Genomic DNA, 269,258 nt, shown 5'->3' on the forward strand with positions numbered 1-269,258 from the left:
GGCGATTTTCGGTAAGGATTTCCCCTGCTGTTAGGAAAAAAGAGGAGGGGGGTGTCCTGGGAGCACGAGTGACCCCCTCTCAGCCTAGCTCCCCTCTGCCCTGAGCGAGGGCAGGCAGCCCCCTGCTCCCTCCTTGTCCTCCCCTTGCAGGCATGGGGTGTTTCTGGGGCGCGGAGCGGCTCTTCTGGGAGATGCCGGGGGTCTTCTCCACCCAGGTGGGCTACGCGGGAGGCTTCACCCCCAACCCCACCTATGAAGAAGTGCGCACAGGTATTTGTGAGGCTTCTTGTTCCATGCAACCCCCCAAAATCCACCCCACCCCATGCCTTGCCCTGGTTGGGAGGGGTCTCATGGGATGTTCTCCAGCACCCGTGGGATGCTGAGCCCCCCAAGCCCCCCAGACACCTGCCCAGCTAAGCTGGAGAGGCTTTTTGTGGAGGATTAACTGTCTGCAGGAAATCTTATCCCAGCTGCTCCCTCTGGCTGGGAATTGATCCCAGTTTGGGGGGTGAAGGTGTCCCACCCCCACCAGGATGGGGAGCTTGGGGGTCCTGGAGGAGCTCGGGGGTCCTGGGGGAGCACGGAGGCTGCAGCCTCTTCATCCCCAGCTCCTTCCCTCCAGCCCTGCTGCTTCTCCTGCTTTGCACAAGCGTCACGAATCAGCCAGATCTCAGCTCCAGGTCTCCCCGCACAAGCCCAGGGCAGCGGGAGGGGAGGTTGAGGGGCAGGAGGCCACGGTGAGGGGCTGCAGGGTTCTCTCGGCAGGGCTGACGGGACACGCCGAGGTGGTGAGGGTTGTCTTCGACCCCCAGCAGATCAGCTACGAGGAGCTCCTCAAAGCCTTCTGGGAGAACCATGACCCCACACAAGGTAGGGATGAGCCCTCCGGGGTCCCAGTTGACACCCCAGAACCTGGGTGGGGGCAGGTTAACCCCAAACTGGTCCCAACTTTGTGGGGAGGGGGGTCCTTGGCATCTCCATCCCCCTTTAGCGGGACACCCCCCTCCACAGCCAGCTCTGCACTGCACCCCGCTGTGCCTCAGTTTCCCCATCTCGCCCCCTGTGGGTGCAGGTGGCTCTGGGGGTGCCCGTAACCGCGCCCCCCCCGGGCTCTGCTCCCCCAGGCATGCGGCAGCAGGAGGACGTGGGCACCCAGTACCGCTCCGTCATCTACACGCAGGGCCCCTCGCAGCAGGCAGCAGCTCTCCGCAGCAGGGAGGAGTACCAGAGGGTAAGCGGGGACACTGGGACCCTCCTGGGGACACTGGGACCCTCTTGGGGACATTGGGAGACCCGTGGGGACATTGGGACTCCACTAAGGACACTGACACCCCTGTGGGGACACTGAAACGCTCCTGGCGATGCTGGCACCCCCCTGGGGACAGTGGGACCTACTAGGGGTGCTGGCATCACCTTGGGGACACCACGTCCCTCTTGGGGACACTGGGAGATCCTAGGGGTGCGGGCACCCCGCTGGGCACACTGGGACCTTCTAGGGGTGCTGGCACCCTCCTGGGAACACCAAGAACCCCCTGGGGACATTGGAACTTCCAGGGGTGCTGGCGTCACCTTGGGGACACCAGGAAACTCTTGAGGACACTGGGACCTCCTAGGGATGCTGGCAGTCCTCCAGGACCCCTCTGAGGACATTGGGACCTCCTAGGGGTGCTGGCATCACCTTGGGGACACCAAGAACCCCCTGGGGACACTAGGGCCCCCCTGGGCATGCTGGGACCTCTTAAGGATGCTGGCACCCCCCTGAGGACACCAGGAACCTCCTGGGGACACTCGGACCTTCTAGGGGTGGTGGCATCACCTTGGGCACACCAGAACCCTCCTGGGGACACGAGCAACCCTCTGGGTACCCCAAGACCCTCTGGGGACACCAAGACACCCCCCTTGGGGACACCAGGCCCTGTCTGGGGCCACAGTCGCCTCCTCCAGCCCGAAGGACGTGGGGCAAGGCCCCATCCTGGCCGTGCCGTGGGGCAGCGGGACGGGGGTGCAGCCAGGGTCCCCCCCCAAACCATGGGGTTGTCGTAGGAGCTGCGGGAGCGGCAGCGGGGGGACACCACCACCTCCATCGAGCCGGCCCGGGACTTCTACTACGCCGAGGAGCAGCACCAGCAGCACCTGCACAAGGTGCCCGGGGGCTCCTGCGGCCTCCAGGGGGTCACCTGCCCCCCAGACCCCTGAGGGGCCCACGGGCCCCCCTGCTGCCAGCGGGGTGGGCACGGGGGCCAGCCCCACAGGTCATGGTCAGGCCCACAGGGTACAGAGAGCCCCACACATCATGGCCAGACCCACAGGTCACAGCCAGCCCCACACATCATGGCCAGACCCACAGATTATGGCCAGCCCCACAGGATACTGAGGTCCCCACAGGTCACAGCCAGCCCCACACATCACGGCCAGCCCCACAGGTTATAGAGGGCCCCACACATCACAGCCAGCCCCACAGATTATGGTCAACCCCACAGGATACAGAGAGCCCCACACATCACGGCCAGCCCCACAGATTATGGCCAGCCCCATAGGATATCGAGGTCCCCACAGGTCACGGCCAGCCCCACAGGTCACAGCCAGTCCCATACGTTATGGCCAGCCCCACAGGATAGAGAGGGCCCCACACATCACAGCCAGCCCCACAGGGTACTGAGAGCCCCCCACCCCAGCATGGCAGCCCCCCACATCACGGCCAGCCCCACAGGATGCAGAGAACCCCACAGGTCACAGCCAGCCCCACAGGTCACGGCTCCCACGCTCCCTGTCTCCGCAGCGGGATTAAAGCCGTGTCCTGCCCTGCCCCACGGTGTGTCTGGGGCTGAGGGGCAGCGGGGAGCGTGGGGCAAGAGGCAGGGATGGGTTGGGGGGTCGGGGTCTGTGGGGCTGGAGGGCTGGGGGGGCTGTGTCTGGGGGGCTGTGCTGCCTCTGTCCCCCTATCTATGGGTCAGCGGGGTCCTTGTCCCCCTGTCTATGGGTCAGCGGGTTCCCTGTCCCCCTGTCTATGGGTCAGTGGGGTCCTTGTCCCCCTCTCTATGGGTCAGTGGGGTCCTTGTCCCCCTCTCTATGGGTCAGTGGGGTCCCTGTCCCCCTGTCTATGGGTCAGTGGGGTCCCTGTCCCCTGTCTATGGGGCGCGGGGGCTGCAGTCCCGCTCTTCGCCGCCAGGGGGCAGCGCCGCTCCGCGCCGGTGGCGGGGGGCGGAACAGCGGCAGACAGAGTGCGCGCCTATACGGCACTTACGGTACCAACGGTACTTACGGTAGGGGCAGAGACCCATGGAATCACCGGGCTGGGAAGGACCCACCGGATCATCGAGTGCAACCATTCCCATCAATCACTAACCCATGTCCCTCAGCACCTCGTCCACCCGTCCCTTAAACCCCTCCAGGGAAGGGGACTCAACCCCCTCCCTGGGCAGCCTCTGCCACTGCCCAATGACCCTTTCTGTGACATATTTTTTCCAGCCTGACCCTCCCCTGGTGGAGCTTGAGGCCATTCCCTCTCGTCCTGTCCCCTGTCCCTTGGGAGAAGAGCCCAGCTCCCTCCTCTCCACAACCTCCTTTCAGGGAGTCGGAGAGAGCAATGAGGTCTCCCCTCAGCCTCCTCTTCTCCAGGCTAAACACCCCCAGCTCTCTCAGCCGCTCCTCTTGTTCTCCAGCCCCTTCCCCAGCTTCGTTGCTCTTCTCTGGACTCGCTCCAGAGCCTCAACATCCTTCTTGTGGTGAGGGGCCCAGAACTGAACACAGGATTCGAGGAGCGGTCTCCCCAGTGCCGAGTCCAGAGGGAGAAGAACCTCCCTGGCCCTGCTGGCCACGCCGTTTCTGCTCCAAGCCAAGATGCCATTGGCCTTCTTGGCCACCTGGGCCACTGTGTCCCTTTGCGGGGGTGACCCAGAGCCCCCCCTGCCCCTCCAGGTGGTGAGCACACCTGCAGCTCACCTGTTCTACCTCCTCCTGCCCCTTGGGTCGCTTTGGCTTGGGGTCCTCTCCGGGGGAAGGTCATGAAGTCACCCCCAGCCCCAAGCTGGGGGGTCCTGGGCTGGGACACTTTGACATTCCCTGGAGGATCCGTGCCTGGAAACCATCCCTCAAGGGATGTTTTGGGGCTGTCACGATGTCGTGTCCCTCCAGGTTGAGATGGTCCCTGTCTTGGGGTCTCCAGCACCCCTCGTGCTCAGGTGGGTTCGGGGCTGAGTCTGGTGGGTTTGGGGCTCAGTTTGGTGGATTCAAAGCCAAAAGGCTGGCGAGAAATGAAACTAAAGCTGAACCCCATGTTGAAAAAAAACCAAAAACCATTTTCAAGGGTGAGTGAAAGTGGAGAAGCAGCATTCAGGGGGGTTGTGGGGCGGCAGGTGCCCCATCCTGACCCACCTCAGCCACCAGTGGCATCTGAGACAGATGCTGGGTGTCTCCTCAACCCCAGGAATGGATGCGTGGATGATGCCTCCACGTGCTGGTGTCCCCAAGGCGTGAGATGAGCCCAGCGTGGGGCTCATCCCCAAACCCTGGGGTGAGGAGAGAGGGGGACGCGGGGATGGTTTTTGTAGAAAGTGAAGTTCTCCGGGTCAATGGAGAGTGAAAGAAATAAATAAAAGCAGTGAGAAAAGCGAGCGCAGGTCGGCTTCCGGCACCTGGCCCCACAGCTGCTGCTTTGAAGAAGGGGTTAGAGGAGAGCGAAAGCTGGGGACAGGGGCGAGGATGGGCGACCATGGCCTTCAGCCTCACCCTCCTCATCCTGAGGGACGTGGTGGGGTTTCTTGGGGGGATATGGTTGCGATGGGATGATTTTGGAGTTGTTTTTTTCCCCCTCTATACATGCTGGGGTGCTGGAGTCAGAGGATGGAGCAGGAGATAGAGGTGATGGGGCGAGAGGAAATGGCATCAGGCTGGACCAGGAGAGGGTGAGATTGGATATTGGGAAAGATTTCCTCGCTGGAAGAGTGGTGAAGCCCTGGAAGAGGCTGCCCAGGGCAGTGGTGGAGTCTCCATCCCTGGAGGGGTTCAAAAAGCTCAGAGATGCTGCACTTCAGGCCGTGGTTGGGTTGGGGTGATGGTTGGACTCGATGAGCTTTGAGATCTTTTCCAACCTCAATGATTCCATGAGAGAGGGTTAAGTCTGGGGAAGCGCAGGGAGGTGTCCTTTGGGATAATGTATCTCCAAACCCCACTGCCGACCCTGCCCTGCCTCAGTTTCCCCACTCAGGGTCTGAAAAGCGGCTGCTTCCCCACTCCGGGGCTGGAAAGATGCGGTCCAGCCCCAAACCTCCAGCGACATCCGAATTCTGTGGGGATGCTCCGCTCCCATTCCGAGAAAGCGAGACGGTGGGGTTTGCGGGGGCCGGATGAGCGAGAGGAGGTCGGGGAGGGGATGCTCGGGCGTTATTTATACCCGGGGCAGATATCGGCGAGGGCTCTTCACCCAGCGAACAAAATAACAATTCAGGCAGGTTTGAAAAGCGCCGAAACCACGACAGGAAACCCAAATTGTACAAATGCAGATGCGAGTGGAAAAAAAAAGCTCTTGAGCTGGTTGCTCTGGCTTTCACCTTCGCTAAAAATAAAGCTGCCTTATTAGAGGCCGATGGGGGCCGAGATAAAGCATCTTCCCTCGCCCCCCTACATTTTTTTCCGTGGTTCAGTGCGATGCCATAGGACGTGGCTTTCCGGCTGTGCCAGGGGTGATGGGTTTGGGGGCTTGTTTTGGGGAGGATCTGGGGGTTTTAGGGTGCTGGGGGGGGGTGTCAGGTTTTTGGGTTGGTTTTTTTTTGGGGGGGGTGTTGGGGCTGGGCAGCGTGGGGTGTGATGAGTTGTAACGGTCTCTCTGGGCGGAACAGGCAGCCTGGCAAAGCCACATCCTGGAGGGGGAGGAATTTGGGGGGCTGAGAAAGGGAAGAACTTGAGGGGGTGAAGAGAGAGAACAGCAAAACCCCTCCTGGAGCTGCCCACCCCCATGAAACCCAGGCTGGGTGCTCCTGCCCCATGCCTCAGTTTCCCTTCTCTGAACCAGCCTGGGGGTGGGGTACCCCACTTTTTAGGGGGCGGGGGGGGAAGGCAGTGCTGGCTGTGCCCCCCCCCCCCCCGCCACCGCACCCCGTCCCCGGGAGGATATCGTGGGAGGCAGGAGGTGCCTCGCTTGTCACCTTGGTGGTGGCAGCGGGGCCCGAGCTGCTCTGAGTCACCAGTGTCCCCACAGCTGCCACAGCGAGTAGGGATGCTCGCACCTGCAGCCTCTTCATCCCCCCAGCCCCATCATCCTCCTCCTCCTCTTACAGGGGAAATGATGGATGCAAGGGGGGAGGTAGAAGGGGTGGAGGGTGAAGGGAGGGGGGCAGCTTCTTCATCCCCCCAGTCTCATCATCATCATCATCATCATCATCATCCTTTATACAAGGGGAAATGATGGATGCAAGGGGGGGATAAAAGGGGTCGATGGATGCAATGAGGGAGCAGCTTCTTCATCCCCCCAGCCCCATCATCCTCGTCCTCCTCCTTTTACAGGGGAAAGGATGGATGCAAGGGGGGAGGTAGAAGGGGTGGAGGATGAAGGGGGGGCAGCTTCTTCATCCCCCCAGCCCCATCATCATCATCATCATCATCCTTTTGCAGGGGAGATAACGGATGCAATGGGGGGAGTGGTGAAAGGGGTGGAAGGAGAAGGGAGGGCAGCTTCTTTATCCCCCCAGTCTCATCATCATCATCATCATCATCATCTTTTTACAGGGGAAATGATGGATGCAATGGAGGGGATAGAAGGGGTGGAAGGAGAAGTGGGGTCAGCCTTTTCATCCCCCCCCCCCCCCCCATCATCATCATCATCATCATCATCATCATCATCATCATCATTTTCCTCCTTTTACAGGGGAAATGATGGATGAAACGAGGGGGGATAAAAGGGGTGGAGGGAGAAGGTGGGGCAGCCTCTTCGTCCCCCCAGTCTCATCATCATCATCCTTTTGCAGGGGAAATGATGGATGCAAGGGTGGGGGGGTGCTGAGCACCAAACTGTGTGTGCCCCCCTGGCACAGGCGCAGCACCCCAAGGTGCCTGCAGCCCCCCCCCCCACCTTGTTGTGGGTGGGGGTCGCGTGGCACAAACCATCCTTACCCCACACTCAGTGTGGTTGAGGCAACAGGGGATGCGATGCTCCAGCCCCCCCCCCAACCACTGAAGATACCCCCAAAGGGGGGGGTTGGGGGTGCAGATGGGATTGGGGGGGCTGCTTGGGGTGGGGTGTAAGGGGGAAGTGGGGGGTTTCTGTCCGGCCTTGAGGGGAGGGCGTGAGAACCCAGGCTGGGAGCTGGGGGGGGGCACAGGAAGCACTGGGGGGGGCGGCTGCTCCCGGCTCCCCCAGATGTGCCCGTGAGATAGGGAGGCAGGAAGCAGCTGCAGGGAATCCCGGTGCTGGGAACCACGGCTGCTGCCTGCCTGACCCCCCCCGAGCTTGCGGGACCCCCCTCTGCTATCCCCTTGTCCCCCCCCATCCCCAATCTGGGGATGCTCTCCCAGTATCCCAGCCTCTCCCCCAAGCAGGGGCTGGGGGTGCCCTGGAGAAGCGGCTTCGCTTCCCTGGAGGAAGCAGCAGTTTCCTCCGGCCCTGCTGGTGCTGCGAGGGCAGAGGTGGGAAAAGAAGGGGTCTGGGGAAACTGAGGCACGGCTGCTGCCTACAGCTGGATGAGACTGGGGTCGTGGGACCCCTCCAGAGGGATTTGTGGGCTCCTGTCCCTCCCCTGGGCGCTCCAGGACAAAGTAAAGCCTCTCCCTGCGTTCACTCTGGCTCTGCGTTCACTCTGGCCCCTAATGATAACCAGCGGGGAGGCTCCCTCTGAGCAGCTCCAGGGTCGGATGCTCAGTCCCTGCCTCGGGCCCGGGGGCACAGGGGGGGTCCCTGGGGCTAATCCCCTGCACAAACAGCTGCACATTCCCCAGGGTTGGATCCAGTCTCCTAGCGACAGGGACTTGGGGAGGGGGGGAGCTTGCTGCCTCTTTTTGGGTGCCATGATGCTCCTTGATCCCACATAGTTCCCCCCCCCATGTCCCTGCACGTCCTTCTCCACCCACGGAGCCACCAGTGCTCCCTGATCCTTCCAGCGAGTGAAGGGGAAACTGAGGCACGGGGCGAGTCTGGGGCCAGGCTCCTTCCTGGGTGCGCTGGGACAGGGTTTAGCGGTTGATAGGAAAGGTTGGACTCGATGATCTAGATCGTTTCCAACCTATTAATTCTGTGCATCCACCCAAATTTAGTGGCTCCAATTTATAAACCAAATTTATCCCAAATCTAGGACTTCATAGCCCAGGTCACAGTGGCCACAAGACCCCAGGGGAGGCTGGGTTTGCCGAGACCTTTTGGCACGTCCTCTACGGGGCCGCGATGCCCATCCCAAACCCGGTGTCCATCTGGGAACGCTTGGCCCTGGCACAAACTGGAAGAGCCGTCACCCTTGGGAGGAACGCGGTTCCCAACCCTCACCGCGCGGCGCCAGGACGAGGTGGGAAGGAGATTTCCGAGCTGGGTTAAGCAGCCAGAATCCCATTTTCCTTTTGGAAATCCATCTGGATTCCTTCTCCGGCACCGAAACTCGCTTGGATCCCAGCCACGTCGTGCCGGGTGGGTGCCCAGCCTTGGGGAGGGGGGTTGGCTCAAAGCATCTCCAAAAATCCATGAGTTAAAGCACTTTGAGCGCGTGCTCCCACGTTTTGCTGAGCCAAGTGGGTTCCCCCAGCTTCCCTGTGACCCAAAGGATCCCCAAGGGCTCAGCAAACCCCAGGGAGATGGGATTGACACCCCAGCCTTAGCCCAAAAGCGAATCCAGATGACTCCCCAAGGGGAAGAGCTCTTCGCTTTGTAGCTGCCTCGGGCGCTCTGCCACGTCTCCATTCCTCTTCTTCTCCCGTCCAAAGCCTTTTCCCGCAGCCAACCCTTCCAGGCAGCCTCGGCCTTCCAAAACACAAGAAATTCCCCCCTAAAAAATAAAGAAAAAACCCACTATCCCCCCCAGGGGAACACCGGGACCCCCACGCTCGCAGGCGGCAGCCGCGCTGAATCCGGCTTTTTTTCCACCCCGCTTTATGTCCTTCACATCCTGCCACCTGTACCAATTTATTTAAGGAAAAGAAAAAAAAAAAGATCAAACCCAAGCCCAAGGGGTGGATTTTTTTTTTTTTTTAATTTTTTTTTTTTGAGGGGGGTGGGGGGCAGCTGGTGGTGACCCCCCCCTCTCCGAGCGCATGGGGATCTCTGGAGATGTTTGCAGCGGGGAGGCGAATCGCACGGGATTTATGATCCATCCCGGGAAAAGGGGAAAGGTTGTGGGGAGCGATGGTCAAGCTGTATGGGGGAATGGACAGACGGACACAGCCACATCCCCCCCTTGGGGTTTTGGGGGGGTCTCACCAAGCCAGGTGAACCCCAAGCTCCAGCTCCTCCTTCTCCTTTATTTTTCTTTTTAATAAAACACCCAGTGTGGGCCCTTTTCACCGTGAAATCATCGCGCTCCGGAGCATTTGCGCATTCACGCTCCCTTCCTCCCCGCTTTTTCCTCCTCCGTGCTAAGAAATCTGCTTTTTCCCTCCCCTAAAAGAGTGAGGACACCCCACAATGGGGATGGCCCCCCAAAAGCAGGTGACACCCCAAAACAAACACTCCAAAAGTGGAACCGTACCCCAAAAGCGGGATGGCACTCCAAAAGTGGAGGGGCACCCTGAAAATGGGATGGCACCTCAAAAGTAGGGTGGTGCCCCTAAAAGTGGAATAGCTCCCCAAAAGTGGGATGGCATTTAAAAAATTGGATGGCTCCCTAAAAGTGGGATGACACCCCAAAAGCGGGATGGCCCCCCCCCCAAAGATGGGATGGCATTGAAAAAATGGGATGGCTCCCTAAAAGTGGGGGGGCGTTCAAAAGATAGGATGGCTCCCCAAAAGTGGAATAGCTTCCCAAAAGTGAGATGGCATTCAAAAAAATGGGGTGTCTCCCCAAAAATGGGATGGCTCCCCAAAAATGAGTATGGCTCCCAAAAGCAGATTAGCTCCCCAAAAGTGAGATGGCATTTAAAAAAATGGGGTGGCTCCCCAAAAATGAGGATGGCTCCCCAAAAGTGAGATGGCATTCAAAAAAGTGGGATGCCCCCCAAAAGTGGGGTGGTATTAAAAAAAATGGGGTGGCTTCCCAAAAGTGGAAAAGCTCCCCAGAAGTGGGGTGGCATTAAAAAAAATGGGGTGGCACCCCAAAACTGGAAGAGCTCCCCAAAAGTGGGGTGGCATTAAAAAAAATGGGGTGGCTCCCCAAAAATGGAAGAGCTCCCCAAAAGTGGGATGGCATTCAAAAAAATGGGATGGCTCCCCAAAAGTGGAATAGCCCCCCAAAAGTGGGGTGGCATTCAAAAAAGTGGGACGGCCCCCAAAAGTGTGGTGGCATTAAAAAAAATGGGGTGGCTCCCCAAAAATGAGATGGCATTAAAAATATGGGATGGCTCCCCAAAAGTGGAATAGCACTCGGAAAGTGGGGTGTCATTAAAAAAAGTGGGCTGCCCCCCAAAAGTGGGGTGGCATTAAAAAAAAATGGGATGGCTCCCCACAAATGAGGATGGCTCCCCAAAAGTGAGATGGCATTAAAAAAAGTGGGATGCCCCCCAGAAGTGGGGTGGCATTAAAAAAAATGGGATGGCTCCCCAAAAGTGGAATAGCCCCCCAAAAGTGGGGTGGCATTAAAAAAAATGGGGTGGCTCCCCAAAAGTGGAATAGCCCCCCAAAAGTGGGGTGGCATTAAGAAAACAGGGGGTGGCTCCCCAAAAGTGGAATAGCTCCCCAAAAGTGGGGTGGCATTAAAAATATGGGATGGCTCCCCAAAAGTGGAATAGCACTCGGAAAGTGGGGTGGCTCCCCAAAAGTGGAATAGCCCCCCAAAAGTGAGATGGCATTAAAAAAAATGGGGTGGCTCCCCAAAAATGAGGATGGCTCCCCAAAAGTGGGGTGGCATTAAAAAAAATGGGGTGGCTCCCCAAAAGTGGAATAGCACTCGGAAAGTGGGGTGGCATTAAAAAAAATGGGGTGGCTCCCCAAAAATGAGATGGCATTAAAAATATAGGATGGCTCCCCAAAAGTGGAATAGCTCCCCAAAAGTGGGGTGGCATTAAAAAAAGTGGGCTGCCCCCCAAAAGTGGGGTGGCATTAAAAAAAATGGGGTGGCTCCCCAAAAATGAGGATGGCTCCCCAAAAGTGGGGTGGCATTAAAAAAAATGGGGTGGCTCCCCAAAAGTGGAATAGCACTCGGAAAGTGGGGTGGCATTAAAAAAAATGGGGTGGCTCCCCAAAAATGAGATGGCATTAAAAATATAGGATGGCTCCCCAAAAGTGGAATAGCTCCCCAAAAGTGGGGTGGCATTAAAAAAAGTGGGCTGCCCCCCAAAAGTGGGGTGGCATTAAAAAAAATGGGGTGGCTCCCCAAAAGTGGAATAGCCCCCCAAAAGTGGGGTGGCCTTAAAAAAAATGGGGTGGCTCCCCAAAAATGAGGATGGCTCCCCAAAAGTGGGATGGCATTAAAAAAAATGGGATGGCTCCCCAAAAGTGGAAGAGCTCCCCAAAAGTGGGGTGGCATTTAAAAAAATGGGGTGGCTCCCCAAAAATGAGGATGGCTCCCCAAAAGTCAGATGGCATTAAAAATATGGGATGGCTTCCCAAAAGTGGAATAGCCCCCCAAAAGTGGGGTGGCATTAAAAAAAATGGGGTGGCTCCCCAAAAATGGAATAGCCCCCCAAAAGTGAGATGGCATTCAAAAGAGTGGGATGGCATTCAACAAAGTGGGATAGCTCCCCAAAAAATGAGCATGCCCCCCCAAAATCAGGATGCCCCCCCCCCCCGTACCCTCCTCAGCCCCCACAGGCCGGGCTGGGCCCGGCCTCCTCCTCTCCTCCTCCTCCTCCTCCTCGTTTCTCTCCCATCTCCCCACACAGCCGGGCTCCGCTGTGGAATTCCTCGCTGTGGGAAAGGCGTTGATTGGGGGGGGGTGGTTGGAAGAAGAGAAAGGGGGGGGGGAGGAGGAGAAAAAGAAGAAGCGGGGGGGTTGGAGGAGGGTTGCCTTGGCCACGCATCCCTGTGTGAATGGCTGCCGCTGGCGCCAGGCTGTCTGGGGCCGGGAGTTAGATCAACACAGCTGGAGGGCCCGGGCCACAGCTGGGCCGGGGGGAGCGGGGCCTGTGGGAACCAACCCCCCTGCAAACAAAGCCCCGCACCCCCCCCCCACAACCTCCCTCCATGAGGGGAAACTGGGGGGGCTGGGGGTGGGGGGGGTGGGGGGGGCGTGGGGGGGGCTGGTGGGGGGGGGGGGAGGAAAGGGTTAACCCCCTAAACCTGACTCCAACCCCCCCTTTATCCCTCATATCATCATTATTATTAAATTATAGTCTGTTTTTTAACAAAATACACCCCTTCTAGTGTGTTTTTATGTGTTTTTATGTGTTTTCTATGTGTTTTCTATGTGTTTTCTATGTGTTTTCTATGTGTTTTCTATGTGTTTTCTCTGTGTTTTCTCTGTGTTTTCTCTCTGTGGTTTAGTATTTGATGGGAATGGTTGGACTCGATGATCCAGAGGGTCTTTTCCAACCCGGTGATTCTCTGATTCTGTGTTTTCTAGTTTGAAGGGGGTCTCCCCGACATGGGAAGGAGAATTAAAGGGTCTTCACAAAAAGGTTTCCCAGGGGGTTCATAAAGGGGGAAAGAGGAAAATAAAAAAAAAAAAGAGGGAGAAAAGGAAAAGATTGGGGGAGAAAGGAAGGAAATATTGGGGAGGATAAAAAAGAAAAAAATGAGGGGGAAAGGAGAAAATAAAATGGGGGAGGAGAAAAGAAAAAAAATGGGGAGAGAAAAGGAAAAAATTGGGAGGAAGAAAGAAAAAATTGGGGAAGGAGAAAAGAAAAAAATGGGGGAGAAAAGAAAAAATTGGGAGGAGGAAAGAAAAAATGGGGGGAGAGAAAAGAAAAAAATTGGGGAAGGGGAAAGGAAAAGAATAAGGGGGGAGAAAAGAAAAAAATTGAGGGGAGGAAAGAAGAAATTGGGGAAGGAGAAAAGAAAAAAAATTGTGGAAGGAGAAAAAAAAATGTGGGGAGAAGAAAAAATGGGCGAGAGAAGAAAAAAATTGTGGGGAGAAAAGAGAAAAATTGCGGGGGGAGAGAAAAGGCAAAAATTGGGGGAAGAGAAAAGAAAAAAAATTGAGGAAGAGAAAAGAAAAAATTGGGGAGGAGAAAAAAAAATTGGGGGGAGAAAAGAAAAAAATTGGGGGCAGAGAAAAGTGAAAAAAACAAGTGAAAAAAAAAGTTTGGATGTTGAGTTAAGGCGGTTTTAGGGGGCTGTTGAGGGGCTCCTGGGCTGGGGGAGAAGCTGGCGAGGTGGCTGTGCTCCCCCCCCGGGTTTTGGGGGGTGCAAAGGGGGGGAAAGAAACCCCAGTGCCTCCGAACTGGGATTTGGGCAGATCTGGAATAAATTGCTGCTGTGGGCAGGCGTAATTTGGTCCAGGTGCTTGTGCCCCCCCCCCCTTTCCCTTTGCACCCCAGGAGCTGGGACCCCCTGGCCCAGAGGGGGCTCAGGGTGCCCCCCCCTTGGCTGTAACATCCCCCTCCCTAACCAAAACCTATGGAATTTCCCCCAAAACCTATGGAACCCCCCCAAACCTAGGAAAACACCCCCCTAACCTATAGAAATACCCCCCAAACCTATGGAAATACCCCCAAACCTATGAAAATATCCCTCAAACCTATAGAAATACCCTCCAAACCTATAGAAATACCCCCAAACCTATGAAAATATCCCTCAAACCTATAGAAATACCCCCCAAACCTATGAAAACACCCCCCAAACCTATAGAAATACCCCCCCAAACCTAAGGACCCCCCCCAAACCTATAGAAATACCCCCCAAACCTATAGAAATACCCCCAAAATGAGATGGAAGGTGGGTGTTACCCCTTGATTTTAACACAATTTGAGGGGTTGGGGGACCAGAAGCCCCCCCAGAAACTCCTCCATGTGCCAACCCCCCCCCCATGGACACCGCTCACCCCAAATCTATCTCTTATTTCAGACTTTTTGAAGCAGCAATTTCTTTTTTTTTTGGGGGGGGTGTGGGGTGTGTGTCTTCGTTTCTATTGAAATAACCCCCTTGCCTTTAAATCTTTCTTTTTCTTTTTCTTTTTCTTTTTCTTTTTCTTTTTCTTTTTCTTTTTCTTTTTCTTTTTCCCCCCAAAAAAGAAAAAAAAAAAAGGAACTCCAGGCCTCTCGCAGGCTCTGACCTAAATCTGGTTTCTCCATCGTAACCTCAGTTTTACCGCAATTAATTTTTTTCTGCTGGTCACAAGATAATTCCTGACGCCAGAAAGTCTGGAGGTCAGATGAGAAGCGGATTGAGGAACAGGGCGGCACTAATTTCCTTACGGGATCGCCCTGTTAAAAAAAAAAAAATAGGGGGGTGGTGGGGGGGTGGGATGGGGGAGTTTGGAGGGGACCCCATCCTAAAAATAGGAGGATTCAGTGGGAATTGAGGGGAACTGGGGAGGGGGATTTTTTTTTGAGGGGGGTTGGGGTGTCCATAGGGGTTTTAAGGGGGTGTCCTCATGCTTAAGGGGGGGTTGGATGGGGGGGTTGTGGGGTGGGGATGGGAACCTGTGTGGTTGGGGGTGACCCCAAGGGTCATTGGGGGGGTGGGAAAGGGGGGGGGGTCCTGGCTGCATTTAGATGGAAAAAAGGGGGGGGGGAGGATGAATTTGCATGGAAGAGGTGGGGTTAAAGCGTGGTTTGAATAAAAGAGGTGGGATTGAAGCCTTTTTTTGCATGCAGGGGTGGGGCCCTAGGGGCTGCTTATATAAAGGGGAGCACAGAGCCGCCCTCTCCCCAGTGCAGCAGCGAGCTCGGAGGGTGGAGGTGTAGGATTTGTGGGGGACCAGGCTTTGTAGAACCTTTCCAAGGCTCACTACTACAGATTTTAGTAGTGGTGTAGGTTTTAGGAGCACTGCAGGATTTTTGCATCTCTTTGGAGGTCTCCCAACTCTCGCAGCATCCAAGCAGCATCTTTTTTTTTTTTTTCTTGATTCCTGCATCCCTCCTCCAAACCATGAAAGCCATCAGCCCAGTGAGGTCTGTGAGAAGCTGCTACGAGGCTGTTTGCTGCCTCTCCGAGCAGAGCTTGGCCATCAGGAACAAGAGCCCAGCCCTGGAGGAGCCCATGAATTTGCTCTACGACATGAACGATTGTTATTCCAAGCTGAGGGAGCTGGTGCCGGGCATCCCGCAGGGCACCAAGGTGAGCCAGGTGGAGATCCTCCAACACGTCATCGACTACATCTTCGACCTCCAGATCGTGCTGGAGGAGGGGGCCAAGGGGCGCGACCCCTCCTCCGAGGCCACCCTTCTGTCCCTTAAGGTAAAAGGGGGTTTGGGATGGAGATGGGATGGGTTTGATGGGTTTAGGGGGGCTTTGGGGTGGGTTTGAGGGGGTAAAGGGGGCTTTGGGATGGGTTTGAGGGGGTTAAGGGGTGTTTGGGATGGGTTTGAGGGGGTAAAGGGGGCTTTGGGGTGGGTTTGAGCTGGTAAAGGGGAGCTTTGGGATGGGTTTGAGGGGGTAAAGGGGAGCTTTGGGATGGGTTTGAGGGGGTAAAGGGGGCTTTGGGATAGATAGGAGATGGGTTGATGGGTTGGAGGGTCTTTGGGTTGGGGATGGGTTGGGTTTGGTGGGTTTTGGGGGTCTTCGGTTTGGAGATGGGATAGGTTTGGGGGGGTAAAGGCAGCTTTGAGTTAGAGGTGGGATGGGTTTGATGGCTTTATAGGGGGGTGTCGACCTGGATACGTTGGGTTGAGGGAGATTTGTCGGACTTGGGGGTGCGTGGATGTGTTGGGGGGCACGTTGAGTTGTGGGTATGTGGGGTTGGAAGGCTGTGTTGGACTTGGGAGCTCTGGGGGGGCTGGCTTGGGGGGTTCTGTTGGGCTTGACCTGTGTGGATGGGTTGAGGGGAGATGCCAAGGTGTGGGGGATGTTAGATATACTGGGTTTGGGGGGTCGGGGGTTGTTGAGGGGCAGGTATGGGGCTGGGGGTGATCCTCAGCCGTGGATTCGGGTCTGGGCGCGATGGGGAAGGGGAAAGAACGGGGACCACCCGCTGCCGGGGTGTCCTGAGCCCTTGTCCCCGCTCCCCGCAGGCGGCAGAGCTCGCTTCGGAACTCTGCTCGAAAGACGAGAGGAGTTTGTGTCACTAACGCCTGCTCCATCAGGTGAGGGGCTGCCCCGGGTCCCCCCCTTCCCCCCCCCCCCCACCGCGCCCCAATCTTCTCCCTGTCCCACTGTACCCCAGTCTTTCCCTATCCCAACGCACCCCAGTTCTCCTCCCACCCCAGGAACCCCAAACTTGCCCCAGTAGTCCTCCTTCTCCCACCCTAGACACCCCAATCTTGCTCCAATCCTCTTTCTCCCACCCTAGACACCCCAATCCTCTTCCTCCTCCCACCCCACACCCCCCAGTCTTGCCCCAATCCCCCTTCTCCCACCCCGGACACCCCCCAATCCCCCTTCTCCCACCCCGGACACCCCCCAATCTTGCCTCAATTCTCCCCCTTCTCCCACCCCAGACACCCCAGTCTTGCCCCAATCCTCCTCGCACCCCAATCCTCCTCGCAGCCCAATCTTGCCCCAATCCCCTTTTCTCCCACCCCAATCTTGCCCCAATCCCCTTTTCTCCCACCCCAGACACCCCAATCCCCTTTTCTCCCACCCCAGACACCCCAATTTTGCCCCAATCCCCCTTCTCCCACCCCAGACCCCCCCCAATCCCCCTTCTCCCGCCCCAGACACCCCAATCTTGCCCCAATCCCCCTTCTCCCACCCCCAGCCCCCAATTTTACCCCAATCCTCCCCCCCCAGCATCCCCTGTGACTCCCTCCTCTTACCATACACCCCAATCCCCTGTTCCCCCCCTCCCCCCCATCCCCAGAGTTTCCCACCCCGCTAATTAACTACATTCCCCCCCCCCCTCTCTCTTTCCCTCCCGGTGCCAATTAGCAAACAGGCAGCGAGTGTCGGTTCCTGGTTCGTTATCAGCCGGAGGTCAATAGCAGCTTCCTCCGTGGCGCCGAGTTGTCTGCGACCTCACCGGGCTCGGGGCAGCGCGGGGGGAGCAGCTGGTCCCAGCATCCCAACCCCCCCCAAAATCCCCTGGACCGCAGCATCAGCGGGATTCGGGGACCCCCACCTTAAAATTCCAGATGCTTTTAATGATAGACTGAAGAGGCGGTTGTCTGTATATTTTTGGATTATAGAGCAAAGAGTCCTTTTTTTAAAGGTGTTTTAATGGGATGGGGAAGAGGGGGGTGGTGATTTGGGGTGGTTTTTTTTTTTTTGGGGGGGCATCCTTGAGTATAAACCAAACTCTTTGGGGCCACGGCCTCGTGTATTGTGGAGCTCTATACTAGAGTATAAAGTTTTGTACCTTTTGTGCAGGAAGGTGAAATTTCTGCGATCATGCCTTGTATTTGCTTTATAAACTTTTTATAAAAGTTACCAATTTTTACATAATAAAGTCGTTTTCAGTGTTTTCGGGGAGGAGAGGTGGCAGCATCCCAGAGGTGGAAGAGGGTTCACCCTCTTCGCTTCTAGGGTTACGGTGGGAATCTCATTAATTAATAGCTTTGAAATGTCAGCTCAGGTATGGGAGGAATTAACCCTAGGCTGCTGTCTCCCAGCAAAGGTGTCTGCCAGCTATTTTGGGTGCCGCTTTTCTTATCTGATAGGGAAGGAGTGGAGATGATGCCGAGCCCTGGGGACCATCTGGAGGTGTAGAAGCCTTGGAGGGGGGAGATTTTTTTTTAATTATTTTTTTTCCAGCGGTTTCCACTATGCCTTGCAAAAAAAATAGGGCTTACCTGGTCCTAGGGGATACCTGGTGCCCCAGGGTTGTTGGATTGGAGTAGCTCTCGGGGTGATGGAAGGAGGGAATGGGGCAGGAGGGGTAGTTTTTGGGGCTGCAGCTGCCCTTGGGTCTGATTTGGGAAGCTTCCACTTCCCCAGGTGGCTTCTACCCTTCCCATCCCTGCCTGGAACCCCTTTGGGAGTGAGGAGCAGGGGGGGAAGCACCCCAAGGAAAGGACATGGGAGGCGCAAATGTTTTTCCTTCCCTTGGGATGTAATGATGCGGTCTTCCTTTGGCCGCAGGAGCAGATGGTTCAGCTGCAGAGGCACAGCTGGGCCGGATCCTGCTCCCTGGGGACGCTGGTTGCATCCAACTGAGGTTAAAATCCCCCACCTGTAGCACCAATTCCTCCATCCCCTGCTTTGGGCTTCGGCTTCGCTGCTGGGGGCTCAGCTGGGTCCTCACCCCGGGGTTCTGGGTCCTCCAGGTAAGACAGGAGGGAAAAGAAAGGTTTATGAGGCATGGGGTGATGCAAACCTTCCCCCCTCATGCACCAGTTTCAGCCTCCATCCCCACAGCAGCCCCTGCGACCTTGGGGTGCAGCTGGCACCCCCCAAATGCTGCTTGTCTGCATTTCCACGAGGAAATAAATGAGCGTGTGGGGCATCTGGAAGGCAAGAAGGTGGCTGAGGGGAATCGCAACCCCCTGAGAACGTTCCCCCCTCTTCCCAGCTTCATCCCCTGAGGGCAGGTGACCCTCTGGCACCCTGGATGGGGTGAGGTGGGGCTTATCCCAGCGCAGGTGAGGGTGTCCGGCTGGAAATAGCTTCTGGGAACCGAACTGCTGTTATGCTGATGGTTAAAAATAGTTTTAATTTTGGTTTTTTTTTCTTGCCGTTTCCACTGGCTTTCAGCTCAGGAGGAAAACCCGAGGGGTGGCTTAGGGGGCAAGCGTCCCCCTGCTCACCCCAAGTGTTCTCCAGCCCCACTGGTGTGTTCCAAAGGGATTTAACTGGGGTGGGTGGGGGGGAGAAGCTCTCCAGGACTGAGGCAGGGGATGGGGCTGCAAAAAGGGGGCTCCTCACACCTCAACCCCCGGCTCGTGGTGATCCTGGAGCCACGGGAGCAGGTAACGAGCCCAGTTTGGGGCTGGGGGAGTGGGAAGAAACCAGTCCTGGTGGGGTTTTGGGGATGGAAACAGCACCGGGGAGGTGGAAGGGACCCCCTCGGCTGGGGGAGAGGAGGTGGCCCCTTGTCCCTGTCCCTTTGCTGTGGGGTCAGGGCAGGGATTCCCTGGGCTGGGCCCCCCCTCTCCTCGAGCCCAGGATTTGGCAGGGTGAGGGTTTGGCACCGGCTCCTGGGAAGCGTCCCAAGGCCCTCGCCGCCTCCTCCCCTGGGGCAGCCGGATCCCGGCGCCGGCCCTGGAACAGCCGCTGCCGTTCCCAGGCCCCAGGGAGGGCTGGGGGGGGTAACCTCGACTGGACCCCCAGACTGGGCTGGGGCTGATGCTTGTGTCGGAAACACTGGGTGAAAAGAGAAAAGGGGGAGAAAAGCAAAAGAAAAGGAGGAGAAAAAGAAGAAAAGGGGGAGAAAAGCAAAAGAAAAGGAGAAAAAGAAGAGAAGGGGGAGAAAAGCAAAAGAAAAGGAGGAGAAAAAGAAAAGGGGGAGAAAAGCAAAAGAAAAGGAGGAGAAAAAGAAAAGGGGAAGAGAAGCAAAAGAAAAGGAGGAGAAAAAGAAAAGGGGGAGAAAAGTAAAAGAAAAGGAGGAGAAAAAGAGAAGGGGGAGAAAAGCAAAAGAAAAGGAGGAGAAAAAGAAGAAAAGGGGGAGAAAAGCAAAAGAAAAGGAGGAGAAAAAAGGGGGAGAAAAGCAAAAGAAAAGGAGGAGAAAAAGAAAAGGGGGAGAAAAGTAAAAGAAAAGGAGGGGAAAAAGAGAAGAAAAGGAGGAGAAAAGTAAAAGGAGGAGAAAAAGAGAAGAAAAGGAGGAGAAAAGGAGGAGAAAAAGAAGAAAATGAGCATAAAAGAGGAGAAAAATGAGCATAAAAGAGGAGAAAAGAAAAATAAAATGAGCATAAAAGAGGAGAAAAGAAAAATGAGCATAAAAGAGGAGAAAAAAAGAAGAGGAGGAAAAAAGAGGAGAGAGATGAGGAAAGGGAAAAGGAGGAAGGAAACAGAAAAGGAGGAAGGAGAGAAAGGGGGAAGGAAAGAGAAAGGAGGAGGGAAAGGGGGAAGGAAAGAGAAAGAGGGAAGGAAAGGAAAGAAAGTAAAAAGGGGAAAAGAAGGAAAAAGGGAAAAAAAATGGGGGAAAAAAAAAAGAAAATAAATGAGAAAAAGAAAAGTAAAAAAACATGGGGGGAAGAGAAAAGAAAGAAAGAAAAAGTTAAAAAAGACCGCTGAAAGCAGCCGGGCATCCCCCGGCGGGGCAGATTTAGCGCTCGAGCTGCCCCCGAGCCCTCCCGGCGCCGCTTTCCCCCCTTTCCCCAGCGCTTCCCGGGGTCTCCGGGAGAGCCGGGCGGAGCGGAGCCCCCGGAGGAGCCCCGGGTGGCTGCTGGCAGCGCCGGGGCTGATGCAATCGCGGGTCCCCACCTGTATTTGCCATTGTGTGCCCGGAGCTGTTTGCAGGTGTTCGCTGGCGCCGCGCTGTCTGAGCCGCGCGTCCCTCCTCCTCCTCCTCCTCCTCCTCCTCCTCCTCCTCCCGCTGCTGCTGCTGCTGCTCCCTGCCAGCCCGGAGCAGCCGGGGGCACCGCACACGCGCCTCTGCGCGCTCACGCGCGGCTGGGTGCGCGCACACGTGCCTTTGCACGCTGGCACACACGTATTTGCACGCTCACACGCACGCCTGGGGCGCCGACACACGCCTGTGTGCACACACACATGCATTTGCACACACACACACGCCTGGGGCACTGATGCACATGCATTTGCACACTCGCACACACGCCTGGAGCACTGACACACGCCTATGTGCACACACACAGGCGTTTGCACACTAGCACACATGCCTGGAGCACTGATGCACATGCATTTGCACACTCACATACACACCTGGGGCACTGACACACGCCTATGTGCACACACAGAGGCATTTGCACACTAGCACACACGCCTGGAGCACTGATGCACATGCACTTGCACACTAGCACACATGCCTGGAGCACTGATGCACATGCATTTGCACACTCACATACACACCTGGGGCACTGACGCGCCTATGTGCACACACAGAGGCATTTGCACACTAGCACACACGCCTAGGGCACTGACACACTCCTATGTGCACACACAGAGGCATTAGCACACTAGCACACACGCCTAGGGCACTGACACACGCCTATGTGCACACGCACACGTCTGGAGCACTGACGCACATGCATTTGCACACTATCACACACGCCTGGGGCACGGACACACGCCTATGTGCACACACACAGGCGTTTGCACACTAGCACACATGCCTGGAGCACTGATGCACATGCATTTGCACACTCGCACACACCCCTGGAGCACTGACACACGCCTGTGTGCACACACACACGCCTGGAGCACTGATGCACGTGCATTTGCATACTCGTATACACACCTGGGGCACTGACACACGCCTGTGTGCACACACAGAGGCATTTGCACACTAGCACACGCCTGGGGCACTGATGCACATGCATTTGCACACTAGCACACACGCCTGGGGCACTGACACACGCCTATGTGCACACACACAGGCGTTTGCACACTAGCACACATTCCTGGAGCACTGATGCACATGCCTTTGCACACTCACACACACGCCTGGGGCACTGACACACTCCTATGTGCACACACAGAGGCATTAGCACACTAGCACACACGCCTAGGGCACTGACACACGCCTATGTGCACACGCACACGCCTGGAGCACTGATGCACGTGCATTTGCACACTCACATACACACCTGGGGCACTGACACACGCCTATGTGCACACACAGAGGCATTTGCACACTAGCACACATGCCCGGAGCACTGACACAAGTCTATGTGCACACACACAGGCATTTGCACACACACACACCTGGGGCACTGATGCACGTGCATTTGCACACTAGCACACATGCCTGGAGCACTGATGCACATGCCTTTGCACACTCACACACACGCCTGGGGCACTGACACATGCCTGTGTGCACACACAGAGGCATTTGCACACTCACACACACGCCTAGGGCACTGACACACGCCTATGTGCACACGCACACGTCTGGAGCACTGACGCACATGCATTTGCACACTCACATACACACCTGGGGCACTGACACGCATCTATGTGCACACACAGAGGCATTTGCACACTAGCACACACGCCTGGAGCATTGATGCACATGCCTTTGCACACTCACACACACCTGGGGCACTGACACACGCCTGTGTGCACACACAGAGGCATTTGCACACACACACGCCTAGGGCACTGACACACGCCTATGTGCACACGCACACGTCTGGAGCACTGACACACATGCATTTGCACACTCACATACACACCTGGGGCACTGACATGCGCCTATGTGCACACACAGAGGCATTTGCACACTAGCACACACGCCTGGAGCACTGATGCACATGCACTTGCACACTAGCACACACGCCTGGGGCACTGACACACTCCTATGTGCACACACAGAGGCATTAGCACACTAGCACACACGCCTAGGGCACTGACACACGCCTATGTGCACATGCACACGTCTGGAGCACTGATGCACATGCATTTGCACGCTATCACACACGCCTGGGGCACGGACACACGCCTATGTGCACACACACAGGCGTTTGCACACTAGCACACATGCCTGGAGCACTGATGCACATGCATTTGCACACTCACATACACACCTGGGGCACTGACACACGCCTATGTGCACACACAGAGGCATTTGCACACTAGCACACACGCCTGGAGCACTGATGCACATGCACTTGCACACTAGCACACATGCCTGGAGCACTGATGCACATGCATTTGCACACTCACATACACACCTGGGGCACTGACGCGCCTATGTGCACACACAGAGTCATTTGCACACTAGCACACACGCCTAGGGCACTGACACACGCCTATGTGCACACGCACACGTCTGGAGCACTGATGCACATGCATTTGCACACTATCACACACGCCTGGGGCACGGACACGCGCCTATGTGCACACACACAGGCGTTTGCACACTAGCACACATGCCTGGAGCACTGATGCACATGCATTTGCACACTCGTGCACACCCCTGGAGCACTGACACACGCCTGTGTGCACACACACACGCCTGGAGCACTGATGCACATGCATTTGCGTACTCACATACACACCTGGGGCACTGACACACGCCTATGTGCACACACAGAGGCATTTGCACACTAGCACACATGCCCGGAGCACCAATGCACGTGCATTTGCACACTAGCACACACGCCTGGGGCACTGACACACTCCTATGTGCGCACGCACACGCCTGGAGCACTGACGCACATGCATTTGCACACTCACACGCCTGGGGCACTGACATGCGTCTATGTGCACACACAGAGGCTTTTGCACACTAGCACAGATGCATAGGGCACTGACACACATGCATTTGCACACTAGTACACATGCCTGGAGCACTGACACACGCCTATGTGCACACACACACGCCTGGAGCACTGATGCACATGCATTTGCACACTCACATACACACCTGGGGCACTGACACACGCCTATGTGCACACACAGAGGCATTTGCACACTAGCACACGTCTGGAGCACTGATGCACATGCATTTGCACACCAGTACACATGCCTGGGGCACTGACACATGCCTATGTGCACACCCCCAGGCATTTGCACACTAGCACACATGCCTGGAGCACTGATGCACATGCATTTGCACACTAGCACACATGCCTGGAGCACTGACACGAGTCTATGTGCACACACATGCATTTGCACACTCACATACACTCCTGGGGCACTGACACACCTATGTGCACACACACATGCATTTGCACACTCACGCACATGCCTGGAGCACTGACGCACATGCATTTGCACACTAGTACACACACCTGGAGCACTGACACATATCTATGTGCACACGCCTGGAGCACTGACACATGTCTATGTGCACACACACATGCATTTGCACACTCACATACACATGCCTGGGGCACTGACACATGCCTATGTGCACGCACACAGGCATTTGCACACACACACACGCCTGGGCCACTGATGCACATGCATTTGCACACTCGCACACACCCCTGGGGCACTGACACACACCTATGTGCACACACCCCCCTGTGCTCTGCTCCTGTGAGGGTGCGGAGACCCAGGTTGCCCAGAGCAGGGGTGGCTGCCCCATCCCTGGAGGGGTTCAAGGCCAGGTTGGATGGGGCTTGGAGCCCCTGATCCAGCGGGAGGTGTCCCTGCCCGTGGCGGGGGGGGACTGGCTGGGCTCTGAGGTCCCGTCCAGCCCGGCTCTCCCCGCGGCGCCTCTCGCGGTCGCTGCTGCCGCCGCCCGGACGGAGCGGGGACCGGCAGCTGCTTTGGGGACACCCGGGAGGGACCGGGACCTCCTCCAGCATCCCTCTAGCAAGGAGCAGGACCTCCTCCAGTGTCTCCACCCCAGCAAGAACTGGGATCTCCTCCAGAGTCCTCCAGCAAGGACTGGGACCTCCTCCAGTTTCCCTCCAGCATCCCTCCAGCAAAGACCAGGACTTCCTCCAGTGTCCTTCCATTGTCTGTCCAGCGAGGACCGGGACCTCCTCCAGTGTCCCCCCAGCAAGGACCAGGACCTCCTCCAGTGTCTCCAGCTCATCGAGAACTGGGATCTCCTCCAGCGTCCCTCCAGCAAGGACTGGGACCTCCTCCAGTGTTCCTCCAGCAAGGACTGGGACCTCCTCCAGTGTTCCTCCAGCAAGGACTGGGACCTCCTCCAGTGTTCTTCCAGCAAGGACTGGGACCTCCTCCAGTGTTCCTCCAGCAAGGACTGGGACCTCCTCCAGTGTTCTTCCAGCAAGGACTGGGACCTCCTCCAGTTTCCCTCCAGCAAGGAACAGGATCTCCTCCTGTGTCCCCACCTCGGTTAGGACTGTAACCTCCTCTGGTGTCCCCCCAGGAACTCCTCCAGCGTCCTTCCAGTGTCCCACCAGCAACGACCGTGACTTCTGCTGGTGTCCCCACCCTGACAAGGACCGGGACCTCCTCCTGTGTGCCCACCTCATCAAGGACTGTAACGTCCTCTGGTGTCCCAGCAAGGACCAGGACCTCCTCCACTGTCCCTGAGCTGCTTCCCCAGCTTCGTTGCTCTTCTCTGGACTCGCTCCAGAGCCTCAACATCCTTCTTGTGGTGAGGGGCCCAGAACTGAACACAGGATTCGAGGAGCGGTCTCCCCAGTGCCGAGTCCAGAGGGAGAAGAACCTCCCTGGCCCTGCTGGCCACACCGTGTCTGCTCCAAGCCAAGATGCCATTGGCCTTCTTGGCCACCTGGGCCACTGCTGGCTCCTGTTCAGTCGCTGTCAACCAACACCCCCAGGTCCTTCTCCTCCAGGCAGTTTCCAGCCAGGCTTCTCCTAGTCTGGAGCTGCTCAGGGTTGTTGTGTCCCAAGTGCAGGATCTGCCATTTAGCCTTGTTAATCCTCTTCCCATTGGTCTCAGCCCATGGATCCAGCCTGTTCAGATCCCTTTGGAGCCTCCCAACCCTCCAGCAGATCCACACTCCCACCCAGCTTAGTGTCATCTGCAAACTTGCTGAGGATGCCCTCAATCCCTTCATCCAGGTCATTGATAAAGACCTTGATACCGACAATATACCCCCAAGCACCCTGACTTGCACGCAGGACGCTCCCACGCCCCTGCTCGGCGCTTAATTTGCATATGGAGACACCCGCGCGCTCTGATTGGTGCGTATGCCCAGGCCACGCCCCCTCATTTGCATACACTCAATGGGCGCGGCCTTAGCAGCGCGGTGGGCGTGGCTTTGGCGCTGGGCGCGGTTTGCGCGCGGAGGTGGGCGTGGCTTGCGCCCGCGGTGGGCGTGGCCTTCTCGGCGCTGGCCAATCGGCGCGCGCCGTTTTCCGCGGGAAATCCGAATTTCGCGGGACGGAGCGTTTGGCGCTTAAAGAAGAAGAAGAAGAAGAAGAAAAAAAAAAAAAAAAAAAAAAGCCAAACAGGAAAGAAGCAATCGGGGCCGGGCTCGATCGGGCAAGAGCGGAACCGGGCGCGGGGGACACCGAGGCGGGGCTGCCCCGGCCCCACCCGGCTGGTTTTTTGGGGTGAAAACCGCCTTTTCTGCTCGGTTTTGGTGCTCCCCCGCGCCGCGTCTTTTTGTTTTGCGGAGGGGGGTGAAGACTCCCAGCAGACGCCCCTCCGCCCCCCAAAAATGCCGCCGCTGAGGTTGTGACCCTCGTGGAGTCACTCCCCAGCCCTCCCCTTTCCCCCCATCCCCCCCAAGAAGGTCGTGTCGGGGATGGGCTCCTCGGAATGGGGGGCTCCCAGCCTGAGCAGCCCCTCGATACCCGCCGGCTCCTTCACCCAGCTCTACACTCCTGCTTCCCTTGGGGGGGGTCTTCATGCCACCCCCCAGAGCCCCCAGCTCGGGACCCTCCGCCGGGGACGGCTGCCGGTAAGGGGTCTGCCCCCCATCCCCCTCCTCGAGCACCGTTCGGGTGGGTTTGGGGTCTGGGGAGGTGGGTTTGGGGTCTGAAGGGGTGAGTTTTGGGTCTGGAGGGGTGAATTTTGGGTCTGGAGGGGTGGGTTTGGGGTCTAGGGAGGTGAGTTTGGAGTCTAGGGGGGTGTGTTTGGGGTCTAGGGGGCTGGATTTGGGGTCTGGGGGGCTGGGTTTGGGGTCTAGGTGGCTTGGTTTGGGGTCTAGGCGGCTTGGTTTGGGGTCTAAAGGGGTGGGTTTGGGGTCTGGGGGCTCGGTGCCTGCTGGGGAGCAGCGGGGTGGGCGCCCCTAGGATGCGCAGCACCCTCCCCTTCCAAACTTTGCAGCTTCCATGGGGTCTGCACCCCCCTCGACTCTCTTTGGGGTGTAGGAGGGGGGTAAGGTTGGAAATCAGAAGTCGCAGTGGGATGGCACAGAGGTTTCTCAACTTCCCTTCGCCCCTCTGCGCCCGCAAAGCTGGCTCCTGGCTTCTGCTTTCCCCCCCTTTTTCAGCCTTTTCCCCCCCTTTTCAGCCTTTCCCCCCCTTTTTCTGGCTTGCAAGCAGCTGGGGTCGTGCCTCCAAAATGATGCTGAGACCCTTTGCAAAGCTGTTTTTGCTTTCAGGAGTCAAGGGCACCTTGTTGGGGTGCAAGGGGGCACTGTCCCTGCCTGCGATGCCTTTTTTTTTTGGGGGTGGTGGTGTAAATTTGCATCAATTCCCTTCCTCCATGGGACACCCCAAGGCTTTAAACCCGATGCTGGGAGCCTTGCAGGCTGGCACAGGGTGACTGGCACTGTCACCGAGCCTGGGCTCAGGGCTGCCGGTTGCCCTAAATGGGGAAACTGAGGCACAGGCTGGATGCTGGCCCCGTGCCCCGTATCGGGGTGCGCGGGTGGCTCCGTGCCCAGCGCAGTTCTCCTCCTGGAGGGCCCCCACTGAGCCTCCGGCCGGTCAGCCTTACTGGCAGCTGGCATTTAATTCCTGCCCACCCCAACCCCGGGCTCGTGTCCAGCCCTCACTGTGAGCCTCTGTTCTCCCCAGGTCCTGGGAGGGATCCCAGACCCCGCTAACTTCGATTTAGTTTCTTCAAGGCTTGATTTATTTATTTATTCCCCCCCCTTTGCCTCAGCCCCTGATGCTCGGTGCCAGCTGGGGACATCGCCGGGGCGGGGGGGGTGAGGAGGTGTCTTTGCTGCCTCTGCAGAGCCGGCTGGGGCCGTTGCGAGCTCCATCCCGGGGGGTTTTGGGGCCACCTGTCCCTTCTCCGGTCTCTTTGTCTCAAAACCGCGTGAGATGCTACATTCTGCACTGCCAAGGTCTGTTCTCTAAAGACCAGCCCGTGCTGCTGCCCCCTCCCCTAAAATCACCCCACAAACTCACATTCCTCCTTTCCCTGAGCTGGTTTGGGGCGAAGGGTCTCTTTGGTGTCACCGTCATCATCATCGGTCCCATCAGGAGATGCTCAGGGGGATGCTCGGGGATGCTCCTCTTCCCACCACTGTCCCCTGAATGGGGTCTGGGGGGGCTGCTGTGACACTTGGGGACACGGGATGTTCCTGCATCCCCCTTCATGGCTTGCAAGTGACTTTCCCCTTTGTCCTCATCCCATCTCCCCATGCCTTGATCCCATTCCCGGTGCTGGAGATCCCATTTCCAACCCTTGCGTCACACTCTCAGCGCTGGCAGCTGGGGCTCCCCCCGTGTCCCAACCCTGTTTATGGGCACAACCTTTGTGTGCAGATCCAAGGCAACCAGATAATGAGTGTTTCCTCCTAATTCCCGACCAGGGCAATTGTAGCCGCTCCCACCTGCTTGCTGGATTTGTGCCCTATGAGTGATCCCAGCTCACCTGGTCCAGCTGGAGGGAGCCCATCACCCCATCACTGCAGGAAAGCGGGATGGGTTGTCTCTCACAGTCAAAAAAAGCCTCAGATTTCCCTTCCTCTCCGATTTGAGGGTCTTGGAGCAGTTAAATATGTTGAATTTATATATTTTGGAGCGGTTTTAATCAGCACCAAGCCCATTCTGAGTTATTTGTGCTGCTCCTGGCCATATGGGGTCTCCATTGGGGTCTCTATAGGGGCTCAGGGATGTGAAGGAGCCCCCCAAACACCAAGGTCTCAGCTTTCCATGGGAGGACAAGGGCGTTCAGAGTTCACCCAGGGGGATCCTGTCCCACTTTGATCCCATCAAGGGTTTTACCCTAGGTCAGGATTTTTTGGGGTGCAGGGAGCTGGAGGTTGGGATGGGTGGGAAGGCGGTGGCTGTCCCATCACCCTCCGAGGAGCTTTTTCTGCCTCTGGCTTTTACAGCCTCCAGCTTCTCTCCACCTGGAGGGGTTCTGGCCAGGCTTTCTCCTCTGTCCCTGCTGGGATTGGGGCTGTGGAAGGGGATGGAGGTGCTGGCTGCATCTTGGGGTGCTCCCCAAAGCGGAGAGCGGGGTGGTCTCCTTGTCCCCGCATGGCACCAGGGCTCGGATCAGCCTTCCTCCACCCCATAGTGGGGCTGACCCCCAAATCTGAGGAGGGGGTTCTACCTCTCTGTCCCCCCAACCACCCCAAAACCAGGGAGGGATGTATTTTGGGGGCGGGGGGTGGTGTCTGACCCCGTGATCCCTTGGCAGGAGCAGTGAGGTGGCATCATCGCAGGGTTCCCACGCCCTGGGGTGGCACGAAGCGGGGGCCAAGAGGGTTGGGTAGAGCCCGGGCAAGCCCGGAGAAGGCAGTGGGTGCTGTTGAAAGGAAACGTTGGCAGGAGGAACCGTCTGTGGCCCCCCCAGGCGAGGAGAGGGCTGCTCTGATGCTTGGGCTGGGCGCGGGGTGTAGCCCAGGGCTGCTTGGCAAGAATAACTGGCAGGGGGCCTGCTCTGCGCCCCCCCAAACCTCCTTACCACCCCCCCAGCAGGCTTCTACCCTCACCCAAGGGGGTGTCGAGCCTCCTTTTTCCCCCACCCAGCATCATATCGGGGTGTAGCTGGTGTTCCCCCAACCTGAGAAGCAGGGGCTGGAGGGCTTTCGGGGTTTGGTCCTTGTCCCCCATCTGCTCTGGTTTATTGTGTGTCCCCCCCTCTTCCCCCCCCAGGACCTGGCAGGGTGCTGGGAGCCCCTCGCTGTGCCCCGCTCAGCTGTCGTGTGCCTAATCCTGCCCGGGCGCGGGGGCAGCAGCTGGGACACAGGAGGGACCCCCTTGTCCATTGTGTCCCTCCCCCCACCCCGAACTGCACGTGGGAGGGGAGCAGGGGGTCCCCTTTCGTCCCCTCCTGAGTGTGGAGAGGTGAAAACCACCTTGATGACCGTGAGGGAAAACCACCTTGGTGACCATGTCGTGGATTGGAGGTGGATGGGGCCACCATGACCTCCCCGTGCCTCAGTTTCCCCATTGCTTGAGCAGATCATCCCCGTCAGTGATGGGGACACAAGGGTGGCCACAACCCCTAGTACCCAAAGAACCAAGGATTCGGGTGCCAGCAGAAAGGGGGGCTAAGATGATGCTCCCTTCTCTCATCCCAGCTGGCAGATGCTTTGGGGTGTGATCCGGGGCAGGTGTTTCCCATGCGTTTACCTGCTGGGGTGCCGGCAGCTCGGGGGCAGATCTGGGGGCGCAGGGTTGGGGATGGAGGCGCGTTCGCTGGGGAAAACCTGCTTGGGGAAAGGAAGGGAGGGAACAGATTCCCACAGGAGCTCAGGACCAACCTGCCTCCCTTGGGAGGTGGGGGGGTGGAAAACAGCCCCCGGCGCCTCTCCCGACAGCCCCTTCGGGTGGGAACGCAGCAGAGGTGCCCAACCCTTCCCCAAAAAAGTGGGGTGCACTCCCTGGGGAGCAGCTGTCGGAGCTGAGCTGAGCTGGAGCACCATGCGGGACGTGCTGGGGGGGACCCTGTGGGACAGCCCAGCCTGGGAGCAGGTACCGAGGGGGGGGAACGATGGGGTTGGGGGGAGCCAAAGTGACCCCCCCAAAGCCTCCCTGCTCAGATCTGGGGGGGATCCTGGGGGATTTGCATTTCTTGGGGGGTGGTTTGGTGACTCCCCCCCTCCCAGCTCCTCTCTGCTGCAACCCCCCCACCTTCTCCCTTCTTTCTCTTCTCCCCAAGTGATGCTGGAGGGGGGTCCCTTGGGTGATTTCAAGGAGATGTTTGTCCTCGTGAGGGGACAGCGTGTGCGGGGAGGTGTCCCTGCTCCTAGAACCCAACACCACCCCCCCCCACACCAGTGCCCCCTTGCCTCGCTGCCTCAGTTTCCCTCCAGCTTGGGTGCACGTGTTGGGGCACCCGTGGGTCCCCGGGGAGGGTTAAGCCTGGCTGGTTCCAGGTGTGCCGGTGGCAGCTGGGTGCCCTCGGCTGCCTCCAACCGTGCCTGGGGTTGTGGGGGTGAAACGACACCCCGCAAGGAGCCACCTGGCAGGGTGGGGAGGGGGGAGGATCCAACCTTGGAGCTGCTGCTTTCCCAGGGCTCGTGGAGCCACGCCAGGAGCTGGGGGCGAAGGGAAACCCTGGTGGGTTCCTTGCGGCTGCCAGGGGAGCGCTGGGACGGGATGGAGCGATGCTGCTGAGGGAGCCCCTGGGGGTGCTAGGAACCCCCCCCACCATCCTGCACGTGGGGCACAACAACCCTGAGCAGCTCCAGACTAGGAGAAGGCTGGAAACTGCCTGGAGGAGAAGGACCTGGGGGGGTTGGTTGAACCCGAGCCAGCAGTGGCCCAGGTGGCCAAGAAGGCCAAGGGCATCTTGGCTTGGATCAGAAATGGCGTGGCCAGCAGGTCCAGGGAGGTTCTTCTCCCTCTGGACTCGGCACTGGGGAGACCGCTCCTCGAATCCTGTGTTCAGTTCTGGGCCCCTCACCACAAGAAGGATGTTGAGGCTCTGGAGCGAGTCCAGAGAAGAGCAACGAAGCTGGGGAAGGGGCTGGAGAACAAGAGGAGCGGCTGAGAGAGCTGGGGGTGTTTAGCCTGGAGAAGAGGAGGCTGAGGGGAGACCTCATTGCTCTCTGCAACTCCCTGAAAGGAGGTTGTGGAGAGGAGGGAGCTGGGCTCTTCTCCCAAGTGACAGGGGACAGGACGGAATGGCCTCAAGCTCCACCAGGGGAGGTTCAGGCTGAACATTAGGAAAAAATATTTCATGGAAAGGGTCATTGGGCAGTGGCAGAGGCTGCCCAGGGAGGGGGTTGAGTCCCCTTCCCTGGAGGGGTTTAAGGGCTGGGTGGACGAGGCGCTGAGGGACATGGGTTAGTGATTGATGGGAATGGTTGGACTCAATGATCTGGTGGATCCTTTCCAACCTGGTGATTCTATGATTCTACGATCTCCTCCCCACCCAGCTCTCCCTCCTGGGTGCTGTGGGAGCCTTTTCCAGAAGGAGTTTTGCAACCAAACGAGCCTCTTGCAAGATCGCATCACCCTGGGCTCAGGATGGCACCCAGGGCTCGGCTGGTGCCCCTGGGATGGGAATCATGGGGGTGTCTGGCTCAACCCCAACATGGGGTTTTCTCTCCTTCTCCAGGCCAAGAGGAAGCTGGACCTGGAGGGCCTGGAGTTCCGCACGCCCAAGGAGAAGGGCAGGGCGCTGGCGAGGGTCCCCAGCCCTAGGAGTAAGTGGCCCTGGGTGAGATGGGTGGGGGGAGCCAGGAGGGGGGGACAATCTTTCCCCTCTTAGAGCTGTTGCCACGTCCAAAGTGCCACTCAAAGTGACCCCAGGTGGCTCCAGAGGAGCAGTGCCCACCCCTCACCCCTTCCTTGCTGCTGCTCAGCAGCTCTTTGAGACGATTCAACACGCTGTGCTGGCAGAAAACTCCCTGGGAAGCTTGTTTCTGGGTTATTTTCCCACCAGTTTAGGGATCGTACGATGTTTAACGTCCCCAGCGTGTCCAGCATTGTCACCTCCCTCCCACGTCCCACACTAAGGAGAGGATGGAGGGGAATCTCTTGTTTCCCTGCAGCTCCCAAGTCTCCCGGGGAGAAGACTCGCTACGACACCTCCCTGGGGCTGCTCACCAAGAAATTCATCCGGTTGCTGAGCGAGTCGTCGGACGGCGTCGTGGATCTCAACCGGGCGGCTGAGGCTCTAGGAGTCCAGAAACGGCGCATCTACGACATCACCAACGTGCTGGAGGGCATCCAGCTCATCCGCAAGAAGTCCAAGAACAACATCCAGTGGATGTAAGGGATGCTGGAGGGATGGACGTGGGGATGGAGCAGGGTTGGATGGAGCAGGCGGCTCGGGGACACGGAAGGGGGTGTGCTGGGACTCAGGTGCCATCTCTGCTGGCAGGGGGACCGGGATCTTTGAGGACACAGCGGTGACAGCCAAGCAGCAGGCGCTGCGGGGGGAACTGATGGAGCTGGCGAGGACGGAGAGGACGCTGGACCAGCTCCTGCAGGACTGCGCCCTGCAGCTCCAGCAGCTGTTCGACGATGAAGCCAACCAGAGATATCCTTGCTGGAGGAGACGGGGAGGGAGGGCAGGGTCTTGGGAACCTTTCTGGGCCCCTTTGGCTCCATTTGGCTTCCCCAGGCTGTGGGGGATAGAATCATAGAATAGTTTGGGTTGGAAGGGAGCTTAAAGATCATCCAGGTCCAACCCCTGCGATGGGCAGGGACACCTCCCACTGGATCAGGGGCTCCAAGCCCCAACCAACCTGGCTTTAGACACCTCCAGGGATGGGGCAGCCACCCCTGCTCTGGGCAACCTGGGCCAGGGTCTCACCGCTCTCATGGTGAAGAAATTCTTCCTTACATCAAGTCTAAATCTGCCCCTCTCCAGTTTATACCTGTTCCCCCTCGTCCTATCACCACAAGCCTTTGTGCATAATCCCTCTCCAGCTTTCCTGGAGCCCCTTCAGGTACTGGAAGCTGCTCTAAGGTCTCCTTGGAGCCTTCTCTTCTTCAGGCTGAACAACCCCAACTCTCTCAGCCTCTCCTCATATGGAAGGTGCTGCAGCCCTCGGATCATCTTTGTAGCCTCCTCTAGACCCTCCGGATGTTTGGAAGGTGCTGCTGGGATGGGAGGGTTGAGCTGTCCTGCTTGCAACTCCTCTTTTTCCTATACCTCGTCCCTGGCCACGCTGGCGTATGTCACCTACCAGGACCTCCGTGCCATCAGCAACTTCCAGGAGCAGACGGTGATCGCCGTGAAAGCTCCTCCGGAGACGCAACTGGAGGTGCCGGACTTCAGCGAGGTGTGTGTGGGATCCGGAGGCGTCACCCACCTCTCAGCCGAGTCGAGTCCAGGGTGCAATGTCTGCACCATCCTGGATGGGGTGATCTTTGGGCATCCTAAATCTGTAGCCCAACAGCTCTGGGTGGGTTTGGGGTGTCTCCATGGGGCTCTTTGACGCTGAGCTGGTTCTTTAGGGGTTGCAGTGCCCTGTCTGGACCCTACATGGATTGGGGGCGGTGGGATGGGATATGGATACCCTTCTGGGTCCCCCCCTGAGCCTTGTTTTCCCCTCCCTAGGACAACCTCCAGCTTCACCTGAAGAGCACCAACGGCCCCATCGAGGTGTACCTCTGCCCAGAGGAGATTGCGGAGGAGAGTCCCACCAAGGACCACGGCGTCTCCACCATCACCTCCCCGCAGGACCACACCATACCCTCCTCCCCACCCATCAGCCTCAGGCCAGCCCCACAGCAACCCCACACCGTCCACCAGAGCTGGGGGGGCACGGAGACCCCCTCCTCACCCTCATCTCTGCCTTTTCCCATGCCGGGAGGACCCAGCTCGCTGCTGGAGGTGGAGGCCGGGCTCCTGGGCTTGCCCTCGCACCTCCTGCAGCAGACGGAGGACCAGCTGCCCTGCACCCCGTCCCACCTGGACCTGGGACCCTTTGTCACCTTCTCACCCCCGCTGGAAGAGGACGATTATCTCTGGGGGCTGGAGGGGGAGGGCGTCAGTGACCTCTTTGAGACGTATGACCTGGGGGACCTGCTGAACCAATGAGCCCCTCCTGTTCTCCATCCCCTTCCCTCGTCTGATCACTCGTGTCCCGAGCATGCGGGGTCTCGGCGTGTGGCTGGAGAACGTGGGGTGGCTCAGGGGGTGCTGGGTTTTCTGAGGGTGGTGGGCTTGTTAGTCACCTTGTGTGGCTTCTCCTCAGTTGGTTGTCACCTGGGGGCTGTGTTTGTCACCTTGCTGGGCTCCTGGAGGCGTAAACCCCTGTCCCCCCCAATAACTCTGGGGCTGCTGGTGGATCTTGGGTGCACGGGATGGGTTAGGGACACCCCTGGGTGGCAGAGAAACCCCTGCCGAGAACGGGCTGTGTTGGGGAGGTGTCTTGTTTAGGGATCGCTCCAGTTGCTCCCCAGTTAGACTGGTTTTTTGGGGTCACGATGGGTCATTCCGATTGGTGTTTTCTCCCCCCCTCACACCTGGAATATCCTTTACAGGATAATCAGGCAGCAACAAGTCACCTTTGGGTGAGGAGAGGGTGAGGCTCACGCGTGGGAGCTGCACCCACAGCCTCCAAAATCAGCAGCTCTAGCAACTCCTTGACTGGGACACGGAGCTGGATTGCCTGGGGGCTGCGAACCTTCTCGCAAAAGTCCATACCAGCTCCCTCCAGCAGCTTTTGATGCTGCAGATATTGAAACTGGAGTATACTGGGAAAAAGAACGCTATCAACTGGTGGATGGAGCATTACCAGGGGAGAAGGGCTTGAGACGTTGCGAAATAGCTGTAATCCTTGCACTGTATTTATAGAGGACCCTCCTTTCGGTGCGGCGCCGGCGAGGGTCGGGTTGGTGTTTTGATGTTTAAGCCGTTTGTATTTAAGTTGTCCTTCCTGGGGTTGGTTCTCCTGCGGTTTGGCTTGGAGGTGGCGTGGGTGAGAGTGTGTTCTGGCGCGGAGAAACTCGTGGCACTTGATGTTTTCTGCCCGGGAGGGGATGAAGTAAAATAAAACTTTGGAGTTGCAAGAGGCTGTTTTCCTCTAAGCTGCAAAATGCTGGTGTGGTTTGGGAGGAGGGAGGTGCCGGGCTGGTTTTGTTCCTGGTTTGAGTGTAAAAAAGCCTGGTTTGGGACCTGTCTGCTGGCCAGCTGCTCCAGAGGAGCTGGTGGAGAAGGGGGTTGAGATGAAGCCGTCGCTGGAGTGAGGGAAACAGGTCCAGCCTGCTGCAGGTTGGAAATTTCCAGCCCAAACCTGACCAGGATGAGCCTTGGCCTGAGATTGAGCTCCTTGAACCAAGAGCGTAGGGAAAGGCCCGCAGGCCAGGGATCAGGTCACCATGGGGACCAGGGATGGGATGGGCTTGTGCACCTGGATTTGAGGGCAGGTTTGGAGGCTGCAGAGCAAGACCCTGGTGTGACCATGGAGGGTCCTGTCCCAGGGTGCTGCCCTGGGTCACCCATCCCTACCGAGTCACGCTGTGACCTGGTGATGCCAACAGTGTTGGTGGCACAGGGAAGTCTGGTGGTACTCAATGATGGTGGTACCTGGTGACATCTGGTGGTAACTAGTGGTGTCCAAGGTACCCAGTGATGTCTAAGGTACCTCAGAACATCTAGTGGCACCTGGTGATGCCCAAAGATACCTGGTGTTGGCTGGTGGCACCCAGTGATGTTTGAGGGTACCTGATGATGTCCAATGTTCTCTGGTGATGGCTGGTGGTACCCAGTGATGTCTAAGGTACCTCAGAACATCCAGTGGCACCTGGTGATGCCCAAAGATACCTGGTGACACCCAGTGATATCTAAGGCACCTGATAACATCTAGTGGTACCTGGTGATGCCCAATGGTCCCTAGTGATGCCCAGTGGTCCCTGTCGATACCCAGTGATATCTAAGGCACCTGATAACATCTAGCGGTACCTGGTGATGCCCAATGGTCCCTGGTGATGGCTGGTGGTACCCACTGATGTCTAGGGTACCTGATATATCCAGTGTTCCCCAGTGATGTCTGGTGGTGCCTGGTGACGTGTCTGGGGTTGTGACACACCTTGGTGTTGCGTTGCTGGTCTGGTGGGCTGGAAGAGAAGGAAGAAGAGGAGGAGGAGGAGGAGAGCCCCGGGCCAGGTAAGCTGGGTGAGGACCACAAGTTCTTGTCCCCATCCCCCGTGTCCCGAAGCAGCTGGGAGGTGTCCCCCCCTCCTCCAACGTTGTGTCCCCCCCGCAGTCCCCAGGCTGGCCAGGAGGTGGCAGGGCCACCTCGGCAAAGGGGCTGCAGGGGTGCAGGAGGAGATCCACCCAGGGTGGGTGATGGACCCCTGTCCCCTTTGCTGAGCTCAGTGACGCTCAGGTGGCTGGAATGGGGTGGGACGGGGTGGGATGTGGGGCTAGGATGGGGTGGGATGGGATGTGGGGCTGGGATGAGCTGGGATTGGGGGTGTGGAATGAGGGGTCTGGGATGGGATGACATGTGGAGCTGGGATGGGGTGAGATTGGAGGTGCTGGGATGGGATTGGGGGCTGGGATGGGGTGCAATGGGGCAGCTGGGATGGGGTGGGATGTGCGGGGTGGGATGGAGTGGAATCGGCCTGGGCTGGGATGTGGGTCTGGAATGGGGTGGGATGTGTGGGGTGGGATGTGGGGCTGAGATGGGGTGGGATTGGGGGGGCTGGGGTGGAATTGGGGGCTGAGATGGAGTGGGATTGGGGGACTGGGGTGGAATTGGGGGCTGGGATAGGGTAGGATTGAGGGACTGGGGTGGAATTAGGGGCTGAGATGGGGTGGGATTGGGGGGGCTGGGGTGGAATTGGGGGCTAGGATGGGGTGCGATTGGGGGGCTGGGATGGGGTGGGATGTGGTAGGATGGGATGGGGTGTGATGAGGGGGCTGGGGTGGAGTGGGATCTAGGGCTGGGATGGGGTGGGATGTGTGGGGTGGGATGTGGGGCTGGGATGGGGTGGGATGTATGGGGTGGGATGAGCTGGGGTGGGCTTGGGGGGGCTGGGATCATGGGGTGCTGGTTGGGCTGTGCTGGGGTGGGATGGGGTGGGACCGGGGGGTTTGGGATGGGGTGGGATGGGATGAGGTGGGGGAGCTGGGATGGTGTGGGATGAGCTGGGGTGGGATTGAGGGGGGCTGGGATCATGGAGTGCTGGCTGGGCTGTGCTGGGTTGGGCTGGGATGGGATGGAGTGGGATGAGCTGGGGTGGGATTGGGGGGGGCTGGGATCATGGGGTGCTGGCTGTGCTGTGCTGGAGTGGGATGGGGTGGGATGAGGTGGGGTGGGATGGGGTGGGGTGGGACTGGGGGGTCTGGGATGGGGTGGGATTGGGGGGGCTGGGGTGGAATTGGGGGCTGAGATGGAGTGGGATTGGGGGAGCTGGGATCATGGGGTGCTGGCTGGGCTGTGCTGGGGTGGGATGGGGTGGGACTGGGGAGTCTGGGATGGGGGGGGATGGGATGAGGTGGGGGAGCTGGTATGGGGTGGGATGAGCTGGGGTGGGATCATGGGGTGCTGGCTGGGCTGTGCTGGGGTGGGATGGGGTGGGATCATGGGGTGCTGGCGAGGCTGGGATGGGGTGGGATGGGGTGGGACTGGGGGGTCTGGGATGGGGTGGGATGGGGTGTGATGGGGTGGGATGGGATGGGATGAGGTAGGGGAGCTGGTATGGGGTGGGATGAGCTGGGGTGGGATGAGCTGGGATGGGATCACGGGGTGCTGGCTGGGGTGGGATGGGATGGGATGGGATGGGGTGGGGTGGGATGAGGTGGGATGGGATGAGGGGGGGATGGGATGGGGGGGGCTGTGGGGGGGTCCGGCCGGGCTGTGCTGCTGGGGGCACGGTCTCGCTTCTCCTTTAAAGCAGCTGCGGGCGGAGCCGCGCACGTCACGGCTGGGAGGGCGAGAGCCGCCCGGTGCGCGGCTTTGGGGCGCTGAGCCGGGGCTCCCCGGGACCCGAGCTGCCCCCAACCATGCCCGAGCAGCTCAGCGTGGCCGAATTCCTGGCTGTGACCGGCGAGGAGCTCAGCTGCCCCCCGGCCGCCGCCGCCGCCAAGATGCACAAGTGCCGGGGGGCGGTGGGGGCGCTGGAGGAGGTGAGAGCGGCTCGGGATGGAGGGGATGGGGATGGGGACCCCCCCTGCACCCCGGGATGCTGCCCCAGGGCACCCCCCTGCCTTGGGTTTCTTTTTATTGGGGTCCCCCCGCTTCTTTCCGAGCCCCCCGAGCTCGGTGGTTACCCCTAGTGGGTGTTTTGCACCGTGTGCATCCTCCAGCGTGTGCTTTTTGGGAGGCCAAGCCTGCAGAAGTAGGGAAAAATCTCCTTTGAAGTCTGCTTTAAAGGGTTTGTCTCCAGGTCGAGGTGCTGCTTGGGACAGGGGCACCCCCTCCCTGGGCTGAGGCATCCCCCTGCAGCACCAGGGCATCCCCCCCAAGGCTGGAGCATCCCCCTTGAGCACCAGGACAACCCTCCCCCGAGGTTGGAACATCCCTCTCAAGGTTGGAGCATCCCCTTCCAGCACCACAACATCCCCCCCCGAGGCTGGAGCATCCCCCTCCAGCAGTAGGGCATCCCCCCCAAGGTTGGACCATCCCCTTCCAGCACCAGGGCATGGCCCCCAAGGTTGGAGCATCCCCCCCAAGGTTGGAGCATCCCCTTTGAGTACCAGGACATCCCCCTCCAAGGCTGGAGCATCACCCTCCAGCACCAGGGCATCTGCCTCCAAGGCTGGAGCATCCCCCAAGGCAGCCCTCCAGGGTTGGATCATGCCCCTCAGGACCAGGACATCACCCCCCCAGGACCAAGACATCCCCTGGGGCCCAGCAGAGCTTTGCTCCCCCTACTCCAACCACTATCGAGTTCCTACCCTGCATCCAGCCCTGATGTGGTGTCCCTGGGAGGGTTCCCCCTGTGATTAAAGCCACAGGGCAGTATTTTTAGCCTGCACCCCCACCCCTCACCCCCAAATTCCTGGCAGCGATTGTGGGAAGGGCGGAGGTGGCGGGGGTGCCTTGGTCCCCCTTCTCCCGCCTGGAATAAAGGCGGTTTCCAGCTGGTCCCGTGGCTTTTGCCAACTCCTCTTAGCGAAGGAATGGCTTTGAAGGAGAGCCAGGGCTGGCGGGGCGCGGGGGGCCCCAGGTGCCGGGGCTGCTGGGATCCCTGGAGGCAGCAGGATGGGGCTTCTGGGGCTGGGAATCTGGGGACCCTCTGTGGAGCATCCCCATCCCTGTCACCATGCGCTGGGTGCCGTGGATCTTCTCGAGGCAGCTCCAGCCGGGAGGGAAGCAGCAGGAATTTCGTTTGGCTGCTTGGAGAGGCTGTGATGAAGGGGGACGGGGATGGGGAGAGGAGAGGAGTCTCCCAGGGTCTCTGCAGGGGTTGCTTTGTGATGCTCCAGGAGCGTGGATGAGAGCTGAAGTCGTGACCCGCATCGTGTGTGCGATGGGGGACATGGGGCTGAGCATCCCCAGCTCCCACTGCAGGCTGTGAGGAACACTTGTAGGGGCTAATTCTATGATTCTATGATTTTATGATTCTATGATTTTATGATTCTATCCCCGTGCTCCAGTGCCAGGGGAAGAGGGAAACCCAACTGAACAATCCCCAGCTTCTCTGCCCCCTGAGCCCTGATGGGGTGTCAGGAAATTAAACAGTGGTGGCTTTGGGGAGGGTTGGGGACTGGGAGAGACTCTGACCAAGCAGAGCCTTGGTCTTCCCTGTCACCATTCCAGATCCCAACTGGTGGCTTGGTGAGCAGGAGGGAGCGAGGGTTCCTGGTCTTGCTGCAGTGGCTGCCGGGTGGGAAGTGGTGGCTGCGTCCCCCCAGGTCCCCAAGACAGGGCATGGCCACATGCATCCATCTGGGAACTGGGCCTGAATCAGGGGGGCAAGACCAAGGTACTGGTGTTGCCGGAGCTGCTCCGTGCCTCAGTTTCCCTCCTGGGATTAAAGGGGGTTCTCCCCTCCCAGGGTGCTCGCGTGCCTTCAGGGTCCTTGGAGTTGCTGCAGAGACAGAACCCAAAGTCTCCGGAGTGGGCTGGAAAGTCGGATCCAGCCATTGGTAGTTGGGGCTGGGTGCTGCATCCATAGAATCATAGAATCACCAGGTTGGACAGGATCCACCGGATCATTGAGTCCAACCATTCCCATCAATCACTAACCCATGTCCCTCAGCACCTCATCCACCCGTCCCTTAAACCCCTCCAGGGAAGGGGACTCAACCCCCTCCCTGGGCAGCCTCTGCCACTGCCCAGTGACCCTTTCCCTGAAATATTTTTCCTGCTGTCCAGCCTGACCCTCCCCTGGTGGAGCTTGAGGCCATTCCCTCTCGTCCTGTCCCCTGTCCCTTGGGAGAAGAGCCCAGCTCCCTCCTCTCCACAACCTCCTTTCAGGGAGTTGGAGAGAGCAATGAGGTCTCCCCTCAGCCTCCTCTTCTCCAGGCTAAACACCCCCAGCTCTCTCAGCCGCTCCTCTTGTTCTCCAGCCCCTTCCCCAGCTTCCTTGCTCTTCTCTGGACTCGCTCCAGAGCCTCAACATCCTTCTTGTGGTGAGGATGTCACAAGCGGCTGGGGCACCTCTGGGCCAGGACAGGGTGACATGGCAGAGGCCACCTGTGTGTTCGGGCTCCCGGCTCACCCTGTCACTGTGTAACTAGTGCCCCATCCCTGCTCCACGCCGCCCTTTGCACCGGGGGCCGCGCTGCGTCCTGCTGCCAGCCTGGTCCTTGGCACCCGCAGCGGCTCCTTCGCTGGGCGGCACGAGCCGGCGGCGGCGGGGGGAGGCAGAAGAATGGTCCCCATTGAGCATCCTCGGGGGTGGCAGTGGCAGCACAGGGTCCCCGGGTGGATGTGGTGCAGGTGTGGATCCATCCCTTCCTCCATCCCTGTGGAGAATCCTTCTACTCCCGTCCCCGCTGTGCTGGTTCCTCAGTTTCTCCTGATCTGGAGCCCTCATCCCCGAGTTGGGCGCTGTGGGGGCTCAAAATGTTGTCCCCATGCAGCCAAGGACTCTGTCCCCTGCCTCGGACATCAGCAGGAGGTGTCCCTGCCCATAGGGGTTGGAATTGGATGATCTTTAGTGTCCCTTCCAACCCAAACTGTTCTTCCCCTGCTTGCATGGTGCCTTGAGGCATCCAGAGCATCTCATGCTGCCTCAGTTTCCCCTTCCCAAGGCTATGCCATGTTGGTAAGCCTGGAGCATCCAGGCATCCCTGGTGAGCAGGGGATGCCTCTGTCCCTCCCCGCACTCCAGAGAGCCTGGGGCACATGGATTTGGTGCAGAGAGCGGGTGTGGGAGGCTATGGAGCACCTCAACACCCTCCCCTACTGTCGATGCCTTGCGAAACCCCTTTGGAACAGGGGGTTTGGCTCCTTCCTCAGCTCCAGTCCCCTTCCAGCCGGCTCATCCCAGCCAAAGCTCGTCCGCAGCATCCTGTCCAACGAGGGCCTCGGAGAGCGGCGCCGGAGCCAGGCTGACCCCGTTGTCAGGAAATCGGCCTTGACATCAGCCCGAAAACCTTCGCGAGAGCTCCAGCTCCAGCGAGTGAGAGAGAGAGCGAGCGCCTCTTTATTGTAATTCCTCCGCGGTTTCATCCCTGCCCTTCTTGCTGTTCACGCCCTCTAAATATTTCCAGCCTGTTATCATCCCTCTGGTACCTGCAGCCAAGGCGCCTTTAACCCTTTCCTGATGGCTGGGGATGGATTGTGTTCGGCTGCGATGCTCTGCGGGCGTTGGGTTGGCGATGGGTTATAGAATCATAGAATCACCAGGTTGGAAGAGACCCACTGGATCATCGAGTCCAACCATTCCCATCAATCACTAACCCATGTCCCTCAGCACCTCGTCCACCCGTCCCTTAAACCCCTCCAGGGAAGGGGACTCAACCCCCTTTGCAGCCTCTGACAGTGCCCAATGACCCTTTCCATGAAATATTTTTTTCCTAATGTCCAGCCTGAACCTCCCCTGGTAGAGCTTGAGGCCATTCCCTCTCGTCCTGTCCCCTGTCCCTTGGGAGAAGAGCCCAGCTCCCTCCTCTCCACAACCTCCTTTCAGGGAGTTGCAGAGAGCAATGAGGTCTCCCCTCAGCCTCCTCTTCTCCAGGCTAAACACCCCCAGCTCTCTCAGCCGCTCCTCTTGTTCTCCAGCCCCTTCCCCAGCTTCGTTGCTCTTCTCTGGACTCGCTCCAGAGCCTCAACATCCTTCTTGTGGTGAGGGACCCAGAACTGACCCCAGGATTTGAGGAGCGGTCTCCCCAGTGCCGAGTCCAGAGGGAGAAGAACCTCCCTGGCCCTGCTGGCCACGCCGTTTCTGATCCAAGCCAAGATGCCATTGGCCTTCTTGGCCACCTAGGCCCCTGCTGGCTCACGTTCCGTCACTGTCAACCAACACCCCCAGGTCCTTCTCCTCCAGGCAGTTTCCAGCCAGACTTCTCCTAGTCTGGAGCTGCTCAGGGTTGATGTTGGGTTGGTGATGTGTTGGTGTTGGGTTGAGGCTGAGTTTGCCCTGATGCTCACTGGGGGTAAGTGGGGGCTGCCTGAGTAGGGAGGGATGGAGTAGGGATTTGAGAACCAAGATGGGGATGGGGACCGCTCTGACTGAGCGGATGTGGCCGCTGGGAGCTTCAGGAGGAGCAGGGTGCTGGGGAGATGCAGGCTTTGTGTTGGGGCTGTAGGTGGTCCGTGCTGCTGGGGCCACAGCCAAGACCCTGCCCGAGCCCGAGGGTTGTGGAAGGGTTGAGCCTAGTGTGGGATTCACCTGGTTTAGGTTTCTATCGAGCATCGGTGGGAGCTGGGTCTCATCTTTAGCTCCGCCGTGGATCCCTGCTGGGCGTTGTTGTGGTTCTCTCCCACCATGCTTGGCCCTGAGCTGTGGGAACGTGTGTTGGGATGATGGAGATGGGCTGTTGTATTGGTGCTAGGCGATGCTTTATCCCCTCCCTGGTTGAAACAGCCCATGCGAGAGCTAGGAAGGCGTTTTCCATGGTTGTTGGAAGCTGCTTGAATCCAAAGAGATGCTGGGCATGCTGGCCAGGCCTCTCACCCCATGCTACCCTCTTGCTCAAACCCACCTCTCTGAGGGCAGCCGAAGCGAAAGCCACGAGGACCACAGGCCTGGCAGGGGACCGGCTGGACACGGTGGCTCCGGCATCCCCGTGGTGGCTCCGGCTCCTCTCCCAGCCCCGCGAGCTTGGCTCTTGCCCCACACATCTGCATGGCAGAGCAACCCAGGGCCAGCTGGGCTGGGGCGGGGGGGAGCGGCGGCCGCGCTTGGCAAGGCTAACGAGCTCGGTTTGTTTTCTTTCTTTGCTTTCGCAGAGCTTGGACGGGGACCAAGCCGTACTCCAGAGGATCAGGAAATATGTGAAAGCCATTCACGTCTCCGGGCTCAGTGAGTTGTGCTTCGAGAGTTGATGGGCATCCCCGGGCCACCAGGCTGGTGGGGTTTGTGGCTGTCCCATCCTCCATCGACCTGTGGTCCATGGGGTTGGGGGGGCTCATCTTGGTGATGTGATGGGGTACCCAAAACTGGCCTAAAAAGGGATGTTGAAAACCTTGGAGAAGCCGCACGGCTGCTGTCCTGCAGCAGGATCGACCCAGCTTTGCTCTGGGATGAGGAGATGGATGATAGGTGGTGGTGGGACCTCGTGACGAGGCCACCTCCAAGGGATGCGGTGCTGCAGGGCCACCCCACGTCCCTCACCACTCTCTCTCCTCCCAGCCCACGTGGAGAATGAGGAGCAGTACAGTGAAGCCCTGGAGAACTTCGGCAACAACCACCTCTCCCAGAACAACCACGAGCTCTCCACCGGCTTCCTCAACCTGGCTGTCTTCACCCGCGAGGTCACCGCGCTCTTCAAGAACCTGGTGAGCAGCCCCGCGTTCCGTGAGCACGTTGCGAGGTCTCGGGGGGGAGGCTTTAACCACCCAGGGGGGATTGTGAGATTCACGTCGTCGTCTCCAGTGCAACCTCAGGCTCCTCTGTGCTCTTGCCAAGCTGGGGAAGAGCTCCAGGCTCCATCTGGATTTGGAAAACCCACCCAGCGCAGCCCCTCCTCCCAGTTTAGCTGCAACCCCAGCTCCCATCCTGGGCTGGAGGACACGCTCCTGGTGCTCCCAAGCCATCCGATACCCCCGTTAGTGGATTTACAGCTCATTCCCAGCTCCACCAGGGCTGCGAACGCTGGAACTCCGTGGCGGTTGGGGCTGTTATTTTTTTTTTTCTCTTTTCTTTCTTTCTTTCTGGGTTTTTTTTTTTTTTTTTTGCATCAATTACATCTCTGATCTCGCTTGCCAAGAAGTAAATCAAAGCCACGCCGAGCCGTGTAGTGGAGAAGCAGGCAGAGGCGGCTGCGAGCTGAGCCACCAGCACCTTCCCCACCACGGGAACATCTCCGGGGGAAAAGCCAATTCCCAGAGGGAGCTGGGTCCTTGCACACCCAGCAGCAAAGCCCTGAGGGTCCTGTGCCTCTGCCCCCCTCTCCTTGCTCAGGTCCCTTTTGATTCTCTCCCCCAAAGGGTGTTTTTAGCCCTGGCTTTGCTTAAGGAGATTTATTTCTGCTGCCCTTCCCCCAGCAAGAATTTTGGATTTTGGAGTATTCTTCTCCCAGTTCCCCCAGTCTGGGCCTCCCTGCTCCTCCTCGTCTTCCCTGCTGTCCCAGACCCCCGTGCGCCAGGGGGGATCGATGGGAAGAGAGGAATCGGAGTGGTTCTGAGGCGAGAGCCATGCCAATTCCCACTTCCCACCCCACGTGCTGCTGGCATGGGATCAGCAAGCAGGGTTACGTGCTGGGACCATCCACTGGATCCAAAAAAACTAGTTTTTTCCCCCCTCCGGAGTCTTCCTGGAGCTGTCAGAAAGGGGGGTGCCCCACCTCCTCCTCCTTGGTCAGAGCTGGGTTTCTCCTCGGGTGCTTCCAGGGACCAAAAGCCTCAGGAGAGGAGAAATCTGGACCTGCACCCCCCTCCACAGACTGTCACATCCCCCCATGAGACCCCTGCATCCCCACCAGGGACCCCTGCATCCCCCTCAAGGACTGTCACATCTCCCCCCAGGGACCCCTGTATCCCCCCCAGGGACCCCTGCATCCCCCCCACAGACCTTCACACCCCCCCCAGGGACCCTCAAACCTCCCCAAGGACCCCTATATCCCCCCTGGAGACCCCTGCATGGTGCTGGTGTTGGCCAACCCCAAACCTCAGGAAACAGGGACACCTTGAGAAGCCCCTTTGCCATCCCTGGTGGGGGCTTTTGACATCACGGGGCCGTGGAGGGGCTGGTGGCGTCGCCGGGTGCCGTGGGGGAACAGCTTTGGTTTTGGCAGTCGCGGCGCTGATGTGGTTTGTAGGAAAAGCCTCTCGTCAGACATCTTGCAGCCAGCTCCAACGAGCCCCAGCCTGCCCCATGCCTGCAGTTTCCAGCCTCTTTAACCCTTCACGGGGCAGCAATGGAGCTGGGGAGCTGGAAGGGGACTCAAAGTGCTGGGAAGGACCTAGAATCATAGAATCATAGAATCATAGAATCACCAGGTTGGAAAAGACCCACCAGATCATCAAGTCCAACCATTCCCATCAATCACTAACCCATGTCCCTCAGCACCTCGTCCACCCGTCCCTTAAACCCCTCCAGGGAAGGGGACTCAACCCCCTCCCTGGGCAGCCTCTGCCACTGCCCAATGACCCTTTCCATGAAATATTTTTTCCTAATGTCCAGCCTAAACTTCCCCTGGTGGAGCTTGAGGCCATTCCCTCTCGTCCTGTCCCCTGTCCCTTGGGAGAAGAGCCCAGCTCCCTCCTCTCCACAACCTCCTTTCAGGGAGTTGCAGAGAGCAATGAGGTCTCCCCTCAGCCTCCTCTTCTCCAGGCTAAACGCCCCCAGCTCTCTCAGCTGCTCCTCTTGTTCTCCAGCCCCTTCCCCAGCTTCGTTGCTCTTCTCTGGACTCGCTCCAGAGCCTCAACATCCTTCTTGTGGTGAGGGGCCCAGAACTGACCCCAGGATTCGAGGAGCGGTCTCCCCAGTGCCGAGTCCAGAGGGAGGAGAACCTCCCTGGACCTGCTGGCCACGCTGTTTCTGATCCAAGCCAAGATGCCATTGGCCTTCTTGGCCACCTGGACCCCAGCTGGCTCATGTTCAGTCGCTGTCAACCAACACCCCCAGGTCCTTCTCCTCCAGGCAGCTTTCCAGCCAGACTTCTCCTAGTCTGGAGCTGCTCAGGGTTGTTGTGCCCCAAGTGCAGGACCCAGCGTTTGACCTGGACCTCCAGTTCCCCAAGCTGCCCCGAAGGACCCCCTGTGCTAACCCCGTCTCTGCCCTTTGCAGGTGCAGAACCTCAACAACATTGTCTCCTTCCCCTTGGACAGCCTGCTGAAGGGACAGCTGAAGGACAGCCGCCTGGTGAGTCCCCTCTGGCACCTTCCACGAGGGTCCGAGGCTGCACGTCCCCCATTTGGGGACATTCTACAGACTTGTGGCCAGGAAGGAGCTGAATGGAGCTGGAAGGGCAGCTCTGAGGGCCAAGTGAGGAAGACCTAGAGGGACATTCCTTGTCCCCAAGGAGCAGGGAGGGCGCAGTAATACAGAGCAAAGCTGTTTTGGTGCCACCAGGTCCTTTCACCTTCCCTGATGCCTTCCGTCCCCTCTCTCCTTTTGCTGCAGGACTCCAAGAAGCAGATTGAAAAAGCCTGGAAGGATTACGAGGCCAAAGTGTAAGGAACCTGCTGCCTCTGCCCAAATCTGCCTAATCCTGCTCTGCACAAGGGTGATTTGTCCTGGGGTTGCGGCCGGGCACCACTTGATGCCAGTTGGCCACTGGGAGGGTCCAGCATTTTCCAGCAAAGGGGGTGGAGATGTTTCTCCTGCTCCCATCCCCACTGTAACCCATCCCATGGGATGTCCCCGACCCACTGTTCTGTCCCACAGGGCGAAGATGGAGAAGGAGAGGGAGCGAGCCCGCTTGGCAGGGTTATCCAGGCTGAGCCGTCGGCGGTGGAGGTGGCTGAGGACCTGCAGAAGGAGCGGCGCCTCTTCCAGCTCCACATGTGTGAGGTAAGAGGCTCTGCTGGGGACGACGGGGACTGTTGGGTCCCATAAACCTCTTGAGAGTGACACAGAGCAGGGGACAGACTCCACCAGGCTCTTCTGGGGTCTCCCACGTCCTTGAGGGCCAGGCAGCCGTGTCAGAGCCTGGTGCTGACCCGTAACCCCCCGACAGAGGGCTGGGAGCGTGGAGGGGAGGCTGCAGTGGGGCTGGACGCAGAGCTGAGGAGCTGAGACCCAGGGCTGTGGAGCTGGGACCCGGCCAGATGAGTCACCGCGTTGAATAGCAGCACTGTGAAATAAATAACAGCACATGGAAACGCGGGAGCTGCAGCTCGGCTGAGGAGGGGCAACCCCGCGCAGAGCGGCTGCGTGCGAGCGAGCGCACGTGCGTGGTGTGTGCCGGCGGGCACGGGAGCTGCTGCTTTCCCAGGGTGCTTGGATCATGGAATCATGGAATGGTTTGGGTTGGAAAGGACCTCAAAACCCACCCGGTTCCACCCCTGCCATGGGCAGGGGCACCTCCCGCTGGATCAGGGGCTCCAAGCCCCATCTAACCTGGCCTTGAACCCCTCCAGGGATGGAACAACCTGTTCTAGGACCTCCCCACCTTCATGGTGAAGAATTTCTTCCTAATATCTAACCTAAGTCTTCCCCCTTCCAATGTAAAGCCATTCCCCCTTGTCCTGTCACTCCATACCCTTGTCAAGAGCCCCTCCCCGGCTTTCCTGGAGCCCCTTTCAGCACTGGAAGCTGCTCTAAGGTCTCCCCGCAGCCTTCTCTTCCCCAGGCTGAACATCCCCAACTCTCTCAGCCTCTCTTCATAGCAGAGATGCTCCAGCCCTCAGATCATCTCCTCTGGACCCCTTCCAACAGTTCCATATCCTTCTTAAGCTGATGATTCCACAACACAGGACTCCAGTTCCTTTCCCTGCCACCACCACCCTGCATCAGCCACTCATGGTCTTCTCCAGCTGGGACTTCGCTTAGGGGATCCAGCCAATGCCAGGCACCCTGGGGCTGTGGGTTAGGTGCCACGTTGGTTTTGCATCTCCAACATGAAGGGAGCAATTCAACCACCTTTCCCAGCCCAGGTGACCTCCCTCTGCGCCCTAGGAGGCTCCATCCCAGGAGCTCTGTCCTGCTATGGTGCTTCCCCACCATGAAAAGCTCAGGGCTGCCTTCCCCTCCCCTCACCTCCTGCTCAAACCCATCCTCCAGCAGCTGCACCGGCCTGGGGAGGAGCTCACAGCGGGGAAATCTCTCTCCCCTCCTTATTTTTCTCGGGGCGAGCAGGGCTCTGTGTATTTTCTGCCTGCAGCTGATGGATGGGTTTGATGTATAAAGCTGAAATTCCCCATCCCGTGGGACACCTCCGCGAGGACTGCAGACCTCCAGGGCTGTTGTGCCGCAGGCGCTCGCTGCTTGAAATCTGATTTTTTAGGAGCAAAAGGGTCACGTCTGAAGTGTTTAGGCTAGTTCTTTTTTCTTCCTTCTCAAGCCGCCTTGGCTTTTGGTTATTTATTAACTCCAGAAGTAATGAGCAGCAGGAGAAGCATGCTCAGCTGGAAACCCTGAGGGCTCGCCTTGGTCCTTGAACTTTGCAGGGCTTGGAGGGCTTCCAGAGCCAGGTTTTCTGAGGGTGGTCCCTAGCGAGCTGCCTTCAGATCCAACGTTGTGACTCGGCTTCTTGAGACTCAGCCAGCTCTCTAACCCTCCTCCCCGTGCTGGGAAGGGAGGAGGTTGCTCTTGCTCTTTCCTTTGGGATGGTTTCAGCTGCTCCTTGTCTCCATCACCTCACCAAGTGTCTTCTCCTCCTCCAGTACCTGCTGAAAGCCAGCGAGTCTCAGATGAAGCAAGGACCAGATTTCCTGCAGAGCCTCATCAAGTTTTTCCATGCTCAGCACAAGTAGGTTCTGCCTGGGTCGGAGTGTGGGGGGTCTCATCCTTGGTGTCAGTCGTCCACCCCGGGAGGTCCCATGAGGGTTTGAGGGCACCTTCTTCCATCCCAGCTCCATAAAGCTGTTGGCGAAGATGCTGGGCAGAGCCCGTCACTCTCCGGTTGCATCCAGAGACTTGGACTGTGCTTTGTTGGCTTGAGGAACTGCAAACGTGTCTGTAGGGGCTGGGGGAAGTGGGTTGGCTTGGGATATATCCGATGATTTGGTTTCTGGATGGATTTCCAGGGATGAGTTCAGCCCAGCGGTTCCACCGTTAGCCACGGGGCTTGTAACGAGGGTGTTTGGAGCGAGGATTAACACCCCCTCGCCTTTTCCGTTGCTCCACGAGGCTGGACTATCAGTGTGGGGGTGTCGTGTCATCTCTCCCAGCTCCTGAGTGGGGAAACTGAGGCAGGGAGGGGACGATCGTGTTGGCTAAGAGTGTGCCCTCAACTAAGGCTCCGACCCAGCGGCCCCCAGGCCTCTATCAGGGCTAGTGCTTGGTGAGATGAGCTTGAATTGAACAAGAGGCCAATCCTGCATCCAAAACACCCCAAAGAGTTGGGGTAGCCAGACCCCATGGGCTGGGCTTGGCCTTTGGTGGGGTCTCTGTGGGTCCCAGTAGCAAAGCAACCAGAAAACAGCTCCACGGGAGGATTTCTATGGTCTCCTGCCGTGTTTTCTCAAAAGAAACCCTCTTTTTTTTCTCTCCATCCTCCCCATCTGAATCTTAATCACATGAAATAAATGCCCAGTTTCTTCCAAGACGGCTGGAAGGCTGCCCAGAACCTCTATCCCTTCATTGAGAAGCTTGCCGTGTCCCTCCATGCGGTAAGTCCCCCAGCTGGCCATCCAGCATCGCTCAGCCGCGTCCCCAGAGATGTCACCCTCCCCGTGCCAGCCCCCCCCACCCCGAGAACGCCCGCGTTCAGCGCAGCGGTGAGGGCAGCTACCTCCCTTTCCAGCTCCACCAAGCGCAAGAGGAGGAGGTGAAGCAGCTCACGCAGACCCGCGATTCCCTCCGCAGCATCCTCCAGCTGGAGAGCAAGGAGGTGAGACCCTGGGATGGGCAGGGAAGGAGGGTGCTGGGTGCTTAAGAGGGGTGGGAGATGGGGAGCAGCAGAGAAGGAGAAGCTGGGGACCACAGGGGACCTGGTGGGAGCAGAGCAGGAGACCTGGGAGATGCTTGGAGGCTGGTATCCCCATGGACACTGCTCCCACTTAACGGATGAGGTCACTTGGGGACAGCAGCCACCTCTCACTTTGCTTTTTAAATGCTTTCCCGCAACCCCCGGTGAGCTCAGGAGAACCTGAGCAGGAAGAACTCTGGCAGCGGCTACAGCATCCACCAGCATCAAGGGAACAAGCAGTATGGGACGGAGAAGTCGGGATTTCTGTACAAGAAGAGCGACGGGTAGGATGGGTGGCTCCATCACGGGGTTGCTGTGGACTGGGAGAACACCAACCTCATGGGAGGCCCCAGAGCTGGGACATCCCGAGGTGGAACTGGGATGTTAGGTCTTCTCAGGTGCAGTCGGTCCCATCTGGTCTTAGGCATCTGTTAATGCTCGGAGAAGGGGATTTTCCCCCAGGCTGGAGGAGACCTGAGAGCTGGTGGTGAGGGGTTGGTGGTTCTCCAACTGCAGCTTGGAAAGGAGGAGGTTTGGGGGTGGTGCAGGGGGCCTTCGCTGTTATAGTTTGGTGTCATCACCCCATGTATTTTGTGAAGGCCACCAGCAAGCTCTGACACCTGGGATGCTTCTCCTGGGATGCTTTCCTGGCTGGGCACAGTGGCTGGTGCTGTGTGGATGTTGTGTCTTTGGATGTGGGTCTCCAGGAACCAAGTCCTGGAGCTGTGTGGCTGATGGGAGAAGGAGGAATTCATTGTTTCTTGTCCATGGATGGAGAAAGAATCCTGATGGGATTATTTAGGCTGAGAAATAAGACCTTTAGAGCCCCGAAGAGAAAGTCTTCACCTTCTCGGTAGACCTCTGGGTGATGGGCACCAGGTTTTAAGCAGGTGGTGATGTGCTTTGCTGAACTGGGGCTAGTGGTTCTGTGATGCTGTTGACCAGAATGGCCCATGGGCAGCCTGCTCAGTGGGATGTTTTGTGGTCTGTGAGCTGCAGGAAGCACAACCCCACGTCCAGAAAGCTGTTAGGCCTCTGCCAAGGGCTGCCAGGGATGGTCTGGGAGGTGGGTGTACGTGGGTGATCAGGGCTATGCAACCTGTCCCCATTCCTCCTCTTCAGGATACGCAAAGTCTGGCAGAAAAGGAAGTGTGGTGTGAAGTACGGCTGTCTGACCATCTCCCACAGCACGGTGAGGAGGAGGCAGGCTTTGAATCATAGAATCACCAGGTTGGAGAAGACCCTCTGGATCATCGAGCCCAACTGTTCCCATCAATCACTAACCCATGTCCTTCAGCACCTCGTCCACCCGTCCCTTAAACCCCTCCAGGGAAGGGGACTCAACCCCCTCCCTGGGCAGCCTCTGCCACTGCCCAATGACCCTTTCCGTGAAATAATTTTTCCTAATGTCCAGCCTGACCCTCCCCTGGTGGAGCTTGAGGCCATTCCCTCTCGTCCTGTCCCCTGTCCCTTGGGAGAAGAGCCCAGCTCCCTCCTCTCCACAACCTCCTTTCAGGGAGTTGCAGAGAGCAATGAGGTCTCCCCTCAGCCTCCTCTTCTCCAGGCTAAACACCCCCAGCTCTCTCAGATGCTCCTCTTGTTCTCCAGCCCCTTCCCCAGCTTCGTTGCTCTTCTCTGGACTCGCTCCAGAGCCTCAACATCCTTCTTGTGGTGAGGGCCCCAGAACTGACCCCAGGATTCGAGGAGTGGTCTCACCAGTGCACGCTTGGTTCTTCATGTCCCCCCCATTCCCAGTCCTTTAACCTGCCTCCATTCTCACACCTTGCAGATAAACCGTCCCCCCGTCAAGCTGAACCTCCTCACCTGCCAGGTGCGGCCCCACGCCGAGGAGAAGAAATGCTTCGACCTGGTAACGCGTGAGTGCCCGGAGCGGGATGCTGGGATGGGTGTGTTTGACCCAGAGATGGCAGAGCTGCAGATGGGAACCGTGTGTGGAGAAGAACATCCTGAGTGGGTTTTCCCAGAGGCCAACTGGCCTTCTGCCAGCCCTGCAACCACACCTGAGCACCCTTTACCCTCCTGATCTGGTTCTGGGCATCTCCCTTGCTGCCTTTGAGGAGGAAGGACCAACCTCTCCAAGGGGATCTTGCAAGCTTGAGACAGAAAGACGTTGCAACAGGGCTTGGGTGATGGAAGAGTGATGTACAATGATTTAATTTTAGTTAATAGTTAATAGTTTTAGTTAATAGTTTCAGTTAATAGTTTCACCTCCTCCCTGCTGACCTGGGCATCCTTGAACCCCCCCATACCTTCTCCTCCCTCTTTCTATCCCTGCAGACAACAGGACCTATCACTTCCAAGCAGAGGACGAGCAGGAATGCCTCGTGTAAGTGCCGCAGCCCATCCCTGCTCCTTGTGCTGCTGGATCCTGCTCTGCCTTCCCCATCCTCCTCCTCCTCCTCCTCCTCTTCCTGACTGGGGCTCCCCCCTGCCCACAGGTGGGTGTCGGTGCTGCAGAACAGCAAGGATGAAGCCCTGAGCAACGCCTTCAAGGGGGAACCCAACGGCAGCGGCGCAGCCATGGGCAGCGGGGCGGACAGCAGCGTGCAGGAGCTCACCAAGGTGGTCATCAGCGAGGTGAAGAACATGCCTGGAAACAAGCAGTGTTGTGACTGCGGGGCACCAGGTAGGGTGGGGCTTCGTGTGTTGGGTACCAGGGAAGGTTTCAGCATCCCATGGGGTTGGGTGGGGATGCTGAGCTCACACTAGGTGTGGGTTGGGTACCAGGGTGGGTTGCAGCATCCCATGGGGTTGGGTGGTGATGCTGAGCTCACAGCAGGTGTGGGTTGGGTACCAGGGTGGGTTGCAGCATCCCATGGGGTTGGGTGGGGATGCTGAGCTCACACTAGGTGTGGGTTGGGTACCAGGGTGGGTTGCAGCATCCCATGGGGTTGGGTGGTGATGCTGAGCCCACAGCAGGTGTGGGTTGGGTACCAGGGTGGGTTGCAGCATGCCATGGGTTGGGTGGTGATGCTGAGCTCACAGCAGGTGTGGGTTGGGTACCAGGGTGAGTTGCAGCATCCCATGGGGTTGGGTGGTGATGCTGAGCCCACAGCAGGTGTGGGTTGGGTACCAGGGTGAGTTGCAGCATCCCATGGGGTTGGGTGGTGATGCTGAGCTCACAGCAGGTGTGGGTTGGGTACCAGGGAGGGTTGCAGCATCCCATGGGGTTGGGTGGTGATGCTGAGCCCTGTGCTGCCCCCCTCCAACAGATCCCACTTGGCTCTCCACCAACCTGGGTATCCTGACATGCATCGAGTGCTCTGGCATCCATCGGGAGCTGGGCGTGCACTACTCCCGCATCCAGTCCCTCACCCTGGATGTCCTCAGCACCTCCGAGCTCCTGGTAAGCTGCTCCCCAAGCCTGGAGGTCTCAGGGCCACTGGGAATCACCCTCTGCAGCTCCCAAATCTCCTGGGATGCTGAGTTCATCCCTCCTTTTTCATCCTATCTGTGCCCAGTTTGCTTCAGCGCTCGCAAACGTGCCTCAGTTTCCCCTGTGGTGTTTTGCAACCCCCAGCACGGTGGTCTGGGCAAGCAGGGGGGTGGGATTTGCAAAGTCTCTTACTAAGGAGGATGCTGGCAGCCCCCTCTTAAAATAAATTGCCCCTGCCACAAAAGAGCATCTTCCCCGGAGCAGATGCTGCTCTGGGGAAGTCCTGAGTGGATCCAGTGGATGAGCAACCTGCTCTGGATGACCTTCATGGTCCCTTCCAGCCCAAACCATTCCATGATTCCTTCCCTCTGCCTCGGGATGGGGATCAGGCTGGGGCAGGGTGGGGGCAGCCAGGAGGATTCATCTCCTCTCGTCCCTCTCTGGACGTAGCTGGCCGTCAGCGTCGGGAACGCTCGCTTTAACGAGATCATGGAGGCCACGCTGCCCACGCAGGACAGCCCCAAGCCCTCGGCCGGCAGCGATATGTGAGTCAGCCACTGGCCAGGGAGCTCGGGGTGGGCTGGGAGGAGGAGGAGGAGGAAGGCTGGAGAAGGAGGTGTGCGTTGTGTGTGGTCCATCTTTGTCTCTGTGCTGCTGCCCATCAGCTTGGAGCCAGCCCAGGGTAGGAGAGGGGATGTTATGGTGTCATCACTTGGGTTCTGGGGGGGATCAGCACCTTTTTTGAGGTTTCCTCCTGATCCTGAGTTTTTGGGAGGAGGCAGGAGCCCAGGGCGCCACTGGCTGAGGTGGAGATGGGAGGGGATCTGGTCTCCATCCCTGTCCAAGCTGATGAACGCTGCACTTCACACAGGGCTGCCCGCAAGGAGTACATCATGGCCAAGTACATGGAGCGACGCTACGTGCAGAAAAGTGGCCGTGACGACCCCCACCGCCTCTGGGAAGCGATTCGTGCCCATGACCTCCTGGCCCTGCTCCAGGCCTTCGCCGAGGGCCACGATCTGACCAAGCCCCTGGCCAGCCCCGAGGGCCAGGTGAGTCCTGCGCTGCCACAGCCACCTCTAACAGTGTAACAGGATTTTCCCCCCTCGCTGAGAGCCCGTGATCAGGCTTTGCCTGGCCTTGAATGGAGATACGCTCTTGGGCACATGAGCATCTTCAGATCCAGCTCTCCCTTCCCCTTTGTCTTGAGGGAGATGAGCATCCTCGGGTCCAGCTCTCCTCTCTCCATCATCTCAGGGGAGATGAGCATCCTTGGATCCAGCTCTCCTCTCTCCTTCATCTCTGGGGAGACAAACATCCTCAGGTCCAGCTCTCCTCTCTCCTTCTTCTTTGGGGAGATGAGCATCCTTGGGTCCAGCTCTCCTCTCCCCATCATCTCAGGGGAGATGAGCATCCTCAGGTCCAGCTCTCCTCTCCCCTTCATCTCAGGGGAGAGGAGCATCCTTGGGACCAGCTCCCCTCTTCCCTCAATCTCCATGGAGATGAGCATCCTCAGGTCCAGCTCTCCCCTTCATCTTAGGGGAGATGAGCATCCTCGGGTCCAGCTCTCCTCTCCCCTTCGTCTTTGGAGAGATGAGCATCCTCAGATCCAGCTCTCCTCTCCCTTCCATCTCACGGCAGGACTCGGGTGAGCTGGCTCTGCACATGGCCGTGCGTCACGCTGATAGATCGTCCCTTCCCCTGGTGGACTTCATCATCCAGAATGGGTATGTCCCCAGCTGCCCCTGGTGTCCCTCCCCTGTTCCCCCACGAGAGGAGCATGGACAAGTGTGGGGGCCTGATGCTCGTGTGCTCTTGAGCCTTGAATTTCTTGCTGGTGGCCCCGCGCAGGGGAACGCTGGACCGGGTAACGCAGGACGGGAACACGGCTTTGCACTACAGCGCGCTCTACAACCAACCCAACTGCCTCAAGCTGCTCCTGAAGGGCAAAGCTGCCTTCACCACTGGTATGATGCTGGGAACGGGGAGGCTGGGGACTCTGCAGGGTGCGGAGCAGCGAGGCTGTAAGCTGGATGCGGCCCCTTTCATCCCTCATGCAGTGAACGCAGCAGGCGAGACGGCTTTGGACGTAGCGAGGAGGCTCAAGCACAGCGAGTGTGAGGAGCTGGTAGGTGGGATGGAGGGCTGGGGGAGATGCTCAGGCTGGGGAGAGGGGACAGAAGAGCTGGGTGGGGACTGCTGGGACCTGACCCCGCTCTGCTGAAGCCCCCTTGTCCTACCCCGTCCTGCAGCTGGAGCAGGCGCAGGCGGGGAAGCTCTCCCTGCAGATCCACGTGGACTATGACTGGGAGCCCCCCCAAGAGTTCCCCTACGACAGCGAGGATGAGCTGGAGGAGAAGGTAACCATGGGATGGGAGGGGGCTGGAGGGGTGCAGACCCTGGGGATGCTCTGGGGGCCGTGGGGCAGCTCTGGAGCTGGGTGTCTGTCCTCAGGTGAGCCCTCTCCAACGCTCCTTCAAGGGTACGTCGCCGCTGGCCACCAGCCCCCTGCCCGCCTGCCCCCAGACCCGCTGGAGCTGCATGGGGATGGACATCACCAACAAGACCTATGAGAGCATCCTGGTGCCCTCGCGCCCCACGCCCCGCCGGGCCCACAGCGAGGAGATCCCACCGCCACTGCCCCTCAAAAACCCAACACGGGGTGGCTCCCGCTCCAAATCCGGCCACAGCCCCACCGGTGAGTTGGGGCAGGGGGATCACCCATGGTGAGCGAGTCTCTCTATCCAGATGTAGATTCATAGGATCGTTTAGGTTGGAAAAGACCTTTAAGATCATTGAGTCTAACTGTAAACCAAACATGTCCCTAAGCATCACATCTCCAAAGCTTTTAAATCCCTCCAGGGATGGTGACTCCACTACTTCCCTGGGCAGCCTCTGCCAGGGCTTGACAACCCTTTCTGTGAAGAAATTTTCCCTAATACCCAGTTTAAACCTCCCCTGCTGCAGCTTGAGGCCAATTCCTCTCATCTTGTTAGTTGGGAGAAGAGCCCAGCACCCACCTCACCACAACCTCCTTTCTGGGAGCTGCAGAGAGCGATGAGCTCTCCCCTCAGCCTCCTCTTCTCCAGGCTAAACAGCCCCAGGGCCCTCAGCTGCTCCCAGATCTCCTGTTCTCCAGCCCCTTCCCCAGCTCCGTTCCCTTCTCCGGACATGCTCCAGCCCCTCGATGTCCTTCTTGGAGTGAGGGGCCCAAAACTGAACCCAGGATTCAAGGTGCAGCCTCACCAGTGCTGGCTCCAGGGGGACAATCCCTGCCCTGCTCCTGCTGGCCACCCCGTGGCTGATCCAAGCCAGGATGCTGTTGGCCTTCTTGGCCACCCGAGCACACTCCTGGCTCATGTTCAGCTGCTGCCGACCAGCACCTCCAGGTCCTTTTCCACCGCGCAGCTTTCCAGCCGCTCTTCCCCAAGCCTGGGGTTCTTGTGCTCCAAGTGCAGGACCTGGTACTGAGCCTTGTTGACTCCCATCCCGTTGGCCTTGGCCCATCGATCCAGCCTGGCCAGGTCCCTCTTTAGAACTTTCCTGCTCTCCAGCAGATCCACACTCCCACCCAGTTTGGTGTCATCTGCAAACTGAGGGAGCACTTGATCCCATCATCCAGGTCATGGATATGAAACAGAGCTGGCCCCAACACTGAGCCCTGCGGACACCACGTGCTCCAAATGAATCATAGAATCACCAGTTTGGAAAAGATCCACTGGATCATCGAGTCCAACCATTCCCATCAATCACTAACCCATGTCCCTCAGCACCTCGTCCACCCATCCCTTAAACCCCTCCAGGGAAGGGGACTCAACCCCCTCCCTGGGCAGCCTCTGCCAGTGCCCAATCACCCTTTCTGTGAAAAATCTTTTCTTAATGGAAATGGATTTAACTCCATTCCTCATGGCTCTGGCCACCCAGCCAGTTTTTTAGGCATCAAGGTGTACATCCATCCATGCCACCAGCAACCAGTTTCTCCCAGAGGATGTGGTGGGAAACAGCATTCAAGGCTTTACTAGATCTAGGTACACATCAAGTTTATTGTCCCGTCGTGTGTCCTCCTCCCAGAGCGCCCCGAGCTCCCCCGGCAGGCGTCGGAGCCGCACTTCTTGGGGCTGGCAGAGACTCCGGTGCCACGCAGCCTCCCCTCTGCCAGCAGCACGGGGACCCTGGACGGCTCTGCTGGCCCCTCGGCCCCCGGCCCCCGCAGCCCCGCTGAGAGCCGGCGGGCAGCATACTGGGAGACCCGCTCGGAGACCGATGGCACGCGGCGGGGGCCGGAGCTGAGCCCCCCAGCCAGCAGCGCGGCCCCCGACATCCCCCCTGTGAAGTTCAGGTAGGAACCCCCCATCCTGGGTATGGGGTTGGTATGGCAGGTTGGCTTCAACCCCTGCTGGGTCCCTCCCGGTCGTGGACATAGAATCATAGAATCACCAGGTTGGAAAAGACCCATCGGATCATCGAGTCCAACCATTCCCATCAATCACTAACCCATGACCCTCAGCACCTCGTCCACCCGTCCCTTAAACCCCTCCAGGGAAGGGGACTCAACCCCCTCCCTGGGCAGCCTCTGCCACTGCCCAATGACCCTTTCTGTGAAATATTTTTTCCTAATGTCCAGCCTGACCCTCCCCTGGTGGAGCTTGAGGCCATTCCCTCTCGTCCTGTCCCCTGTCCCTTGGGAGAAGAGCCCAGCTCCCTCCTCTCCACAACCTCCTTTCAGGGAGTTGGAGAGAGCAATGAGGTCTCCCCTCAGCCTCCTCTTCTCCAGGCTAAACACCCCTAGGTCCCTCAGCTGCTCCTCATAACCCTCATCCTCCAGCCCCTTCCCCACCTGGTTCCTTCCCACGACCTGGAGTCCTGGAGGGAGTTGATGCTGACCTTGGAGAGCAGGAGGGGACCAGGACAGCTGTGAGGGTGCTGGGTTGTTCCTAGTGATGTTGAATATTTGGGGGGGTGACACCAAGACCCTCCTGCATGTTATTGGTTCCTCTTTTTCGGAAGCTGTGGTGGGACGGGCTCACCCGAGGGGGGATGGGCGTGTGGCACCTATAAAGTCCCTTCTCCATCAGCATCAACAGGCTCTGGGGGGGATCCTGGTCCCACTGGGGAGCCTGGACCCCACCGAGACCCACTGGGGAAGGGGGGATGGGGACGAAGACCCTAGCAGAGGGTGGTGATGCTGTGCCCCCCATCCCTGCAGCTCGGAGAGCACCCGCTCGTACCGGCGCATCAGCGGCGTGGTGGGCAAAGCCGGGTCGGCTGCCGCGTCCCCCCAGAGCCCTGGTGGCCCCGAGGACCCCGCGCCGAGCAAGGTGCCCCCCGTGCCCATGCCCAGGAGATTTGCTCCGGTAGGTGCCGTGATTTGAGGGGGCTCTCAGGACATGGGGAACCCGCATCCCCAAAGATCCCACCTCCCCGTAGCCTGGGGTGGCAGATGGAGGGTTCAAGGGGGTCACAGCCTTGGGGAGGGGTCTTGTCACCCTCTCGCCCCCCCGACTTTGCAGGCCAAGGGGAGGCAGAAGCGGGTGCGAGCGGTGGCCGACTGCAAGGGGGACAAAGCGCGGGAGCTGACCTTCTCCAAGGGAGAGGTGATCGTGGTGACGCGGGAGGAGGACGAGCAGAGCTGGGTGAGTGCTGGTGGGGCACGGATGGATGCTGGGGTCCCGACCCTGGTTCCTCTCCCCAACATTTCTCTAATGGAGGAGACTGAGTGTTCATGGGGGATGTCTGCCCCTGCCCCATCTGTGCATGGAAGGAGGTCTAGGGGGGGCCCTTATCCCTCAGAATCTCTTGGGGAATGGAGATATCAGCCCCAGAGCTCCTCCCTGACCTGAGATGGGGTTCCCACACCCCTGACACCCCTTCTTTCACCCCCAGGTTGGCTTCATTGAGGGTGATGGCTCCCGCACCGGTGTCTTCCCAGCCAGCTTTGTCCACCTCTTGCAAGACTGACTGGGTCGTGGTGGCCCCTTTTGTCCCCCTTCCCTTGGCTGGGACCTGCAGCACCTCCCCACCGGCTGGAGAGGGCTTGGGCCCAGTCCATGGCACTTGGCAAAGCTGGACCACAAGGAACACGTGCCCAGGACGCTGACATGGAACCATTCAACCCAGCTGGACGCTCACTGCCCTCTTGGAGGGCTTTGGAGACCCCCCCAGCTGGGAAAACCGTCCATGGACGGTGGCTGCAGGGAGCTGAAGGGCTGAGAATGGATGAGCTCGCTACAGCGGTGGCCTGAGATTCTTCATGGTCCCTGTTCCCGCTGCTCCTCCATCCCATTTTCTCCCCATCTCCAAGGCCGTGGGGACAAGGAGGAGCCTGGTTGGTGCCCCCCACCCTCTTCTGCCACGGGACCACAGACCCCCCTGTCCAGCCTGGAGGGAGCAGGGATGAGGAGCAGCCGTGTCCCCTTTCCTCTACCCCAACTGTGAAGCACTTGGGCTGGACAGGGAGGAGGAAGGGGCTTTTAGGGACCTCCTCTGGGGGGGCTGGAGGGTCTCTATCCCTGTCCTGCCCCCACCAACCCCATGCTCTGGGGCTGCCTGGGCTGGTGGGGCTTGGGGATGCTTCAAAGCCTCCACAAAACTGGGAAGGAAATCCCTTTCCCTAACTTAGGGGCATTGTCCCTCGCCTGAGGCGGGTGCTGGATCACCGCCCCAGCCCTGGGGCTTCTCCTGGGAGGGGAATTTTGCAGCTTTTTCTGGGACCAACGTCTCCCCATGCTGGCATCCCTTAGGAGCCCCCTGCCCCCAACCCCCCCATTGACCCTCTCATCTTTCTCGTTTGTGACTCAAACGTTTCATCTCAAAAACCAGCCTTTTTTAATTGTTTTGTTTTTAAGTGTTTTCTGTCTCTGGTTTCTAATAAATCCATCATTTTTGTAAGCACTTGGGTGCCGGGGGGGCTCTGGTGAGGTCTCCATGACCACCCAGTGCCCATTAGGGATGTGACCCTGGGCTTGGGGGGTGTCGTGGTGGGGTGCACTGTTCTGGTGGGGCTGCGCGGTAGGTGGGGGCCACCAGCTTGGGTTTTGGGTCGAGAATGTTGAGCCAGGACTCCTTGGTGTTGCATTAACCCATCCTGTGCTGTGTGGGGCCAGGCTGGGGCACGAGCATCCTCCTTGCACGCTGGGGTGGATCCAGCCCAGAGCAGGGCGCTTGCCCTGTGGTTGGATGGTGGAGAAGGACCTGGGGGTGCTGGTCAACAGCAGCTGAACATGAGGCAGCAGTGGCCCAGGTGGCCAAGAAGGCCAATGGCATCTTGGCTTGGATCAGACACGGCGTGGCCAGCAGGTCCAGGGAGGTTCTTCTCCCTCTGGACTCGGCACTGGGGAGACCGCTCCTCAAATCCTGGGGTCAGTTCTGGGCCCCTCACCACAAGAAGGATGTTGAGGGGCTAGAGCGAGTCCAGAGAAGAGCAACGAAGCTGGTGAGGGGGCTGGAGAACAAGGGTTATAAGGAACAGCTGAGGGACCTGGGGGTATTTAGCCTGGAGAAGAGGAGGCTGAGGGGAGACCTCATCGCTCTCTGCAACTCCCTGAAAGGAGGTTGTGGAGAGGTGGGTGCTGGTCTCTTCTCCTACATGACAGGAAATAGGGTGAGAGGAAATGACCTCAAGCTGCACCAGGGCAGGTTCAGACTGGACATCAGGAAACATCTCACTGAAAGGGTTCTCAGCCCTCAATTAAGCTGCCCAGGGAAGTGGTGGAATCCCCATCCCTGGAGGTGTTTAAAAGAGAAGTAGATGAAATTCTTAGGGATCTGATTTAGCAGTAGACTGGCACGATTGGGCTTGATGATCTCAAAGGTCTTTTACAACCAAGTAATACTATGATTCTGTGTTGGGTGGTGGAGCAGGGACAAGCGAGGGTGGCACGCTTCCCATCACCTCCCCATCCCAACCACCTGGCTCCTGGCCCCCAGGGCTGCCATGCCTGCTGCTGAGGAGCTCAGCAGAGCAAACACTGATGCATTCTTCTTTCCTGCTTGGCTGAAAAGGCTGTAGGAGGTTTGGGGGCATCATTTGCTATTGCAACTTGTTCCTCCAGGACGCTGGGTTTGGAAAGAGCAACCCCTGCACCTGCAAAGCTTGAACCACGCTGCCTCGCACCCATCAGGAACCCCTTGTTGAACCATCCTGGTGGCCAAGCCACGTCCCAGGCTCTCTCCCTGCCAACACCAAGCTCCAGCCCCACGGTGGGCAGCTCCCCCAGCCCCCAGGGTCCCCTCCGGTGGGGACAGGCGTGCGCCCCACTCCGTGCCTCCCCCAGCTCCTGCAATCGCAGCCCTGCCTGGTGCTCCCAGCTATATTTAGCCCTTCCCCGTGCTATTTCGCCTGCCTGGCAGGAGTTTATAACTGGCCAGGACAGCCCCACCTCCTTTCTGCTTTCTCTCCCTTCCCTTCCCTTTCTTTTCCCCCTTTTTCCCTACTCTTTGCTCCTTTCCAGCCCAACCGCTGCTTGGCACCCAGCTGGACCCCCCCAATGCTGACAGCCCTGAGCTCTACCTGCTGCTGGTTTGGTTTCCTTGCACCGGGCACCGAAGCCTGGCGAGCAGCGAGCCGCGAGCATGGGGCCCGCTGAGGAGCTGGTCCGGATTGCCAAGAAATTGGATAAGATGGTGGCTAGGAAGAGCACGGTAAGGCAGCCGAGCTGCTCGGGGACGGTGTGTAAATTTGCACGCGTGTGCATGCCTGTATTTACATGCACGTGCGTGTTTACGTGTGTGTGTGCACGCGGGTTTGGATGGTGCAATGTCAGGGCAGAGGAGAGAGGGAAAATGAGGGTTTGCTTTGCACCCCCAACTCCTGTTGCTTGCAGTCCCGGAGAGGCTGAGCACATCTGAGGGGTGCTGAGCACCCACAGGTGCCACCAGCACCCCAAGTGCCACCTGCACTGCTCCAGCCAAGCTTTGTGATGCTTTGCCAGCATGCAGGGGGATTTTATTTTACCTCCAAACTGGGGCTCTCCTGCACCCCCAGCCCCTGTTGCTCACAGTCCTGGAGAGGCTGAGCATGTCCGAGGGGTGCTGAGCACCCATAGGTGCCCCCAGGGCACTGTCTGCGTCACCACAACTGAGCCTTGTGATAGCAAGACAAGACCAGCACGCAGGGGGATTTAATTTTACCTCCAAACTGGGGCTCTCCTGCACCCCCAGTTCCTGTTGCTCGCAGTCCCGGAGAGGCTGAGCACGTCTGAGGGGTGCTGAGCACCCCTAAGTGCCACCAGGACCCCAGGGTGCTGCCTGCGTCACCACAGCTGAGCCTCGTGATAGCAGGACAGGACCAGCACGCAGGGGGATTTAATTTTACCTCCAAACTGGGGCTCTCCTGCACCCCCAGCCCCTGTTGCTCGCAGTCCTGGAGAGGCTGAGCATATGGGAGGGGTGCTGAGCACCCCTAAGTGCCACCAGGACCCCAGGGCACTGCCTGCGTCACCACAGCTGAGCCTCGTGATAGCAGGACAGGACCAGCATGCAGGAGGATTTGATTTTACCTCTAAATTGGAGCTCTCCTGCACCCCCAGCCCCTGTTGCTCACAGTCTTGGAGAGGCTGAGCATGTGGGAGGGGTGCTGAGCACCCATAGGTGCCCTCAGGACCCAGGGTGCTGCCTGCACCCCCCTAGCTGAGCCTTGCCATGTCAGAGCCGGCACCCAGGGCGGATTTTATTTTACCTCCACTTTTGGGGCTCTCCTGCTCCCCATCGCTCCTGGCTGTTGGGATCTGGGGGCCCGGGGGGGTCTGTCACAGGGGTAGCAGCTCCGGGCACCCCTTGGCATCGTGGGACAGAGGGTGAATGTGGGTGACAGGTGCTTGGCCACCCGCCCGGGCACCAACATCCGATCAGGGCTGGGGTCGGTGCTGCAGGCTCAGCTCCGTGCAAGTGAAAAATTCCCCTTGGTGGGGACAGAGAGGGACAAGGACCCCCCCAGCTCCAGCCCTGCCTGTTGCACGCGCTTGTGCAAAGGGGAAAGGGCCAAGTGGGGATTCCCAGGTGGCTTTGGCGATGGCCAAAGAGCCACGATCTGGCCCTGCCACGCTTTGCGCCAGGTGAGGATCCATCCAGGGATCCTGGTGATCCGGCTGCGTATGGGTGAACAGAGTTGAGCCCAGCCCTTAAAGTTAATATTTGACCATTTCTGCTGGACTTTGCCCCGATAAGGTGCAGGCGCCTGGCTGAGGGGGGAAAAACGCTGCTGTCCCCCCAGATTCGGTGACTTTGTGGGGCACCGACACTCAGAGGTGAACCAGACCCCTTGGGGGCCACACGGGCTGGGCTTCCCACCAGGAATCCCCCCAGGATCAAAGGACTGATCCTGCCCAGCCGTCCTGTTCCATCTCCCCGTGCCTGTGATTTGGGGAGGGGATGGAGTCCAAGTTTGGCTGCAGCACGGGGATGTCCCTGCACCCTTCACACTCGGAGGGTCTGATCCAGCCCTTCAGGATGGGATGGGGTCCAGCCCATCACGGAGATGTGTCCCCTGCAGTGGGGATACCTGTGAGCTGGCGGTGGCTGCTGCAGCTCTAAAAATACCCTGGAGAAGGAGGAGGAGGGCTCTGTGCTGGGGTTATGTTTAGCTCTGGTCTGAAACCTGATGGGTGCGCGTCCCGCAGACCCTCACACCCCTGTGTGGGGGCACTGGGATGTCCCCCATACGTCCCCAGCTCCCAAGGTTTCCTTATCATAGAATCATAGAATCACTAGGTTGGAAAGGACCCACCGGATCATTTAGTCCAACCATTCCCATCAATCACTAACCCATATCCCTCAGCGCCTCGTCCACCCGTCCCTTAAACCCCTCCAGGGAAGGTGACTCAACCCCCTCCCTGGGCAGCCTCTGCCACTGCCCAATGACCCTTTCCATTGAATTTTTTTTCCTAATGTCCAGCCTGACCCTCCCCTGGTGGAGCTTGAGGCCATTCCCTCTCGTCCTGTCCCCTGTCCCTTGGGAGAAGAGCCCAGCTCCCTCCTCTCCACAACCTCCTTTCAGGTAATTGGAGAGAGAAATAAGAAGTGCTTTTCCCAAGCTTTAAGGGAAGCTCCTGTTTCCAAGCTGGGAAAGTAACCAGATTGATCTGGGAGGGTTTGGGGTCACTGTGAGGGTTCCGTGCTTGCTGGGGACCAGCCCAGGACCACTTTGTGTCCCCTTGGGGTGCCCCCCCAGCACCGGTGAGAGAGAAAAAGAGGTGTAGGCTGCCTTGATGTGGCCCCCCCAAGTCTTCCTGGCTCCTCAAGGATCCCCGTGGCCTCTCCCCGCTCTAGGAAGGGGCGCTGGATCTGCTCAAGTCCCTCACCGGCTACACCATGACCATCCCGCTGCTCCAGGTAAGGAGGTCTGGGTGGGAACAGACCATGGGGCAGCTCATCCTGTCCCCCCCCACCCCATACAAGCTGACACAGCCCTGAGGACTCATCCCTGCCCTGCGTCCCCAGACCACGCGGATCGGGGTGGCCGTCAACTCGGTGCGGAAGCACTGCTCGGATGAAGAGGTGGTGGCCTCAGCTAAAATCCTCATCAAGAACTGGAAGCGGCTGCTGGGTGAGCGATTCCAGGGAGAGGCAGGACCCCCCCTAAGCCCCAACTCTCTCCAGGCTGTTCCTGAACCCCAAACGTTGATGTTCTCCAGGGGGATCAGGGTGGGATCAGTGCCGAGGTGGGGCGCACAGGATCCCGTGCATCACGGCTGATGTAACCCAGTCCTGCTAGATGATGCATGGACTTCATGGATTTTCTAAGGGCTTGGTTTTCCTCTGTGATGGAGGGGTACAAACCAGCATGTGCCCTCACCAAAGGCTGAAGATCCCAGTCGTCCCTCCATCCTGGTGCCCTGTGCAGGTTTGGGCTGTGCCTGTGACACCCAAATCATGGAATGGGTTGGGTTGGAAGGGACCTCAAAGCCCATCCAGTTCCATCCCTTGACCATGGGCAGGGACACCTCCCACTGGATCAGGGGCTCCAAGCCCCATCCAATCTGACCTTGAACACCTCCAGGGATGGGGCAACCTGTTCCAGGCCCTCCCCACCCTCATGGTGAAGAATTTCTTCCTAATATCTTCTCTAAACCTTTCCCCTTCCAATGTAAAGCCATTCCCCCTTGTCCTACCCTTCTTCCAGAGTCCTCCAGCACCCCAAAAAAGGAGAAGGACGTGGATGGGAAGAAGGAGAAGGACGTGGATGGGGAGAAGGAGAAGAAGGAGAAGCGGTTGGGATTTGCCAGCTGCCCCAGTGAAGGGGGGAAACACCCCAGAAGCCGAGCTGAGAAGCACAAGGAGAAGCACAGGGAGAGGTGGGGGTCCCTGCCAACACGAAACCACCTCTGCTCACTCCTTACAAGAAGAAATGGCATTTATTTCTTTTCCCTTCTCTAGAGCTATTAATTCCCCAGGTGAGGGCTGCTTGGATAGTGCTTGTCTGACCCTGCCCCTCTCTCTCTGTCCCTAGGAAGCCCAGCAAGTCCAATTCTCACACCACCACCCCTCGAGGCCACCCTGCCGACTCCAGCTCGGAGAGGTACCTGCTGAAGGGCACGTCAAGGCTCTGTTAGACACCTCCAGCCTTGGGGAGGCTTTTCCAGCAGCCTAGGGGCTGGTGGGGCTCGGGGGTGACTTGGGGTGTGCAGAGGGGCAGGGTCTGGATCACTAGTTCGCAACGGGGATGCTGGGACCAGGCTCGCTGAGAGCATCCCTTCCTTCCTTCGGGCTTCTGCGATGAAGGGTCTCCAGCGATGGCCGGAGCCCCGCTGCGTCCTCGAAGAAGTCACCTCTGGATGGCAAGAAAGAGAGGTGGATGCCGGGGCTGGATGGGGATGGGAGAGGTTGGACCCCAGCCTCTCGCCGGGCTGCAGACGGGGGTCTGGACCTGCTCCCCGGTCCCTGTTGCTGCCCTCTGACACGGGGCTCGTCCTGCCAGGAGAGACTCTGCTGACTCGAGGTCCTCCACCACCTCGGCCATCTCCTCCTCTTCCTCTCCACAAAAGAGACCGTCGGGGGAGAGGTAAGGAGGGGTGCCCCTGGGAATGCTTTGGGGATGCTCTGGCCATGGGACTCGTGTCTGGGATGGGTAGAGATGTCTAGGAGCCCTGATCATAGAATCATAGAATCATAGAATCATCAGGTTGGAAAAGACCCACCAGATCATCGAGCCCAACCATTCCCATCAATCACTAACCCATGTCCCTCAGCACCTCGTCCACCCGTCCCTTAAACCCCTCCAGGGAAGGGGACTCAACCCCCTCCCTGGGCAGCCTCTGCCACTGCCCAATGACCCTTTCTGTGAATTTTTTTTCCTAATGTTCAGCCTGAACCTCCCCTGGTGGAGCTTGAGGCCATTCCCTCTCGTCCTGTCCCCTGTCCCTTGGGAGAAGAGCCCAGCTCCCTCCTCTCCACAACCTCCTTTCAGGGAGTTGGAGAGAGCAATGAGGTCTCCCCTCAGCCTCCTCTTCTCCAGGCTAAACACCCCCAGCTCTCTCAGCTGCTCCTCTTGTTCTCCAGCCCCTTCCCCAGCTTCGTTGCTCTTCTCTGGACTCGCTCCAGAGCCTCAACATCCTTCTTGTGGTGAGGGGCCCAGAACTGACCCCAGGATTCGAGGATCCTGCCATGGGCACTGGGATGTTCCCCCTGAGGACCAAATACTTCCCTGGGGAGATTCCTGTTGGCTTCCCAGTGGTCGCATTGATGTGCTGGTGCCTGAGGTCCTGCCACCTCTGGTGTCATCCCCACTGTGTCACCCCCAGGAGACCCTCTGTGGGCACCAGCCCCTCGCCAGCTCCCACCGGCTCCCGGAGGAACTCCAGCGACTGCAGGGAGGAGAGGTAGGAGAGACCCATCCCACTGCCGCAGGACCCCCAGCACGCACGACCCTTGGGCTGCACCGGGACCCCGGCACCTGCCTGTCCTCCCCGTGTGTCCCAGCAGAGCCAACAGCAGCAAAGCCAAAGCGGAGACCCCACGGACCCCCACCAGCCCCACCGTCTCGCCCAGCCCTTGCCTCCTGGCCCCCTGCTACCTCACAGGAGACTCGGTGAGGGACAAGTGCATCGAGATGCTGACGGCTGCCCTCCGCATGGATGGTGAGTGAGCCTGGGGGGTGCTGGAGCTTGGGGGGTGCCAGAGCGGGGCATACTGGAGTTTGAGGGGTGCTAGAAGTGGGGATAGTGGAGTTTGGAGGGTGCTGGAGAAGTGGTACTGGAGCTTGGGGGTGCTGGAGTTTGGGAGGTGCTGGAGCTGGGGATCCTGGAATTTGGTGGGTGCTGGAGCTGGAGATGCTGGAATTTTGTGGGTTCTGGAGCTGGGATGCTGGAGTTTGGGAGGTGCTGGAATTTGGTGGGTGCTGGATCTGGGTATGCTGGAATTTGGTGGGTACTGGATCTGGGATGCTGGAGTTTGGGAGATGCTGGAATTTGGTGGGTGCTGGAGCTGGAGATGCTGGAGTTTGGGAGGTGCTGGAGCTGGAGATGCTGGAATGTGGTGGGTTCTGGAGCTGGAGATGCTGGAATTTGGTGGGTGCTGGAGCTGGAGATGCTGGAATTTGGTGGGTTCTGGAGCTGGGGTGCAGGTGTCTAGGAGGTGCTGGAATTTGGTGGGTGCTGGAGCTGGAGCTGCTGGGATTTGGTGGGTGCTGGAGCTGGGGATGCTGGCGTTTGGAGGACCAACCCTCCAATAACCTGGGGCACGTCCAGCCCTGTGATGGCAAACCTAGCCCTGGCTTGCAAACAAACTGCAGCTGTAGCTCAGAGCTCAGCATTGAGCCCCGAAAATGAAAAAGAAGGAGGTTGGTAAGGTTCCCAGTAAGACATTGGCTGGGATCTTCATGAGGAAGTTAATTCTGGGTTCAAGTTGGGTAAAAGCAGTGGTTTTGAGAGATGAGGAGCCTGGGACAAGTTGAGGGGAAGAGGTGGGATTCTTGGGGGAGTTTCTCAGAGCATGGTGAGTCCCAGCTGGTTTCACAGCCAGAAGTCACCCCTCGGCCTCTCTGCCCTTTAGACGACTACAAGGAGCTCGGTGTCAACTGTGAGAAGATGGCATCGGAGATCGAAGACCATATCCTTTGGGGGAGCTGAGAGTGCCCAGGCTCTGGCTCCTGGGGGATACGTGGGGGTTCGAGAGTGGTGGTGGAGACAGGACAAGGGGTGATGGGGACAAGGACAGAGGGTGATGGGGACAAGGACAGAGGGAGACGTGCTCTGCTGTCCCTATTGCCTGCAGAGGGAGCCCAGACCCCAGTTAGAGGCTGATGCTGATGTTGATGCTGAGCATCCATCCACTGGGCAGCTGCTTTAGTCCAAAGGGTCTGTGTCCCACCCAGACATCAGGGACAAGCCTTCATCCCTAAGAAATAAACTCCAAACCCGTCCAAGGTCTCTTTTCTGAGCCTGCGTCTCTTGCCAGCCCTGGTCCACCACAGTGCTCGGGCTTCCCAGCTCTGTTCATCTCCAGCTCGGGGTCTCCCAGTGGTCCCTCAAGACCGTGGTGGTTCCCCCTCCTGGGTACACTTCGAGTTTTAGTGCATCCCAAACTCTTGCCATTTGTGTCTGGGGCCTTGTAGGACCTCAAAGTTGCCACCTCAGCTGCTGAGCCCCCTTCACAATGAACTCATGTCCCAGCACAGGACTTGGTGACAGCCCCTATGCCCTGACAGCCTTTGGGTGTCACAACAGGGAGAGGCAAAGTGGTTTCCCTCATCACATCCCAAGCTGTGCTTCATCCTACCAGATCCAAGCTCCCCTCCTGTGGTTTCCCAGGGAACAAAGCCCTGTTGAGATCAGCCACCTCCAAATGCACATCACCACTGGCCCTGGTGACAATTAGCATCACCGAGCCCACAGCAGCAGTGGGACCGACGTCCCCCCACCTTTCATAGAACCATAGAATCATAGAATCACCAGGTTGGAAGAGACCCATCAGATCATCGAGTCCAACCATTCCCATCAATCACTAACCCATGTCCCTCAGCACCTCGTCCTCCCGTCCCTTAAACCCCTCCAGGGAAGGGGACTCAACCTCCTCCCTGGGCAGCCTGTTCAGTGCCCAATGACCCTTTCCATGACAATTTTTTTCCTTTTGATTCCTTAACGGATCCCCACATATCTTCCAGGAGCTGAAGAGCACAGACATGAAGTATCGCAACCGGGTGCGGAGCAGGATCAGCAACCTGAAGGACCCCAAGAACCCCAGCCTGAGGAAGAACGTGTTGTGTGGGGCCATCCCACCCAGCCTGATCGCCCGCATGACTGCCGAGGTGGGCAGTGGGGTGGGGGCACGGGGCTCTCCTGGACCATATCCATGTTGCCTCCAGGGTGCTGAGATTCTCCCCAAGCTTCTGCTCTTGGAGACCACGTTGGTGCCCAAGGGGTGGCTGGATCTTTGCTTGGTGGTGCCCACACCGGGTTTGTCCCAGCATCTTCCCATCCCACCATCAGGCACAGGGAGAAAGGGGACACTGCCTGGTGTCCCCAGAGCCCCCAAACCCATCCAAGAGCCAAGTGGGGGATCAGACATTGGCAGGAATCAGGGAAGAAGGTCCTCACTCTTCTTCCTCAACCAGGGACCTCAAGTCAGGCTCCTGGCAGCCCAGCTCCCTCCATGGGGAGCTGGCTCCCTGCAGGCACCAGTTTTGGTTTAAGGATGAGCTGAATTTTCATCTGGATGAGCTGAATTTTCATCTGGATGAGCCTGAATCCTCCAGCAAGCACAGAGAGCAGGATCAGTCCTGGTCTTGGGGAGGGAGGGTGGTGGTTCCGTGGTGGTTTGCACCCTGTGCTGGCAAAGCCACGGCCACGCTGACCCTGCTGGGCTGGTGCTGGTGGCAGGAGATGGCCAGTGACGAGCTGAAGGAGCTGAGGAATGCCATGACCCAGGAGGCCATCCGCGAGCACCAGATGGCCAAGACGGGCGGCACCGTCACCGACCTCTTCCAATGTGGCAAGTGCAAGAAGAAGAACTGCACCTACAACCAGGTCAGCCCCGCAGCTCCTCCCCGTACCCCTAGGAGATTCCAGTTTGGGGGACACTGGAGGGGTCTCCGCTGACCCAGCTCCATCCTAGGTGCAGACACGCAGCGCTGATGAGCCCATGACAACGTTCGTGCTGTGCAACGAATGCGGGAACCGCTGGAAGGTCTGTACCCAACCGGAGGGGGACTCTGGGCACTCCAACCCTTTCCCAGCTTCGAGGGGTGGCAAAGGAGCCCCCCGAAAGGATGCTGGGAGGCTGGCTGAGGGCTCACCACCCACCCCGGCTCTTCCTCTCCTGCAGTTCTGCTGATGACGCCCAGCGACGAGGCTGGAGGGAAGCGGCGTGAGATGCGATGCTGCGATGGACGCGCTGAGGGGCCAGGGTGGGGAGGGAGCCAGTCCCTGCATCCCGATTCCCTCTTTCTTTGCACTGGGCTCCCTTGAACATCCCAGGAAACCCGGTTCTGGTGCTCGGTGGGTTCGCACGGAAAGAGCCAGGTGGATTCAAGAGGTTCTTCCCTGTAAACACCTGCCTGTATCTTGAGGTGTGCTGGAGCCCACTGAGAGCGGGCACATCCTTGGAAAGGGAGACTGCTCTGATCTGAGCACCTTGCTCTTCCCTGGGGAAAAAGTGGACTTAGATGATTTGGGGGCAGGAGGAGATGGGGCTGTGCTACTATCCTGGTGGCCAGGGGTGGGAAAGGGCCAGTTTTTACCCTGAAACATGTTCTTCTTCACCTAAGTGTGAGCAGCGGGAGAGCACGGAGGGAAGGATGGGTGGTTGGAAGGTGTCTGAATGCTGGAGAGATGCCACCGTGTTCCTCTGCTCTGTGAAACAGGGACTCGGCTTGAGGGAACTCTGTCCCCAGGAAAGAAGGAGGTGGAATGGAGTGGGAAAAGCCCTCCAGCTAGAGCAATAAAGGTGTGACCTGTCTCTGTGGCTCAGCCTGCTTCCTCGGTTTGCACAGCTCGGGTCTTGTGGTCTTCCAAGAGCCCCCAGCCAGCTCCAGGATGAGCCTTGGACCCACCAGCCCCTAGATTGGGATGTAATCATGACTTGATTGTTAAAAATCGGTGATTAAAGCCCTTTAATGCAGTCTGGAGTGGTTCCCTGTCTGGGTCTGCCTGCTGAAGGCTGTCCCACGGCTCTATCAACAGCCAAGAGGGTTTTCCAAGGAAAGGACATCGGAGACCGGCAGGGAGAGGCACCTTGGGCTACAGGAGGTGCAGGATGGAGCCTCGTGGTACTAAGCTTGTCCTTCACCACCACCAGGCTCTGCAAGGTGGAGGCAGCAAGATATGATGGGGACACAGGTAAGGTCACGGTGACCGTGGAAGGTGCTGCTCCCGCGCCTGCGTGAGCCAATGGGCAGGTGTAGAGGAGAACAGTGGAGCTGTTGGATCAACCGATCATTATTTTTTTTACCTTAGGCTAAGGTGTGAATTTTTCTCCAGGCAGAGCTCAAGGCAATTTGCCCCCAGATTTGGGTGTTAACTCCTTGGTCTCTGGGGTTCCTGACAGCCCAGGGAAGGGTTAGACACCCCTGAGAGGGCGTTTTTAGCACTCGTTAGCGTGGCAAAAATCATTAATAAGCCTCCAAGGCAATTATTTACACTTGCAAAGCATGTGTGGCTGCAATTAAGGAATGGAGTGGATTGTGGGGGATGAATAAAGCATCAATGTGACCTTGTGCAATGAGACAGGCAGCACCAGGGCTCATGTGCTGTCCCTGGGGTGCCACAGGGCATGTTTGAGTGGGACAAACCCAAACTGGGGGATTTAGACCCGTAATTTTGCAGTCTGATCCAGCCAAGGTGTCTGAGAAATACCAGAGGGAGCCTGGTCCCAAATATTTTGTACTGGAGCTCCTAACATCTCTGTGTCCATCTGTTCCACAGGGGACATGTCACTCCGGTTGCCCCTCAATCCCAGAGGAGCAAAGGGAGCAGGGAAGGTTAATGGCCTCAAGCTCCACCGGGGGAGGTTCAGACTGAACATTAGGAAAAAATTTTTCACGGAAAGGGTCATTGGGCAGTGGCAGAGGCTGCCCAGGGAGAGGGTTGAGTCACCTTCCCTGGAGGGGTTTAAGGGACGGATGGACAAGGTGCTGAGGGACATGGGTTAGTGATTGATGGGAATGGCTGGACTCGATGATCCGGTGGGTCGTTTCCAACCTGGTGATTCTATGATTCTATCCAGAGAGCTGGGCACTGCTGGAACCTCCCTCACCATCCACACCAGCATCTCCCCCACCCAGAGTGGACCAGAGAGCTCCTGGCCATGAAGGATGCTCCACTCCCTGTGCCGGGATGCAGGATCTGTGGTGTCACTGGGGCAGGGGACAGCAGGGGTCTCGCTGACATCCAACTGTTTTCAGGGCTTGAAACAGGCTCTGGGTGGCTGAACCTTCAACCTGCTCTATGGGGATGGTACAAACACAGCTGCATGTTGCAAAAACCCTAGTTCCCAGATTTCCAGTCTTCAAACTGGGATGGGTGGTGATGTTTGGGGTCTGGCTGAGCCCCCCAGGAGACGTCACCATCCTCTCCCCACTCGTCAACCCCAGATCTGCCGTGTCCCCAGGCCTTTCCCCTCCTCCTCTCCGCATCCCCCAGCCTGGTGAGGAATAAGTAGAGGCAAAAAACTCTGGCAGCTGCCAATTTTGCCAGCTCTCAGCCCAGGAGCCCCTCTTGAACTTTGGGGGAAGTGGGCACTTCAATTCTGATTTTTCATCAGTGCTCAAGAGGTGTAGCCGTGGCTTCAACCAGCGAATGCTAATTCTGGTTCCATCCCCTGCCCTTCTGCTCAGACAAGAGCCCTCAGGAGTTTTGGGGCTCTGTCGCAGCCCTGGGCTGAGCTGGGGCTGTTCGTGACCTTGCAATGATGGAGAGGCTGGTACAGTCCCTGCTGGGTGCACAGAGAGCCTGGAGGGCTCCCCCGGAGCTCCAGGCTTTAGATGCTCCAGAGCTTCAGTGGAGGTTGGTACCTGCCTTTCCCTGCATGAGATGCTAAATCCTTGCTGTGATGGAGATGTTATAGTTAATCATAGAATGGTTTGAGTTGGAAGGGACCTTAAAGGTCATCTAAATCCAACCCCCCCTGTGCCACCTCCCGCTGGATCAGGGCCTCCAAGCCCCATCCAACCTGGCCTTGAACCCCTCCAGGGATGGGGCAGCCACCAACCTGTTCCCTCATGGTGAAGAATTTCCTCCTAATATCTAATCTAAATCTTCCCTCTCCAATTTATAGCAATCCTCCCTCGTCCTATCACTCCATTCCTTTGTAAACCTCCAACATTTTCATGTGATGTGCCTCTCCCTGCCTGGGTTCCCCCATCCCACTGTGGTGATGGGGACAGCCCCCACGGTGCCACCAGCCCCCATCCCTTCTCCGTGGCTTGTCCTGAGCCATCTCCTGGGGACACTGTCCCCTGGGGGCAGAATCCAGCACGCAGACCCCTGTGCATCCACCTTTTCATTTGCAATCCCAGCTCACCCAGGGATCAAACCCCCTGCTCCCCAGCCCCCTGGGCTAGTTCCCATCACGGAGACTTCGCCGCTGCCCTTCTCCCCCGCATTTTTCCCTGTCTTGACAAAAAAAGATAAAAAAAATCATCGCTTTGCTGTTCAGTGGTTTCCGTGGCAACCCCATTTCCCCATCCTCTCACTCGATGCCTCGCTAACCCCCTGGTCGCTGGTCCCCAGAGCACGGTGGCAGGGATGGAGCGGGAGGTGGGGTGTCCTGACTCCCTCTGCCAGGGCTGGTCCTGCAAGAGGGACCTTAGGCTAAGGGCTCACTGAGCCCCTGGGCTTCTTGGCAAGGGGATGGAGTGGCTGAGGGTGAATCATGTTGGAACTGAACTCAATTCACGCAGTTTTCGTGATGGCCTTTACCCCTCTGTCCAGGTCCTCGTGCTCCCCTGCCCTGGGCAGCAGGACTCACCCTCAGCATCGTGGAGGATCCTCTCTGGGGTGATGCCGTGGCTCCCCTCCAGGAGGCTGGCAGTGGTTTGGGGACTACTTCTGGTCCATGGGAGCATCTCTGGAGCCGCCAATTAAACCCATTCCTGTGCCTGGGCTGCAGCATCGCCATCCAACACACATCAGGATGGCTGAGAGCTGGTGCCTCTCCAGCAAAAGCCCAGCAGTTCCTGGTTTTTAGTCTGGGGTGATGAATCCGGGGCCAGAAGGGGATGGCAGGGTGCATGCTGGTGTTTCTCCAAGCCTTGGGTTGAGGCATCAGGCTTGCAGATGAGCCCAGACCCTCGGACACAGCAGAGACACAAGGATGCACCCAAAGGTCTGAGTCTGACCCTCGTTAGGACTGTCCCACCATAAGCCGTCAGCTCCTGGCACCTCCTGAGCCACCTTCCCTGCAGCCACTGGAAACCCAAGTGATGTTTGTCCGTATCCTCATCAGCTGCCTGGTTCTCCCTCTCCTTCAAGGTCAGGAGGCTCTGCCTGGTGGTCTCACTGCAGAACCACAGGGATTGTCCTCTCCGGTCACTGGCAGTGGGACAGAGCGGCTTATCCGGGTGACAGCCTTGGGTCCAGCTCTCCAGGTTGTCTAATTGACAACCTGGTTAAGGACCCAGCATCATGGGAGCCATCCACGAACCCAGCTTTTAGCTTTGTGGTGTAATCCTGCTCCATCCTCCTGCATTTCAGGGCTGCTCGAATTTGTGATGAAGGAAGAAAATGCGCATTAAATGGGTTATACAGACCCTCCACTGGCTCCAGGCTCAGGGCTATGAGCTGAAGGGGTGCCCCAAGGAAGGGTTTGCCTTCAAAAACCAGAGAAACGTGCCAGAGCTGCTGCAAGGACAGAGGGAAAACCTGAGCCTGCAGCCTCTGCAGTAAAAGCTGGGGGATACACGAGGTGAAGAACAGACCCCAAACCTCCCATCCTGGCTGCCTGAGCTCCTGTTTGCAGGGACAAACTTTCTCCTCCTGAGGGAATATCCCCCCTTTTGTAACCAGAAGGACTCATAGATGTTATTTCCTCACCTCCAGCTCTTTGCTTGGTGCTCTCGTCCCAGCTCTTTGGCAGGGCTGGGCAGGTCCCTGTGCAGAGGTGCTTATTTTGCGAGCCGAGCAATCAATAAGTAATTATCCACCAGGCACTTGCTGCCACCCCAGACCTCAAAAACCACATGCAATATTTCTCTGCCCGACAGACACGCTTTGCCATTGTCAGTGGACAGGCTTGAGCTCTCCGGGGAAAAGAGCCACAGCTCCATCGGAGCTGAACCGCATCGCTCCTGCCTTCGCGTTGGAGATGCTCTCGTGGGTGACGTCTCCGAGGTGACACTTGGTGTTGCAGGGACCATTCGTTCAGGTGGAGGAGCCAGCTCTGCTCAGGAATTTTGTTGATTTGCAGCGCTGAGGTGGTTTGGGGAGGGCAGGAATCATCGAATCATAGAATTATAGAATGATTCTATGCAGGAATGATGCTGAAGGTGCTGAACAGGGTTGGGGGAGCCCACAAAATTCCTCATGCCCAGGTGAGCTGGAAAAGGCACCTGCCGTGCTCCCGAAACCAGGGATGCATTAGAGCTTTGCTGAGCTCAGGAATGCTAACAGCTATCCCCAAAATCCCAACTTGGTATCCCCAAAGCACAAAAATCCAGCTCCAGCCTGATGTTAGATGAAAGCAAGAGCCTTAGTGGCCCTAAATTGTTTAGGGGGACCCTGTCTACTTAATCTCCTTTGAGGTGGAGGCTTTCAACCACTCGGCTGCTCTACTGATGGGCTTTTTATCAGCTTTTTGTTTGAATTAAACCCCAAAGCTCTGGTTTTCCTGAGCACAAAGGACACAGAGGATGGGGTGTGGTGGGATTTGGGGGCTGGATCCCATGGGTACCAGCTGTCAAAGGATGTGGAGTTGTGGTGGGTCCTTAAATACCTTGAGAAGCAGGGCAGGAGTCTACGGGACAATCCCAGCAGGACTGTCTGGGCACTGAATAATGTACAAATATTGCTGAAATAGGGGGCAAAAATTACTGAGCCTCTCAGCGCCAGGTCTGGGCTGGGATGCAAACCGAGGAATTTCCTTTCTCCTTCATTTTTTCTGTGTTGATGCGAGTGAATCAGCCACTTTGGAGCAGCTCCGAAAACAACACGGTGATTGCCCTTGCCAGCCTGGCTCTCCCCTGGCCAAGCCAAAATACTGGGAGCAAAGCCATGGATTTGTGCTGACTGGCTGTTTGGGATCAGTTTTCCTGCAAAACAAGGGAGAGGGAAAAAAAAATAAATCCATTTGCATCTCCAGTGTTTACAATTCATCGGAGGGAAAGGTTTGGTTGAGTTGTAGGGGGCTAATTCTGCAGAGCCCTGAACCGCCGCAAGTTTTTTGATGATGAAATGCATCAAATGAGCCCAAACTGGACCCAAAGCCTTGCTCCTATAATGAAACATCTTGCATGGAAAAAAACTATGGGATATACTTTTCCTAAAGGAAAATCTGTGCCTGTTTGTTTCCTGGCTGAAAAGGTTTGCTGAGTCTGCAGAGAACTTTGATCTCAGCCTTCCTCAAATCACAGCACTTGGCAGTGAGTTTTTTTCCCCTGCTGGGGCTGAACAGGCAGAGGAGGAAGAACTGAGCAAAGATTCCCCCATTAAAAGAAAAATAAACCCACAAAAAGCAATTGTTCTTGACATTCAGCTGGAGTTGAGGATGCTCTTCCCTCTGGGAGCCAGGATGGAGGAGACACCAGGGAAAAAAACCCAAGAAATGCTATAAAACTGCTTCCCGATCCCCTAAACCACATGAATTCCCATCTCCGCACTTCCCACATCGCGAAGTCGACCTAAATATTACGGAGGAAAAAAAAAAAGTACCGCTTATTTTTCTCCCTGCCTGGAGCTCTCGGGCACTCGGCAATTAGGAGCAGCAGATTAATCTTGAGTGATATAATGAAGTGCCGGGCGGCTTGAGGAAAGGGCTGGCCAACAGGGGCCGTTTGTTCTCTAAATTAGCAGGGTTTGAGCTGGGTTTGGGTGCAGGGAGAGCACCCACGGTGGGAGGAAAGAGGAGGAGGCTGGGGAGCTCAGCTGGATGCTCAAGGTTCATCCTCTGCATCCCACTGCATGGACCAGGTTGGGTTTTGGCTGGATATTCAAGGTTCATTCCCATCTCCTGGTCCTCTGCATCCCACTGCATGGACCAGGTTGGGTTTTTGCTGGATATTCAAGGTTCATTCCCAGCTCCTGGTCCTCTGCATCCCCCTGCATGGACCAGGTGGGATTTTTGCTGGCTGTTCAAGCCTCATCTATCTGCCCCTGCTCCTCTGCATCTCACCGCATGTATCAGGCAGGCTTTGCACTGCAGAAGAAAAATGACCTTTGCATATTTTCTAACCCCAATTAGCTTTCCTGCAGCATCCCTAAAGCATCTCTCCGCACACTTTTCCCCACTCCAGCACGTCCCAGACACACGCAGCCCCCGAATAATGATTTTCTTGAGCAAAAATTGCCCCAGGATGGCAGGTTGGGGTGGTGTCCAAGCTCAGGTTCGGCCCTACCACGTCTGTGCCTCCTTTCTCCAAGGTCCTCGTGAGCCCGAAAGCTGAGAGCAGCTGGCACTGAGGGCCACATTCTTCCCGTGAGCCGCCTTGTCTTTCCAAAATGAACTTATAAATAGCTTGTCCTGTAATGAAGTGATTGCCCAGGAGCTGTGCCACCACCGCTCTTAGCAAACCCATTACCCAGAGCAGCCAATTTACTCCCGAGCCTGGCAGGGTCAGCGACCGTCGGGGAAGCAAACGCTAATTAATTGCACTCTGCAAAGCAGCTTGGCCGAGCACGGCGTGCAATTAGAGAGTTAACTGCAGCCGCCGCTGCCCTGGGATTGTGGCTAAAGGGGTGACCGAGCTGCGTCGGGGAGGAACCCGCTTCAGCTTCAGCAATAACTCAGGGTGAGAACTTTGTGTCGGGGATGCTCGTGTCCCTCTGCAAACGTGGGTATCGATGAGGCTCTGATGCTCTTGCTCGTACGCGCATCCCTCCAGCCTCTGCATCACCTGCCCTGGTCCAGCGCTCGTTTCCATCATTGTCCCCTCTGTCACGGGGACTTATTCCCTCTGCCCAGCCCTTTTGCAGGTAAACGTGATATTTCCTCGGGCCAGGAGAGCTGCTCTGAATAGAAAAACTCCTGGTGATGGGAGGAATCGTGTGCTAATACCCTCACATCGCTGCCGCGGTGAGTCATCCAGGCCCTCCGAGGATCCTGGCTGCTGCGCTTGGATACAGAGGAAGGTAGAAGAACAAGGCGAGAGGAAAAATTGCTTCGCTCACAGGATATCTTGGCTACATCAAGGAAAAAGAAACCGTCCCCTTTGTCATCCACCCACAGCTCCCGTCCCAGGGCCTCGGGGAGGGAGGAGGATGGTGTGGACAAGGAGAGAGGCTCATTTAGCAGAGAAATGGGAGCACTTAGCCTGGGAGCATTTAAAATCATTAACGGAGCATAATTATTAGTGTTTTTCTTCCCCCCGGTAGCTGGTGCATCTTTGTGGGCAGGAGGAGGATGGGTGTCTCCACCAGGCTGGTGGGAGGAAGCCATCCTGGGACTGGGAATGAGATTGGAGCAAGACTTCGAAGGGGGTTTTTGCCTCCCTTCACCCATGGCAGCATCCTTGCTCCATCACTCTTGGTTCTTCAGCCGTATCCGTGCATCCTGTGTGCTTTGCTGCATCCATGGGGACGGGATGGTCCTCAGCTCCCAGGTCGCAGCCAGCCCTGACCGAGCTCTGCTCCCTGCCACGTTCACATGGAAAGGGGGAGTTAAACCCCAAACAATAAAAATATCTCTTAAATCAACAGCATTTTAGCTCAGCCAACACCTCCTTGAGCTGCGGCTGCTTCCCGAGGCGGCTCTGCCTCCACCGAACCAGGGAGCGAGAAGGGATTTACACATCAAATGCATCCTCTCCTCCACACTGCTGCAGCCAAAAACTTGAGAGAGGAGGGGGGAGAGATCTGTTTCCAGCCTGTTTCTCTCTCCTCCATAAGTAAACATGTCCTATGGTCAGAGAGCTGCCTTCAGCCCAAGGGTTTTGTTAGGCATCGGTCATTTAATATTGCTTTTAAATACTTGTGCCTGGCTCCCAGCCACTTCACCTGGCCCTGAGTGGGGATGCTGGCATTTTGTGTTTAGAAAATACGTATCTATATTTAGATAGGCAGACAGATAGATATGGAAGAAGAGCTTTTCCAATCATTAAACCACCGCATTCAATTTTTCTTTATTACTCTTCCTCGTTTTACTGCAGGCTGGGCTCCCAACCACTCCCCCCGGGCAGCCCAGCTGAGACCCACAGGAACGCAGCCCTAAAAGGGTTCTCCAGCAAAATAAACAACCCCAAGCTGATAATCGGAGAAGAAATCTTCCCTGCAAATGTCTTCCCAAGGTTGAAGCGGGTGGGAAGAGGACAGGGACGTGGCTGGAGGGTTGAGACGATGGCCCGGAGCTGAGTCTGCCCCTGACTTTGTGCAGGGCTGTGATGGCTTTGATGGGAGCCGGTGGAGGATCCTGCACATCTGTGAGATGCAGGAGAGGGGTGAGGGGGAGATATATATTTTTTTTGTGCTTTTCAGAAGAAGAAAGAAAAACAAATAAGAGAGATAAATCACTGTCTCTGATCAGCTGTCGCAGGTTTTGCAGGCTGGAGAGGCTGGAGGAGGGGGAGCTGCCTTTGAAGCTGGGAAAAGCACTGACAGGCGATGCCGCAGCCTTGGCTGGAGCTGCTCCTCTTCCTCCTGCTCCTACCTGCTCCTTGCCTGGCACTGCCATGCTCGCAGCCAACCCTTGGGATGGCCAAAATCCCCCTTCAGGGGTGCCCAGCATCCCGTGTGACCTCGGTGATGCTCGCACGCCAGGCTCTCACACCACCAGGGATTTATCTCCTCCAAGACCCATCACTGATGGGATTCAGCTCACAGTTTAAGCCACCCCAGCTTGGATCTGTCTGGATACCTCCTCTCTGCTAGTAAAGACCAAAACACAGGTTCTAACACCCTCCGAGGTCCCCCCCAGCCCAGTGCTCACTGGCATCCCCACTCCTTTCCCCATCACCGCCTGGCTTTCCCTGCTTAACACCATGACCACAGACCATCCTGCTGGTCTCCAGAGATTCCTGGTGCTCCTGATGGACCAGGAACGCCGGCAGCGGCTCTGCCCCAGGGCTCAGCATCGCTCCCAGCAGCGGTGAGGGAAGCAGGTGGCTGTCTTGAAGAGACGCAGCACTGAGCATCCACCATCTGTGTCCCGTCGGATAGAGGAGGTGCTGCTCTCCCCAGGTGCTCTCCCGAGGCCATCGGGACAAGCTGAGGACAGATGGCAGCAAGCTTCTGAGTTTTTCAGGCTGGGAAGCAACACAAAGCAAAATCCCTGGCGCTGGCGAAGAGGAGAAGGAGGGACCGGCCGTAGCAGGGGCGGCATCGCTGTGAACGGTGACAAGCATCTTCTGCAGCTCTTCGGTGAGGGTGGGAAGGTTCATTCCCTTATTTGAAGCTTTAAGGGCACGTTCTCACCTCCTGCTCCTCGCCAGGGGCTTGCACACATTCACAGAACATGGGAAAGGGGGATGCACAAGGAGAAAAAAGACAAGCCCTCACCTTAGGGCTGTGTTTGACACAGGGAGGAATGTTTTGCTGTGAGGGTGGGGAGCCCAGAGCAGTGGTGGCTGCCCCATCCCTGGAGGGGTTCAAGGCCAGGTGGGATGGGGCTTGGAGCCCCTGATCCAGTGGGAGGTGTCCCTGTCCATGGCAGGGGGTGGAACTGGATGGGCTTTGAGGCCTCTTCCAATCTGTGATTCTATGATTCTATGAAAGCAAAGTGCCAGCTGGAGTCAGATGCTCTTTCTGCAGCTCCTGATGATGATGCCTCCACGACCGAGACACACAAACCCTCATCCTTTAGCCCAGACACAAACCTTAGCCAAACTCTCCTGCTCTTTTCCACAGGGTTTCCACCACACGGAGGTCTCTTCCTCTCCCACCCCAAACCAACTCATCCCACAGACATTTGGAGAGCTGGGAACAAGTAGAGAGGGGAACGGAGCTTTGTGCGTGGAGCAAGAGGCACCAAAGCTGCTGGGAGAGAGGAGGCAGCCTGCGATCTGCAATTTGATGCAGATCGAGAGCAGCACGATTGCAGCTGAGTTAGCGCTGACCTGGATTCACAACATCAAAGGCAACACCAGCTTCTTCCCCAGCGGCCCCGGAGCCCGTGGAGGAGGTGAATCAATGGGCTGGAAGCCTCCGCGTCCCTCTTGTCCCAGCACTGGATCCGCAGTGGATGCGCTGGTGGTGGCTTGGTTTGGGGACTGTGGGGCATGGCAGGAGCATCCCCCTGCTCTGAGTGTTGTGATAGGAAGGTAAAAACCTGCAGAAAAAGTGTAATTTACATACTGAGAAGGAAAACTGCCTCCCTCATGACCAGAGTGGTTGAAGGTCTAACCCTTATTCTGCTGGTGCAACAAGAGACACCAGCAAAGCCCCTGTCAGACCCATGGGAGATAGAAAAATGGACCTTATTCCCTCAAGAAACCCAGATATCGAACACACACACACACACACATATACAGGGCTCTTGTCCTTCCAACATGTCATGACCAGCCACAAGCACCAGGACACAGGATCCCCCTGTCAGAGTCACCAGGACATGCAGTCCCCAGGTCACAAGCACCAGGACACATGGTCCACATCTCCCAGCCTGAAGACACCTGCTCCCTGCCCCAGAACCCCCAGTTCCAGCCCTTTTGGGGAGTCCGAGGCTCATCAATTCCCATCAATTCCCTCCACCGGCAGCTCCACACTTCCTCCTGTCTCCGAGCAGCATCTTGCCCTGGATCCCCATCCCCTCCCTCCCCAAGACGGTTCATTTATGAGATGACTCACAGCTTGTTAACGCTCCCGAACGCGCATCGGGTGGAAAGCAGTGATGCCACCTCCAAGAGGAGAGGCTGGAGAGGGGGGGGACAGCCTGGCCTCACAGCTCCCTGAAATTCAGGGAGACGCTGCCAGTTCCCAATCAATGCTCCATTGTCAGCCGAAGGAGGCGGGGGGAGTGGTGAAAATATCTAAATAAGCAACAATCAGGGAAAAAAAAACAGGCTCCTGTGGGGACTGAGTCCCCTGGGCATGGGTTATGGTGCAGCATCCTTTGCTGCAAGCATCGTTCGAGGAGGCTGGAGGTGTCTGTGAGCCACACGCTGGCTCCATCCCACCCCTGTCTCCAGAAGCCTGGGTGAGGAAAGAGGTTTCAGTAACTCCTCAAATCAAATAATCAGTTTGGAGGCTTTTTTTTTCCAAGGAAAGAGGATGACCCAGCCCTGTGAGGACCCTCGGAGCACCCAGCCCTGGGTGGGAGCAGGGGGCTTGGGGCAACCTGGTGAGAGGAGAGTCCCTGGGACACTGCAAGCATCTTGGGGACAATGAGAAGATTTTAGGGACACCAAGAACATCTCAGGGACACCGAGAACATCTTAGGGGCACCGAGAATATCTTAGGGGCACCTAGAACATCCCAGGGACACTGAGAATATCTTAGGGACACGGAGAACATCTTAGAAGCACCTAGAACATCCCAGGGGCACCAAAACCATCTCAGGGATGCTGGTGGCATCACCCCTAGGGACATCGCTGATCTCCAGGGATAGGATCAATGCCTGCAAAGCATCAGGCTATTTTTCCATCCATCCCTGGCCATCTCGCAGCACATCAACCACTATGCAAATACCCTGCCCCGGGAGACAGCCTCCCCGCACACAATGCTGAGAAACTAAGGCTGAGAAAAAAAACCCCAAAACAACAACCCACCCCTCTCCCTTGCCATTCAGCCACGAATAATGGTGAGGCAGAGAAGAATCTCATCTAATTTTAACTCCCATGACGGACGGGATTTGTTCTTTCCCAGCAGCTGCCCTGCAAGGTATGAAAACACTCAGATCTGTTGACGTGGGAAAACAAAACACGCAAATCAGCCCATTTTCCTCTTCAAGGCCAATTTACCCGAAGCTGTCATCAGAAGAATGGGAAGTGATGAGTCTTGGGGAGGCGAGGGGAGCAGCCTGGACCCACAGTGGGTACCGGTGCGGTTGGACCGATGCTCGTGGTCCATTTTTTCCCTTTCTCACAAGCCCCAAACATCTCAGATCTACAGAAAACAGAGTGTGGTCCGTCTCGTTGAAATGCTGCGATTCCCCAAGGTGTGATTCTGCACATGGCCCTGAGAAAAGGGGAGTGCAAACGGAGCCCTCAAAGAGTGGTTCACCTCGAGCTGTGATGGGTAAATCCCATTGTTTATATAAGGGGAGGGATGGAGGGATGGATGGATGGATGGATGGATGGATGGATGGAGGGATGGAGGGAGGGATGGATGGATGGATGGATGGATGGATGGATGGATGGATGGATGGATGGATGGAGGGAGGGATGGATGGATGGATGGAGGGATGGATGGATGGATGGATGGAGGGAGGGATGGATGGATGGATGGATGGAGGCATGGATGGAGGGATGGACGGATGGATGGAGGGAGGGATGGATGGATGGATGGATGGATGGAGGGAGGGATGGATGGATGGATGGAGGGATGGATGGATGGATGGAGGGAGGGAGGGATGGATGGATGGATGGATGGATGGATGGAGGCATGGATGGAGGGATGGACGGATGGATGGAGGGAGGGATGGATGGATGAATGGAGGGATGGATGGATGGATGGATGGATGGATGGATGGATGGATGGATGAGCGAGAGAGGGAGGGAGGGACAAACAGACAAACTCCCATTTGGGAAGAGAGTGCTTGCATACAAGATTTCTCTCAACAACACATAACCTGCTCTCCGCCTCTCGCTGAGGCCGATGCTTGTCCCAGCACCCCAGGATTCTCAGATGGGGACCAGGGACCGTGCAGCTCCAGCACAGCCACGCTCAGCCCGGACCTGGCAGCTTCGTTAACCACAGAGGGTTCTTTTGGGAGCTTCCCCACTGCTCTTCGTGCCTTGCTCTCAGTGCAGCTCCCCCACGGGAAGCTGGAGGCTGGTTACAGCCCAGTTTGTTCTCCAGCTCCGAGAAATGATGCTCTGGGGTCTGTTTCTCAGCAGATTTCAGGACAGGACACCCCACCAGCCCTCCCGCAGCACCCACCTAGTGCAAACACAACCCTGCTCCTCTTCACACGTGCTTTTTCTGGGCGTTGCACCACCTGCCTGGATTTCCAGCCTTGTGGAAGCCTGGATCCCATCTCCAGCTTCCCATCTTTGACCTGGAAAACCCCAGCGGCTCAGCCTGGAGGCTCCTCCTGCAGCAGAAGGAGCTGGTTAAGCTCGCACTGCTCAGCCCAGGTTGCTGTCTGCCTCGCTTAGCCCAGCTGCCTCCTCGCGTGATGATCCCCCTCCAAGCTCCTCTTATGCATCCCGCTATTTTTAGGCTTCGCCCTCAGACCCCATGACGGGTTCGCGCCCCTGAGGGCAGACGGCGTCGCTGAGCAGAAGGGAACGGAGCTGGTGGGCTTGACAGGACCCGGTGCCTCCCTTCACCACCTTCCTTCCCTGCAGGAGGGGTTGTATTTGCCACCAAGAGCAAAGTCATGCAAATCAAGTCTCTGCCTTCGCAGGGAGTAGATGAAGCACTCAGGAAACTTTCCAAGCAGCGTCTGATTTTTGACTTCTGATTTTCGGCTTTCCCTTTGCCTGCTTCTCCCCTCGCCCTCCACAACAGCATTTTTGTGGGGTTCTTTGCTGATGGAGAACTGCTCAAGAGGAGCCCAAATAACCCTATTGTGGCAGCAAAAAAAAAAATCCAGTAAAAAGGGAATTTAAGCACCGAGGAGGGGGAATAAAAAGAGCTTCTCATCATGCATCACAGCCCTGAATTGTCACAGGCGAGACTCAGCCAAACTGGAAATATATCAATGTAAAAATATTGATCTATGTTTTTATATATTTGTATTTATATCTTATTTATATACCTGGCAGAGCTCCCTGGTGCCCATCTCCCCAGCAAACACCTCAGCCGTGAAGCAACCAGCACAAGACACATCCCGGTGTTGCGGGACCCCTGATTCAAGGCTTTCTCCAACCAGACAAGGTAGGCGGCTCAGTGTCCTCCTGAGAGCCCAAAAACCTCTGGGGAGAAAGCATCTCCCCCCTTCCCTCCTCCACTAACCTCTAGACATTCCCTTGGCTTTCGACTGGAGTCCTGCCAGAGCAGATTCATGGCTCCGGCGTGTTATTTTTATGGCCATTTTAATTAAAACCAATAAATTCCAGAGGGGAAGAGGGTCTTCCCACATTGAAACACGCTTTGTCAAGATTGCAGACTCCGAATAAATCAAAACGCCGCCGTTGGCTGCTGTGGTTGTAAATCCCCCTGGAAGGACCCCAGCTCTTCGGGCAGAGGAGCATCATGAATTTTCCTCCTCCACAGCATCGCTCAAGCCACCTCGATTGGATTTAACTCCTCTCTGAGCAGGGGCTGCTTGGGGAGGGTGGGAAAGGCAGCATCCCCCTGTTATCCAGGTGAAAATATCAAGCTGGGGAGAACTTCCTAGGAGGAGGAATCTCCTGTAGGAGAGCAAGAATCAAGCCAGGATAAAGTGGCATCAATAAAACTTGGTGCAGAGAGATCCCAGCAGCCTGGGTGCCCTCGTTCCTGGCTTGGGACCCAGTGAAGGACTTGTAGGAGCCTTTATTTCTTTTCACCTGCTGCATGCACAGACCTCAAGCTCCGCACACCGTAACAGGGTTGATGCTCTCCCCTCCAATGTGACCTCCCTGCCTCAGTTTCCCCAGGTTTGGAAATGGTATCGATGGCAGGAGCCCAGCTCAGCAGGTGGAGCAGCAGCAACTGAGCGCAGGCGGATGAACAGCAAAGCCCTTTAAAGATTTTCCATTTGTTTTATGTATCCGCTGGGTTTATTTTTAACATTCCAGCTGAAACAAATAAATAAATGCCAGAGCTGAGCCGAGAGGACGTGTTTGCTGGAACCTGCCAGGATGATTAGTCCTTTGCTGATAACCCCTTGGAAAAGGGTCAGTGTGGGGTCTCTGGCTGCGCCGGGAGCCGAGCTAAGGGATGAGCCCGTTTCCAACGAGCTCTTCAGCCACACTAAAAGCTATTTTGCACTCCCTGACCCGACGTTTCCCTCCTGCCGGGAGCGATCGGCAGCCAGACTGCGTCAGAGCTGTGCACAGCAGAGACTTGCCACCTTGCACTGAGCCTGGGAGGCTGTTTGCACCCCGGGAAGGTGTTTAAGCCCCGTGTCCCAGAGGAGACGCACACGCAGGACGCAGCTCTCCATCCCTCCTGCTCTTTCCATGCCTCCTCGCAAAGCCAGGGGTGGAAAACACCCTCTAGGCAGAGGCTGGTGCATCGCATGAGGATGCGAAGCGCAGGACCCAAGGCAGATATAACACATTCAAGCCATCCCAGTGCTCCCAGTTCCTGCTCGTCTCCATCCCATGACCCCTCCAGGACAAAGCTGGGACCGCTGCCACCAAAACCCTCGCTCGGTGACGGCTGAAACGCAGCACACGTCATTGCTGCCTCCTCGGTCAGTGGCCCAGGAGCTGTTTACCAGCTGAAACATCAGATGAATGAAGAGCTATTAATTCCTTCCTAGGCGTTTTTATGAGGCTCTTGATGAAGTATCTGCATGCTTTGACACTGCAGGAGTTTTATGCTGGCAGAGCACAACACAGATGAAAAAACCCCATCTCCAGGGTTGAACCAGCTGCTGGTCTTTCCTTCACATCCTGTGCTTCCAACTCCATCCCTCCTGAGCCAAAAGCACCTAAAATTGCTGCAAACCATCCTCCCTGACCAAGGCAGCTCCGTCCTGGGGCACTGGGTGATGAATGAATCCATCCCCAAAGCAAAGAGGTGTTGGAGGCACCCAAAACACAGGTCCCCAAAGCCACCGCATCCATTGGGTCTCCAGGGAAAAGACCCTGAAAGGAGGAGACCTGCTGGAAGGGGATGGACGATGTGTCCTGCCCCAAGGATGTTAAGCATCCTTGGTAAGAGGAGGGTGACTCCGAGTACCCCGCAAAGTCCAGCTCTTCCAAGCAGGCGGTGCCGAGGGGTCCGTGTTTGCACCCTGACCCTGCAGCATCCCCCTAAATCCCTCACCCTGCTGCAGCATCCCTCTTTCTTCCTCCTCCTATAATACTCCTCTCACAGTATCCCTTCTAAACCCCCCCTGTATCCCTCCTAAGCTCCCCCAGCACTGCTCCTCAAGTCCCTCTTCAGCATCCCCCCGCCTCCAAATCCCTCACCAAACCCCCAGCTCCCTCCTAAATCACAGAATCTTCAACATCTCCCCCCCCAGCATCCCTCCAAATCTCCCCACTCACTGCATCTTTCCAATTCCCTTCTCCAACCCCCCTCCCCACTCCCAAATCCCCCTGCAACACCCCTCAAACCTCCTCAGCACCCCCCAAAATCCACCCAGCACCCCCAACACCCCCAGCATATAGGGTGGAGAAACGCATAGGGTGGTGGTGGGGGGATCAGAGAGACCCCAGCTTCGCTTTGGGAACAAGGGGGCTGTTTGTGTGTCGTCGTCCCCCCTGCTTCCAGACAAAGAAAACCCGCAACAGCCGTAGCGTCGAGACACATCGCACGCCCCCCTCAAGCGTGGGGTCCCCCGGGATGCTCAAAGCCGCCCCCGTAAGCGCTCGGTGGTCCTGGGGGAGAGCGGCTGGAAGGGATGGGGAGCAGGGAGAGACAGGGATTGGGGTGGGGAAGGCTGGCAGGGAGGAAGGGATGGAGGAGGGGGATGCAGGTAGAGACCTGGGGGGTGGGAAGGGAGGTAGGGATGGAGGAGGGGGATGCAGGTAGAGACCTGGGGGGTGGGAAGGGAGGCAGGGATGGAGGAGGGGGATGCAGGTAGAGACCTGGGGGGTGGGAAGGGAGGTAGGGATTGAGTGGGGGGGGTGATGCACATAGGGACTGGGGGGAGGCAGAGCTAGGTGAGAGGGGATGTGGGGGGCAGGTAGGGATCTGGGGTGAGGAAGATAGGAGAGAACGGAGGGATGGGATAAGGAAGGCAGAGACTCAGGAGGGTGACAAGGACCTGATGGAGGGAGGAGGGCAGGGATGGGGGGAGGCAGAGACCGGGGCCGGGGGAGGGGGTGACAAGGACCTGATGGGGGGAGGAAGGATGCAGGGATGGTGACAATGACCTGATGGGGGGAGGAAAAGACCGGAGAGGGTGACAAGGACCTGATGGGGGGGGAAGAAAGCAGGGACGGTGACAATGACCTGGGAGTGGGGGGTGTGGGCTGGGAAAGGACCTGATGGGGGGAGGAATAAAGGGATGGGAGGAGGAAGGAAGGGATGAAGAAGGCAGAAACCAGGGATGGTGACAAGGACCTGATGGGGGGGTGGAGGGGAAGAAGGACCTGATGGGGGGAGGAAGGAAGGGATGAAGGGAAGCAGAAACCAGGGATGGCGACAAGGACCTGATGGGGGAAGGAAGGCAGGGATGGGGGGAGGCAGAGACCGAGGAGGGTGACAAGGACCTGTCGCGAGGAGAAAGGCAGGCACGTCCCGGGGGTGGGGGGTGGGGGGGACAGAAAGGGAGCAGGCAGGGGTGGGGAGAAGGCGGGGAGGGGGCGGGCAGGGCCGTCCCCACGTGTCGGGGGGCCAGGCAGGGTTTATAAGGCGCCCCCCGGGCAGGTGCGGAGGCGGCGGCGCCGGGAGCGGGGCTCGAACCCGCGATCCCTCGGTTGCGGGGCTCGAACCCTCGGGAGCGGGACTCGAACCCGCGACCCCTCGGTGGGGGGCCGAGGGGCTCGAACCCTCGGGAGCGGGACTCGAACCCGCGACCCTTCGGGGGCGGGACTCGAACCCGCGACCCCTCGGGGGGGCCGAGGGGCTCGAACCCTCGGGAGCGGGACTCGAACCCGCGACTCTTCGGGGGCGGGACTCGAACCCGCGACCCCTCGGGGGCGAGCGCCCAGCATGGAGCTGCCCTCGGAGCTGCCCCCGGGCACCGCCTGGGGTAACAGCACCTCCTGGCCCCCCCCGCCCGGCTACGGGGTGAACGAGACGGGGCCGCTGCGAGCCAAGAACGCCACCTCCATCCTCATCGCCATCGTCATCACCGCCCTCTACTCCGTGGTGTGCGTGGTGGGGCTGCTGGGCAACGTCCTGGTGATGTACGGCATCGTCAGGTGAGGGATGGGGAGAGCGGGATGCGGAGAGAGGGGGGGCTGGAGTGGGGAGGGGGTGTGCGTCGCGTGTGAGAGGGCAGCCGGGGCTGGTGTGCGCTGGAGAGGAGCGGGCACCCCGTGCAAGGTGCGAGGCAGCGGCAGGAGGGAGTGTGCACCAGGAGTGAGTGTGTGCAAGGAGCGAGTGTGCATCAGGAGCGTGTGTGCATCAGGAGTGAGTGTGTGCAAGGAGGGAGTGTGCATCAGGAGCGTGTGTGCATCAGGAGTGAGTGTGTGCAAGGAGTGAGCCAGCAGCAGAAGTGAGTGTGCACCAGGACTGCGTGTGCACCAGGTATGAGAAGGCAGCAAGAGCTGGTGTGCACCTGAGAGGAGTGTGCACCTCGTGCAAGATGTGAGGCCGTGGCAGGAGTGAGTGTGCACCAGGAGTAAGTGTGTGCAAGAACTGAGTGTGCATCAGGAGCGAGTGTGCACCAGGAGTAAGTGTGTGCAAGGAGCAAGTGTGCACCAGGAGTGAGTGTGCACCAGGAGTGAGTGTGTGCAAGGAATGAGCCAGCAGCAGAAGTGAGTGTGCACCAGGAGTAAGTGTGTGCAAGGACTGAGTGTGCATCAGGAGCGAGTGTGCACCAGGAGTAAGTGTGTGCAAGGAGCAAGTGTGCACCAGGAGTGAGTGTGCACCAGGAGTGAGTGTGTGCAAGGAATGAGCCAGCAGCAGAAGTGAGTGTGCACCAGGAGTAAGTGTGTGCAAGGACTGAGTGTGTGCAAGGACTGAGTGTGCACCAGGAGTGAGTGTGCACCAGGAGTGAGTGTGTGCAAGGAGTAAGCCAGCAGCAGAAGTGAGTGTGCACCAGGTATGAGAAGGCAGCAAGAGCTGGTGTGCACCTGAGAGGAGTGTGCACCTCGTGCAAGATACGAGGCCGTGGCAGGACTGAGTGTGCACCAGGACTGAGTGTGTGCGAGGACTGAGTGTGTGCAAGGAGTGAGTGTGCATCAGGAGTGAGTGTGCACCAGGAGCGAGTGTGCACCAGGGGTAAGTGTGTGCAAGAGGTCAGCCGGCAGCAGAAGTGAGTGTGCATCAGGAGTAAGTGTGCACCAGGACTGCGTGTGCACCAGGAGTGAGTGTGCACCAGGTATGAGAAGGCAGCCAGAGCTGGTGTGCACCTGAGAGGAGTGTGCACCTCGTGCAAGATGCGAGGCTGAGGCAGGAGTGAGTGTGCACAAGGAGTGAGTGTGCACCAGGGGTGAGTGTGTGCTGCGTGTCAGCCAGCAGCAGAAGTGGTTGTGCACCAGCAATGAGTGTGCAGTGCATGTGAGACAGCAGCAGCGGGTGTGCCCCAGGGGTGCGTGTGCCCCAGGAGCGAGCCAGCTGCAGAAATGGGTTTGCACCAGGGGTGAGACAGGAGCAGGAGCGAGTGTGCACAGTGGGGTGTGTGTGCACCAGGGATGAGGCAGCAGGGGTGAGCGTGCACTGGGACTGGGTGTGAGCCAGGTGTGAGCGTGCACGGGGTGTGAGCCAGGTGTGAGCATGCACGGGGTGTGAGCCAGCAGCAGGAGCACGAGCGAGCGTGCGCGGGACGCCTGTGAGCAGGTAGCCCCGAGATGGGTGTGAGGCACGTGTGAACAGCGTCTGTGCTTGCACGCGTGTGCACGGTGGGTGCCCAGAAGAAGAGAAGCAAAAGCTGCGTGTGCACCGAGAACATTGCGGGGTGCTGGGGTTCAGGGGGGAGCTGTGGGCACACCCCGACCTGCGTGGGGAGCAGAGGAGGAGCTGCAGGTTGGCAGAGGTGACAGGCAGGGGGTATTTATTTCCAAGGGACAAATGTCACCGCTAAGAGCTGCCCTGTTTGCAAGGAGGCTCCTAAATCCCCCCCGCGCCCCCCAACCCCGCAGCCCTGGGCTGGTGGGGGCCCACTGGTACCTACCCCGCTCCATCACTGAGATGCCGAGAGCGAATAGGAATGGTTGGACTCGATGATCCGGCGGGTCTCTTCCAACCTGGTTATTCTATGATTCTATGAATTCTCCACCCCAGCCGCGCTGCAAGCTCGTGTTCATGTGTGTTCATGTGAACCGCACCTCCTGCAGCCGCCTGGCTCCTGTTTTCTCTAACAAAGAGCAGGAGCTCGCGTCACAACCTCGCACCGCGGCCGAGCAAAGTTTCCTGCTACCTCTTTGTCTGAGATGCTGGTTGGTCCCCTCTGGGTAAGATGGGTTAACCTGGCCGGGCTGCAGCAAAGTGGGTTACATCAGGAAAAAATATTTCATGGAAAGGGTCATTGGGCAGTGTCCGAGGCTGCCCAGGGAGGGGGTTGAGTCCCCTTCCCTGGAGGGGTTTAAGGGATGGGTGGACGAGGTGCTGAGGGACATGGGTTAGTGATTGATGGGAATGGTTGGACTCGATGATCCGGTGGGTCTTTTCCAACCTGGTGATTCTATGATTCGATGAATAAAGCCAAACCTTGCAGACAATGGAAGCATCCGCAGCAGCAGAGGCTGCCAGAGCCCTCTGTGACCCCACAGCAGCAGAGAACGGGGCTGGACGGCAGCGGAGGCAGGAGCTGTGCTCACCCTCAAACCCCTGTCAGCAATGGTACCGAGGCTTCACCACCTCCAGCCTGGCTCCCACCTGGAGAGGGCTTGTCCTGGGGTTAGTCATAGGATGGTTTGTCGGGTTGGAAGGGACCTCAAAGCCCATCCAGTCCCACCCCTGCCATGGGCAGGGACACCTCCCACTGGCTCAGGGGCTCCAAGCCCCATCCAACCTGGCCTTCAACCCCTCCAGGATGGGGCAGCCACCCCTGCTCTGGGCAACCTGTTCCAGGACCTCCCCTACCCAGTTCCCTTCACGCCGGGGGTTGCTGTAACCCCAGCCGGGGCCAAAACTCCAAGGCTAAACCTGTTCTTGTAGCTTGATTTAGGCAAACCCTAAGAATCCCCATTTTTAACCATTTCCACCCCCTCGTCCGGCACTCCCAGTCCACAGGGATCGTTCCACGAGGGCAGCGCTGCCTGGCCCTGCCTGTGCACAAAACAAATGCAGTGACTCACTGTGGGGAAGGAAACCAGCCTGAAACAGGTCCATGAGCCCATCACCCTCGTGCCTGGCTCCCCACAATTTGAGGAGCTCTGCTGTGTGTTTTTAACCACCCGAGAAGGGGGATGGATGGGCAGGGGAGCAGGAGGGTCACTCACTGACGCTACCCGACATCCGATGGGATTTTTCATCGACTCGAAGCAGCTTTAAAATAATCAGCCCTAGCCTGAAAAAGCAAATTAAGGTAATTGTTGCAGAGACATACGCCACGTACCGTGTCACGGTGAAGGATGAGCGTTATTAGACCCCCTCCAGCTGGTTCTGCTCTTAAACAAGGAGGGAAGGCATTTCAAAGAGAAGGCTTTAATGTGCAAACAACATCCTCCCTGTTTAACCCGCTAAGGAATTAGTGTTTGATGGGAACGGTTGGACTCGATGATCCGGTGGGTCTCTTCCAACCTGGTTATTCTGTGATTCTGTGATTCTGTGAATCTGATGTTAAAGACAGTTAAAGGTTACCCTTCAGAAAGCCTGACTCCACGGCAGCCACAGAGCCCATCACCGTGGTTTCTACCCCCCTCGTTTTCTGACCCACCAGTTTCACAAGGGCTCCTTGGCAGAGTTGCTCTGCGTCGACTGGGTTTAGGCTGGGACCAGTTAGGCTCCACCAGAGGAAACTGGTATCGGTGCAGGATGGGGCTGTGAAGTGGCATCAGTTTGGGTTTAGACCTCGGTGATGGGGAGATGCTGGACATTTGCCTTGTGGCTCTGGGGACGTCTCCTGGTGTCACCTCCTGCTGCCCTTGGGCAACCTGGAAGCCCAGCTGGAGGTCATCCCGTGGGGCTTGGGGACCTCAGAGTCCCTGGGGATGCAGCACAGAGGATGCCGCAGAGCTGCCAGGGAGCAGCAGGTACCCACAGGACCCCGCTGAGCTCCCCAAACGGGCACCCAGCACCCCTTCCCCTCCATCCCAGAGCAGCGCAGGATTTGTTAAACCAGCCCAAGGTGGTGGCTTTTAGCAGCTCTGGGAATTTTGCGAGGGTTTACCTTCTCTTATTTTATTATCCAAGCGGTTTGGAGGGCTCAGGGGTCCCTACCTGGGACGCAAGATGCTGGCGTGGATGCTGAGCCGTCCTGCGCTCGTTCCATCCCCTCAAGCCTCATCTCTCCGTCAACACCTTCCAGATTGTTTCGTTCAAGTGCATAACTTCCCAATCAAGGTACTCACTTAATTGTGATGGGTTTGGCAGCCCAGGGAGCTCCATCAGCAGAAGCAGCCAGTTCACTCTGCTGCAGGGGAGAAGCTTCTTTTCTGGAGCAGCGGCTTCGTTTGCAGCACTGGGGGTCACCACGGTGGATCATAGAATTATAGAAACATAGAATCACCGGGTTGGAAAAGACTCATCGGATCATCGAGTCCAACCATTCCCATCAATCACTAACCCATGTCCCTCAGCGCCTCGTCCACCTGTCCCTTAAACCCCACCACCCGCCCCATGCGGTGGCTTTGACCCTCAGCTTAATCCTGGAGGGAGCTGAATCCAACCCCCCCAGCTCCAGGGGATAAATTCTGTCATCCCCATCGCCCATAGAACCACGGAACTGTTAAAGTTGAAAAGACCGCTAAGACCATCCAGTCTGATCATCAACACCACCCCACCTACAAAACCATGTCCCAAAGTGTCACAGATACACGTGTTTTGAACCCCTCCAGGGATGGAGACTCCACCACTGCCCTGGGCAGCCTCTGCCAGGGCTTCACCACTCTTTCAGTAAGGAAATTTTTCCTAATATCCAACCTAAACCTCCCTTGGCACAACATGAGGCCATTTCGTCTTGTCCTATTCCTTGGGAGAAGAGCCCAGCACCCACCTCACCACAACCTTTCAGGTAGTTGGAGAGAGCAATGAGGTCTCCCCTCAGCCTCCTCTTCTCCAGGCTGCACAATTCCAGCTCCCTCCACTGCTCGCAGAACCCGTGGGCTCCAGACCCTTCCCCAGCCCTCGTTTCCCATCATCCTGGCCAGCTCCATCCTTCCTGGCGAGGGGATCCAGCCCCACCACCCCGGCGCATCTGGCAGGGGTTGGGAAGTGCTGACCCAGCACTGCCGAGCACGCCTGGCAGAGCACGGCGTGAGTAACTCATTTTTTTTCCACTTAACTCAAAAAGCAGAGATTAAAAAAAAAAAAAAAGTGTGAATTTACCCAAAAAGACTATATTTTAATCTAAGAGACAATAACACAAATTCTCAGGTATTTTGTTTAACCTGGAGTGAAACCTTCCTGCGATGCAAATGCAGATGCTTGGAAAATAACATTAAAGAGAACTGAAAAGGACTTTTCAAGGAAAGGACATTTTTTTATGCTGTATTTGAAATAAAAAATGTTCAACTCAGTTGTTTCCACCCCTGGGCGAGGGGCTGCCAGTTGCAGCTGGGGCGAGTGAGAAGAGAATGTTCTTGGAGCTGGGTGGTGGTCCAAGCTGCTGTTTTCTCCTAGAGATAAATGGGTTTTGAGCCTCTGTTTCCCAGTTCTACCAACAGCGTATCCTGGTGGGTCTCCATCCCCACCTGCACGCTCTCCTGCCCCTGCTGGGATGGAGGAAAGGAGAACGTGAAGGGGAAGGAACGTGGTCATGAAACCCTAGAAAGCTCTTTCTTACACCAAGCTGGTCTCCAGCCAAGACAGCAGAGTGGGAACCATCTGAGGTGGGAGCTACTCAATCCCTTCACCCCAAGTTACTCTGTGTACCCCATCGCACGATGGGCTTCTATGACCTGAGCACCTTTGCATCCAGCAACCAAGGGTTGTCTACACCCATGAATTCAACGACCAGAACCCATCCCAGCGATGCTACAGGCAGGTTTAGTCATGCAGAGAGAGGCTTGTGTTCAAACTGACACTTTTGTTAGTTAATTAGGATGCATCGAAATGAGCTTGGGGCTGCGGAGGATGCTCTGAGCAACAGGGTCTTGCTGGAAGGGGAGGATTCAAGCTGCTGGCGTAGCCTTGACCTCAGCCTAGAGAACAACCTGGGGGGGGCTGCGAAGTCCTCCTCCCAACCCGACCCCATCGTGTTGCCCTTTGGAGATCCCCAACAGCAAGAATGAGCTTCTGTTTCAAACCAACCGTGCTGTTCAAAGCATCGCTGGAAGAGGCTGCCCAGGGAGGTGGTTGAGTCACCATCCCTGGAGGGGTTTAAGAGATGAATGGATGAGGTGCTCAGGGTTTAGTAGTGGGCAGGTATGGTTAGACATGATGATCGCAAGGGTTTTTTTTCCAACCAATTGGTTCTAAGATCACCTTGAGCAACACCTGCAGGGCTGGATTCTCCAAGGACACGTCCATCCCCACTGGCCACCACGTTTATCAGCCCCAGCACCCACCAAAACGATGCCTCATCCCTTCAGGAAGGGTTTGGGTACTTGGGACTGGGTGTTACCGTGATGTGACAAGGACCAGAGCCGGCGTGCCAGCTGTGGGTGGCTGTGTCCCTTGCAGAATGTCCTGGGAGAAGCAGCAGTGTTCCCCTGAGCCACGTGCCGTGGTCGAGGCGTCCAGGCTTCCCCAAAGGCTCTGGCTCTCCAGCCTGGCTAATTGGGCTGCTTCCAGATGGCCTGTTTCCGGGGTAATCGATCCAATTTCTCCAAGTAAACTCGTCAGGGAAGCAGGCTAGATAATCACGATTTACTGGGTGGAAAATCAGATAAAGGAGGTTTCAAAGGACATCATGCAACTGATTTAGGAAAATGGATTAAATCGATTTAATTGGAGAAGTTACTTACCTGAAAATCTCTTGATCTTTCCTTTGACTAAAGGCAGCCACGTGAATGAGGGAGTGAGTGTCACCTCCCTGCTCAGGTACAGGATGAGCGCTTCGGCAGGAGCTAAGCCATCTTCTGCAGGTGCTGGATCGTGGAATCATGGAATCAGAATGGTTTGGGTTGGAAGGGACCTCAAAGCCCATCCAGTCCCACCCCTGCCATGGGCAGGGACACCTCCCGCTGGATCAGGGGCTCCAAGCCCCATCCAACCTGGCCTTGAACCCCTCCAGGGATGGGGCAGCCACCCCTGCTCTGGGCAACATGTTCTAGGGCCTCCCCACCCTCACAGCAAAACATTTCTTCCTAAGGTCTCATCTCAATCTCCCCTCTTCCAGCTGAAAAACCTTCCCCTTGTCCCATCCCTGCCCTCCCTGATCCAGAGCCCCTCCCCAGCTTTCCTGGAGCCCCTTTCACCACTGGAAGCTGCTCTAACAGCTCCTTCTCTGCCACCCCCAGGTACACCAAGATGAAGACAGCCACCAACATCTACATCTTCAACCTGGCCCTGGCAGACGCGCTGGCCACTAGCACGCTGCCCTTCCAGAGTGCCAAGTACCTGATGGAGACCTGGCCGTTTGGGGAGCTGCTCTGCAAAGTCGTCCTCTCCATCGACTACTACAACATGTTCACCAGCATCTTCACCCTCACCATGATGAGCGTGGACCGCTACGTCGCTGTGTGCCACCCGGTGAAGGCTCTGGACTTCCGCACGCCGGCCAAGGCCAAGATTATCAACGTCTGCATCTGGGTGCTCTCTTCCCTCATTGGAGTGCCCATCATGGTCATGGCAGTCACCAAGTCCAAAGGCAAGTGGCTTCTGGGGAAAGGTCCTCTCCTGTCCCGTCCGGCCATGTCCATCCCAGAGGTGACCTGGCATGAGGTTTAACAAGGCCAAATGCCAGGTCCTGCACTTGGGGCACAACAACCCTGAGCAGCTCCAGACTAGGAGAAGTCTGGCTGGAAACTGCCTGGAGGAGAAGGACCTGGGGGTGTTGGTTGACAGCGACTGAACATGAGCCAGCAGGGGCCCAGGTGGCCAAGAAGGCCAATGGCATCTTGGCTTGGAGCAGAAACGGCGTGGCCAGCAGGGCCAGGGAGGTTCTTCTCCCTCTGGACTCGGCACTGGTGAGACCGCTCCTCGAATCCTGTGTTCAGTTCTGGGCCCCTCACCACAAGAAGGATGTTGAGGCTCTGGAGCGAGTCCAGAGAAGAGCAACGAAGCTGGGGAAGGGGCTGGAGAACAAGAGGAGCGGCTGAGAGAGCTGGGGGTGTTTAGCCTGGAGAAGAGGAGGCTGAGGGGAGACCTCATTGCTCTCTGCAACTCCCTGAAAGGAGCTTGTGGAGAGGAGGGAGCTGGGCTCTTCTCCCAAGGGACAGGGGACAGGACGAGAAGAAATGGCCTCAAGCTCCACCAGGGGAGGTTTAGGCTGGACATTAGGAAAAAATATTTCACAGAAAGTGTCATTGGGCACTGGCAGAGGCTGCCCAGGGAGGGGGTTGAGTCCCCTTCCCTGGAGGGGTTTAAGGGATGGGTGGACGAGGTGCTGAGAACATGGTTTAGTGATTGATGGGAATGGTTGGACTCGAAGATCCGATGGGTCTTTTCCAACCTGGTGATTTTATGATTCTATGATTCCAAGCAGACACTTCACCTGCTCCCTCTTTGATTGTCCCCTCTCCCACAGATGGAATGGTGCTGTGCACGCTCCAGTTTCCTGATCCTCCCATCTACTGGGACACCGTGACCAAGATCTGCGTCTTCATCTTTGCCTTCATGGTCCCCATCTTGGTCATCACCATCTGCTACGGGCTGATGATCCTTCGTCTGAAGAGCGTCCGCCTCCTCTCGGGCTCCAAGGAGAAAGACCGTAACCTGCGGCGCATCACGCGCATGGTGCTGGTGGTGGTGGCAGCTTTCATCATCTGCTGGACGCCCATCCATATCTTTGTCATTGTCTGGACGCTGGTGGACATCGATAAGAAGAACCCCTACGTGGTGGCCAGCCTGCACTTCTGCATCGCCCTGGGTTACACCAACAGCAGCCTCAACCCCGTCCTTTACGCTTTCCTGGATGAAAATTTCAAGAGGTGTTTCCGAGAGTTCTGCCTGCCTTTCCGAGCCCGCGTGGACCAGAACAGCTTCTCCCGTGCCAGGAACACCACACGGGAGCGCGTCTCCACCTGCACCCCTTCGGAAGCTCACAACAAGCCGGCATGACTAGCCGTGGGCAGCCTCCAGCGAGGCTGCCGGGGCCACGAAGGGGACGACCTGCGCTCGGAAGTGACCCAGGTCACCACCACGGAGCTCTAGCGGAGCGGTGGCCTGGGTGCTGGGCTTTGTTCAAGCTGAAAGCAAGTAACTGCAAAGACTTTTTAATTTTTTCATCCTGGACAACCCAGGATGGGAGAATAAGGACTCACCAAGTAATGTAGGGACCAAAGTGGTGATGCCGCTGTCGTTGCTCCCACCACGGGGAGAGCTGGCAGCCCCATACACCCAACGAGTGTCATTCTCCAAGATGTGTCTGCTGGCAAAGCCCAAGCATCTTGGGTCACCATGACCGCAACGACCACCTGCTTCTCCTGCATGGGCCGAGATGACTTCGCAGTCCCACGCAAGAGGGGAAAGACTCCTGTGACAGAAGAGAACCGTCCTGGGATGTGATACCACATCCTGGAGCTTCACTCCATCTCCCTCTGAGCTGTGTCCAAAAACCAGCCAGAGGTGGGAAGGGAAAATGATGCTGCTGCAGAGACAGATAGCGAAGAGCTCCAGATCCATAGGAGAAATTCCACTGGAGTCCTTCAAGCTGGTCCTGGCCCCAGAGGACAACCTGTCACTCTTAATGTCATTACTGTATTATTTAGAGACCCTTGACTGCAGCCAGGGCAGCCTTGGATGTGGATGGGACGCTGGGAATATGGATACAGCCAGGGGAAGGGGTACGGCACGTCCCAGGTTTACCCCGTATCCACGTGCTGATCCCAGTTCCTGCAGCCCGGCATCCATCAGGGTGATGGGGAACTGCTCCTCATCGTCCAAAGACATTGAGCCTGAGAAAGGTCTCGTTAAGGGAGCAATTTGTGAAGACTCGAGGAGTTTCTCGCAGCGCTAAAGCAATTAGGATGGACTAACGGGCTCGCCTTCCCCTGCCTGTGGGGTGATGGATGAGCAGCAGCGCTGCCCAGATTTCCTTCAGCAAAGCCGAAAAGGATAGGATTTCTTTTCTTTTCTAATAAACAGAAGATGGGAATCATCCCACCATCAGCTCATAATTCCCTGAGCAGGGACAAAGGTCATGCAAGCACCGAGAAAGGACCCACAGCCTGTGAGAGGCACAGATTTGGGGTTTCATGCTCAACACTCATCTGAATGGAGCAACCATCCCTCTGAAGAAGCAGCCGAGCTCCAAGGAGCAGCTGAGCTCCAAGAAGCAGCTGAGATCCAGGGAGCAGCTGAGCTCCAAGGAGCAGCTGAGATCCAAGGAGCAGCTGAGATCCAAGAAGCAGCCGAGCTCCAAGGAGCAGCCGAGCTCCAAGGCAGCGCATCCTGCAGGAGCCACCAGCCAGGGACCTCTGGACCACATTATCTGCTGCTAAACAATGACTGATGGGTCCTCCTGGCTTTCCGCTCCCTAAATCCCTGCCACTAGCCCCGCACCGTCCGCAAACACCATCTGGGAGCCGCAATTTTCCCTTCCACTCACCTTCCCACCACCGTGGCTGCAGCCAGGAGGTCAAAGGGGCCGAGGAGGAGGTGGCTTGGAAGGAGCCATAATAGCATTTAGTGGACAAATTGATGCAGCTGGAGGAAGCAGACGAGTGCCTGGGTGCACCTGGGGTTCGCGGGCTGGATGGAGAGCCTGGGTTGCATCTCTGTTTTTTTCCAGTTGCATCAATTTAGCCTAATCAAGGCCATTACCTCTCCGTACCAGCCCTACCTTTCTCCGGAGCCTGTGCAAATTGCAGCCTCCCCGTTAGGAAGGCAGAGCTGACGAAGCAACCAAAACCTATTTATTTTTTTCCAAAGGAACCAAAATAGGGTGAAATTGCCTGTTGGGGTCTCAAAGCAATCGCTGGCGAAGTGCGCGAGCGATCTTCCTTGTCTGCAAGCGCCGTGTCCCCTCGCCCTGAGTGAAAGCTTGAGAGGCTTGATGAGCATCTTCAGACATCTCCAGGGCTGCAAAGGGATCCCTTTTCAGGCACAGGTGGAGTCCTAGACAACAGGTAGAGCCACGCTTGGGCTGCTCATCCCCTACCACCCCATGTCTGGCTGCTTATGGAGCATCGGGTGCGGGAGGGCAAGAAGGATTGACTCCAGGGCAGGAATTGAGTGAAAATCCCCAGGAGGCTGAGTTTCAGCTCCATGAGAAGAGAGACTAAGGTGGCCAGTAGGAGTTGGAGACCACCCTTCAGCTCTCCACCACCACCCAACCTAGGCGCCGTGTGGTGGGAAAGGCTCTTGTTTGGAGCTGGTTCATGGCGAGGTCCTGGCAAGGGTGGGATGCCCCACGCTGTGGACCAGGACACCTTGAGTTTCACTGCAGGCTTCCTGTTTCAGCTCGATGTCTCAATTTTTGGGGTGTGATGACCCAAAATCATTGCTCTCTCTAACCTGCCTTAGTCTGTACCTCGGTGTCCCCGAGAAATTGTGACCCTGGGATGGAGGCATGAAGGAGAGCGGCATTTCCAACCACAGCAGCGGTGACTGCTGAGAGGACAACGAAGGAACTGGGGGACACAGAGAAGGTGAACCCCATCACCCAGGGATGAGACCTCTTGGCCCCAAGCAGCCCCTTCAAGGACGTGTCGAGGGGATGGAGCCACGAGTACCAGGGCTGCGGGTTGTCTCGGGACTCTGGGGGCAGCTCAGCCACCCCTTTTCCCATTCCCACAGGGTTTTTCCACCCAGGAGAGCCCTGCCAGGTTACCAGCCTGCTGGGAAATGTGCCTGTGGTGACCTTAAAGGAGGTTAAAAGGCTTCGAGTCATTATTTTTTAAACACAGCCACATTGAGGCAGAGCTTAGAGCCCAGGATGTGGCGAGAATCGGGGATTTTCTTAGCTTAGATTTTGCTGAATAGCAAAATACCCAAGAATATTCCTAGGGAAATGGGGACACTGGTGGCAAAAAAAACCACACCAGAGCCTTCACAACAACATGGACCTAGAGCATCACCCGCCTGCCTGTTTCAGCAACATCCCAGCAGGTGCCCAAGGGCTGGTCCAGCTCCTCCCCACGATGGCACCACCCAAACCCCCAGCTCCATCACCCTGGTTTGGGCTGGGAAACCAGGATCGTAGAATCGTGGAATGGGTTGGGTTGGAAGGGACCTCAAAGCCCATCCAGTCCCACCCCTGCCATGGGCAGGGACACCTCCCGCTGGATCAGGAGCTCCAAGCCCCATCCAACCTGGCCTTGAACCCCTCCAGGGATGGGGCAGCCAAGTTGAACCCTGATCCAAGGAACCACCACTGGGAGAGGGCTCTCTGTATATTTTCTCTCTATATATGTATATCTGTCTATAGCTGTATGGAATTAAAGCTCTGGCTCCAAATCTTCCAGGTCAGCAGCACCGACCGGGACCTCATAAAGTGCGTCAGCCAATATTCCCAGCTCCTGCCCTCAGGATTTTGGGCTTTTGGAGGCATTTCTATATAGGAACCGCGCTTTCTAAAAAAAATAAATGAGATAGCAAGCAGTTTCCAGCTCCCATTTGACTCTCAGGCCCTGAAAATAAGCTCAGGGGGGTGTTTTGGGGTGTGATGGGAGAGGAACTATCTCTAAATTTAAGTTTTAAACATCTACATCCTGGGAAAAAAACACTTTTGTGAAACCCCAGCCCCTTTAAGCTGAGGTTGGTTTGCAAGCCCGGTAACCAAAAGCTTTTGCATCCCATGAGTGGCTTTCGAGGTGTCCCTGTGCTGCGGGTCATCAAGATATAGTTTTCTTTTAACAGTCCAGCAGCTCAAACTCTGCCCTAAATTACATTTGTAATTTAGATGCAAATGAGGATTTAGTGAAAGTGCAACAGAAAGGGGCGTTGGAGCCTGGAACTCCATTCTTGCTAAATGAAACTTCGGATTTTAAAGTATTTATCCCTTCTGCCGTGTCGGTTTGTAAAACATTCTGAGTTCTCCAAGAATGGGAAAACAGGAAAGAGCACGGGGCGGCTGCAAAAGCCGCATTTCTAACTTGGAGGTGTCTAGCAGGGGCACCAGCATCACTCTGAGACCCCTCTCCATCATCCAGCATCCTCGGAAAATGAATCCAGGCACCGACTCCCGCGATTTCACATCCCAGTTAAACCAGCAGCCGAATAACGCACCTATAGCCTATTTCTGTCTTTGCAGCCTAATAACACATTTCCCACTGCAGTGAAAGCTCTTTTTTTTTCCTAATTAATCCACCAAATAACAAACCCTAATGTAATAGAGGCTTTATTCTTACATGTGTGATTAATTACGAAGCTGCCCGTTTCTTTGTCTGCACGGCAGGTTTAGGCTGACTCTGTAATTGCATTATTATGCATATGGAAATGAGTTAAATCTGCTTTTCCTGGCGATATCTCCCACTGACCTTGCTCCGGAGCAGCCTGGGATGGATTCAGGCTCTTAGCCCTGAGGAGATGCTGCTTGACTTGCGATTCATCATTTAAAAAGAAAAAGAAAACCTCACTATGAATAATTACCAGGGCCTTGGGTTTTTTCCCCCCTCTCTTTTCATAGTTACAAATTTTGCTCAACTTGTGCTATTTTATTCCCTGTGGGAGTGGGGCTGGAAGGAGCAGGCAGAGCCTGGGGATCAGCCAGGGGTGGGTGGTGTCCAAGCAGAGAGGGAGATGGGTTCCCATTCCCCATTGCCCCAGCTCCCATTCCCCAGCCCCCATTTGCACAGCTCCCAGTTCCAGCTCCTGTTCCCCAGCTCCCGTTTCCCAGCTCCCAGTTCCAGGAACCATTTCCAGCTCCCATTTTCCACTTCCCATTTCAACCTCCCATTCCACAGCTCCAATTTCCCAGCTCCCCTTTCCCAGCTCCCAGATCCAGGAACGATTTCCAGCTCCCATTTTCCACTTCCCATTTCAACCTCCCGTTCCACAGCTCCCCTTTCCCAGCTCCCCTTTCCCAGCTCCCAGTTCCAGGAACCATGTTCAGCTCCCATTTCCAGGTCCCATTTCCAAGTCCCATTTCTAGCTCCAATTTCCCAGGTCCCAGTTCCAGCTCCAATTTCCCAGGTCCCAGTTCCAGCTCCAACTTCCCAGCTCCCATTTCCAGCTCCTGGTCCAGAGCTCCCATTTCCCAGCTCCCATTTCCCGGCTCCCATTTCAAGTTCCTGTTTCCAGGTCCCATTTCCAGCTCCCATTTCCCAGCTCCCAGTTCCCAGCTCCCAGTTCCAGTTCCCAGTTCCCAGCTCTCATTTCAAGCTCCTGTTTGCAGCTCCCATTTCCACCTCCCATTCCCACCTCCCATTCCCCAGCTCCCATTTCCAGCTCCTGTTCCCCAGCTCCTGTTTTCCAGCCCCCCAAGGATGTCCTGAGCTGGGTGAGAAATTTCCTCTATCTTTTGGGCTGTTAAAGGAGTTAAACCAGGACTTCAGCCGCTTCAGGAGGGGGCAGAACTCCACACATCACTATTTCAGCCCTGTTCCCATCCCCACGAGACCCAACACGCTTCTCTATCAGCCCACTGCACGCTCCAGTTATACTGGGAGATACTGGCCAGGTTTCCAGCCTTAACAACAAGACTGAAGGAGGCAGAGTGGCCGGTGCAATGTCCAAACCCTTTTCTTCGCGTGCAGACCCATCATTACAGACCCGTACGACCTGGCACGAGGCTGCAGGCTGTTTAATTAGCCCAGGGAAAACCACACGGCCCTGCCAGCAGGCAACTTGGCAGTAATTAAAGCTCGTTTGCTCTTCAAGGCAGGAAAAGGAGGACAAGAAATCAACTCAGTATCCTCCGAACCCTCTTGAAGATGCAGTTCCCTCCCCACAGGTCCTGCAGGAGCGTTGCAGCTAACATTTGCTCGCACCCAAAAAAGCAATGTGTTAAAAAAAAAAACAAACAAGAAAAAAAACCATCCTACCCATTGCTCAAACAACGCACAAAGTGCTTTTATTTCAGAGACAAAATGCCAGAAGCAGAGCTCATCCTCCCCAGATGCTAAAAGCCCCAAATCCTACGTTCCCGTATTTAGGCTGTAAATTAAAAGGCTTTTAGGCACTTCCAGTAGCAACAGATGGGGACTGGGAGAGTGGGATCGGAGCCGGGGTCCCCCAGCAATGGGAAAGGGTCTAGCTGTGCCGTTCCACCTCCGTTCACCGAGGTCCCCCCCTAAATCCCACCACAGGACCCAAATTCCTCCTCCTCCCCAAAATGTGGCCTCGCCCTGCTGGCGCAAAACCTCATTAATATTTCCCTCTCCTCAATTAAGCTGTTTTTCCTTCGCCTACCCTCTTCCCACTATGCGGGGGCTCATCCTTCCCCCAATTTCCAGCAACTTCCTATTCAAGTGTCATTCCGGCTCCCAAGACAACTCTGGCTGATTCATCATCTCCAAATATTTTAAGTTCTATTGTTCTTCCCAGCCCTTTTTAATTCTCTTTCAACAGGCTCCCTACTCCCACGGGGATGTTTTCCCCTTCCCAGGAGCAGGACCAGCCCTTCGCTGAACGATCCCATCCCACTGGGGAATTGCTGGGGGCTTGTCCCCAGCTGGGGAGGTGGAAGAGGGAATTTCATCGACTCCTGGTAGGATCTGGTCCAGGAAGGACCCTGCAGGGTGGGTCTTGCTGAAAATCTTCTCCAGGCTAAACACCCCCAGCTCTCTCAGCCGCTCCTCGTAAGGCTTGTTCTCCAGCCCCTTCACCAATTTCTGAGCAGGAGGCTTTTGGCAGTGCCGGCAGCCAAGGAAATAAGGACACTCTCAGTGAAATGAAGTAGGAATCCTGTGCACCCACCTGGAGTTTTGCCACATGCCCAAAGATGCTGCGCCCAGGAGGGGACACCCTGGTGCAGAGACACAGGAGCTTCTTGGTGCATCCAGAGCAACCTCCCCAGGTACCAGGTTGGCCCCTCGCACTGGGCTTTTCTTGGTTCATTTTCGCATCTTGAAATTCTTCCCTGTGGGAGTGAGAGGAAGGGGTTGGGAATGGGGCTGCCCTGAGCTGATGGTGAGTGAGGAGCTGGAAGCGGATCTGGACCCACGCGGGATGACATCCAAGGAGGTGAAGATGAAGGAAACACCAAACCCAGGCAGCCTTGGGTTTCCATGAGGGAGGCTGCAAAGCAACACGCTGCTGACCATGGGGTGGTCGCCAGGACACGGGGCCCTGGCCAGGCTGGTTGGTCCCTTGGGTTCCTCCCCTTCTTCTCTGTGCTGCCAGCAGCGACCTGGTGGCCTCCAGCCCTTACCAGGGTGAGTTTTGACCTTCTTAAATTCATTTTCCGTGGGGTTTCAAGCAGCAAGTTACCTATATGAGGTGCTGAGGGACATGGTTTAGTATTTGATAGGAATGGTTGGGCTCGATGATCCTGTGGGTCTTTTCCAACCTGGTGATTCTATGATTCTATACGTACTCCAGCATGTTCATCAGCGCCAAACTCTGTGCCGAGGCACAAGCACAAGCATCCCATTCGGCTCAGACAGTGCCTGGTGAGCACCCAGCCTGTGGCAGGGCCCTGCCAAGCCACCCTCCAGCTGTGCCGGGCTCTGCTCTGTCTGCAGAGGCAGTAAGAATACCAGGAATAGGAGTGCCACGGGGACAAGAAGGGTGCCATGGGGACCGTCTCCTCTCCCTGTCACATCACTGGTCTGGCAGTCTCCAGCACCTTCTCCTGCTGCCATCCCGTGGCTGTGTCCCACAATTGCACACCCGTGTCCGGCACCGGACACAGCCGCGACACCCAAGGGTGGCCCTGCACCCTGACACAGCAGGCACCCACCTCCACGCCTCCCTGAGCACTGTGGTCACAGAGAAGTGGTCCCACAGCTGCCCCTTGCCCTGGGGGAGCAGAGGGACAGAGAGTCCCCCATCCATCCCCGTTTCCCCGCTAAGCGACGGCTGAAGGATCCTGAGCCTCCGCTCAGCTCTGGGTTCCACTCTCCATGGCCACCTGGGTGCAGTTCCCAAAGCTTGGCCGGTGGCACAGCTCCTGTGGCAGCTCAGGGACAAGAACGCAGCAGGGTTTATGGAGAAGCAGCAGGATGGTACACGAGCAGGGTTTATGGAGACAAGGTTTATCGAGAATCATAGAATCACCAGGTTGGAAAAGACCTCTGAGATCATTAAGTCCAACCATTCCTATCTGCCACTAAACCACGTCCCTCAGCACCTTGTCTATCCGCCTTTTAAATATCTCTTGTGGTGATGACTCCACCACCTCCCTGGGCAGCCTCTGCCAGGGCCTGATGACGCTTTCAGCCAAGTTTTTTCCTGATATCCACTACGAACCTCCCCTGGTGGAGCTTGAGGCCATGCCCTCTCGTCCTGTCCCCTGTCACTTGGGAGAAGAGCCCAGCTCCCTCCTCTCCACAACCTCCTTTCAGGGAGTTGGAGAGAGCAATGAGGTCTCCCCTCAGCCTCCTCTTCTCCAGGCTAAACACCCCCAGCTCTCTCAGCCGCATCTCTTGTTCTCCAGCCCCCTCACCAGCTTCGTTGCTCTTCTCTGGACTCGCTCCAGAGCCTCAACATCCTTCTTGTGGTGAGGGGCCCAGAACTGAACACAGGATTTGAGGAGCGGTCTCCCCAGTGCCGAGTCCAGAGGGAGAAGAACCTCCCTGGACCTGCCATTTCTGATCCAAGCCAAGATGCCATTGGCCTTCTTGGCCACCTGCTAACAGCAGGATGGGACACCAGCAGCCCTTGCTCAGCAGTGATCCCAGAGCAGACCGGTGCCCACGGGAGGGTCACCCACCCCTCCAGACCCCAGGGGAAGCCAGGGTTTATCAAAACTGAATTTATTGCAAATGTTAAAAGAGTACAGGTTTTTTTCCTCTCTTTCTCAATTAATCAACCAAAATAACTTTACATTTTCTTTTAAAAAAATCCAACCTATTCCGATCCATTGTACAAGCCTCAGCCCCGCACACACCTTCCCCCTACCGCTATAACTTAATGTATAAAATTGAAACTTCGCAGACCCACTCCTTGCTCCTGGTACCTGGAAGGCAGCACAGAAAGAGAAGATGGGGAAGGCCAGGCGCAGGGAGCGAGCTCCGAGGCAATGGGGAGGAGGAATCCCCGTTGTTCCGAGCGAGTCGCTGCATAGCTGGGTTTTGGTTCTGTCTTCTCAGTGAGGCCCTAACAGCAAATGAAGCTCTTATCTCAGCAAAGGGAAGTGAATAAGTTAAAACAACAAAGTCCCCACACACAGGATGGAGTTTTTCAGCTTTCTGAAGGCAATGGGAAACCGCAGAAGTGGCTGGGACTGCAAAAAGCAGCACTGGAGGTGGCTGCTCCAGGCAGGAGGGAGCAGAAGAACCGGCTCCGGCCACGCCACTTGGGGGATTTTGGCTCAGACCCACAGGAGGTGCTGGGTGGGAGGCAGAAGCCCCCCCTTTTCCAGCAGCCGCAGCTCTGCGTGCAGCACAGGATGGACATTCCCCACCGCTCAGAAGCATCTCCCCACCACAGGCTCAAAGTGTGAGAAAAGAGCTCCCCAGGAGCGGTTCTGCCAGCCTGAGATCTCACTCAGACTGAGCCCAGAGGGGTTTGGTGGATGGGAAGAGGCAAATCTGAGTCAGGAAATAAAAGATGTTCAGGTAAAAGGGATGGGGGGAGTACCCAAAGACTGGGGAAATATGGGGATCTCAGAAAACCTAACGCCCAAACTGTTTTGTTTAGTGAAGAACAAGGCTCTTGGCTTTGCCAGGGCAGGAACTATTGAAAAACAACACAAATGAGAAGTGGAAAACCCATCCAGCCACAGCGCTGAGATCAGTTTAGGACCAAGCAGACCCAGTGGAGCTGACAAGAGCACCGGGCTCCATGGGAAGACAGACACACGCTCGCAGGGAGAAAACATAAGCATCCCTGAAGAGCCCTGCTTCAGCCATGCAGACGCTGCCAGGGCCCGGCTTCGGGAGCCTCCTGCCCTCCCCACCGGCGTCAGCGGGAAAGCGGAGCTGGAAACCGGTTGCCCGATCCGGAAGGAAGGTGGGGTGTGTGCATGGATCCCGGCATCCCGCTGGGCTTGGCTGTGCCGTGTCGCTTCATCAGCTCTGCTCCTTGTCCTTGACCAGCAGCACCGTGTGTTGGCCGCCGCTGGACACGGCCAGGACCGTGCGGTTTTCCAGCTGCTTGCCCGTCATCTCCACGGGGCTCCAGACATCGTCCTCCTCCCCTGTGCCCAGCTGGTAGTTGGTGCCCATGCCCCAGGCAAACGCTCGCCCTGCAACACAAGCCATGGCGAGTTTTGGCTTCCAGGTGGCCACAAGGACAAGGAGACCCAGCGGAAAATCCAAGAGGATTTGGCTCCCAGGCAGGGGGATGAGCGATGGTGCCAGGCATGCAGAAGAGGAGCAGCGCTCAGCAACTCAAAGAGGGGTTATATCTCACAGCCAAGGCAGCGTTTCAGCAGTGGGGAGCAAACTAAATCCATCAGCCCACTACAAACCCTCCTTCCCACAGCTGTGGACTTGGAAATGCTGCGCAAACCGTGCACAGCACCCGAGCAGAGTTCAGACTGCGGAGAGGGACCAGCAGGCCAATGACCCACTCCTGATCAACACCCTGGTGCAAATGTCGCTACCGAGGGCCCACAAAAATATTTGAGCAGCTGCTGCCCGGCTGCCCCAGCGAAGGGGAGCTCAAACACTACCTGGCTCCGGTCCTGACCCAGCCAGCAGCGTGCAATGAAGCTGCACGAGGCCAGCTGGATCCAGGATGAAGCGGCTGAAGGCCGCGGAGGGTACACAGAGCAGCGCTTCCGATCCCTTGGAAGCCCCTGGCACTCACCATCAGTGCTGACAGCGTAGCCGACCGATGCGCCGCATGCGACGGAAGAGATTTTGGGGAGCTCTGGGATGACCGTGGGTGTGCTCTTCTCCTCAGCCCCTGCCCCAAGGCCCAGCCGGCCGTACTCGGCCCTGCCCAGGCTGTAGGCTTTACCTGCGGCACAACAGACACAGGGGAGAGGTGACTCGAGGGGAGAGAGGCCTGCACGGGGTCATAACCAAGCCTTCTCTGCTGAGTCTGACTCCTGGGGGCCCATCACCCCTTTCTACTACACCCTAGATCCAATCCAGGGGCTGCACAGTGGGAGCTCCCCAAAATAAGTCAGTGGGGTGGCTGCCTGGACAGCCTATGAGAGCAGAGCTCACAAGTGATTCCATATTTCTATCATCCTCCCTGCCCTTTGTTGAAAATTCACGCTGCCCTTGTTGCCTCAGACACCAAGGACTTAGAATCATGGAATCATTAAGTCTGGAAAAGACCTCTCAGCTCATCCAGTCCACCCATCAGCCCAACCCCAATGTGCCTACTAAACCATGTCCTGAAGTGCCACGTCTCCATGTTTTTTGAACCTCTCCAGGGATGGAGACTCCACCACTGCCCTGGGCAGCCTCTGCCAGGGCTTCACCACTCTGTCAGTAAAGAAATTTTTCCTAAAATCCAATCTAACCCTCCCCTGGCACAACCTGAAGCCATTTCCTTTTGTCCTGTCACTTGTTACTTGGGAGATGAGACCAGCACCCACCTCACCACAACCTCCTTTCAGGAGCTGCAGAGAGCGATGAGGTCTCCCCTCAGCCTCCTCCTCTCAGGGCTAAACAGCCCCAGGGCCCTTAGCCGCTCCCAGAACCCCCGGGCTCCAGACCCTTCCCCTTCTCCGGACATGCTCCAGCCCCTCAATGTCCTTCTTGGAGGGAGAGTCCCAAAACTGAACCCAAGATTGAAGGTGCAGCGATCCCTGCCCTACTCAGGGTGGCCACCAGGATGCTGATGGGCTTCTTGGCCACCTGGGCCACCGCTGGCTCATGTTCAGCTGCCTGTCAACCAGCACCCCCAGGTCTTTTTCCGAAAGGAAGTCTCCAGCACGTTACCCTCAGCCCAACACCTCCCCAGCCCAGGACAAGGACCACGGGAGTCTCCTCCATCCCACTTCGTGCAACTCCCTTCCCACTCACCCTCCGAGTCGACGCACACCGTGTGGTGCTGCCCACCAGAAAATCCAACCCAGGACTTAGTGGAGTTCTTGAAGCATGTCAAGTTCTGCGGGGAGAAGCAGGGCTCTGTGCCCTGGGTCCCTGCGGGGTGGGATGCACAAACCCAGGCAGATCAGGATCGCAGTCGTGGGCAGTCCAGGCCAGGCACTGGCACCGAGCTGTCCACCCTCAGATCTCAACCCACCAGACCTCACACGGGCTCCCAAGGCCCCCAGAACCAAATTTCTGCTCAAATTCACTGACTGCAGTGGCTGGGACCTAAGGCTAAGCAGCCCCCACTGCAATTTCCAGCTCTGGTGTGTTCGGCACGGCCTTGGTGTTCAGGGTCTGGGGTGCCCAGCAGCATCCCCGCACGGGACCGCGGAGTCTGCAGCCAGACCAAAGCAGGCAGGAGATCTGGAGGGATGTAAGTGAAGCTCACCCAGCTGGTGGTAGTTGGAGAGGCCAAACCCATAGATGTGTCCCTCCTGCGTGACGGCGAAGGTGAAGTAAGCTCCGCAAAAGGCATCCTGGAAGCGGACTTTGCTTCTGTTGCCTTTGCCTCTGACAGGGACGCACTGGGGGACCAGCAGGCGCTCTGAGGGCAGGAGATGAGGCGTCATACGAGGCTTAATGATTTCCACCCTCTTCTTTCCCCCTTAGACCCAGCTTGCTGCATCCAAGCAACTGATTTACACAGAAGCCCTTGAGCCGCAGAGGAAGAGACCAAGTCTCTTTGCTCCTCTGCAAAGCGCAGAGCTGCGGGAGAAGGATGCAGCACCGCACAACTCTGGGCACCAAAGCAACTCACGCAGCCCTTTCCTTCCTCCTCGGTTGGCAAAGAGCGCCGGCACTCGCCCCAGCTGGCCCTGCTCGCCACAGCCGCATGTGAAGAGGTCACCGTCCACCGTCAGCAAGACTAAGTGGTCATTCCCTGAGAGGAGATAGGGGAGATGAGAGAAACAGGAGTCACGCTTCGGAACACCCAGAAGAGACCCATGAGCTGGGATCCTACATGTAAATCCCAGCTTTCTAGAATTCAGTGGGGTTTACTGCACTGGATACCTTGACACCAGCTTCTGGCACAACTTAAACCACCAGGATGTCCCTCTTCTCATCCCAGTTCCCCATCTGAAACTCCAAAGAAGTTTCTCTGGGAAGGTTTAGGGGCACAGGTCACCCACAACCCCACCTGGGCCCTGGATAAGTTTATCAGCCGCTCTGTGCAGCTTCCCAAAGCCTAGAAGAGTGAGCGCTTTGACACTCAAACTCGTGGTTATGGCACTCTCGTAAGATATTTTACATTAAATTGAGTCAAATATTAACAACACTGTTGGGGTCAGAAGAGACACAAGGTCTGTTCTCTCAAGGGCGGGAGGAAAGCAAACACACCCTCATACCTGGCTTGGAGCAGCCAAGAGTGAGGAGAAGGACACGGACCTTCCGGACCTTCACCTCCTCCCAAGGGTTGGAACGCACCAGCCCAGCCTGTGCACACCCCAGGACCTTGCTCACCTGAGACTATTTTAACGACAGGCGCACCGAGCTGAAGCAGCACTGGAACGGAGCTCGTCTTCATGGGCTCCAGCAAGCCAATCACCCCGTTGTTATCCTGGGTGGAAAGAAAGACGTGGGGATGTGAGCCACAAATGCAGCAACCATTAGCAGAGCTTGCAGTGTCTGAGAAATCAACGTACCCGGAAAGAGCCCCAGACAAAGACTCTGCCGTCGTCTGTCAGCGCGGCGGTATGGCTGTCCCCCGCAGAGACCTGCACCACCTTTTCCTGCAGCTCCACCAGTCCTGGTGTGGTCTCTGATCCTTCTGCTGAGGTGTCTCGCCCGAGGGCGCCTTCATCGTTACAACCAAAGGTGTAGATCTGCAGACAAAAAGGGAGACGGTTGGGATGGGACCCAGAAAGGCAACACACAGAGACCCACCAGGCTGAATTATCCCTTAGACACCCTAAAATCCTGTGGTCTGTGGCACGGAGACCACATGGAGCTCAGCTCTGAAGCTGCAGCGAGGTCTAACTCTGGGAAGAGCAAGGTCAAGGTCAGATCCCTGATCCAGGACACATCCCAGAGCTGCCCCCTCCACGCCACACTCACTTTTCCCGTCTGGCTGAGGCACACCGTGTGCATCCCTCCGGCTTCTGCCTGCACGATCATCTCTGGCAACGGCACCAGGGCTGGCTTCTTCCTCTCCATCACGTCTTCCCCGAGGCCCAGCTGGCCAACATCCCCCTGCCCCAGCGTCAGCACCAGCCCCGGCTGTGTCCGGTGGGATGGGTGGGAGACTGTGGGGCAGGAAAATAAAAAATATAACGTACAGGGGGAATAAGACGTCCATCAATGCTGGAGTTTGAACTGATGGAGTTTCCTTCAATGGGGAGTGAAAATCCATATGGTTTTTTTTTACCTTTAAACTTCTTCCTTCCAGGAGACTCTTCTGCTGGCACTGGGCTCTTCTTCGCAGTGCGCTTCCCTGGCATAGTGTCTCGGATCTGAGTGGGAGAGACACCCAGTTAGGGGGGCACCACAGTGGATTGGGGTTTCCACACTGGATCACCTGAGGGACTGGTGATGGGATGAGGATTTGAGTACCCACCTCCGCTCCCAATTTCACAGAATCATGGAATGATTTGGGATGGAAGGGATCTCAAAGCCCATCCAGTCCCACCCCTGCCAAGGGCAGGGACACCTCCCGCTGGATCAGGGGCTCCAAGCCCCATCCAACCTGGCCTTGAACCCCTCCAGGGATGGGGCAGCCCCCACTGCTCTGGGCAGCCTGGGCCAGGGCATCCTCGCCCTCACAGGAATACGTTTTTCCCTCATATCTCATCTCATCTCATCTCATCTCAGTCTCTCCTCTTCCAATCTAAAGCCATTCCCCCTCGTCCTATCCCTGCATTCCCTGATCAAGAGTCCGTCCCCAGCTCTCCTGCAGTAACTCTCACAAAACTTACACATCTATTAGATTTAGGAGAAGCCCCAAGCTCCACTCAAGAAAGGGGCTTTTTAATCTGAGTATTTGTAAGAGCGCAGCTGCTGTTACTTTATCCCAAGCATCTGCTTTCTCTGGCAGAGTAAGAGCCGCCAGGACAACAAGCCGTTTCATAGAATCCTGGAATGGGCTGGGTTGGAAGGGACCTCACAGCCCATCCAGTCCCACTCCCCTGCCATGGGCAGGGACACCTCCCACTGGATCAGGGGCTCCAAGCCCCATCCAACTTGGCCTTGAACCCCTCCAGGGATGGGGCAGCCCCCACTGCTCTGGGCAACCTGGGCCAGGGCCTCTCCACCCTCACAGCAAAACATTCTCCCTAAGATCTCATCTCACTCTCCTCTCCCGCAGCCCAAAACCTCTCCCCCTCCCCCTATCCCTGATCCAGAGCCCCTCCCCAGCTTTCCTGGAGCACCTTTCAGCACTGGAAGCTGCTCTAAGGTCTCCACAGGCCCTTCTCCTCTCCAGGCCGAACAGGCCCGACGCCCCCACCCCCGTTTGAATTCCCCGCGCGCCCCACGTGGCCTCGGCCCTTCCCCGCGCCGCGGGCCCCGCACACACCGACCTCCTGAGACTCCCCTTACCCCCTCCGCAACAAAGGCCTCTCCCCGTTCGCTCCCACCCGTGTGTCTCCGTGTCCTTCCCCCCCCACCCCCCGCCACGGCCGCGCCGCGCTCCGACCTGCGCCCCGCCGGGCCCGCCGAGCCGCGACTGCGCCGGACAGAGCGGCACCAGCGCGGCCCCCGCCGGCCACAGCGCCCCCCGCAGGGCCCGCCGGGCACAACGGCCCCAACCGCCACAGCGCCCCCAGGCGGACCCGCCGGGCACAGCGCTGACTGGAGAGCAGTCGGGGGACGGTAAAAAGGGCTGGGGGGGGGGCAGTGAGAGGAGCAGGGTAAGGGGCAGCGGAGGGGACAATGAGAGGGGCTGGAGGGGCAGTAAAACAGGCTAGAGGGCAGTAAAAGGGGCTTGGGGGGCAGTAAGGAGCAGGGAAAGGGGCTGGGGGGGCAGTGAGAGAGGCTTGAGGGGGCAGTGAGGAGCAGGGAAAGGGGCTGGGGGACACTGGGGGGGGGCAGTGAAAGTGGCTGGGGGACAGTGAGAGAGGCAGTGAGAGGGGCTGGGGGGACAGTGAGGTGGACTGGGGGGGCAATCAGGGAGCAGTAAATGGGGCTGGAGGAACAGTGAGAGGAGCAGGGGAAGGGGCGATAAGAGGGGCAGTAAAACAGGCTGAGGGGTAGTAAAAGGGGCTTGAGGGGGCAGTAAGGGGCAGGAAAAGAGGCTGGGGGGCAGTGAGGCAGACTGGGGGGGACACAGTAGAAGAGGCTCGGGGGACAGCAAGAGTCGCAGGGAAAGGGGCAGTGGAGGGGGCAATGAGAGGGGCTGGAGGGGCAGCAAGAGGCTAGGGGGCAGTAATAGGGGCTGGGGGGGCAGCAGAGGGGGCACTGAGAGGAGGGTGGACAATAAGGGGTGATGTGAGCAGGACACAGAAGGGGCAGTTGGGGGGGGGCAGAGGAGAGATGAAGGGGGGGGCAGTAAGGGGCAGCTAGCAAGAGGCTAACAGTGACTGGGATAGTGAGCTGGGGGTGAGAAAAGGGAGGAGGGGGTTAAGAGCTGGAGTGGGGGTCATCGAGAGAGCCGGGGGCCAGCGGGACTAATGAAGCCATGAGGTAGCTGAGGACAGGGCACAACTTTGGTTTTCCAAACCAGTACGTGTCCTGTCCAAATGCCTGCTTGATGCTGCAGCATTTTCTGCTGCCTTGCAGTCATCTTGGAACTCATTGTTCCAATTCACTTTTTTATTTGATAGAATAAAAAGTGAAACCCAAACCCAAAGTATTAAGTAGCAGCACAGATTTCACGCTTGAAAATTAGACACAACACGAACGCTTTTATTCAGGGTGGTCAGTTTAATCCAGAATAAACAGTTTACAATGAGAAAACCGGCATCGATTTCCCCCCTTGCAATTTCCCACCCCGGCTGAGCGATGTCGGGGTGAAGCAGGGCCAAGGGTGGCCCCATCGAGGGGTGCAGTTACACGTCCCCAAGTCAAAAGCCACACAGGGAGCTTGTGGCTTCTCTTTCTCATTCCTGACATTCCAGGCTCCCACCTTTGTTCTCTGTGGCCCCTTTCAGGCACACACACACACACCCACACACCAAGTTCACCGTGGCTGAACCTACTTTCCATGCTGCTCACCCACACGAGCCCTGCCTCATCCTAACACACAATTCATCCACCACAGAACTCGCCACACAATTCCATGTGCTCCTGCCTTTTGAGGTAGAGGCCTGTAACATGCAGCTCAGCCAGCAAATGCCACTGGAGGCCACTAAACAGGCAGCTTCTGCCTCCAGCCCTCTCTCATCATATTTTAAGCACAAATTCAACTAGAACTGAACCTTAGCTATCACCTTTAGATTATTCGGGCCAGTGCTCACCCTCTCCCACTAGAGACAGTGATTTTCTGTTGTTCACATCCATCACCAAATACCTGCAACAAAATTTAAAAAAAAAAGAACTTAAATTCACTCCTTGTCAAGAAGCACAAAAGCCATCAGCAACATGACAATCAGGTGAAGCCCAGCCACATGTTCCCAGTCCCACATGCCCACCACGTGCCCTCCTCCCACAGGATGATCCCAGTGTTTCACCACCCACACGGATCACACACCCCTTTCACAAAGGCGGAAAATGCTCTAGGACTGATTAGCATGAAAAAAAGGGCGATTACAGAGTCTAAACTGAAGCCTTCTCGGCTTTCCACTATATTTTGTAACTGCTTTCTCAAATACTCCACCGCAGCCTTTTTAAATAACTCCACTTCAAGGATTCCCTTGCTCATCTTCCAAAATATTGAGCAGTCAAAAGCCGAGGAACATCCAACCCATATTTTCACTGTTAAACAATGCCTCTTAAGTCTGCATTAGCAATTAGATTACTTGAAACCAACCTAATTCGGCTTCCCTAACCGGGTTTTAAGTACCTCAAGCTTCATAGAATCACCAGGTTGGAAGAGACCCACCGGATCATCGAGTCCAACCATTCCCATCAATCACTAACCCATGCCCCTCAGCACCTCGTCCACCTGTCCCTTAAACCCCTCCAGGGAAGGTGACTCAACCCCCTCCCTGGGCAACCTCTGCCAGTGCCCAATGACCCTTTTCATCAAAATTTTTTCCTAATGTAAGCTTATTTAAGATATAAATAATTAAGACTTCTGTAACTATGGATTGGTTTGCGTTGGAAAGGTCCTTAAAAGCCAACGAAGTCCCAGCCCCCAAGTATAAACAAATTAACTTACCTTTCAAATCCGTGCTCCCCTGACTCCAAACTAGAGCTAAAAAGATGAAGAAAAGCCATTTTAAGCTGGTGTTTGAGGGCTTACCCTTCCCCTTTCCCACCCCTGTCGCGCAGACAGCCCATCTCCCCCCATCCTCAACCCCCAAAGCCGTTCTGCATGGCAGAGCTGTTTCCTGCATGGTTTATCTCCTCCTTCACCGCCCGAGGGCTCGGAGAAGCGGTAGGAATATGCAGGCTGCAGACTCGAGGCCCGGCTTGCTCTCCAACGTCGTGGAAAGGGACTATACGTCACGGGCCCGAAGGCCTACGCTCCCCTGCGCCACACGGGCAGAGCCTGGAGAGAGCGACTTCTCCGGATGCCCACGTTGGGTTCAAAGCACTTAAGCCAATGCCTTCCAACCAACCCGGCCCTGCCGAGCTGCGACCGCCCGTACAGCTTCCAAACTACAGGGACCCCACGCCAGAGCGGAAGAAGGAGGAGAGAGAGCGAAGGGAAACGCCACATTAAGCGCAGAGTAAGGAACTTACCAACCTCCCCCACCGCTCGCCGCGAAGAAAGAGACCGAACAGCCCCCGCGCCGCGGTATTTATAGGGCGGGAGGGGGCGGGGCCTGAGCGCGCATGCGCATCAGCACGCGCGCGGTGGGCGGGAAAATAGGGGCGGGGAGAGAGAGTGGGCGATGCTCGGCGCATACGCAGTGACAGGGCGGGAAAGGGCGGGCTGTGGTTACGCATGCGCAGTAGGAGGGCGTGATGTGGTTACGTATGCGTAATGAGAGCGGGGACGGGTTACGCATGCGCAGTATGAGGGCGCGGGGGGGGTTGGCGTATGCCTAGTAGGCAGGCGGGAGGTACGCATACGTAGTGGAACGGCGGGGCTGAGTTACGCATGCGCAGTGGGAGAGGTGGTATGCATAGCGGAAGGCGGGCAGACGTTACGCATGCGTAGCGTTACGCATGTGCAATGTGAGGGCGGGACGGGCTACGTATGCGTAGTGTGAAGGCGGGTTACGTATGCGCAGCCGGAGGGCGGGGCTTGGCGTACGCCTAGTAGGCGGACGAGTTACGCATGCGTAGTGGGAAGCGTGGCGGGAGTTACGCATGCGTAGGGGAAGGGAGTTACGCACACGCACTGTGAGGGAAGGCGCCGTTTGGCGGGAAACGCTGCTGCGCAGCCATGACACAAAGAACCCCATGACCACTAAACGGGTTTTAAAATAAAAAACAAACCCCTAAAATACTTTTATTCCATAATTAAAATCTGCGGATGAGGAGATTGACATACAACGCGTGCCCAGGGAGCAGCGCCTAGGGGCTCCCAGCCTGGATCGGGGAAGAGGGCGAGCCCTTCCCTCGCTCCCACGCCCTCCTCAGTGCTCCCTTCTTCACGGTTAGTGGCATCTCACACCTGGGATGGGGTTTGTACACGATACAGCAGTGGCCGACGCCAAATTTCTTAAAAAAACCCACATTTGGGAAGAAGCAATACGAGATAGTTCTCAAAAGAGAAAGACTTCTCTTTTTTAAGGTCACTTTTTAAACCTTCTTCCCCTCTTTTCCATGCACACAGTAAAATTATCAAGTTTCCAGTAGGTTCAGCTGTTAAAAATGAGAAAAGGCAAGTTTCACCCTGATTTGGGAAAGTAAAAAACATCCGAGAGGAAGCCACGATAAAAACAATTCCCCAAATTAAAAAGTTTTTAAAAGGCAGCAGTCTTTTCCTGGGTCTGCAATTCGTTACACAAGCCTGGAGATCTCTGATCCATCACAGCGAGTGTGAGAGCGTGGGGAGGGAATGTTTTATACACTTGTGGTTTCTGTTTTCTTTACAAAAAAAAAAAAAAGATGCAGCATATGTTAATATCTACACGATTCCCTTCCAGGACAACAAACCGTTGGTCAGTAGTGATTCAGGACATTTAAGGACATGACAGAGACGCAAGCAAAACCAAAAAATTCCAAGTCATGTCAGTTATCTGCCAGGTCGGCATCTGCGCAGGGTTCTCTGTACACAGCTAATATACACACGTGCTTCCTAGCACATCTGCTCTCCGATCCTCAAGCTTTCCAACACCAGAGCTTCTGGGGGTTGCCCCCCCTTCCTCTTGGTAAGGCAGAGGAAAATGAAGGAGTTTCACCCCCAAAAGGAGTAGATACAGCTGAGAACTGGGCTTGTCAGGGCTGAGAAAGGGAGCTGGGGAACGAAGCGTTCATTCACATGTACGTGGTCTCCTGGCAGGGACGCTGGCGCCAGGGCAGAGGCGTATTGCTGAGCTGCACGAGGTATAGTGTTCCATTCCAGCCTGATGGCACTCGAGACGTGTTTGTTCCAGTGAAATGCTACATTCAGACAGGATTCCCCCTTCCCTGGCCGAAAGCCCTTTTCTGGATATGTTTTGAAGGCAAATCTTGGGATAGGCGAGGGATACCCTCGCTGTATTGCCTAGAAGAGGGACGCAGAGAACTTCCAGTACTCTTGGGTCTCTTGCTCCCTTCTTGGAAGATTAAGGTCGATGGTACCTAAAAGCCAAGTGAAAAATACAAGTGTCACTCTTACAACTCAGGTTAAATGATTCCAAGGCAGTAGAGATGGCCAAAAGAGTAAACTGAATTACCTCTGAAATCTCAGTCCTCACAGAAGCTGTTAGAATCATAGAATCATGGAATGGTTTGGGTTGGAAGGGACCTCACAGCTCATCCAGTTCCAACCCCTGCCATGGGCAGGGACACCTCCCACTGGATCAGGGGCTCCAAGCCCCATCCAACCTGGCCTTGAACCCCTCCAGGGATGGGGCAGCCACCCCTGCTCTGGGCAACCTGGGCCAGGGCCTCCCCACCCTCACAGCAAAACATTTCTCCCTAAGATCTCATCTCAATCTCCCCTCTTTCAGCTGAAAACCGTTTCCCCTCGCCTCAAACCAGCCACAGTTTAGGGAAGAACAGTCTAAATTCATGCCTCCTCCTCCTCTGGTCACCCAACACCAGTAGAAAGGGACATAACATCCCCAGCTGCTGTACAAGCAATCTTCCTAGGATTTTAATTCTTCCTCTCAGCTCCAACCCTGCAGCACAGTGCTCCCAAGAAGACTGAAACTCTCAGTAACGTGTTCTCACTCACCTCGTGAACTGCTTGCTGTCCTCGTGGACTTCCATTTCACAGCTCTTAAACTCATTCAGCTCCTTCCGGATGGCAGCCTACACAAAGAAGGAGAGATCTTTTTTATCTCCTGTGAAGGCATGTGTATATATAACCCTGTCTCCCATCTCAAGGGAGCGCAGACATAGCAAGAAGGTGCCCCTGCTCAGGGCTGATCTGTACCACCCTGCAGCCGTGAAGGGTTAAGAGCAGTTTTGATATGCAGGGCTGAGTCTCACGGCTCCCTTACCAAAGGGAAGAGCTGGGACTGCAGCAGCCACCCCAGCTTTTGCAGGCCGTTCGCACTTGGCTGGGTTTGATCTGCCTCCACATGGAGGGTTGGCCAGTCCCCGCAGGCAGCCAGGGAAGACAAAACCAGACCCATTCCCTGTCAACTCCCTGCCTGGGCCTGCCTCATCCTGCAAGGAACAGCACTCTGACCAACACCCTGTTCCTGGCATCCCAGAAGCTGAGGCAGAGGCCAGGCTGGCGTGCAGACCCTGCCCCCCTGGGCTCCATGTCACCGCGGAGGGGCAGGAGCAGGGCTGGGTACAGCACACACGGGGTGAGGGGACACTGGTGGTGCTTGGTGGGGTGGCAGAGGGAAAGACGAAGAGGTGAAGCAAAAGAAACGGAGCAGATCTCCTTGGCTCACACCCTTTTGCATGAGACACCCCGATCTGGCTCCTCTATCCACACCTGGGGACAGGGCACTCCCTGTTACCTTGTCAGCCGGCGTTAGCTTTGTCCATGGCTTATCCGCTCGCCGGTCATAGTCTTGAGCATCTGTTACTTCCACATATTCATTAAACCTCAGGATCTTCCTGGCCTGCAGCTCTGCCACCGTGGGCCTTTGGCTAAGCTGAACCCCACCAAGAACAAAGAAAGTTAGTTTGTGCCACGTCCACGAAGCTGTTCAGGAATAAGCATCCCAAGCAAAACTAAAGCCAGTTCCGTCACTGGACCCAAACCACAGACACTGCGAGGTCCTATGAGGAGCAGGCAGACCCGCTTACAGGCAGGGTAATCTCATCTAGATCATGAGGTAGCCTAGGGCAGAACCAAGGCCTCACTGCCAAGGAGAAGGAAGCCGCTGTGGGGTTTGGGAACAGCCACTGCAAGGGCAAGCCCTGCACGGCACCTCCAAACCAAGCAAGGCTGTTTCCTGCTTCAGCAACAGCAGCGTTCCCATTTCATACTTGCACGCCCTTGGGAAGTCTCTTCTTCCCAACCAGAAGTGACTTGGATTCAATAGCCAAAAGCAGCTGTTGCTCTGCTCAGTTCTCCCATGCTGCTATGACTTTAGAGATGGATTTTGGGAAGCCTGGTGTAAAAGCTGCGTCTACTGAATCACTCTGTTAAAGCCAGGCCAGCACTAGCAAATCTCTCAAGTGCCAGGAGCCCAGTTTAGTTCTCATCTAGCTTGTTATGCCTGATGTCAGCTCAGATCTGCCCCTGACACACGTGGCGGCAGTGCCAACTGTTCACCACTGGCGACAGCCTGTGTTCCAAAGCCACTGCAGTCAGAGGGCACCGGGGACACTTACACAACAGCCCTGTGACTTCACCCACAGCGAGGTACCTACGATGTGCTCATCGCCACCACCATCCCCGCCAGCTCGGCCAGATGGCGATCACAGCACGAGAGCCAGCAGTACCTTTCTGGTGAGCCTGCGCTTGATCTCGCGCTTCTCAGCTTGACGGTCGGCTTCATTTTTCGCTGCCAAGGGAAAATATACATTTTTCCTGTAAGCATCATTCCAACCCGCAAATCCTCTTCCTCTCATTTCCCTTTTCCTAGGGGTGAAGGGGAAAGGGAATTGGGAGCCCAACCGCTTGGTTTTAGCTGATGAAATTGGCCATGTCTGGGCTAAACTGTGAACGTTTTGAAGAGTGCTTTCTGGAGAATATTGACCTCTATCAGATTATCAACATAGCCTGAAGTGTCTGCACTTATTGCAGGCAAAGCAATGCAATAAGTACTCAAATACCCCCTGACAGTGGCAATATGGGTTTTTACACAGCACGTGTCACTCCCTCCAGCCCCGCGTACGTACGTTAAAGATTAACGGCTGTAATTGTCAAAATACACCCGAGCCACTTTGCCAATTGCTCCTCCCCAAAGCCATTTGCTCAGTGTTTAAAGAGAATAGCAGCGCAGATAAATATTTTAAACGGAAACTTCCTGAACTGACGTTTCCCTTTCCTCGAGATGTTTATTTAAAGCTTTTGCAGAGGGAGATGTGGCCAAGAGAAACAGCAGTGGCTGAGCGATGAACTGCTGCTTTTTGGATCGCACAATACAACACTCTAACATCTGGACCGCAAATAAAAGTCCAGCCCAAACAAAAACACCTTTAGCAGCCCTTGCTGTGGAACATCAGGGTCCAAACGCTTTTCCCTGAGGTGGCAGAAAGGAACAGGCTATGATGCTTTGAACTGTATTGCTTGGTACCACTGCTAAGCTCTGATTCCACCCAGTGCCAGTGTCTGATTATAATGAAGTACTGGGGAGAAATAGCAGAACTGCCTCTCTACAGCAAAATAACACAGCACGGTCCTCCAGTTCTAAGCAGATTCCAGGTAGACTCGATCTAAGTTGTTAAAATAAACTTATTTTATTACTGAGGACCACTAGGGAAGCATTACTCACGCTGAAGTATGTTCCTTTGCTCCAGTTCTTCCGCTGTCGGCCTCTGACTCAGTCGCCTAAAGAAAAGCATGACAATTGCACGATATTTTATCTGGTTACCCCTCAGCAGGGGATGAGGAACTCGCTGTTGGGTCTCAGTGCACTGGAAAGCCTCCCCCGACATGCCTCAACCCACTGGTGGAGATCACAGTGGCCCTGTTGTGTGCTCTCCTCCACTCCAAAGCTTAGGGAACTACTACGGCCTCTCAAAAGCTCAGAGGCAACTTTGCAGGGAGCTCAAAGAGATGGTAGAGCCTAGACCATCAATAGTCCCAGCTTAATTCACCACCTAACACATCAGCACTCAGCCTGCCTCCATCCCTGTCTTTCACACCGCCCATATTTCACAGCCATAACGTTTCTGTAGTCCCTGAGATTCACTCCTCACAACCCATTTAGCATCTGGAAACAGGGGCCTGTCAGGAGATGCTGCTTAACTCCAGGAAGAGCTTCCAGCTTCTACAGCCTAGGGGGATAGGCAACACTTAACCTCCCAGCCCTGACCTAGCAGCAGTGCCCAACCATCCCTTACATACCAGCACAGGCTGCTTAGACATGAATCATAGAATCACTAGGTTGGAAAAGACCCACCGGATCATCGAGTCCAACCATTCCTATCAAAATGGCAACATGGCAACAGCGTCGTCCAGTCCCACCACACCGACGGCTCAAACCCTACACCCTCCTCCATTCTTCATACCTGATCAGCGTTGTCCCAATCTGGTGCCGAATTTCATTCCACTCCTCCTTGCTCTTCCGAGGGAAGACAATCTTCTCCTCCTGTGGCGCGGTTGTGTTCCCCAGCTTTATAGCTAGCGTGTCTTTCCTCTTCACTTTGTTAGCCAGCGTGCCTGTGGGGAGGAGAAGCATCAGGATACCAGCGATATGAGCCGCGAACCCCTGGCAGCTGCACTCTCCCCTCACACCTGCTTTCCCACCTCTGCACTACAGCTCCGGAGCGAGCCAGAGCCAGTCACTACAGCTGCAGCCAGCGTTCCTGCGTGATGCCAGGCTCACCTAACGCCATCCCACCTTGAGGGCTGGGACAGCACAAGCTGTTGCAGGAGCCACCTGCAACTGGAAGGGGTCATCTCAGCAGGTGAGCGTACGGTTTGGCTGTGGAGCCTTTGGAAAAGTGAGGACATGTGGTACATCATGAAACTAAGAACCAGCTGCTGTGTGAAACAGTTCTTTGATTCAGAGCTCAATACAGCCAGGCACACGTTCAGCAGAGGGGGAAAAACACCAGCTGCAATGTCAAAGCCTTACTGTTGTGGCTTTCATCTTCTTCCTCATCCTCATCATCTTTGTACAGGATGGGCCCCTCCGAGTCCGAGTCGCTCATCCCTTCGTCTCCTTCCTGCTCTTCTGGCAGGACCTGGGGTACCAGTTTGGGGATGACGGTGACAGATGGCACATCTCCAATATACACACGGGGACCCAAATTCTGCTCTTCTTCTTGGTCATCGTCTTCTTCTTCCTCATCGTCTGGACTAACGAGAAGCACACTATTACATCTCTTAACCCCTGGGATCAACACCCTGTCCGCTCTCCTCCGCCCACAGAAGGCAGTTCTGAAGGGACCCCAGGAATCAGAGATGCCAGAGCAGCCCCACGATCCTGCAACCATCCCCTCTCCCAAAGCACAGGGAGATCTGGCAGAGGAAATGCCAAAGGCAGGTTCTTTGCAGAACCTCCCACCCTCCTACTTTGGGATTTGCAAGTTCAACTCTGTTATAATACAGGACAGTCCTTTCCCCGCTTCTGTTTTGCAAAATGAAAGGCTAAGGAATGCCACGAATGGATGAAATCCAGGACTTCGTTTTGTCTTAGTGCAATTAAAGACAGGCCTGGATTCCTGGTATCGGTCTCTGTGTTTCCAGTCTGGAACCCATTTGCCTTTGTGAGCAGCAAAATCCCTGAACCAGAGTTAATTTCACACGGAAGATGCACTGGGCCCCCAGGAGGCTGAAACAGAGATTCAGCCAAGAGGCAGAATGGTTTCTGGGTTATCGCAAAGCACCGCAAAGACACCAGCCCTGCACACAGCCCTCCCTCCCCATCCCAGCCTCGAGGCTGGGGCACGAGCCCAGCGCAACCCACACTGCTGCCAGGAGGCACTCACACTTTGAGCATCTCGATGGTGACAGGCAGGGACCTCGTCCTGCCCAGGGTGCCATTGTCTTCTCCAAACCCATCGTTCTCAAAGAGCAGCGAGTGAGCCCTGTGCGAGCCCTCGGCAGGCGGGGTGGCAGGCAGAGGACTGGCCAGAGCCTGCTGGATACGGATGTGCAATGGGATTTGGGGCAGGCGAGGCAGCATGTGTGGCTCAACAAACCCTTGCTCTGCCGTCCTTTTTGACACTTCCAGGGACCTGAAGTCTTCAGGAGGAGGAGGAGGAGTCTCTTTGGGTAGGTCTAGGGAGCGAGGAGGGTCCAGGAGAGGGGTGGAGGCAGGCAGGGGCACACGCGGAGGCTCGGGCGGGATGTGTGTGGGCAGCGGTGGCGAAGGTGAGGGCGGCGGGTAAGCAGAGGTCATGTGGAGCGGTATTGGCGCAGGGCGGTTCGATGTCACCGTCCTGTCGTTCGGGGGCTTGGATGTGATCGCTGCCTCCAACGCGGTGTTAGGCGGGAGGCCTCGCTTCGGCGGGAGAGGAGGGGAAGGCTTGGACAAGGCTGTACCACTGTTTATTGCTTGAGAAAGTTCAGCTGAAAATAAAAACCACAAAAGCCATTATGTTTAACAGGTAATTTGCTAGGCACCACTGTGGGATAAGCACAGCAAAGTCCTCAGAGCCTTGGACTGAGCAATCTCAGCTGCTTTTGTGCTAGAATCCAGTGCCAGGAATAACCAGGTTGTGTGCCTCTTGCTTGTCCTTCGGGCAGCAAAGGTAAGACTTGGGAGAGCAGCCAGAAACATGCAGGCTGAGAGAGGTCTGGGTGTCCTGCTGCTCTAGAGAGAGTAGCAGCAGCCGCCCTCAAGTGACAGCAGACGGAGCTCAGCCGGACCCCCTCGCTGCCTCAGCCAAGGAATGCAGGTATCTGGGGCACGTACAGCTATATTTACAGCATCGGTTTGCAAAGGAATCTTAGACATCCTGGACATCCCAGACACCAGTTGTGTTTACAGCACCTTTGCACATTAAAACACTGTTCGGGAAAGGAAAAGTGAGAAAACAAGAATGTGCTTCCCCCCTTCCCATTCATCCGCCAGACCCAACCAAGAACACCTTGCTACCGGCCGCTCCTGCCTGAGGGTGAGGTCCTGCTCTCCTCCCTCTGCGCTCTGTTCCTTAAGCAACACATGAGCTTCTCCACAACTACAAAATAACTAGCGACACTTCCAAAAGCATTTAAAAGCCTTGAGACTACATAGAGTTTGCCGGCAGTGCAGGAGGGAGGGAGAAATGGAGACTGTGTCCTATCATGGAAAACACCCACAGCAGGCAGGTTCAGGCTCCTCACTCACCCCTTGGCTCCTAGGAAAGAAGATCATAGAAACATGGAATGGTTTGGGTTGGAAGGGACCTTAAAGCCCATCCAGTTCCAAGCCCTGCCATGGGCAGGGACACCTCCCACTGGATCAGGGGCTCCAAGCCCCATCCAACCTGGCCTTGAACCCCTCCAGGGATGGGGCAGCCACCACTGCTCTGGGCAACCTGTTCAACAGTGCGGACCGCTCTTGCTCTAGGAGTTTGTAGCATTTAACGTTTGTCTATTAATGGTTTCTTGGGCTTGAAAAGGTTTTGTTTAAAGAGGATCAAATTCACTGCGTGTTTCACTGGGCGCTGGTCACACAGCGGTGGCCCAGACACGGAGCTCGGAGGAATCCATGGTACCAGACACCACGAGAGGGTGCTGCGAGCGGGAGTGTTTCACTGAGATAAGGCTGCATAACTGGAGAGAGGTGGGCGCATTTTTGAGATGTTTAGCATTTTCAGACTTTCCCCTTGTAGATTAAAGGTCAGATTGTGCAAAACATCGAGTGCCCTCAGGTCTCATCAGCCCCAGCCCAGAGGGATTCCAGTATCTCCTTAAAAGTTCTCGAAACCTGGCAGGATCAGGCTTTGAAAGGGACCAAGTAGCTGGGAGAAGGAAGAGATGGGAAAGGGCCAAGTGCTGCTTAGAGCATCCTCCTGAGCCAGCCTCCCTCCCTTCAGTGCGATAAACCCAGTGCACCGATGGCACAACCTCTTGTGATGTGTCACCGCGGCCAGAGCTGGAGCTCCAGCACTGTGGGTCCCAAAACCTTCCAGCTCCAAGGCGGCTGCCAAGTTGCTGATGCAGATTAAATTCCCACTCCCCAAAAGTGTTTCCTGAGCTTTACGTTTTCGCCACTGCATCCAACATCAGAACTGCTCAGAGAATAAGCGTAAGGGAGCATCTTCACGAGGGAACAAAGGGGCGATTGCACACTACAGAATCACAGAATAGTTTGGGTCCCAACGGACCTCAATACCCATCCAGACCCACCCCTCTGCAGTAATCAGGGACACCTCCCACTGGATCAGGGGCTCCAAGCCCCATCCAACCTGGTCTTGAACACCTCCAGGGACGGGGCAGCCACCACTGCTCTGGACAACCTGGGCCAGGGCCTCTCCACCCTCACAGCAAAACATTTCTTCCTAAGATTACACCTCAGTCTCCCCTCTTGCAGCTGAAAACCCTCCCGCTTCGTCCTGTCCCTGCACTCCCTGATCAAGAGCCCCTCCCCAGCTTTCCTGGAGCCCCTTTCAGTACAGGAAACTGCTCTAAGGTCTCCCTGGAACGTTCTCTTCTCCAGGCTGAACAAGCTCAACTCTTGGCCTGTCTTTGGATGGACGCTCCTGCCTTGTCTTAGCATATAACAGCAGCGCAAACACAAACGCCTGAGTCTGAGCATGCATCAAAGACCTGTGGAGACCTCAAGCCCATTCCACTGCTTCTGTTTATCTACAGCAACAAAATGAGGCTTGCACAGCAATGACTGCTCGCACGCTGCAGTTACGGCTCCATGGCCCTGCAGAGCTGCAAAGCCTCTCTCTGCAGCCGCCTTCTCAGCCAGGAGACAAGAGAGGTGGCTGCTCTCCTCTCCTCCCCTCCACACCCCTGCAGCCGCAGGAGCAGCCAGCCCAGCCCTGCATTGTTGGCGAGAGGCACAGCCCATGCCTCAACCTGCGTTCCACAGCCTCCTGCTGTCTTCAGCCACATGTTTTGTTCCACAAGTACCTCCTGTGGTGAGCGCTGGGGCATTTCAAACACCGTCTGTGCAGAGTGCAAGCAGCTTAAAGAAAACAAGAAAGTATTTCATGGAGTGCTCAGGCACGGTCAGACTAATCAAGCTGGTCTGGCGTACAGGAGTGGTGAACACCAAGCAAGGCCGCTTGCAAAACCTGCTGGAGCGAGGAGCAGCCCCACGCAGAATGAGTGATGGAGTTTGTACTGAAAGCAGACAGGAACGGGCACGTGATCTTCGCTTCTGCCACTGCCTCCCAAAGCACACCTGGGAAAAGCCTCCTGTTTCAGTGGTAACAGCACAGAGCTGTCCGAATCGTTGAGGGTGGGGAGGCCCTGGCCCAGGTTGCCCAGAGCAGTGGTGGCTGCCCCATCCCTGGAGGGGTTCAAGGCCAGGTTGGATGGGGCTTGGAGCCCCTGATCCAGTGGGAGGTGTCCCCGCCCATGGCAGGGGTGGAACTGGATGGGCTGTGAGGTCCCTCCCAACCCAAACCATTCCATGATTCAATGATTCTATGATCTTCCCAGGAACCTCATTCCTGGTTGGCATTAGTTTCTGCTACTCAAACCCAACAATTCACAGGTGGTTTGTGAGCGATGAATGGGCCATCGGCTGGAAGTTCTCACTTACTCCATCAATGTTGCATCTTTAAAGCCTCTAGAACTCCTAAACAGAACAGGAATTCACTCAGCTTTAAGAAACTATCTCCAGATCTGCTTGGAAAAGTGACAGGGGTAAAGACATTCAATTATTTAAGGAGAAGGATTCAGCTCAAATTACAGCTGAGCAGATTTATCCACAAGACAAGATCTAAGGACTTTATCCATGGGACAATAAGGCAACACCCTGGCCACAGACCTTAGAGAAGGGGCCTGGGTATAAACAGGGAAGTCTGAGTGATCCCTGCCAGCTCCTGGCCTCTCTGTACCAAGTGGAAACCACACGCCTCAGCAGCAATGGCCAGAACAGACACTGCCTGGTGTAAGATGTATTTTTCGGTTTTGCTTTTTGCAAAGATATCTGAAAGCATCAATTTTCACCAACCACAGTCTCACAAAGCAAAAATCGCACAGACTATCCACCAATCCCAGCTGCCCATAGCTGAATCCCAGCCCTCAGTGAAGCATTGACATCCAAAGATGTCGTCTTACAGCTGACAGAAATGCCTTCCCCTCGACTTGAACCAGCCCCTCTCCTGCCAAAAGAAGGCGAGGATTCCCTCCTGCAGGGAGCTGTTGGAAACACGGATGTCGGACAGATTGGATGGCAGAAGACGCCAGTAATTGCATTGTTCTCAGCACACGTACGCTCTGGCTAACGCAAGTCTGAGCACAAACCCAACCGTATTCAAGAAAGACATTTGTGATCATAGAATTAAGCTCTCCTTCAGTTTTGCTCCTTTTCATCCATTTTCTTGCTCTGATGTAGAATTACAGAAAGATTTGGGTTGGAAGGGACCTCACAGCTCATCCAGTTCCAACCCCTGCCATGGGCAGGGACACCTCCCACTGGATCAGGGGCTCCAAGCCCCATCCAACCTGGCCTTGAACCCCTCCCAGGGATGGGGCAGCCACCCCTGCTCTGGACAACCTGGGCCAGGGCCTCCCCACCCTCACAGCAAAACATTTCTTCCTAAGATCTCATCTCAATCTCCCTTCTTGCAGCTTTAAATCAATCCTCCTCGTCCTGTCCCTGCACTCCCTGATCAAGAGCCCGTCCCCAGCTTTCCTGGAGCCCCTTTCAGTACTGAATTTAGAAGCTGTTCCAAGGTCTCCCCGGAGCCTTCTCTTCCCCAGGCTAAACAACCCCAACTCTCTCAGCCTGTCTTCATACAGAAAGGGCATTTTCTGTATCGCACTAAAAATCTTCTCTTATGAAGCGAAGTGACTCTTGGAGCAAGAGCTCCAGCACATCTCAGGGTACAAAAACCAGCTTAGGGAGGCACTTACCTATGACTGAGTTGCTGTTTCTGTTGACAGGTTTGGGAGGAGGGACGGGAGGCTGTTTGGCAGGAGCTGTGCTGGTTGTGGTCGTGGGAGCAGTAGTGTTGGCACTGGCGAGAGCCGGGGGCAGAGTCCTGGGGGCTGGGGAAGGGGCAGCAGTGGAATTCACTGTCTTTGCCACAGCAGGGGCTGCGGTGGAGGGTACAGTTTTTGTAGTGTTGCTGGCAGGCGTTGGATCCTTCGCCTGCACTTCACTGGCCTCCTGGGATGTAGAGGGAGGTCTTTTTGGAGGAAGCAAAGGCTGTCTGGGAACATATGGCTCCTGAGGTGGATCCGGTTCGGGCCCAGATTGGCTGCTGGAGGAGCCTGCAAAGTGAGAGAATTCAGTCTGAGAAACTGAAGAGCCTAGAGAAAGGTGGGAAGAATCAAATGGAATTCAAAACTGGTCCTGGGAGAATCTGAAGCAACCAGTTTCAAACACATCTGGTTTCCTACCCTGCCTTTTCTTTGGTTCCTCAGCTGGACCAGGCTTCCTAAGGCTGGATGACTTTGTGGCCTCCTCTTCCTGGCCGGCTGTGTTACATACACTGGGACCACCGATCGGGACTGTGTGGCCATTCTTCAGTGCAGGTGGGTTCAGCTTCTCTGGTTCTTCCCCATCTGCAAAGGGATGGGAGGGGACAGAAACAAACAGAAAGCACTCAGAAAGGAGGGGACGGAGGAGACATGGCTGAGCTGCCATCAAGCCACACCAACTGAGGGTGCCTTCTGCAGAGGAGAGCCAAAGCTGAGCACCGGGCATTTCACAGAATGGTTTGCGTTGGAAGGACCTCAAAGCCCATCCAGTTCCACCTCTGCCATGGGCAGGGACACCTCCCTCTGGATGAGGGGCTCCAAGCCCCATCCAACTTGGCCTTGAACCCCTCCAGGGATGGGGCAGCCACACCTTCCCTGGGATTCCATCATCAACAAACAAAACAGTTCAGCACTGTATCCCACTGAGGGTTTTTCTCCTTCAGCAGCCTCAATCTACCACTGCATTTAAGCCACAGCCCAAGGAAGTTACAGTCACAGTTAAAAGCCTCCAACAGCTTTTGTGTCTGCTCACCATTGCAGACTGCTCAAAACCTCCTTGCTGCAACACAAATCCAACAGGAGTGGAGTGATCTACTGGAAATGCAATAAGAGATTTTGATAATGTCTTAAAATTAGTTGAAGCACCTCTATTTTTGTCCTGTTTCTACTCCGAATTTGGCATAAAAATCACCGCTCTACCCAATACATCCCACAGAGAAGCCCATTTCCTCCCTTTTTACCTTAGTTTTAATCTGATGCAATTAGACAACTCCAAAACCTGATGGAGTTCGTCTCGACTAATTCTGCTTTTACAGATTTCAAATGTTAGAAGCAAGCTCTCTTTTGGAAAAAAAAAACATATTCTTTTCAGCCCATGCTTTTGAGAGCACTTGGTCATGATGAGAAAATAACTCAACCACTCTCAGCCTCTGTAATTGCCCTGACAGGCAAACTCTTGATAATAATATTCCCCAAATTAGACTTAGCATCCACTCTAAAGGGGAACTGCCTATTTTGACTGCTTTCCAACTCCAGAAAACTTGAATACATCACCAATTTGATTAGAGATCCTTAGCATTTTCAGTCTACTGTCTCTCAAGCAGTTCCAGCGCATGGCATTGTGGGCCAGGTCTGCTCTGCTGCTCTGATTTTTGATGATTTATTCCACTGCCCTCTTCCCATCTCGTCTCCCCCCCTAGGTATTTACCCACCTTTCCCTAACCTGAGGTCAATTCAGAAGCTGAAAGCAAAGATACCAAGAAGTTAAAAGGTCCCCAGGCTTTTTTTCCTGCCAAAAATAGCCGTGGTTCCAGAGGAGATGGCAGACGGCGCTGCCTCGCTTGCTGAGCTGCCCTTCCCTGAAACGCAGGAAGCAGAGACACCAACGAGCAGGAGTTTCCTCCCCAGCCAAGGCTGAAACTTGAGAGATGAGCTGGAGCTTTTATAGCAGCCATCGCCTCTGGCGAGCTGAATATTTCAGTGAGGGAGACAGGAACAGTGTGATCCAGCTTTCCTTACCATGCAAGCCTTGGGTGCCCCCTCCAGCAGGGAGCTGCAGCACGTGTGGAATGCTCCTCATGGCACACCACCTCACTCCTGATTTTGGTTTCAGTGACCTCCTCCAACATCAAGACACCCCAAGGCCATCGTCTTCCCTCACTGTGAGCCCAGCACAACCTGCTGATTGCTGGCTCAGAGCGATCCCACCCAGTTGGCATTGGTCTGAAAGCCTCTTCTACACCTCTTCCCTCCCTCATCCCGAACTGTTGCCAGGATTTTGCCCCCTAAGAACTTGCCTAAAAAAATTAACTGACCTTGTCAGCGCAGGTTTTAAAATTACAAGCAAACACAACCACCTACCGGCACCATCTTGTGACCGCCCGAGTGTCTTAAACTCACAGAAGGGATTAAGATAATGCGCTTTCTAATCTAACCCTCCTGACAACGCTGACTGCTCCCTCCTACCTTGGGTTTGCACTTTGGCCAGATCACAGCCATCTTCTGCTTCTTAAGCCAGATCAGATGACTCAGAGCAGAAAATAATTCCGCCTCTCAGCCACACTTCTGTTACACCCTCTCAGTTTGGAAGATCTCTCCTCTGTCATCCCTAGCTGGAAGTTTGTTACCCGAAGCCTTTGATCTCTCTTCCACAGTTTCATCCTGTGACCTCATACACTTTTGCACCGCGATGAACTCTCCCTCCAGCCCGGCATTTACCCCCTCAGGTGCCGATGGCTCTCACACAGCACAGCTGCAAACAACTGCGAGAAGACTTCCCCTCTCAGTTTTGCCTTCAGCGGTTTGGTCTGAAAAGCCATTCTTCCACCTCTACTTTTCCACTTTGCTTTTTCCTTAAAACCTTGCAATTTGCATTAAATGAAGGCTGCCACTGCAGCGCCTTTTGGGGTGCAGTTACACATCATGGAATGGGTTGGGTTGGAAGGGACCTTAAAGCCCACACAGATCCATCCCCTGCCATGGGCAGGGACACCTTCTGCTGGATCAGGGGCTCCAAGCCCCATCCAACCTGGCCTTGAACCCCTCCAGGGATGGGGCAGCCACCCCTGCTCTGGGCAACCTGGGCCAGGGCCTCCCAGTCTCACAAGAAAACATTTCTTCCTATGATCTCATCTAAATCTCCCCTCTTTCAGCTTTAAACCATAGCCCCTTGTCTTCTCCCTGCCCTCCCTGCCCAAGAGCCCCTCCCCAGCTTTCCTGGAGCCCCTTTCAGGACTGGAAGCTGCTCTAAGGTCTCCCTGGAGCCTTCTCCAGGTTGAACAACCTCAACTCTCTCAGCCTGTCCTTGGATGGGAGGTGCTACAGCCTTCGAATCATCTCCGTGGCCTCTTCTCAACTGGCTCCAATAGCTCTCTGTCCGTCCTGTGCTGAGGGCTCCACAGCTGAACGGAGGGCTCCAGGTGGGGTGTCACGAGAGCAGAGCAGAGGGCAGAATCACCTTGGTCCCCCTGCTGCTCCCACCGCTTTGGATGCAGCCCAGGATACGGTCGACTCTAAGCCGAAGACCAGGCTGCTCTCCCATCACACGTTCCTGCCTCCTCCCACAGCACCCAACGCGCAGCCAGGTGACTGGATGGTGAACCGACCTGCCTGAAAACCTCTTTGAGTAGGACAGTCCCAACTCAGAGACATCAGGGACAACAGAAAAGGGGATGAGATCTCTTTGACAGCTTCAATAAGCTCAGCCGTGGCTGTGATACCGCACCATGAAGCGCCTTGTCTATAACCCTTGGAGGAAATGCCGCTAGCCAGGCGGCTCAAAAGCCATCGATTTGTTTCTTTTTCCAAGCATGATGCCTTGGAAGCTGAGCTCCAAGGTCGTGGCTCTCCCGCAGCGCTTAAGAGTGTGATCAGAACAAGCCGGACATGGTGAGTGCAAGTGTGAGGGAGGAGCTCAGCAGGATGAGACACAGAGGCTGGAGCAGGACACGCAGAGGAGGGACGGGATAGGAAGTGACAGGGAACAGCCCTTCCCTCCCTGCTGGCAGCACGCAGGAAAGTGTCCAAGGCAGGAATTGTGATTTCTTAGAAGAATCTTCCTCATGGAGCAGGCTGCTGCCATCCTTGCTGGGTGCAAAAGTCAGACGAGAGAGATTGAAAAAGGCAGGACAGAAGGGAACCACGTTAGCAAAAAGCTATCAGATTTGTCTCCCAAAAAAGCCCAGCTGCGAGGGCGAGGTCTCGCTACAGGAGGATCAGTGACACAGAACACAGACAGGAGGAGAAATTCATTTGCAGACTCACCCTGCTCAGGCTCTTCCAACAGAACCCCTCTTTTTACCAGCTCCTCTCTTGGCTTTCGCATAGAAATCTTTCGTTCTAAAACTGATATTAAATCGAAAAACAGCACTCAGAAAACAGGGTAGAAGTTCAAGAAGATACTATTTTAAAGGGATCTTCTGGAGGAGGCCTTCAAATGTCACTGGTCTTGCATGGATTAGGAGGAGGGATTGCAGGTTCAAGCCTGCGCTTCACACTCTACTGCTGATCGCGGAGCAAACCCGCCCTCCCCGCGGCTGCGTGGGGAGGTTCTATGCAAGGAAGGAATTTGTTTGTCTGAAACTACTGCTCCATGGCAAGGTGCTTCTGGAGAGATCGCAGGTGCCAGCCCATCACCAAAGCCACAGTTGGGTTCTTACGTGTGTCAGCGCTCGGGCTTGTGCCAGCAAGCCCTTCTCCCTAGCCAGACGGCTAATGGCAGGCTTCCCAAGCACAGGAAGGGAATTCCAACCCGCCCCGATTACTCTACCTTCCGAAGTCTCCTTAAATTTGTCGCTGCTTTTCTTTTTCCTCCATTTCCAGGGTTTGAAGATCTTGCCAAAGCTTGAAAACTTGCTTTTCCTCTTCGTAGGCGGTGTGGTGTCACCCGATTCCAAAACGTCTACCCCCATGCTGGCATCAGTCGGGGGGTGATCCACCTCTTCTGCTGCACAGGAAAGAAGAAAGATGTTACCTTCGTGCTGCTTCCACCTCCCACCACCAGCCCCTTTCACCCCGGGAAACAGCGGCGCACGTTCATGCAAAGAAGGGAGCAAGACTCCATGCCTTCATGTAGCCCGTCAGCGTTTCCCATTAGCTTGGGGAGACAAGAGTGGGGTTTCCAATGTTAACGGTGCAAAGGGTAACTGGTAAGAGGCTTTCGAATGAAACAAGGATTAGTTTAACTTTGCAGTGTCACAGCTTCGCCCAGGGAACACAAATCACTTGGCTGCAGTTTCTCATCTTCAGCTGGAAGCAACTGGTGCTGGACACAAGTAATTACACGAACACAAACACCTTCCAGACTGCAGAGCCGGCTTTTACGGCTGTCTACACACACTGGAATTACCAGACCCATTACACCAGCTGCATAAGCTAGAACTCAGCCTCTCTTATTTTCCCCTCTATAAATAAGGCCAGCAAAGCCGGCCAAGAGCAACAACCACACAGGAAAGCAACACAATGCCGGCCTGCGCTCCACCTACCGTACTCGAAGTCTCTGGAGAACAACACAAGAAGGACACAGAGGTGGGGGGGACATGCAAAAAAACCCCCAGCTTGCTAAACCAACAGAAAAACATCATAATGAAACAACTTGCAAAGCAGAACCAGCACATTGAACACTAAGCTGGCGACTGTCAAAACATTTCTTCTTGAGAGCTCATCTCAATCTTCCCTCTTGCAGCTTCAAACCGTTCCCCCTCATCCCTTCCCTGCCCTTCCTGAGCAAGAGCCCCTCCCCAGCTTTCCTGGAGCCCCCTGGGAGCTGCTCTAAAGGTCTCCCTGGGGCCTTCTCTTCTCCAGGCTGAACAACCCCAACCTAGCAATGCCTGCAAAAAAAAAAGCAGAAATCAGAGTGCACACAACCTTAGTGAAGCCAGCTTGGGGCTTCCTTCATGGGCTTAATTTCCAGGCTGAGAATCCCTTGGCTTCAGCGCTGCAGATGACAGGAGCACCCATGCTGTGTCGCAGAACTCTGTGAGAACACACAACATCGAGAGCAGAGCCCGGAGACTTGCTGCAGTCCCACAGCTCAGCCCTGCCAGCACCACAGGCCGAGGTGCCGCGTTACAAACTGCACTTGTATGTCTTATTTTTGAGCCTCCAAGTCAAACGTTCTGGAATTTGCGAGCCTCCTAGGATCACAAAAGACCTTCCAGTCAACTTCAGACAAGTTCGTGTGAGGAGCCTGCAGAAAAGACAATACCCGCTAGGCCACGCTGAAAGTTCAGCCAAGAATCCCTTCTCCTGAGGCTAAAAGATTGGGAAAGGAATTTTAGAGGAAAGCTGTTTTGCACACAGGACAAAGAGCTCATAACGTATCTGCTGTATCCCACAAACATCCACCAGGGATACGGACCCAGATGTGAGAAAGCAGATTCCTGTCAACACAGGGAAGAGCAGATCCAGGAGAGGGGAAAACAACCAGAGAGGAAAAAATGAGTAGTTTGGTGGAGCTCTACCTGTGACCCTGCAGTGCTTCCTAGCCTGAGATTCCAGACCCCAGGAAACGTCAAGCAAGGGGAGCCCCAGCCACGGGCTCCGAGCAGCCTCGAGGTGACTGCGCTGGGGACAGGCCGTCACGGGGCACCACGGCAGGACAGACGGACATCGATTTTTCAGTCTGAAATAAAAGATGACTGAATAATAGGGAAGAGAGAAACAACAGAGGTCACGCTAGCAGCACCTAGAAAACTGGGGAATGTTTCAGTAGGAGGCTCTGGATCTCATATGAGAAGCTCGGTCTTTAATCAAATGACTGAGGAAGAGGAAAATCAGCCCAGGACTCTGTTGTACCAAGAGGCTGGAGCAACATGGAAGCACCACTGTGCTAACCAGCAGAAGAAAAAGGCTTTTCCAAGCTCACTGTGGTAATTTCAGACTGTACCTGCAACGCACGAGCCTTCCTGCTCTGTGCAGGTTCCTCTCCTCACTTGTGGGACTCCACATTTCATAGAACCATGGAATGGGCTGGAAGAGACCTCAAAGCTCATTCAGTTTGACCCCTCTGCCGCGGGCAGGGACACCTCCCACAGGCTCAGGAGCTCCAAGCTCCATCTAACCTGGCCTTGAACCCCTCTAGGGATGGGGCAGCCACCCCTGCTCTGGGCAACCTGGGCCAGGGCCTCCCCACCCTCACAGCAAAACATTTCTCTCTCATATCTCACCCCAATCTCCCCTCTTGCAGCTGAAAACCATTCCCCCTCTCCCTACCCCTGCACTCCCTGATCAAGATCCCCTCCCCAGCTTTTCTGGAGCTCCTTCACGCAGTGAATTCACACAGTGGTGGTTGATGAGGTTTTTCTGTTTTGTTGTATTTTGCTTTTATAAATCATCCCTCTAAGAAAAAGCTCACTCAGAACCAGCAAAAAGCTGATGCCAGCCAACAATTATTTGAAAAAGCAAGATCAATTCAGCATCTGAACAGCTGCTTAAGAAAAATCTGGATTCATAACAGGAGAGAAACGGGGTGGAAAGCAACACACAAGATGTCAGCACTGATCTGTGATTTTCTGCTGGAAGGGAGGGTGGGTGTGAGGAAGTGGGGATGTAAAAAAACCATGGCATTTCAAGTTCCCAGAAACCCAAGAGAAACTGGCTGCTTCGAGGCGCTTTCTTCAGAGACCAGAACATTCGCCCCGGAGTTGTACATGTAATTCTAAAAAGCCTTATTCACTTTGTTCAACAGAGCGTTCCCAAGGTTTACCAGGCGGGGAAGACTGCCTGCCAGGCACGGGCTGTGGATTGAATTTGGATCCCAAAGTGCCACGCAAAGGCACTGCCCTCACCTTTCCAAGGAGCGGAAAGAGCTCTGAGGGCAGACGTACCCAGCTCACTCTGTACATCCCTTCCCGGATCCTCCCACCCGAGATGTCCGAGCGCTGCGCTAAGCACAATGAGTTATTAGAAGAAAACTCAGCCGTCACGTCCAGGGATTAATGAACAGAGAGCTCAGCAAGCTGTGATGTCTCCATTTCCAATTAGAGGGACAACGACACAAGCATTTCGCTGCCACAGCCGCATCTGAGCGGCCACTACGTGAAAGGATGGGCCAAAACTGCTGAAGATGCAAGACAGCCTCAACGTCGGAGTAGGAAACAGGCAGGGAGGGTGGGGGAGAACCCATGTGTGAGTTAGGCTGAACATTAGGAAAAAATTTTTCACAGAAAGGGTCATTGGGCAGTGGCAGAGGCTGCCCAGGGAGGGGGTTGAGTCCCCTTCCCTGGAGGGGTTTAAGGGACGGGTGGACGAGGTGCTGAGGGACATGGGTTAGTGATTGATGGGAATGGTTGGACTCGATGATCCGGTGGGTCTCTTCCAACCTGGTGATTCTATGGTTCTGCGAGTTTGACTGCAGGCAGAAGAAGCTTTCAGCAGCTCCTGCAGTCCAGGTCTGACTGTCCAAATACCATCCCAGGGTGGAGTTCCACTCCAGGTGCCTGACTGCCACCAGCTGCAATCACACAGGTTAATACAAAGGCAAAGTTTCACAATGACATTCAGCATCGATATTGAATAACTGGGTTCTTGCTTCTCTGCCATGCCACCCCACCAGCCACACTACCACTGCTGGGCATCAGCTCTAGTCCAACATGAGAACACTCAGTTTTCACAGAATCAGGGAATGGTTTGAGTTGAAAGAGACCTCAAACCCATCCAGTTCCACCCCTGCCTTGGGCAGAGACACCTCCCACTGGATCAGGGGCTCCCAGCCCCATCCAACCTGGCCTTGAACCCCTCCAGGGATGGGGCAGCCACCACTGCTCTGGGCAGCCTGGGCCAGGGCCTCCCCACCCTCACAGCAAAACATTTTTTCCTAAGATCTCATCTCAATCTCCCTTCTTGCAGCTTTAAATCAATCCTCCTCACCCTGTCCCTGCACTCCCTGATCAAGAGCCTCTCTCCAGCTTTCCTGGAGTGCTTTTCAGCACTGGGAGCTGCTCTAACGTCTCCCTGGAGCCTTCTCTTCCCCAGCCTGAACAACCCCAGCTCTCTCAGGAGGTGCTCCAGCCCTCAGATCATCTTTGTGGCCTCCTCTGGACTTGCTCCAACAGATCCGGGTCCTTCCTGTGCTGAGGGCTCTGGTTCTGTGTCTCAAAACAGCCACGCAAGAGGGGAGACAGGACAACCGTGCGCCTCTCCACAGCATAAACCCGGAGTCCAAATAACTTCCACCCCTCTTTTATTCCGTGTAGAATAAAGCTCGATAAATATTACTGAACAGCCAACACCTCAAGACCAGCACAGCCCTCCGGGTGATACTGATGCCATGAAAGCTGTTTCCCTCCCAGACACACGTTGGGATTCATTCAGTCCAGTTCTGCAGCCGGGCGACTCACAGCAGAGCTTGTAAAGCTTCATCCCTTCCCCACGCTCTTCCTTTTACCCTCCCTAATTACCACATGGACACAGACATTTAAAACAGGCTCTTGTGATGCAATTATGAATTACATTTACTGCTAATTAGCGGGTGGATCAGCAGCTGTAGGTGTGCTTTACTGATCTGTATTTTAAATAACCTCATTGTTGAGCGATTGTTCACACTAGACGGAGCTCATACTCCCTCAGAACAGGACCTTCCCTTCCATCCACAGCACAGTGCCAGCTCAAATTTCCATGACATGGTGCAGAAAGGACGTTTGTATGGATGGAGCCAGGGCAGGGGGGATTCTCTGTGCCTCTTCTTGCTTTCTGGGTCCCTAAGCTGCTCTGCCATGTGAGGCAGAAACCCCTCCTTATCCAACTTGTGCTCCTGGAAACTGCTAAGGAGCCACAGCGCAGTGCTGGGGGAATGAAACGGGGCAAGAAGAGACAAACCAGGCTTTAAGCAAAGGGTCAGAAGCTGCTATCCTCACTTGACCCAGTCCTTGCTGAGCACCACGGGTGCTGACCTGCATGGCAAGTCTGTGTCCGAGAGAGCGGCCGCACCTTCTTCCCTGCGGTCCTGGGCTGGAAAACCCATTTGAAACATATTAAAAAGGCCAAATGAGGTGAGCCCAGGGGAGTCCTCGTTAGTAGGCTGAGAGCTTTCCAACGAGCAGGTCCCTAACTCACCCCTATGCCAGAGCAGGACCTTGTTTAACCTTTCAGAAAGAATCACATGGAGTATTCCCTTTGGAACACGCACAGCCCCAGCCGAGAGAAACTCCTGAAGAAAACATCTACTGCAACTTCTGCAGGTTCCCTGGGTGCTCCTCCTCGAGAAGATGTCCTGGAGCACCCATCCCACGTCCCTCGGATTTACCGCAGCACCTGGTGGGCTCTGGGGAGGGAGCAATGTCCTGGCTGCCGCCTCCCACCTTCCCCATCAGAGCCTATTGCCATTTCCCATCTCTCCAAAACACTTAACGCATCCTGATTCTCTTCCATCAAAACAAGCAGGTGAATTTGAGCTGCTTAAACAGCAGATTTGTGTTAACCCAAAATGTTTAGTCTGAAATAGTATCAGGAGACTTCACAGAATTGGCACAGCGTGGAGACACAAGAAGGCAGAAAGTTCCAGCAATGCCAAGAGCTCAGGATGAGGTTCTCTGTCAGGATGCCTGGCCAGCTAGTCCTTCAAACCTCCCCCTGCAGAAGGCTGCACACATTTACAATCAAGCCTTGCCAGTAAAATCCAGGTGGAAAAAAACCTCTTCTCCCACTGTACCTTGTGGTGTAGTGTAGGGACTTTGGGTATCAACACGAATAAACAAAAAGCATTTATTTCATGAAGGATCATCTCTCACAGCAAAGATACCTGCAACAGCACGAGTGACACCTCCAATACAATCATAGAGGCTGGAAAAGACGCCTGGGCTCATCCAGTCCAAACATGATTCCACATTTCTGTCATCCTCCCTGCCCTTTGTTGAAAATTCATGCTGCCCTTGTTACCTCCAACACCAAGGACTTAGAATCATGGAATCATTAAGGTCAGAAAAGACCCCTAAGCTCATCCAGTCCAACTGTCAGCCCAACACCACCGTGCCTGCTAAGCCATGTCCTGAAGTACCACGTCTCCACATTTTTTGAACCCCTCCAGGGATGGAGACTCCACCACTGCCCTGGGCAGCCTCTGCCAGGGCTTCACCACTCTGTCAGTGAAGGCATTTTCCCTAATGTCCAATCTAACCCTTCCCTGGAGCAACTCGAGGCCATTTCCTCTTGTCCCATCACTTGCTAGCTGGGAGAAGAGCCCAGCATCCACCTCCCCACAACCTCCTTTCAGGGAGCAGCAGAGAGACAGGAGGTCTCAGCTCAGTATGCACAGCGTTAAAAAAAAATTAAACCCCACCTGCGTGTCCTGGTGAATTTTTGAACCATTCTGACTCAGGCCACACACCATCAAAAGCCAACGTGGCCATAGAGAAGCCTTATTTTGTTTTTAATTGGCACATCACTACATAAGCTAAAAATCACTTCAAGATCCAACTTAGATACCCTAACAAAGCCAGACTGAAGGCTGTGAAGAAATCAAAGCCTTGCATCCCAGATGCTGACAATTCCTATTATATAGCCGCATGCCTGGGAGGGAAACTCCTGATTTCCAGTGTTCCTGAGGAAAATGGCACAATCCTTGAAGGATGAAGGGTCAGGGAGCCCCAGGACAGGACTTCGGACTCAACTTGTCAGGAAAAGACTGGGAATGTGCTGCTTTTCTCCTTGAAACATAGCCACAGACATCCAGGAGTTGATGGAACAGACCTGACCTCCAAAAGAAGATGCCCCTGATCACTGCCTGCACTACACCACACTATTTACCCCAGTCCTCTTCAGAGATGTTATGATCTGTTCAATTCTATCTCCATTAAGAGCCATCATCACAAAGGAAACAAGAAAGCATCAGTATTTTCCTTTGTAACAGGACTTAGAACATGTAAATCATAGAATGGTTTGGGTTGGAATCATGACCTTGAGCCAGATTCCTTCCATCTGCAAACCACAGTTCACCCAGAACCTGATCCATCTCTTATTGTGGTGGTTACTACAGGATTTCCACAAATCCCAGGAATTTCTGTTCCCAAGGAGCTCACCGGGCATTTCTGTCTCACAGTCATAGCCTCAAGGCTCACATCCAGACAGAACTGCAGCAGTGAGGCTTCGTCACAGTGAAGGGCAGTGTAAACGCTTGGTGGAGAGCTTGAAAGCACTTAGACAAATTAGGCACAGACCAACTCAGAATAATTCCTCTGTTTTCCCAAGCTGCACCTGAAGTTCTGCTGCCACGCAAGCCCAGAAGGTGCACAGGCTGCTCATTACACACCTCACATCCCCAGCCCTTTGGAATCACACTCTGCAGTACAGCTCGGACCGACAGCGACAGCAGCACCGATGGTCTTGTGTCGCTGAGCCGGAGTGGGATCAACAGCCTTGCACCACCGAGCCAGAGTGGGATCACAGCGGGATCAATGGCCTTGCACTGCTGAGCCAGATTGGGATCAACAGCCTTGCACCACTGAGCTAGAGCAGGATCACAGTGGGATCAATGGCCTCACACCTCTGAGCTGGAGTGGAATCACCAGCCTTGCACCACTGAGCTAGAGCGGGATCACAGCAGGATCACAGCACTGCTGAGCCACATTGGGATCAACAGCCTTGCACCATTGAGCTAGAGCAGGATCACAGTGGGATCAATGGCCTCGCACTTCTGAGCCAGAGAGGGATCAACAGCCTTGCACCACTGAGCTAGAGCAGGATCACAGCGGGATCAATGGCCTCGCACTTCTCAGCTGGAGCAGGATCAGAGCAGGACCGATGGCCTTGCATCGCTGAGCCGGAGCGAGATCAACGGCCTCGCACACCAAGCCGGAGAGGGACCACAGTAGGACCAAGAGCCTTGCACCGCTGAGCCGGAGTGGGATCGCAGTGCAACCGATGGCCTTGCATCGCGCAGCCAGAGCAGGATCCTCAGTGGCTCAAATCCTCACTGCTACAAACCCTCCTGCTACCCAGTGCTGCTGCACGAGCTGGAGGATAATTCAGAACCCTCATCTTCAGCTTTGTTGCGCTGGGCACAGCAGTTGAGGATGCAAAAAGCTTTCAAGCAAACAGCTACAAGTCAAAAAGCAAACAAAGACTCTTTTAAAGGAAACACTGTTAAGGTTAAAGCATCAAAAAAGCACTTTAGGTAAATGTTTCCAGCTTCCTATAACAGCTTTCAAAACTCTGTGTGCATTTCCTGAATGGTCCAGTGAAGACGTGAATCCCGACCTTAAAGCAATAAATGACTGTGGTCACAAAACAGCCTCAAACAGTCTCAGCCCTCGGCTTCCCTGTTATTGTACGCTTCTAATCACCATAATCTTCACAAGACTTTTCCTCTCAGCAGCATCCTGCCAGAGTTAATGCAAGAACCATCCCTTCAAGTTCACAATTTATTCAGCAGGAGCTATGCAAGCTGCGCCACGAGAAAAGGCTTCTGACAGCAAAGGGCCATCTGTGGAAACACCAGGTCTGCTGGCCTCCAGCCTGACGAAGGACAACGTCATTGCACCCAGCGAGCCCACTCCCCTGAGAACGACCAGCCTCCCTGGTGCTGGGTGAGAGAAAAAGCCCAAATCCAAACACGTTGGCTTCTAATAGCACCTAGAGTGCAAGGAGAAGGCTCTGGGGAGATCTTAGAGAGGCTCCCAGTACTGAAAGGGGCTCCAGGGAAGCTGGGGAGGGACTCTGGATCAGGGAGGGGAGGGATGGGATGAGGGGGGAATGGTTTGAAGCTACAAGAGAGAAGATTGAGATCCTAGGGAGAAATGTTTTGCTTTGAGGGTGGGGAGGGAAGGCCCAGGTTGCTCAGAGCAGGGGTGGCTGCCCCATCCCTGCAGGTGCTCAAGGCCAGGTTGGATGGGGCTTGGAGCCCCTGATCCAGTGGAAGGTGTCCCTCATTACTGCAGAGAGGTGGGACTGGATGGGCTTTGAGGCCCCTTCCAACCCAAACTATTCTATTGAGATGCTGTCCATCTCCATGGACAGAATGAAGACGACTGAAGTTTTACTTCTCCCTTCCACTCTCAGCGCTACTTATTTTGAGTAGCTCTTGAACAAGACTGGAGTGAACTTGGGGTGGGGAAGAGAGGGTCACTGGTTTAATGTGTGCCCTAAAGACTTGGTAGGTTCAAAGTTATGAAAGTGAAAACCTGTATCCCAGAGTTCTCCATGTTCCAGCGTCAAGAGTCAGGCAATGCCACTTTACGGGTGAGCAGCAAAGGGACTCAGCCCTGACAGCTGACAGCAAGGATATGAGATAAAAGGGAACAGCACGAGGTGCAAAGTCTCCTCTCGTAGCGCATCGCGGTCCCAGCGCTGGGAACACAGACCTGGAAATAACACTGACCTACACACAGTGTTCTGGAAGTAGAGCTGCTTCCAGGGCTTAAAGCAAGGCTGTGTTTGCTCCAGGCTGCCAGTTACCCAGCTACCTTGTAAAGCAGAGAGCGAAAACAAGCAGGACAACGATTGCCAAGCCCCTTCTCCCCCTAGAACTATGGGAGCTGCCCCAAAAGCTGGTGTCATCACATACAAGGAGGCAATTCCAGGCAGCTTTGATCCCAGCTCAACTTCATCGCTGTCCAAGAGCTTTGTACCCCTGCACTTGCCACGCAAGACAGAGACCATCTCTAAAAACCACAGCTCAGAGCCTGCCTGCGATCCACAGAACACGTTGCACAGCGACTGCATGTGACGTGAGTAATGGAAAGGGAGGAAATGGAGTTATTTCTCTTGTTTCTCTTCCCAGCTCCCAAGCCGGGCACAGGTTACACAAGTCCCGCATTCCACTCCTCCCGACTCCTCCGTTTCACCTGCAATCCTGCCCTGCCGCAGCCTCAAAGTTTCCTCCGTCTCCCCTGCCCTCCATTACTCACCGAAAGCAGCTGGATTTACCGGTCTCGAGAAGTGCGGCTGCCCCATGGGATTCTTTTCAAAGCAGCTGTCCAGAAGAAGGCAAGAGGGGGGGAAAAGAAAAGAGTAGTCTACCCTGAGAGAGTCCTTTAAAATGATAAATCCACGCTTGGGACTGGGAAAGAGCTTCGCGAGCGAGGAACACTCAGGCAACAGCACGGGTGTCCGACAGCCCCGGACAGGTCCTGTTCTCCCCGTACCCCATGGCCGGGCACTTGATTCTCATAAATAGGCGTCTGTGCCAGCTCCCTTCACGCAGGAATGCCTGTCATTCCAGAGCCGAGCTGGCTAGGGCCGAAGCTCAGGAAGGGGAGGAGACAGCAAACCATGCTCCAGCCACTTAGCTGCATAATCCAAATCATCAACACCCCTCGCTCCTGCCTCGCATTAAGTTTAGTAAGGAGAGAGAAGAGCTAGGAGTGAGGAGAGAGGGAGACTGGGGAGTTTCGCTCAAGGAAGGGCTTGGAGGAACCACGCATGGAGGGGTTTCACCTCCTAAATGGGATCAAGGAGGTAAGAACGCACCTGAGCCTTCAAAGGACAAAGAGAGTCGGCGATGGATGGGGAAGCATGGTGCTCGAACTGTCTTGGAGCTGCGCTGCCTGGAGAGGAAAGGGAATTTCAAAGAGTGCCTGAACTGACAGGCACCTGGCCAGACATGTAATAAAACCTCATTTTCACAGCAATTCCTGTCCTCGCTGAAGCTACCAGGGAGAAGGCAGGAGCAGGGAGCGTGTCTTCTCATTCAGCAAGAAAAGGAAGAGTTTATCTTGTATTTCATGTGTCACATCTTGCTGGTTAAGGTAACAAACAACCGCCTCGACATCTGCATAGCAATAAGAAAAATCTCCAGGGCTGAAATATTTCCACTCGGATCCTTTAATTTTTCATCAGCGTTCATGTTAGGACTTGAGTGAACCTACAGCTCCTTTCCCAAGCCCCACACACCACAGAGGAGCAGGAAAACCTCTAAACATCCAGAAGCTTCATTTTAACTCAGGGGAAAAGGAAAAACAAGTTTCCAACCCATACAGGAATTTGCAGCATCGCCCCCGTGACTAATCAGGAACCTGAGTCCCTCTGACATGTGAGGTTTGTCCTCTCTGCTGTAGGAAAAAGCAGTTTTAAACACACTGAGGTTTGTTCCAGCTCTCAAGGTCCCCGTCCTTGTCAGCCCAGCGGCCGCGAAGCTTTCATAGCGCTGAATATTCCCCAGGCAGTCAGGAGGAGTTCAGGACGAGCTCACCATGCAGCAGTCCCAACTGCAAAACCCTTCTATTCTGGGAAACAGTAAAATCCAAGACTGTCAGTTTGGGCTGGGGCAGCTGGGAACGATCAGCGCTGTGCATTAGTCGGAACAGACACCCAAAGCGAGCGCCTGCTTCGTGACCATCACCGTCCGGAGCTGCCTGCGGCGGGTTTGCAACCAGAAAAGGGAAGGGGGTAGTTCTGAAATCGAATTAAACTCCACCTAAGTGAGAAACACACCTCGGAGATGGTGATGCTCTTGGTTCCTCCACTGACACATTAGCCACACCATCAGACAATTTGTAGAATCCTCTCCTCCCTTCTGGAGCACAGTTGGAAAAAATGGGAGAAGGCAGGCAGGCTCTGCCCCTTCTGCCCCAGCACCTTGTAACCCCTGCCCCGGGCAGCCAGGCAGGAGCAGGTGGAGGAGCAAAGGATCAGCGGACACGTGGAGGCGGAGGAGCAAATAACGCTCTCCTCCCTCGCGCAGAATATATGGATGTTCCCGAAAGCGTTGCTCTTCGCAGCCTCCCACCACCACCAGGCATCTCCGTGCTTGGAAGAGGAGCCGGTGCTTCTGCCTGGTCAGCCCCAGCAGTCAGGCTTCCAAGTACTTTTGCTTCTCATTGTGGGCAATTAACGCACTGATTCACAAGCAGCTCCACCTCATTTAAGAGTCTTCCCTTTGAAATAAAGAAAAAGCCATTTGAAAGCCATTTAAACACACTGTCATCTGGCAGGGACTCACAAAGTTCGGTGATGAAGGCTTGAAGACTTCTCCAAGTCTGTAAATCAGCTGTCCAGCTTGGAAGGAGGTCTGGAAAAACTATCCCTACATCAGGGAATGCTACAGAATGCTAAACACCGCATCTAGACTTGCCTGACTTCCAAGGAGATTAAAGCCCCTGCATTTCAGATTGCACTTACTGCAGACTCGGAGCGTACAAAGCTCTGCTGCAGAACAGATGAGACATGGAAGGTCGTTAAAGCACAGGAGAACAATCATCTGCCTGACCCATTATTTCTACGTTCGTAAAACGCGAAACATAAGCTTATATTATAATGAAAGAGATTTAAATGCAGTTAAATTCAGAGCAGCTGCAGTCCAGGAGTGCAGATGACAGCTACTCGGGTTCTGGTACTGCACAGTAACTCACCAGGCTGTGAAAAGGGAATCATGCAATGAAGAACTTTCACGTTCCTGTAACGTTGATCAGGCCTTTATGAACCACCACAGACAGAATAACAAGACTATTTGGCAAAGGCACTGGTAATAAAGTTTGTACCAGAAGCGTATTTGCTTCCGAAACGCAGGGCTGCGGCGCTCACAGAGTGGAGATACTAATCTGCATTTCAAATGGCAACGGGTTTGGACTTGAAACATCCTTTAGGAGTTGGAAGGGTGAATGAATCATGGAATGGTTTGGGTTGGAAGGGACCTTAAAGCCCATTCAGTTCTACCCTCCTGCCAAGGGCAGGGACACCTCCTACTGGATCAGGGTGCTCAAAGCTCCATCCAACCTGGCCTTGAACAGGCATCCATGGCAGGATGGGCTTTGAGGTCCCTTCCAACCCAAACCATTCCATGACTCTATGAAATTCCATGATTCTATGAGCCTTTACTCCTCAGGGAGAGGAGACGTTCATGAGAAGGAAGAGTTTGGAATGGCAAAGAGCTTTCTCCAGGAACACACAAAGGGATATGTATGACAGACTGTTCAGTATTTTCTTCTAAAAATGTAGTAACCAAGAAAACCTAGTCAAGGGACAATTTCATAGGGTTTCAGAAGAGTCCAGTGGCTAAAACAACACAATGTGACCGGTTATGGCTAGTGAACAGCTCCGGGGAGAATCACTTTCCTCTGAAGTTTCATTTCCTCTTCATCCAGAGCAGCATCCCATTTAAAACCCAGCATTCAAATGTTAATGGTCTGTTTGTGTACGTTGTGAAAGGAGCTCTTCTAGATCGTTTCACTTCATCTAATGAAACCCATAATGAGCCCAAATATTAGCTCCCCTAATAATGGCACTGCTGGTTCACATTTCAGCTCACACCAACGTGAAACACCACATTCATCTGCAGTGACTCAGACATTTATGTTCCATGATTCAGCCACAGGACTCACATTATCCCATCCGTGCAGACGGAGCTATTTAAAACCAGTGGCACTGGTCCTTTTCCTTCAGAGCCCACCCACAACAGTCAGCAGCAGCTATGGGATGTTTGAAGCTCTCTCCTTGCTGGAGATGTCCCCACCTGAACTAACAATGCCCATGGTACTGTTTCACCAGGAGGATTGGCAGAGAGAACATAAAGCAGCAGCAGATGACTCTAGCTGAGTCTCACCACAACCTGTTTGCCAGCAACTCTCAGTGGCTTTGGCATGATGAGAATATGAAATAAAATATATTATATGGAATTATGGAATGGTTTGGGTCGGAAGGGACCTCAAAACTCATCCAGTTCCAACTCCCTGCCATGGGCAGGGACATCTCCCACTGGATCAGGGGCTCCAAGCCCCATCCAACCTGGCCTTGAACCCCTCCAGGGATGGGGCAGCCACCACTGCTCTGGGCAACCAAGCTGCTCTAGGGTCTCCCTGGAGCCTTCTCTTCTCCAGGCTGAACAACCCCAACCCTCTCAGCCTGTCCTCATATGGGAGGTGCTCCCATCCTTGGATCATCTCCATGGCCTCCTCTGGACCCGTTCCAACAGGTCCATCTCCTTCTTATGCTGAGAATTCCAGAACCGGACACAGAGCTCCACGTGAGGTCTCACAAGACAGGAGCAGAGGGGGAGAATCCCTTCCCTCACCCTGCTGGTCCTCCACAGGGCTGCTCTCAATCACACCTGTATTGAAGCCATGGGCTGCACCACGATCTGTTCGCTAGCAACTCTTCAGTGGCTTTGGTTGAACAAGAATATGAAATAAAACACATGTGACCATTTCTGGACCATCATCTGAAAAAAGAGCGCGTGGAAGAGTTATGAACCATAGCAGCAGAGCGAGGGGAAGCAAGTGGGCAGGGAGCCGGGTAGTCAGTCTGAGAGGCCACAAGCCAACACAACGTGACGCTCTTCCTCTCTCCCTGCATGGTCTTAAACGTCAGTCCGATCCCCGGTGTGGAAATGGAAAATGGTTTATTTATAAGCCAGCTGGCACCGCATTGTTCAGGTTCTGCGTGCTTTGATGGAAGGGCGCTGGTTCGGATGAGACAGAAAAGTGAGGTAACGGCTCCTTAAACCACATGATTTCCTCCACGCTTCCTGTGACATTTCCAAGAGGGAAACTCCTATTTCCCAGAGCATTCCAGTCACTTTGTCCCCACCGTTTAGCCAGGAGAGTGACAGCAGGTGCTCCATCTCGGAAAGCAAAGGGCAGCGGAGCTCTGTGGCTTGGTGCCACCAAGAGCGTGTGCTGGGGGGAGAAGGTGAGCCACCCATGGCCTACGGCAGCCCGGATTTCAATCAGGATGGAACACAGCTGGAGGAAGAGCCTCTGCCAACAACCTGACTGACAGCACATTCAGGCTCATGTTTAGGAATTATGGAATGGTTTGGGTTGGAAGGGACCTCAAAGCCCATCCAGTTCCACCCCTGCCATGGGCAGGGACACCTCCCGCTGGATCAGGGGCTCCAAGCCCCATCCAACCTGGCCTTGGATACCTCCAGGGCTGGGGCAGCCACCACTGCTCTGGGCAACCTGGGCCAGGGCCTCCCCACCCTCACAGCAAAACATTTCTCCTTAAGATCTCATCTCAATCTCCCATCTCTCAGTTTAAAAGGGAAAATAAAGCTGAGGATGTGCTCCTGGAGAGCTTGGTGATCGCAACAGCGTGTGGAAGACAAGGAATTGCTTAATTATCACTAGGACTAGGCTAATGAAAATTGTGTTGGAGGTTTTGGGGCCAAGAGGAGCTTCAGGCCAAAATATACCATGATGCAAATGTTGGGGTTGTCCCATGCAGGGCCAGGAGTTGGACTTGATCCTTGTGGATCTCTTCCAACTCAGGCCATTCTATGATTCTATGATCAGAATCTATGATCCTCCAGCCTTGTTTCCAGTGGAGGAGGCACAACTTTCAAGGAGAGCACATCTTAGCCAGCGCTGAAACCGCATCATCTTCGGTGCCACCTCCTCACTCACTTTAATTACAACACAGGCAAAATATTTTGTTGTTTACCAGCAAGGGAACGCTCAGGAATGTAACCCTGACAAAATTAAAGATTCAGTCACATCTTGGCTAACTAGATCGCTGCGGTGATTCACGGCTCTGCCATCTCAAGGCAAGGGAACCTCCAAAGCTAACAAACTACTTTTTGGAGCACCTTGAAGCAGCATTAAAAGAAAGCCTGGTCAGAAGCCAAAGAAGCGCGGATACACGACACATTCCAGCAAAGCATCAGCGTATTCCCAACAGTGCAGCACTTGGAGGCAGGATAGCCATCTGCCACTCGCAACTATATTATTAGGAACACATTAAGCAAAAACACAGAAGAAAGTTACATTAATTATTCCATTGTTTAGGGAAGAAGCAGGCAGAACATTTAGCTTAACTCTTGTTTAACCCGGTTCCCATAGCAGAATGAAGATACTTGGGGAAGAACCTATAAACTGACACCACCTCAGGCTTCCCATCACATAACACTGGAGATAAAGAATGACAAACCTAACAGAGCTTCAGCACAAATAAGAAGATTCTTCTCCTTTCAAACCACTACAGAGGATGTGCTTTTAGGACTGGCACAGCATATGGATAGAGTGCTCTTCCCAGGTGACGGCTGCAGTCTGGCTGTGCCAGACAGAATGGTTTGGGTCGGAAGGGACCTCAAAGCCCATCCAGTCCCACCCCTGCCATAGGCAGGGACACCTCCCACTGGATCAGGGGCTCCAAGCCCCATCCAACCTGGCCTTGAACCCCTCCAGGGATGGGGCAGCCACCACTGCTCTGGGCAACCTGGGCCAGGGCCTCCCCACCCTCCTAAGATCTCTTCTTCCTAAGATCTCATCTCAATCTCCCCTCTTTCAGCTCAAAACCCTTCCCCCTCATCCTATCCCTTCCCTCCCTGATCAAGAGCCCCTCCCCAGCTTTCCTGGAGCCCCTTTCAGCACTGGAAGCTGCTCTAAGGTCTCCCTGGAGCCTTCTCTTCCCCAGGCTGAACATGTTCCATGTTAATGAGCTTAGTGGACAAACCTAACTCACACAAGGCTTCACAGCTTCAGATACAGATCAAATAAAATAACAAGTCCTTCTGTGGCACCAACAGAACGGTGGCCGGGCCCTGTGCAGTGCTACACTGGAGATGGCAAACCAACAGCCAGAAGAGCAGTAAAGAGCAAACCTTTACAACAAGATTAAATTGAAATGAACCCTCAGATGCAGTTGTATTTAACTCTGGAAGCTACTCCGCGATGGTCAAGGTCCACAGGCTAGTGTCCTGCTCCAATTCATTAAAAGACTCATGATCCCAAATTTCTCTTCCTACCTCCAATTCTTCATAGAATAGTTTGGTTGGAGAAGACCTTTGAGATCATCAAGTCGACTACTGAGCCACATCCCTGAGACAAGATGACAAGGTATGTCCTGAGCTGAAATCCTCTCTGCCCACGTGCTTGCAGGGAAGAAAGGCAGCAAGATTGTTACATAAAAGTCCTCTTTCCTCTTTTTAACATATCACAAAACCCCAGCAAGTGCACTCGCTGTTTGTATCTGAAGATGAAATTGCAGCCAAACACTTTAGCATTTCCTCCACCTCCCTGAAGGGCTCTGCTGCACCAAGGAGCCAAATTATCCTTCATCACCTACAGCTCTTTGGTCCTAAGCAATATTTTTCCCCAAATTACTGCACAAAGCCAGTGCCAAGCACCCTACCGGCCTTCACCCGCTTGGCTCTGCCCAGCGAGCCGTACAAAAGCGCCTTGGTTCGGCTTCTGGGTGCACCCAGCTTCCCCACCGCACCTGCTCCGCTGTAATTATCGACGAGGCTAGAAGCTCCTTATTAAAATGCAAGGCAAGTTTGGCACACAGTCTCAGCTTCTGATCATCTCGAGCAGATACGTCTGGAAGAGAACCCAAATTCCCAGCCAAAGGTCAGAAATTAAAAGAACTGGCTGATAGATTAGGCTTGAAGCACTTCGATTCAGCAAGAAAAGCACTTTTTTTGCACCACACAACTGAAAACTTTCATGAAATTTCAAGTTTTATACCACAGGTTCAGATTCACACAAAAACATAAGGTTTAAAAGCTTCCTTGTGTTTTTAACAAGCCATTCCGACCCGAGCAAAGCTGACAGGTAATTACAGGTCTGACCTCCCTCGATTGCACAAATCTGCCTTTTGAAACAATGCGGATAAATATTTGCCCAATACGAGACGACAGCTCCAAGAGGAACCATTCCAGTTTATCCACTTTGTGATTCATGTCGATACAAGCTTTATTCTCTATTTAAGGAACGAGATAAGGCTTAGGAAGTTCACCCAGCTAAATGTGTCTCATAGCTCCACCACGGACCACCCTAAACACATCCAGACCATGGGTCACACCCAGACAAGAGCCACGGGCAAAACTGCAAGCGAATCGCAACCTCAATTTGCCAAGTATTAACTGTTGCTCACACACTGAGGTGGAAAAGCCCTCTAAGCTCATCCAGTCCAACCATCAGCCCAACCCCACCGTGCCTACTAAGTGCCATGGCCACATGGTTTTTGAACCCCTCCAGGGATGGAGACTCCACCACTGCCCTGGGCTGCCTCTGCCAGGGCTTCACTGCTCTTTTGGTAAAGAAATCTTTCCTAATATCCAATCCAACCTTCCCCTGGCACAACCTGAAGCCATTTCCTCTCCTCCTATAGCTTGTTACTTGGGAGAAGAGACCAACACCCACCTCACCACAACCTCCTTTCTGGGAGCTGCAGAGGGTGATGAGGTCTCCCCTTCAGCCTTCTCTTCTGCAGAATAAACAGCCCCAGGGCTCTCAGCTGCTCCCAGAAACCCTGGGCTCCAGCCTCTCGATGTCCTTGTAGCAAGGGGTCCAAAACTGAATCCAGAATTCATGGTGCAGCCTCACCAGTGCTGACTCCAGGGTCAGGATCCCTTCCTGGCTCCTGCTGGCCACCCCGTGGCTGATCCAAGCCAGGATGCTGTTGGCCTTCTTGGCCACCTGAGCACACTACTGGCTCATGTTCGGCTGCTGCCGACCAGCACCTCCAGGTCTTTTTCCACCACGCAGCTTTCCAGCCGCTCTTCCCCAAGGCTGGGGTCGTTGTAGCCCAAGGGCAGGACCTGGTACTGAGCCTTGGTGAATCCCATCCCACTGACCTTGGCCCATAGATCATCGATCCAACCTTGTGCAGGTCCCTCTGCAGAGCCTTCCTGCTCTCCAGCAGATCCACACTCCCACCCAGTTTGGTGTCATCTGTAAACTGAGGGAACACTCGATCCCATCATCCAGGTCATGGATAAAGATATTAAACAGAGCTGGCCCCAACCCTGAGCCCTGGGGACACCGCTTGTGATCGGCTCTGAATGGATTTAACTCTGTTCATCAGACACCAGCATTAACTGGCATCCCAAACCAGGGCACAAAAAGCAGATGTGACCACTGCAAACTGGCAGCTTAACATCCCGAGACATCTAGAGATCAGCTACCCAAACCCAAAGGCTGTTTACGCATCACTCTGACTCACCGAGCTATGGGACAATGCCATGGCAATTGTTTACAGCATCAAGGCTGCTTCAGAGAATTAAAGGAAACATCGAGAGATGAGATAACACCACCAGCTCGGAAGGTACAGCTAACCATAACCTTGTAAAAAGCTGATCCTCCCAGAGCTGCTCCCTCTCCAGCAAATGCAACCCTTCGCACATTCCCAGAATACTCTTCTCACATAATTCAGAATCATGGAATGGTTTGGGTTGGAAGGGACCTCAAAGCCCATCCAGTTCCAACCTCTGCCACGGGCAGGGACACCTCCCACTGGATCAGGGGCTCCAAGCCCCATCCTGCCTGGCCTTGAACCCCTCCAGGGATGGGGCAGCCATCACTTCCCTGGGCAACCTGTTCCAGGGCCTCCCCCACCCTCACGTTAAAGAAATTCTCCCTTATGTCTCGCCTAAATCTGCCCCTCTCCAGTTTATCCCCATTGCCCCTGATCCTATCACTCCAAACCTTTGGGAACAGTCCCTCCTCAGCTTTCTTGTTGCCCCTTCAGGTACTGGAAGGTAAGATCTCCTCAGAGCCTTCTCTTCTCCAGGCTGAACAACCCCAACTCTCTCAGCCTGGCCTCGTACGGGAAGTGCCCCAGTCCTCGGATCATTTTTGTAGCCTCCGCTGGACCCGTTCCAACAGCTCCATCTCCTTCTTACGTTGAGGATTCCAGAACTGGGCACAATACTCCAGATGAGCTCTCACAAGAGAGGAACAGAGGGGCAGAATCCCCTCCCTCCCTGCTGGTCACACTGCTTTTGATGTAGCCCAGGACACGGTTGCGCTGTGAATGCACATTGTTGGCTCATGTCGATCAACCACCACCCCAAGCCCTTCTCCTCAGGGCTGTTCTCAACCACATCATCCCCCATCCTGTACTGAAACCAGGGATTGTCCTGACCCAGGTGTCTGAATACAGTCTAAATCTCCCCTTCCTTAGTTTAAAACCATTACTTCTTGGTTTCTTTCCTTCTTTTGGGGAGCTTTCATCTCGTTGCCCTCCTCCTGCAGTTGTTGAGCACCAGCAATGCCCTTTTTTAGGAGAAAGCAGCATCACATCCAAAACAGTGACCGAAACCCTTTTCTGAGACTATCAAATAACACTCCTGTCTGCTCTCACTTGGCACGGCTGCCCGTGGGGCTGCAGACAGTCCCGAGCACGGCAGCAGGCACCGCAGGTGAGAGGAAACAGGGATAAATCGCAACAGATAAATCGAAACAGGGCTGTTTCTGCCAGGAGGAGCTTTGACCGTGGCCCAGGGCGACCACTTTGGTCCATCAGGAGTGGCGTGGAAGCTGCCAGCTCAAACACCAGCAGCCGCCTGCTTGAACAGCTGTGAGCTCTGCAGGGGCGAGCTCCTCAAATATTTACCTACCTTCTCAGACACATTTTGCAGCGTAAGAGTTATAGAGCATTGCTATTTCAACTATGTCAGCTAACGAGCTTACGGCCAGCCCACGAGGGCTTGTGTGAGCTCCAGTCCCACCATCACCTGCGATGCAGATAACACCAAGTCAGTGGGCCAGGCAGAGCAGCGCGATTCATAGAATCATGGAATCATTAGGGTTGGGAAAGACCTCTAAGCTCAGTCCAACCATCAGCACGACCCCACCATGCCTACTGAAACCATGTCTCAAAGTGCCAGGTCTACATGTTTTTTTTAACCCTCCAAGGATGGAGATTCCACCACTGGTGGAATCATCTCCGCTCCTTCAGTGGTGGCGCCCGGACATTTCAACTGAAACCTCAGCTGGTCCAAACCCCCTTGGCTACACCAGCCCCCATCATCTTTGAGGCAGCCTGGACATGAGTTGTTAGCAATGCTGAAGCCCATTTCTGCTGGAAAGGAGCTTCCAAAGCCATTCTCACTTTCATCAAGAGAGTAAAAAACCCATAAAACCTCACAAAGAAATCTGCAGTTCTTAACACAATTCAGACCAGCCTTAAAACAAAAATAACCGAAGCGTGGAAACTCAAAGCTGACCGACTCTTTAATGGAACTTTCCCATATTTATGGAAATTTCTGGTTTGGCACAAACCCCTCTGCCCATGCAGTGAGTGTTGGAGAAATCACTTCTTTAGTGATGTCGAAATAAGCCTGGTTTATTGTGAATTGAGCCTCTGGCTACAGAGGAGAGAAAAAAAGATGTTTTCCTTGCCTTTGAAACTCAAATTCTGACCAGGGGGGTGTCTCTGCTGCTGGCACAACAGGCGTTGGTCTGAGTTCTGTCCATAACTGCCTTGCCCTTCTGCAATTGAGGACCTGACCTCAACTGGCAGCAACAAAACCATTGCTCCAGCTCATGGCAAACCCTGCACTGAAGTCGGGCCAGTAGACCTGGAGGTCTGTGGACCTCCAAGAAAGCAATCCCATCTACAACAGACACCGGTGAGTCGCTGAAGGTGCATTAGGCACAGGAACTCAGATCCCTGATGCCAGGAAGGCATGACGAAGGGAAGTCTCCTTTGATACTCGTCCTTGTTCTTCAGTTCTTTTCCTAAACATTTATTTTAGGGATAGGCTCCAGGGATCTCTGCTGCAGAGGAATGAACGGCTTTGTGAGGTCACGCAGTGCTCGTTAGCAAACTCTGTTTTAAAAGACAAAAAATCCTGCACCCCAGCCACCACCTCCCCAAGCCACATCTATGAAGATGGATTGATACTCTCATCCTGGACTCAGTGCTGGTGAGGCTGCACCTCAAATCTTGGGTTCAGGTTTGGGCCCCACAGTACATGAAGGACATCGAGGAGCTGGAGCGCATCCAGAGAAGGGGAACAGAGCTGGGGAAGGACCTGGAGAACAAGAGTTATGAGGAGCGGCTGAGGGACCTGGGGTTGTTTAGCCTGGAGGAGGATGAGGGGAGACCTCACAGCTCTCTGCTGTTCCTGAAAGGAGGTTGTGGTGAGGTGGGTGCTGGGCTCTTCTCCCAAGTAACAAGGGACAGGATGAGGAAATGGCCTCAAATTGCACCAGAGGAGGTTTAGAATGGCTATTAGGAGAAATTTCTTCACTGCAAGGGTGGCCCACAAAGCAGTGCAGAGGCTCCCAGGAAGGGGGGTTTAAATCCCCAGAGGTTTTTAAAAGCTGAGCAGGCAAGGTGCTCAGGGTTTAGTAATGGACAGGTAGAGTTGGACTTGATGATCTCAAAGGTCTTTTCCAACCAACCAATTCTATGATTCTGAAACAAGAAGCAGCCTTGAACAGCTCAGGAGCATCAAGGGTGCCAGAGCGACTCGTGTAATCCCATTATGGAGTTATCCAGAGCAAGCAGTTTGCTCAATATTTGTGAGATAACAGGATTAACTCCGTGTTCAACATCATTTCAGCCTAATAATTGCAGAATCACTCCTAAGGCCCTAATGTCATTGATTCTACAGGGGATTCTCATCACCCCCCCACCAGCCCCAGCTTTGAAAGCCCGTTCATTAGCGTCAGCATCTTAAGTTAATTACTTCGAGATATTTTTCCTTTCCTCCCCAAAGCAAAGTGTAATTTAGCCCCTGAAATTCTGCTTGAGCAGAATAAACTCCTGCTTCCCCTCCAGAAAGGGACGATGTCCCCTTTCCTAATCACCACCACCATCTCCATGGTCTAATGCCAAGATCAAAGAATGGGGAGACAGGTTTTTTTTGTCATTTTGGTTGAATTTCAACAAATATCATCCCTAGTTAAAGTTCCCTCAGTGATCATGGCTCAGATGTCCTAACTCTGCCTTCCTGAGATGGGGAGAGGGTGTTCATCCATCCTTCGAGAGTCATGGAAGGGTTAGGGTTGGAAGGGACCTCAAAGTTCATCCAGCTGCACCCTCTGCCATGGGCAGGGACACCTCCCACTGGATCAGGTTGCTCCAAACCCCATCCAACCTGGCCTTGAACCCCTCCAAGCAGGCTGGGCTGCAGCACAATTTTCTTCCTACCCAAGTCACTGTTATCGCTTGTCCCATCACAGCTGGATGGGTTCAACCTGTAAAAAACCTGTGCAAGATCTCTGGTTTCTTATTGCGCTCAAGTGTTTCAGGAGACAAAAGACACCTTTAGAAATCAGGGTCAGGCTCATTTTCAAGACAAATGAGAAAGAAACAGATAAAAGCAGTGACGTCAATGGTGAACAACAGGCGACTGCTGGGAACCGGGTTGCAGATGGGCACCAGCCCTGCAGCCCCGAGAGGCAGCGCTGTTGGGCCGAAGGCTCAGCAAACACTATTTATGACTTGCGAGGGCAGCATTGTGAATGAGAACATTCATCATTGTGATTTTCAAAGCCAGGTTCGCCGCTGAGCCTGGACACATCACTCCTGTGTGAACTAAGAAAAACAGACATAACCAAAATCACTGCATTTATACCCAACCCACTTACCTCTGGTTCCAGGTAGGCTCCTCTTAGAATCACAGTATAGTTTGGGTTAGAAGGGACATTAAAGATCACCCACCTCCAACCCCACTGCCATGGGCAGGGACACCTCCCACTGGATCAGGTTGCTCCAAGCCCCATCAAACCTGGCCTTGAACACCTCCAGCAGCCACTACTTCCCTGAGCAACCTGTTCCAGGGTCTCACCACTCTGATCATGAAGAAACTCCTCCTTATGTCTAGTCTAAATCTGCCCCTCTCCAGTTTATACCCATTCCCCCTCGTCCTACCATTACAGGTCTCTGTAAACAGCCCCTCCTTAGCTTTCTTGTAGCCCCTTCAGGTACTAGAAGGTTGCTACAAGGTCTCCTCAAAGTCTTCTCCAGGCTGAAGAAGCCCAACTCTCTCAGCCTGTTCTCCTACGGGAGGTGCTCCAGCCCTTGGATCATCTTTGTAGCCTCGTCTGGACCCGTTCCACCAGCTCCATTTCCTTATGTTGAGGATTCCAGAACTGGACATAATCCTCCAGATGAGGTCTCAAAACTCTTCTATCCCCAACACCAAACAAACCAGCTACTAAAATCCTTGCACATACTTTACAGGTAGCAACGTTCCAGAGAATGAGGGGAATTTAAGGTCCAACAAGTTGGAAATGGAAACGAGACACTCTGGAAACCTGACCCTTCCACTCTGTGCCCCACTTACTGAACCACAGTAACTCCACGCTCACTGTTTCATAGTCAGTCAGCCTGAATCATCCGGAGGATTGATTACATGTCCTACAAGGTCTTATCTCTCAATACAAGGAATAAGATCATCCAATTCAATCAGGAAGCACTTCAGCCAATATTTTTCACTCAACATCAACCTTTGCTGCTATCTCGCTCCAGCCAGCCTGGATGCTGACACAGTTCATTCATTCCCAGCACATCCACAGCTTAGCCACTAAACCACAAAACTAACCTCTGCTCCCCTCCAGGCAGAGCTCTCTGTCCAGACTGCATGGCCATTCACTCTAATAGCTTTAAAAGTCACTCGAAATGAGGTGCCACAGAATCACAAGGTCTCTGGCGGGTCAGCAAATAATCTCTGTAACACACTGGGCTTGTAGCTCAGGAGGAGAAGGCAGCAGGACTTCAGACACCTACCCAAACCATACAGGGCTTGGGTCACAGGGGAATTATTTGGTATTTATTCCCTCCAATGCCAAACCAACCAGTAGGAGGGGAGCTGATCTGAATCACCTGCAAATACAGCAGGAAAGAACAGCACCAGCATCCCATTAAGTGCCCCGAGCACCTCACAGCACTCAACACAGTAATTGCACTAAGAACTAGAACATCCATTACATATTTAAGAACAAAAGGCTGCCAGGATAACATCCCAAAGCATTTCCCTACCTTGTCAAGTGCACTCAACTCATTTGCAACAACGCTTTCAGGTAGGTGCTGCGCTGCACCTTGTTTAAAAGTCAAACGGTCTCCACTGAGATCAGCTCAAGCCTCCGGTAAATCTGACTAAGGAACAGTAGGATTTTGCCTCTGTGCATGCTTGCAAATTAGCATCCATCAACTGTAATTAAACGTTTCATCTCGGGCACTTTGACCACTTTGGCTCCTTTTTATTGCATTGCACAAAGCGGTTCCAGTGCTGTACACAACACACAGGAGCTCATAAGGGAATCACAGCTTCTGTGCCTTCCTGCAAGAAAAACCTCTTCTTCTGTTCCAGAACAGGCATCATAAAGAGATTTCCAGTGGCTGGTGACCATCAACTGCTCTTCCCATGCAGACTTCAGAGCTGTGTGACAGCAAAGCACCTCGCCACTGCGATGCTCTCTGACTCTGCAGATCAGAAACAGAAAACAACAGCTGCCATCTCCGACAGCCCAGTTTAAACCACGAACCATATCAAACACTTCAGTTCGACACAAAAAAATGCACATTTAACAAGGTTTCCCTCAATGCTGTGGAGGAGTTTAAGCGCCCATCCTGGCAGCTGCCTCGAAGCAGCCGGTTTCCCGTTGAAACTTAGTCATCACAAGGGGATTCCCATAAGCTGGTTCTGAGCATCGCAGCGAGCTGCAGAACCCCTGGATCAGAGCCTGCCCTTCCACCCCAGCCCCTCAGCAAATGCAAAGAACCAACCAAAGCGCCCTCCACGTCACCCACTCCCTTCCTGCCCCTACTTGGACCCTTCCCTCTTTGAAGGCGTTACCCAAAGCATCAAAACTCCTGGAAATCTAAAGCCTTGTTAGGTTTCTGAGGAACAGAAAGCAGAGCAGCACCTCTTTCCCCCTCAACTCTGACACCCTGTGGCAGTCCCTGTCAGATCAGAGGGAGGTGCAGGCAGCTTCCCACGCAGGCAGCTCCAGTCACAGAATCATAGAATAGTTTGGGTTGGAAGGACCTTAAAGATCATCTAGCTCCAACCGCACTGCGGTGGGCAGGGACACCTCCCACTGGATCAGGCTGCCCAAGGTCCCATCCAACCTCGCAAGTCCTCATCTCTGCCAGCAATCCCCGATCCACTCCGGAGACGCACGATGTGAACTCATACCCGCGACCTCTCTCCTTAGGTTCAAACTAACAACCTACAGGCAAGATATTTTACAGCCTCACAGCCACTCCCTCAGCTTTCACTGCTGCTAAACACAAAAGCCTTCATAAACAAAGGAACAGCGTCACTCAGCAGACACCTTTGAAGCCGAAAACCGATTTTCCCGAGCAGGTTTTGTTTTCTCCTAACAGACTTCACACATCTGCAGCCTTCTGTTCTCTTCTACGTGTACCCGGTGCCTTCCCAGAGAGGATGGGGAGCCTCGTGGGTCTTGGAAAGCAGCATCATCGAAGGGTCCTGGTGCAGCGCAGGAGATCCCACATGCACATTCCACATACCAGCCAGATGAAACCCAAGCATCATTTCCAGATCCCAAGGCAGCAGCCTGATAGAACGCAGCAATTAAAGCATCTCTGGGAGAGGTCATGCCCACCATTCCTTTACTACTGCATCCCTCTCCCTTCTGACCACTGGTCTGCTAAAAGGCAGCGATGCCACCACCTGCTTGGACAATCGTGCCCTGGAAGAGCTTGATACGTCATTTTGATCTCAAAATTCCTTTCAGACAGCAGGGCTGCTAGGCAGTTGGCAGCGACGGGTGTGCATTAACAGGTATGGCTTCTCCAGGCATGTTTTGAACCAGGAGTGATCTAAAAAGCCTGGGACCTGGGCACAAGCGATGATCACATCCTTTTTACCCCGTGATGGCTTTGCATCTCTAAGGATCTAAAGGTTTTGGTGTCATTCTCAGGGATGAAAATGGGGAACTGAGTAGCGAGCCGTGCACCTTGCCAGGAACAAGTAGCAGAGTTGGTGGCACAAGAAGCAAGGACTCACATTTCTGTCGTTTCCTCCTCTCAGACTATATTTGGAGTCTCAGTCTCTAAAAGCAGCAGATCCATATCACACTGGTTTCCTTACGAGGCACATAGCCCAGAAGTCAGCAGAGATGCTAAAACAAATTACTTCTTTGTTTGCACAAAGGTTAAGGGCTCAGAGTATTTCCTATTTTTAGTCAGAAAAGGATTGGAAAAAAGTAGCACAGCAGGAGATAACGGGGATGAAAGTCAACGGGGATGAAAGTCAGCCTCAAATAATGAAAGAACTGCAGAAGATCCTTAAAACATCCATAAACTTAGTATTTTGTGTGCTCTTCTAAAAGAGCTGCTTTGGGAAAGAGCCTGTGTGTACAGAGGCTGTAATACTTCACCAATTCCTCAAAACGCTTCACAGTTGTCCCACAGAGACTCAGACCTTTTAGAGAAGCTGCTACAAGGTTCATAGCTCAATACCTGCAGAGGAAGCACGAGGCCGCAAGGAGAAACTGTAAAGAGAGCACTGAGGCACAGGAGGTCAAAGGACCCAAGAGCAAACACTTCCCAAGAAGAAAGGAATTGCCACGCTGCCTCCACAGCAACTCATGAATAATTAGTTCAAACACCGCTGGGCAAGCAAACTGTGGGGCTGCTTCCACGTTAGGTGAAGCCAACAGCACAGGAGAGCTTTCAAGGAACCACAGGCACAAGGGGAGGCTCGCCCTGCGAAGCACAACATTCCCACTTCTTCAGTGCTTTGCTTTTTAAGATCATAGTACAGAATCACAGAAAAGTTTGGGTTGGAAGTGAACTCAAAGCCCATCCATGTCCACCCCCTGCCATGGGCAGGGACACCTCCCACTGCATCAGGTCGCTCCAAGCCCCATCCAGTCTGGCCCCTTTCACCACTGGAAGCTGCTCTAAGGTTTCCTCGCAGCCTTCTCTTCTCCAGGCTGAACAAGCTCAACTCTCTCAGCCTGTCCTCATAGCAGAGGTGCTCCAGCCCTTGGATCATCTTCGTGGCCTCCTCTGGACTCGCTCCAACAGCTCCGTGTCCTTCCTGTGCTGAGGACTCCAGAACTGGATGCAGGGCTCCAAGGTGAGGTCTCAAGACAGCAGAGCAGAGTGGTGGAATCCCCTCCCTCCCCCTGCTGGCCACACTGCTTTGGATGCAGATCCCAGGCTTACAGGCAGATGAAGCATTTTGATAGGAATGGTTGGACTCGATGATCCGGTGGGTCTCTTCCAACCTGGTTATTCTATGATTCTATGAAACGCTGGACAAGACGATAATTCCTTGACTAAAGAAAAGGCTCAAACCTAGCTCCTATCATGCCAAGATAAGCGAGAGGTCTTTGGGAGGGGGTCTGGACAAAGACAGCGTGGGCAGTAGATGGAACAGCAGAAATAGGCTGTGAAAATAGAGCGTGATCCTTCACCTGCACCACAGGAAGGATCTGAAGAGGGGAAAGGCATTCCAGTGCCATTTCAGCACATCACTTGTGTAGGTGGCACCTTGGAAAGCAGGGAAACTCGGCCCAGCAATGTGCGTGTATATTTAGATTTCATTTATTCCTGTCACTGACCTCCTTCCTCCTCCTCCTGCCTCCCAGCGCCGCTGACAACTCGGGCAGAACCCTCCCTCCAGAAGAGACCTCGCACCGAGGCACAACCCATCACTGCCGCCTCTCGGCCTCTACACAGGACCCTGCAGGTGCCCACCACTTCAAAACATCTCCTGTAGGTTCCACAGAGCGAACTGGGAGCTGAGGGCTCAGGCCGAGAAGCTACACGAGGTGCCGCGACTCGAGCAGTTTGTGCGTTCACTGAGCCAACGCCACTCACACAGGCACAACCTGCAGGAACGCAAATGGGTTTTGCTCAAGTCTAGCATTACAGTGAAAAACTGAGCCATCTGAAGCTGCCTTCAACACGTTTGCACCCAAACCACTGCAGATAACTGATGTGTGTGGTTACTTAAGCTACAATCACTGGCTTAGCGCCGCGTCCCAAGGCTTGCAAGAAGTTTCTGTGTATTCTCTATCTTAAAAAACACCGCAGGGTAGGGTTGAGAGCAGCTTTGGAGTTGCGTACCTGTTCTAAACTAACTGTGCTTAGGAAAGCTCTGAAACTTCACTGCAGCCGCCTGGAGACTCTGCTTCCACCAGTCTTCAGGGATGAACATGAATTAAAATCTGAAGACAACAGCAAATTTCATTTTTAATTAGCCAGGGCAGGCAGCCAAGGAGGGCTCCCCCCCATCCCCGGGCTAGCGAAGCCTGACAGCTAAAAAGGATTTATGCTTCGCTCTGCAGTCCCAGTGGCCATTTGAAGCACGCTGACTCTGAACACGCGCCAATGCGGTTAAAACAAAAGCCAGCCATGCAGCATGGTGAATGCAGTTAATAAACAACCAGGTAAGGACAGCAATACATCAGAAAAAGCACCAGGCTTTGAGGGAACGAAGGGCATCGACTTCAGCTCCGCTCCTGCACGCAGCTCCGTCTTACCTCATCTCCAGCCTCAGTGCCAGGAACAACCAACCCAGGAGTCCTGAGCTTTAGCAGCACTTGGAGAATGAGCGCCCTTAAAAGCAAAGCAATTTTAAGGAAATAATAATAATAAAAGACCCATTTGCTTATTCTGCCTTTAATACGGGGTGCTCAGCTCTCAGCATGAAGGAGGCAACGCGTCAAGCTTCACAACCAGCCGTGTGGGGTGTCTGTGCATGGAAAGATCAAGTATGGATACTCCATCCTCAGCCTGCACAGATGAATTTGTTCAGGGGGAAAGGGAGAAAGGGAGGTAATTTTACTTGAGTTGGCAAAATGCAAACAGAACATAAGGCCTCTCACATCCCAGGCCACAACGCTGCTTGAATGAGGAGTCAAAGCTCTCAGCAACCTCGCCACGCTCCAACCTCGCAGCTCACTGACCTACCCAAAAAATGGAGTTCAACTGCATGTAAAACAGGGACAAAAAGCTCTGTGACATGAACAGAGCTGCCTGCTGGCAGTCCCAGCAGAGGCCGAGTCCTGGTGAACAAGCAGAGCTCACAGTGTTGCTCAAAGCCATCCCATTAATGCAGGCTGGAGAGATGGAAGAGCTCACCCTGCTGCTGCTTGCGCTTTGTCCTGGGGCTGAGCAGGGAGCTGTCATCTCCACAGCCGCTGCTCCCACATCAGCTGCCAGCACCACGCTTGCTTTCCCCATCCTCCCCCTTTGGAAGTCATCAGTTGGGATTAGTTTGCCGCGAGCAAATCATAAGGGAAAGCAATCGTCACAAATTAAATGTGCACCTTACAGGCGAACAATTAGAGGGCACAGCAGCAATTCCTGCCACCAGGACTATCAGCACGATGTGTCTTTATGCATGTGCTCTCGGCTCGTAGCTCTTTCTGCCAGGCCGCTGGGTTCCAGCAGACCTGGCTTTGCATGAAATCCAAAACAAGCCTTCAGCAAACAGGCCCCGGGGCACCGGCCAGGCCAAGCACATCATGCTGCTGAGGAGCACGTCAGTTCTCAGGTTTTAGGGGTGGCATCACCTAATTGTATAGGAATAACCTAGAAATAGCATTTATGGTCACAGAGTTGTACTTCACTACGAGTTAGAAGTCACCTATTGGTCCACACGATGTGAGGTTGGTGTGCCTGATGGAGGCTGCCTTCCCACGGTGTAGGAAAGGGCTTTCAGGCTAATCTTATTCCAATGGCGGGGGAAAAAAGGTCATTTAACTGGTATCTTCCACAGCTGTTTTAGGAAAAGCCATTCCAGGCAATCTCCAGGCCAAAAATCTACGCGTTTTAGTTGCAATCATATCCTTGCATCAGTTAAACCCAACAGCAATGAGCTTGCTTGCCTCAGGGCAAGTACTACACAGCGCCTAAAGCAAAAGCTTTAAAGCCAAATTTTGTTTAATAAAAAACCACTCTATATCTAGTGCAAGAGAGAGCAGCCTATGGAAATTAATACAGAAAGAGAAGTCAGGAGCCACTATGAGCTCATCCTGCTTTCTGGCTTGCCTTGCGCCCTGCTCCATGCTGTGCTTATATCCATGAAGAAAGGGGATGGGACTTGTTTTCAAGAGCTTGGGACATCCAAAAGACTTGTATTCCACAGAAGGGAGATATCCAAATAGGTCTTCCAGACATACAACACAGCTCCAAGGTCTGGTCCCACCATAACTGCAGCACAGCTGCAACCAATGCACCTGCCAAAGCAGTTTCTTTTCTAACCACCTTCCACATTTGAACTGAAAACACCGAGTTTTAAGTGATGAAGCTCTTTATGATGCTTAAACACCAAGTTTTAAGTGATAAAACTCTTTATGATGCTTAACCAAGGAGGGAAAAACAGGACCACCACCCCTGGTAAGATATCTAAGAGCGTACTCACCAGTGTTCTCTTCCATTCCTCCTGCACACCGGCTTCCGGATTAGTTCCTACAAAAACAGGAAACAATTGACACCCATTAACGCTCCCAGCTTTGATCAAAGCTCTGGTTTAGTTCCACTTCTCTATCAGCTCTGCTCAGTCCACACACGACCAGCACGGAGGAACCCTGGAGCTGAAATCCATCCCAAGCAAACCAGGAACATGAGATTGGGGCATCTCCATCCCTCTTTGAAGACATCACTGCCTCTAATCACACACAGTTGGGCAGAAAAGGGAAACAAAATTAAGGTGCAATAATTAAAGCATGAAATGTTTGTTCCCAAGGAAAACATCCCACATCTGCCTCTTCAGGAAGGCACGTGGCTGCTGCAAAAGAGAGCAGCTAATGCTTATCTAGCAAAGCAGCGTGTGCACGGGAAGCGTTTTAGATGTCATATAATACCAAGACAGTTCTGAACACATTGGGGAAAAAAAAAAAGAGGGAAGCAGGATTTTAGCAGCAACCCCAGCTTTTTGAGGGAGAAGGTTCTGAAATGAGGCATAAGAGGAACTAATTTTGGGGAAATCGAGCAAGATCTCGATTCCGGTAGGCTATGCAGCACAGGAAAAACATGCTCAGCATTTTAGAGAAAGGGAAATTCTGTCCCAAAGAGCTCGCATTTCAAACAACCACAATGGGAAATGTCACCAGGCAGAGCACAGGGTGATGGGGAAAGAGCTACAAAATAAGCTCTTTTCCAGTTCTGAGAAGACAAAGCCAGCTTTTAACCACCGCCCGTTTCAGCCTAACCCCTCACCAGTCAGTCTAGAACCACCCGGCACTTTCGCTCCCAGGAGCAAAGTTCTGTTTGTTGGCTGTGAGGCAACACGGGATCACAAGGATCATCCCCACCTGACATTGTGCTGACTTTCCAGCACGTGCTCAGCTTGCACGACAGCACCAGAGCAACCCGGGGCTGCAGTGTCGGAGGAAATCACCCTACCACCCCACCACTGGAACTGTGCCCGAGCCAGCGATCACCAGGTAAGGTTTAGCTTTGCTGAACTGCGTGGGAGAAACGTTTCTTTTGATCAGACAACCACGCTCCAGGCTACTTCTCTCTGTTGCAGAATATTCTTAGATGGGGAGAACATCTCGATAAAGCCATGAAACTCAAAACGTCGTTGGCAATCACAGCATTTGAACAGCTTCGCAGAGAGAAGTGCTATCTGTGTGGACTTCTGGGTGGCAAGGCAGTCACCCAAGAACATCAGATGGTGTTCATTTCAGAGGCAGATTATCACAAGGTTCCTCGGGAAGCACCCTCAGAATCCCTCCAGCGCAACCCATTAAGGCTGCTAAGTTCCACGTGCGTTGGGATGGGTGATTCAGTACATCTATGCAATATCCCTCACAGCCACAAACAAGGACACCACCGGCAAAAAACAGATTGAATGCTCCCACTGATAGCAGAGGAGACGCTACGATTTTCACAAGTATCATTACCAAGTCAGCATCACAGCATGCCAGCTTGGACGGGACCTCAGGGATCATCTGGTCCAACCTTTTAGGTGATCCGCAGTTTAAATGAGATGGTCCAGCACCCTGTCAAGCTGAGCCTTAAAGGTGTCCACTGCAGAGGAATCCAGTTCCCTCGGGAAATGATTCCAATGTTTAACTGTTCTCATGGGGAAAAATTTTCTTCTGGAATCCAATCTGATTCTACTTCCAATCAGAATGTCCCCAGGAGTAACTCATCCCCATTACACCTGGTCTTTCCCATGATTCCTCATAAAAAGGGAGTCTCCATCCCCTTGGCAGACACCCTTTATGTACTGGTACGTGGCAATGAGAGAAAGAAGAAGAGAAACAAAAGCAGACATCTCAAAACTTACTTGAGCCCCAGCACAGATGACAGCAACCTTCCTGCTGCCCCATAGCCACCAGGGAATTCCGTTTAATTCCCCTTCCAAGGGCATTCCTGCACAGCCCGAGCTTTGCACATTACAAGGGGCATATTTGTGCCTGGAATACTAATCTGGGCAGCTCATCGCTGCTGGACACTCACTGTAGGCACCAAGGACATTCGTCATCGCCTGACAGCACGGCTGGAAGCACCTCAGCCCATGTGGGGAGGGATCCTTCCCAGCACAACACATCAGCTCGTTATTAATAGAACAAGGATAAAAGGCATACCGGAGAAGAGGGAGCAAAATCAGAACTCCCAGCATTGCCACGGGGCTGCTAAAGCAGGAGCGCACGTGTCGGAATGTGCTAAGAAACAGGCCCTTGCTCACCAAAGCAAGGGATTACGCAGCGCAGATCCTGCTGCCAGCATTAACAAGGCCTGTGGCTAACTGGGAAGCTGCATCCCGCAATGAACAGTGCAGGATAACCTGCCCCACGATGTTTCCCAGGTACCCAAGCCTGAGAAAAACCTGGGGTTTGCATTTCCTTTAGCGTGACTCACGCTACAGCTCTGAATATTCATGTCCTCCAAGTGCTCCGACATCCCCTGGGCCTGAAAGCCGTGTGAAATTCCTCTGCCATTGGAGGCTTGGCCGCTCTGGGATACGCAGCCCTGCTCCCTACCCCTCGCAGCCACTCAGCACCGCAGCACACAAACCCACAGCCTTTGTCTGGCTGGTTCAAACTCTTGACTTTTATTTCCCAGCACCTCATTCCAATCTAAGAATATACCCCTGTTCCATTGCCCCGGCTCTGAACTCTCCGCAGCAAGGTGATGGCTTCTTTCCAGCTAGGCAGCTAATCCACACACAATAGAAGATGACGGCTTAGCAGCCACGCTGAGGTTATTTTCTGTGTTGTTTTCTACCCCGTTTCTTCAGCCATGACGCGCTCCCTGCTGAAATGGGGAATTTCAGCTGTCCCAGCTCTGCCCGTGCGCTCAGCTCCGTCGCATCCTCCTCAGGGTGCGGTTCCACAGCAACAAATCGACCAAAGTCCAGACTCCAGATCTCCTCTCACGCCCTCCTGCCCCTTCCTTGAGCCAGCACTGATCCAGCTGCCCAGGGAGCAGCTGGAAAGCTGACCCAGACGCACACCACGTGCTTCCAGAGGAGCAGGTGGTGGGTTGGGAAGGACGGGACCTTGACAGCTCCAAATAGTCACCACTATGCTGGACACCATGGTGCCGCTGTTTATTCCAGCCTCAGGCAATCCCTGCAGTTCAGCCCCAGAGCTTCACTGATTACTAGCTTACCCACTGCCTCATTTTCAGCAGCCCTTCCTTCCTCAGACCTCTTGATCACAATGCATCCAGGTTTGGAGAAGCCCATTAGCTGTTCCACTCCACCCTCGCTGGCGCTTCTGATCCGGGACGCTCATCTCCTCCAGCGACGCCAAGCGCCTTCCTTCAAAAGGCTACAGGATATTTCCAAAAATCCAGCTAAAACCAAGCCAATATTGGTTGTTTTTCCCAACTAAACTAGAAAACTGACAACTCTTCCAAGCAGAAATGGCACATTATTTCTCCGCAGCGCCTGCTAACGGGCTTGCCTTAGGCATGGAAAGCCGGTTTCCGTGCTGGCTCAGCTCTAAATCACCATTCCAGAGAGGGAGGTGACAGCAGCTGGGCAGCCACTACAGGGCTCTTACTGTAATGAGAGACAAAACCGGAGGCTGTCTTGGAAAAAAAGCTTGTAGGGGAGAGAAAGGATGTTCTTATAACAGTGTTGAATTGCACCTATTGGCTGGAGGGAGAGGAAAGTGTGAATAAACACCCTGAGGAACACAGTCGTGCATTAATGCAGATCATATCCACAAAATGAATCCAAACTCACCTGACAGCCTCCTCGAATAGACTTTATTTTGGCCCAGTATAGTGCTAGTAACAGCAAAACAAATATAACACTGTAATTAGTTAAGCTAGGTCAGTGCTTTGCTTTATATCATTTAAAAACTGCTCCAGAGCCGGACCCAGAGAGATGAGCCCAGCGAGGGAGCTCCTGCCTGCAAGAGCTTACACTGAGAGCAAGAGAAGAGACAATAAGGCTGGCAGGGAGATTGAGGCTGGCACTGAGCACAGGTTATCCAAGGAGGTTTTGAGGTTTCATCCCTGGCTTGTCAAATTTTATCCAAATCACAGAATCATAGAATGGTTTGGGTTGGAAGGGACCTCAAAGCCCACCCAGTTCCACTCCCTGCCATGGGCAGGGACACCTCCCACTGGATCAGGGGCTCCAAGCCCCATCCAACTTGGCCTTGAACGCCGCCAACAACCCAAACTCTCTCAGCCTGTCCTCATAGCAGAGGTGCTCCATTCCTCTGATCATCTTCATAGCCCTCCTCTGGACCTGTTCCAGCAGTTCCATCTCCTTCTCATGTTGGGGACTCCAGAACTGGACACAGAGCTTCATGTGGGGTCTCACGAGTTGAGCCAAACCATTAAAAGGGCTCTTTCCGCATCACACCCAGCTCCAGATGTTTCTGAAAGGCTGGACGCACAGCAAAAGCTTCTCAACTGCCCCACCAGATGTGGTTGTCAATCCCTTTTTATAAATGTGATTAAGAAACAAATAGAACCCCCTCAAAAATCCACATTTTCTTCTCTCGCCAATCAATTACTCATTCCAGGAAGGCAGATGAGCAGATTTTTGCAAAGCTGAGATAACTCCACCTTAACACTATTGCTGTCCGTGAAGTCCCCAGGGGAAGGAGTAAAGTCACTCAATTTATGTGCCAGCCCCAAGATTAAAAGCATGGTAAACAATGTTAAAATTCTGTTCTACAAAGCAGAATAACTCAACAGCACCACAGCGTTCTCCCCAGGGCCAGCTCAGAGCACGGATGCACAGCCGAGAGTTTAAATATCACAAGGGAAGTTCTTAAAAACCCTAAACAAATCAACCATGCCCGATTCCCCAGGAGACAAGGTGAGAAGGCAGAGTTAACCTTTTGTTGGACTGAGCTGAACAGAGGAGAGGAGAGAGACACACGAGCCCTTCTTCAGGTCAGCAGGAGCCAAAAAACTCGCCTTTTGTTCTGACATCATCCACTAACAAATCAACTCCACCTAAAATCGCTGGTTTGCTCACGTCCTTCAGTGATCGCAGCCTGAACGTCTCGTGGACAAATGGGTTGCAAAATCCTCCGAGCAGCCTCTGCTGACCCAGTTTGTTCTGCGCTAATCACACACAGAGGAGCGGAGAGGTCGGCTCCTCTGCATCCTGGATAAATCGGAATACTTCCCCTCGCTAAAATGACACAGATTAAACCAAGTGGTTCTCGTAGCCTAACCCGGCAATGTGGCAACAAATGGGATGCACCAATAATTAAATGCCTGCAGTCTCACAGGATCAAGGAATGGTTTGGGTTGGAAGGGACCTCAAAGCCCATCCAGTCCCACCCCTGCCATGGGCAGGGACACCTCCCACTGGAGCAGGGGCTCCAAGCCCCATCCAGCCTGGCCTTGAACCCCTCCAGGGATGGGGCAGCCACCCCTGCTCTGGGCAACCTGGGCCAGGGCCTCCCCACCCTCACAGCAAAACATTTTTTCCTAAGATCTCATCTCAATCTCCCCTCTTTCAGATGAAATCTGTTTCCCCCCATCCTATCCCTGCCCTCCCTGATCAAGAGCCCCTCCCCAGCTTTCTTGGAGCCCCTTTCAGGACTGGAAGCTGCTCTAAGGTCTCCCCGCAGCCTTCTCTTCTCCAGGCTGAACAACCCCAACTCTCTCAGCTTGTCCTCAAGCTGAGGAGCACCACCTCAAGCTGAGGAGCACCACCTAGAGAGGAGGTGCTCCAGCCCTCGGATCATCTCTGTTACCTCCTCTGCGCTCGCTCCAACAGCTCCATGTCCTTCCTGTGCTGAGGACTCTGTCACTTCACAAGGATCCCAACACTTTAGACTGGAAGGCGGCTTCCATTTCTTCACTTGTTGGAAAGCAACTGCTGCCGAGCAGGAACACAGCAGCTGTTCGGCACAAAGAGAGGGGTTTGTGGAAGAAGTGACAAATGTTTCGCAGAACAGTGGGGAAAAACCAGAAAACAGTATAACAACTCTAAATGCAATTTCAACAGAATAACTAGGCGTGAGAAATGTAAATACAGGAGATCTTGCAGCACAAGAAGCGGTGGCTTTTGGTCCCAGATTTCACATTTGATGACTGCTCCCCATGCAAACGACAAACACTTTTCAGCAGCGTGGCAGCTGCCTGTGGGTGGCACAGTAATATAACATTACCAGGGATTGGGAAGGGAAGAGAGCTGCATCCTCCAGGGCTACGAGATGTGGAAGGCGAGTGGGTTTCTTCATCACTTGCACAATTTAAGCGTTAAAAATACTCACTGCCACGCAGACAGAACATTGAAAAGGGCCTCCAGACACACCTTCACTAACAACTCTGCTGCCGCCCAGCACGCTGGACCCTGAACAAGGCCCTTTGCCTGTCTGTGCCTCAGTTTCCCCCTTTTCAAGAAGGATTAACTTCTTTTGTAAAGCAATTCAGAAGCCAATTAAAGCTTGTGACGCTCCGTGTCCACGTAAGACTCCCCCAGTAGCGCCTGTACACCTTAACACAGCTCACAACCCAAACATGGGGGTTCTTTTTCACAGTTCCACTTGAAACAGCACCCACAAAGGCTCCAAGAGCCACCCACAGCCTCTCCCAGGAGTTTCGGTTCACTGACTGAGCCATGTTTACCCACTCTTAAACAAAAAGGCAGCAGCCTGCAGGAAAGCACGGCACGGAGGTGAACACAGCCACGAATTCAAAGCCAGCTCCGAGTGACAAATGCTATTTCTATTCAGCTATCAGTACAGTAAACACTTCTAATTCCGCCTCCAGACCTTTTGGCAGCTGATGAACCACTCTGGAGGTGTGGGTGCACGCAAGGGAAAACACCTGCACTGTGAATACAGCAAATCAACTTCCCCACTCCCTGTCCTGGAAGAAGCTGAAGGGCTCGCCTCTACTCGTACTCTTTAATAATTTCATCCATGATATAGACAGTGAGATCAAGGGCACTCACAGCAAGTTTGCAGATGACACCAAGCTGAGCGGTGCAGTAGTGATGCCAGAAGGACAGGATGTCATCCAGAGGGATCTGGACAAGCTGGAGAAGTGGGGCTGCATGAACCTCATGTGCAAGGCCAGGCTGGATGGAGCTTGGAGCCCCTGATCCAGTGGGTGGTGTCCATCCAGTGGATGGAACTGGATGGGCTTTGAGGTCCCTTCCAACCCAAACCGTTCTATGATTCTATGATTCCTGATAAAAGCAGAGGGCAAAATTAAAGCAGAATGGCCGATTCACGCAGAGGACAAGTTGGTTTTGTTCTTATTATCCTGGAAGCATCCAAAGTGAGGTAGCAAGGCATGGCTATTCCTTGATCCCACGGCATCCCAAAAGATGGAAGCCCCAGTCACCAAGAACAAGAGCCTCTTCACCCTCTGGATTCTTGACAGCTGGACTGTAAAACTTTAGATTTACCTCTACTGTTGATTAGAGGTGGAAGTTCTTCCCTAGAAGGCTGACAGATGTACTCATCACCTGCAGGTTACTACAGCTCTGCCTACAGCTGGTGGTTAGTGCCCCATCCTCTCAGAATCCCCCTCCATCAGCTCTGAGCCCAACAGGTTTCAGCTTGGAAAAGTTTCATAAAAGATTTTAGCTTGGCTCAGCAAGAAAGTTCAACACCGAGCACCTGAACTGCAACACTCAAACACCCCAGGACCACAGCTGCAAAACAGTTCCACTTCAGAAATCTTTCATCGGAGGAAGATGCACAGTTAGTTATAGCAGAGTGAACCAAATAGCCTGTTTGTAGAGATCATGGAATCATTAAGGTTGGAAAAGACCTCTAAGCTCATCCAGTCCCACCACCAGCCCAGCCTCGCTGTGCTAAACCTGGGCCTGAAATGCCACAGCCACATGGTTTTTGAACCCCTTCAGGGATGGAGACTCCACCACTGCTCTGGGCAGCCGCTGCCAGGGCTTCACCATATCAGCAACAAGAACTAAGAGCAACTAAGGGCTGAAATATTAAAAAAGCCAGAAGACCAAGCTTGTTATAATGAAACCCAGGATATTAAAGATGTTCTAGACACCCAAAAACCCAAACCCCATCTATTAACACAAATGAGAGTGTTAATATATTCTTCTACTGAATGCAAGTCACACATTTTGCTGTTACCTGGAAGGTATGGGCACACGATAAGGAGAATGGATGTATTTGTGAATGGATGTATTTGTGAAGTAGCTTCCACCTGGTTATCTAAATATCCTTTTGGCACAGTGGGATTTAAGGAAACAAACCAGCTCCACCAGCACCTGCTTCAGCAAAGGAAAAAACAATGGATAGGTGAAATGCAGAGCTCATTTGCCCAAAACGAAGGTGTACTCTCCATTTCTCCCTCTTTCCAAAAAGCACGAGAGAAACTGAATTCTTGACCACACAAATCCCACATCAGGAACAACAACACTGCTGCTTGAGCCACCAGAGCATCCCTTAGCAAGCAGCAAAAACACCAGCTGAGCCCCTGCAAACCTAGACAGCTCAGACTCTGCACCAGTATAAATGAATTAGAATCATAGAATAATTTGGGTTGGAAGGGACCTTAAAGATCATCCAGCTCCAACCCCCTGCAACGGGCAGGGACACCTCCCACCAGATCAGGCTGCCCAAGCCAAAATTAATTGCAGGCCACCAACAAGATTAATTTCCACCCAGATCTTTTCTAGTACTGCCACAAAAGCACCATCCCCAGCTCTTTTGAGGGAGAAAACCCAGCAGATGCGGGGCTGCAGAAGCTCTCCCTGCCAAAAGCAACTAAAGGTCAGCCTGCAGCTCCTGTGAAATCCCAGCCCCACTTGTTTCAGCTCTGGAACTGGCTCGTTTCCATCGCGTCTTTCTGCACAACTGATTTCAGCACAATAGAGCCTGTCAGAAAGGAGAGATTCCTTTGTGATCGGTACCTACCTGCTCACACAACAGTTTGTTCTTGTACCACACCTCGCAGGGAATTTCAATTTACTCCAAGCACCACTAAAGCAACTCCATACAGAACCACGGACACGATTAGAAATGAGAGGATTGTTGAATCCAAGAAGAATTAACTGCAGTAGCCTGAAAGCATGAGAGAGCTTGGCAAAAGCCAAGATCCAACACTGCAAAGCAGTGCAAGCAGACTCAAGATAGCAACTTCATGATAAATAAATCCACCCACGAACTTGCACTCGGATGTACGCATGAATTGACATTTTCTCCCTCAACTTTAACAATGATTTTCCACTTTTTTTTGCATTTGTACAGAGACCAGTGAAGAATCTCACCTCTCTGCCACAAAAGCCTGATCAGAGATAATCACTGCACTCATTAGGTCACAGCACTGATTCAGCGAAAAGTCTTGACTGTTTCCGAGAACGCCTACAGCTTTTGAAGTGGGAAGAGCTGCTTTTACAGCCCAACAGGACCTCCCAACACTGCATTTACTGAATAAAATTCATGTTAATCTCATAAAACAACTACTGAAAACGTGAAATCGGTCACAAAATGGTTTGAGTTGGAAAGGACATCAAAGCCCATCCAGTTCCAACCCCTGCCATGGGCAGGGACACCTCCCACTGGATCAGGGCACTCAAAGCTCCCTCTAACCTGCCCTTGAACCCCTCTCCAGGGATGGGGCAGCCACAGCTTCCCTGGGCAACCTAGGCCAGGGCCTCCCTACCCTCACAGTGAACCATTTCTTCCTAAGATCTCATCTCAATCTCCCCTCTTTCAGCTTAAAACCACTCTCCTCGTCCTATCCCTGCACTCCCTGATCAAGAGCCCCTCCCCAGCTTTCCTAGAGCCCCTTTCAGCACTGGAAACTGCTCTAAGGTCTCCTGGGAGCCTTCTCTTCTCCAGGCTGACCAACCCCAACTCTCTCAGCCCATCCTCATACAGGAGGTGCTCCAGCCCTCGGATCATCTCTGCAGCCTCCTCTGGACCTGTTCCAACAGCTCCATCTCCTTCTGATGTTGAGGATTCCAGAACTGGACGCTATGCTCCAGATGAGGTCTCACAAGAGAGGAACAGAAGGGCAGAATCCCCTCCCTCACCTTGCTGGCCACACTGCTTTGGATGCAGCCCAGGACACCCCTGGCCTTCTGGGCTGTGAGCGCACGTTGCCGGCTCATGTCAAGCTTCTCATCAACCAGCACCCCAAGTCCTTCTCCTCAGGGCTGCTCTCAATCACATCATCAGAGTCCTCTGCTTGTAGCTGTCTGCCATGAAGTAGGAGAATGAATTGAGTGAGCCAGGAACGAATCCCTCCATCCCCGACTGTCGACTCGGGTGAGCTGGGCTGTACGTAACCAGTGCCCACACTGCACTGCGACATGCAATAAGGTGCCTAATAACAGGGTTACTCATTTACTTCTGGCTTCTGGGGTGAAACACAAACCACCTTTGCCTTAGCTTTGTGGTTTCCATTTTCGTCAGACTTTCAGTGAAAACACAGGAGCCGAGTACACATCGCGCCGCTGCGGTAATGCCCCCGTAATTATGACTCGATAGATGATTTCACTCAAAACCACTGTCTCCTCACCAAAATGAGGCCACTCTTGGTCTCAGCCACTGCGAAGCTAGTTTGCAAAGCATTTCTTTTTAAGAATCTACAGGAATGAGTTCACCGTTACCGAAGCACTACACCAAACTGGTCAGAGAGCTCACCTGAACTCCAACAGAGGCAGCAGCAGAGGAGTTTGCAGTCCTGTCTGTGAGTCTTTCTCACGGCACCGTGCACATGGATTCCCTGCCACATGCCCAACTGCTTCCTGGGATAAACAAACCGCAGGGGACACACAATCTGATTAAACCCCGTGCTTTCAGCAGGGCACGTTCGAGTAAGTTATTCGACTAGAGGTGCCTGGTTTTCATACTGAAAGGCAGTGCAGCTTTCCCGCTGGAGAAAAAGGAAAGATCCACGAAACCCATGCTGCGGCGCTGTCTTTATCAACTTGAAGTCAACACTCCTTAACCAGACACTGCCCAGCTGCTTAAAATTAAATCTCTGTCTCAATGGACACGCTGGAATCGCATCACAAGAGGCTTAAACTTCATCTTTTGAGTCAGTGTTTTGCTCAACACTGAGCAGCTTGAGTACAGTTTGCAATTCGGCTGCAGCCTTATTCTTCCTTCACCATCTCACTATAGTAATTTCTAATTATTTCTGATTAAGATATCAAATTTCCTTAAAGAAACCCTCCTCAGGGAATTCATTCTTGTGCTCCACAGCTCCAGCTTTAAAAAGGTGCCTCAGCTGTCAATAGGAAAACAGAGAAATTAATTCCCACTACTGATTTGGCAAACTCTTTAGGGGCCAGCAAGGCATCCATCGTGAAAAGAAGCCCAGGAAGTTTCTAAATGAGAACGTCACCTTTGGAAAAAAATAAATCATTTGTAGCTCTCATTTCTGTGCACAAAGTTGATGAAGCATCAACACTGCAATCTGACCTCAAGTGCCCCAAACTGGTTCTGACCTCAGGGAGAAGTTGTGCTTTTCCCTGACGCTCCTCAAATGCTTTCAGATAGAACCAAGGAATGGTTTGGAAAGGATCTTAAAGCCCATCCAGTTCCAACCCTCCTGCCATGCTTAGCTGCACGAAGAGCTCAGCAAACTACAACTGCTTCTTTGCAGCCACAAAAGGACCTTCCAGGGGAACAATGACTAGAAAAACACCAAGCTGAACAAGCAAATCCCACATCACGCCCTGCAGGCGGGCGAGTTGATCTGGTCCAAGAATATCGATGCAATGACAACTGTTCTTCTACCAGCTGGGCAATATTAAACAGGAGGAACACATTTCAACAGCACCAAGCAGATAATTGAACAGATAGGATGTGGAAGGAGAAAGCATGGAGCATCTCCAGCACATTTCCAAGGCACAGAAGCTGCTGGCTGAGAAAATATCTTCAGATGGGGTGCATTAACTGTGAGCTCACTAGCTCTCTGCTCTGCGTACCTGGCATGGTAGCTCCTGTGTCACGAGCGGAGGGTCGCAGCCACAGGACAAACCTCGAAGAGGAGCACTCAGGGTGCATCCTGGAGCTCACAGACCTGCTTGCTCAGATGGCTTGACTTGATCATCTCAAAAAAAAATAAAACCATCTAAGAGCTAAGCAAGAACGATATTCACCTTGCAGGGCAACTGGAAGTCCAATATGAGAAAGAGCCTTTTAGGAGCTTCAGAAGAGAATTAAAATCCAATAAGGAAGAAATCCTTAAAAAATGAGCAGCTTGAACTGCACACTCTGACTTTGTGGTGACCTCTCTCATATGCCAGGTTCAGCCACTCCGCTCTGTTCACCCGCTGTGTCCTTGGACATCAGTGCAGGTTCATTAACACACCCTGTGATCCCCCCCACCCCCAAGCACAGCTATCAACCAGCCAGAAACTGCTGGTTTGCTCAGCAAACAAGAGCTTTTGATAGGTGCCTGCACAAGGAATGGTTATAGAAGTACCTTCATTCCCTCCACTACACTAGGGCTTCAACGAAACTTCCACTATAAGGAGGGTTCTGGGAATGGACTTACCTATACAGAACTAAATGGGGCTCCAGGAAAGCTGGAGAGGGGCTCTTGATCATGGAGGGTAGGGACAGGATGAAGAGGAATGGTTTCAAACTGAAAGAGGGGAGATTGAGATGGGATCTTAGGAAGAAATGTTTTGCTGTGAGGGTGGGGAGGCCCTGGCCCAGGTTGCCCAGAGCAGTGGTGGCTGCCCCATCCCTGGAGGGGTTCAAGGCCAAGTTGGATGGGGCTTGGAGCCCCTGATCCAGTGGGAGGTGTCCGTGGCAGGGGTGGAACTGGATGAGTTTTGATGTCCCTTTTAACCCAAATCATTCCACGATTCTATGATTCCCCAGCCCAACAGATCCTTCTGTGGAACAAACCCAGCACTTTGCCATTGCTGATGCTCATCTCCAGCACGCACAGTGCGACTCGGTGCACGCAAGGGCACATGTTCCACAGACTCACTGCCATGCGAGATAAGGGGCTCAGTCCCTGCATGTAGGGATTGCATTGCTGCATCTAAACACCCAGCACATCATCACTTCTCACTTCCAAATGTCAAGCCGAGCTGTTCCAAACGGATGCCTCACAGTGCGATGGCCGAGGGAAGCGTATGTGCAGATCACACTGACCTACAGTGACAGGTTTATTAAAGAGAAATTCAGTTCTGCTGTAAAAAGGGCAGAAAGGAATGGCTGTTTTGATGAAGCTTGATCCAACCTGACCCAGCTTCATTCTGTAAATTAACGATGCTCACAGCAATCTTCAGAAGTGATCGATATGCTTTCCCCTTGACATGAGTCAAAGCTTTGCAGATGATGTCATTCATTGGAAGGCCACAGAGGGTGTTTGTCAGCCAGCTTTGGGGTTTGCCTATAAAAAAAGATTACCTAAATGATTCTGTCCAAGCGACATTCACAAAGAGGTGTCCACAAAAAGCAGTGTTTAATACACAGCAGGTGCACAGCAGCAATAAACAGCCACCCCAGAAGACAGGGAGCTGTAAAACGCCCACATCCCATCAAACACAAACCCACGGCAGCTTTCCCTGAGACTCAAGCTACCAGGTTTGCGCTCTCGCATCCCAACAGAGAAGAACAAGCGTGCAGAAAGCTGCAGGAGCTCTGCCAACTATCAGTCATTCGCCTTCCTGTAAATGTGTTTGCTGGAATCTGTAACGGCGCCTCTCCTGCAGCCTCTCCTGGCCCTCCAGATGGGTCAGGGAGCTCCAGGGAAAGAAAAGGCAGCCCACAAACTGAGCTCGAACTGCTCTGCAGTGTGGACCAACTCAAATCACTCAACTCTAACTTTCCCACCTCCATCCCAGTCCCAGCAGCCAAAGGGAATGTAGTGATGGATTTCTTCAGCCGTCCTCCTCATCACCAAGAGTTCCTTTCAGGCTTGGGTGAGGTCTGGTCTGCTGCAGAGTCCAGCCTCAAGTAGCTTTTACCATACTACAAACTAACCAGGACTTTACATCACACATCCGTTTGTGCAGCAAAGAGACAGCACCACGAAAAGAACCAAAGCACCTCAATTTCCTTGATGTCTTGCAAAAGCAAGGACCTGGATCTGTTGGAGCAAGTCCAGAGGAGGCCACACTGTGGGCTGGAGCCCCTCCTGTGTGAGGACAGGCTGAGAGAGCTGGGGTTGTTCAGCCTGATTCTATGAAAATATGACGTAGTAGTGTGTTTGGGATAAAACAAGCTTTTTGTCAGGGGAAAGCATTCTTCTGTACAAACCAAAGGAAAGAACAAGCTTCCCACAAAGATTAACAGGCCTGGGTAGAATCCTCCCAGTAACAAACCATCTTAACCCAGCAGGGTTGAGCACAGCTCTTCCACGCTGGCAGTGTCACCCTTTCTCAGGTTAGTTTGAACTGGAACAACAACTAAACACGAAAGCTTCCTCAAGGGAGCAATTCAGCGGTGAACACCCAGGCAGAATCACCCAACACAGACCAGAGTGGCTGCTCTTGAACCACGAAAGAGCTCCATGCAGAAGGCAACACAGCCACAGTTTCACGGGCGCTTAGCAGCACGTGGAGCTGCTCCACCTGCCCTACTCGCAGCTGACCCTGCTCAGAACCAGCCTGGTGCAGAACCAGCCAGGTTTAATCCCATGCAGTTCCTCAGTTTGTTTGTCAAAGGGTCCACAAAGAGTTGTTTGAGTCTAAGGGAAGGGAGGAAACACTGACCTCTTGTTCAGCAGTTTCAGTGCTGCAAAGCTGAGGTCCATACCAGAGTTTGCTGTCACAGACAAGGAGGAAGGCTGGGTCAGAAGCACCAAGCCAGGCTCTCCAGCACCACAAACAGGCTTGGAAAATCTGTCACAAATGAATCAGCAACTCCTGCCTATTCCTCTGTTCCCCTTTCCACAGCAATCACCTAAGGAAAGGTGCCACTCTCATCTTTCCATGCTGTTAGATCACCCTGCCACGAGCGCCTATGCCAGATGCTCTCAGAGATCGAATATTATGACAAACCAAGATTGTCCACTCGTATTTTTAAGACTGTCTGAGATCTCTGCGATGAAACTACTATTCAACTCCTCCGATATGCTTAGAAGCAAAAACCTGGAACACCAACAGAGCCCAGTGTGCCCGGATTTGCCAGCCCCAGGTTTTGAAACAAGCAGGACTTCGCTCTTCATAACCCAAGGCCAGGCATGACCCAGGAATTCCAGTTCAACCAGTTCCACTCTTTCTGCCCTCATTCAACCCGCTTTCTTGGAACAACAGACAGCAACAAACCCTTACCCGGAATAAACAATCCACTGTAAGCCCATGGATGGAAAGCCACCTGCTCCCCCTCACAATTAAAGGCATTTCCAAATTCCAGCTCTCGCTCAGCCAGCACAGATGGACACGAGAGGCACGCATGGCACAGAAAGCCGCGCCGCTTCCAGCAAAGCCTTTGTAGGGTGAGACACAAAGCCTGATGGCAGAGTCTGCCTCTCCACAAGAACTGTTTTGTTAAGGGATCACAACATAAATCAGCAATCCTCCAGCCACAAAAACAGCTCAAAACTCACACACAGCCCAATTAAACTCGAAATCTGCTAGAACACACACACTCACTCTGGCTTCTGGGGACCGTGTGGACCAGGTCCTGCAATCCAGCTGACATCGCCTACCCCTGATGCACCCAGAGTGCAGCAGTAAATGTGACTGAATTTAAAATGTGACGGCTTAGTCACTATAAGCTACAGGTTTTCACTTTCTTGCTCAGCCTCTTCCCATTCAATACTATGTTTCAGGAAGGAAATAACCCCTTGGCAAAGGAAGCGATAGTCTTGAGAGCAAGCAATAAAATGCTGAAGTTGGAGCCGACCGTCTGCTTCACTCGCTTCTGCAGGACCTGCCCCCAGTTCTGCAGTCCCTTAGGTCTGCAGGTATTCAGGCTGGACCTGGATTCTCTACGGGAACCGTTCAAATGGAGTGCCTGGCCACCAGAGCCTGCTCGTTATTGAGGTACTTGCTGCTGAATTGCCAAGAAAGAAAATCAGAGAGATTGTTCCTGCAGTGCTTTGCATTGCACACCAAGCACAGAGAGCAAAACTCCTTCCTTCGTCCTCTGCTGGTGGTCTCCATGTGCTGTTTAGCACTGGCCATCGGCAGTGCACTTGGATCTGAACCCCTGGCTATGGACAGGACTGGATTCCCGGCGTGGTTAATCATTTCCCAGCAGAGCTGCTATGCCCGAGCAGAGAGCAGAGCATTCTTCCAGCCCCCTCAAGCGTGCCAGCAGCTCCAGCCACAGGGCACAGCTCAGCAGCACTGCTCAGGAACAGTCCCTGTTAACTTCTGCCTTGCAACTCAGATTTCTTTGAAGATAAACGCTAATATCGCCTAAAAAATAAAGGTTCACTAATCCATACTCAAAGCCTCATCCCTCCTACGAATCACACGTTTTTTCTCCTGCCCGTCAAAACAGAGACAGCTCACCTTGCAAAACAATCGCTGTGGTTGCCCAGGCTCATAAAAAATCTGTCCCATCTGTTAGAAAGCTGAGTGCACCGAACAAAACTATTTGACAAGGGCTCTGCTAAAAGCCAGCAAGCATTTCACCCCACTTCAAACACAGCCAAGCAGCGACTGCAGGGCAGCTCAGCTCCACTGGCATCAGCTGCCAGAAATACAGCCTTCTAGTGAGAAATTCTGGGGACAGAGCCTGTGGGGACATTGAATTCAAGACTCAAGCCTGCAAAAAAGCTCCACAAATGCAGGTTTAGAAAACCTCATGTCCCACCTGCTACAGTCAGAGCACAAGGATCAAACTGTTTGCCTCCAGTGCTATAAGAGAAAAGCAAACAATCCAGGACCTCCACCTCCCCTGCAAAGTCTCTGTGTAACAGGAAAAACTTCTCTGATCTCTGACTGCAAGGGACAAGTGTGGAGGGGACACCCACATGAGCTCATAGCAATGCAAGGTGAGACACTGAAACCACTGATGGGGCCAAGCTGCATGCTGCCATCCACCCCAACACATTCCCAATTGCTTTACTGGTTGCCTCTGAACAGTTTGAACAGTTTAACCCCAAACATGATCCATCTTTGGGACAGAGGCAAAAGTCAGCTGGCTGCTGGGACCCCCGTCCCCAGCACGTTAAGCGTGATGATTTTTAGCCAGCAAATCCCCAACAGGCTGTTAGCAACGGACACATTCTCCTCCTGTTTAATGCAGACAGAAATCCATTCCAAACAGACTCCTACTTCAACCGCCTTTCTTCTCACAAGCAAGTCACATGCCATATCAGAACCAGGATTTTAGACAAGAAAGCTTTATTTTTAAAGCATTCATGCTCAAAAGGGGTGCAAGGATGAACAGAGCGGATGACTGAAGCAGGCAAACAACAGCACAAGCTGTCAACGCTTTCCCCAGAGCAACCACCAACACCGGGTTCAGACAAGACTCTCTTGAAGCCCATGTCGTTAGCTCCCAGTACTGGAAGCTGCTCTAAGGTCTCTCTGGAACTTTCTCTTCTCTCCAGGCTGAAGAACCTCAGCTCTCTCAGCCTGTCCTCGTACAGGAGGTGCTCCAGCCCTCGAATCATCTCCGTGGCCTCCTCTGCACTTGCTCCAACAGCTCCATGTCCTTCCTGTGCTGAGGACTCCAGAACCAAAGGCAGTAACGCACCATATTTTTATAGACACAAGAGCAAGACAACCTGTGGCTTTAAATCCACTGAGAAGCACTATCCACCGCATTATCTCAGCTATGCAAATCAAAACCCTTGCCACTGGCATTAAGAATGAAGGCTCGAATGGCTTCCTGCAGCAAAGTCACCTTGGAAATACCTAAGAATTTGTGCTTCCAGTAAGACAGGACTAAACCGTAGTTCCAAACGATGTCCCGATAACTTATGAGCAAACAGATAATTTCAAACCCTGAGGGAAGGATTTGTGGAGAGCACAGGAGGACACATCATCCACCTCACCTCATAGGGTTCTACTATCTTAACTGATAATCAAAAGGCAGCAAGCTAAACAACTTGCATCAACATAAGGAATCCTACTCTTGCATTTGCTTAGCAATGTAGCCACCAGCACGGGACAAACAAACCTAAAGAAACGCTGATGTCAATTAGTAGAAAGCTAGAGTTGTTTGGGTACTCATTATGAGCACCACAAACACATGTACTTCACCATCAGTCCCCTATAAAAACAATTCTGAGCAGCAAAACACAGTGAATCAGCCACGGCGTCCGTGAAGAACACATAGTGAACTGAAAGTGAACTCCACCCTCTCGGTAAAGATTTAACTGCTATAGAAACTGTGATTAAATACACAGAGCCATGAATCAGCCACCTGAAACGAAGGTAAAACCTCAGCAATCGTGGAAGTGCCCAGCACTGACATTTCAGTCCTCCAGAAACTGCAGCATTGGCTTTATCAGAAACCACACACTTCCCACCAACATCTGGCCTAGAGCTGGGGTTGTTCAGCTGGGAGAAGGCTCCAGGGAGACCTTAGAGCACCTTCCAGTATGGAAAAGGGCTCCAGGAAAGCTGGGGAGGGACTCATGATCCAGGAGGGAATGAGAGGGAACGGTTTTCAGCTGAAAGAGGGGAGATGGAGCTGAGATCTTAGGAAGAAATGTTTTTCCTGTGCAGGTGGGGAGGCCCTGGCCCAGGTTGCCCAGAGCAGTGGTGGCTGCCCCATCCCTGGAGGGGTTCAAGGCCAGGTTGGAAGGGGATTAAGGTCCCTTCCAACTCAAACCATTCCATGATTCTATGTTTCAAACGAAGAAACAACTCCTGTGCTGCTGATTCAACCCAAGCACAGCAGCAGTGCCCATCTCATTGCTGGATGTACCCAACACACACCTTGCTACTCAGACAAACGCTTCCTCCTGTTATTCACGGTCTCTTTACTCAAGGCCCCTCCACATACTGTACAACACGTAGTATGATGGACCCAGACCAGTAGAACCTGGCTACTAATTACAGCCCTCGAGGCTGAGCTGCATTAATACATCCCTCTAGCTATGAGCTCAAGTATGACTGTGCCCTCACTCAGTGATCTTGGACAGAGACAGGAGGATGAGACAGGTGCGGAACAAGTGACTCGCCTGACATCAAACAGCACGGCAGCAACACAGCTGGGAGCTGAATCCAGCCTCCTGCCCACCCAAGCATCCTTATTTTCCCTCTACTGTGGTTGACAGATAGACAGAACCCAGTCATTAGAACCTGGATTGAAGGCTTCGTTGGCGAAGCTAAAAGCAGATGAGAAATAGCACTGATTAATGTAATCGCTAGTGTCAGGTTGATGGTGGAGATCCCGCAGCCGCACAACACTCCTTTATCCTCCTTTCCCAGCATGATGCGCTCCCACAGGTTCCTGCACGTCTAACGCTGGAGGCCAGATTGCACGCACTGCAACATGTCCAAGGCACCCTGGAAAGCCTGCTTAACAAATTAACCTTAAATTCCCGATTTCTTTCCACCAGATGCATCCTGTGTAAGTCCACCAACACCTCCACAGAAGCTGAATGAATCACAGAATCATAGAATCACCAGGTTGGAAGAGACCCACCGGATCATTGAGTCCAACCATTCCCAACAAACACTAACCCATGTCCCTCAGCACCTCGTCCACCCATCCCTTAAACCCCTCCAGGGAAGGTGACACAACCCCCTCCCTGGGCAGCCTCTGCCACTGCCCAATGACCCTTTCCGTGAAAAATTTTTTCCTAATGTTCAGCCTGAACCTTCCCTGGTGGAGCTTAAGGCCCCTGTCCCCTGGGAGAAGAGCCCAGCTCCCTCCTCTCCACATCTTCCTTTCAGGTAGTTGTAGAGAGCAATAAGGTCTCCCCTCAGCCTCCTCTTCTCCAGGCTAAACAACCCCAGCTCCCTCAGCCGTTCATATGCTTTCATAACGCTTCCACACAACATCTTTGCTGAGAGAGGTGCAGAAGGACCCGTCCTGAACCGAGACCTCAGCAATGGAGAAGCTCATGCAGTTTTCCAGCCCAAGGTCTTCTCCCTGCAAACCCTATTATCTTCGTATCCACAAAAAATAATCTGGTATAAGACAAGTAAACCAGAACAACAGCAAAAAACACTTCCTGTAATGTTAGGTGTCAGGCTGAGTTAGCAGGTACGAGCGTTCCTCAGGTTTCCTGGCTCTGCCAGCGCCTACTCTCTACTGACTGTCCTCACTTTGCTCAGAACAGGTCACAGAGAAGCCAGATAGCCTCAAGCCACAGCTAAAACTGCTGAAAAACAGCACAAGCCAAGCATGCCTGACAGCAATCACTTGACAATTCCACCCAAAGGTGGGTATCGCTCTAAAAAGGTGCAGCTGAGCCAAGAGAAATCATGTTTAAACATGCCTGCAATCTCAGTTTTCTGTCAGTAACTCCGGGACTGTATGTTAAAAATTGATTTGGAAGCACAAGATGAAAACTTCTGTGACCTTGCTCACCTCTGGCGCTGATCCACAGGCAGGAGGAACAGGATATGGATCGAGTTAGGAGCAGGATGTAAGCACCAATTCAACACTCAGCATAAGGTAAATGAAGCTTCAGAGACTCTACAGGGAATGAGCCACTTCCCACCTGCTAATCAAAAAAATGTACCTGAAGAAGACTCCATCCCTGGAGGGGTTCAAGGCCAGGTTGGATGGGGCTCGGAGCAACCTGATCCAGTGGGAGGTGTCCCTGTCCATGGCAGGGGTGGAACTGGATGGGCTTTAAGGTCCCTTCCAACCCAAACCATTCTGTGATTGTGATTGATGATGGTTGATTTTAGACAACTAAATCTAAAACACATCTATAAGGGGTGGAGGAGTTAACCGAAGGAAAAACTGGCTGCCAGTACCTGAGGTTCACAATTGTAGCAGAAGCTTTCTGGAGCCAGCAAAGTGATAAGGTTCAAACCCTCTACTTTAAGCACCATGACACTTTACCAAAGTCCAAGGGTCTTTACCAAATCTGTTTCAAAAGGCACAGGGCTGCAGTGGAGCAGGAGCTTAGGGTAGGAGCTAGGGAAGTGCCAGGCTTGCACAAACCACCCTCATCAGTATGCACCTTATTTTGCCCGTGACATTCAGCAGACATGGTTAATTAGTTTGCGATAATGCGCTGCCCATCAGGACTTCTGAACTTAGCTGTGCAGCTGGTAGGTAAACAATTCTTCACTGCGCTTTGTAATCGGTGTGCCAAAAAGCAGTAACAGAAAAGGATAAAGTTAACAATCTGTTTACCCATTGCCCTCCTCCTCTGAGTGTTGCTGCTTGAGGAAAAAAAAATAGCTATTTCCAGGATTCAGCAGAGAGAAATTGTTCAGATTTTCCTATCTTTGCCACCAATGCTTCATGTTATGTCATAGAATCAGAGAAAGATTTGGGTTGGAAGGGACTTTAAAGAGTTGCGGGATGAAGCCTCTTCCTTTGGCTAATAGTGTTAAAAACCCTCTCTTTGGAGATAATTAGTCCTCCCTCCCCCATCCCTTCCCCGTGGAAAGCACATGCAGTCATCAGTACACAAAGAAATCCAAACAGTGTGGCAACCCGGGGATGAAAGCTGCCTCTCTCCTCTCTGTCCCAGCGCAGCTGATAATCCAAAACAAGTTGACACCACAAGCAACAGAAAAAGCAACACGAGACCAGTATCTTTAGATGAAGACAAAGGGCTTCATCACGTAGAAATCAGGAAAATAGCGATTTCTCGTTTGCAAGGAGCATAAATACCAAGGCGTAATTAGTCATCGCTAGAGGTTTTGTGTGGTCACCTGAAAGATTGACTTGAGTCATTCCCAACCAGCAGATAAGAGCCAGAAGCAGGAAATCCACACTCTTTTCCCTGTGATCCTGAGCCCGTCACCCAGCCAGCAGGGAATCACACCCACCTCCACACCTCAGGTTCCTGCAGAACACAAAGCACTCGGGGACCATTCAGAAAACACTTGAGGATCCTCCTCTGACAAATTCTTCTGTATCTACACGCTGATTCCCCATCAGGAATCTGCCCTTGGATTTGGGGGCACAGTTTGGAAGGAGTTAAACCCCCAGCCAGAGGCAGGACTGCCGGCTTCTGCATTCGCTGCCTGACTCGTGACCCCGCTGCGCAGACAAGAACTGGGAACAGTTATCACCGCAGCACTGACAAGTCAGCAAGAGCCACTAATTAAACGATAAAAATAGACCTCTGAAAGGGCTTTTTTTTCCCCCCTCCTCGACACAAAGCTGAGGCTTAATGCTGCCACACATCCATTCGTTTTCCACAGGCTCCAAATCCATCAGCAACAAAAAAAGCCTTCTCACACTCACAACAAACCCACACGGGGCTTGTATAGTGAAAATCCCAACTAAATGGATTGGGGAACTGATTCTGAATGACGTGGAGCATCTCTTCACCACTCCCACCTTTAATGGAAGCAGGAATAAGATGACATCTTTGCCCCCAGCAGCCATCCCAGCTCCTTTGCCCTCCCTGTCGCCCACAGCTCTGGTTTTCCCTGAAAAACGAGCAGGTTTTGAGGTGAACCAGATGATCCCAAGGATTTCCGTACCTCACTTCACACATGGCATCGCTCAGAGCAGTGACAAAAAGCAGTATAAGTGCAATTCCCACCATTCCATGGGTTTTGATTTGAGTTCCGCTTCTCTCACTCCCTGCCAGACACAGGTTTTGTACAGCTCATAACTGAATATTCATCACCAAACCAATAGACCTGCAGGAACTGCCGTGTCAGCGATTTTAAACACATATAATGCCCCAGCACATGCCAAACAATGAAATTTGATCAAAATAGAAGCCATTTGTTTAAATACAAGCGATTTGGTTCTCAAACCTGTCATCGAATTAAACTGGAAATCAAATTAACCAGTGATTGAATGAAGGAGAAGGCTGTATAATCACAGATTATTGAGCCAGCGGCACGAAAACAAGGACACAATCGCATTCCCCTTGTTTGTGGCAGCCACTCAGCACTGCCCTGCGCTCCCAGCGGGACTCCCTCTCCTCATCTCCCAGGACCCGAGGATGCTCTGTGCCTCAGCCACAGCTCATCCAGCCATTTCTTGGCAGTCCAGAAAGGAAACGTTCCTTACAATAACACCCTTTGCAATATTATCTGATAACAAAGCCTGTGAAAGTACAAGCTGACACACTTGAAGCCGCACTAATTTAGGCCAGAGCAGCACAGCTATTCCCAGCACTGCTGCAAAGAACAAGTTTAAACCTACTATGAATGGGAAAAAAAGTTTGTTACCATCACCATCGTGCAGAACTGCGTGCAAGGTTCCCTCCTAAGTGGCCTCATTTTGGCTTTGTTTCTCCCCTTTTTTTTGCATTCTCATTTGAGAAGGAATTTAAACTATGTAAAGTTACAACTTTAGGTCTCATCTGCGCTTAAAAAAGTAATTTAGATTAATTTAAAGGGCGTGTTTGAAGAGCAACAGGCATTTATACAGCAGGCAGAGGAATTTAATTACACTCCCGTGCAACATCCACAAATGTGGCACATCAAGCTGGTTCAGCTTCACCCACCAGGACCACGGAAAACTGTCATTGTACCCCTTTCCCTGCGAGCAAATCTGTCTCTGTCTTTGCTATTTCAAAGGTGAGCTTCAAGTTTAAAACTCACTCCTGTAGAATTCAAGGTTTCTTTATACAAGAGAGGAGGAATCACAAGTATTTCCACTTCTAGGCTTGTGAAAGCAACATTTAGACATCCCAGTGCTCCAAAAAAAGCTTTTTAACTTCATTTCAGCCTCAAACATTCTGACATTGCTCACTTTTTCAGCCCCACAGTGGGCACTGAGCTCTTACCTACCTCCACCTGGGCAAACACAGCCCGTCAGGCGAAGCGGGGACCAGTTCATCTGCAGGCAAACAGAAGGGAAGAACGATTAAAGGAGAAAGCGCAGCAGGGACGTTTCCAGTTTCAGCCAACATTAAGGCAGCACAGATCAAACAAAGGAACAACCCGGGGAAGAGCTAGGGGAGGTGGGTGAGCTCCCACCAGGGGTCAATCTCCAGAAGTGGGATTTACTTTTGGGCACTGCCCCACTCCCTCAGGGGCAGCAGCGCACGTAGGATGCAGCTCTGCCCACCACGTTTAGTTTTAAAGCAGGTTTTTTTTAAAAGTTTGAACTGTGAGAGCCTCTCCTGCCCCTTAACCGACTTCAAACAGGGTTCTCTCCCCACACCAATGCCCACAGGCCCCTTTTCCCTCCCCACTGACCCCAGAAAGGGTCCTTTCCTCCTCCTCTGGGTCCACACTGATCCATTCCCTCCCTGACCCCAGGCAAACCTCTCTCCCCACCCCCCAACCCCATACAGACCCCTTCTATCCTCTCTCTCCGACTCCCTTCCTCCTTCCCAACCCCAGACAGACCCCTTCCAACTCCGCATCAGCCTCTCTGCCCCCCAACCGACCCCACATTAGCCCCCCTCTCCCCCGATCCCACACAGACCTTTTTGATCCCCCCCTCCCTAACCCTTCTCTCCCCTCAAGCCCCACGCAAGATCCCTTTCCACCCCATACAGACCCCTTCCACCCTCCTCAAACCCACACCAGCCACTGCCCCCCAACCCGACCCCATACAAATCCCTCTGACCCTGACCCCAAACAGACCCTTTTTATCCCCCCCTCGACACTTCTCTCCCTCCCCAACCCCACAAAGACCTCTTTCCCCCTCCAATCAATCCCACACGGAGCTCTTTTGCCCTCTAGCCCCATATAGCCAACCCCTGACCCCTTTGCCCCTCTCCTATATAGACCCCTCTCCCCAGACCCAAATAGACACGTTTTATCCCCCCCAACCCCTCCCCGAACCCTCTCCCTCCCCAACCCCACACAGACCCCTTTCCACCCCCTCAAACTCCACGCAGACCCCTTCCCACCCCCTCTAACTCCACGCAGACCCCTTTCCACCCCCCATAACCCCACGCAGACCCCTTCCCACCCCCCATAACCCCACGCAGACCCCTTTCCACCCCCCATAACCCCACGCAGACCCCTTCCCACCCCCCATAACCCCACGCAGACCCCTTCCCACCCCCCATAACCCCACGCAGACCCCTTCCCACCCCCCATAACCCCACGCAGACCCCTTCCCACCCCCCATAACCCCACGCAGACCCCTTCCCACCCCCCATAACCCCACGCAGACCCCTATCCCACCCCCCATAACCCCACGCAGACCCCTTTCCACCCCCTCTAACTCCACACAGACCCCTTTCCACGCCCCGTAACCCCACAACAACCCCCCCCCCCCCGCTGCCCCCGGTGCCGCTGGTCCTCACCCGCCGCGGCCGCCGGCTCCCCCGCCGCCCCGGGCCGGCCCGCCGGAAGTCTCGGCGGAAGTGGCGCGCGAGGCACGACGGGAGTTGTAGTTCTAGGCCCCCCACGAGAGTACAACGGGAGGCCACGCCCCGTTCCTTGAAGCCACGCCCCCCTCTCGGAGACCACGCCCCCTCGATAGGCCACGCCCCCTGGTGGGGCAATGGGGGAGGGATCCATGGGGTGATGGGGGGAAGATGGGGAGGGTCGAGGTGGGGGCAATAGGGGTGTCAGGGGGTTTGGGGGTGAGGGGTGCTGGGGAGGCTGGGGGGAAGGGGGCTGCGGGGGCTCAGGGTGAGGTGACCAGAGGGGTTGCGGGTGCAGGAGCCTGTGGGAATTTGGGGTGGGAGGGGTTGGGGGTTTGGGATGGGGGTGATGCTGGGGCAGTTGGGCTGAGAGGTGATGGGGAGGGTTGGGAATGAGTGGGGTGGGGGGCTTGAGGTTTTTTTTTGCATTCCCTTAAGTCAAAACATCACCTTCAAATAATAAAGCTCAGGCTGTTTTTACTCACACACTGTGCTTTCTGAGCTTGAGGTGGGGGATACACATGAAAGCCTGTTTATCCCCATTAGCATTAAAACCCCTCGTGGGATGAGCACCCCCTTGTCCTGTGGGGCAGCCAGCCATGCTCCCAGCCAGCGAGCCCCTTCCCAGCACCCCCAAATCCTTGCGGAACTGCCTAAAATCTCTCATCCCCGCAGCATCTCCGCCTTGGCCGGCACCGAATTCACCTTCCCATGTCCCAGCGGGATGGGGTTTGCCTGCAGGAGCCTGCGATAGTGTTCCCTGGGAGGTGGATTCAGCCCTTTGTGGGGGGCTCACGCCCTAAAACCCTGGGGTGCTGGTGACACATCCACGCGCAGGGTGCTGGGTGCGGATCTCATCCAAGTCTGGAGCCAAAAATCACTCTCCACGTCTGTTCCAGGCGTTCCTGAGCGCCTCCAACACCTCTCTCTTTCCCCAAGCCCCCTCTCCTTCTTCCTATCAACTAGAGATTGGTGGGAATGGTTGGACTCGATGAGCCGGTGGGTCTCTTCCAACCTGGTGATTCTATGATTTTATGATTCTACGACTCCGTTATCCAAGCGGGATGCATCGCACCCCCCCGGCTCCCACCATCCCCTCGTGATGCACCGATCACCTTCCTCCATTCCAAACCCCAACTTCTCGGTGTCTCAGCCCCTCTGGAAAGACACCAAGAGCGTGCTCTCCGCTTTTTCCGTGTGAATATATGCATTTCATTCCCTTCTGCTGTAGCCAGCTCTGGGAAATGTGACTCAGCCTCCAGTCGCGGTTGGGGTTTCCGTTTCGGCCACCGAGTGAGACGGCACCGCGGGGGCTGGAAACGGTTTTGGGGTGTCTGCGCTGGCTGAGGGCACAGGGGGCAGCTCTGCAGTGGGGCACGATCGCAGAGGGTGGTTTGCAACAGGGTCGCAATGGGGCTGGTTGGCAGAGGGGATGCAGGGCAGAGCTGTGATGGGGCTGGTTAGCAGAGGGATGCGGGTCTGGTCTGCAATAGGGCTAGAGAGTAGAGGGGCTACAGAGTAGGGTTGTGATGGGGATGGTTTGCAGAGGAGATGCACGGCTGGTTTGCAGCAGGCCGTATGAGGAACGGCTGAGAGAGCTGGGGGTGTTCAGCCTGGAGAAGAGGAGGCTGAGGGGAGACCTCATTGCTCTCTCCAACTCCCTGAGAGGAGGTTGTGGAGAGGAGGGAGCTGGGCTCTTCTCCCAAGGGACAGGGGACAGGATGAGAGGGAATGGCCTCAAGCTCCACCAGGGGAGGTTCAGGCTGGACATTAGGAAAAAATTTTTCACGGAAAGGGTCATTGGGCAGTGGCAGAGGCTGCCCAGGGAGGGGGTTGAGTCACCTTCCCTGGAGGGGTTTAAGGGACAGGTGGACGAGGTGCTGAGGGACATGGGTTAGTGATTGATGGGAATGGTTGGACTCGATGATCCAGTGGGTCTCTTCCAACCTGGTTATTCTATGATTCTATGATTCTAGGGCTGGTTTGCAGTGGAGCTGGTTGGCAGAGGGTCTGCAGAGCTAGTTTGCAGCAGGGCTAGATGGCAGAGGGGATGCAGGAGAGGGTTGCGATGGGGCTGGTTTGCAGTGGGGCTGCAGGGCTGGTGTGAAATGGGGCTGCATAGCAGCAGGGATGCAGGGCAGGGTTGCAGTGGGACTGGTTTGCGGAGGCGATGCTGGGCTGGTTTGCCGTGGGGCTGCAAGACAGTGCAGTGGGGCTGGTTTGCAGAGGGGCTGCAGTAGAGGGTTGTGATGGGGCTGGTTGCTAGCAGGGATGCAGGACAGTGTTGCGGTGGGGCTGGTTTGCAGAGGGGCTGGGTTGCAGGGTTGCAGGGCTGCAGGGCTGCGATGGGGCTGGTTGCAGCGCTGCTCTGGGTCCCCAGCGAGTGGCGCTGCCGATCCGGGAAAGCCGGAGCAGCGGGGGCTGCGGGAATTTGCGGGGATTTGCAGGGAATTCGGTCCCCTGCAAACCTGCTGCCAGGAGAAGGAATGGAGGGCTGACGGTGGCAGCGAAATTTGTGGAGCTGGTTTAGAATCATGGAATGGTTTGGGTTGGAAGGGACCTCAAAGCCCATCCAGTCCCACCCCTGCCATGGGCAGGGACACCTCCCACTGGATCAGGGGCTCCAAGCCCCATCCAACCTGGCCTTGAACCCCTCCAGGGATGGGGCAGCCACCCCTGCTCTGGGCAACCTGGGCCAGGGCCTCCCCACCCTCACAGCAAAACATTTCTTCGTAAAAATCTCATCTCAATCTCCCCTCTTGCAGCTGAAAACCGTTCCTCTTCATCCTGTCCTCCGTCCCTGACCAAGAGCCCCTCCCCAGCTTTCCTGGAGCCCCTTTCAGCACTGGAAGCTGCTCTAGGGTCTCCCCACAGCTTTCTCTTCTCCAGGCTGAACAACCCCAGCTCTCAGCCTGTCCTCATATGGGAGGTTCTCCAGCCCTTGGATCATCTCCGTGGCCTCCTCTGGATGGTGTTTGTCCCCCAGCAGTGACCCGGTGGCCCTGGCTCGGTGTGGGTGATGCTGGCTCTGGGCACAGGTGGTGCCAGGGGATATTTTGGGCTCCATGGGCAGGACACATTCTGTTCCCATGAGCTCAGGCACCAAGCAGGGCTCAGTCCCTTCCTGGCCACTGCCCCACCAAACCCTCACCAGGGCACCTGGGTGGCCCCAGGGATCCCCTGGAGGCTGCTCACAGCCATAATTCAACAAGCTGCTGCCACTCAGGGCGCAGATATTGCTCATCATCTCCAGCTTTGCATGAAATTTCAAGTGTGCTGAGCTCTGTCCTGGCCAAATTCCAGATCTGCACCACCGCTTGCTTGAGCTGAGCCTCCACGTCCACCTCACCATTGAAGAGCTGCTTCATTTCCAGCCTGAATTTACACCAATTTACTCACCTCCAGCCCATGCAGCAGCTCCAAGTGGCTGCTTGGGGAGTAAGGCTATGAGCTCCCTGTGCTCAGGGTACAGTTATCTCCATCCCCACATAAACCTCCAGGTGGGCTGAGCCCCATCCTGGCCAAATTCCAAGGTAAAAGCTTCTCCTGGCTGCTCAAACCCCTCCTGCAGCTCAGCTGGGTGCTGGGCTCAGCGAATGATGCTGCTCAGCACCGCACGATGCTGCTTACACCCTCCCTTCTCACAGCCCAGCAAAGCCCTTTGGGCTCCATCAGCCTTAAAGCGCTCGTTTAGCGCAGCCCCCAATTATTATTATCGCGATTTTCGCACCGCGTCGCTGCATTTGAACCGCGTCAGGGGCTGAAATCGAGGGCAACCGTAGTGCAAAATAAACCTGGGATCCTAACTCGCAGCCGCGGGGAGGGAGGTTATTTACACGCCTCTGGTCTGTGAGAGAGACAGGGAAAGCAGCTGAGAAATTAGACGTACGCGTACAAATTGCAGGTCTTGGTTAAACACTGGGTGGGGAATTTATTGGTTTATAATTGTGACCACCTGAAAAAAAAGGAAGGGGGTTAAAGTGATGCAATAGGGCAGGCAAGGAGCCAAAGGCAACGACTCTGTGTCAGTTCATAGAATGGTTTGAGTTGGAAGGGACCTTAAAAATCATCTAATTCCACCCTCTGCCATGAGCAGGGACACTTCCCACTGGATCAGGGGCTCCAAGCCCCATCCAACCTGGCCTTGAACCCCTCCAGGGATGGGGCAGCCAAGCTCATCGTGAAGAAATTCCTCCTTATGTCCAGTCTAAATCAATTTAAAGCTGTTCCCCCTCGTCCTATCGCTACAAGGAGAAGAATGGGAAACGCCAGATGCCCACAGAAAATCCTTTGGGGAGTTAAAATAAATTTGGAGCCTTTTTTCTGCGAAAACCAAGCTTTGCAAGGCTGTAGGAGAAGGAAGTTGAGGCTGCACCTCGAATCCTGGGATCAGTTTTGGGGTCCTCACTCCAAGAAGGACATTGAGGGACTGGAGCGTGTCTGGAGAAGGGAACGGAGCTGGGGAAGGGGCTGGAGAACAGGAGATCTGGGAGAGCCTGATTGACCTGGGGGTGTTTAGCCTGGAGAAGAGGAGGTTGAGGGGAGAGCTCATCGCTCTCTGCAGCTCCTGAAAGGAGGTTGTGGGGGAGGTGGGTGCTGGGCTCTTCTCCCAAGTAACAAGGGATGGGAGGAGAGGAAATGGCTTCAGGTTGTGCCAGGGAAGGTTTAGGTTGGATATCAGGAAAGATTTCTTTACCAAAAGGGTGGTGAAGCCCTGGCAGAGGCTGCCCAGGGCAGTGGTGGAGTCTCCATCCCTGGAGAGGTTCAAAAAACTGAATGATTCTATGATTCTCTATTTCCTAAACGCATCCGCATTCACCAGCCATGGAAAGGGACCTGGACAGGGACACCAACCCAGGGAAAGCACAACCAGCAAAGCTGAGGGAGACCCTTTCTCCTGCCTCAGTTTCCCCAGTGCCCTTTGAGCTGCCCCAGAAGCGCTTTCCCCCCATGCACGGTGCAAACAGAATCCCTGCTCTATAAACCCTCACCGATGGTGACCAAGCTCCATCTGGTCAAACAGCCCCATGTCCCCACTCAGGTGGGACGTACGGTAGGTCCTACCTGTCAGCAGAGGCTGGAGGACCCAGACAGCCCCAGAGTTAAGATCCAGCTCCTTGCTCCTTCCTGGAGCAAGGGGACGGGCAGGCCCCTCCTCAAGAATCTTATCAGCAGCTGCCAGGAGGTCCTGCCTGCACCCTGATAAATGCTGAGCTCCACATCACGGGGTTGAGGTGTCCCCAGTGCCTCTTCAACCCCCCAGCAGCTCGCTCAGCCCCGTTCCAGCAGCAGGACCTGAGCATCCTATGGGACACCTACATCATCCTATATAGGATGAGAGGAAATGACCTCAAGTAGCATCAGGGCAGGTTCAGACTGGACATCAGGAAGAATTTCTTCACCAAAAGGGTTCTCGGCATTGGCAGAGGCTGCCCAGGGAGGTGGTTGAGCTCCCATCCCTGGAGGGATTTAAAAGACCAGTAGATGAGGTGCTCAGGGATGGTTCAGTAGAGAAAAGGTATGGTTGGACTCGATCTCAAAGGTCTTTTCCAACCAAACGATTCGATGACTGGGATGTTGGTGCCCCAAATCCTGGCTTTCCAGGGGGGCACCTCACTCAGCAAAATCACATTTTGGTTGGAAGGGACCTCAAAACCCATCCAGTTCCACTCCCCCTGCCTTAGGCAGGCACACCTCCCACTGGATCGGGTTGCTCAGAGTCACCTAGAAGTTGGGAACAACTGCTGCAAGGACAGAATCCACCTTCTTGTGCAAACTGGGAGCGCAGGGCTCCCCATTCTCCCCCTCGGACATCCCAGGGCTGCTCCAGCCACCCCTGGAGCAGTGGGGGACACACATCCCAGACCGTGCTGTGCAGGATCAGCCCCTGGGGCTGAGCGAGGGGAAGAGGACGGTGCAGCTCGCGGTGCCGCCCTGCGACTTGGAAAACTGAAATAAAAAAAGGCAACGAAAAACAAAAAGAACAATTTTATTCTTCCAAACAAGATCTGTAGCAAAGCCACAGTGGCATCACCATGCCCAGTCAGGAGTAAATATACCCCAAAATTAGAGAAATAACTTAATTGGAGCTACATTTCAGCAGAGTCAAACCCAGAGTGGGCTGAGCAGCAGGTGATGCTGCTGGACCCGGATCCGCGCTCCAGCAGAGCTGGGAGCAGGGATTCTCCTGAACCAGCACCTCCCCGGCGACCTGCACCGCTGGGAGATGCTCTGGCCCAGCTGGGGAAAGCCATGGGCACCCCACATCCCCCCCAGCACCCTCACAGCAGGCAGGAGGGCAGCGCCCACCTCGGGCACGAAGGCTGAGCCAGCGGAGATGAGGCAGCAGCTAAAAAATGATGCAAAAAAATAAAGAAAAAGGGTGTAAAACCCAGTGCAGGCACTCCTACCCTCACCCTGCTCTGGGAACCAGGTTAAGAGGCACTTCACATCCCATATTACAGGGGGCTGAACCCATCCTGAAGCCCCTGCTGAGAGGTGGCTGGGGGTCCAGGACACCTGAGGGAGCAGCGAGGGGATGTCCCCATGTCACAGCAGGCACTGAAAGCAGATCAAACACCCAGGTCAGAGCAGGGAGGAGTCGTGGAGCCACAGCCGCGCAGACTTCGATGTGGAGGGACTCAGCTCGGAGACCAGGGGCTGCTTGCTGGGTGATGGGATGGCTGGATGCTTCTCCCATTCCTGCAGCATCTGCCTCGGGTGTGAGGCAGGGAGGTGGAGAAGGGGGAGCCAGGACAGCATTCCCTGAGCAGCTGCGCATCTTCCAGCACGACGAGGCCCCGAGAAGCAGAGGCGATGGCCGCGATACCTTCTGGCGATCCCAGATCCCCTGTGGCAGCAGTCTTGGTGCCAGGACGTGGCATGGAGGTGTCACACCAGCACCTTCAAGCACCTGGTTTGGCTTCGTTCAGGCTCACCCCAAGAAAGGCACAGAGCAATGGAGCTCCCCCAGCTCCACCAAGCCCAGGGTAACACCCTGGGATCTTCCCAGCACCAACAGCTTCTTGAAGATCCCCTCTGCTGGGATGAGGGGCAGGGAAGCCCCACGTTTCCTTCCACAGCTCCAGATCCCTCAAGGGAGGAGACAATTTTCCAGCCAAGTCTTTAGGGAATCAGCTCCCCCCTGGCCTTTCCCCCAAACCTGGGGTAGGAGGAGGAGGAGGGAGCAGAGGTGGGTCAGGTCATGTAGCGGGTGACGGCTCTCAGGGCGTAGAGCAGAGCCGCCTGCATCCGAGCCTCCAGCAAGAGCAGGTTGATGTGCACCTACAGAAGGAGAGCAGGGTCAGGGCACAGAGGGGGCTCGGCACCTCCAAACCCTACCAGGGTGAGAAGGGATGAGGGCAGCACCTTCTCCGAGTGCTTGAAGTGTCTCCAGAACTGCGCGTACATCCGCTTGGTCGTCTTCTCCGGGTAGCAAGCCACCGTCTTGATGTAGATCTTCAAGCTGCGCTCCAGGAGCTGGTTCACCTCCCCGTAGTCATAGTCATCGTAGCTGGGCGAGAGAGGACAACATGTTGCTCCAGGCACCTGCCCATTCCTACACCTCGAGGTCTTTCCAGATCCAAGCCAAGCTCTCCAACATCAACCCTTTGCCTTGGTCTCACCGAGAGCTGCAGGCTCCCAGGCTGGAGCTGCTCACCGGCTCTACCCAGGGTGGAGAAGAGGCTCTGGCAGCAGCTCAGGGACCTACCGGATGCCGAAGACACAGTGGACGTAGTTCCAGATGGCCCTACGGAGCATGGACGTGTCCACGCCGCAGTGCATGGCGATGGTGTTGTAGGTCAGGTTGTAGACAACCTGGAACTTCTCATCCAGGAGCTGCCCCACGTCGGGGTAGAGGCGGTTGATCAGCGAGAAGCCGTGGTCCTCCCAGGTGTAATCCTGCCAGAGAACGGATGCTGGAGTCGGGGCTTGATGGGGACACGTGGAGTCCTTTCAAAGCCAGGGTCTTCGAGGCTTGGCTCTCCCCCCATGATAACCACTCCCACCTGGTTGCGCTGCTCAAGCAGCTCCAGCCTGGTTCCAACCCAACCAAGGCAAGCAGGACCTGCCACCCAGCACCCACCTGCGCACGGAAAGTGGGGGGGGCCTGCTCGCCCCTCCGGTGAGAGGTGCATGTAGCGACTGGGGTCCCTTGCCAGGAAGCAGCAGTGCGTGGAGGAGAGGAGCCAGCACCTGCGCTCAGAGGAGCAGGATCAGGGCCCCCAGCGTGCAGGGTTGGCTTTGCAGACACTGTGCAAAGCCAACCCTGCAGCTGGGGGCCTGATCCTGCTCCTCCCTGGGCAGGTGCTGGCTCCTCTCCTCCCGCACTGTGACTTCCCTGGCCCACAGGGACCCCAGCCCCCTGCACCTCCTCACCGGAGGGAGTGACCAGCAAACTCTCCGTTTTCTCCAGCTCAAAGCGTGTCTCCATCTCCTCCTGCGTGACACCCTCCTCCTCCATCTGGTTTTCCTGCAGGAGCTTCATCTTCTCCATCAGCATCTCCACCTCCTGCATCGCGTCCTTGCCCTGGTGAAGCAGGGGACAGAGTCAACGCTGCCCCAGGTCGAGCAAGATCGCGGAGGGGTTAGAAGACCAGAGCAGCACGGAGCCACTCTTGGCTCTGCTGTCGCTTGGAGCAACCCCAGAGCTCCTCTAAAGAGCGTTTGCCTCTGGGTTTGTCCTGCCTGGACCATCCCAGGGACCGGAATACCACGTGGAAGGTGCTGCTGCACAGCCCTAAAGCATCTGCTCTTCCCAATAAAATGCAATTCCCAAGGGAAGCACCAGAAAGCAGCCTAGCAGCCCACCATGCCCTCCCTTCCAACCCCACAGCCCTGCAAAGCAAAGCCCCCCTCTTACCCCAGAGCCCCCCGGGCTGTCGTCGGAGGCAGGGCTGCTGTCGCCGCGGGGCGAGGGGGGCCGGGAGCTCTGCCCCCCATCCTGGTCCTCCTCGGGGTTGATGCCGCAGCCGAAGACAAAGGAGGCGAGCGAGTGGTAGTGGGTGAGGAGCACCAGGGCTTGGACCAGCTCTGCCAGGGACCAACTGTTCTCCCCGGTCTTCAGCAGAGCCTGCAAGGCACACGGGGTTGGAGAGGGCCCCCCCAGCCTCCCCTGATGCACCCCCCAACACACCCCAGAGCGGGGGGAGACAGGGGGGTATGTGGGATGCGCTTCCCCCCCTAAACCAACCACCTCTGGCAGGACAGTCCCCAACCAGGGGGGGACAAATCACCCCTTCCCCAACCATTTGGAGGAGCACAGACCCTGCTCTCCATCTCAAAGACTGCCCTGAAAGGGTTAAACCTGGGAGAGTGGGGGGATGTCACCCCTAGGGTCAAGCCACCCCCTAAAACCAGGTTCTTCGGGGACCTGCAGCCCCCGGCTCTCACCTCGATGTGGTCCTTGGTGATGAGCCAGGGCCGGTGCGCCAGCAGCTTGTTGATCTCATTGAGGTTCCTGAGTTTTTGGGGGGCACAGTGCAGCCCCTGCAGCCATGCTGGGTTGCCCCCCGCCCGCAGGAACTCCCCCATGTGCAAACCCACCAGGTAGGAGCACTGATGCCGGGCTGCTGCCTGCGGGGAGAGCCGCGCGGTCAGCCCCCAGCACCAGCCAGGTCCTCCCAACCTCCTACAAGCCCTTGGAGAAGCCAAGGAAGGGACCCACCTCCCCGGCATCAACCTTGGAGGGTATTCCCTGGGGGTGAGATCCAGATCAGGGTCTCCATCCCTGGAGGGGTTCAAGGCCAGCTTGGATGGGGTTTGGAGCCCCTGATCCAGCGGGAGGTGTCCCTGCCCATGGTAGTGGGTGGAACCAGATGGGCTTTGAGGTCCCTTCCAACCCAAATCATTTCATGGTTCCATGATTCTAACTTGCTGTCAACCAGAACCCCCAGATCCCATCCCTGGAGGTGCTGAAGACCAGATTAGATGGGGCTTGGAGCTCCTGATCCAGCGGGAGGTGTCCCTGCCCATGGCAGGGGTAGAACTGGATGGGCTTTGAGGTCCCTTCCAACTCAACCCATTCCATTGTTCCCTGAAACTCCTTCCTGTTTCCAGGCAAAACCCCAGCGCAGGTGCTGGGACCACACGTATCCCCACGTCCCACGGACCCCGTCCTCACCATGATAGCGATGTAGTGGCGTTTGTGGTAGGGCAGGGGCCCGTCCATGCGCAGCAGGAGGCACTGGGTCTTCCAGAAGCTGCTGAGATACTGGGGGTGCAGCCCCATCACCATGGTGATGTTGTCCACCCTGCCCGCCGAGACGAAAGCCTCGATGAGGAGCTGGCGACAGCTGCTCTCCACACCTCCCTGCAGGATCTGCGAGGATGGAGAGAGGAGGGAGGTGAAGGGCTGCCCCCCAACTCTTCCCAAGAGCCCCCCCAACCTAGAAGGAAGCTCAACCCAGGCAACCAAGAGCACCCATCCCACCACACGAGATGCTCACCCCATCCGAGGTGCTCAGCCTTCTCCCTCCTGCCCTGAACGGACACCGCCGGGAGCTCCCGCTCCCCATCTCCCCAGCTTTGGGGGTCTCCATCCCGGACCCCCGTGCAGCCCGGCCAGCTCCGACTCTTGGGTTGTTTATTTGGACGCTGGTGTTCAGGGTGGGGAGGAGGAGATGGGGCTCAGCAACTCCCCCCTCCAGCTTCTCCACCCCCACCGCCGTGACGAAACCACCGGCGCTATCGCTGCCGACGGAGGAACCATCTGGGACACCCACACCGGGTGCTGAGATAGCGCTGAGCGCCCGGCACGGGGACGCCCGGGGATTTCAGGGCACGGGGTTTTTTTTTTTTTTTGGGGGGTGCAGAGCAGGGGTTGCCTTTGCAGCACAGGGGAACAAGAGCAGGGGGGCTGGATAGGTGACTTTTAAAGGTCCTTTCCAACCCAAACCATTCTGGGATGCTGCGTTCGGCTGAGCGGGGAAACTGAGGCACGGGCAGGGAAGGGACTCGGGGTAGGAAAATACCAGGAAACAACACAACTGCTCCCCAAATCTTCTAAAACAAGACACATATAGAGCGCCACAAGGATCACCCTGAGCTGGATGACCCTTCCCCATCCCACCCTGAGCCCTAGAAATTGAGGCGGGGGGGTGGGAATCCTCCCTCAACAGCCCCCTGTCCCCCCACCCAGGGTGGAGAGGGGCGAAGGACCCCCCAGCAGCGAGGGACGCGCCCAGCCAAGCCCATCCCCATCGCTCTCACCTCTCCCAGGGGGATGAAGGCGCTGGGACCCCTCCCCAGCTGCTGGGGGTCCTGGATGTCTGTGTCCTAGGAAGGAAAGAGCGTCGGCTTCGGGCCAGCAACCGGGGCAGCCAGGAGCCACCGAGCATCGCTGGGATGAGCGCGGCGGCACCGGAAAGGGTGACTCAGGCAGCCACCCCACAGGGGCGACGGGGACACGCGGCCATCGCCCCCGCAGCACTGCGTCAGCCTGACGAAACCCAGCTGGGGTGTTGCTCTGTCCCTGACACACCGGGACGGCCGAGCCCGGAGAGCGGAGACACCCCTTGGCTCACAATTCGCCACGGAAAACACAGCGCAAAGCGGAGCCCAGGCTGCTCCGCGGGTCCTGGGAACAACCACGGGGGTTTGCAATCAATTCTATGATTGCAATCAAATTCTATGATTTGCAATCATAGAATCACCAGGTTGGAAGAGACCCACCGGATCATTGAGTCCAACCATTCCCATCAATCACTAACCCATGTCCCTCAGCGCCTCGTCCACCCGTCCCTTAAACCCCTCCAGGGAATCATCACCATAAACTGGGGCTCCCGCTAACACCCGTGGGCACAAAACACCCCTCAACATCTCCACTGGTTTTCTTTTCCCTCCCCAAATCTACAGTGTAAATAGAAACAAGCCACCCAGTGCTGCCCCCCATGCTCCCGGTACAGGCTCAGCAGCGGTTTGACCCCCCCATATTCCATCCCCAACCCTCCTTAGGGAAGACCAAGTGCTCTATTTTCATAGAATCACCAGGTGGGAAAAGACCCCTTGGATCATCGAGTCCAACCATTCCCATCAATCACTAACCCACGTCCCTCAGCACCTTGTCCACCCGTCCCTTAAACCCCTCCAGGGAAGGTGACTCAACCCCCTCCCTGGGCAGCCTCTGCCACTGCCCAATGACCCTTTCCATGAAAAATTTTCTCCAAGCAGACCATTTTTCCCCTCTCTGCCAGGGTAGGGGCTCGGCTGTGCCCAACACGGGTGCTCCCAGGAGCAGCAACGGGGATGCTGCCAGCACAAACCCCCACCCCGAGCCCAACAGGACTGGGACACCCCACCCAAGCCAACGCTAAAATAACCCCTCAAACATCTACAGAGAACGCAGAACCTGGAGAAAAGAAGGTGGGAAAGGGTTCAAGTGCTCCCAGCCCAGGGAAGGAGGTGAGGGGGAAGGGCTCGGTGCACGGTCACCCCAAATCCAGGGGGGACACGGCACTTGCGTGGGAGCAGGATGGAAACGTGGCAGTGGTAGCAGAAAGAGCATTCAGCACATAAATGCCTGCAGCATCGCTTCCTCCAGCCCTTCAGCTCAGGATGCAGGTGCCGGTGGTGGCACCGCTGGGCACGCCGGAGGCGCTCAGCACCCTGCTCCGGGTGGAGAAACACCAGCCCGCTATTCCCATTCCCTGCAGGAATCCCCCAGGTCCCTCTGCCAGGACAAGCTGGGGGTGGGGAGGCCCAGGTTGCCCAGAGCAGGGGTGGCTGCCCCATCCCTGGAGGGGTTCAAGGGCAGGTAGGATGGGGCTTGGAGCCCCTGATCCAGTGGGAGGTGTCCTTGCCCATGGCAGGGGTGGAATGGATGATCTTTAAGATCCCTTCCAACCCAAACTATTCTATGATTTTCCAAACCTCAGAAGGCTTCAAAATCCAACAGCACAAACAGACACGCACCTTCCAGCCCATTAATGATGGGGAAGCTCAACGAGCAGCTCTGAGCCCAACTCTGCTCTCCCCCTGAGCTCAGAAACCAGCATCACACCCAGCGCCGTGGTCCCCACCTCCTGCAACCACGCAGGAGAGGCTGCGGTGCCAGCATTCACCTGCGGGAGATGGGACATGCCCAGGTGGAACACCAGCAGCTGGAGGCTGAACCATTCAATTATTCCTTGAAATTCAATTATTCTCTCCAACTACCTGAGAGGAGGTTGTGGAGAGGAGGGAGCTGGGCTCTTCTCCCAGGGGACAGGGGACAGGACGAGAGGGAATGGCCTCAAGCTCCGCCAGGGGAGGGTCAGGCTGGACATTAGGAAAAAATATTTCATGGAAAGGGTGATTGGGCAGTGGCAGAGGCTGCCCAGGGAGGGGGTTGAGTCCCCTTCCCTGGAGGGGTTTAAGGGACGGGTGGATGAGGTGCTGAGGGACATGGGTTAGTGACTGATGGGAAGGGTTGGACTCGATGATCTGGTGGGTCTCTTCCAACCTGGTGATTCTGTGATTCTATGATCTGTGGACCCATGGTGGTAGCTATAACCTCCTTTTCTTTCCCTCTTCTCCCCATCTCTTTCCTTGTTTTCTTTCTCTACCATAAGTCACTTTATGAGCACAATTAATAACGCGCCAGTTTAGATCGAAATTTGACTCCCTTGACTCTTTGAATTATTTGCCCTCTGAAATCATAACCGAAATAAACTCATGAGTGGACTGTGACAGCTCCCCACGTGCCGGGCAGCGGGTCGCGGCTGGTCCCGGGCTGCAGCGATGCCAGCAGCTCCTGCATCCGCACGGGATGCTCCTGCCCTGAATCACTGCGGAAGCGACACCGGGGTGACAGCGGGCGCGGGCTCGTGCCAGCGCGGCTCTGGGTGCTGAGCTGGCTCCGCGCTGACTCACGATTTGGGGAGAAAGAGCTTCTTCCCTGCTCCAAGAGGCTCCCCAGGAGGGGACGGCAGCGGAGAGACCCCAGCAGGCAAATCCCCAGGCGAGGAGCAGCCAGGCAGCCCAGCCCACCCTACTGCTTTTTGCTGAAAGCTCAGGGTGACCTTTGAAGGCGTTTTTTAATCCTCCTCGTTATGTTTTGCTGCATTAAGCAATCCTCAGGGGTGCTGCGGTTAACCCTCCCCGTGCCGCCTCCGGGTTGCGCCTCACCTCTTGCTTCTGCTAGTGGGGAAACTGAGGCACGGAGGCGATGCTACCACCTGCGCCGGCCACACAACCTGCTCCCACGCTCAGGGCAGGTGAAAAGTCTTGAAATAGCCACAGAGGGAAGGAGTTAAACCCCCAAAGGAGCAGGAGGACCAGTGTGCTGAGCAGGGAGCCACCCTGGCGCTGCCGCCAATGCTTAGTCAGGTGTTGGAAAATCATTCTTGATAAGGTGAGGTTAAACAAACAACCCTGCAGCCACCCAGCACAGCAAGTTTGCCCCTGCAGGGGTGCAAACCCCACGCCCACCGAGCTCCTGTGCCCGCCAGACGTTGGTGGCATCCTCAGCATCTCCATCCTCCCCAAAAAGTGGATTCCTTGGCTCTCTGGGGTCTTTCCCACCCACTGTCCCAGGGTTTTCCAGCTTGGAGTAACCATCCCTGCCGCTACAACGAGTATTTGGGTTATTTGGGGAGGCACCAGCTCCCCGCAAGCAAAGTCTCGAGGTGCAGAGCGATCCCGCTGGCCCTGGGGAAACCTGAGGAAAGGGGAACGGAGGAGCAAGTGGAAAAACTGCAAGCATTTTTTCCAAAGTGGAAAATAAGTCTTATAAATAGACACAATTCTCAGCTTCTAGGAAAGTCAGCAGGGTGATGGATGAAGTTGCAGACCAGCCTGACTGCCCAGGATGGACAGGGGGTCCCGCAAAGCTCCATGGACACCTCCGGACTCTGTTTTTTTTGCACTGGACGCCAAATGCAAAAGCCCTGGGCAATATGAGATGTTTCCCAGACCTCCGGGTTAACTGGGACACAAAAAAGATTCCATGCCCGGGCTTGGGAATGGCAGCACGACTCAACGGAGGCCCCAGCCTCCCCCTAACTCTGCATCACTGACCCCCCAGCCCATTCCCAGCCCCTGCCTCAGTTTCCCTTTGGCAGCCCACGCCACAAGCTGGACCCCCGCCTGCCTCTTGCACACGTCGCAGCTCCCGGGGGTGTTCAGGACACCCCGATATCCCCCCTCCCAAGCCTCCCCAGTGCCAGAATAGGACCTGTGCCTGCTCTTGGGGGGTTGAGGAGACCCCAATACCACCCCCCCAGCCTCCCCAGCGCCAGCACAGGATCACTGCATCCTCAGGAGACCCTCGGGGGGGCTCCCAGCATCCCAGCAGCCTTATTTTCACCCCCCTGCGTGCAAGAGGGTCCCTTTTCCAGCTCCATCCCATCTCCTCCGCCCCCTCCCCAAGGAGAGGGGACCCCGGGAGGCGCCCGGTGCCAGCCCCCCACGCTATCCCGGTGGCTCGGGGTGTGTGTGTGGGAAGGGGGGGACCGGGGGTCCCTTACCTGGGGGACCCCGCAGCCCCGGTAGCGCGACCCGGCCAGCAGCATGACCAGCGCCGGGGGTCCCCGCGCCCCGCGCCGCTTTCATAGAGCGGGGTGGGCGTGGCTTCATATGGCCACGCCCCCTCCACCATCTCAGCCAATAGCAAGGCGGGGGGCGGGATCAATTCGGCTATAAGCAACCAATAGCAAGTGAGGGGGCGTGGCCAAAGCGCACGCCACCATTCAATGTCAATGAAGGGGCGTGGCCAACGCGCACGCTCTCGACCAATGGTATTACTTGGGGGCGTGGCCAATGGGGAGCACCGCGCGCGAGGGATGCTGGGAGTTGTAGTTCGCAGGAGTCCCCGCCCCGCGATGGCGGCGGGTCAATTCCCCGACCCCCCAGCCCCGAGGGGGATCAGGGCAGGGCCACAGGGTGGTTTTCGGAGCCCGAGCATCCTTTCTGCTCCTTCTCTCCCCAGGGTTTGGGAGACGGAGTCGTGGAAAACGCCTACTGGGGGCAGAGGGAAAAGAAGTTGATGGGAATGGTTGGACTCGGTGACCCAGTGGGTCCTTTCCAACCTAGTGATTCTATGAAATGACCCCCAGGGGTGATCGAGGACAACTCCTGACCCTACACAGGACAGCCCAACGCTCACCCCGTGGGGCTGAGGGCCAAATGTCACGCTTGGCACTGTGGCTGCTTCTCTGGGAGCCGTTCCAGCCCTCCACCCCCCTCTGGGGAAGAGCTTTCTCCTCCTATCCAACCTAACCCTCCCCTGGCATCTTCCTGCTCTTCCTCTTCCCCTTTTGAAGAAGCTACAGACCACGATGAGGTCTCTTCTCCGGCCTGAACAGACCCAGTGTCTTCAGCTACTCCTCACACTCTTCCCCTCTAAACCCTTCACCATCTCCGTGCCCTCCTCTGGATGCTCTCCAGCACCTTTAGATCCTTTTTTCTGCTGCGGCACCCAAACCTGGTGGAAAAAGGCACGCGAGGAGCCTGAACCCACGTCCACAGGCAGTGATCTTGGTCCAAAATCTCCTGGCTGCCCTGGTCTTACCTCACAGATGGAGTTTGACCCATGGAATGGCTGTATCCCCCTTCCTGCCCCCCCCACTGCATCCCGAGACTCCCACCGGCTTCGCACGGAGCAGTTGGGTTCCTTCAGTCCACAAACCCCCTGCGACTCACCCTGCAGCTTTCCCCTCCCATCCTCTCCAAGGCGTCCAGCTCCCATCCAACCAACCCAATAAAAAGAGGTGAAAAAAGGAGAACAACCCCCCTGCCCCACAAGCAGGGGCAGCCCCGGCCAGCAGCGCCGATAACAATCGGTGCCGTTTGACAGCAAAGTCCAGCAAACACGACTCGCTGCACAAACAACTCGGTTTTGCCTGGTAACAGCCTCCTCCGGCTCCGCTTCGGAGCTCCTGCCAATAAAGTGAAGATGTCAGCACGCCGGGGCACGCTCGCCGGCCTCTGCGGGGAGAGAGGACGGAGAGAGGTTCAAATCATCCTCCCCGTTGGCTGCTCCTTGTCCCCTTCCCGGCGCGACGCAGCCTGCAAACAGCCTGGGCTATTTTTAGGGCTGTTTCGCAAGCGCTGAGGCGGCTCTGGCCACGCTGAGGTGTCTGCTTCTGTATTTACACTTGTGTTATTTGAGAGGAACCATTTAGGGTTGTTATTGTACCTGAGATGAGGGAAAGGTTCTGCTGACTCCGAGGGGAGCCCAGCCCCATGCTCTCCTGGGGCCAGAGATGCTGTTTTAGTCCCATCAGCTCAGTCCAGCTCCATCGGCAGCTCCTTTGGCCCCATCACATCCTGCAAAGACGCCCAGAGCTGCCTCAGCAGGGCAGGACAAGAGGGAACAGCCTCAAGCTCCACCAGGGGAGGGTCAGGCTGGACATCAGGAAAAAAATTTTCATGGAAAGGGAGGTGGCTGAGAAGGACCTGGGCACCCCAGGGCCACGGGTGTGGAGCAGGCAGTGATCCAGCTGCACAGATGGGCTGGAGATGCTGCCAAATATTTCATATAAAAATATCCCGTCAGAAGACACCGGGGGCCGTGCCAGAAGGACATTCATAGAATCATAGAACCACCAGCTTGGAAAAGACTCAGAGGATCATCGAGTCCAACCATTCCTATCAAATACTAAACCATGTCACCAGCCCACCTTACGTCCCCAACCCATCTCTATATCAATGAATCAGAGTGGTTTGGGTTAGAAGGGACCTAAAGATCATCCAGTTCCAACCCCCCTGCCATGGAGATGGGACACAGGAGCTGCACATGCGGAAAAAAACCCATTAGCAACAATGGTTTGTACTGGTGAGGGATCTGGAGCCTCTGGGAATAGCGGTGGGAAGGGTGCTGCTCCTGCATGCTCCAAGAACAGGGACTGAGTACTGGGAGCGCTGGTCCGGCACTGGGAAGGACAGGGGTTACAGCCCAAACACCTTTGGACTCCTGGACCTCTACAGCTTCGCTTTGGAAGGAGGCAAAGGGCAGCTGAGTTCTCTCCATGGAAACCTCTGGTGAAACTGCATCGCGAAGGAACGGGGCTCACTGCCTGTGCCAGCTTTACCCCCTTAGCAGATGATTGAGGACGCGCTGAACATTTCCTATCCCTAAAACCCTGGGCCCTTCTTACAGAACTCCCCGTTGGCTCTGAAACACCCTCCATTCTCTCCATGAGCTTTGCAAGGAGCCCCATCTCCTCGATCAACTTGCTTCTCTTCCTTGCCCAGCTCATCCTCGCTTCCCTCATCTCTTACCTCTTCTGGCTCAGCTACAAAACAGTTACTGAAGCTTTAAAGGATTTTTTTTAAGAGGTAATTTTAAAGCCTCTTGCCCCCAGGGCACGCTGCCTGAGCCAGAGCTCCCAGAAAGCCCCAGCAATTAGTGAGGAATGGAAGGGAGCAGCGTTCGTGGGTTAATTACTGGCTGGTTAAGTCGGTTCACTTCTGCTGCGGGTTAACTTCTGCTGCCGTTTGCACTTCCAGGCTGCAAACCGCTTCATATTCATTTGCAAACTGAAGTTTCAAGGTCCTTGCCGGGGGGGCCTGCAAGTTTGGAAAGGAGATATTTATTCAAGTAATTACTTAAAAACCCCCAATCTTATCTTCTCGGTGAGGAGATCTCAAGAAACGCTTTGTAAGAGGTTTTTCATTGTGCCCTGAAAACCCAACCAGCATCGGCTCCCCGGGAGCTTTGAGCATCTGCAGCTTCAGAAAAGATCTCTGCTGGAAGCAGGTGAGGGGAAGCCAAACAGCAGCTCACCTGAAATGAGCAGAACGGGGAAAAACACTAACCAAAAAATCTGAATGTCTCATTTTTAGCCTTGAGGTCACTACTAGCAGGCAGCCGAGGGCAGTCTGTAATATCGAAGTGTTTAATTACTGTCAAAATCATGTTTTCCTAAAGGTTTGAAATAGAAATAAAGCAATTGCAACCCAAATAAAATATATACATATCTCCCACAAGCTTTCATAGAATAGTTTGGGTTGGAAGGGAACCTTAAAGATCATCCAGAACCCCTCTGCGATGGGCACACGTCCAACTAGATGAGGCTGCTCGAGGTCCAAGCCGCTTCCACGGTGAGAAGGAAGCCTGCGCTAGCAGAGAAAGGCAGGAGCCAGCCCCTTCTTCCCCAAAATCTGTCTGGGAAAGGCAAAAATTGCCCCCAACCCCTTTGGAATCGTCCCTGCCAGGGCAGGGATGGAGCAGCCACTCAGAGATGCAGCCCTGGAGGTGGAGAGCGAGGCTCTTTGGTTCTCCCCACTGTCTCGGAGCTCAGCCTTAAGCAGAGCAGCTCTTATCTCTCTCCCAGCCTGCTGTAAACAGGGATAACTGGGCGCATTCCAGGCCAGGCAAGGTTTGTGCTGCGCTCAGCACAGATAAAGCGCCCTGTGAATGCCAAGCGCCACTGGCACCGTTAACCGGGGAAGAGGTGCCAAGCTCGCCTTCCCTCAGCAGCCGTGTGAGCTTGCGAGTTGGGCACCTTTGTCTGAAAATCAGGAGCAGCTCCTTCTAAGGAGGAGCAACAAGGAGTAGCTCAAGAGCAGATATGCAATACTGAGCTCAGGAAGCATCCAAACCAAGCCAGTGAAGGATACATGGAACAAACCCCTATTTTGCACCCTCTCCGTGTGTCCCAGAAGCCTGAGCTGCTAGGGACCTCACCTAGAGTTTTGGTCTGGCCCAGCACAAAGGCATCACCCTGAGCCGCAGAAACTCAGCAAAGCTGCGATAGCTTCAGTGCTTGCAGCTGGACATTCATCCCTCGCTAGGGCTCAGCAAGGTCAGGGGGCAAAGCTGAGATGAAAAACCTGACCCTGATGAGAAGCCAAGGAGGCTGGAAGAACAAAGAGACTGGAAGAACCACACTGCCCAGAACGATTTCATAGGTACTGGTTTTCTTCCCTGTGTTTATCTAGGAATTTGGGTGTCACTTCATTCCTAGAGAAATGGGTACTCTCCAGGCTTTGAAAAATATAATATGGAAAGATTATTTTGAGTTGGAAAAGCTGTTTTTCATGTTCCAATAGAGCTAGGATTTGCCTTTTTCTACTCTGCACCCACAGGCAGCACTCTGGATGAGCCGTTCAAGGACACAACACATCCTCTGCCCTGCGAGGAAAGCTGCTCATCCCACTGGGAAGCTGCACCCACAGCTTCTGATGAAACCACTGCAGCTCCCACGGGGATGGGGGCACTTCCAAATGGCAATCTCAGAAGGGTTTTTGGCCCCCAGATTTCTGCTGGAAAATGAGAAGCTCTAAAGAAAACTCAAATCTGTTTTCCCTCCACACTCAGGGCTGAGATAAAGGGACGACTTCAGAGACACAGTGTTGGCTCATCACGTTTTCATCTATATCTTAAAAGAAAGAACACACTTATTCTCTAGCTTTTTGTTTCCTACCAGGAATGTATTGTTTCTGAGCTCTGTCTTCATTCATGTGGCTGGGGAAGAAAACAGACTCGTTGGATACAGCCGGATGGGTCCTGGGAAGCTGGATGTAACCAAGTAACGAGGATCCTAGCAACAGGCTTGATTGGGAGGATTTAAAGACAGAAACAAAAGTAGGAGAGAACCAAACAATAGCAAAATGCTGTCTCCTTCCCATACGCACCAGACCCTAGATGCTTCGACCAGGCAGCCGCCAGCAGGAGATAAATCAGTTCCAGGCAGGGAAAGATGCTTTGCTGGCTTTTTGTTTGTTTTTGCTTTAAGGGAAATAGAAAAATATCAGACACAGAGCAGGATTTTTTAAAACACTTTTACAGTTGTCAAGAGTTTTGTACAAATCAAAGCATCCCTTTTAAAATCTCCATTATTACAAACATACAAAGAAACAATGTTATTACCTACAAATCATCAGCTACTCAACCGCATGATCAATTTATCACAATTAAAAAAAACAACCCCATAATAGCATAGACAGGGCCTTTCTCCCTCGATTTATTTCTGTATCGAGGGAAGCGAAAAAGCAAAGCCCTCATTTAAAAAAAACAACCCTACCAATGCACCTCATTTTCTAAAAACATGTGAAGTATAAAATTAGGCGAGTATTTTCCTGCTGTCACACTCTGGCAAAGTGTAACTTTTTTTTTTTCTCCTTGTTTTCTCATCAGAAGTCTCTTAAAAGAGGAACAAACCCCACCATGGCAGCGTGTCTGATGCCGTAGTGTGCTCCTTCCATGCCGGAAGCCATCATCATCAAAAAAAGTGCCTTTAAGTAATCTTTAGTAACATAAAAAAAAAGGATGAAAAAGAATCACAATCTCTAGTTAAAAGCTTAATAAAAACCCTGACAGAGCAACCAGCCCTGCATAAAAAAAAGACGATTTCTTCTCTTCCCTACCTACCTTCAGCGCTAAGGTTTCACCCCCTGCTCCTCCACCCTCTGGGGCTCCAAACACTGAACTGGCTCTTCCCACCCTGTCTGGAGTTTGGATGCTGAGGAGCAGCGGCCAAGTGCTTTTTATTACCCCAAGAGATGGAGCCCAGGGAGCACCCACCCCAGCCGGCCTCGCTGGAAAGGTCTGTGGTCTCTGTGCTGTTTCCGAGAAGCACATCCCTGTTGCAGGGAACCTTCCTAGCCCTTTTATTCTGCTGGCTTTTAATCAGCAGTGAGAAATGTCCCCGGAGAGCCCCAAGAAACACTCCCTGGCTTGGGTCACTGCCTGAGTAAGCGCTTTCCTGGAGCCAACCTGGCCCCTGCTTCTGCATCTGGAAGGGAGCTACAGAGCAAGGGAAAGGGGGAGAAGAGGGCGAGCTCGATCCAGGGGCTGAGGGGAACAGAGGGAACATCCAAACCTTGGATTCTCCTCATGGGAAGAAATGGAGTGAGAGATGCTTGATCAAGCCAAGCTGCAGAAGTCTGCAAAGCCCCAAATGTCACAGAATAACGAGGGCACCGTGGCGGGGAAATGGGGTAGGTTTGGGTCTGTATGATTATATTCTGCCTCCCAACCCAAAAAGCTATCCTAACAAAAGAAAACAAAACTGGGCAGTTCGGTTTGCCAAGCTGACATAGAAAAGGAGAAGAAAACAAAACAAAAAAAAACCCCAAAACAGAACACTTCCAAAATAAATACAAAGCCCCCATGTTGGGAGCATCTTCAAAAAGCTGGATCAACCGTTCTCAGCAGTGGCACAGCCTTCCACTGGGCTGGTGACTTAGTGGCTTCCTTTTGAAGAGGGAACAGTCCGAGAAAAAAAATAAAGCTCCCACCACGCGCAGCTCCTGTCTTATCTGTGTAAGAACTGGCCGCGGCTCCTGCCTCACAGCAGCGGGTCTGGGACGACCAGCAAGAAGTCTCTAATGCAGCAGGTTCCCGTTTGCTAATGGAAAGGGCTGGCAGTGGTAGCAACTGGTTAGGAAAAAGCTTCTTCCAGAAAGCAGTACTTGAGGGGGGGATTTAGGATGGCTGGGACCTCTCCCCGTAGATCACCGTGATACAGAGAGGTATTCAGAGATCGAGAGCAGACACGCTCGAGCGTGCTGTCGAAAGGCAACACGCAGCAGGCGTTTCCATCAGGTCCATGGCAGCAGGATAGCAAGAGCACTGAGGTTTGGGCTTCCAGCGATCAGGCAGGCTCCTCAACTCCTTGGCTAACGCCGGGGAAAGCTCCCAGGTTGGGGGTTTGGTTTTAAGGGGAGGTTATTGCTCCTGACTTCTCAGGCTTTTTGCCCTTTGACAGGGCAGCTGCTTGCTTCAGGAGTTCTCTGTTCTTCGCCTGGAAAGACAGTGAAAATGGGTATTTAATGGCATGGATCATCATTAACTCTTGGGATCCTAGAATTGCCTGGACAGAAGCTGCTGGCATCCCGCATATGGATGAAAAGGGAGGTAGGTGTTGCTGTGCAGCATCACAGCACGAGCTCAAATCCAGCATCTCATCTCTAACCACCTAGAAAGGGCTCTTCCCGTCCCTTCCCCCTCACGTCTTCCTACTGTAACTGAGAAGTGGGCTGAAAGTTAACAGCTTCCATGGCGAGAAGAGTCACACACACAACTCACATTAAAACATGCACCAAGATCAGCAGGACTGGCTTTCCTTCCTTCCCCTTCCACCAGCCACTGTGCTTTGACAGCACAAGAAGCAGTGGAATAAACCTCTGGTGGTCAATCCCCTTCTGACTCTGGTTTCAGCAAGCTGAAGGGCAGCTTCCCCTACTTCACATTCTCCCTTATTTCAGAAGGGCAGGGTGAAGCAGCCCACTGCTCTCCAGCTTTGCTTCACCCTCGGTTTCTTCCCATGCCACTAACATTTTACCAGGATCCAGCTCTGTCCAGACCCTTCATCTCTACTAGGAGCTTTCCAAACCCATCAGAGCACCAACACATAACAATTAAAGCATCTCTGGTTTACGTTGAATTAAAAAGAACCACAGCAACTTAATAACAAGGCTCTTGGGCCCCTTTCACTAAACTTCTGAGCTCACTCTATGTAGAAAATTATGCTGTAGCAGTAGGATAAGGGATAGAGCCTGTGTGAAAGTCAGATATAGGCCTTCTGGTTTCCAGGAAAGGCATGAATCCACAAAGGCTTATTAGAGGAATTAAACCCTCTGCTGTAGTGCTGCATGTGGTAAAGCAGCTTCTTTTACCTCCTGCAGACTGGAAAAATACAGGCACCCCTGCTTCCCTCCAGGAAAAGACAAAACAAAGAGCACATTCAAGAAGTGAATCATGTGTACATTTCAAGGCACCTACAATAAACTAAGAAGTTAAGCTTTTTATTTTGGAATCAGTGAGTAAAGCTTCCAGAGCTTCAGTCAATATCAGCTGAAGTAAAACATGTGGACACCAGAGAGGGCTGAGGGCAGTCCCAGTCCAAGTGAAGTACAGGGCAGCCCAGCAGGCAAACCTGCTCGCGGATCCGATCGTTCCTCTTTCCTTTCAGGAGCGAGGAAGTTTAAGGCTGTTGGAAGATGTCCAACAGCTTTTAATGCAGGCATCCTCTCAGAGCTGGGGACACTGCTCCCAGACACATGGCGTGCTCTGCCTTGGGAAATACTCAGGAGGGACCAGCCCTGAGTTTCCCCTTAACCTCATGGCCAAGGCTGTGCAGGCAACCAAAAAGAAGTGGTTTGTGCTAATGGGAAGTTACCTATTCAGAATCAGAGCGAGAACACTGACTCATTCTTTACAGGCCACCCGAAACTACGCAACAGAAACATCTCCAGGCTGACACAGGCAGCGCAGGATCAGTAAAGCAGAACAGAGACAGAAGGCTCTGGCTGTTGTCAGTCCCTCAAATACAGAACCACCAGTGCTTCCCAGCTCACACAGAGTGGGATGCACAGGCAACCCGCAGCACAACACACAGATATTCCAGTCTTCAGACAGGCTTACAGGGCTTAAGAATGTGCATTCTGAAGGGATCTCACAGGCACCAGCTTTCTGACAGCAGCTGTGGTCTCCAAAACCTGCCTTCCCCTCTGATAATTAACCTGGGTGTGTGCTGAGGGAGGAGGGGCTGTGTTCTCAGCCAGAATATAAGCCTTTTGTCTTATCCCCTCCCATTTCTCATTGCTAGGGCTTTAGATCATTCTATACCCCAGAGCAATTAAAAGGGTGCAAAGTTCACGTCTGTGTCTGATTTCTTCCCCGTAACCAGCTTCCCTTTGACCCCATCTCTTCAGTGGCTCAGAGCGTGTTCATGCCAACAGCCTGCCTGGTGTTTCCACGCCATAAAAAGAATCCTGCTCTCCCTGTTCCCTCAGCTCAGGGACCTGGAGATACAGCACTAAAGGAATTGCCAACGGTTTCTGAAGCTTTGTTCTCTCTGGTTCCTGGTCACATAAATCACAGTAGGAGCTATGTGCAGTTGACAAACGTTCTGCAGTCCAGAGAAACAGGTTCAAACCTGATTTTAGCAGTGGGTAAAATGAGTGTGATGGTTCTCATCAAGTCCACAGGGGAAACAACACAGCACTTTACAATACAGTAAGTCTGAGCTTAAGTAGACAGCAGCAAGGAGGATATAATTAGGGGTTATGATGCACTGTAGCCTGGTACAGAGCTGAGAAGGGCCTTGCCTGGCAGAGCAGAGGTTGAGAAGCATCAGCAGAGCTGTGTCATGCAAAAACTGGTGGGGTGTTGTGATCACGAGTGTCCTCGGCCACCCCCAAGGACAGCACACTTCAGCAAATTAAAACAAAAATGCTGTCACCTGTAACTGCTCCATGACCTCCTTGTGCGTCTTCTCCATTTGGTTCATCTTTGCCCTCATCTGCGACTCCTGGTATTGGAGGTCGGCTTTCAGCTCTGTGATCTGCACATAAACCAGCAAGGAGCGAGTGAGCTGGAAGAAGCAATGAATGCCTTCACCCGAGACACACTGCCACAGAAAACAGCTCTGCAGGAGCTGTGTGAGACTGGATGAGTTTGGAAATGTGCTGGGGTGGGCAAGGGGAACGCAACGAAACCAGAACTGCATCACAGAGCAGCACAGAGAAGCAAGAGTGACCAGGGCTGCCTTTCTCCACAGAGCAGCGTGGTTTTAGTCTGTCTTGCCCCCACACAGAAGTCTCCGAGACAGTGGTTAGAAAATTACTGTTTGTGAAATAAAGACCTGGGTGGGTCCAGAAAGCCCCAACTTTGGAAAGGAGGCAGCCTGGAAACAGCCAGAAACTCTCCTCCTCGCTTCAAGATAAAAAGCCAGATTCTGCTGGAGTGTGATCTGCACAAACATGTCAGCAGGCTGTGCGGGGAAGCCAGCCAAGGGCTGTACCTTCTTCTCCTTCTCCAAAATCATCTGATCTTTCTGGTGCAGCATCTTTTTTAGAGTAGCCACTTCCTCCTTCAGCTGGGCAATGATGACAAAGTGGTCAGTGCCAGGAGAGTCCAGGGCGAGGTCCGGAGAAAAGCTGCAACAGAGAAGAGGGAAACACTCATCACAACCCCTTCTCTTCACTGAGGCAGGGAAAGGCCCACAGGTGGCACTTGAAGGAAAATGGGAATCATTTCATGACACAGTGTCCTCCAAACACTCCTAAAGTGGAGGTGTATCCTTGTATCCCTGCCCTGGATGCCACATGGAATTTGGGAAACACATGGTGTGAGAGGAAAGAGGGATTATGTGTGATATGAGTTGTATTACTGCAGGATCAGCATGGGCACAGCACTCCTGAACATCGGCTGTGTCTGCAGTAATCAAACAGCAAGGATCCCTCTTCAAACCAGGAAGTCGAAGACAGCAATCTGAGAGCTAATAAAGCTTTATGCAACCACTTGGGAACCCTCTTTGGTCCCAGGCAGTTCCTTGGATGTGCTGGAAAACTTTGTAAACAAACTTCCTGGCAAGGAAGGAACATGAAAGAGAAACAAATAACCTCAGGTTACACAAACAACACCTGGATTAAAGTCAGCAGTGGCCACAGCAGGGAAAAGAGGGTAAAAAGGCATGCTGGACTTTGGTATTTTGATTCCACTGTGATCGAGCAATTTAGGAAGAAGTTTTGTTAGCACTAGTAGTAAAAACTCTCAAGGAAGACACGGAAATAGCTGAGCATGCCACTTGTACACAACCAGGTACTCTAAGCCTAAGAAACCACCTGAAAACTTATCTGGAACATGAGTCGCTCGCCTATACTGGTAATTCACAAACCTCCCGATGAGATACCCAGTGATCTAGGCAGGCACACACAGTCTGGCACTATGGGATTATTTCAGATCATGAGATACGACAGGCTGCTGCCACAGGCCTGGGGAGCTCACCTGATCTCTGCCTGCCTTCTGTTCCTCACCGCTGTGACAGTAAGCCTGATTTTTATCTCTCAGTGTTAAAAGGGCAACACACTCTCAGCCGCACACACCTGAAACTGTTGTATAAAAACCTGACAGTAATAAGGCAACAAAGCTTCCCCTCAGAGATTACTTCAAGTCTGGCTGTTATCAGACAGCACCACTGCTATAAAGATAAACAGCCACGGTTACCTGAAGCTTGACATTTTCTAAAGCCTCCAGAGTAGGTCAACCTGTGTCCTAAAGCCTGCATTCACCTCTAAAGCTGGGAGCTGCAGTGGAATGGGGAGGGCATGGTCTGAACCTCAATCATTTGTCCCTTCAGAAATTGCTGCCACATCCATGCTCCCAGTCCCCCACGAGGCAGAGCATACCAGCTGCTCACCCCACACTCCTCTATCACCTGGAAATGATCCGTTTCCTAATTAAAAGCACAGTCTGCAGTGATTGGAACAGTTAGAAAGGATGAGGCAGAAGAAAAGTATCTATTCACCACTGCGATCTACAGAGGGAAACTTCACAGATCTGAAAGTCACAGGACAGCCCTGTGGCAGCGGGAGAGAGAGAGCCTGGCAAAGGAAAAGTCAGAGCTGCAGGTCTGCGGGAGAGAGCCCACAGTGGAAAAGTCATGGATAAAATACACTGACAGCAGGGCCCACACCATGAGATGCAGCAGGTCTCTGGATGCAACGCTGTGCTGACTACGCTGGGCAGCAATCGAGTGCAGAAGGGGTTCGTACACACACACTAGCAGAGAACAACTCCATTTTAGAACTGTTCCTGAGCAGCTTCCCAGAGCACAAGATGATGGTGGGTGCTCCAGCACCTTTCTGTATGCAAGTATGTTACTTAATTTTTTCCCACTCAGTGCAAATATGCTGGGAAGAAGAGAAAGGAAAAAAAGAAAGCAGCAGCCTCCACAGAGCAAACAAAGCTTCCTTCACTGCGTCCCTCTGGCTAAACCCAAACTCTTGCTTACACCATTCCTTTGCCTAGGCAAGCTTCCCTCCTGCCATATCCTGGGGTGATAAAGATGTGATGCTTACATTTGCCCGAGCAGCTCTGGCAGGAAAAATTCCCTCCTTGGCAGCTCCTGTTGCAGAGCTCGCTGCAGAGCCAGGAAGGTGAGAGCTGGCCCTGCCACTCAGCGAGGAGCCAGGACGGGTGGGCCACCAGCCTTCCAGAGAGCCCAGGGCTTGAGGAGCCACCTCCTGCCCTGGCATCTGCACCCACGAGGGGGGGAACAGCAGGCTCAGAGGGCCCAGGCACCCACTCCTCCCACCAAGCACCTGAGCACAGGCAGGCATTTTCCTGTCCAAAATGCACTCCCCAAACGGTCAAGGTGCCAATTTAAGATGTAGGTTTTATTTTTCCTCTCCTTTTTTGTAAGAAAAAAGTGAGAGGTTCATAACAAAAGGTTTCTCTGTCTTTAACCCTGCATTAATGAAGCAGCCTGAGATTCCAAAATGGAGAACTGCCAAATACGTCGCTCCATTCCTTCAACAGATTAAGATTTAAAAAAAAACCAAACCCACAACACAAACAAAAAAGCCACTTCCGCTACAAATAAACTCCATCCCCAAAATCCCTGCCTGTGGAATAGGTCAGGGGGATGGTGCTCTCCAGTCCAACAGTCATGCCTCTAATTAGAGTGAATTAACGAGCTCCTGGTGCTTTCAATGGAGAGAGAGAAGCTCTTCCAAAGACACCTGTGTCTCTCTATTGAGTGGAAAAGAAACCAAAATGACTGCCTTAAACTCCACACCTGTTAAATGGCTGAAGTTAAGCAAAATTACTGCCAAGCTTAAAGATTTTGCTATTTAAGTCAGGCCAGTATAAAGAGGTACAGACCAGGCTGACCGAGCCAGCAACTGTGTTTAACCTTTGACAGAAATATCCCCCATGTGCAAAAATCCACCCAGATCAAAAGGAAACAGCACGTGAATTTACACTTCCTCCTCCACCACCACCAAATCCCAGCGCTTAAAGCACCCACCAGGTGCAAATAAGAATCTTTTTACTAAATGAACTTTGCTGCTCAGCATCCTCTGTTCCACACAGCCAGTAGAGTTCAGCCTCGCTGGGTGTTAGAAGCACAACTTAGCACCTTGTCTACAGTCACGGGAGAAGGGACTGCAGTGTGTTCAACCACAGAGGATGCAACATAAAACCATTTCTGGTACCATTTGCATCCCCAGCACTGCCTGGATCAGGACTGGCACAGCACCAGAGGTGAAGCTGGGGTGCTCAAATGCACAGGGGCACGGGGAGGGCGAGGTGTGCTGCGAGCGTGCGGCAGGGCTAGTGCTGTTACATCCCCACAGAGCCCACCCAGAACAAACCACTTGATGCTACCCCATTCCATAATTGCTGGAAATCACTCAGTCCCTGTATCACAGCCACTGGGAGCAACATCCACTCCCAAATATGTAAGCAAAGCACTCAGTAAGACACAGTAAAGGATTTCCTATTGTATCCACCAGGAAGCAACAATTTCAGATAAGCTGGGCCCTTTCAGAGGTGTTGCCAAAGTTAACTGAGCTCAAGAATGCCCAAGTTCTGCTCAGCCGAAGGCTGCAAAGAACTCTGGCTGGAGCCACAACACGCTGCACAGAAGGCTGTGGCTGATTTCTGCAGTGAAGAGGTGCTGGTTGTGTCTCTCATCACTCCAGACCAAGCTGCTGATGAAAACAAGCCTTACACTGCAGCAGACTCCACACTTGAGCTGTGACCCAGCCTCCAGGCTGACTTGGGGGGGAACCATCTGATAAGAAATGGTGCAAGAGGGAAGTGGTTTTGGGCTGGTTAACCCTCACATAACAAACCCCCCACCCCAGCAACTCCAACTATGCACTTAACGAACCACCATTATCATTCCACTCATAAACAGCCACGTGTCTATTTGAGGCAGCTGCAGCTTGCCTTTTCTACAGCACGTTGCTGGAGCTCTTCAGTAGCTGCTAAAATTACACACAGTTTGGTACTAGGATCCATCAAAAAAAAAATTCTGTGGCAGGGAGCGCAGCCTTGGAGCCAGACTGACAACGTCTGACACAAGAGCAAACAGAAATGAAGGCATTTGATTCCCCTAATCTCTGCTCCCGTTTTGCAAACGAGTGTCTGAGCCACCAGTGTTAAAGCATGGAATCTCCTTAAATATTTTCAAGCTAGCAGAGGTGTTACAATGAGTTGTCAGGTCTCAGCCCAGGCTTTAGGACAGCACCAGGTACCTTTATCTGCTCACTATTGCCCAGAAAGCAGCCTCAGTAGGTGAGCAGGAGCTTTAACAGGGCTCTAAACGGAATACTGCAGCAATATCGATGAGCTGCACTGGTTCTACCAGTGTCTCGAGCCTCTCCTTTGACTCCATCAGCACTAAAAAGAGTCAGATGAATTTTCTGACCACTCCATGCTCAGTCACAGCTCCCGGGCCACAGTTAATCCTTACATTTTTCCAACTTTTAACTGATAAATGGTCTTATAGACCATCCTGTGGGAACCACTGCCCTACAAAATCATTTAAGTTCTATTTCCCACCCTAGCATTTAATAAACATTGACAAGGTGCCACTACTATCCATCACAGAATCACTAGGTTTGAGGTCAAGTCCAACCATACCTGCCCACTACTAAATCATATCCCTAAGCACATCATCTGCTCATCTTTTAAATACCTATAGATATCTACAGAAGAGATCCGATCTTGAATAAAAGACATTCAAGACAAGCAATGATGAATTAATTACCAGTAGCTTTAACAGACCCTTTTGGCACTAATGAGCCTATGCTCAGGCTCTGGCTCCCAATTCACTGCTGTTTGGAAAGAGATCCATGGAGAGGGAAGAGATTCCGTGTATGAGGCAGTTCCCAGGGAGGGAGGGCAAGAGGGGAGAAAACAGCAGGCGTTCTCACTTCCGGATGTCAGTGCCTTGAGAAACAGGACAATGGCGGGCACCGAGACTCTGCTGGGAAGCAGCCCACTGCGCCAGCGTGGACGGGGCACTCTGGGTAGGGGGACAAAGCATCTCGGGAGAGGAAGGAACGCTGAGAATCAGAGAGGAAAGGCAGGAATGAAAATGTGCATATACAAGACTGTGAAAAAAAAAAAATATATAAATCTATCTCAATCTCCCGTTTCTGCTAGGGAATCCCGTCCTGCTGCCCATGCGGCTGGCATCAACATAACCCAGCACAAAGGGATTGGATGCTTTCAATCCCTTTTGTTTGTCCCTCCCGCAGCAGGCAGGAAGGGAAATGGGAGGTAGGTTCTGGTCCTCGACTCTGAGGCTGCTTCCCTGAGGATCAGCCCCAAAAGGCCAAAACCCCCAGACCTCAACTCTACAGCAGCATAGTCAACAGCCCCTCCTCTCCCTGTAAAAGCAGAGAGAAGATAAAGCTGAACTGGCTGCGGTTCTTGTAACTGCTCAGCCAACATGCAGTTTCTGCTCTAGCAGGTACAGGCACTAGGTTTTCTTTTCCTCCTCAAGCTTATGTCTAAATGCCAAGGCCTGCCAGGTTCTTGAAAGCTGTTAATGCAGTTCCTTGAGGGCCCAAATCCCAAGATCCCTTCTCCAGCACAAGAGCACCCTGCTATTCACACAGAACTCTCATATAAAACTCAGCAAACAAGGCCACCCACCCCTGATTTCCCCATGTAACAGGCTCACCTGTCACCATTAGCAGATATGGCATCAAACTTGGCTTTCTTCTTTGGGATTTCATTCTGAATAGAGGAGGTGGATAAGGTTTTCTGGCTAGAAAGATGAGGAAATTGTATGTCAGAACCTGAATAACTCGCTGTCTAAGACAGAGAAGCAGGTAAATATTCCCACCCACTTTGAACCTATTAAAACAATGTTTCCTAGCACAGGAAAGAATGAGAAAAAATTCATTCCTTGAGGAGTAGCTGGAGACTAAAAATAAACAGAAAACAATGCGTCAGTCAGATCAGTACGTAGGTGAAGAACTTATGCTTAAAAAATTACATTTCCATTATTGAAGTTTACAAACACAATTTAGCTTCAAACATGTACAGGTTCAGTAAGTCAAATCGTTATGAAACACTGTTGGACTACGAGCCTGCTCCAGCACAGTGGGGTCTGCAGACCAGCAAGGGCTGACTTAGCGGGATTCTCCTGCCAAATCCCAAAGTACTGAGCCTCCAGGCGCTTCTCTCAGTTACTTTAAGAAGCGTGGAGCACTCAGACACTCTGACTGCCATCAAAAAACCCCTTGTGCAGGTTACCTGTTGTAGTGGCTGCTGCTGCTGAGCCTACTGTATTGTTCCTTCTCTTGCAGGCTTGCCCGGGAAGAGCTGCTCAGGTGTTTGCACTGCTCTTTGGTCTTCTGCAGGACCCGTTTGTAGGACAGCGTGCATAACCAGCACAGCAGCTTCCCATCCACCTGAGAGATGGGAGAGAGAGAAGGAGAGAAGTTTTGGTCTTGCTTGCTGCTCACAAAACAGCACTTTTGGGTTTAAGATAACATTTGAACAAGCAGTGACTCAAAAAGGATCCCTTGAATGGCTGGAAAGGTTAAGAAGTGTGTCTAGTGGGGCTAGCGCAATGCAGACAGTGCTCCTTAACAGCAGGTAATCTATCATAAATAAAGTGTTTCCTAAACTTTGCTTACACTCTTACAGCACCAGTTCACAAGGACAATCTAACGCCAGTGGGATTCCTGTCAAAGCAACTCAAGAAATGGTAAAGGATACTTCACCGGAGACCAAAACAGCAAGGGTCTCTGCTTGAGGAGGATCAGCAGGACAGTTACCAGTGCAGTACCCTAAATGAACAATAGGTGTTCATCGCCTGCAGGAAGCCCGCCTTAGAAATACACACTCCTAATGAACACTTTTGTTGTTTAAGCAAAGGGTGAGCAGAAGCCATGAAATAAGTTTCCTGGTGGAGTTATGACACTTCCTGCTATGCAGGCTATGGGACAAACATCATTTCCCATCCCTCTCCCAGAGCAAGCACCTCATATTTCACTCCAAAGCCCCTTCTCCTTTGCCAGCCCACCTACCCTGAGGCCACAAGAAAGAGAGATCTTTCTCAAAAGATCTGGCAAGGCAGCAGAGGACCTCAGAGGTTAAACAGCTCCAAAACGCAGTCCCTACAGCAAAGCTGAACTCCAGAAAAATACAAGACTCTCCCTTTTGAAATACTAGAAAATACGTCAAGGAGACAGACAATTGCTGCATCCACACTTCTCTTTTCAGCCTCCTTTTACAGTGATACTGACCTTCTTTCTGTCATCCTTCCGGTCAAACGCACACTGCTGCTTACACTGCTCGCAGGAGTGCGGAGGTCCGTACTTCTTTTCAGAGTTTGTGCAACGCTGGCACTTATTTCCAATAAATGCTGCTATTATATTGCAGTACTGGCAGGGTTTTGGCTGTAAGAAAAAAAAACAAACGATACAGCAGTGCCTTTAATTACTTTAATTTACTTCCCCTTCTCCCTGTCACTTCAAAGCCTTTATTTTCCCATTCCAAGCTAATCCTAGTGCTGATCCAGCAGACATAACTACACCTGGGCCCCTGCTCTCTAGCAAAGTGTATTTAGCCAAGGCATCCAGACAATTTATCATAAATCTAGATAGAAACATAAAATAGAAACAATCAAAATATCTTTTTCAGACCCCAGACAAGCAGTTAAGAAAGATTTATCACTGCTTCCTGCAGCAGCCTCAGTTTGTGTAAGCACGCTCTTGTTTCGATTGGATATCGAATAGTTCATTTCCTGCCCTAAAATGATGCAGAGCTGCTTTTTTTTTTTTTTTCTCTGTACTAAAAGAGAAAAGGTAAAAAGCTTCACGCTTCAGGGACCTGCACATTATTGATCAGTCATGCTATTACAACAGAGCCAGCCCATAAACGGCTCCGGGATTCAGTAGGATAAAGACAAGAAAGATGAAAGGAAAAAAGGCTGGTGAAACAAGCCCCGCTCACTTACTGTGCCATAGAGCTTCACATTCTGAGCACACTTCTTGCATATCGTGTTGGTTTTGCTGTTAAAAAGAAGCATAGATCATTCTATTAACACTTCCCCAAGGAAAATTAAACCTCTGTGGTTAGGATCCCCATCTCCCCTAGGCTCCATATCTAGTGGCGAGACTGTATTCATCTTCACCAGGGACTCAGATATCAAAGTGCATTTCCTATCCCCGTCTGGTTGAGGATAATTTGCCAAAAAGTGGTGTTACTGGGAGGTATCTTTTAATTAAGGCATCCCTAGATGACACCAGGCTTTCATCCTTACAGATACAGAAGTCTGATCAACAGCTAATTGGCAGCAGGCGTGATTCAGCACTGGTGACAGCCTCAGATCTGGAGGGGAACCAGCAGGTCAGTACAGAGGTGTATTTGTCCAACAAGCACAGGAAAGAACACCACAGACAATGCCCTCACGCAGCTACAGGGTTTACTTACCCATCTTTCCTCTGTAAGCTACACAACCTCCAAAAATGCAAAAGCATGGCTAAAGGAAACACATTAGGAAATCATTCGTGGATACCAGAAATCAGATCAAGAGGAAACCTCATGGGAAGACACACCCAGATCCTTCACTGGAAGATGCATCTGAGCGCTGATCAAAAATCAAACCTAAGGACACCGCGAAGTCACGTGGGCTTTGAAGGAGGCCAGAGGGCCCCCATGTTTTCCACAGCAACAACTGACAGGTTAGGGCTCAGTCATCAAAAGTGTGGAAACACTGCAGTTCCCTGGGTGCGTCTCTGCTAAAGTAAACATTCGTCTCCCCAGCGCAGCGCTTATTTACCTTTCCTGCTGGAATTCAGTCCGGCAGTAAGTGCATTTAACAATGGGATGCGCAATCCGGCACTCCTGCAACAACAGAAGCATTTGGTGAGATGCAGTACTTCTCTCGCACACCATTCCCCAAAATCCTAGATCACCTCCTGGCCTCCGCTCCCACCACATGCACAGATCTGTCACCCTGAAATCATTTCCTCCCTGTACAGTCACGCTGCTCTTGCAAGGGCCGAGAGCAAAGGAAGGGCGATGGGAATGGCATGTGTCACAGGTGAGCCAGAAGTAAACTGAGATTCATAACAAGAGCTTATTTGTCCCCAACGCCCACAGACAAGGGTCACGGTGATTGGCCTCACCTCCCAGGACAGGAACAGAGAGTCCTAACACAGTTATTCACACCTCTGCTGGCCACAAGCTTCCTGTGCCCAGAGTGCCTCCAGCCCCTCTCTCCTCTCACCCCACGCCTCTGAGGTTCCCCTGCACTCACCTGCTTTGACTCATCTCCCTCTCTATTTCTTACCTCGTTCTTCCCCACCCACCCAGGCTGTCCCCCAAAACCCACCTCCCTCTTTCAAGACACCATAAGGCCCCCCCAGATGTCCCCAGAATGTCCCAAACATCCCCAAAACTCCTCTTTACTAACTGCCTTCCTCACAAGAAACCCTTCAGGTGACCCCAGGCCTCTCCTCACAAACACCACCCACCTCCCTCCCCAGCTCCCCCTCATGACTCCCTCTCCAATTCCCTTCAAACAACCTTTCCAAGGCTGAATCTGTCTCTGGTTTGGGGCAGAGTCAGCATCACAAACTGCTTGGGTGTTGGAGCTCACAGCTCTAGACTCTAGGAGGGGTTTCCTCCAACTCCCCCAAAGAACTCACCCCATACCCTCAAACTCCAAATAAACATCCCGAGGCCCCAGCCCCTCTAAATACCCCCAAGGCTTCCTCATTAACAGCTCCGCCCCCCAAATAACCTCAAGTGGCCCCAGGACTCCTCCTCCAACACCCTCAAACAGCCTTTAGTGCCCTGAAAAACATCTCTGTTGTTAACCCCTCAAAACCACACCCCCCTCCAACGCCCTCAAGCTCCACCAACTGCCCCCCACGATGCCTCCAGCCCCCACAAACCAACCCAAACCCCTCCAAAAGCCCCCCAGGCCTCCACCCGCACAGACCTCAACCACTCACCCTGTGTTCTCACACCCAAATAACCACCTTGGGGCCCCAGCCTCCCTAAATACCCCCAGGGCCTCCTCATAAACAACCCCCCTAGCCAAGTCACCCCAGGACTCCCTCTCTTAACACCCTCCAAGCAGCTTTTAGCACCTTGAGAATCATCTCTGCTGTCAACCCCTCAACACCAACTCCCGCAGGTGCCACCAGCTGCCCCCCCTAATGCCTCCAGCCCCACTAAGCCCCCTCAAACCCCCTCAGAAGCCTCCCCCACTCCCCTCGACCACCCACCCCGCGCTCTTAGGCCCCAAATCACCACCTCAAGCCCCGAATAACCACCTCAAGCCCTGACAAACCACCTCAAGGCCCCAAACAACCACTCTCATGTCCCCAATCCCCTTAAGTACCCCAAGGCCTCTCATTACCAGCCTCCCCCCCCCCAATTACCCCAGGCCCTCTCTATAAGGCCTCCCCCCGCCAAAGCCGCCATCGCCGCCCTGGCCGCTCCCTCCCAGGCAGCCCCATCCCCTCCGCCCGCCCCGGACCTTGCAGAGCTGCTGGCCCTGGCTGAGCGCCTCGAAAGGGAAGCGCTGATGGCACTTGGTGCAGGCGTAGAGCGCCGCCATCCCGCCGCCCCGCTGACAAGCGGTGCGCCGCCCGCCCCCCCCCTCCCAGTCCCCGGCCCAGACCCGCCCCCTTCGGCCTCTATGCGCTCTCCCATTGGTCAATTCACACGTCAATCACCCTCCCGCCGCTTCTCATTGGTTGGCGCCGCCGTCACTCGACGGAGGGGGCGGAGCTGCTCCTTCCGCGGGCGCCGGGGGGGCACAACACGGTGTTGCAGAAGCCCCGCCCATTCGGCCGCTCTGCGCGCTCCTATTGGCCGCGCCACGCGTCAATCATCGCTCTGCCGCTTCTCATTGGTTGACTGCTGCGCCTCTCGCGGGAGGGGCCGGAACCTGCCTATCACGGGTGATGCAACCGCCCCACTCTGCCCCGCCCCCTCAGCTGCCCCGCCCCGCTCATTGGCCGCGCCACGCGTCACTCGCGCCCGCGCCGCTTCTCATTGGTTGGCGCCGCCGTCGCTCGCGGGAGGGGGCGGAGCTGCTCCTTCCGCGGGCGTCGCGCAGGGAAGAGGCCCCCGGGGGAAGGGGGGGGCCGGCCCATAAGGCCTTGCGGGAGGGGACCCGGAAGTGGGGTTGGGGAGGGGAGGTGGGGATGGGGGGTGATAGGAGATAGTGGGAGATGGGGTTGAGCAGGGAGATGGGGTTGAGCTGGGAGATGGGGTTGAGCTGGGCGATGGTGAGAGATGGGGCTGAGCTGGGAGGTGATGGGAGATGGGGCTGAGCTGGGAGGTGATGGGAGATGGGGCTGAGCTGGGCCTGGGGAAGAGGCCAGGCCAGGGTTGAGGGAAGAGACTGAACTGAGCTGGGCCTGGGCCAAGGGAACGGGCTGAGCTGGGTCGGGCTAGGCCTGAGATGGGGGAAGGAGCTATGCTAGGATGGACCAAGGGCAGGAGAAGGGGCTGGGCTAGGATTGAGGGAAAGGAGCTGGGTTGGGCCAGACCAAGGCCAAGGAAAGGGGCTGAGCTGAGCTGGGCCAGGCCAGGAGGGAGCTGGCAGCGCTAAACCAGGGCAAGGCAAAGGGGAGCTGTTAGCTGGTCAGTGTCAGGGGGGAGAGCAGGGTGAGGGGGATGTGCAGGGCTGGGAAGAGCAGTCCCAGTGGTGCTGGGGAGTGAGGAGCTGAGGATGGCTCTGCGGAGGCGGGTGAGGGAGGGTCAAGTCTGGAGAAAGGTTGAGAGCAAGGAGGTTGTGGGGAGGAGAAGGTGTCCCCACCTTCTGAGTGGAGCAAAATCAAAAAGGCTGGAAACAGAGACAGGGCAGGGGGAAACCTGTGGCTGGAAGGTCGAGAGAAAGAGAATTGGAGGAAAAGGAAAGGAGAATGAGGTAGGAGGTAGGAACTTGTTTCCCTCTTTGCTCTGACTCCTGCAGGCTCTGGCCTGCTGTGAGCGCAGCCGCTCCTCCGCAAGGTCCTGGCACAGCCAAGACTCTGATTTGCATGGGTGGATCTGCCTCTGGGTTTGGGGCAGGATCAGCATCACAAACTGCTCCTCGCTGTGTTTGCGCCACAGCTGGGGCGCTGGAGTTGGCAGCTCTGGACTCTGGGAAGATTTTTCCCCTGTTTTCTTTCAGGTGTGAGGTTGGACTCCGCTCGCTGCAGCAAGGGCACCTTGTGCTCTGCACACACACGCTGGATAATTGCTCTTTCTTTTAAATGGGCTTGACATTTTTTACAATGTGATGCAGAACAGGTGCTGCGAGCTTAGGTAAATGCTGCCTGCCTGAACAAATGGGGGAATTAAAGCATTTTGGAGTGAAAAGTTCACTCTGCGGAGCCAAGATGCGAACAAAAGGCTGAAAACTACTCCCAGTTGTGTTAATAAACCCACAGCGCTGTGACCTGGTCCATTTTGTGCTTGCCATTCCTGTGTCCTCACACCCTGCTCTCTCTCAAGCCATCAGGGATACCTTGAAATCTTTGGAAAACTTCTTTCCCCACCTCTTTTTTATTTCCACACCAGATGACGGAGTATTCCCAGCCCCGGCTTGTGCAAGTGGTGAAGCTGAAATCCGAGATGCTCGCTGCAGCGCTCAGTCTTTCCCAAGGACCGGGGGAGTGTCTTGGGTTTTTAGTAAGGCTGCGTGGGTGTGCATATTAAACTGAAATTCTGCTGTGCTTGGCTACCTCGGGGACTACTTATAATCACCGGGCAAATAACGCTGTGTGGAGGAGAAACGCTTAATTTCATGAAATCCATTGCATTGTGCTGGATGCTGGCTTGTGATTGGGAAATAGGAGACGGTGAAAGCAGAAGGCAGAGCTTGGCAGAGGCGGTGGATGGCTTTAAACAAACCTCCCTGCTCAGGGGCTGCGAGGAGAGGTGGTTTTTGGGGTGGAAATAGGGTGGAGGTGGAGGAGGGTTGGGGCTGCCCGGCTTTCTGGGCTTTGACAGCGCACCTGGAAAGTATAAATGCCGCGAGCCATTTGTTACAAGAAATAAAACCTCCTGAAAGTCGTGGGAGGGGGGCTGCAAATCTCTTGAGCTGAAGGGAAAGGAATGGTTTCGGTTTGGAACGTGAACGACAAACCTGCTAGAGCAGTCGCAGTCGCCAAGGGAAAAACATTTGGCTAAGGAAGAGCATTCGTAAAGCTGCTACTGAAGGAAGTGTAATAAGGAGGGTTTAAAAAGCCACTGCCTCGGTGATTTTCCAGGATAGCCTCGCTAGCAGTGAAGCAGTTTCTAGCTTTGCAGAGCTTGGAACTGCTCAGATCACGTTGAATGCAACCTTTTGTACCCCAAAACCGCTCCAGTTCCTATGTTAGGGAGCAAAAGCGAGACGGCCTCCCCCTGGATCCGTAATCTTTGCCATCCTGAAGCCTCCAGGCTCTGCAACGTGTCCTTTCCTTCTGGGAACCACCCTGCTCTGGAGCCCCAGACCCCTGGGAGCCCCTTCCCAGCTCAGGGTTGTGGGGAGCTCGTGATCAGCCCCCTGGCTTGTCAGGAGCCTTCGGGAGCCAAGAAGTTGCCAAAGCGACTTTGATTCAGCTGCTGCTCTTTGACACCGTCTGTGGTTCCCTGTAAATCACTAACAGATAATATTTTCCTATCCTGGCTCTCTCCGCGTCCCCTGCTTTCTGAATAATTACCTTGTTTTGTGCGAGCCCGTACGAGGGTTTCACGGATAATTCATCCAGTGCTGAAAGGCAGCCAGTTTTTTTGGGCTGGAGAACATTTTCTAGCCACCTGGCATCGCTGCACAGAGGTCTGAGCCCGAGCGCAGCTGCCTCCGGAGGGAAGAGCCGTATCCAGGACAGCCGAGGGCAGGGCAACCGACCAAACCCAGCTGAAATCCCAACCGCCCTTCCTCGGAGAATAATTTAGCTTGGCAAACTCAGCCCACCCTGAATTTCGGGATGTGTGGACAGATTGATCCTGCAGGTTTGGATGCTCTCACCCACAGAAAGGCCGTTTCGCTGGAAACAAAAACGCCTCTCGGGGGCTGTTGGTGCTGATGTGCTCTGTCTCGGCTCGCTCGCCGGGTCCTGGCTGGCACCGGGCTCTGCGGGAGTGGGTGGGTCAGAGCCCAGCAGGGAGCTGGGATGGCCCCAAGGTTCCCACCCTGGTGATCATCACTGTGCCAGCTTATCTCAGTGACTCACAGAGCCAAGCCACCAGAGATCATAGACTCATGGGCTTGTTTGGGTTGGAAGGGACCTCAAAACGCATCCAGTTCCACCCCTGCCATGGGTGGGGACACCTCCCACTGGATCAGGGGCTCCAAGCCCCATCCAACCTGGCTTTGAACATCTCCAGGGATGGGGCAGCCACGAGTTCTCTAGGCAACCTGGGCCAGGACCTCCTTGCCCTCATGGTAGATGTTGGATAGTTGCTGGTATTGCTGCACTGGGGGGCTTCAAGGAGGCAAGATCAGCAGCCCTGGTGTACAGACTCCATCAGCCTGAAGGAGAGTGCAGTGTCCTCATCTTTAATAGGGGCCAGGAGGGCCATCAACATCTCCATCTTCACCAGAGACATTGAGGTGAAAGTAGTAGCTGGAGACACTCACCTGGGAGGGGGTGACTTTGACCACCAGCTGGTGGCCATCATCATGGATGGCTTCTGAAAGAATCATAGAATCACCAGGTTGGAAAAGACCCATCGGGTTGTCGAGTCCAACCATAAGAAGCATGAAGAGAGGATGGACGAGCTGTTTGGAGGCTGGTGAAAGCCTGTGAGGTGGCCGAATGGACTTACACCTCCAGCAACCATCAGCTTGGGCTGCCTCTAAAGGATTCAAAATGCCAGCAAATATGACACATGCCCACTTTAAGCACCCGAGCACCTAACTCGTGCTTGGCACATGCCAAGGAGGGGTGGCTGGACAAGGAGAAGACCCTGAAGGCTACCAGAGGACCATAAGAAATACTGAGCAGAGGACAGAGCAGGACTAGAAGCTGGCCACCCAGAACTGCCTCTGGTCCTGTGCTTTCCTGGCCCCAGGAGTCATCATGAACTGCTCCATCCTGCAGACCAAGGAGAAGATGGGGTTCTCCAGGGAGCGTATGGGATGTAGGTGCCAAATCCTCTCAGCTTTCACTCTCCAGGCTGTGCTCACTCCCCATAAAGCACCAGCTGATATTTCACCATCAAGGTATCAAATTTGGGGCTGGAGCTGGAAGCACAGGGTAAGCAGGTAACGTGCCTCTTCCAAAGGCAACCGTAAATGCATAACGTTAGGGCAGCTTTGCTTTCAATAAAAAGCAGGGATTGAGTGGTTGTTCTTTGCTATGCTCTACAAAACCTGGAGTGGTTCCGAGATTCTGGTGTTGAGGGAAATCTGGAGGTTGCAGCTCACCTGGGCTGCGAGCCACAACCCAAGGCTGGCTCTGGACACAGCAAACATCCCTTCAGGTGTGCCCTTTCTTATTTTCTCCCTTTTCAGTTATAATAAATGGATCTTTTTTGAGGTTCCCAGCTGCCCCATCCCTGGAGGTGTTTAAGGCCAAGTTGGATGGGGCTTGGAGCCCCTGATCCAGTGGGAGGTGTCCCTGCCCATGGCAGGGGTGGAACTGGATGAGCTTTAAGGTCCCTTCCAACCCAAACCATTCTATGATTCTAAATGCAACATTTCAGGCTTCTCCTAAATGCTTCCTGGGGTTGCAAACCCTCCAGCTCTGCGTGTTCAGCAGCAAATTCAGAACATCCTATCCGAAGGGAGCCTGAAAGTCACGGTTCCCTGAAAGTCAAAGGAGGTTTTATTGACTGCAGTCGAGAGAATCAAAGACCCAGAGACCTGGACTCCCACGGAACAAACCACATTATTCCTGCGCGGTGATCGTTTCTCTCCCAGACGTGGATTCGAGTCAGCACCCCTGCTGAGAATGATTAAAGACCACTTCGGAAATCAGTGCAGCAAATTGTAAAATAAGCAGGTGAACAAGGGAAAGAAAACAAGAAAATATTATGACCTGCCACCCTCAACCAGGAGCAATCACGGCGCCTGGAGGGAAGAGCTGCTCTCTGGGTGCTGCTGGCTGTTCGCTGCACAGAATAAAGGTTTAGCTATGAAAAACATCGCTTCTCAACCACCAGAATCTCATTTTGATGGTAGGATGCAGCCCATGCACACGGTAATCAGCCTGGGTTGATTTTTTCCCCCTCTTTAGGCTCCCCTCCCCAGCTGGCAGCTGCAAGTTGGACTCTCAAAGTGGGAAGGCAGAGCCTGGCAGTGCTGGTTTTGGGGTAAAGCTCTGGAATAAGAGGAGGTGGAAAGGCTGTGACAGCGCTGGGGTGGCAGCTCTGGGGTGGCAGCTTCAAGCCTGGCTGCTCCCCAGGAATTTGGATGAAACACGAATCGTCCTGGATGAAATGAACTGGATTTCCTTTGGGTTCATTTGAGCTCCCTCCATCCCTAAGGCTGCTGGAAGCAGCATAGAAATCCCCAGTGGCTCTGTTTCCCTTGCAGATGGCTGGGGAAACCGAGTCACCAAGCACTGGAGAACTGGAGAGAGCATGAGGAGAGGACGCAGGTGTCCCAAGAAAAACTAGGTGCTGGGGATCACCCTCCCTGGTGGGGTCAGCTTCCTTCTTCCCGACACGATGCCGGCTGCTGGGATGGGGCAGAGTCCAGCCCAGCTTCCACGAGTGGATTGAGGCTCCATCCCACTGCTGGGAAAGAGGGTGGCACTGAAAACTGGGGCTAAGGCACCCGTAACCCAAAGAAGGCTGAGCACTGAGTGAAACTCATCACGCAGAAGGCTGCAGTCAAGGCAGGGGATGGCTGAAGACACCCCAACATGCCAGACAGCATCACTTCTACAAGCTTTTATTGCCAAAGTGGTAAGATACTGCTCCAGAGAACTGGGAGCATGCTCCAACCTCCAGCTGAGCTGCCCCACAACCACCTCCTGGAGTCCCGTATCCCTCTGCCTGCCCTCCATCCATCCGGAGCTGCCCAGGGGACACGGAGGGGACAGGGAATGTGTGGGGCTGTGTCCCATCAGGCCAGGATGGGGAAGGAGGCAGCGGTGGCCACACCGCAGTTATTGTCCTTCATGGCCATGAGGATGTAGCCGTCGTTGCCCCAGTAGGTGGACCAGGAGTTCTTGATGAGCCAGTAGCTCTTGCCGTGCAGGACCCCGTAGCCCACGGCCAGCACCGCGTGGTCCAGTGCCGACGTCTCGTTTCCTGACCAGGAGGAGAGAAGAAAACAGGGACAACTCAGCCCCCATCCCATGGAGCTGGAGGTCATTCCCAACACTACCAGTGGCTGCGTATTCTCAACTGGGACCTTGGTGGGGAGGTAAACCCCATCCTACAGCTATTGTTGCCTGTCCCAGCCCCAGTAAGAAGGATGTGGAGCCTCCTGCGTTGGCTGGACTCACCGCAGTGGGGCTCCTCGTAGACACCATTGGCGTAGAAGGCAAAGGACTTGTGTGAAGCATCGATGTTGACGGCCACGGGGCCGTGCTTGACCAGCGCAGCCTTCAGCGCTGCGGTGCTGCCGGGCTCCACACTGGCATAGCCAGCGAGCTTGGCCACCATCTCTGACTCGTTGCAGTGGCAGTAGCCGTTCTGGGAGGGAGGATAAGGTGGCATCAGGGTCCTGGGGCAGATTGAGGGGGCCCAACCCACCCTAGTGAGGGGGAGGGAGGGGGGAAGTTTGGGTGGAGCATCCATAAGCTAATGTGGAGCATCCATAAACCAATGTGGAGCATCCATAAGCCAATGTGGAGCACCCACAAGCCAATGTGGAGCACCCACAAGCCAATGTGGAGCACCCACAAGCCAATGTGGAGCATCCATAAGCCAATGTGGAGCATCCATAAGCCAGTGTGGAGCACCCATAAGCCAATGTGGAGCGTCCATAAGCCAATGTGGAGCGTCCATAAGCCAATGTGGAGCGTCCATAAACCAATATGGAGCGTCCATAAACCAATGTGGAGCATCCATAAACCAGTGTGGAACATCCATAAGCCAATGTGGAGCATCCATAAGCCAATGTGGAGCATCCATAAACCAGTGTGGAACATCCATAAGCCAATGTGGAGCATCCATAAGCCAATGTGGAGCATCCATAAACCAGTGTGGAGCATCCATAAGCCAATGTGGAGCATCCACAGGCCAATGTGGAGCATCCATAAACCAATGTGGAGCATCCATAAACTAAAGCAGAGCATCCATCTGTTGTCAAAGGGGTGATGACTGATCTAGGAGAGCCTTGGGGGGAGGATTGGGAAGGGGACTGCACCCCCCCGCCCCCGCCCAAGCGGAGCTGCCACCCTCACCTGCCCCAGGTAGGGCCCGTAGGACTCAGTGCTGGCAATGCCACCGTGCTTCATGATCCACTCGTAGGCTCGCCACTCCTCACCCCCATCGCAGGCGTAGTTCCCGAAGCCCCAGGAGCAGTCGATGAGGACTTGTTGGGACAGGGGGGTCAGCACGCCAGTCTGCGGGGGGACACACGCTGTCGGGATGGAGCTGGGCATCCTCCAGGCATCCCGACCACCCCTGTGGAGCACGGCCCCGCTCTCACCTTGAGGAAGAGGGCCCCCTCCATGGCACCCGTTGTCGCAAAGCTCCAGCAGGACCCGCAGACAGCCTGGTCCTTCACAGGAGTCACGGCCCCTGGGGACAGCGGGATGGGGACACATTTAGCAGAGCAGTGGAGGATGCTGGCTGTCCCCATGCAGACCTTGGTGTGCTGCTCCCCAGCCTCATGCATGCTCCGGGTTTGCACGCTGGTGGCACCAGCTCCCTCCTCACCGTAGAGCCGCCAGTCGAGGCTCTCGGGGAGGATGAGGCTGGCGTAGAGCTCGGTGGGGAAGGGCTGCCCGTTGCTGGGAACCCCGCTCCGGCGGCGACCCCGGAGGGCAGCCAGCTCCTGGGGCGTGCGGTCGGCCAGGTGGTTCAGCGCCAACGTGTAGGAGAGCGCGGCGCGGTTCTTGGAGTGCACGAACCTGTAGAAGAGCAGAGATGCTGCGAGAGGAGAGGAGCAGGGGACCATTGTGGCCACCCCACCTCCAAAAAGAAACCAACCTAACCACTTTATAGGTAACTCATCAGAATATATAGTGACAGGACGAGAGGGAATGGCCTCAAGCTCCACCAGGGGAGGTTCAGGCTGGACATTAGGAAAAAATTTTTCACGGAAAGGGTCATTGGGCACTGGCAGAGGCTGCCCAGGGAGGGGGTTGAGTCCCCTTCCCTGGAGGGGTTTAAGGGACGGGTGGACGAGGTGCTGAGGGACATGGGTTAGTGATTGATGGGAATGGTTGGACTCGATGATCCTGGGGGTCCTTTCCAACCTAGCGATTCTATGATTCTCTGATTCTAAATCCCCCCCAGCCCATCCCCCTGGCACCCCGTACCGCATGTTATGGATGAAGTTGCGCTTGCGATGCTCGTGCTCCTCCTCACTGCTGTAGCTCTTCCCGAACCTCTCCTTGTAGCGGTGGAAGAGGTGGAGGTGGATGTGGTCCGTCTCCGGTGTCCTCCCCACAAATTCCTGCATGGGGTTGGCTGCGATGCGGTGCTCGGGGCCAGTTGTGGGCCACTGCTCGCACTTCACCCCTACCACGAGGCATGGAGGTTGGATGATGCCTCCTGAGTAGGGATAGGCTCTCCCAGCCCCTCAGCTGGGATGCGCAGCTTGGTCACCCCCAAAACCACTGGGGCTGTCCATCCTGTGTAGACACGTGTGTGCAGGAGGGATCTGCATCTGCATCTTCTTCCAGAGCTGGTCCTGAGCACTTGCCATCCCACCCAGCACCCTGAGCTCCAGCAGGGAAGGGCCAACAACAGGAATGGATCCACATCACCCCAGAGGAACCCAAGGGGATGATCCAAGGGCTGGAGCATCTCCCATCCAAGGACAATCTGAGAGAGTTGGGGTTGTTCAGCCTGGAGAAGAGAAGGCTGCGGGGCGACCTTAGAGCATCTTCCAGTCTCAAAAGGGGCTCCAGGAAAGCTGGGGAGGGGCTCTTGATCAGGGATGGGACGAGGAGGAACAGTTTTCAGGTGAAAAGGGGAGACTGAGATGAGATTTTAGGCAGAAATGTTTTGCTGTGAGGGTGGGGAGGCCCTGGCCCAGGTTGCCCAGAGCAGGGGTGGCTGCCCCATCCCTGGAGGGGTTGAAGGCCAGGTTGGATGGGGCTTGGAGCCCCTGATCCAGTGGGAGGTGTCCCTGCCCATGGCAGGGGTGGAACTGTCTTTGAGGTCCCTTCCAACCCAAACAATTCTGATTATATGATTAATTAGATTTCTTCCCATGCTTTTTTTACCCCAGCCAAACAAATTTACCCTGTTTATCAGACTCTTGAGCACCCCTCCCTCCTTCAAACCCTAAATTAAAAGCTTGGAAGCACTGTTGCATTTTGGTGGCCTCACGTTCCACAGACTGAGGCCGGGGACACTCACCCTCAGGGAGGTGGAAGATGCTGGGTTGGAAGTGGTGGCTGAAGGAGGAGTAGTCGATCTCGTACTTGTCGTAGTGGGAGCCCAGGAGGCTGTTGAAGCCGTGCACCTCGTAGTGCAGGGGCATGGGGCCACGGGCCGAGCTGCCCACTCGCAGCGTGTAGATGTTCTTCTTGTGGCCCCAGTAGGAGACGTTCTGCCAGACGGCGCAGCGCTGCCCGCGGAACCGTTCCTCCCGCACCCACTGGCCACAACGCACGTGTTGGGGACCGAGCTGCCTCCGTCCCCACCACTGCACCCCCCTTGTGTCATGCACCCATGTTGTGTCATGCCAAGTTGAATCATAGAATCATTTGGTTGGATAAGACTTTTGAGATCATCCAGTCCAACCAGTTGGATGCAACCCCTGCATCTCTATCACCCACGGAGAAGAGAAGACTCTGAGGAGATCTTATAGCAACCTTCCAGTACCTGCAAGGGGCTACTAGAAAGCTGGAGAGGGGCTGTTCATAAAGGCTTGTGGTGATAGGATGAGGGGAAATGGGTATAAACTGAAGAGGGGCTTGATATAAGGAAGAATTTCTTCACCATGAGAGCGGCGAGGCCCTGGAACAGGTTGCCCAGGGAAGCTGTGGCTGCCCCATCCCTGGAGGGGTTCAAGGCCAGGTTGGATGGGGCTTGGAGCACCTGATCCAGTGGGAGGTGTCCCCGCCTATGGCAGGGGTTAAACTGGATGATCTTTAAGGTCCCTTCCAACCCAAACTATTCTATGATTCTGGTTCTATGATTCTATGGCTGCATCCAGCCTGGTGTTTACCCATTCCCACCAGGGAGGGCTGCTCTGCTTTCATAAGGAGGTAGCCATCAGACACTCCATACTCACAGGGTCCGTTGTCCCCTCCCCTGCCCCATCCCTCACCCTGAAGGACCCTGCCTGGTGCTCACCTTGAAGTTCTCCAGGCTGGGGAAGACACTCTGCGGGGCAATGAGGTCCCTGTCGGTGCCGTTGATGCGGAAGCACTTGCGGACGTTGACCTCTGTCTCCGTGGTTTCTGGCGTCACCTTGAAGCTGGCGCCGAAGGGCTCGATGGAGCCAAACTGGTAGGTGACCACTTGTCCTGGAGGTAGGGACAGCACTAAGGTCAAGCCAAGCCTCCAGGTCCTGGTGTGGTGGTGGTTCCCAGGGCTTTGCTGGGGCACCCGAAGGTCCCGGGGCAGAAGGAAGGAGGTGGTGAGAAGGGTTGGGGAGATGGGCTCCTTTCTGCACCCACCGCCGTAGTACTCGATGCGGCTCTTCCCTCCGGTGAGGTTGTACCAGGCTTCAAAGGGCTCCCTGATCTCTGCGTAGGGCAAGCTGATGACTCCTGCGGGCACAGAGGGGCTGGGCTCAGGGGGGTTGAGCTCTGGGGACATCCCTGTCCCCCACTGTGTCTCGAGCCTGTATCCCGGAGGAGAGTGTGGGGAAGGCAGGGAGCATCCCAGGGTCCCACAGCATCGCCTCCCTTCTCCCACCCATGGATGTCACTGGTGATGTGCCCCAGCCCCTGGGTTTGGGGGGCAATTGGAGCTCCTCGGCTCGGAGACACCAAGCTGGAGCCTGTGGCTGGAGGTGCAAGGCCACCTTGGGACCAGCCCCGAGCATTACCTGTGACATGGTAGATGTCCCCAAACGTGGGTGTCTCCAGAGGACCTTTGCACTCTACTCCTGCAAGAAAAACAAGAACCACCCCCCCCAGCCCCTTTCCACCACTGAATGCCAACCTCTCCACAGTGGTGGCTGGCAGTCGTGATGATCCCTGGCTTGTTGTCCCCTGGGGGAAGGGGACAGACCCGGGGGAGCCCGTGCGGATGGCAGGACAGAGACTGGGGGTCCCCTCTCCTGACCCACAGCACACACCCCTACTTTCCCTGGGGTGCAGCCAGCTCAGGGACACCCCAACCCCCCCACGTGTGCCCCTCCGAACCCACCATATGCCACACACGGAGCATACCCACTGCCCCCCTCCTGCTCCAGGCATGGGGACAGGGACAGAGCACCCCCCTCCCGGGGCGAGGACCCCCACCAGCGTCACGCTGCGATGGGGGCACAGCATCTATCCCACCCCAAGGCTGGGCAGGGGGGGGGCTCACCCAGCAGCACGGCAGCGCCCAGCACCAGCAGCCAGCCCAGTCCCTCCATCCTGCTCATCCCAGTTATCCTGCACCCACGAGGGGCTTAAATACTGCTGGGGGGTGGGCAGGGAGCTGCTGGCAGCCAACGGGTAAAGCCTTCTCCTTCCTTGGACCAGGGAGAGACCGAGGGGGAGGTGTGGCTTTATGTTGCCCCCCCATGGGTGCTTTTTCCACCCACACCAGCGCTGGTGCCAACGCTGGGGCTTGTAGTAGGGGGAGCAGGGTGGGTTCCAGACTCTTGTGGCCACTAGGACCCCATGGCCAGGCCATTCCTTGGAGAGAAGATGGGTGCTCCATGGATTGGGGGGCTGGGGGTGGGGACTGGGGGTGTCCCTGCGCTCCCACCCCACCCCGCGTGGCGTTGTGCAGCCAGGGTTTGCTGCACAAAGGGGGAGCAGCCGCAAAACCCCAGGGTGAGGAGGTGCAGAGAGACCCTGCCAGGCACCCTGAAGCCCATCTGGGTGCTCCCCACCCTCTGGAGACAGGAGCTAAGGGGTCCCCACCACCAGCAGCGTCGGGAGATGGGGGCCGTTTGCATCCCTGTGTCCTTCCAGGTCCACCATCAGGGCAAGGCCAGGGCTGCAATTCGAGGGGTTTTATTTAAGAAAAGGGGAAAGATGTAGATGAAATGGCAGGATCTACGTGGAAAACCAGACCCAAGGAGGAGAACAGTGCAGTCACTGCGTCAGAGTGGCCTTCACCCTTCTCACTTGCTGCGCATCCAGCTGGCCCCCAGCCCAAGGTGACAACGAGCACCCATGGGGCTGCCCAAGACCCAAACAAAGCTGATAAGAGCTTGGTGGGGGCTGGTTGCACGCTCCAGCGGGGATGTGTTGGGCTGAATCCTGCTGTGCCCATGGGTGCAGAGCTGGGCTGATGCCCCCCCGTGCTGCAGCACCTCCCCAGGACCCACTGACATCGCAGCACAGCGGTGAGGACACGGTGCACGCTGCCCCAGGTGCATCCTGCCCCAAGGCGAAGCCAGGACACCACCAGGATGAGAGCAGGGAGAACTTCCAACCCTCCTTGCAGGATCCTCCTGCACCAACCCAGTGGGACGGGGTCCCAGGGGGGCTCAAATCCAAACTGGGAGCAGCCGTGTGAGCGGTGGCCATGGGGTAAAGCCCATTTCCTTGGAGAGGAGCAGCTCCTCAGGCTGAAGGGGAGCCTGGCTCGTGGTGTTGGTGATGTCCCCACCCGTAGCCACAACAGGGACCCGGGCAGTGGGGCAGAGGGTGGCTGCCTTCCCCCATCCCCACCACCCACACCAGGAATTTCTCATCTCAGCAGAAATCCCTGGGGTTGTTTGTGCTCCACCTCGAGAGAGATAGGACTGGAAAAGCCGCTCCCCTCGCCCTGGGTGTCTGGGACTGTCTGCAAGAGCCAGCTGGCTCAGCCAGGCAGGCACTGTCCCCTCCCCAGGAGGCCCCTGTCGTCCCACAGGACAACGAAAACAAGCCTGGGGACCACAGGGACCTGTGCAGAGGACAGATGTGTCCCATTCTGCAGGCGGTGGGGTCTGCAGAGGGGGCAGAGCTGGGTGGGCAGCGGTTGAATCCCTCCTGTAGAAGCCAACCAGTAGTTTTTCTGGGGTCTTTATTGGCAAGATCACGGCTGGGTCTCACCCAGCCCCTCGTCCAGCACCCCATGACCCTGTCCCACCGCGTCCCCAGCTTCCTCCTGCGTGATGGCTCACATGGAACGGGCTGAGAGCAACACCAGGGGCTCTCCCTGCAGGGCTGAGAGGTGGCTCAGGCCAGGATGGGGTAGGTGGCTTCAGTGGCCACCCCGCAGTTATTGTCCTTCATGGCCATGAGGATGTAACCGTCGTTGCCCCAGTAGGTGGACCAGGAGTTCTTGATAAGCCAGTAGGTCTCTCCCTGCAGGACACCGTAGCCCACGGCCAGCACCGCGTGGTCCAGCGTTCCTGGCTTGTTTGCTACAGGGAACAACACAGGAGATGGGTTTTTTTTGTCCACAGAGCATCCCTGTGGAGAGCATTCCTGCTCCTGGGGCTACCGGCAGCACTAAGACTGGTCCCCTTCTCAACAATGATGGGATCCTGGGATCTCCCTGGGCTTCCAGATCCTCCCATGCCCCACATACCACCCCACTCACCACACTTGGGCTCATAGTAGACACCGTTGGAGTAGAAGGAGAAGGTCCTGTGCGAGGCATCGATGCTGACGGCCACGGGGCCGTGCTTGTAGATGGCAGCTTTGACCGCTGTGATGTTGCCCGAGGTGACGTTGACGTAGCCCGTGATCTTGGCCAGCATCTCAGACTGGTTGTAGTGGCACAAGCCATTCTGTGGCATCCGAGGGAGGACACGGCATCACCGGGAGCCCTCGACCCTGCTCACCCTGATGCAGGGAGCGATGAGGGGCTTGGACAGTGACAGCATCCTGGCTCTGGTCCCTTTGTCCTCCCTTGTCCCCCGTGGTGGGGACATTTTCCTGGTTGCTGCAGGAGCTGGCTCTGCACCCAAAGCCCCGGGACAGGCATTGCCACGTCCCTGTCCCCAGGCAGCCCTGCTCCATCCCTGCACCCCAGGGTACAGAGGGACCTGTGGCACCACCCATGGGTGGAGGACTCTCATCCCTCTTTTGCAAGAGGAGAAACTGAGGCACGCGGTGATGAAACCACCCAGCTGAGCCCCAGGGCTTGGCTTTGGACTGCGCTTTGAACCACTGGGAGCCCGGTGTCTTGGGGACAAGGTGACATTCCCGTGCCCAGAGCCTGCTAGCACCTCCACCCCATCGTGGTCAGCCCCAGCGATCCTACCAGGGGTGCGAGGCCGCCTCACCTGCCCCTTGTAGCTGCCGTAGGACTCGGTGCTGGCAATGCCACCGTGTTTCTTGATCCACTCGTAGGCTCGCCACTCCTCACCCCCGTCGCAGGCGTAGTTCCCGAAGCCCCAGGAGCAGTCGATGAGGACTTGTTGGGACAGGGGGGTCAGCACGCCAGTCTGCGGGGGGACACACGCTGTCGGGATGGAGCTGGGCGTCCTCCAGGCACCCCGACCACCCCTGTGGAGCACGGCCCCGCTCTCACCTTGAGGAAGAGGGCCCCCTCCATGGCACCCGTTGTCGCAAAGCTCCAGCAGGACCCGCAGACAGCCTGGTCCTTCACAGGAGTCACGGCCCCTGGGGACAGGAGGATGAGGTGTGAGAGGCTGGGGTGGCACTGGGGGATGGGGGCAGGTGGAAGGGAAACTGAGGCAGGAGTTGAGGACTCGTACTCCCAGAGGCAGTACAGCCAGGGCTTGGTGCTAACATGGAAAGGGTCATTGGGCACTGGCAGAGGCTGCCCAGGGAGGGGGTTGAGTCACCTTCCCTGGAGGGGTTTAAGGGACGGGTGGACGAGGTGCTGAGGGACATGGGTTAGTGATTGATGGGAATGGTTGGACTTGATGATCCAATGAGTCTCTTCCAACCTGGTGATTCTATGATTCTATGATTCTTTACCCCACCGGTAAGACCCCGAACCCGCACCTACCGTACATGCGCCAGTCGAGGCTCTCGGGGAGGATGAGGCCGGCGTAGAGCTCGGTGGGGAAGGGCTGCCCGTTGTTGGGAACCCCGCTCTGGCGGCGACCCCGGAGGGCAGCCAGCTCCTGGGGCGTGCGGTCGGCCAGGTGGTTCAGTGCCAGCTTGTAGGAGAGTGCAGCACGGTTCTTGGAGTGCACAAACCTGTAGAAGAGCAGAGATCACAGAATCATAGAATCACCAGGTTGGAAAAGACCCATCAGATCATCGAGTCCAACCATTCCCATCAAACACTAAACCATGTCCCTCAGCACCTCATCCACCCGTCCCTTAAACCCCTCCAGGGAAGGGGACTCAACCCCCTCCCGGGGCAGCCTCTGCCACTGCCCAATGACACTTTCCGTGAAATATTTTTTCCTGATGTCCAACCTGAACCTCCCCTGGTGGAGCTTGAGGCCATTCCCTCTCGTCCTGTCCCCTGTCCCTTGGGAGAAGAGCCCAGCTCCCTCCTCTCCACAACCTCCTCTCAGGGAGTTGCAGAGAGCAATGAGGTCTCCCCTCAGCCTCCTCTTCTCCAGGCTAAACACCCCCAGCTCTCTCAGCCGCTCCTCTTGTTCTCCAGCCCCTTCCCCAGCTTCGTTGCTCTTCTCTGGACTCGCTCCAGAGCCTCAACATCCTTCTTGTGGTGAGGGACCCAGAACTGAACACAGGATTCGAGGAGTGGTCTCCCCAGTGCTGAGTCCAGAGGGAGAAGAACCTCCCTGGCCCTGCTGGCCACGCCGTGTCTGATCCAAGCCAAGATGACATTGGCCTTCTTGGCCACCTGGGCCCCTGCTGGCTCCTGTTCAGTCGCTGTCAACCAACACCCCCAGGTCCTTCTCCTCCAGGCAGTTTCCAGCCAGACTTCTCCTAGTCTGGAGCTGCTCAGGGTTGTTGTGCCCCAAGTGCAGGACCCGGCATTTGGCCTTGTTAAACCTTATGCTGTGAGAGGCGGGGTGCAGAGGACCATTCCGGCCACCCCACCTCCAAATCCCCCCTAGCCCATCCCCAGGGTTCTTCGAGTGCACGAACCTGCTGCTGCGGTGGGGACAGCATCAGGTGGCACTGACACCAGCTCCCACTGCACCAGCAGTGCAACATCCCACAGGTTGGGGAGCATCCCCAGCGAGGACACACGTCCCCCTGCGTTCCTGTACCTCATGTTGTGCACGAAGATGCTCTTCCTGTGCTCCAGCTCCCGCACGGAGCTGTACTGCCGTCCCAGCCGCCTGCGGTAGTGGTGGAAGACCTCGTGGGCCCAGGGTTGGTGCCGTCCTACCAGGTCCTCCATGGGGTTGGCCAGCACCCGGTGCTCCGCTGAGCTCCCAGGCAGGACCCCGCACTTCTTCGTCTCTGGGGAGCAAGGAGGGGATGAGCCCCTCCAGCCTTGAGCCCCGCAGGTGGGCTGGAAGGTCCCAACCCCGCTCACCGTTGACGGGGAGGTCGAAGATGGAGGAGGGGAAGCTGTTGTCGAAGTCGGTGTAGGCGATCTCGTACTTGTCGTAGTGGGAGCCCAGCAGGCTGTTGTAACCCTGCATCTCGTAGTGCACGGGGGCCACGCCGCAGCTGGAGTTGGTCACCCAGAGGGTGTAGACGTTCTTCTTCTGCTCCCAGCGAGTGATGTTCTGCCAGACGGCACAATACCGGCCCCGGTAGTATTCCTCCCGCAGGAACTGAGGGGACGTGGCATCGAGGAAAGAGATTCTGGATTAGAGCATCGCATCAGCCCCCTGTGCTCACTCCTTCCCACCCAGCACCTTCGCAGGAGCCTGGTGCTCCTGGTGCGCATCCAGCTTCTTGTACCAGCCTGAATTGGGCTTTCGGGCTGGATCGAGTGGCTCTGTGGTCTCAGCACACGGCCATGCATGGAGCAGAAAGCAGGGCGAGGATTCTAGTGAGGCAGTGGCCCAGGTTGCCCAGAGCAGTGGTGGCTGCCCCATCCCTGGAGGGGTTCAAGGCCAGGTCGGATGGGGCTTGGAGCCGCTGATCCAGTGGGAGGTGTCCCTGCCCATGGCAGGGGTGGAACTGGGTGGGCTTTGAGGTCCCTGCCAACCCAAACCATTCCACGAGTCTATGATTCAAGGTCCAGCACAGGACAGACCCCTCTGCAGCTCAGTGGTGCCTGGGGGACACCCCACCACACACAATGCTGTGTGTGCCCATAGACCTGGTTACACCCCTGGTTTCAAAAGCCTCCAGGTTTTTCCTGCACGTTCATAAGCTCTCGCCCTGCAAGCACCGATGTGGTTTGGTGTCCAGCGTGGTGACAGCCTGGTGTCCACACCTCTCCCCCGTTGCACTCATCCTGCTGCACCCAGCCCTGCCGAAGCCTGAGGCCACCAGGAGCTGAGCCGCCGTGCAGCAACTTGCCCGAACCATCCCAAAACACCAGTGTTTGTGTGGGCTGTGACGCGTCCCGACACAGCCGCTGGGGTTGGGAAAGGGGCTGGGATCCTCCCTGCGCCCCTGGGATGGAGGGAGCATCTCCAGCTGCCCAGCACCTCCACCACTCCGATGATGCTCTGAGCAGCAGCGTTGGACCAAGGGTCCAGCTCCCTCACCTTGAAGCCGTCAAGGGTGGGGAAGACGCTCTGAGCCTTGACCACGTCCTCCTTGGAACCAGGCAGCTGGAAGCATGTCATGGTGTTCACCTCCTTCTCGGTGGTCTCCGGTGTGATCTTGTACTGCATCCCGTAGGGCTTCACCGCCGCCAGCTGGTAGGTGATCACCTGCCCTGTGCCAGCAGGAAGGGGAAACTGAGGCACGACGGTCCTGCCTGGGTCTTTTGGCACAGAGACAGGACTGGTATAGGATGGGCACAGCCTGGAGCAGGGGGATGCCCTGCTTACCATCGTAGTACTGTATCCGGCTCATGTTTCCCGTCAGGTTGTACCAGGCTTCAAAGGGCTCCTCAATCTCAGCGTAGGGCAGCCTGATGACACCTGGGAGGTGCCAGGTGCATGATGTGTGTCAGCCCTACGCCCTCAGCACCCCGACACCTCTCACCCAGCCCCCCAGCACCTGCAGAGCATGCAGACCCGCAGCCAACCCAGCTGCTGCCCCCATGGGTGCTGGGGCAGGGAGAAGCACCCGGCTGCGGGATGCTGTCCCAGTTTGGCATGGGGACAGCCTGGTCCTGCCTGGTGCTGAGCAACCTCTGTCCCCCCGACCCAGCAAAGGGCGCTGCGGGGTCCCCTTACCTCGGACGTGGTAGATGGAGCCGAACTGAGGGGGTGGGCGGGAGAGGCCATCGTCCTGTCCTGGAAGGCAGAGAGGGGCAGGGGGGAGAGGGAGGACTGGGTTGGTGGGGTAGGAGGATGCCCAAGGCAGGGCTACCCCTTCCCCGCTGGTCACTGGAAGCAGCTCCACGAGCCCACCGGTGCCACATGCAAAGGATGCTGACACGCAGACCCCCTCTCAGGGCTGGATCCAGGGTCGGTGCCACGCCACGACCTGCGATGTGGCACCCCCAGGTAACCCCGGCTGCTGGGGTGGCTGCTGGGGGATGTCTCTGCGGGAAGCAGTGCTACCCTCAGTGCTTCGGATAATATCTCCAAGGCGGGATGCAGCCAGGCTCTCCCTCTACAAGCATGGATGCTTGGGCAGGACCACCGTGCCTCAGTTTCCCCTTCTGAGGGGTGCCAGGGAGCCAGCTGAGCCCGCTTGGCGTCTCCCAGTAGCGTTCCCAGCCTCCCTCAGGACTCCCAGCTTGTGCAACCCCACGCCAACACGCCCGCCCGCTGGGAATGGGCCTTTCCCTCCGTCAGCATCTTCCCCCTCGCCCGGAGCGAGGAGCCAGCAGCTCCTGCCCCGTGCCCAGAACCCATCCCAGCTTAGCCTCTGGGGTGGGCAGGGACCCGCAGCCCCCAGTGCTTGTCTCACAGGTGCCCATCGCACCCCTAGACGGTGCCCGGGGCGAGGAGCAGGGATGGATCCACCACCCAGCTTGGCTTTACGCCCACTTGGGAAGAAGTTCTTGCAGAGCTGTGGTCCCCTGCCACCCTCAACCCCTCCTGCCTCTCCCCTCTCTTCTCTTTGCAGACAAAGCCAGGTAAACAACTTGGGTTTGTGCATGGGTTAAAGCTCCCCTGCCTCAATTTAGCCTTGTTTTCAGCCCCCAAAGTGCATCACCACCACCAAAACCTTTACCCCAGACCCCAACTCTCCTCTCTCCTCTCAGAACTTCAAACCTGGGAAACCCACCAAGCAAGAAGCCACTTTCCCAACCTGCCTGACCCATTCCCAGCGGCGATGGGGAGGTGAGACCCTCCCTGGGTGCCCCCCAGCTCCCACCCCAGGGTGTCCCCAATGGATCAGACTCACCCCGGACAGCGATGCAGAGCACGGAGGCTGCGAGCCAGCGCAGAACATCCATCCTCGCCGCCCCAGCTCGCCCTGCACCAGCTCTTACCTTCATGCTGGAGGCGGCTGTGGCGAAACCAGTGCAGGGGGAGGGAGGGAGGGAGGGAAGGAACCTGCATCATGTGGTGCCTGGTGGGGTGCAGGGCACCCTGGGGTGCTCAGCGGGGAGAATGCATCTCAGTAGGGTCACTGGGGAGGGAGATGGAGCAACGCCGGGGAATGCAGGGGGACGGGAGGTGCAGGGTGAGCCCCGAGGAGTTGTGAGCGTTGTTGGGGGGTGCAAGCTGCATGGATCCATGGGGTGCTCGGGGCTGTGCATCCTCTCCTTGTGCAAGGGGAGAGTTTCCTAGGGGCTGGGGAGCTCTGTGCCCACAGCAGAGGCCAAGGCTGTGACCAGCTTGAGCCCCTGATCCGGTGGGAGGTGTCCCTGCCCACGGGTGGAACTGGATGGGCTTTAAGGTCCCTTCCAACCCAAACTATTCCATGATTCTATGATTAACAAGCCAGGCCCTGAGACTGGGAGCACTGGGAGCCCTTTGCCAGGGGTCTTGAAGGGCTGAGGCAGCTGTGGGGCACAGGGAAACCTGGGCACCGAGGGTACAGGCTGAGCCACCCCACAGCCAGGTTTTGGGGAGAGGGCTGGGAACGGTGTGCATCACCCCTCGCTCGCTGCTCAGCTTCTCTGACTGCAAGGAGGGAAACTGAGGCACAAGGTGGTAGACTGGCTGAAACAGAGACCTTTGTCTAGTAAAGGAAGGGAGCATTTCCTCCAGCAACATGGGGAACCACCGTCCTCCCCTCCCCAAAGGAGGCTCCGAGGGGTTTGGGGGCTCCCCTGCCCTTCGCTGTCAGGGCTTCAGCCTCACCACGCTGTGGAGACAGAGGTGGGGACACTCCTGGGGGATCAGGAGGGACCCGAGTCTATTTGAGCGAGTCCAGAGGAGGCCACAAAGATGATCCGAGGGCTGGAGCATCTCCTGTACAAGGACAGGCTGAGAGAGTTGCCTGGAGAAGAGAAGGCTTCAGGGAGACCTTAGAGCATCTTCCAGGGCTGAAAGGGGCTCCAGGAAAGCTGGGGAGGGGCTCTGGGTCAGGGAGCGCAGGGATAGGATGAAGAGGAACGGTTTTCAGCTGAAAGAGGGGAAATTGAGATGAGATCTTCAGAAAAATGTTTTGCTGTGAGGGTAGGGAGGCCCTGGTCCAGGCTGCCCAGAGCAGGGGTGGCTGCCCCAGCCCTGGAGGGGTTCAAGGCCAGGTTGGATGGGGCTTGGAGCCCCTGATCCAGTGGGAGGTGTCCTTCCAACCCAAACCATTCCATGATTTATATGCCATCCCTCCATTTCCATCCTGTGCACAGAGGCTGGGACCCCTCTTGGCAAGGCTGCCTCCCCCCACGGGAATGTCCCATGCTGGAGATGGGGCACCCCACAGCAGCTCCTCTCCTCATGCTTTCTCAGACTCATCCCCAAGGTGCTGCTGCTCCTGGGGGCTGGTATGCACCATCCTTGCCACCCCAGGACCCTCTTCCAGCTCTTTCCAGCGGGAAGGTCAGTGCTCCATGGGGCTGGAGCCAACAAGAAACACCTGGGGGTGCGATTCGGGAGGGTCCTGATAGCCCAGTGGGTCTCAACTGTCACAGGTGAGTGCCAGCGAGCAGCTCCTGTCCTCTCCCAGGGACACTAACCCCCAGCAGGGTCTGACCCCCCCCCAGCAGGTCCTGGAGAGCCCCCAAAATCCCAAAGCTGGGGCAAAATTTGAGCTAGGATCCACACCATCCTTTGAATGAGCTGAGGGTGAAAAGGCAAGTCCGGGGGAGATGTCCCCATCCTAGGAGGACCCAGGACCTCCAACACCCGCCATGGGAGCAGAAAATACTGAGACCGGACTCACCATCGCACAGGAAAGAGGTCAGCCAGCATGGGGTAACCACAGGAGGAGGAGGCTTCGGAGAAGCTCAGGCAGGGTGCTGGGGGACTCAAGCGGGTGCTGGGGGGCTCATGTGGGTGCAGGGGAGCTCAGGCAGGGTGCTGGGGGGCTCAGGAAAGGTGCTGGGGGGCTCAAGCGGGTGCTGGGGGGCTCATGTGGGTGCAGGGGAGCTCAGGCAGGGTGCTGGGGGGCTCAGGAAAGGTTCTGGGGGGCTCAGACGGGTGGTACGGGGCTCAGGCAGGGTGCAGGGAGGCTCAGGCAGGTGCTGGGGGGCTCAGGCGGGTGCTAGAGGGCCCAGGCAGGGTGCTGAGTGGCTTAGGTGGGTGCTGGGGGGCTCAGGCGGGGTGCTGGAGGGCTCAGGTGGCTGCTGGGGGGTTCCAGGCTGTGTCTAGATGTCCCAGAGCTGCTTTTCCCCATGCACATCCCATAAATCCCAGCGGGTAGAGCTTGGGGAGCCACGCAGTGTCCCCGCACTGTGATGCTGGGGACCAGGGACCCTGTTGTTTGCAGTTTGCTGTCCCCCTGCTGTCCCCTGCCCAGGGATGCAGTTTTGGGGGGGCCAGGGGGTGATGGGGCAATGCCGGGCTCTGTCTTGGGAGGGGTGCAGGCAGCACCCCAGGCTGCAACTGCATGTCCCAGAGCTGCTTTTCCCCATGCACACCCTATAAATCCCAGCAGGCAGAGCCTGTAGAGCCACGCAATGTCCCCGCTGTGATGCTGGGGACCAGGGACCCCTCAATACCAGCCTGTTGTTCGCAGTTTGCTGTCCCCATGCTGTCCCCTGCCCAGTGATGCTGTTTTGGGGGGAAAGGGGGTGATGGGGCGATGCCAGGCTCTGTCTCAGGATGGGTACAGGCAGCACCCCAGGCTGCATCCAGATGTCCCCGAGCTGTTTATCCCCCTACACACCCCGTAAATCCCAGCAGGCAGAGCCTGTGGAGCCATGCAGTGTTCCTAGGGATTAGAGACCCCTCAGTGCCAGCTTGTCCCCCACCCAGTGCCACCTCCCCGAGCAGCCGGTGGTCCCTGGCGAGCGATGCCAGCGGGTGAGCCCCGTGGCCACCTCGGCTGGCTTGCTTCGTACAATGAACCATTGCTGGGCGCGCGGGGAGGAAGGGGGGGGCGAGAGGAGGGGAAGCTCTTGCTCTGCTGCGAGAGCTGCCGAAGAGACAGGGGAAACACACACACGCACACGGGCGCTCCCGCTTCTCCCCACGCCAACCGCCCCGACACCCCGGTCCCCGGCACAGGGAGATTTGGGGTGAGGCCGTGGCACCCAAACCCGAGGTCTCGCCGGGAGCTGGCGTGGGAGCAGGGGGTCCATGCGAAGTGGAGAGCTGACGGTAGGAGCGACGCGCGGGGCATGGAGCTCAGGGTGGTGGGTGTGCAACGGGGAGGGGATTGAAATCCCTTCATCCCTTCGCTTGGGTGCGGAGAGGTGCCCCGCTAACGGATGGGGTGGCTCGGAGGGGCAGAGTGGGATGCGGGGATGAGCCGTAGGGATGGAGAGGGCAGCTGGGGGGCTGCCGCTGGGCCCTGCCCTCCTTGCAGCCTCTGCAATGAGCTGAGGGGCACACAGGAGACCCCCATCCTCGCCGACCTGGTGGGCAGCATGGCATGAGGAGGGGGCTGGGGGTAGATCCAGCTCGTCCTCCCGGCACTCATCGGCAGCGACGCGGCGGCAGGGAGGCTGCGGAGGCAAATGGTGCCTTTGCCTGCACTCAACCCCAGTGCTGGGAAGAGGGGACAGGTCACGGCACCCCAAGGGACACCGGGATGGAGAGGGGGGACACCTGCTGCCCCCCAGCCCGCCGGTGCCCACGGCGTGAGAACCCAAGGAGGGATACGGGGGGCTGAGTCCAACTGAGGAGCTTGAGCTCTGGCTGGAGCAGGTTCTCCCCCCACTTTCTGCAGCTCTGCCTTGTCCCCAAGCCTTGGTGTGTCCCAAGGAGGGACAGGAACTCGCTGCTTCCTGCCCTGCACAATTCCCTCCCCGCCCCGCTCCTCCCGGGACATTGTATTTGGAGCCCTGGCTGGCTCCTGCTGCCCCTGCAGCCCCTTGGATCCGGGAATTGCTCTTCTTCCAGCGGAAATCCTGCTTTCCCAGCCAGCGATGGGGCTGGGAGGCTTGGGGGGGTGGGTGGGGGGCTCCCTGTGCCATAGGCATCTCCTCCTAGGATGGGGAGCGAGGAGACACCCCTTAACGTGGGCCAGGGGGCTGTTGGGTGGGTTGGTGGGGGCAGAACAATTCTGGGGGGGTAGTGAGTCCTTCCTCTCCTGCCCTGGGGGTACAGACCCTGCCACCTCCTGGGCTGGCACAGGGACAGCGTTGACCGAGCGCTGGCCATGCCCCCCCCGCCCCCACCAGCATGGGTGGTTTTGGGGGGTCAGCAGATGATTTGATCCCCGTTCTGCTCCCAGGAAAGGATGGGAAGGGGTGTCCCTGCTGGCATCCCTGCTCAGGAGATCCTGGGAATAGCACTGAGCCACCACGGCGTTGGGCACGACCAGGGGCTTCCAGCCCTCCAGCCCATCCTACTGGGAAACCCACGCTCGGGGGATCCTCTCGTGGCTCCCAGGAGATCCTTGCATCCATCCCAGCTCCCCGTCCTTCCCTGATCCCACCAGGGCTAAATCTCCGCTGGGGGACTTGTCAGGCACTGGGTGAACTGGGAGGACTGGAGCAGGAGCGAGGCTCTACCCCAGGGGCACGACGCTGGGTCACGGGGCTGGATTTGGGGCTGGGGGGAGCAGGGTCAGAGCAGGGACATGCCACCCTCTGCCACCGTGCTGGGCCAAGGAGAGGACAGCAGAGAGGAAGATTGTGTCCTCCTGTCCCTCCCCAGGTCTGGGGGGGTCCTGGGAGTGAGATGGGGACCTGCTCTTGGGTCGCGTGCCCTGGCAAGCCACCAAAAGCGAGGCACCTCCCCCCACACTGCAGCTGCTTCGTGCCTCAGTTTCCCCCTCAGGACCAGGGAGGTGCAGAGCTGTGGGGTGATGGTGGAGCCCAAGTGGGCTCAGGGCTGGACTGTGCAGCGATCTCGGTTCCTCTTCCCCCAGGGAGGCTGTGGCAGCGTGGCAAAGGCCCCCGAACATGGTATGGAGGGGAGGACACAGGGTGCCCAAGGGACCGCAGCCCACAGAACCGCAGCTCAGTTCCACCCTGGTCCTCACCTGCCTCCACCCCAGTTCCCACCAGCCCCACTGTTCCCCTTGGTGGCTGCAGCTTCATCCTCTTCCTCCTCCCCCATGCCAGCTTCCTCCTCCCGCTGTGCAGGTTCCTCCAGCAGCTCTCGATGGACTCGAGGATTCTGGGGGGTCTTTTCCAACCTAGTGATTCTGTGATTTTCTGCTCCCCAGGGGACACTTGGGTGTTGAGGTCCCACCTCAGCCGGGCAAATGCCACCCTGCCTTGTCCCCATGGCACCAGAGTCACTAGGAGCCTCTTTATCCCTCCATCCTCACCATTTCTGAAAGGAGAAAGGAGGTGGGGATGGAGGTGAACCCCATGGGGTGTCCTGGCACTGGGTGACACTGGTGTGCACTGGGACAAAAGCGACTGTGCTTCTGGACACGGGGTTGGTGAGGCCGCACCTCGAATCCTGGGTTCAATTATGAGCTCCTCGCTACGAGAAGGACATTGAGGTCCTGGAGGGTGTACAGAGAAGGGAACAGAGCTGGGGAAGGGGCTGGAGAACCAGGGTTGTGAGGAGCAGCTGAGGGACCTGGGGGTGTTTAGCCTGGAGAAGAGGAGGCTGAGGGGAGACCTCATTGCTCTCTCCAACTACCTGAAAGGAGGTTGTGGGGAGGTGGGTGCTGGGCTCTTCTCCCACGTGACAGGCGATAGTGTGAGAAGAAATGACCTCAAGCTGCGCCAGGGCAGGTTCAGTTTGGACATCAGGAAAAATTTCTTCACGGAAACGGTTCTCAGCACTGGAAGGGGCTGCCCAGGGCGGTGGTGGAGTCCTCATCCCTGGAGGGATATAAAAGACAGGTAGATGAGGTGCTCAGGGACCTGGTAGTAGTGGACAGGTACGGTTGGGCTTGATGATCTCAAAGGTCTTTTCCAACCAAACGATTTTTGATAGGAATGGTTGGACTTGATGATCCGGTGGGTCTTTTCCAACCTGGTGATTCTATGATTTGATGATTCTATGATTCTATGATTGTGCATCAGCTCAGAGCTGGGGAGGGGGTTGAAACCACCGGTGTCCCAAGGGGGCTGGGGAGCAGATGGACAGACAGACAGGGCTGTGGCTGCGTCGGGGCCGGGGGCAGTGGCAGGGGTGACGAGTTGGCTGGGTCTCAGCGTGGGGCGGGAGCTGGCAGCTCGGCTGGACCCGTGCTGGTGGAGCTGGGGTGGGAAGGGCTCGCTTGCCATCTGCTCCCAGGCTCCAAGCAGCGTCTTTTTGGGAGCGCTGGGGCCAGATGCCAGCACGCAACCATCAAACGTGGGGCCGGCTGCATCCCCTCCCTGAGGACAACACGAAGGGACAGTTTTTGTGCCACTCTGCCTTTTTTTGGGAGGTGCAGGGGCCACCTTGGGGGGTTTAGTGGGTGCTCAGAGAAGGGGAAACATGGGTGCAATGCTGCTGGGCACAGCACGAGCAGCGTCTAAACCCTGCAGTGCTGCAATATTTTGGGCTTGTCCTTTCCTGGAAGATGCTCCTTGCCTGCCTGATCCCTGCCGGCGCAGAAATTCAGCAGAATTCACAGAAATGGGAAGTTTCCGAGCATGATACTGGCACCAGGGTGCATGATTCCCACGCAGAGCGGGCAGGATTTGCAAAGCTGTGGACGTTTGTCAGCTGAAATAGCCACTTATGGTCAGCAAAAATTCAAAAACCCAACTGGCGAAGCCCTTTTGGATTTGGCAACGCTGCCTTGCCACACTGCTCGTGTCGAAAGTGAAGGTGGAAGGGGAACAAATGGGTTCTTCCCACCCCGTTCTGAGAGAGAAGACAGGGAATCAAAGGCCATGATGGGGGAAACCTGCTTGAAACGTCTCATCTGCCCCAAAAACTCCATCTCTTCCTTGTTTTCCAAGGGTGGGGAGGCCCTGGCCCAGGTTTCCCAGAGCAGGGGTGGCTACCCCATCCCTGGAGAGGTTCAAGGCCAGGTTGGATGGGGCTTGGAGCCCCTGATCCAGTGGGAGGTGTCCCTACCCATGGAACAAGGGTGGAATTGCATGGTCTTTGAGGTCCCTTCCAACCCAACCCATTCTCAGACTGGTTATGGGGTGAGCTCTGCCTTATCGCTGCAGAGCACTCAACTATAAAACTCTGCCCAGTCCAAACTGGGCAAACTGGTCTGGTTAAGTGGCCAGCAGCCTGGGGATGGGACAGGGCTGTGGACAGACAGGACTTTTTGCAGTCCAGGAGGCAGAGGTCCAATTTCCTCCTCCTCCTCCACGACACCTTCGCTGCTGAGCACGAATGTGACCCCGTCCGGAAGAGCGTGGCCCCAACCGCAGCGAGGCGAGCAGTGCCCTTCCTCCTCCGAGTCACCAGTTCCCCTGCCAAGCAGAAGGGACACGCACAGGGACACTTCCAGGGAACCTTTCCACTCAACCTGCCTCCCTCCAGCCTTGGTGCAGTCAGGGGATGCAGCATCTCCCCTTGGAGAGAGGTGACCAGTTTGATGAGGACACGACTGGAGCAAAACCCGCTTGCGGATGTGGTTTCAGCCCTTCAGGGCTACTGCAGCCTCTGCAGAGATGTTTTAGCTCATGCAAGGCGTTTGTAGCCCACGCAGAGGTGTTTTGGCCCATGCAAGGGGTTTGTAGCCCATGCAAGGGGGTTGTAGCCCATGCAGGGGTTTTGTAGCCCATGCAGGGGCGTTGTGGAACATGCAGGGGTGTTTTAGCTCATGCAGGGCTGTTGCAACCCATGCAGGGGAACCTCAGCCTGTGCAAGGGTGTTTCAGGTCATGCAAGGGTGTTTTAGGTCACGCAGGGATGTTGCAGCCTGTACAGGAGTTTTATGGTGCATACAGGGGTGTTGCAGCCCTCGGAGGAGTGTTGCAGCCTGTGCGAGGCTATTGCAGATCGTGCCAGGGGTGTTTTAGCTCATGCTGGAGTCCTTTAGCCCGTGGCAGAGGTGTTTCAGCCGCTGGAGGTGTATTTGAGCCCCAGGAAGGGTGGTGTCTAAGCCCATAGCAAGGGTGTTGCAGCACATGCAGGGATATTGCAACCTGAGCAGGAGTAATGCAGCCTGAGCAGGAGTGTTTCAGCCCTTGGAGAGGCTTCTCAGCCCTTGAAGGTGTATTTCAGCACCTGGAGGGGTATCTAAGCCCATAGCAGGGGCATTTCAGCTCTTGGAGGGGTGTTTTTTAGCCTTGGAAGGGGCATTTCAGCCCGTGGAGAGGTGTTTTATTAGCCTTGGAAAGGGCGTTTCAGCCCATGGAGGGGCATTTCAGCTCTTGGAGGGGTATTTCAGCCCGTTGCAGAGGTGTTTTAGCCCCTGCAGGGCTCTGGCCCTCAGCCTGATGCCCCTCTTTGGTGTCACCAGGTGCCTCTTCTCCTCCCCGAGGTGACATGGAGCAGCTGAAGTGACCCAAGGAGCTGTCACAGTGAGTGGGGCCACCTCGGATGGGAGCACCCATGGGTGCTGGGGGACACAGTGGATCCCCTGGGCGGCGCAGCCCCCTTCGCACCCCTGATCCCTGCTGGAGTGGTACCCACAGGGACCCCCGTGTCCCCACCCAGGCAGCCCACTTGCCGTGGGGAGGGTGGTGGGGCTGGACTGGGGTGGGTGGGGGTCTCACGTATGCACACGTGGGCCCCCACCTGGGTCTGTGTGCGTGTGCCCGCGTGTGCACACACGTGTGCCCTGCCGGGGGGGGTCCCTCTGTCCCGCAGGCTGTGCCCACGATGGGCTGCGTGCACTGCAAAGAGAAGGGGTCCGGCAAGGGGCAGGTGGGGGGCACTGGGGGCTCCCCACCGCCCCCCACCTCCCAGTACGACCCCGACCCCGCGCAGCCGAACACCTTCACCCTCATCCCTGACTTCAACAACTTCCACGGGACGGCAGTGCCCTCGGCTCCATCCTTCGCTGGGCAGGGGGGCTTCCCCTCCAACACGCTGCAAATGCGGAGCGGGGGCATCGCAGGTCAGTGGGGAAGAGGAGGGGGGGCCCTCTGCACCCCTGCAGCTCTGGGTGGGGGGACCTGGGGGGTCACCGTGCTCCCCTCCGTGTGCTGCAGGTGGGGGCGTGACGCTCTTCATCGCCCTGTATGACTATGAGGCCAGGACGGAGGAAGACCTCACCTTCCAGAAAGGGGAGAAATTCCACATCATCAACAACACGTGAGCCCCCCACCCAAAACCCTGCTACCCCGTACAAGAAAGCTGGGGAGGGACTTCTTCCAAAGGCATGGAGTGGTAGGATGAGGGGAATGGCTTTAAATTGGAAAACGGAGGATTTAGGAGGAGAGTGAGGTTCTTCTCCCTCTGGACTCAGCGCTGGTGAGACTACACCTTGAATCCTGTGTTCGGTTCTGGGCCCCTCACCACAAGAAGGATGTTGAGGCTCTGGAGCGAGTCCAGAGAAGAGCAACGAAGCTGGGGAAGGGGCTGGAGAACAAGAGGAGCATCTGAGAGAGCTGGGGGTGTTTAGCCTGGAGAAGAGGAGGCTGAGGGGAGACCTCATTGCTCTCTCCAACTCCCTGAAAGGAGGTTGTGGAGAGGAGGGAGCTGGGCTCTTCTCCCAAGTGACAGGGGACAGGACGAGAGGGAATGGCCTCAAGCTCCACCAGGGGAGGTTCAGGCTGGACATTAGGAAAAAATATTTCACAGAAAGGGTCATTGGGCAATGGCAGAGGCTGCCCAGGGAGGGGGTTGAGTCCCCTTCCCTGGAGGGGTTTAAGGGACGGGTGGATGAGGTGCTGAGGGACATGGGTTAGTGATTGATGGGAATGGTTGGACTCGATGATCCAGTGGGTCTCTTCCAACCTGGTGATTCTATGATTCTAGACAAGATGTTAGGAAAAAATTCTTCACGCTGAGGGTGGGGAGACCCTGGAACAGGTTGCCCAGAGCAGTAGTGGCTGCCCCATCCCTGGAGGGGTTCAAGGCCAGGTTGGATGGGGCTTGGAGCTCCTGATCCAGCGGGAGGTGTCCGAGTCCATGGCAGGGGTTGGAGCTGGATGGGCTTTGAGATCCCTTCCAACCCAACCCATTCAATGATTCTGTGATTCTATGGCACCTAAAAAGTCAGCACCTCCATCCACAAACTCCATGCAGCCCAGTGGGATCTGCAGAGATGGATCTGGGCTCTGCACACCTCGGAGAACCAACACCATGTGTCATGAGTTGGGTGGCCTCAGCAGTGCCCCAGGCGTGGGTGCCCTCCCCGGTGGGGGCCAGCAGGGTCTGGGGGTGCTGTGATCAGGCAAGGAAGGTACAGGGTGGCCGAGTCCATCTGTCTGTCCATCCTTGTCACTCACAGCTCCTCTTTCTCAGGGAGGGCGACTGGTGGGAGGCCAGGTCGCTGAGCTCGGGCGCCACGGGCTACATCCCCAGCAACTACGTGGCCCCCGTGGATTCCATCCAGGCGGAAGAGTGAGTATGGGGAGCGGCAGGGATGGAGGGGGGACCCCATTCGACTCTAGCCCTCCCGGCGCTGAGCCCGGCCTCGCCGCAGGTGGTACTTTGGGAAGATCGGGCGCAAGGATGCGGAGCGGCAGCTCCTGTGCCACGGCAACTGCAGGGGCACCTTCCTTATCCGAGAGAGTGAGACAACCAAAGGTATGGGGACAGGGATGGGGACACAGGGAGTGCACCCCACGTCCCTCCCTGACCCCCTGCCCCGTGTAGGTGCCTACTCCCTCTCCATCCGGGACTGGGACGAGGCCAAGGGAGACCACGTGAAGCACTATAAGATTCGGAAACTGGACAACGGCGGGTACTACATCACCACCCGTGCCCAGTTCGACACCGTCCAGCAGCTGGTCCAGCACTATATAGGTAGGGTGGGGTGGGGGGTGTGGCGGGGAGGGCAAAGTGGGGTGAGGAGGTGGGGTAGGGAAAGCCCAGGAGGGGTAGGAGAAGCCCAGGAGGGGTAGGAGAAGCCCATGAGGGGTAGGAAAAGCCCAGGAGACCCTTTGGCAAGAGACAGCTGGCTGAACGAACTGGTTTAAAGTGGAGAAGGAGGGGGCTGTTGTGGTGGTGGTGGAGCAGGGGGTCCTCCGTCTTCATGTGCTCAGTGCAGGGAGCATCCAGCATCTGTGGACAAGCGCTAGGTGAGCATCCTTGGGTGTCCATCCATCCCAAGGGGGTGTATGGGCATCGCTGGGGGACACGGAGAGGGGTTGCACCCCATGTATGTGTGTTTTGGGGGTGGCTGGACCATGCGGGAGCCTGGGTGATGCTTGGGGGCTGTTGGGGGCTGACGTTTGTCCCCCTCCTCGCCCCCCGGTGCCGCAGAGCGGGCGGCCGGGCTGTGCTGTCGCCTGGCCGTGCCGTGCCAGAAGGGAACGCCCAAGCTGGCCGACCTCTCGGTCAAAACCAAAGACGTGTGGGAGATCCCCCGCGAGTCCCTCCAGCTCCTCAAGAAGCTGGGCAACGGGCAGTTCGGGGAAGTGTGGATGGGTAGGGCGCGGCGGGCGAGCCGGGGCGAGCGGCTTAGGGGGGGGATGGCGAGGGCACCCCCAGGCCTGGCATCCCCCAGGGAGGGTTCTTGCTGCTGGGATGGGCTGAGCGGCTTGTTGGCACGGGGAAATGTGCCGTGTCCCGCTCTGGAGTCACACCATGATGTCCCTGCGTGGGCAAGCAGCACCCCTGATCTCAGATGGGACCATAAACAGGAGACAAAACCAGGCCTGGGGGTCGTCTCTTCGTCATCCTCTTCCTCCAGCGCCCTGCGCTCGCTCAGCTCGGTGTGCATGCTCCATTCATCCCATCGCATCCCTCCCTCCCTCCTCCCCTTCCTAACCCCACCCTGCAGAGTATAACGACGGGTTGTGCCATCTGCTAACCCGCGTGTGCCCCGCTATGAAGCCCCAGACCCTGGGATTAGCTAAGGACGCCTGGGAGATAGTGCGGGAATCCATCAGGCTCGACAAGAAACTCGGCATGGGATGTTTCGGAGACGTGTGGATGGGTAAGGCTGGCCCGGCCGGCCGGGGCTGGGGGGCAGGATGCAGCATCATGGGGTGCCTTGTGGTACCCACGGCACTGGGGGAAGTGGCGGCTTGGCATCCCCATGGAGGGATGAGGAATGGGGTAAGGATGGCGTTAGGTGATAAGCTTCTGGGTCACTTGTCCCCATGGCATGGGATGAGGGGAACTCCTTGCCCTGGGTGGGGTATGGTGGTGACACGGCCCGTCCTTGCCCTGTCCTGGTTTCCTTGCTTCTCCATCCATGCACTGCTCCATGCATCCCTTCACCCATCCATGCACGCATCCATGCACACATCCATCCATCCATCCATCCATCCATCCATCCATCCATCCATCCATCCATCCATCCATCCATCCATTCCAGCCCTACGAGGGCTGGCTGTCCCCCGAGCTCGCCCTGACCCCATGTCCTCGGCTCAGGAACGTGGAACGGCACCACGAAGGTGGCGGTGAAGACGCTGAAGCCGGGCACCATGTCACCCGAAGCCTTCTTGGAGGAGGCTCAGATCATGAAGCGGCTGAGGCATGACAAGCTGGTGCAGCTCTACGCGGTGGTGTCGGAGGAGCCCATCTACATCGTCACCGAGTTCATGAGCCAGGGTGAGTGGGGGGCACTGCCTCGGGGATCCCCCCAGCTTTTCTTCCACCTGCAAGCCTCCCCCTGCCTGGGCACGGCCAGGTCTGGTCCCAGGGCTGGGGATGGCACCCATGGGTGGGCACGGTTGGCTCTCAGGGGTGTTGGACTGCCCTCAGTTCTGGAGTTCTCATCCTAGGAAGGACATGGAGCTGTTAGAGCAAGTCCAGAGGAGGCCACGGAGATGATCCAAGGGCTGGAGCACCTCCTGTATGAGGACAGGCTGAGAGAGTTGGGGTTGTTCAGCCTGGAGAAGAGAAGGCTCCAGGGAGACCTTAGAGCAGCTTCCAGTGCTAAAAGGGGCTCCAGGAAAGCTGGGGAGGGGCTTGTGAATGCAGGGGCAGGACAAGAAGGAAGGGTTTTCAGCTGAAGGAGGGGACATAGAGGTGAGATCTTAGTAAGAAATGTTCTCCTGTAAGCATGGGGAGGCCCAGGTTGCCCAGAGCAGTGGTGGCTGCCCCATCCCTGGAGGGGTTCAAGGCCAGGTTGTATGGGGCTTGGAGCCCCTGATCCAGTGGGAGGTGTCCCTGCCCATGGCAGGGGTGGAACTGGATGGGCTTTGAGCTTCCTTCCAACCCAACCCATTCCATGATTCTGTGATCCCCCTGCCCGCAGGCAGCCTGCTGGATTTCCTAAAGGACGGGGATGGCCGCTACCTGAAGCTACCCCAGCTGGTGGACATGGCTGCTCAGGTACTGGGGAGGCTGGCATGGGGTGAGGATGAGCCCCGGGGGTGAATCCAGAAGGTCCTCACTGCATCCTCCCACTCAGATCGCAGCGGGCATGGCTTACATCGAGCGGATGAACTACATCCACCGGGACCTCCGCGCCGCCAACATCCTGGTGGGAGACAACCTGGTGTGCAAGATCGCCGACTTCGGCCTCGCTCGCCTCATCGAGGATAACGAGTACACAGCGCGACAGGGTGAGACAACTGCCCTGTCCCCTCTGCATGGTGTCCCACCCTGGGCTGGAGCTGCTCACCCCCAGTGCTGGATGTCCTGAGTGATGGGTTCCACAGGGGATGGATAACCTGGGTGATGGAAATTGGTGTCACAGGAGATGGGTGTCCCAAGGGATGGATAACCTGGGTGATGGATACCTTGAATTATGGATACCCCAAGAGATGGATACCTTGGGTGATGGATACCTTGAGTTATGGATACCCCAAGGGATGGATACCTTGGGTGATGGATACCTTGAGTTATGGATACCCCAAGGGATGGATACCTAGGGTGATGGACACCTTGAACGATGGATGCCCATGATGATGGATGTCCCAGGGAATGGGTGTCCTGGGTGATGGACACCTCAAATGATGAGTACCCCAGGTGATGGGTACCATAGGGAATGGATAACCTGGGTGGTGGAAACCCTGGGCGATTGGTGTCCCAGGGGATGGGTGTCCCAAGGGATGGATACCTTGGGTGATGGATACCTTGAATGATGGATCCCAGGGTGACGGATGTCCCAGGGAATAGGTGTCCTGGGTGACAGACAAATCATGGACCTCAAATGATGGGTACCTCAGGTGATGGGTATCCTAGGGAATAGATACCCTGAGTGATGGGTGTCCCAGGTGATGGGTGTCCCAGGGAATGAGTATCCTGGGTGATGATGGTTACCCTAAGGGTTGGGTTCCCCAGGTGGTAAGTGATTCCCCAGGGAATGGGTGCCCGGGGTGATGGGTGCTCCAGATGATGGATACTCTAGGTGATGGGTGCCCCAGGTGCTGGGTTACCCCAGGAAATGGATACCCTGGGTGATGGATAACCCAGATGATGGATGCTCTGGGTGCTGGGTTCCCCAGGGGTGGGTGCAGCAGGATGCCTCAGCCAAGGCTCCCCCACCTCCCTCCCCTTGCAGGTGCCAAGTTCCCCATCAAGTGGACAGCCCCGGAGGCCGCGCTCTTTGGCAAGTTCACCATCAAGTCGGACGTCTGGTCTTTCGGCATCCTCCTGACGGAGCTGGTGACCAAAGGCCGCGTGCCCTACCCAGGTACAGAGCTGGGCTGGGACCAGGCAGGGCGTGCCTCGTGCCTCGGTTTCCCCATCAGAGAGATCAGCCCTAAGCTGAGCTCCCTATCCACATCACAGGGTGACGCTGCTGCATCCTCAGCAGTGCCTCAGTTTCCCCATCAGAAAGACCAGCCCTAAGCTGGCTCCCTATCTAACCCATAAGGCAATGCTGCTGCATCCTCAGCAGTGCCTCAGTTTCCCTATCAGTGAGACCAATCCTAAGCTGCTTCCCTATCTAAACCACAACGAAATGCCCCCGCATCCTTCAGCGTGCCTCAGTTTCCCCACCGTCTTGTCCCAGAGCGGTGCTAGTTGCTGATCAAGGGGTCCTCGTCCCACAGGGATGAACAACCGGGAGGTGCTGGAGCAGGTGGAGCGTGGCTACCGCATGCAGTGCCCGGGCAACTGCCCCCCATCCCTGCACGAGGTGATGGTGCAGTGCTGGAAGCGGGAACCCGAGGAGCGTCCGACCTTCGAGTACCTCCAGTCCTTCCTCGAGGACTATTTCACCGCCACCGAGCCCCAGTACCAGCCGGGGGACAACCAGTGACAGGGCGCTGGGACCCCCCAGCCGGGCTCTGGGGTGGCTTTTAGGGTAAATCTCCCTCTTTTTGCAGGGCGGTTCTTGCTCCCTTTGCCTGTGCATCCCCCCAAAACTCCTCTCAAGGGGTTTTGGGGCGCACCGGGAGCTTTGCACAAAGACTTGGAGAGGGGGTAAAGCTGCACCCCCCCATGCCAGCCCCCCTGGTCCCCTCTCTCGTTGCCTTCACACTCAGCTTTGAACCTGAGAAGTGCTTTGCCTGGGGGAGAGGAGGGTCTGTGCCCACCGTGCCCCCCCCCAGACACCCCTAACCCACAGCAGCAGAGGCTTTGGGGTGAAGCGGGGGGAGCTCCCCATGCCAACCTCCTCGCTTCCAGCTTGGCTCTGCACACCTGGAGGGGTTCCACCCCCCAAATCCTGGGGAAGGGCACCTGACCACCCCCCTCCGCCTTTATATTGTCTTTAATTTATAAGATATTATACCCCTCCCCCTACGGGATCCCTGTGTTTGGGGGTTCCCTCCCGCCCCCCCAAACTTTTTTCTCTTGCCAAATCCTCAAAGCCATAAACCTCCGCTTGCACTGGGGGGACAAAGGGTCCAGGTTTGGGGGGGCAACTCTGCCCTGAGAGCTATTTTCTGCTGTCCCCAAGTGGGATGGGAGGAGGATGCAGGATGGAGTCACCCCTGCTGCACTTGGGGGGGGGGGCAATCCCCTATAACAAGCCCTAACAAGGGGGCTGGAGGGGGCACAACGTGAATGGGCAAGGGGGGGATGATGCCACCCTGCCAGGTGCCCCCCCCGAGCACCCCTTTTTCTGGGGAGGGGGGTGTCTGTAGTCCCAGCCCTGCTCCCCATGGCCAAGAGGCCCCCCCAAAACCCATGGGGCAGGGCTGTGGGTGGGCAGTGCCCTCCTAGGGGTGGGGGCGGTGAAGGAAAGGAAGGGGTTTGTTGTTTATTTTTTTTAAATCCAGTCTGTAAATAGAGAGAAATAAAACAACCTTTCTAGCAAGTGGGGAGCCTGGGTCCTTCCACCCCCTTCTTTGTGGAGAGGGGTCAGTGTCATGCAGTGTGGGGGGGTGGGAGCTTGGGGGGCAAGAGCTGGGAGACAGCCCTGGCTTGCAAGGTTTTGAGTGAGGGCACCAATCCCCAGTCTAGGGGGGGGCTCTCAGGGTGAGCTGAACCAGGATTGAGGATCATATCCTCATCCCCATCAGAAATGTACCCAGGGCTGGGTACCTCGAGAAAAAGCCCCTGCTCCTTCCCCCCCCAAAAAGCATTTGGGGTGCAGCACCAGCTGCCCTTGCAAATCAAACCCTGGGAAAAGGGGGCTGGGAAGCATTTGGGTTTGCAAAGCTGCACACCCCCCCCGGGTGACCCCGCAGCCCCCCCTGCACCCCACATCCTCGCAGTGGGAACCATCCCCTCCTGACAGCTCCAGGCATGTGTTAATGAAGCAACAGTCTGGGTTTAATTAGCAAGGAGAGGGGGTGGGGTGGTGTCCCTGGGCAGTGTCTGGCTGGGGGGATCTGCTTGGGGAGGGGGTGGGGGGGTCCTGTGCTTGCAGGCTGGGGAGGAAGGGGTTAATTTTCCTCGCAGCTTGGCCTCCCCAGCAGGGCCCAGCTGTGGCCGGTTAATGAATTCCCCAGCACTGGTGGGAAGGGGGGGGTGGGAATTGGCCCCAGCCCCATCCTTGAGGGGTAGGGGGATCAGCCTGGAGTGGGAAGCCCTGGGTAGGTGGGGAGGGGAGTGGAGCACCGGGCTGGGGGGCTTGGGGACATGTTGGGGGGGGATTGAGGATGTGCCACCACCCTTGGACACCTCCCTGGCCTCTGCTTCACCCCCAGTTTCTGCAGGGGCTGCAAATTCCCCAGGCTTGGCTGGGCTCAGGGGGGCAAGGCTGGGTGCAAGGGAGCAGGACTGGGCACAGTAGCGCAAGACTGGGTGCAGGCATCCCTCTTTCCCCATCCCAGGGGCAAAATCCCTGCGGGAATGACCAGGCCCCCGGCCAGGCTTGGCTGGGCAGCGTGGCGCGATGCCCAGTGCCACGGAGGGGGCCAGACGAGGCGAGCAGATTGCGTGGCACCGCCAGCCGAAGTGAGGAGGCGGTTGGCACCGACTCGTAGCAGGGAGAGCAGCCCCTCTCCCCATGGCACATTGCAGCCACCAGCTCCAGCCACCCCACCAGCAGTGCTGGGGTGCAGAGCTCAACCACCCCCTTCTTTCCCAAGTGACAGGGGGCAGGACGAGAGGGAATGGCCTCAAGCTCCACCAGGGGAGGTTTAGGCTGGACATTAGGAAAAAATATTTCACGGAAAGGGTCATTGGGCACTGGCAGAGGCTGCCCAGGGAGGGGGTTGAGTCCCCTTCCCTGGAGGGGTTTAAGGGACGGGTGGACGAGGTGCTGAGGGACATGGGTTAGTGATTGATGGGAATGGTTGGACTCGATGATCTGATGGGTCTTTTCCAACCTGATGGTTCTATGATTCTTGGGATGCCTGCTCTGTCCCCCACCTCACATCACTCCCGTGCTCAGCGTGCACACGTGTGTTCAGTGCACACGTATCCACGTGCATGCACGCTGCCTGTCCTGGATGTGCACACACGTGTGTTTGGTGCAGCCCTGCCTGCAGCTCCGTGCACGCGTGTGCACACTCATGCAACCCCAAATATTCAGCTTACCCAGGCTCTGACACTCACCCAGCACCCCAAACCCATGTTCCCTCTGTGCGAGGGGTACGCACATCACCTGTGCAATGTGTCCCTTGTCCCCAAAGCCATGGGGACACGTGTGCCATCCCTCTCCAGCCCCAAGAAGTGCACAGAGCCCTCCAGCCAGGGGGACCAGTTCAAGCCTCCGTCTCTGAGCTGGGCACGGCATTTCTGGTTGAAACAAAGCAGGTTTGGGGCCCCCCAAGCCCTCTGTGCACCCCTGGCACCAGCGCTGGGCAGCCTCCATCCTCAGACCTGGTAATTAAAACCTCCCATGTAATTGGAAGTGGAGGTTTCTCAAAGCGGGGCTGGCATGCGGGGGCCATGGGGACCCCAACCCCACACGATGCCAGCTCAGAGAGGAGGTGGATGCAGCTGCACAGCCGTGTTGGGCACCTGTGGAGAGGAGAGGGTTGGAAAGCAGAGGTGGGTGGGAGGAAGGCTCAGCATCACCTTCACAGGCAGCCCTGCCACCCAGGGAGCAATGGACTGATGGACACCAACGGACAAACCCCAGGCCCTGACTCCATCCCTGTTCCTGCCTGCCTGGGGCATTCAGAGGGGCTGATCCTGCTCGCTGCTGTCCCGGTGTAACCTCAGTGGGATCAGATGGGCTGATCCTACCACGCTGTGCCTGCCCGGTGAGGTTACACCAGGACAGCAGCGAGCAGGATCAGCCCCTCGCTCTGCCACGCTGCCAACGTGGCAATTCCCTCCAGTGCAAAATTCACTTAAAAAGGAATAAAAATGCAAAGCGGGGGCCTGGCTCCACGCTGCCACCCTCCTAATGCTCTGCTTTTGCCTCCCCACAGCCTGGGCTAGATCCTGATGGGTGGCAATGCCACCCCTCGTGTCCCCAGCCAAGGACCCCCCCATCCCCATCAGTGCTGGTGGGTGCTCCCCACTCCCTCCAGCGCCAAATGAGAGCAGTTGTGCTGGTCCTGCTGTGCCCTGGGGACCCACATGGATTTCACCACCTGCTTTTAAATGCGGTTATGATGCAGCAACCATGGACTTGTCACCATGGTCTGTTCCCACTTTTCCCCTTCACTGTCATGAGTTGTGGAGAGGAGGGAGCTGGGCTCTTCTCCCAAGTGACAGGGGACAGGACGAGAGGGAATGGCCTCAAGCTCCACCAGGGGAGGCTCAGGCTGGACATCAGGAAAAAATATTTCATGGAAAGGGTCCTCGGGCAGTGGCAGAGGCTGCCCAGGGAGGGGGTTGAGTCCCCTTCCCTGGAGGGGTTTAAGGGACGGGTGGACAAGGCGCTGAGGGACATGGGTTAGTGATTGATGGGAATGGTTGGACTCGATGGTCCGGTGGGTCCTTTCCAACCTGGTTATTCTATGATTCTACGAGTGTGGCTCAAGATTAGTGAAGTGGTGGAGTCTCCTTCCTTGGAGGGGTTGAAAAACCATGCAGATATGACTCTTTGGGACATGATTTAGCAGGCGCAGTGGGGTTGGGCTGACGGTTGGACTGGTTGAGCTTAGAGGTCTTCTCCAACCTTAATGATTCCATGATTCTATGACATCCGTGAATGGGCTGAAGGGAGTGATCTCAATCCTGGTCTTCTATCCTTCCTCCCTCCCCCCACCCCCAGCTGTCCTGATGCAGGGTCAAAGGGGTTAAAGGGTTTCACCCTGGGGTGACCGCAGGAGGGGACATTGATTTTATGTTAATGCTGGGCTGCATCGACCAGGGATGGAGGGAAACAGCTGAGGTGGAGCAGGGCCACTCGCCTTCTCCCAGGGCCACCAGAGCCCCTGAGGTGCCACCAGCCTCGAGCAGGTCCAGCTTGGGGTGCCACCTTGGGGTTCCACCAGCCAGGAGCAACGGGGACATGGGGAAAGAGTCTTGGAGCGCCTAGAGGAGCTGCAGGGCTTGTTTCTCTGCAGAGGAACACGGAGGGGAACACGGTTGTGAGGGCTGGGTGGGGGCGCAAAGCTCAGCATCCACATCAGGGGGCTCTGAGCTGGCTGAGGGGTCCCTGCAGCATCGCAGGCAGCGCTGCAGAGCTGTGCCCTGGCTGCAGCAGCACCCAGAGAGGAGGCAGAAGCAGCTCAGCACCCCTGCTTGCAGCCAAGGGCTGAATCCAGCGCGGGGGCTGCGGAATCAGGAGCTTTCAGTGCTCCCCAAGCCCCCTCATCCCCATCATCCTCAGTTTTCCCGCAGTCCCGCTCCGGCTGGCTGCTCTGCGCGCCCTGTGCCAGCCTCAGCGTGGCAAAAGCTTGCGAGCAGGGGGCTCTGGAGCCAGCGATGCCCACCCGGTGCCAAGCCCGCAGCGGGCGCAGGTGTGAGGCCACTGCAGATGGGCGGTGAAGCGGAGCCTGGCGCAAGGGAGCCGTGGCACTGCCACCCTTCCCAGGGTGGGTCCCCTCTCCTGGAGCTGCTGCAGGGGAGCCGTGTCTCCCTCATGGCCGAGAAGGAGCCGTCCCCACCCAAAACGGTCCTAGGGAGAGGGTCTGTCCCAGTGCCCTTCAACACAAGCTCCCCAGCGACGGGCAGAGCCTGCAGAGCTCCTGGGTCACGGATCAGAGCCACGTCCCCGTGGCGACGATGGCCAGACAACAGTGGAAAGCAGCCAAAAATGTGGTTTTAGGCTTGACCAGGCTTGGGAATGCCGGCCCAGACCTGCAAGGACTGTGCCCCATGGGGGAAACTGAGTCACAAAGGGACTTTTCTACAGCTCAGTGCCAGGCGTTGGGAGGGGACACTTTTTTTTTTTTTTTTTTCCATGAAAAAACAGCACCTAAGGTTTGGGAAGAGCAGTGCACCGGCCACAGCAGCAACCAGGAGCAGTGGGATGGAGGTTTCTCGGGTGAAGCAGGGTGCAGGGATGGTCAGGCACACATGGATGAGGAGGAGGCACAGCGGGAGCCTTATCCTGACCAGGGCACGGAGCTTTTCAGGGCTGCTCATAATGGTTTCACTGGGGAGAAATCCAGGATGGTTTTGCTGCTGCTCCGAGGCAGCCCTGGGCTGGAATTCAGGGTTGGCTGGGGCTCTTCTGCTGCAGTTACATTTATCGAGGTAAAATCTGGCTGGACCAAACCCTCCACGAATGCCAGAAGGGCAGGAACCCCCCAACCCCAATCGGGGTCCCTGGACCGCGCTCTCCACAAAGGCAGCTCCTGCATCCCGGCGATGCATCCCATGCCTTTCGCTGCCCCCTTGCTCCCCTGTGCCCGCACACCCCAACTCTCCCCCTGCTGCACCCCGCTGCCTCCAGACCCCCTTTTTCCCACCCTGAGGAGCTGGTGGCTTTCGGGGAGCTGCCTGCCACCCCCCCCCAAACCGAGCCGAGCTCTAGGGGGACAAACCCCATCGTGTCACCCACTGGACTCATCCTGGGTGATGGGAGCGGGGCTTTTCCCTCCCCCTCTGGGTTTGGGGAGGGGGGACAGCATCCCACAGGGTGTCCCCAGGCTGGGAGCCGAGGACGG

At 55.4% G+C, this 269,258-nt stretch overlaps 13 protein-coding genes and 1 non-coding gene across 25 annotated transcripts in view; 7 read left to right on the forward strand and 7 right to left on the reverse strand.

Annotated features, from left to right (window-relative positions):
- LOC138730221 (peptide methionine sulfoxide reductase MsrA 1-like) overlaps nt 1-2,235 on the forward strand; it is a 2,626-nt gene extending 391 nt beyond the window's left edge. For 2 of the 3 annotated variants that reach the window (XM_069875181.1, XM_069875182.1), the window contains exons 2-5: nt 151-270; nt 766-870; nt 1,125-1,231; nt 2,044-2,235. In XM_069875181.1, the coding sequence (XP_069731282.1) occupies nt 151-270; nt 766-870; nt 1,125-1,231; nt 2,044-2,196 (485 nt within the window). In that variant the 3' untranslated portion in view covers nt 2,197-2,235. Of the gene's footprint in view, nt 12-150; nt 271-765; nt 871-1,124; nt 1,232-2,043 lie in introns of all 3 variants that reach the window. The other variant, XM_069875179.1, reaches the window with a different exon arrangement.
- A 12,656-nt stretch (nt 2,236-14,891) lies between these two features.
- ID3 (inhibitor of DNA binding 3) lies at nt 14,892-17,552 on the forward strand. Its single transcript, XM_069875310.1, has 3 exons — nt 14,892-15,406; nt 16,180-16,251; nt 17,036-17,552. The coding sequence occupies exons 1-2, from the start codon at nt 15,098-15,100 to the stop codon at nt 16,234-16,236; spliced, it is 366 nt and encodes a 121-aa protein (XP_069731411.1). The 5' UTR covers nt 14,892-15,097; the 3' UTR covers nt 16,237-16,251; nt 17,036-17,552.
- Nucleotides 17,553-30,382: 12,830 nt separating this feature from the next.
- LOC138730324 (transcription factor E2F2-like) lies at nt 30,383-35,409 on the forward strand. The gene is made up of 6 exons (XM_069875409.1): nt 30,383-30,442; nt 32,034-32,121; nt 32,470-32,689; nt 32,802-32,960; nt 33,594-33,708; nt 33,987-35,409. The coding sequence occupies exons 1-6, from the start codon at nt 30,392-30,394 to the stop codon at nt 34,467-34,469; spliced, it is 1,116 nt and encodes a 371-aa protein (XP_069731510.1). The 5' UTR covers nt 30,383-30,391; the 3' UTR covers nt 34,470-35,409.
- Nucleotides 35,410-38,384: 2,975 nt separating this feature from the next.
- ASAP3 (ArfGAP with SH3 domain, ankyrin repeat and PH domain 3) lies at nt 38,385-60,724 on the forward strand. The gene is given in 27 exon segments (XM_069875336.1): nt 38,385-38,507; nt 43,726-43,798; nt 44,129-44,274; nt 46,727-46,801; nt 47,063-47,112; nt 47,327-47,369; nt 47,372-47,452; nt 49,267-49,352; nt 50,139-50,214; nt 50,349-50,435; nt 50,688-50,797; nt 51,636-51,705; nt 52,303-52,390; nt 52,812-52,860; nt 52,973-53,160; nt 53,747-53,880; nt 54,361-54,455; nt 54,782-54,962; nt 55,552-55,637; nt 55,762-55,877; nt 55,971-56,038; nt 56,163-56,270; nt 56,365-56,608; nt 57,982-58,249; nt 59,117-59,264; nt 59,421-59,543; nt 59,794-60,724. Coding segments are annotated over 27 exon segments (2,991 nt in total). The 3' UTR covers nt 59,869-60,724.
- Nucleotides 60,725-62,333: 1,609 nt separating this feature from the next.
- Nucleotides 62,334-71,799, forward strand: TCEA3 (transcription elongation factor A3). The gene is made up of 14 exons (XM_069875408.1): nt 62,334-62,550; nt 65,176-65,238; nt 65,347-65,452; nt 66,029-66,200; nt 66,356-66,424; nt 66,628-66,696; nt 66,824-66,907; nt 67,647-67,724; nt 67,828-67,982; nt 68,896-68,952; nt 69,996-70,150; nt 70,722-70,868; nt 70,957-71,028; nt 71,167-71,799. The coding sequence occupies exons 1-14, from the start codon at nt 62,482-62,484 to the stop codon at nt 71,173-71,175; spliced, it is 1,305 nt and encodes a 434-aa protein (XP_069731509.1). The 5' UTR covers nt 62,334-62,481; the 3' UTR covers nt 71,176-71,799.
- Nucleotides 71,800-89,840: 18,041 nt separating this feature from the next.
- OPRD1 (opioid receptor delta 1) lies at nt 89,841-99,336 on the forward strand. The gene is made up of 3 exons (XM_069875108.1): nt 89,841-90,052; nt 97,361-97,710; nt 98,590-99,336. Exons 1-3 carry the CDS (start codon nt 89,841-89,843, stop codon nt 99,120-99,122), a joined length of 1,095 nt encoding a protein of 364 aa, XP_069731209.1. The 3' UTR covers nt 99,123-99,336.
- An 8,511-nt stretch (nt 99,337-107,847) lies between these two features.
- On the reverse strand, nt 107,848-117,909 carry RCC1 (regulator of chromosome condensation 1). 3 transcript variants are annotated; one of them, XM_069875167.1, is made up of 12 exons: nt 117,887-117,909; nt 117,360-117,395; nt 116,470-116,549; nt 113,472-113,556; nt 113,162-113,349; nt 112,750-112,929; nt 112,568-112,664; nt 111,864-111,986; nt 111,495-111,650; nt 111,035-111,154; nt 109,863-110,015; nt 107,848-109,296 (listed from the first exon to the last, which is right to left on the reverse strand). In XM_069875167.1, the coding sequence occupies exons 4-12, from the start codon at nt 113,542-113,544 to the stop codon at nt 109,121-109,123; spliced, it is 1,266 nt and encodes a 421-aa protein (XP_069731268.1). In that variant the 5' UTR covers nt 113,545-113,556; nt 116,470-116,549; nt 117,360-117,395; nt 117,887-117,909; the 3' UTR covers nt 107,848-109,120. The 3 variants fall into 3 exon arrangements, with proteins under 3 accessions (XP_069731268.1, XP_069731269.1, XP_069731270.1); XM_069875168.1 differs by lacking the exons at nt 116,470-116,549; nt 117,360-117,395; nt 117,887-117,909 and adding an exon at nt 114,738-114,768; XM_069875169.1 differs by lacking the exons at nt 116,470-116,549; nt 117,360-117,395; nt 117,887-117,909 and adding an exon at nt 114,019-114,208.
- Nucleotides 117,523-117,727, reverse strand: LOC138730419 (small nucleolar RNA SNORA73 family). Its single transcript, XR_011339016.1, has one exon. It is a non-coding gene; the product is annotated as a small nucleolar RNA SNORA73 family (small nucleolar RNA).
- A 651-nt stretch (nt 117,910-118,560) lies between the features above and the next one.
- On the reverse strand, nt 118,561-191,707 carry PHACTR4 (phosphatase and actin regulator 4). 4 transcript variants are annotated; one of them, XM_069875357.1, is made up of 16 exons: nt 191,631-191,652; nt 190,156-190,204; nt 166,375-166,421; nt 164,489-164,564; nt 135,187-135,363; nt 134,682-134,762; nt 130,839-131,003; nt 130,350-130,709; nt 125,312-125,894; nt 124,456-124,679; nt 123,887-124,037; nt 123,148-123,203; nt 122,153-122,214; nt 121,219-121,356; nt 120,477-120,553; nt 118,561-119,878 (listed from the first exon to the last, which is right to left on the reverse strand). In XM_069875357.1, exons 5-16 carry the CDS (start codon nt 135,326-135,328, stop codon nt 119,863-119,865), a joined length of 2,055 nt encoding a protein of 684 aa, XP_069731458.1. In that variant the 5' UTR covers nt 135,329-135,363; nt 164,489-164,564; nt 166,375-166,421; nt 190,156-190,204; nt 191,631-191,652; the 3' UTR covers nt 118,561-119,862. The 4 variants fall into 4 exon arrangements, with proteins under 4 accessions (XP_069731458.1, XP_069731455.1, XP_069731454.1 ...); XM_069875354.1 differs by lacking the exon at nt 164,489-164,564 and having other exon boundaries at nt 191,631-191,707; XM_069875353.1 differs by lacking the exons at nt 164,489-164,564; nt 166,375-166,421; nt 190,156-190,204; nt 191,631-191,652 and adding an exon at nt 145,259-145,578.
- A 5,959-nt stretch (nt 191,708-197,666) lies between these two features.
- On the reverse strand, nt 197,667-207,187 carry SESN2 (sestrin 2). Its single transcript, XM_069875579.1, has 9 exons — nt 207,140-207,187; nt 202,905-202,970; nt 201,817-202,014; nt 201,087-201,269; nt 200,557-200,766; nt 199,780-200,223; nt 199,405-199,595; nt 199,062-199,206; nt 197,667-198,977 (listed from the first exon to the last, which is right to left on the reverse strand). Exons 1-9 carry the CDS (start codon nt 207,182-207,184, stop codon nt 198,891-198,893), a joined length of 1,569 nt encoding a protein of 522 aa, XP_069731680.1. The 5' UTR covers nt 207,185-207,187; the 3' UTR covers nt 197,667-198,890.
- Nucleotides 207,188-212,022: 4,835 nt separating this feature from the next.
- On the reverse strand, nt 212,023-227,984 carry FAM76A (family with sequence similarity 76 member A). Of its 2 annotated transcripts, XM_069875124.1 has the most exons (10): nt 227,870-227,984; nt 226,160-226,224; nt 225,335-225,389; nt 224,622-224,774; nt 223,624-223,781; nt 223,046-223,132; nt 222,291-222,422; nt 217,367-217,502; nt 216,806-216,907; nt 212,023-214,363 (listed from the first exon to the last, which is right to left on the reverse strand). In XM_069875124.1, the coding sequence occupies exons 1-10, from the start codon at nt 227,948-227,950 to the stop codon at nt 214,277-214,279; spliced, it is 1,056 nt and encodes a 351-aa protein (XP_069731225.1). In that variant the 5' UTR covers nt 227,951-227,984; the 3' UTR covers nt 212,023-214,276. The 2 variants fall into 2 exon arrangements, with proteins under 2 accessions (XP_069731225.1, XP_069731226.1); XM_069875125.1 differs by lacking the exon at nt 222,291-222,422 and having other exon boundaries at nt 212,026-214,363.
- A 6,399-nt stretch (nt 227,985-234,383) lies between these two features.
- On the reverse strand, nt 234,384-239,980 carry LOC138730409 (digestive cysteine proteinase 1-like). Its single transcript, XM_069875580.1, has 11 exons — nt 239,932-239,980; nt 239,447-239,506; nt 239,073-239,165; nt 238,747-238,919; nt 237,805-238,045; nt 236,757-236,958; nt 236,152-236,345; nt 235,922-236,013; nt 235,674-235,835; nt 234,771-234,960; nt 234,384-234,573 (listed from the first exon to the last, which is right to left on the reverse strand). Exons 1-11 carry the CDS (start codon nt 239,978-239,980, stop codon nt 234,386-234,388), a joined length of 1,644 nt encoding a protein of 547 aa, XP_069731681.1. The 3' UTR covers nt 234,384-234,385.
- A 1,589-nt stretch (nt 239,981-241,569) lies between these two features.
- On the reverse strand, nt 241,570-247,934 carry LOC138730270 (digestive cysteine proteinase 2-like). The gene is made up of 11 exons (XM_069875302.1): nt 247,824-247,934; nt 246,701-246,760; nt 246,350-246,442; nt 246,062-246,234; nt 244,930-245,173; nt 244,658-244,853; nt 243,472-243,665; nt 243,028-243,119; nt 242,780-242,941; nt 242,092-242,281; nt 241,570-241,912 (listed from the first exon to the last, which is right to left on the reverse strand). The coding sequence occupies exons 1-11, from the start codon at nt 247,915-247,917 to the stop codon at nt 241,725-241,727; spliced, it is 1,686 nt and encodes a 561-aa protein (XP_069731403.1). The 5' UTR covers nt 247,918-247,934; the 3' UTR covers nt 241,570-241,724.
- A 3,019-nt stretch (nt 247,935-250,953) lies between these two features.
- Nucleotides 250,954-264,102, forward strand: FGR (FGR proto-oncogene, Src family tyrosine kinase). Of its 4 annotated transcripts, XM_069875131.1 has the most exons (13): nt 250,954-251,131; nt 256,298-256,358; nt 256,648-256,897; nt 256,992-257,094; nt 258,250-258,348; nt 258,431-258,534; nt 258,604-258,753; nt 259,213-259,377; nt 260,329-260,508; nt 261,158-261,234; nt 261,314-261,467; nt 262,409-262,540; nt 262,902-264,102. In XM_069875131.1, the coding sequence occupies exons 3-13, from the start codon at nt 256,660-256,662 to the stop codon at nt 263,108-263,110; spliced, it is 1,611 nt and encodes a 536-aa protein (XP_069731232.1). In that variant the 5' UTR covers nt 250,954-251,131; nt 256,298-256,358; nt 256,648-256,659; the 3' UTR covers nt 263,111-264,102. The 4 variants fall into 4 exon arrangements, with proteins under 4 accessions (XP_069731232.1, XP_069731229.1, XP_069731231.1 ...); XM_069875128.1 differs by lacking the exons at nt 250,954-251,131; nt 256,298-256,358; nt 259,213-259,377 and adding an exon at nt 259,733-259,888 and having other exon boundaries at nt 256,379-256,897; XM_069875127.1 differs by lacking the exons at nt 250,954-251,131; nt 256,298-256,358 and having other exon boundaries at nt 256,381-256,897.
- The last annotated feature ends 5,156 nt before the right edge of the window (nt 264,103-269,258 follow it).

This window comes from Phaenicophaeus curvirostris, chromosome 23, assembly GCF_032191515.1.
Source record: "Phaenicophaeus curvirostris isolate KB17595 chromosome 23, BPBGC_Pcur_1.0, whole genome shotgun sequence".
NCBI classification, from domain to species: domain Eukaryota; kingdom Metazoa; phylum Chordata; class Aves; order Cuculiformes; family Cuculidae; genus Phaenicophaeus; species Phaenicophaeus curvirostris.

Bases quoted from the DNA above. Each gene is read 5' to 3' on its own strand.
- SESN2 (XM_069875579.1), bottom strand. From the start codon at position 207,184: ATGCTGCTGGCCGGGTCGCGCTACCGGGGCTGCGGGGTCCCCCAG. The intron at 201,270-201,816 runs GTGAGGACGGGG...CTCTCCCCGCAG, and splicing joins GCCACTACATCGCTATCATG to GCAGCAGCCCGGCATCAGTG. The intron at 200,767-201,086 runs GTGAGAGCCGGG...TGTGCCTTGCAG, and splicing joins TCACCAAGGACCACATCGAG to GCTCTGCTGAAGACCGGGGA.
- LOC138730324 (XM_069875409.1), top strand. From the start codon at position 30,392: ATGCGGGACGTGCTGGGGGGGACCCTGTGGGACAGCCCAGCCTGGGAG. The intron at 30,443-32,033 runs GTACCGAGGGGG...CTCCTTCTCCAG, and splicing joins ACAGCCCAGCCTGGGAGCAG to GCCAAGAGGAAGCTGGACCT. The intron at 32,961-33,593 runs ATATCCTTGCTG...GTCCCTGGCCAC, and splicing joins GACGATGAAGCCAACCAGAG to GCTGGCGTATGTCACCTACC.
- TCEA3 (XM_069875408.1), top strand. From the start codon at position 62,482: ATGGGGCCCGCTGAGGAGCTGGTCCGGATTGCCAAGAAATTGGATAAG. The intron at 62,551-65,175 runs GTAAGGCAGCCG...TCCCCGCTCTAG, and splicing joins TGGTGGCTAGGAAGAGCACG to GAAGGGGCGCTGGATCTGCT. The intron at 65,453-66,028 runs GTGAGCGATTCC...CCCTTCTTCCAG, and splicing joins GAACTGGAAGCGGCTGCTGG to AGTCCTCCAGCACCCCAAAA.
- LOC138730409 (XM_069875580.1), bottom strand. From the start codon at position 239,980: ATGGAGGGACTGGGCTGGCTGCTGGTGCTGGGCGCTGCCGTGCTGCTG. The intron at 239,507-239,931 runs GTGAGCCCCCCC...TTTTTCTTGCAG, and splicing joins GGGCGCTGCCGTGCTGCTGG to GAGTAGAGTGCAAAGGTCCT. The intron at 235,836-235,921 runs GTGAGAGCGGGG...GTCCCCCCGCAG, and splicing joins AGGGGGCCCTCTTCCTCAAG to ACTGGCGTGCTGACCCCCCT.
- FGR (XM_069875127.1), top strand. From the start codon at position 256,390: ATGGGTGCTGGGGGACACAGTGGATCCCCTGGGCGGCGCAGCCCCCTT. The intron at 258,349-258,430 runs GTGAGTATGGGG...GCCTCGCCGCAG, and splicing joins GATTCCATCCAGGCGGAAGA to GTGGTACTTTGGGAAGATCG. The intron at 260,509-261,157 runs GTGAGTGGGGGG...CCCTGCCCGCAG, and splicing joins CACCGAGTTCATGAGCCAGG to GCAGCCTGCTGGATTTCCTA.
- RCC1 (XM_069875167.1), bottom strand. From the start codon at position 113,544: ATGCCAGGGAAGCGCACTGCGAAGAAGAGCCCAGTGCCAGCAGAAGAG. The intron at 111,155-111,494 runs GTGAGCTTCACT...CCCACCCCGCAG, and splicing joins CTCCAACTACCACCAGCTGG to GGACCCAGGGCACAGAGCCC. The intron at 110,016-111,034 runs GTGAGTGGGAAG...GTTGTGCCGCAG, and splicing joins GGTGTGCGTCGACTCGGAGG to GTAAAGCCTACAGCCTGGGC.
- LOC138730270 (XM_069875302.1), bottom strand. From the start codon at position 247,917: ATGAAGGTAAGAGCTGGTGCAGGGCGAGCTGGGGCGGCGAGGATGGAT. The intron at 246,761-247,823 runs GTGAGTCTGATC...TCTGCCTTCCAG, and splicing joins GCTCTGCATCGCTGTCCGGG to GACAGGACGATGGCCTCTCC. The intron at 243,666-244,657 runs GTACAGGAACGC...GCTCTTCTACAG, and splicing joins ATCTTCGTGCACAACATGAG to GTTTGTGCACTCCAAGAACC.
- PHACTR4 (XM_069875353.1), bottom strand. From the start codon at position 145,304: ATGGGGCAGCCGCACTTCTCGAGACCGGTAAATCCAGCTGCTTTCG. The intron at 131,004-134,681 runs GTGAGTCTGCAA...ATCCCTTTGCAG, and splicing joins GTTGGAAGAGCCTGAGCAGG to ATGGGGAAGAACCAGAGAAG. The intron at 125,895-130,349 runs GTAAGTGCCTCC...TTTTATTTTCAG, and splicing joins AAACAGCAACTCAGTCATAG to CTGAACTTTCTCAAGCAATA.
- OPRD1 (XM_069875108.1), top strand. From the start codon at position 89,841: ATGGAGCTGCCCTCGGAGCTGCCCCCGGGCACCGCCTGGGGTAACAGC. The intron at 90,053-97,360 runs GTGAGGGATGGG...TGCCACCCCCAG, and splicing joins GTGATGTACGGCATCGTCAG to GTACACCAAGATGAAGACAG. The intron at 97,711-98,589 runs GCAAGTGGCTTC...CCTCTCCCACAG, and splicing joins GGCAGTCACCAAGTCCAAAG to ATGGAATGGTGCTGTGCACG.
- ID3 (XM_069875310.1), top strand. From the start codon at position 15,098: ATGAAAGCCATCAGCCCAGTGAGGTCTGTGAGAAGCTGCTACGAGGCT. The intron at 15,407-16,179 runs GTAAAAGGGGGT...CGCTCCCCGCAG, and splicing joins CCACCCTTCTGTCCCTTAAG to GCGGCAGAGCTCGCTTCGGA.
- FAM76A (XM_069875124.1), bottom strand. From the start codon at position 227,950: ATGGCGGCGCTCTACGCCTGCACCAAGTGCCATCAGCGCTTCCCTTTC. The intron at 224,775-225,334 runs GTAAGTGAGCGG...TTTTTCTTACAG, and splicing joins ATGTGAAGCTCTATGGCACA to CCAAAACCCTGCCAGTACTG. The intron at 217,503-222,290 runs GTGAGAACGCCT...TCTCTGTTGCAG, and splicing joins CAAGGCACTGACATCCGGAA to CTTTTCTCCGGACCTCGCCC.